General features: G+C 41.1%; 3 protein-coding genes, 2 long non-coding RNA genes and 1 pseudogene across 14 annotated transcripts; 5 read left to right on the forward strand and 1 right to left on the reverse strand.

The window, feature by feature from the left end:
* The first annotated feature begins 17,862 nt into the window (after positions 1-17,862).
* On the forward strand, positions 17,863-41,555 carry TMEM41B (transmembrane protein 41B). 3 transcript variants are annotated; one of them, XM_026008283.2, is made up of 8 exons: positions 17,863-18,129; positions 18,254-18,379; positions 28,006-28,123; positions 29,570-29,698; positions 35,431-35,524; positions 36,134-36,238; positions 37,002-37,140; positions 39,174-41,555. In XM_026008283.2, exons 2-8 carry the CDS (start codon positions 18,259-18,261, stop codon positions 39,341-39,343), a joined length of 876 nt encoding a protein of 291 aa, XP_025864068.1. In that variant the 5' UTR covers positions 17,863-18,129; positions 18,254-18,258; the 3' UTR covers positions 39,344-41,555. The 3 variants fall into 3 exon arrangements, with proteins under 3 accessions (XP_025864068.1, XP_025864071.1, XP_025864070.1); XM_026008286.2 differs by having other exon boundaries at positions 17,999-18,129; positions 18,257-18,379; XM_026008285.2 differs by lacking the exon at positions 17,863-18,129 and having other exon boundaries at positions 18,137-18,379.
* A 15,724-nt stretch (positions 41,556-57,279) lies between these two features.
* Positions 57,280-69,623, reverse strand: LOC140594483 (uncharacterized). The gene is made up of 2 exons (XR_011995340.1): positions 69,495-69,623; positions 57,280-58,947 (listed from the first exon to the last, which is right to left on the reverse strand). It is a non-coding gene; the product is annotated as an uncharacterized lncRNA (long non-coding RNA).
* Positions 69,624-69,849: 226 nt separating this feature from the next.
* Positions 69,850-178,697, forward strand: DENND5A (DENN domain containing 5A). 3 transcript variants are annotated; one of them, XM_026008148.2, is made up of 23 exons: positions 69,850-70,104; positions 110,406-110,477; positions 111,939-112,048; positions 114,760-115,417; positions 126,112-126,299; positions 134,390-134,707; positions 135,919-136,134; positions 136,721-136,955; positions 145,682-145,832; positions 146,495-146,588; positions 149,015-149,146; positions 157,503-157,655; positions 164,409-164,493; positions 165,601-165,685; positions 166,175-166,303; positions 170,079-170,200; positions 171,398-171,543; positions 172,104-172,222; positions 172,620-172,801; positions 173,373-173,455; positions 173,944-174,067; positions 176,009-176,177; positions 177,657-178,697. In XM_026008148.2, the coding sequence occupies exons 1-23, from the start codon at positions 69,993-69,995 to the stop codon at positions 177,838-177,840; spliced, it is 3,867 nt and encodes a 1,288-aa protein (XP_025863933.2). In that variant the 5' UTR covers positions 69,850-69,992; the 3' UTR covers positions 177,841-178,697. The 3 variants fall into 3 exon arrangements, with proteins under 3 accessions (XP_025863933.2, XP_072583428.1, XP_072583427.1); XM_072727327.1 differs by having other exon boundaries at positions 176,009-176,143; XM_072727326.1 differs by lacking the exon at positions 110,406-110,477 and having other exon boundaries at positions 69,917-70,104.
* A 25,853-nt stretch (positions 178,698-204,550) lies between these two features.
* SCUBE2 (signal peptide, CUB domain and EGF like domain containing 2) lies at positions 204,551-271,185 on the forward strand. 6 transcript variants are annotated; one of them, XM_072727333.1, is made up of 23 exons: positions 204,551-204,826; positions 208,845-208,967; positions 216,739-216,864; positions 221,799-221,933; positions 227,332-227,457; positions 230,033-230,149; positions 230,771-230,860; positions 235,620-235,736; positions 236,693-236,815; positions 239,469-239,585; positions 240,959-241,081; positions 241,510-241,626; positions 241,888-241,974; positions 243,681-243,785; positions 246,364-246,519; positions 246,908-247,114; positions 258,557-258,727; positions 260,711-260,878; positions 261,595-261,756; positions 263,581-263,778; positions 264,949-265,101; positions 270,114-270,193; positions 270,878-271,185. In XM_072727333.1, the coding sequence occupies exons 3-23, from the start codon at positions 216,834-216,836 to the stop codon at positions 271,028-271,030; spliced, it is 2,736 nt and encodes a 911-aa protein (XP_072583434.1). In that variant the 5' UTR covers positions 204,551-204,826; positions 208,845-208,967; positions 216,739-216,833; the 3' UTR covers positions 271,031-271,185. The 6 variants fall into 6 exon arrangements, with proteins under 6 accessions (XP_072583434.1, XP_072583431.1, XP_072583430.1 ...); XM_072727330.1 differs by lacking the exon at positions 204,551-204,826 and adding an exon at positions 206,919-207,011; XM_072727329.1 differs by lacking the exon at positions 204,551-204,826 and adding an exon at positions 207,389-207,645.
* A 22-nt stretch (positions 271,186-271,207) lies between these two features.
* LOC140594485 (uncharacterized) lies at positions 271,208-272,268 on the forward strand. Its single transcript, XR_011995341.1, has 2 exons — positions 271,208-271,319; positions 271,994-272,268. It is a non-coding gene; the product is annotated as an uncharacterized lncRNA (long non-coding RNA).
* Positions 272,269-277,982: 5,714 nt separating this feature from the next.
* On the forward strand, positions 277,983-278,549 carry LOC140594484 (cytochrome c oxidase subunit NDUFA4 pseudogene; annotated as a pseudogene).
* Positions 278,550-288,358: the final 9,809 nt, after the last annotated feature.

Here is a 288,358-nt window from a genome sequence, read left to right on the forward strand (position 1 = left end):
ATGCAGGGAGCCCGATGTGGGACATGATCCCAGACCCCAGGATCATGCCCTGAGCCAAAGGCAGATGCTCAACCACTGAGCCACCTGGGTGCCCCGATTTCATTCCTTTTAACAGCTAATATTCTATTATATACATATGTATTGCTTCTTGCTTACCTTTTATCTATGTTGGAAGCTTGAGTTACTTCCATATCTTGACTATTATATAATGCTGCTATAAACAAAGAGGTGCATATATCTTTTTGAATTAGTGTTTTCATATTCTTTGGTGGAATATATTTCATATATTCATTAGTGGAATTGCTGGATCATATGGTAATTCTATTTTCAATTTTTTGAGGAGTCTTCATATTGTTTTCCACAGTGGCTGCACCAGTTTGCATTCCCACCAACAAGGCACAAGGGTTCCTTTTCCTCCACATTCTCACCAACATATGTTGTTACTAATCCATCTGTATAGTCTTTTCACTACAGAGAACTAAAGAGAATGATCTTATTGATACTAAGTTCAGTGGGCACTTTTTCTATACTTTTAAAATGTGTTTTCTCTATAGACATGCATTAATTGAGATTAATTGAGCAAACTTTTGTTACTAATTTGCATGTTCCATTGAATAACAGTATGCTTTAGGGCAACTCTTGCAAGTGCTATTGAGGGAAGCATGTGTCAAAGGTTTCTCTAAGATTTGCTAATGGTTTTTTATGTCCTTTGATCTCAGATCCAAGTGATGAAACTAACATTGTGTGTGTGTGTGCATGTTTTTTAAGATTTTATTTATTTATTAATGAGAGAGAAACACACACAGGCAGAGGGAGAAGTAGGCTCCACGCAAGGAGCCCGACGTGGGACTCAATCCCGGGACTCTAGGATCACGCTGTGGGCCGAAGGCAGATGCCAAACTGCTGAGCCACCTGGGGATCCCAGTGTGTGTGTTTTTTTAAAAGATTTTGTTTATTTATTTGAGAGAGAGAGATTAAGAGCAAGCATGAGTGAGGGGCAGAGGCAGAGGGAGAAGGAGGCTCCCTGCTCGGCAGGGAGCTGGATGCAGGGCCCCACACCAGGACCCTGGGATCATGACCTGAGCCAAAGGCAGAGGCTTAACTGACTGAGCCACCCAAGTGCCCCAGCATTGTGTGTTTTCTACTCTTACACCATGTATACAAAATGGGGCCAAGGGCACAATTAGAAGTTTACAAAGGACACAATAATCACAATTCCTTTTCCTTTTTCTTTTTGGCAAGATGATTCACTGAAAATTAAAAATTTTCTTTTTAAATCCTTAAATAAATCACCCTTAAATCTCTTGCACTTAGTCACCTGCTTACCATCTATCAGCCGTCATGTATTCAATTACAAATAAATATGTATAAAAAGCCTGCTGTGTATCAAGTAATGCTGGAATACTGCAGTCACCAAGGCAGACAAGGTGTTTGCTTTCATGGTGCTTAGGTCTTACCTAGGGAAACACACAATAATCAGATCAATAATATAATTTCAGGTGATGTGGTGTGAGGACAATAAGACTAAGTGCCATGAAACAGAGTGATGGGAAGAGGGCAATATTAAATAGAATAGGCAGAGAGGACCGACATTTGACTGAACCTTAAGATGAGGAGGTAGCCACTCAAAGATTTGGGAAAAGAGCCTCTCAAACCAAGGAACTAGTAGGTGCCAGGGTCTGAGAATTATTTGGCAATTTTTATGTTTTGGATACTGAGAATATGAGTCCTCTCTCCATTCCATCCCCCTCCCACCCAGCTTACTGATGAGAACCCATCAGCAAGTACAGCATAAGATGGAAAGATTTTGTTTAACTTCTGGAAGTGAAAAGACCTGGTAGGGAAAGAAGCAGAAGCCAGGAAGAAAGTAAAGGTGAACTGAAGCCCAAATTGTAGCCCAAGCCTACTGAGAAGCTTTTCTATGATGAAGGTGAATTCTAGGATTTGATGTCATTTTGCTGATTCAATGGCATTATTAACTAGCAAAGAATCCACTTTTCTGTGCTTAGTGCATCACTTTATTTATAACTAAATGTTTCCTAAAGTAGAAAACAGCCACTTTGCTCTCTGTATTTATGCTCCTCAACAGAGATCCTATAGTAGACTTTCTTACTTGTGGTAAACTACTTTTAATCAGGCATCAAGGCAATAAAAATAGTTTTCATGTGATTATATCTTTGGAAAGCTGGCATAAAAATGTGATTTCACTCTGTGAGTGTGGTGTGACAGCTGTAAATGGCCACATTCCAGCATAATGCTTCAATATTGTATTTTCAGTGTGGCTGAGTTGCTGGTTTTTTCTGGCTTTGACTGCATTTTCCACAGAGAAGCTGGCACTCAGACAAATCCCCTGAGACATACTCACAAAGAGCGGCTGACAGATCTCTGTCTCAGAGGATCTAACTGGGCAGCGTTCCATCCAGACAGGCTGGGCATGAGCGTGGGTGTCTGTGTCTGCTGGCCTCTGGGAGGGGCTTCTCATTTTGTCTTGCCAACAATCAAGAGACATGGAGAGCTCCTTGAGATGGGAGTTCTGCCCTGGGGCCAACATGCTCTGGTACAAAGGCACTGGACCAGTTTAATAGGGCAAAGAGTCTTATTCAAGGAAGCCTGAAGTAGTGTTGCAGGCTAGACAATCAAATTTCTCTCTTAGTATACGGATGGGTCATTGAGTGAGTGCTCAATTAATAATTGGTAGAGGGTGTTCAGGCACTTTCTTTGATGCTTGCAAAATTAATGAATACCTAATTCAAGGAACTCACCCTAACTTGTTTGGGGAAATAGCCTGTAGCTGCCAATCCTTTTCTGGTCTCCCACCCCAACTCTAAGACTGCTTATAACTCATTCAATTAATTTTCAACTAGTTTTTATCAAGTACTTCTCTGCCAGGCACTGTGGTCTGCCTAAGATGTGCAGAAATGAACAAGACAGGTTTTTCTAGGATTAGTATCGTACACACAAAAGTTTTATAAAGGTTATTTTCTGGGATGTCTGGGTGGCTCAGCGGTTGAGCATCTGCCTTTGGCTCAGGGCATGAACCCAGGGTCCTGGGATCGGGTCCCACATCAGGCTCCCCACAGGGAGCCTGCTTCTGCCTCTGCCTCTGTCTCTGACTCTCTCTCCGTGTCTCTCATGAATAAATAAATAAAATCTTTAAAAATTTTTTAAAAATAAGGATTATCTTTTGGGGGTAGAATTAGATTGAGATATGGACAAGGACCCTTAATTTTTCCTTTTGAACTGTATTATTTGAACTTTTTGTGATAAGTATTTGGCCATGATACTTTTTTGTATCTCAACAAAAATCTTCTGAGCAACTGTTGCCACTCTTCTGAGCTTTGAGAACACAGTAATGAATGAAGCAGGGAAAGTCCCCTGTCCTCATGAAACTTCCATTCCTTAAGGAAGCAACACAAAACAAAATAAAACAAAATCCATACAAGCATGCCATACATTATAATGATGATTGATGTCTTATGGAAAAAATACTTTTTAAAAAAAAAAAGTTATTCTGATTTGTTCAGATACTCCTGACTCTTTAGAGACCTGGATTCTTTACTGGCCTGGACAAATGGCATTGAGAGAAATGGGCCAGAAGGCCAAAGCTCAAAGCTTTGAACCATTTGGACTTATTCCGCACTCTCTCCACCCAGCATAAATGAAAGGCAGTGTGAGCTGCCTACGTTTTTTGGGCAGAGGAGTGATGTCAATCCAGAGAGTTTGACCTGGTTGGTTGCTCTTGACCAGAGCCCGGGCCTTTCCCCACCCGGTCTGGAGACAGAACTCACTGCTGTGCCAGTAATTGAAGATGCTGACCCTGCCTACCCCACATTCATTGCCTGCTTCTTCCTTCCAGCATCACCAGCTGGTTTCCAGGGACCTGATCCCACTGGCTTCTGGCCTGCCCTGTCTGACAGCTGCCTGAACACTGGGACTTAAAAATTAGTTCTAAATGCCTGAGTCCAGTCACCACATTCCAATCTATTTTTAGGACAAATCCTCCTTCTTTGGCTCCCTGAGAAACCACTCTTCTTTTTCTGTTTCTAAACTGCTTCCATTCCCAGTTCAGACTGAGGTCTCCTTACCTAGGAATGCAAAGCTTAGGGGTTCCAGTTCCCATTCACAGCCACGGAGAAGATGCTGTTTTCACTAAATTCCTCTAGTCAAAGAAGAGGTAAGACTTGATATGATAGTAAGTTAAAGAAACACAGCCAAAGTTATATGCACACTGACATTACAAAAATTTAAAAATCATTCTTATTCCAATTATGAATGTAACATAAGCTTATTTTTTTTTGTAACATAAGCTTATTGCAAAAACTTTTGAAAAATACAGTACAAATAATTTGTATTTTAGCATATTATTTTCTTTTTAATCTGTTCTCGAGCTCAGAAGTTTATTGTTATTAGTTAAATATATTACTCATGCACACAGGACAAAATTCAAATAGTAAAATTTCTTTTTTTTTTTTTTAAGATTTCATTTATTCATGAGAGACAGAGAAAGAGAGAGAGAGAGAGGCAGAGACATAGGCAGAGGGAGGAGCAGGCTCCATGCAGGGAGCCTGATTTGGACTCAATCCCAGGACTCCAGGATCATGCCCAGAGTTGAAGGCAGACGCTCAACCGCTGAGCCACCCAGGCGTCCCTTAAATAGTAAAATTTCTCTGTTCCCCTGCTATCCGGTTCTTCCCCCTGAAGGGAACTATTCATAATATTCTTTCATAATCCTTGTGATTTCTGTAATATCTATAGAAATGTTCTACTTTCTTTCTTGATTTTAGTAATTTGGCTTTTCTCACTTTATACTTTAGTTGATCTAGGTAAAGTTTGTCAATTTTGTTGCTCTTCTTAAAGAACCAGCTTTTGTTTTTGCCGATTTTCTTTATACTGTTTTTCTGTTATTTTTTCTCTCTCCACTCCATTATTCTCTTCCTACTGGTAGCTGTGGGTTCAGTTTGCTCTTCTTTTTCTAGTTCAAAAGGTGTAAAATTAGTTATTAACTTACCCTGCCATTCTTTCTAATATATATATGTATATATTATTTTTATTGTATTTAAAAAGTTATCCTACAGCCGGGCACCTGGCTGGCTCAGTCGGTAGAACACGCAACTCTTGATCTCTGGGTGGTGAGTTTGAACCCCACATTGGGCATGGAACCTACTTAAAAAAAAAAAAAAACTATCTGGGCAGCTGGGTGGCTCGGTGGCTTAGTGCCGCCTTAAGCCCAGGGCCTAATCCTGGAGACTCGGGATCAAGTCCTGCGTCAGGCTCCATGCAGGAGCCTGCTTTTTCCCTCTGCCTGTGTCTCTGCCTCTCTCTCTCTGTCTCTCATGAATAAATGAATAAAATCTTTAAAAATATATTATCCTACAGTATAACGAGTTTTTGCAATGCTGTTCTGACTTTTAGCAAATATATAGATTTACTCACAAATCCAACATCACAATCAGGATATAAAAGGTCTACTTGTTTGGTTAATTATTGAAAAATGAGGGGTGAAATCTTCAACTGTAATTGTGATTTGTGTATTTATCTTTAAGAATTGTTACCAGCAGTTGTTGATAATGATATGTAAAGCTTCTTTTTTTTTGTGGTTAATCATATTTTATTATATTTTGAAACTATTTTATTTTCATCAAAATCTTAATTATTCATTGATTTTTATTGATATAAATGTATAATTTTATATTTCATCCAATGGACTATTAATATCTGTTAATATTATGTTAATATTTGTTAATGTCTGTTAATATCATTATTTATTTTGCAGTTCACCTGATTGCATCATTGGAGTGTCTTCAAGCTTGTTCTTAAATCTTTCTAATATGTCCCTGCCATTCTTTGATCACTTCCTTGCTTCTTGCACAAGATGTTCTGGTCTCATCTTGTATTTTTCCATGCCCCAACCTTCTAATCAACCATTTCTCCTAGAAGTGGAGAATATTATTTGGAACCAAGATTTTGACACTAAGTATTATTCATTGTTTTGGGGGCATGATTGCCCCCAGACTCTTGTATTTTTTTCATTATTATCTTTTTATTTTTTTAAATTTTTATTTATTTATGATAGTCACAGAGAGAGAGAGAGAGACAGACGCAGGCAGAGGGAGAAGCAGGCTCCATGCACCGGGAGCCCGACGTGGGACTTGATCCCGGGTCTCCAGGATCGCGCCCTGGGCCAAAGGCAGGCGCCAAACCGCTGCGCCACCCAGGGATCCCTTATCTTTTTATTTTTTTAAGATTTTATTTATTTATTCATGAGAGACATGGGGGGCGGGGCGCAGAGACATAGGCAGACGGAGAAGCAGGCTCCATGCAGGGAGCCTGATGTGGGACTCAATCCCAGGACTCCAGGATCACGCCCTGGGCCGAAGGCAGGAGCTAAACCGCTGAGCCCCCCCAGGGATCTATTATTATCTTTTTAAAAGTAAATTCTATGCCCAACACGGGGCCCAAACTCACAACCCAGGATCAAAAATCGTATGCTCTACCGACTGAGCCAATCAGGCACTCCTAACCACCATGTCCTTTTAGTGGTCGCACTCATTTACATTTATATTCATTCCTGTATCAATCTATCATCTATTCATCTATCTATCTATAATCTATCTTTGTGTTGAAAACCATGATTTCACACTGATTACTTCAACTTCAATCCAACATTACGTGTTTCATTCCACTTTTCTTCATTTCCATGTTTCTAACGGTGGTAAGAAAATCCAGGCTTCTATTATTCCTAATATTGTCACTTATTTTTTTATCAGTCTACTAGCTTGTAACCAATCCCTTCTCTCTCCTGTGCAACGCCCACCTCATTTTACTTGAACTCCAACCAACACCTTGCACGAGGTTGTTCTACATGGATGCACTTTTACCCAGTTTTGGCTCTGACTCCTGGTACCAGGCTAGTGCCAGCATTGAGTCCTTTGAGGACACTCTCCTCATCCTTTGTCTTTGAAAACAAGCTTTGAGCTGGCCCTTCTGGGGGATACCCTTGTCACCTGGTGAGGAGAGAAGAGTTAAAATAGCAGGCTTGAGACTGCTAATCTTAGAAGAGTCTGCTTGCAAGGTTGGCCCTTGGCTAGCGCCTGGTAAATGGGATTTCAGGAGGGTTTCACCATTCCCATACTGACAAGGGGGGCTCAATATGTTCAAACTGTTTGTATAAATAACGTGGTTTATTCCGACCAACTGCTTTCCTTGTGCTTATCTGGAATTCTGACTAGGCATAGAGTGCCTATGTGACCAACTTCCAACAAAAACTTTGGGCACTCTAATACTTTGAGTCTCTAATAAGCTTCCATAGTAGACCTTTCATACATGACATCACAATTTGTTGCAGGAGGAATTAAGTATGTTCTGTATGATTCCATTGGGAGAGAGAGCTCTCAGAAGCCTGTGCCTAGTTTCCTTTGGACTTGGCCCCATGTGCCTTTCCCTTTGCTGATTTTGGTTTGTATTATTTTGCTGTAATAAATCCTAGCTGTGAGTATGACTCTGCTGAGTCCTGCTTGTTAACTATTGAATCTGCAGGTGATGTTGGGGACCTCTGGCACACTTGGCTTGGGCTCTGAAACCCTACAATGGGCTGCCTTTCTATAAGGACATTCTCTTCATTTGCCTGGGTTTTAAACTTCTGTGCCAAATGAGCCTCCTCATTCTATCTGGACACTGACACCCTATGCCATTCCACCTCACTTCAAGGACACTGTCCTCACATCACTTGTTTCCAGTGATTTTAGCTATTGTGATTATAGCTGCTATGAATATTTGTGTATGAGTTTTCTTGTGGACATTTATTTTCAGTCCTAATGGGTGAATACTTAAGAGTGACACTGAGGGGTTATAAGTAGGTGTTTATTTAGTTTTATAAGAAGTTGCCTAAACTTTTTCCAAAGTGATTGTACCATTTAACACTCCCACCAGTAATGTATGATTGCCAATTATCTTCTAAAACTATATAATGAGGAAAAACTTCTTGTAGAGTTATCTGTGTTTACCCTTAGGGGCACTCTTCATTGCTCTGTAGATCTGCATTTCCTGCTGCCATCATTTTCCTTTAACATTTCTTGTGTTCCAAGTCTGCTGATGACAAATCTTTCTGCTTTGATTTATCTGAAATATTTATTTTACCTTTATGTTTTAAGGTATTTCTACTGGATTTAAAATTCTCAGTTCAAAAAAAAAATTAAGTTAAATTAAATTAAATTCTCAGTTCACAGTTTTGATTTTAAGTATTAAAGAAATTGTTCCATTTTCTTCTTATTTGCATTATGTTTTATAAGAAGTCCACATTAATTTTTATGCTGTTTCCCTGAATGAAATGTCTCTCCCACCCCCCAACGCCCTCTGGCTGTTCCAAAGATCTTCTGTTTATTCTTTGGTTGTATCAAATGATATACCTGTGTTTTTCTTTGTGTTTGGAGCTCAATGAACTTTTTGATCTTTGGGCTTATTTTTTTTTTTTAAACAAATCTATATAAACTTTGGCTATTATTTTTTTAAACATATTTTTTAAAGATTTAATTTATTCATGAGTGACCCAGAGAGAGAGAGAGAGAGGCAGAGACACAGGCAGAGGGAGAAGCAGGATCCATGCAGGGATCCCGATGTTGGACTCAATCCCTGGTCTCCAGGATCACGCCCTGGGCCGACCACAGGCGCTAAACTGCTGAGCCACTCAGGCGTCCCTGGCCATTATTTCTGAAAATACTTCAGATAGCTTATTTTTTTTCCTTCTTTCTTTCCAAAGTTCTAATTAAGCTTATGTTAGACTCAGCCTTTTCCTTCCTGTGCTACAGTTTGAAAAGATTCTTTTGCCTTGTCTTCAAGGTCACTATTTTTTTCTTGTATGGTCTCTGATATTATAAACCCATCTGATGAATTTTTCATATCAGATATTTCATTTTTTAGTTCCAAAATTTTTATTTTCTTCTGTTTTATGGGTTACATTTATTAATTGATATTTCTCATTTGTTCCTTTGTTATTCTCATGGTTTCCTTTAAGTTCTTGAACATATTCATAATAGCTTTTAAAAAAAGACATTTCTGGGTCTTTTCTTTTGATTGATTTTTATTCTGATTATGGATCACCTTTTCCTGCTTTTTCTGCTTTTATTTACTTATGTAAAATTTTAAAAAGATTTATTTATTTACTTATTTGAAAGAGAGAGAGAGAGAATGTTTGAGGAGGGAAAGAGGCAGAGATAGAAGAGATTCTCAAGCAGACGCTCCAGAGTGTAGAACCTGATCTGGGGCTCCATCTCATGACCATAAGATCATGACCTGAGCTGAAATCAACAGTCAGAAGCTTAACCAACTGAGCCACCCAGGCACCTAAAATGTCTAGCAATTTTAGGTTACAGGCTGAACATGATAGATACCATGCTATAGGATATGATTTTATTTTTATTTATAATTTATTTAGTATATTTTAAGATTTATTTATTTAGAGAGAAGGAGAGACTTGGGGGGGAGGGGCAAAAGGAGAGGGAGAGAGAATCCTCAAGCAGACTTCCTTCCCAGTGCAAGCCAGACTCGGGGCTCTATCCCAGGACCCTGAGATCATGACCTGAGCCAAAATTGAGGGTCAGTTGCTTAATGGAGTAAGCCAGCCATGTGCCCCCTTTTTTTTTTTTTTTTATTGTACTTTGAGCAACGTTGAGGTTTGTTCTGGTAGGCATTTATTTGTGCATCAAATTAATCCTTTGAATCTTGTTTTTAATCTTTATTAGTGTGTGTCTGAAACAGCCTTTTCTCAGGGCACCTGGCTGTCTCTGTTCATTGGGTGTTTGCCTTCAGGTCAGGTCATGATTCCAGAGTCCTGGGATTGAGCCCTGCTTTAGGCTCCCTGCTCAGTGGGAAGTCTGCTTCTCCTCCCTGTCCCCCGCTTGGCTTGTATTCTCTTTCATTTTCTCCTTCTCTCAAATAAATAAATGAAATCTTTAAAAAAAACAAAACAGCTTTTTCTCTAGGGTTAGAATATCCCCAATGCCTAGACTTTGCCTTTCTGGTGTCTTTTCCTTTGGTTGATTGGAACTTTAATGTCCTCCAGCCCCAGGTAAACTTTGGAATCTCCATTTTAGCTCATAGCTTTCCATTACTTGTAATTTTCCCAGCATAGCATTTGTGTTTTGCTCTACCTCACACAGTCTTACCCTGGTTTATGTAGATTTTTCACAAAAGACCCAAACAGACAGCTATCTTGAGCTTCTGTGCTCCTCTCTGGTATCCTGCCTTGCAAATTCCAGCCATATTGATAGCCTCAAGCTCCAATCCTTTTCTTGTTGGTCCAGTAACACCACTGTGTTCTCTTTGGACTATCTCCACGTGACAGTCCAGAAAGTGCCTCTAGGCAGAAAGCCATGGTGATCATGAGACTTGTCTTATTTGTTTCCCTTCTCTTAAGGATTACAGTCTCTGACTATTGTTCAATGTCTAAAAGCAGCGTTTCTGGGCAGCCCAGGTGGCTCAGTGGCTTGGCGCTGCCTTCAGTCCAGGGCCTGATCCCTGGAGACCAGCAATTGAGTCACATGTCAGGCTCCATGCATGGAGCCTGCTTCTCCCTCTGCCTGTGTCTCTGCCTTTCTCTGTCTCTCATGAATAAATAAATAAATAAAATCTTTAAAAAATATATAAAAATATAAAAAAAGTAAAAGCAGTGTTTCAGATTTTTTGTTCAGTTTTCTAGTTGTTTGCAGTGGGAAGACTGGTCTGGTACCAATTACTTTGTCATGGTTAGACCTGGAAATCTCAAATTGGCTTTTGGGTTTTACATTATATTTTAAGAGGCTTTTCCAATGTTTTCTCATAGGGAGGCTCCATAGTGACTTGGAAGGAAGTATGGGGTCTTCTGGGTATTGGTAACGTTCTATTTATTGATTTGGGGACCCATGTTGAGTTAGTGAATATTCAGCAAGCTGTTAATTAAAGTTAGCGCAATTTTTCCTTCATGTATAATATACTTAAAATATTTTTTTCCCTATTCTAATATTAATTTTAGATTCTCAGGGGATCCCTGGGTGGCTCAGCGGTTTTGTGCCTGCCTTTGGCCCAGGGCACGATCCTGGGGTCCCGGGATCAAGTTCCGTGTTGGGCCCTGGCATGGAGCCTGCTTCTCCCTCTGCCTGTGTCTCTGCCTCTCGCTCTCTCTATGTCTATCATAAATAAATAAAAATAAATTAAAAAAACAAAACAAAAAAACTTTTTCAACTTTATCAGATAAAGACTTTTCTAAGCTTGCCCCAAAGCTGGCTTCCAGGGTCTGTGAATCAAGATTAAAAACTGTTTTAATCTGAAAAGGACTGTTTATTCTAGAGATTAGGAGAGAGGAGAAAGGGGATCCCTGGGTGGCTCAGTGGTTTGGCACCTGTCTTTGGCCCAGCGTGTGTTCCTGGGGACCCAAGATCGAGTCCCACATTGGCCTCCCTGCATGGAACCTGCATCTTCCTCTGCCTCTCTCTCTGTGCCTTTCATGAATAAATTAATAAAATCTTTTTTAAAATAAAAGGAGGGAAGAGAAAAAGAGAGGAGCTGACAATAAGAGGGAATAAAATAAATGTCTAAAGGAATTTATTGACTGTTTCTCTGTCTTTCTTCAAACAATTTTATAAACTCTAGGGGTACTTGGCTGGCTCACTTGGTAGAGCATGCAACCCTTGACCTCAGGGTCATGAGTTCAAGCCCCACATTGCGTATGGAGCCTATTAAAGAAAAAAAAAAGAAAATAGTATATTTGTTTATTATTGTTTTATGGAGATTTTCTTTTGGGTGTGTGACAAAGTGTTATATTCTGTTTTAAGGGTTGCATGAGGGTAAAACCAGAAGCTTCCCTAGTGGTTATACTAAGCAAGGTCTTTTGCTCAAAGTAACAAAAACACTTTTTCTATTTTGTCTTCTAGTACTTTCATAGTTTTATTAAATTAAAAGCTTTAAAATCTTTTGATGAGGTGCCTCGGTGGCTCAGTCGGTTGAGCGTCCAACTCTTGATTTTGGTTCAGATCATAGGATTGAGTTTGCATCAGGCTCTCTGCTCAGTGGGGAACCTATTTGGGATTCTTTTTCTTCTTTTTTTTTTTTTTTTTTTAAGATTTTATTATTTATTCATGAGAATATACAGAAAGGAGACAGAGAGAGAGGCAGAGGCACAGGCAGAGGGAGAAGCAGGCTCCATGCAGGGAGCCTGACTCGGGACTCGACTCGGTCCTGGGTTTCCAGGGTCACACCCTGGGATGAAGGCGGGCGCTAAACCGCTGAGCCACCTGGGCTGCCCCTATTTGGGATTCTCTCCTTCTGTCCTTCCCCCCTACTCATTCACATGCAGTCTCTCTCTAAAATAAATAAATCTAAAAAAATAATAAAAAAATAAAAATAAAAAATAAAAAATAAATAAAAAAAAATAAATCTTTAGAAAAATAAAATCATTTGATAATTTTGTATATAGTATGGCAGGTATCTGACTTCTTAAAAAGTGGTTAAATATCACAGTACCATTTATTGAATAATCTTTTTTTAAGATTTTATTTTTAAATAACCTCCATACTCAATGCAGAGCTCAAACTCAGAATCCCAAGATCAAGAGTCTCATGCTCCACTGACTAATCGTTTTTTTCTGATTTAAAATGCTTCCTTTATCATATATTAATCCTCATAATTACATAGGTTTATATGATCTTATTTACTTACTTTTTTCCTGCTCCAGTATACCCATGTTTTAATTACCATAGCTTTATAATATTTTTATATCTGCTGGTGCAGGTCTACCATCCTCAGTCTTTCTTTTTTCAAAAAGTATCAATATTTTGGGACACCTGGGTGGCTCAGCGGTTTAGTGTCTGCCTTTGGCTCATGATCCCAGGATCCAGGATCAAGTCCCACATCCGGCTCCTTGTGGGAAGCCTGCTTCTCCGGCTGCCTGTGTCTCTGCCTCTGTGTGTGTGTGTGTCTCATGAATAAATATATAAAATCTTTTTTTAAAAAAGTATCAATATTTTGGGATGCCTGGGTGGCTCAGCGGTTGAGCGCCTGCCTTTGGCCCAGAGCATGATCCTGGAGACCTGGGGTCGAGTCCCACATCAGGCTCCCTGCATGGAGCCTGCTTCTCTCTCTGCCTGTCTCTGCCTCTGTGTGTGTGTGTGTCTCATCAATAAATAAATAAAAATCTTTTTAAAAAAAAGTATCAATATTTTCAACATAAAACTTTGTTTTAATTTCTGCTGAGCAACAGACTTGTAATTATCTTGTGATCATATGTATTTGGAGAGTTTTCATGTATCTCAAAAGCACTCATTGTGTAAAAACATTGAAAAAAGCACTGTGCTGGATCACCAAAGGGTGCTCATAGTATGGTGGCAGAAAAGTAAACAATCAGAAAATAATAATTACTAAAATAGAATAAATCCAGGAGAGGAGATCTTAAAAAATACGCAGTAATTTAAGGTAGAGGAATAACTTTTGCAAGGACACAGTAGCACAAATGAGTGTGATAGTTTCAGGATACTACATGGTGGTTCAGAATGGTTTCTTTTATTCACTGATTGTTTATTCATATTGGATTCAGAGTCAGCTAGATCTTTTGAGCTTGTTTCAGATCATGAATGGCTTCAAGATGATCTCAGAGGCCAGGGGATCCCTGAGTAGCTCAGAGGTTCAGTGCCTGCCTTCGGCCCAGGGTGTGATCCTGGAGTCTGGGGATCAAGACCTGCATCAGGCTTCCTGCATGGAGACTGCTTCTCCCTCTGCCTGTGTCTCTGTGTCTCTCATGAATAAATAAATCTTTTAAAAAAAAAGATTATCTCAGAGGCCACTTTAATGGTAATACAGAAAATGGCAAGGGGGTGAAAGAGAAGAGAGATCATGAGATCTGAATGAGGTGGGTAAGGAGATGATCTGATTAGACCCAGAATTTGGATGTGAGCGTGAATGATGAAGAATTCATTCATTCATTGTTCTTTCATACATTCAACAAATTGAGGGACACCTGGGTGGCTTGTTAAGCACCTGATTCAGGTCATGATCTCAGGGTTATGAGACTGCATCCTGTGGGTGTGGAGGCTGCTTAAGATTCTTTCTCTTCAGGACACCTGGGTGGCTCAACCGCTCCTGGGTGGCTCAGTGATTGAGCATTTGCCTTTGGTTCAGGGCGTGATCCTGGGGTCCACAATCAAGTCCCACATCAGGCTCCTTGAAGGAACCTGCTTCTCCTTCTTCCTGCATCTCTGCCTCTCTCTGTGTCTCTCATAAGTAAATAAAATCTTAAAAAAAAAAAAATTCTCTCTCTTCCTCTCTCACAAAACAAAACAAGTTGAGCTTAATGAATGTAAAGTAAGAATTCTTGGGTTTCTGGCTTGAGCAAAAGAGGAGCTGATGGTACCCATCTCCCAAGACTGTGAACATAGAGAGTGGATAAAGTTTGAGAGGTAAGATACTGATTTCAGATCTGGGGATCCCTGGGTGGCTCAATGGTTTAGCGCCTGCCTTTGGCCCAGGGCGTGATCCTGGAGTTCTGGGATCCTGGAGTCCTGGGATCGAGTCCCGAGTCAGGCTCCCTGCCTGTGTCTCTGCCCACCCCCCCCCCTTCTATCCTAAATAAATAAAATCTTAAAAAAAAAAAAAAGATTTGGATGTTCTGAGTTTGAAGTGTTTATGTGTGGTACCCCCAGGTACAAATAAGCTTTATGTGTATCATTCTGGTGTTTGAGATAAACATTTATTTATCATCTATGTATGTATTAGTAGTGGCTGCTGAAGTCATGGCTAAGATTGCCTAGAAAAAGTTTGTAGACTAAGGAGAGAGGAACTATCTTGGGGGAAATAACCAGCATTTAAGACGTAAGGTAGAGAAAAGAAGAATTACCTTCAAGAGTCTACTAAGTGGTCAGAGAGTTGTCATGGAAACCATGAAGGAGGGAGCAGTTACTGTATTACGCAATGCAGGGAGGTGGCAAATGACTAAAAACTGACCACAGAATCCAATGAGACGAAGCCCATTGGTGACCATTAATGAGAACAGTTTTAGCTGAGAAAAGGTGGAAGAAATCACAAAGTGAGGAAGTTTAGATAGGGTATCCAAAACAAAATTCAACAGCTTTCCTTCCAGTCTGATTCCTCTTCCTCTAATTTCTTAGGCACAAATATTCCCCTCGGCCTCCTAAATCAGAAACTCTCTAAACACTAGTCCCTTCCCTCTTACTTAATAACCTTGCCTAATTAGACATTAGTCCCCTATGTTCTACTTCCTTAACATTTCTAATATTCCAGAAGGATAAATCCCAAATATCACAATTATCTATGGATGACAGTATATGGATGATTTTTGTTTTTCTTATTGATAGTTTGCTTTTTCGATTTTTCTGGAATGACTATGTATTTACTCATGTAATTAAAAGTTTAAAAGCAGTTTTTCTCATACAGCATCTTTGATGTCAGATATTTGTTTCTAGTCCATTTCCCTGGGTCAGGCCAGGTTTATAATAATTTCTTACCTTCTTTCTGCTACGTGGGCACTCCTCAATTCTATCACTGAAAAGTCAGAATAAGTTTTGTATATACAAATCCTTGTATGTCCCCCTCTAGTCAATGACTTCAGATATCTTTGAGGATTAAGTTCAAACTTCTAGCATTTTGTGACAAGTCCTTTGTCTTCTCTCTCTCATCTCATTTTCCATTTTCCCACTCTTTGCTTGCATTTATTTTTCTTTTTTTTTTTTAAATTTTTTAACTATTTATTTATGATAGTCACAGAGAGAGAGACGCAGAGACATAGGCAGAGGCAAAAGCAGGCTCCATGCACTGGGAGCCCGACGTGGGATTCGATCCCGGGTCTCCAGGATTGCGCCCTGGGCCAAAGGCAGGCACTAAACCGCTGCGCCACCCAGGGATCCCCTGCATTTATTTTTCAAAGTTAACAGTAGCTTCTAGACTTTGCAAAGGTTTCCTTCCCCTTTCTTTTGTTAATTCCTACTCATCCTTTAAATCAGTTTAAGAATCATTCTATCTAGGAGACCTTCACTGCAACCCACTCCAATTTAGATACCCCTCTCTATTGCTATTGCATCCTCTATACCTCTCAGTGTTATCACACTGTATTAATGAGGTTCATCTTTTCCTAATTTGTTGGCTATTTAATTTTTTCTTCTGTGAATTATTCATATCCCTTGTTCATTTTTCTGTTGAATTGTACTTTTCTTACTGACTTGTAGTAATTCTTTAAAAATTTTTTAAAAATTAATCTCTGTACCCAACATGGAACTCAAACTCATGACCCCAAGATCAAGAGTCACATACTCCACCAACTGAGCCAGCCAGGAGCCCCGATTTGTAGTAATTCTATTCATGCAGCAGTATCTTATCTGTCTATTCCTAGGTTTTGGAGGTTTTTGTGGGTTTTTTTGTTTTTGTTATACTTACTTTTAATTTTTGTATGTAATAAAATATATCAAATGCTTAAAAATTGTTTTGTTTTTATTTTTTTATTTTTATTTTTTAAAGAATTTATTTATTTATTCATGAGAGACACAGAGAGGCAGAGACACAGGCAGAGGGAGAAGCAGGCTCCATGCAAGGAGCCCGACGTGGGACTCGATCCCGGGACTCCGGGATCACACCCTGGGCTGAAGGCAGGCGCTAAACCGCTGAGCCACCCAGGGATCCCAAAAATTGTTTTGTTTTTAAGTCATCACCTAGACTCTCTCATTACTTAAGCCTCTCTATCCTGGGGTGCCTGGCTGGCTCAGTTGGTGGGAGCATGTGACTTTTTATCTTGGGGTAGTGAGTTTGAGCCCCAAGTTGGGCACAGAGATTACATTTTAAAACAAAACAAAGACTTTATCCTAAAAATACAACTTTACTTGCTAATGTATTTAATATTGTTTTTTATACTTCTTTGAATTTACTTTTGAATAAGCATTGCTCACATGATTAGTCTCTTCATAAATATGATTTTCTATAGTTGAAAATTTAGTGAATAAATTTATTGAACTCCCACTGAAGGTGCTGGCACTCTGTCAGCTCCAGGGGGATACACAGTGGTGAACAAAAAGATCCTACCTTAATAGAGCTCCCATTGTAGAGGTGGCAGGCAATGAACAAGTAAACAAAGAATCCAAATAACTACTTTTAATGACCATGAAGGAAAAACATTGGGGTGTGGGGGGCTACCTCTTGGAGAGGTCACTGAAGATCTTAACATAAGCAGGCGGAAGTTGTGTACGTTAAACAGTTCCCTTGAATAATCTCCCATAATTTACTCAACCATCCTCTAGTGTTGGGCTTTAGATTTCTTCCACATTTACCGTTATACTAATAAATAATGGTGTTAAGAATAACTTCCTCTGTATTATTTCCATGGAATAGTTTCCTAGAAATGTGATTACTGGATAGGAACAGAGTATTTTTATGCAGACTGCCAAGATGCTTTCAAGAGGGAATTCCAATACACTCATCAATGAGTAAGCTAAATACTGCTCTGAGATTTAAGAGTGGAAAAGTTAATAGTCCAAAACGCACTTCTGGGCTCCGCAGAAGGAAAAGCTAAATGAGCTGACCCGGGTTCACTAAAGTGAGGGGCGGCAGGGTGAGGAAGAGGGAAAGCTTCTAAACCTATTTCTGCCACCCTGTGACCTTCACAGGTTATAGCTCCTCTCTGAGCCGTAACTTTCCTCAATTTCGATAGGCTTGGCTCAGGCTTTATTTTTAACGTTTTCACACCAAACATCACCTAGACTCTCCAGGGTGAAGACAGCACCTCGGGGAATCGTTGAAGTCAGCAAGGCTGAATCAGCATTCGCTGCGAAACGCCAACTAATCACTCGCGGGCACTTCCGGCGGCCGGGACAAAGGGTTTGAAGTCTCAGGGACCGCACTTCCGGGTAATTAAAGCTGCGCATTAGATGCCTGCGTCCTCGAGCCACACCAAGGGATTCCGGCGCCGCGACTGCGCCTGCTCCCTGAAGTCGCGAGGAGGGGCGGGGCGGTGAATGGGGAGGGCCGGGACCCTGACTTGTCTCGCGGTTATTGGGCGAGCGTGAGCGCGCGAGCCTCGGGGGTGGTGCGGGGCGGAGCTTAGTCCGAGTGGGCGCCGTAGCTTTCAGTAGTGCCGCGGCGCTCGCGGGGCAGAGGTCGTCTCAGGTGAGGTGGTCGCCCCGGAAGTGGCTGTGGCTGTGGCCCTTGGGTGTTGTAAGGATCCTGCGGGAGAGCAGTTGTGAAGGGGGTGGGGGGCGGCATCACTCCTCTTCCTCCACCTTCCCTGCAGCAGCCATGGCGAAAGGCAGAGTCGCTGAACGATCGCAGACCGGGGCACTCCACACGACCGCTGTGGGGGACAGGGCAGCGGCGACGCCAGGTCTCACGACGCCGGGCAACGGAGGCCACCTGAAGGGTGAGTAGAACCGGAACAACCAGAGCTGGGCTGGCCCAGACGCAGGAGTGTGCCGTCGTGGCTTCGGGGTGGAAAGGACCTCAGTTGGTCCCGGGGATTTGCGAGGGAAAAGGGCCCTGCTGGCACCCAGGGGCGCGGGAGCAGGGAGGGTGGGGGACCTGGGCTTGGGCTGCCGCCCACCACAAGGCCGGACACCGAGGAGGTGCGTCGTAAATGCTGTTGTAGTTGAATTCGATAAGACAACTAATGACGCTGGCTTGTTTTGAAGTTCAAGGAGGATGTAAGGTTGACAGTATTGAAGCTGGACACAACTGAAACTTCAGCACTTATGCTCTCTTTTTATCGATGAGGAAACTGAGGCCCAGATTGGCTATGAAATTGCATAAAGTCACAAAGCCAGATTGATTAATCAAGTAGTTAAGAGCAGGGATTTAACTATATACAGGTGCCACTTACAAGTGGCAGGAACACTTGTGTGTGAGTTCCTGCTCTACCACTTATGACTTTGGACTTGTTATCTTTCAAAACACAGTGGCTAAACTGTACAGGGGGGATGACAGAGATGATAGTAATAGTATTTGCTTAGTTTGCCATAAGATTACATAAAATAATTGATGTAAAGCACTTATTGTAATGGCTTTTGTGAAGAGGCTAAATAAATATTAGCAATTACTACTTAACTGAGATCGCTCATTCTCAAGCTTTTTATGTTACACCATTCTGCCATTTCTCAGGACTTTAAAATACTATTTTAAGAAGAAAGCATACCTAGGGGCACCTGGCTGGCTCAGTCCGTAGAGCATGCAACTCTTAATCTCAGGGTTGTGAGTTCAAGCCCCACATTGGGTGTGAAGCCTGCTTAAAGTTTAAAATGAAATAAAAGTGTGCAAGGGATAAAATAAATGTATTAAAAAAAAGAAGAGGGGATCCCTGGGTGGCTCAGCGGTTGAGCGCCTGCCTTCCACCCAGGGCGCGATCCTGGAGTCCCAGGATCGAGTCCCACGTCGGGCTCCCAGCTTGGAGCCTGCTTTTCCCTCTGCCTGTGTCTCTGCCTCTCTCTCTCTCTCTCTCTCTCTCTCTCTCTGTGTGTGTGTGTCTCTCATGAATAAATAAATAAAACCTTTTAAAAAAATAATAAAGAAAAAAGCATACCTAGAAACTAAATACTTTTATTCCATCTTGTGATAGAGTTTTTAGTTGCTTTTCAACAGTTGAAACTGTTGATTGATTGTTGAAACTGATTGAACTTTTTAAATCTTTTTAAACATTTTGTGTATTTATTAATGAGAGAGACATAGGCAGAAGAGAAGCAGGTTCCCCATGGGGGAGCCTGATGCAGGACTCGATCCCAGGACCCGGAGGGCGGGGGGACGACCACGCCTTGAGCCAAAGGTAGATGCGTAACCACTGAGCCACCTAGGTGCCCTTAAATGCTTTTTACAAAGCCCATAAACTTGAAGAGATCCTAACGAATGGCCATTAAGTTGTCTGCAGCTTATACTAATGTGTTCTACCACCAGTAATGGGTAAGCAGAGGATCTTTTAAGATTGTCTAATGTTGTTAGACAATCTTAAAAGATCCTCTGTATAGTCAACAAAGTACTACACACTTAAAAATATCTATTATATATGAAGATGATATGTTTAACATTCAGCTGAAACTTAAAGTATATTAAATTTTTTAAAGAGTATCCTGTAGAAAATTGTATTTTATTTTCAAATAATTTCGAATGCTTCCAGTCTTTTTAAGCTTTATGTATTTGAGTATTTCTCCATCTTATAGACAGTAGGGCCAAGTAACTTCAAAAATCCAAAAATTAATTGTCAAAGTATAAATCCACTCTAAATTAAAGGAACATTGTTTGAAGATGCTGCTATGGAGAGTGACAATAATCCAAGGGTTTCCAGATAAACTATTTTCCAAACAATTTCCCTAAAGATTGTCATTTGGTTCCTGGTAGCAGTCACTTGTTCATTACTGATTTTTGTTATTGTTTTAACCTATAAAAATAAAACCATGAAACCCCCAAAGTGCTTTTATCTGAGAGAATGTAGCTGGAAGGGGCAGAGGGAGAGGGAGAAAGTCTCAAGCAGACTCCACGGAGAGCCTGACCCGGGGCTCGATCTCAAGACCTGAGATCACAACCTGAGCCAAAACCAAGAGTCTGATGCTCAGCTGACTCTGCCACCCAAGTATCCCTAAACACAATTATTTTTATGATGCTGTCAAATGACCTTTTTTTGAAGAAAATTATCTGTGGGATGCCTGGGTGGTTCAGAGGTTTAGTGCCGCCTTCAGCCCAGGGCGTGATCCTGGAGACCTGAGATCGAGTCCCATGTCGGGCTCCCTGCATGGAGCCTGCTTCTCCCTCTGCCTGTGTCTCTGCCTCTCTCTGTGTGTCTCTCATGAATAAATAAGTAAAATCTTTTTTTTAAAAAAAAAAAAAAAAAAAAAGGAAGATAGAGATGTAAAGGCATGCCTTCCTGGAGCAGTAGGATTTGGATTGCTAGAGAGAAGGTAAGGGGATTTTGGCTGGGTGAAACATTAAGCTGAAAGTTTAGTGCGAATCTTTATGTCAGTAAAGAGATTAATTTGTCAGGAGGATTTCTGTTTCTGTAGATGAGGTTTGGCCATGATCAAAATGGTGTTGGTACAGAGGGATTTATGTGCTATATAGAGAACTTTTTTTATCCATCCTGTTAATTAGTGATTCCAGTGTTTTCTTTTAACAAACAGACTGCCTATCTGTCTCTCTTTAATTAGTATTAGGATTCTTTTTCTGGGCAAAAGATTTTGTAGATCCCTTACATGATAGGGTTTGGTTACTTGCAGTAATCAGGTAGTGATGTGATGTCATTAGTGACTACTTAGCAACCAATTTTCCAGATTATGATAAACAATTTTTGTTAATTGCAAGCGGTATTTAAGTTGGCATTCAAAAAAAATTACAGGTTTTGGAGGAGAGATAAAAATTTAGTTAACTCTTGGGACACCTGGGTGGCTCAGCGGTTGAGCGTCTGCCTTTGGCTCAGGGTATGATCTCGGGATTCTGGGATCAAGTCTCATATCAGGTTCCCTGCAGGGAGCCCGCTTCTGCCTCTGCCTATGCCTAAATAAAATATTTTTTTAAAAGTAGGTGTCTAAAGTTGAATAAGAATGAAGGTGTAAGAATTTTGAGGCTGGGTGGATCATTTAAATGGATGATGAATCTTTTAGGATTATGAAGACGTTCACTATAAGCTTGAGTCTTCAGTGGTTGGAGGGGGGAAGCATGTGAAAGTGGTTAGATGAGAGTGAGGGTGTATTAATTGAATGGCAGCACAGTTCTAGGGCATAGTCTTAAAGAATGAGCCTTTATACAAAATTGGCGGTGGTGTTTCTTCTACCTACAAACATGCTTTCTCTGTGTGGGTTCTTAATAGTTAATTAGTTGTATTTTTATAGTTATCTTAGCTGTTTGAATTTATACTTGATACTGCTACCATTCTTTATTTTTAATAATAAAAAAATAATTCTAAAGCCCATGTCAGGCTCCCTGAATGGAGCCTGCTTCTCCCTCTGCCTGTGTCTCTGACTCTCTCTCTCTCTGTTGTCTCTCATGAATAAATAAATAAAATCCCTAAAAAAGAAAAAGAAAAAAAAAAGAAAACACTTAATGTTGAGAACTAGTAGACCTGATGACCAGTAAGAGTCATTCCTAAGATCTTGCAGATTTAGGAAGATTTTGCTTTTCCAAAGGTTTTGATGGGATCCCTGGTTAGCTCAGTGGTTTGGCGCCTGCCTTTGGTCCAGGGCGCAATCCTGGAGTCGCAGGATCGAGTCCCACGTCGGGCTCCTGGCATGGAGCCTGCTTCTCCCTCCTCCTGTGTCTCTGCCTCTCTCTCTATGTCTATCATAAATAAATTAATTAATTTTAATTTTTATTTTTTTTATTTTTTTTATTTATGATAGTCACACACAGAGAGAGAGGCAGAGACACAGGTAGAGGGAGAAGCAGGCTCCATGCACTGGGAGCCCGACGTGGGATTTGATTCCGGGTCTCCAGGATCGCGCCCTGGGCCAAAGGCAGGCGCCAAACCACTGCACCACCCAGGGATCCCCAAATTAATTAATTTTAAAAAAGGTTTTGATAATAAGAATATTAAGAGAAATAGAGAGCTGCTCTAGGGCCATTAAGGTTACGATTTTTTAGAAAGGATATGTGCCTATTAGGAGTTAGAGAAAAGGTGGTCTTTAGAGGAAGAATTGAAGACACAGGGTAAACGGAGAAGAGACAATTCTTGTAGCAAAATCTGAAAGGAAGTGGGTTGGCATTTAATGTAAAGTTAAAGCGCAAGAGAAGATAATTTGGGGAATAGATCTTTTTTTAATTATTTTATTATTATTATTTTTTATTTATGATAGTCACAGAGAGAGAGAGAGAGAGAGAGGCAGAGACACAGGCAGAGGGAGAAGCAGGCTCCATGCACTGGGAGCCCGACGCGGGATTTGATCCCGGATCTCCAGGATCGCGCTCTGGGCCAAAGGCAGGTGCTAAACCGCTGTGCCACCCAGGGATCCCTGGGAATAGATCTTGATAGAGATTTGGGAGCTCACTAAAGTGAGGAGGCAGTGTCATTGTTTGAGAATAGCTGAAGACAGAGTTAAAGGCTTGAAGAGACTTGAAATAGCCCTTTGGGAGAGTGCTATGAAAGGATTATTGTTTGCCAGTGATAACTGTAATGAAGATAGAAAAGCATGTGAACTTGTAAGCTAAGAACATAATCTTGACTTTCTCTAACAGTACCTTTGGCCTGGGAGGAGTTGGAAAGCAGAAATGGGATAATTCAGATTGGGAATTACTATGATGGAAGATGTGAAGGTTAATGAATGTATAAAGTACTGTAGTGGGTAGCTCTAAATGCTAAGTGACATATGTCTATGCAACCAGGAGGAGGCACGTTAGAAATATGTATGCTATACATTTAGATGTAGAATTATTGAAACAAGGTTTTCAACTTTCATCTGTTTAGAACTCTAATTCAATTACATGCTGGTCTCTTGACTTAATAGAATTATACTAAAAAATTGTTGACTCATGAAGCTAACAACCCCTAGTTACCAGTAAGTGTGAAAGAAAGGAGAGCTTCAATATTTAATGTCACTTTGTTTTTTGCATTCTTATCAGTTGTTTTCTGTATTACTCTTGAACACAATGCTTGAAAAAGTTTGCCTAATTTTTTTTTTTTTTTAAGATTTTATTTATTTATTCATGAGAGACACAGAGAGGCAGAGACACAGGCAGAGGGAGAAGCAGGCTCCATGGAGGGAGCCTGACATGGGACTCGACCCCAGGTCCCCTGGATCAGGCCCTGGACTGAAGGCGGTGCTAAACCGCTGAGCCACTGGGGCTGCCCAAAGTTTGCCTAATTTTAAAGAGTACAGAAAATAGGTATCAAATTACACCTGGTGGTTAACTTTATTCAAATGTCTACATATTTCATCATCCAATTGTAAGACAGCAAGTGGCAGTCACAGAAATGTGTACTCAAGGAATACTCAGGGTGGTGTTCTGTAGTCTAGTTAAATGTTGCCTAACACCTTTCTTCCCTGTGACCACTTAGGGCTGGTAAATTAATAATGGGAAGAAAAATAGTATAGTTTAATTTTAGAGCTAGCATGCTAAATGTCTTATTTAATCTTTTTTAAAGCTTTTATTTAGAAAGGGCTCATACAACCCAATCAAGAGTTGCATGTTCTACCAACTGAGCCAGTCAGGTGCCCCTAATTTCTAATTTAAGAGAACATATAACCTGTTGAAATATATGTAGGGCAGCCTGGGTGGCTCAGTGGTTTAGCGCCGCCTTCAGCCCAGGGCGTGATCCTGGAGTCTTGGGATCGAGTCCCACGTCAGGCTCCCTGCATGGAGCCTGCTTCTCCCTGTCTGTGTCTCTGCCTCTCTCTCTCTGTGTGTCTCTCATGAATAAATAAATAAAATCTTAAAAAAGTAAATAAGTAAAAATAAAAATATATTTAGCTGCAGTTTGAGTTAAGAAGACTGTAAACTCTTCTTGTCTTTCAGTATTCAACCAAATTTCTACCTGCTCTGTGAATCGGGACTCCATTACTCTAGTCCAATAATCTTGTTTTTCTATATACTCAAAACCCCTTTGTGCCATTCTTTGGGAATCTAGCTAATGATGGTATCAGCTTTTTAAAAGCAGAGATTGAGCAAAACATTTTGTACCTTATGATGTATAGCAGATAGTCCTAAACAACTTTTTATTTGAATGCATACTTTGTAGAGTAAAAATCCTAAAGAAAAGTACCAAGAAAGGGGTAGAGTGGTGATGGGGGAAAATCAGCCATTTATTCTTAGCAGTAGGGGATCCCTGAATGGCTCAGTGGTTTAGCCCCTGCCTTCGGCCCAGTGCTTGATCCTGGAGACCTGGGATCAAGTCCCACATGGGGCTTCCTGCGGGGAGCCTGCTTCTCCCTCTGCCTCTTTCTCTCTCTCTCTGTGTCTCTCATCAATAAATGGAATCTTTAAAAAAAATACGTTCTTAGCAGTAATTCTTGTGTCCACAAACATCTACCAATGAAAAAAAAGCAGCGGTTTTGAAGAGTTTAAAAGATGCTCATATTATTAAATTATTTGTACCCGTCCTTTTTGTACTCTGGACTTGATTCAAGCAGGGAAGTAAGGGAAAAGTGAAAGCTGGGCAAGTTAATTCCTGGTAGATTTAAAAGGAGCATGCCTTTAAGAAGTCACAGCCTCTGGAGAAATAGTACAGACTATATAGTTGTGTTATCATGTCTTTGCTTTAATGGCAGCCCATAGAAAACTATGCCCAAAACTTCAATGTGTATATTCTACTCTTATTCCTTTTCCAGTAGATAACTTCTTTACTTAATAAAGTAGGAAGAGACATTTTAGCTTTGTGAGAAGTTTGTATTCAATAGATTTTCTTTTTTTTTTTTTTTTAAGATTTTATTTATTCATGAGAGACACACATAGAGAGAGAGTGAGTCAAAGACACAGGCAGAGGGAGAAGCAGGATCCATGCAGGGAGCCCGACGTGGGACTTGATCCTGGGACTCCAGGATCACACCCTGGGCCGAAGGCAGGCGCTAAACTGCTGAGACACCAGGGATTCCCTATTTCAGTAGATTTTCTATTGAGAGCTTTAGTTTTAGTGCACACTGATATTTTTGTAACTTTTGGCTGATTACTTTTTAGGGTGAATAGATATCATAACTAGGGCAAAGATATAGACAATTAGGCATTTGTTGTCATGAGATTCTGCAGAGACCTTTTCATATTTGACCCACCTCAGATGTTTAAGGTCTTTATTTAACTTTCTGTGCTACAAAAAGGCATATATATAAATTACACATTAGTGTGTATATATATAAATTATACATCAGTGGGTTAATGAACTAGAGTATTCAGTGGTAGGCATGCCTAGTTTGTTACTCCATTGAAGGCACCCTTTTTTTTTTTTTTCAATTTTTTTTTTTTTATTCATGAGAGACAGAGAGAGGCAGAGACACAGGTAGAGGGAGAAGCAGGCTCCACACAGGGAGCCTGATGTGGGACTCGATCCCGGGTCTCCAGGATCACGCCCTGGGCCGAAGGCAGACGCCAAACCGCTGAGCCACTCGGGCTGCCCAGAATCTGCACTTCTTACAAGCTCCCTGGTGATGCTGATTCATGTAGTTCATAAAATATACCTTAAGTAGCGCAGAGCTAGATGGTTTCTCTTGCTTCATATTCAAATTGAATTGAGCAAAATCTTACTAATTCAGTTGTAAAATCTATAAAACTACCACAATGAGACAAGGGATAAAATGAAATTTATCTTTTAATTAGTTTAGGCATTTTGGTTGAAAGCGGAAATAAGTTTAAACCAGCACCAATAAAAAAAGAGAATATAGAAAAAAGAGTCTGAGACAATCTCACTGGCATTTATGAGCAAGAAATGAAATACAGTCAGGCTTCAAGGGAAGTGAAGTGCGAAAGTTAGAAATCAACTTGTAAAGTTAGCTATACGTCCCATTTTGGCTCTCTGGATTTTTGTTTCAACTTCCTCTCTTACAGTATCTGGTGCATGTCTTTGGCTTTGCCATGTTGTTATCTGTGGCCTTCACTGCTTGACCTTTCAGCCTCAAGACCTACCATCTCTTGACAACATCTCTTTGTTTTAGTTCAAATTTTCTTTCTTTCCTTTTTTTTAAGCTTTTATTTATTTATTCATGAGAGACACACACATAGAGAGGGAGAGAGGCAGAGACACAGGCAGAGGGAGAAGCAGGCTCCATGCAGGGAGCCTGATGTGGGACTCGATCCCAGGACTCCAGGATCACACCGTGGGCCAAAGGCAGGTGCTAAACCGCTGAGCCACCCAGGGATTCCTAGTTCAAATTTTCTTTTCAAGAGAAAATTTGGTCAGCCAATGATGAATTGTTTCTACTTGACTCAAGTGTCCCAACCTTGAGCAAGTTAGTCTTCTATGTTTGGGAGGGTAGAGTGTTGGAGTCACACTGTAATAGGGCCAGTGAGATTAGCCCCTTGCAGGGAAGGGGGGACCATGGGAAAGTTTCCCAGAGAAGGAAGGTATTAGTAGAATAGGCAATGACACCTGTCTAATAACACCTTTATAAATGATTGTGGAGAAGGATTTGCCAAATTAATGGAGTACGGGCATCTGATTAGGATACTCCATAAAAGTATGTATAGAAGTTACATAGACAGTAGTTAGGGGACAAGCATAGTGGTAGATCCATCAGTTTAGTTAGATCCATCAGTTTATTTCTCAGAGAACTAAAAATAGTCCTTATTATAGCATACACATATTTTAATCCTCTGAGTGTTATCAGTATATACAGGGGATAATGGCAAATGTAGGCAATAAAAGTTGAGCCACTCATTTCTACCTTTCCCCCAGTGAGCACAACTAAGATATCTTAACCTCCCCACTTTTGACCTGTTCCTGGTGAAAATACCCGTGCTCATTATTCTGCTTGCTGTCTCCTAGATCTCATTCCTTACGTTTATTTTGCATATAATTTTTTAGATAACATTAAGATTACTTTGTGAGGGAATGTAAACAAATTCTGCCATTTTTGGAGTCTCAGAGAGCCACCCAAAACATTTAAGACTCAACTATATTCTGAAGCCCTCAGTGTAAAAAAGAAAGCATAACATTAGTTATACTTTAGTTATTAGTTGATCTTTGGGTTTTTATGACAGTTGAAGTAATTGCGAAGTTACCTCATTTTTCCTAAGAGGCCATTCTGTCTATGCTGTCAACATCCAATATAGATAAACAAATTGAAAAGTTAGTGATAGTATTTATAGAGCAGTGCTACTTTTCCTCTTTGGCTTAACAACAAAGCAATGCTACAAATTCTGTTGTTCTATTTTTTCATGCTTCTGAAACAGATGTATCCCCCAAAAGTAAAATGCCTGGTTAATAAATGTCAACTATAATAGTTAAAATTTTTATGTTACAACAGTGTTTTGGGCAAAAGTATAAACAATTTTTTGAGGAGGAAAGCCTTTAAGTAAATTACTTGCTGACTCAGAATACGGTCTTTTTAAAATATTTATCTTAATAATAGCCTTTTTTTTTCTCCCTTTCAGAAAAAGCCTGTGCAGAAGCTGGGTCAGCAAGAATGTCACTTCTTATATTGGTGTCCATTTTCTTATCTGCAGCTTTTGTTATGTTTTTGGTCTATAAAAATTTTCCTCAACTTAGTGAGTAAGTATACAGAAAGTAAAAAATGCCTAGATATTTATAGATAAAAATGGATTAAAAGTAAAACTAATTTTAAGCAATGGAACTGTCATGGTGATTGTATATCAGGTTTCATGGTTTATAGCAAGTCCATATTGACGCTGTTATTTAAACACTCCTTTCCAAATATGCCTCTTGATTTTCTTTGCAGTATTTTCCTAGCACTGCTCCTCTAGTTAAAGCCTCATCTTTCTAAAGGCTTTCCAAATTTAAAAATATATATAACCACACTAAGAAATAGTTTTTATATCATAATCCAGCATGTGCGTGCCTGTTGCCTTTCCTCTGCTCACTTATATACATCTCTACATATAAAATTAGGTTAAAGTTTCATGAAACAGATTGTGGTCTCTGATATTTTCTATGTATTTTTTAAGGCCAGTAGTGATGAAGCAAACTTACTTTAAAATTCATGAAAGATAGTGACCTGTGGTTTGAAAAACACTGAGCTCTTCTTCTCTGCCTTCCCTTGCTTGATAGGTTAATATTAGTATGATTGAATTTTAGATCTTTTCTGGTTTTGATCGAGGAGGTGGACATAAGGAGCTGAGATAGGGCCAGAAGATGTAGGTTAAGGTTGTCCTTGCTCCCGGTTTGCTCTGAGAATAACAATATGACTTGCATATAAGTATGTTCTTATGGACCTGTTATTTCTGCTTATTTCTGTGTGTGTGTGTGTGTGTGTGTGTGTGTGTGTATGCATACAAGTGTGCACACCTCTATAGTTTTTAGTTTGTAAATGAGAAAGCACATTTTACTTTACCTGCTGTTTTTATAGAATTTAGGCAGCAGCCATTCTGCAAGATCAGTTAAATTTTATCATGTAAACAAATGGGCACGATGTGTATTAAACACAAAGGTAATTATTTGAAGCTTTTGTAAACAAGAAATCATTCAGTTCTAAATAAGGCACCAAATATAAAGTAAAATTAATAGAAAAAGAAAAATGTTTTAAGTTTATATCTGAGCTTTGAGCTGGGATATTACAGAAAGATATGAACTGTAAATCCACCAAAAATTTTACTTAATTTTAGTTGTAATTAATTATTGACTCTAGGTTATCATGAGGATTACCCAAAATGATGTTAAATGTTTTAAATATGCTAATATTAGTAGTACACTTCTTAATTCAAAATTTATACCAGGGTGGAGCAAATGCTTTTAACCTAATTTAGTTTGGATCATCCTGAACTTTCATATATTGATTACAAGTCTTATGAAATTATATTAAACCATTCTAAAGAAATAATTTATAGACTCTTAAAAGTTAAGAATTTATGGTTAATATATTACAGATCAAGGCATCAAATCATTTTGGATAAAACTTCATGTTTTGAACTTTGATTTTGATATTAATTATCTTGGCAAATTTCTGCTTTAAAATTTTTCACTTTAATTTTATTTCTTTAGAGAAGAAAGAGTGAATATGAAGGTTCCCAGAGATATGGATGATGCCAAGGCTCTAGGAAAAGTTTTATCCAAATATAAGGACACCTTTTATGTACAAGTACTTGTAGCTTATTTTGCTACATATATTTTGTATCCTTTTAACTGAAAAGAAAACATTTTCTAGTTTTATTCAAGAAGTTTTAAAAGTTCTGTTTAGTTATGCATAGCTATTTTTTCTTTTAAAAATCGTTTATGCAGTGTGATATTAAATAAAATATCAAAAAATTAAAATGGAAAAAATTCTCACTTTAAATCTATCTCTTCAACTTGGTTATTATTTCTGAATATTTATTACCAATTCTTTTGTATTCTGCTTATTTCACTTATCATAAACATTTTCCTTTCCTCTGTATTATTCAAGATAATTATTTATGATTGTATTAGTTAATTGATTATTTTGATTTAGTTTATTTTGAGTTAATATTGTCACCACAGTATAATTCAAAAAAATATTCCCTTAGGTTTGAAGATATAATTTTTATTTACTTTTTTGCTTTTCTACATGTCATGTTATGAATCTTTTTGTTCGTGACTTTTTCTTCCATTTAATGGTTTCTTTGTAAAAAGATCTTGAGAGGATAATTGGTCAATTCAAAGGATATGAATTTTTGAAATAATTATTGGTATGTATTTCTTCATTTTATAGAAATGGGATACCTGGGTGGTTCAGTGGTTGAGCGTCTGCCTTTGGCTCAGGATGTGGTCCCTCAGTCCCCGGATCTGGTCCCATATCCAGGTCCCCTCAAGGAGCTTACTTCTCCCTTTGTGTCTCTGCCTCTCTTTGTGTCTCTAATGAATAAATAAATAAAATCTTAAAAAAAAAGAGAAATATATGTTGTGTTAACCAGTCAGGAAAATAGCTTTATTTTTCCTATGTATTTTCAAATGGCTTTAGCTACTGGTGATTAATCTTTGAATTTATGGACTTTGACTTTAATCTGATTTTTTTGTAACTTTTTTTTTTAATTCAACTTATTTTCAAATATTCTCAGTTAATGAAAGACATTATCTCTTGATTTTGTAAAGGTAATCGTTAACCTTTCTAAACCACCATTTTTATTAAAGATTTATTTATTTATTTGAGAGAGAGAGTGGGCTCATGAGCAAGGGAACCACAAGCAGAGAGGCAGAGGTAGAGAATCTTAAGCAACTCCCTGCTGAGCACAAAGCCAGGCACAGGGCTTGATCTCATGACCCTGAGATCATGACCTGAGCTGAAATCAAGAGTTGGAGGCTTAATTGACTAATCCTCCCAGGCACCCTGCCAGCCAGCATTTATATTTAAAAATTAATTTACTTTGTTAATTCTCTCAAACAATTTTTTTTTTCTTTTTTCTCTCAAACTATTTCTATTCTGGCTTCCTCTTTTGTTTCTTGAATTGCTTTTGGTTATTGGACTTCTCAATTACGTTTTCTCCTAAAATTCCATAGCATTTTCTTTTCTTGGATTTAGATTAAATTAGATGTTATATACTTAACACGTATATATTTCTCTACTTGTCTCCTTATACAAATGTTTTGAGTAAGCACCCTGGACCAATTATTCCTTGCATAAGCAGTTTGTTAAAAGTACATTTACAGAAACTTTTGCTGATGATACAAACATTACTCCTTTATCCACCTACTGGGAATACATTTTTATTTAGGTAGTGTGTATATAGGCACTTTGTCATTATTTATTATGAGAAAAATTAAAATTTAGAGAAAATTTAGAGAATTATTATGCACTTATTTTTCAACAAGTTATTTGACAACTAGTAATTTAGTAGTATATCAACTGCTTTAAGAAATTCATAATTGTTATCTTTCCTACTAATTCTGTTTTAGAATCTATGAGGGAAAACCATAGTATTAGACTTACAGGTTATTTTGCCTTTATGCAGTGTAACCACAAATTAAAATATTTTTCCTAAGGAAGATAAAAACTTGGTTCATTTTTTTCTTTTGGCTTTTATAAGGTTTTTGTGAACAAGACATATAGTTTCTGTTACTTTGGAAAGTCATCTTGTTTTGCCCTATTTTGCCTCTCAACTTTGGGAGGGATACTGGGTGAGACTCCAGGGGATGCCTACCCATAAGGCCAATCAGCATAAATGGATCTTGACCATCTATGGGGTAATAATCTTATAGCCTAGTTATCTTAATATCCATATGAAAATTAGTAGAAATGAATAAACTACCCTGTAGAAAGTAAATTGAAAGGATAAGAATGGCTTTATTAGGGATGCCTGGGTGGCTCAGCGGTTGGGTTCCTGCCTTCACCTCAGGGCGTGATCCTGGAGTCCCAGGATTGAGTCCTGCATCGGGCTCCTTGCATGGAGCCTGCTTCTCCCTCTGCCTATGTCTCTGCCTCTCTCTCTCTCTCTCACATGAATAAATAAATAAAATCTTTTTTATTTTTTTTTTATTTTTTTTTTAAATTTTTTATTTATTTATGATAGTAACACAGAGAGAGACAGAGGCAGAGACACAGGCAGAGGGAGAAGCAGGCTCCATGCACCGGGAGCCCGACGTGGGATTCGATCCCGGGTCTCCAGGATCACGCCCTGGGCCAAAGGCAGGCGCCAAACCGCTGCGCCACCCAGGGATCCCAATAAAATCTTTTTTAAAAAGGCTTTATTATTATAAAATACATTTGGTTTTAAATTTTAAATATTGGTTAATATTGTTAATTCATGTTTTATTGCATATTGTTACTGTTACCTTGGTAAGTAATTATAATGATTTTGCATTTCATTTTAGATTTCATAATATATTTTGTCAAATCCATGTTGTCTTATAATTTTCTCTTTTCACTTTTGAATCTTTAGCTCTATATTTAAAAGGTACTTTTTTAAATTCAGTGATCCAAAGAGAAGGACGTTATCTTAGGGCATTTAACTATATAGAGCTAATTAATAGAAATATAATGTGAGTTACATGTAATTTAAAAATTTTCAAGTTGGTGCATTAGAAAAAGTAAGAAAAACACCTGAATCAATTTATTTATTTATGGGAGGGACAGATGGAGAGAGAGAGAAAGAATCTTAAGCAGGCTCCATGCCCATGCAGGGCCCTGATATCATGACCTGAGTTGGACACTTAGCTGACTAAGTCACCCAGGCACTCCATCTGAAATCAGTTTAAATAATACATTTCACTTGAACCAGTATATCAAAATATTACCATTTCAACATGTAATCAACCCAAAAATTGAGATATTTTACATCCTTTTTTTTTTTATACCAAGTCTTTGAAATGTATGTATTTTCTACCCCGAGCACATCTTAATTCAGACTAATAAGCACATTTCAGTGTCTTTATAGCTACATGTAGATAGTGGCCACCATATTCGGCAGTACAGCACTAGTATTAATTCTTTGGTATTATCTAACTTCAAACTTGTGACTATAAATGACTTTCTCATCATAATTATTTTATTCATTTATTTAACCAGTTTTTATTATATTCTTATATAATGAACGTATTTTATATGATTATATATTTTATGTTTATAATTACATAATTATTAATTATATGCTAAGTACAAATCTAGTATTTTGAGCATTCAGAAGTGGAACAACTACTAGAGCAATGGGGAATTAGGGATAGAGATGGGGCACTGTCTCATTCTAGTCGGAGCATGTCTAGAGCAGACCTTGCAAGCACAGGGCATGCATGGTTAAGTGATGAGGCATCCAGTTTACTTGGAGTTTAGGATATAAGAAGGAGGATAGAGAAATAAGTTTAGGAAGATAGGCTAGTCCCTGTGCTCAGTCTGTAGAGGATTTTGAGTACCAGGCTAAGGAATTTAGAATATTCAGTTGGTATTTAGTAGTCATTGAGAACTTCTGAGCTGTGGATGTCACTAAAAGTCTCACCATCATCTCTTTTTTGTTTCCTTAAGGCTAAAATCTTTGGGTAACTTAAAAAGTTTTTTAGGGACACCTGGGTGGCTCAGTGGTTGAACGTCTGCCTTTGGCTCAGGGCGTGATCCCAGGTCTGGGGCTCAAGTCCTGCATCAGGCTCCCTGTGAGGAGCCTGCTTCTCCCTCAGCCTATGTCTCTGCCTCTCTCTCTCTCTGTGTGTGTCTCATGAATAAATAAATAAAATCTGTAAAAGAATAAAAAGAATAATCCATGGTAAATCTAAACTCTGGAGTGGATTCTGTAGCTATTAGAAGAATGAAAAATGTCTCTCTATGCTGTTAAGGCATTGTTCCCTCCAGGATATGTTGTTAAAAGAGCAAGGTGCAGAATAGTAAGTCAGTATGCCATGTTTTATCTAAGAAGGGGAGGATATGAGTAAACACATACACATGCCAATATTTTGTTACATTTTTCTTGAAAAGAAAGGATGTCTTTAAAAGCCAGTAACAGTGCTTACCTATGGGGAGAGAGATGATACAGGGATGGAGGTGAATCTTCTCTAGATGTACTTTATCGTGTAGATTTGACTTCAGAACCGGGTGAATATTTTACATAATTTTAAAACCATTAAGTCAGAATGGAAAAAATCATTACTTTTGGCCAGGAGGAGCCATCAGTAGAGTGGCAGGTGGGTAAGTCAGGTTGTATGGGGGACAAGGAGAGAATCTTCTGTGAGGAAATGAAGATGAGACACAATAGCTGGATAGAATACCTTGGTCAAGAAAAGCCTAAATTTTCTTTAGTTCGTAGGCATCTGAGCAATTTTCTACAGAAGGGAGCCTGTGGCAGAGCAAGAAGCTGAAGACAAAACAAGCCAGGAAGAAGAAAGGAGTCTGAGATGAAAACATGAATAAAATGGGCACTAGAGGAAAAAAAGAGTGGGAGAATGAGTGAAGATAGAAATTTTAGAGGAAGGGTAGATGTAGGGGGAATTTCACTCACTCTAACTTGTAAGCAAATCATGTTAGAGGTTCTATAACGGGGTCAGGGCTCCACACCAAAATGGGGAACAAGAGGCAAGTAGTAAGCATAATTCTGTTTTAAAAATAAGGTTTGAGAGACACCTGGGTGGCTCAGTGGTTGAGCATCTGCCTTTGGCTCAGGGCGTGATCCCAGAGTCCCCTGATCGAGTTCCGCATCAGGCTTCCTGTGTGGAACCTGCTTCTCCCTCTTGCCTATGTCTCTGCCTCTCTCTGTGTCTCTCATGAATAAATAAATTTTAAAAATCTTTTTAAAAATCATAAGGTTTGAGATTTTTTACTATTTTTTAAAAATATTTTATTTATTTATTCATAAGAGACAGGGAGAAGCAGGCTCCATGCAGGGAGCCCGATGTGGGACTTGATCCCAGGAGCTAAAGGCAGATGCTCAACTGCTGAGCCACCCAGGTGTCCCAAAATTTTTACTGTATTTTATAACCCCTATCCGTTTTTGAGTGAATTGAGGTAAATGTTTATGTTAAATTAGAAACCAGTAATTATCATATCCTATATACCTAAATATTTGCAGAAATCACATTTCCTGAACACATTAAGGAGTAAATGCAATACATTAGAGATGCATATTTACAAGATTACTGAAGATCTTCGTTTTTGTTTTTGTTTTGTTCATTTCTTTTGCCAAAGTGCCCAGTTCTTTATCTGGTACATGTTGGGTATTTGTCTTGTTTTTTCTTTTAGTAACACATTCTTCCTAGCATTGTATTTATGGTAATGCTGGCAACTGGTCAGTGTAGAGTTAAACTGAGTTGTAGGTTTTTAAACTTTTAGATATTTTACTTTTATTAATACTGAGAAATGGATGTAATCTTAGCAATATAACTTCTATGTTGATACTTTTTTTTCTGAAATGTTTGATTTGTCTTTTAGAATTTCCATTTTATTATGTTTTAATCCTTAACTTAGAAGTTAACAGCTTGCAAACATTTGCTATTCCAGGCTCTATATTTCTCAGTATACTTTCAGGGTTTCTTTATCCCTTTCCGCTAGCCTTATTTCTTGTTTGTTTGGTAAGTATATAAAACGAATTTGGGAGACTAGGGAAAAAGCTTTTGATAGAAGGATGGCATCTAGTCCTACCAGTCTATGTAAGCATAAACTTACTGGTTTTAAGAGGTGATTAATGTTAAAGTAATATCTTTTAAGTCCTCCCATAAGCAGATGTTATAGTTTGGGTTTTTTCCTAGAGCAGGGGCATTGCAGACTTAATTGCATTTATATACTCTGTTTTAGCCTTTCCTTCCTATTGTATTTTGTAATTCAGATAGTCGGAGAGTGTTGATGGGCACGCATTAAGTCCAGGGCTGGGGGTAGTATTTTCAAACACAGCAATTGAAAAAAGAATTGACTCTTTAAATTTTATTCTTAGGTTAGGTGCTATCCTTATCTGAGTTTAATCACAAGTGCCAGTTAGTTTTAGCTGGTCTCATTTCAATCATAATTTGATCTGAGAAAGATTTAGATCAAATGGGTTCTTACTCTGCACAAAAGATGTCATGCAGAATATCTTCTCTTAACCCCAAAAGTATACTAGTTGAGCTTTTCGTTAAGTGAGTAGTATATCCATGTGACTAAGGTGGAAAAGTATACAATGCTTATGGTTTCTTGTTATTTCCTAGTGTTCTGGACTTGGTGCCTCATTCTGCTATATGCTCTCCTATTTAGTTGGGAGGCCAGTTGTATACAAATACCTAACAGAGAAAGCAGTAAAATGGTCACAACAGGTAAACATGTATTTTTAAATTATTTAATGTAATTCTTTGGCTAATTGGGAGGTCAGTGTATAGTCCCTATGTGAATTAACCCAGACTCAGGGTTTTAATAAAAATGGTCTTTTGACCTAAGTAAATTAAAGTAGTGGGCAAATAATGAATGTTAATCATTTCAAATATGAAGTTTCTGTACTATACAGTAGTTTTACTTCTTCATTACTAATAAATTCGATCAGAGCAGAAAACATGTCTGTGAAGGCATTCACATATTTGGACACCTGTTTTATGTTGATGTAGCCCACTGTAGTGGGTCACTGAAAAACTATCAACCGACTCCTTAAAGGCATTTCATCAGTAGAAATGGCTGTTCTCTTCATTCAGGATCTCTACAAAGACCAGAGAAAGGTCTACAAAGAAAGGTCTAATACAGTGTTGCTAAGAAAATCTAGTTTTATAAAGAATTAAACAGCCTGTTAAAGCTCAGAGGAATTGTAGAAATCCTTCTGCCTTACCCTTTTGCTTTATAGACTAGTACATGAGAAATTAAGCATTTTGTTACAAATCACCATCATTATTTGTAAAGCAAGATCTAGAAATATAAACTATATTCAGTGCTTTTATTTAATTAACTAGCTGAATATCTCCATGATCATTTCTGTTGGATAGATTCTGAACTATCCAGGAATGGGAATTTGAAATAAGTATTTTTATATTAAGCAATTTATTTTCAATATTGGCCTTATCTTGATCCTAACTGGTTTCTTTCTTATGACAGGTTGAGCGTCATAGAGAACATCTCATTAACTACATCATATTTTTGAGAATAACACCATTTCTGCCTAATTGGTTTATTAATATTACATCCCCTGTGATAAACGTGCCATTGAAAGTTTTTTTTATTGGCACTTTTCTAGGTAAGGCCTCTGATTCACTCTGTGTTAGAACTCATTGTATACATACCTAACAGTGTCCAGATGGGCTAGATTTCGTGTTCTTTGTACACACGCTAGCACCATATATATAACTCGTGGGCAGAGGGTCTGGCATACATAAGTAGATACTCAGAAATATCTGTTGGATTGTGTTGATTTAATTATTTTTGTGTTGCTTCTTTTAAAGATGAGCACTTTCTATTAGATATTTTTTGATTAAAAAAAAGATATTTTTTTGATCATACAGATTTAAGCAGGATTTGTATTAATTCGTTTCTCTTCCTGGTTGGAGAAAAAAAAAATCAAGGTGCCCTTTTTGAGTAATTTACTCCCTTATTTTTTAATCATGTATTGAAATATTGAACTTTAATTTTCAGGAGAGAGTTGATCTTGTTTTTCTTTTTATTGACATCAGTATTTACTATGGGCATTACCAAAAGTATGAGGGAAGCAAGGATTAATAAAATGTTCTTGCTTTCAAGGAATTGGCATTTAATTTTGAAATTAATTAGTAGACATAAAGATTCATTTATACATTTTGTGAATTCCGATAGTTCTTTAGCAATTATGCATATAGTTCTAGAACTATAGTTCTTTAGTATTATGCATTTCTTTCAAATTTAATTTGAATTGTTTAGATACCAATAAAATGAACAGATTCTTCTCGTACTGAGTATGTGTTAAAGTTTAAGTTCGTATTTATAGGTCTACTTGAAAAGAATAATCAAAATAAATTTTTTTGTTGCTACCTTAAAAAACTCATTGACCAACTTAAAAATCTTAGGGATAATTTTGGATTTTGTAAAATAACATTGCATTCATGGAATCAGAAGAATTTTTGTTCCTATCTCCTTATTTTACAGGTGGAAACCTAGAGATTTAGTTAACTTTAACTTCAACTTGGGCTGAAGTAATTTTTCAGTTTGTTCTAGTTTTTAAGAAAATGTAGTTGTTCTACCTATGCTGTTTATAAACTGCTCTTACTCATATTTTGTGTATTTTTCTGAGTATCTCCTACCACTTCATTTTTTTAAAAGTATATTCTGTCTCCAGGATGAATAACAATCTACTCAGTCTTATTTTTGAACATTTAGATTGTTTCCAGATTTTTGTTACTTATAATGGTTTAATGAATATCCTTGACACTAGATCTTTGCTCATATACATTAGCATTTCCTAGAGTTGAAATTGCTGGATCGGGATCCCTGGGTGGCGCAGCGGTTTGGCGCCTGTCTTTGGCCCAGGGCGCGATCCTGGAGACCCGGGATCGAATCCCACATCGGGCTCCCGGTGCATGGAGCCTGCTTCTCCCTCTGCCTGTGTCTCTGCCTCTCTCTCTCTCTCTGTGACTATCATAAAAAAAAAATTAAAAAAAAAAATTGAAATTGCTGGATCAAAGCACATTCCTTTTTTTAAAAAGCTATTGGTAAATGTAAATTATTTTCGGGAAATTTTTCTTGAGTTTCCAGATTCATTCTTCAGAAGTAGTTATGAAAGATTGATTTCTTTATGTGGAAATAAATGTGAGGAACTTTAAACTAGATTACATTTTTCCAAAATGGAGACCAGAAAAAAAAAAAAAAAACACAAAATGGAGACCAGTATATTATTCTTACAAGAAATTTTATGCACAGAGACAATTGTAATTTTATTTTTTTTAAATTTTATTTATTTATGATAGTCACAGAGAGAGAGAGAGAGAGAGAGAGGCAGAGACACAGGCAAAGGGAGAAGCAGGCTCCATGCACCGGGCGCCCGACCTGGGATTCGATCCCGGGTCTCCAGGATCGCGCCCTGGGCCAAAGAGAGGCGCCAAACCGCTGCGCCACCCAGGGATCCCGACAATTGTAATTTTAAAAAATTTAAATACAAATTTACTTGAATCAGTTCAAAGTATTAGATAATGAAGTGTTAGAATAATGTCAGTGCTGTTATGAGTTCTGAATAATTTTGTGAATATAAAGTATATTACAAAATCTTATTTTAAAAAATGATTGTTTATGTTTTTGTTTTAGGTGTTGCACCTCCCTCTTTTGTAGCAATTAAAGCAGGAACAACACTGTACCAGCTTACAACAGCAGGGGAAGCTGTTTCCTGGAACTCAGTATTTGTTCTAATGGTTTTGGCTTTTCTTTCTATCCTGCCAGCCATCTTCCAAAAGAAACTAAAGCAGAAATTTGAGTGAGAAATCATCTGGGTTTTAGTCTTCCTATCATCATCATCATCTCAGGATTGGCAGGTTTATGTGTTAAAATCACCTCTTCGGTAGTTGAAACGAGTTTCTAAAATAAAATTTCCTATCACATAGTTAAAATAATGCATGTAAGTGGCAAGGGAGAAAAGAAAGTAAAAATGGAAATTGATATACTTTGAAAAGTACTGTCAGTAGTTATGATAGACATCTTCTAAATTACTACTCCAAGGGTAGCTTTAGATAATTAGCAGCAGTGTAGTAGGAAATTCTTGACCCAAGTAATTCAATTTAATATATTTCATGAGTGGGCTATACATACTTATCCTTGACTTGATAATTTAATGTTTTTTTTCTTATTCCTTAATAATAACTAAAATAGGGAAAGCAAATACAAAATTCAAAAGCAAAGATTCTAGATTTTTAAAAATAGTATTGCAGTTCTTGCTAATGTTAGTCTTCCTTAAGAGCATAAACTTGAAAACTAAAGCTCAAAAAGAGATTTACATTTTCTTTTTTTAACTTTGATGTAATGGATTTGTTTAGAAGCTGCATGTTGGTGGGTTATTGAATTTAGAAAGGATATCAAGCTATATCTATTTTGTAAATTTTATTTTTGTTTTTCTCTGTTCTAGATTATCATGAGTTAGTCTGAAATTTAAAATTCTGGCCAGTATATTTTCATCTTTTTTCTAGCTTTCACAGTATTTCCACTGTGCATATAAAAATGGCGATTACATGATAATTGTATTATATTGGTGTTGATAATTTATATTCAGATAATATTTTGTTACACAGTTCCCTTTACTATCTCAAAAGGGGATCAGAAAAAGCAAACATTCAAGTATGCAATTTTTAGATGATAGATTAATTATATTACTTTATATTTTGAAACTGAAGCAGTGGCAGCGCAACACTTAAGTGGCTAAATATGGTTTTTTTGTTTCAATAACTGTAAAATTTACCTCATTTATTTATTGGTCTGGTCATTAAAGTATGTATTATGTAATTATCCTTTTTATGCATGATATACTTAGAAGAATGCCTTGTTTCATTTTTATTGATGGCTTTTTTGTTTGGGACTGCTTTTGATTAATGCAGTTATCCAATTTAAGTGTTTTTACTTTTTATAACTCAAAGTAAAAAGAAATTTTCACATGGTAACTACTCTTTAAATGGTCCTGGAAACATTAAACAGCTTTCTGCTACTTGCTTAATGGTAATACCTTTGATTTCTTGATTCTAGGACATAGCTGATTTATTAGGTAAAGTACTCTGTCAATTTTACCTTCACCCAAGACTGTCATGTTTAAAATACTTTAGCTGTGGGAGAAATCCTTGTCTGTTTTTATTGTGAGAGGAATGGTCATCCTCAAAGCCTGTTTCTACTACATAATGTGGACTAATTATTTTTTCTATCACAGTATTAACAAATGGATTTATTGTAAATACAAAGAAGATATTAATATACTATTCTTATGTCACCTGGCCTTTTGTGTGAAATTATTTATTGTCATTTCTAGCAAGGTTTTTCTTCCTTATTGACCAGAGATTGAATGATAAAGGTTTTTGTTATTTTTACAAATGAACTTAAAACATAAGTCTTTTTGGATAAGGTTCACTAAATATTACTGTATAAAATGTAATTGAGTACATTTTTATCAGACTTTTAAAAATAAAAGTAAGAGCTTGGACTCAGGAGAAGCCTATTTACTCCGGTGTGTATATATTGTATTTACTCTATTCTCAGAGTATTATCCCTATCCTTATCATTGATTGTTTCCCTTTGCTGATTATTTTTTCTGAGTTTCTTATAAAGACTGAGCTGCCACTTAGATGGGGTATAGTTTCTTCTCTTAAGAGAATAATCAGTCTTTTTTCAGATTCATCATCATTGAATGTACCCCAAATGCAGTCAGTGGCCTGTATTCATGGATTTACAGACTTGGCTTGATAACCAGATGTAAATTCAAGCTTCAGCTGCGTCTTGAAGACAATTACACAGTAATCCTCACCGGAGAGCAAGTACTTATAGGGAGAGGCAAGCAGGCTAACTATAACTAGGAAGCTGACACACAGAGACTATTCACCTCTTAGTTAATGACCTTTCTCTGGAGTTCTATTACTTTGAGTATAATATTTCTAAGATACTTAATGAATGCAAATTAAAGTGTAATAAGAATAAATTGTACTGAAAAAAATTAAATGTAGTACTTGGGATTTATTTCATGGAAGTATTTATGCTAAAATAAAACAAAACAGCCTTTCATTGAATAAAACTATATTCTTCTAAAATTCTGGTGCACATTTTCACCTCTAAGAATAGAAATTTTCTAAATACCTAATTTTTATACTTGGCTTTTGAGAATCTTAAATCATGGGATCCCTGGGTGGCGCAGCGGTTTGGCGCCTGCCTTTGGCCCAGGGCGCGATCCTGGAGACCCGGGATCGAATCCCACATCAGGCTCCCGGCATGGAGCCTGCTTCTCCCTCTGCCTGTGTCTCTGCCTCTCTTTCTCTCTCACTGTGTGCCTATCATAAATAAATAAAATTAAAAAAAAAAAAAAAAGAGAATCTTAAATCAATTTTTAAATTGTAGTAAGTAGAGATCCCTGGGTGGCTCAGTGGTTTGGCGCCTGCCTTTGGCCCAAGGTGCGATCCTGGAGTCCCGGGATCAAGTCCCACATCGGGCTCCCGGCATGGAGCCTGCTTCTCCTTCCTCCTGTGTGTCTCTCTCTCTCTCTCTCTCTCTCTCTCATGAATAAATAAATAAATAAATCTTTAAAAAAATAAATTGTAGTAAGTAAATACAGATAAATGTTTAAATTTATAGTTCATATGCTGATTTCTCTATAAAAATTCTCCTTGGGTTTTGTTTTGTTCTGTTTTTTAATATTTTATTTATTTGAGAGAGCAGGGGGTAGGGGCAGAGGGAAAGGGAGAAGCAGACTCCCCGCTGACCAGGAAGCACAACATGGGACAAGGGCTTGGGATGCAGGCTCGTTCCCAGGACCCTGGGATCATGACCTGAGCCTAAGGCAGATGCTTAACCAACTGAATCACTCAGGTGCCCCTTTTTGGTTTTTTTGAAAATGTAGGATAAATCAAAAGGGCTGAAGCTTTCCTGGTGTGTAAATGATCATTCACCATTTGTAGTTTAGATGTTTAGAAAGTGGATCTTAGTACAAGTTCATTTTCTTTCTTTTTTTCCTTAATTACCTGGGAAAAACTTTCTAGGCTGAGTAACTGGAAGAATACTGTTGAAGCTCTAGGCCTCATTTTTCTCATCTGGAACAAATGAGTTCTAAGGTCCAGGTTCCTTATAGCTCAGACATGATTGAATTCTCTGAAATTAATAAAAAAGATTAATAGGGCAGCCCCGGTGGCTCAGTGGTTTAGTGCCTGCCTTCAGCCCAGGGTGTGGTCCTGGAGACCCAGGATTGAGTCCCATGTCAGGCTCCCTTCATGGAGCCTGCTTCTCCCTCTGCCTGTGTTTCTACTTTCTCTCTCTCTCTCTCTCTAATAAATAAAATCCTTTTAAAAAAAGATTAATAAACCTTTTTTTTTAAGATTATTTGAGGGCAGCCTGGGTGGCTCAGCGGTTTAGTGCCGCCTTCAGCCCAGGGCCTGATCCTGGAGACCCGGGATTGAGTCCCATGTCGAGCTCCCTGCATGGAGCCTGCTTCTCCCTCTGCCTGTGTCTCTGCCTTTCCTCTCTCTCTCTCTCTGATCTCTCATGAATAAATAATCTTTTTTTAATAATCTTTTAAAGAGGGATCCCTGGGTAGCTCAGCGGTTTCGCGCCTGCCTTTGGCCCAGGGCGCGATCCTGGAGAGCAGGGATCGAGTCCCGCGTCGGGCTCCTGGCATGGAGCCTGCTTTTCCCTCTGCCTGTCTGTCTCTCTCTCTGTCTATCATAAAATAAAAGTAAATCTTTAAAAAAAAAAAAATATTTTAAAGATTATTTTAGAGAGAGAGAGAGAATGAGTGGGGGGAGGGGTAAGAGGGAGAGGGAAAGGCTGACTCCTCACTGAGCGAGGAGACAGCAGATGGGCTCTCTCAGCCTCCATAATCATGAACCACTACCTTCTTTTTTTTTTTTTTTAGATTTTATTTATGAGAGACAGAGAGATAGAGGCAAAGATACAGGCAGAGAAAGAAGCAGGCTCCATGCAGGGAGCCCAATGCGGGTGGAACTCGATCCCAGGACTCCAGGATCATGCCCTGAGCCGAAGGCAGATGCTTAACCACTGAGCCACCCAGGCATCCCAAACCACTACCTTCTAACAAATCTCTTTCCAGACATTCAAGCACACGCACATGTATCTCGGTTCCATTTCTCTGGAGAACCCTAATTCCAAGGTTATAGGTGACTGTTAGCTGGAGACAGGAAATGACTATAGATATTGAAAGGAAAATTGGAACTTCTGGTTAGAACATGCCAAAATATTACAGAAGTAAAGGCTTTGGAAATGTTGGGGAAATAGTGATGGATACAAAACACTAGAATTTGTCATTAAGAACTACATGTGGTCTCACATGTGCAAATGTTCATGTCAGTGTGTGTGACTCAAAATGTATTTGGTAACATGGGTAATTGTCAGAATTTATATATACAGCTACTGGCTACACAAAAGTAGGAAGGAAAAAATATAAGGCTTAAGAGAATTGCATCAAGTTATGTGATAGGGAGCTATAGGATGTATTTTGGAACAGCAGTTCCTAGCTGGATTCAAACCCTATAGGAGTGATTTTTAGTGAAGTGTAAAAACTAAGACCACGAAAGACCTGAGAGGCCCTCTAATCATCTTTCTTAGGGATCTAACTTGGGTGGAGGAGAAGGATGAGATACTGGTCATCTTCAGAGAACAATTCTAACCAGCCTTGTTGGGACGAGAGGTCTCAGCTCAGAGTAGCTGGAACTGAGTTCAGAGGCCCAAAGAGTAAGAGTCTGGGCAATGGAAATAAATTCCCTTTTGGTTAAAATGCTCCCTGAATGCTACCCTGGACATCAATTTACTTCAGCTGTAAATGTGGGAAGTCTTGGTTACAAACAAAACAAGCCTCGCAGGCCTTATTATATGGGACAATTCTGAAAAAACAAAGGGCTGCTTGGGAGTGGGAGGGTGGGGGTGGATTAGGATCAATACTAACCCATTTGTCACAATGAAGCTGGGCGTTTGGGGGCAGGCTGCACTCATGTCCTGGTACTCCATAAAGTGTGGTTATTATTAAGGTACTCTGATTGCAAGCAATAAGAACTGACACTGGCTTGAGCAAAAGGATATTTATTAGCACCTTTAGAGGTTGGGACCCAGAAACAATGGAATGGCCCTAGCAGGTTGAAGTCAGGCTATTGCCAATGGAATGAATAAAGTACAGTCATCTTGGGGCAGCCTGGGTGGCTCAGAGGTTTAGCGCCGCCTTCAGCCCAGGGCCTGATCGTGGAGACCCGGGATCGAGCCCCACGACAGGCTCCCTGCATGGAGCCTGCTTCTTCCTCTGCCTGTGTCTCTGCCTCTCTCTCTCTCCCTGTGTCTCTCATGAATAAATAAAAAATGTTTAAAAAAAGTACAGTCGTCTTCACTTTGTCATCACTTGCTCAGCATTCACATTCCAGGGTTCACATGCCCCCCACTCAGGGAGAGCAGAGCACCTGATTATAGGAATTCCACCAGACTTAGGCAAAAAAAAAAGAAAAAGAAAAAAAAAAAAGGGATGCTGACAGGAAAGGAGACATGGATTCAAGGAAACTAAAAAGCAACAAATGGGAAATTGGAAACGAAGAGCTAGCTGCAGTAATTGATCCCAGTGAGCAGAAACTTGGAGGTCATACATACCGTGTCCTTTCCCATAACAGTAACAGAGACTCTGAAACGAGACCCCGAGACTGTCAAGAAGCCCATCTATGATACGCCTTCTTGGCATGGGACAGAGTCAAAAGAGAGACGTGGTTTTGAGGATGGGGAGAATGGCAGAAGGCCCTGCCTGGGAACTCCCCCAATTTAGGGGTTTTGCTGTTTTAGCCAATAAGAATATGCAATACAGAACTCTAAAGTTGGAAGTCCCCCAATTTTGCCTCTGTGTCAGTCTATCCTAAAAATAGCTTCATCCATACATCCAGGTTTTTTTATGCTGAATGGTAGCCATTATTCTTTCTTCACCTGAAAAGTTAGTTCATCAGCAAGATTTATTAATTTTACGTCCAGAACTCTTGAATCTAATTTCTTCCATCTTTACCATTAGCATCCTAGTTTGTTCTTTGACCAGAAGTACCTCAATAATCTCCTAATTTGTCTGCCTTGTCCCAAGATTGCCCTCCTAAATTCCATTTTCTACGTAGCAGCCAGTACATCTCTTAAAAACTCACATCAAAATGGTGAACCAGCATAGCCTGCTGGCTTCCTCCCCCAAAATCAACCCTAGAGAAACAATGGAAGCAAGAGAGAAGCACAGATCAGAGACGGCAACAAGAAACCCCTGGGGAGGTTGAAAGCTTTAGTTAGCTCTGAAAGTGTGTGTGTGTGTACGCGTTTGTGCATGTGCATGTTCATTGGTATTAGCAGCTATGGTCATGGGGGGAGGACTAAAGGGCAATAAGACAATGGGGCCTTGAAGTTCTATTTTTTCCCCTTCCTACATTAAATGATAGCCCAGACTCACTGTGTCACCAAAATAACAACAGAATAGTGTAGAAGCCCTGTGGGAGTGAAGGATTGGTGAATATCACTTCTCCCTGCTCCTGCATCCAGCACTGGGCAACCATAAACTAGGGAGACTACCTCTTGCACTAGGGGTTTCTTTTCAAGAGTTTGTAGGTAAATCCCTGGCCAAAGAAGTGGCCTAATAGAGTGGCAGTGAAAGGAACCTTGTCTAAGGCTTTCCACCCTGGAGCTTGTTCCATCCTCTGTCTTTAAATTCACAGAGAGAGGGATGCCTGGGTGGCTCAGTGGTTGAGTGTCTGCCTTTGGTTCAGGGCATGATCCTGGGATCTGGGATTGAGTCCCACAGGCAGCCTGCTTCTCCCACTGCCTGTGTCTCTGCCTCTCTGTGTGTGTACTCATGAATAAATGAATAAAATCTTAAAAAAAAAAAAATGAGAGGCACTATGGCTTGTCCTTCAGCCCCTCCTCAACATGCACAAACGGAACAACTAGTACTTGAAGAACATAAAGTCATAAACTAAGATAACTAGACACCTAAGAAGAACAATTGCTATGAAAGAAAGACAATAGGGCAGCCCCGGTGGCGCAGCGGTTTAGCTCTGCCTGCAGCCTGGGGTGTGATCCTGGAGACTCAGGATCGAGTCCCACATCGGGCTTCCTGCAGGGAGCCTGCTTCTCCTTCTGCCTGTGTCTCTGCCCCTCTCTTCGCTCTCTCTGAATGAATAAATAAATAAATCTTTAAAAAAAAAAAAAAAGAAAGAAAGAAAGACAATAAATTGAACAGCATATAATACTTAAAGCAGAATTATTGGATCAGATAGATTTAAAAATAATATATTCAAGGGCAGCCCGGGTGGCTCAGTGGTTTAGCGCTGCCTTCAGCCCAGGGCGTGATCCTGGAGACCCAGGATCAAGTCCCATGTCGGGCTCCCTGCATGGAGCCTGCTTCTCCCTCTGCCTGTGTCTCTGCTACTCTCTCTGTCTCTCATGAATGAATAAATAAAACTAAATAAATAAAATAAAAAGTAATATATTCAAGATGATAAAGATATTAATATGATACAAGAACAAGAAATCATAAAGAACTAGGTGAAAAGGCACATCTGGGTGACTCAGTTGGTTAAACCTCCACCTTGGGCAAAGTCCCACGTTGGGCTCCACACACAGCAGGGAGTCTGCTTGTCCCCTGCTTCCCTTTGCCCTGGCTCATGCTCTCTCTCCCTCAAATGAATAAATAAAATCTTAAAAAAAAAAAAAAAGCAAATCACAATATGTTACACACCATATGACAATCATAGACATAGGATAGAGATTAGTGGTTGCCCAGGGGCTAAGGAAGGGTTGAAGATAGGACAAAATGGGTGTGACTAAAGGGCCACATAAGGGATCCTTGTGGGGATGGAAAGTGCTCTGTTTCTTGACAATGTCAATAGCCTGGTTGTGATCTTCTTTTTTTTTTTTTTTTTTCTGGTTGTGATCTTCTACCATAGCTTTGCAAGATATTGCTTTTGGAGGAAACTGGATAAAAGGTAAATGAAATCTCTCTGTATTATTTCATAACTACACAAAAATCTACAATTATCTCAAAGTAAAAAAGTTCAATTAAAAGACAAAACGAGGGGCAGTCTGGGTGGTTCAGCAATTTAGTGCCTACCTTTGGCCCAGGGCATAATCCTGGAGACCCAGGATTGAATCCTAGGTTGGGCTCCCTGCATGGAGCCTGCTTCTCCCTCTGCCTGTGTCTCTGCCTCTCTCTCTCTCACTCGGTGTCTCTCATGAATAAATAAATAAAATCTTTAAAAAATTTTTAAAAATAAATAAAAAAACAAAATGAAAAATCACATAAATATGTTGGAAGTAGAACTGATCAAACCCCAAAACAAAAACAAAAACAAAAACAAAAACAAAAAAAGAAAATGCAAAACAGTAGAAATTAATGAAATGAACAAAAAGGCAATAGAAAGAATGAACAAAACAGAAGTTGGTACTTTGAAAAGACTAAGTCAGGGACACCTGGGTGGCTCAGTAGTTGAGTGTCTGCTTTTGGCTCAGGTTGTGATTCTGGGGTCCTGGGATCAAGTCCCTCATCAGGCTCCCCATGGAGAGCCTACTTCTCCCTCTGTCTATGTCTCTGCCTGTTTCTCTGTGTTTGTCATGAATAAATAAATAAAATATTAAAAAACAAGACTAAGTCATATACATTTGACAAGACAAAAGAGAAAATGTGCAAATACATAAAATGCACACTGAAGAAGGAAAAATGGATGTATATGCACAATGGAACATTTTTTATATTACCAAATTAAATGTTCTTCTTCTTCTTCTTCTTTTTTTTTTTTTTTTGTAAATGTTCTTCTTAATGGGAAACTTTAGACACATTTTCTTTAGGATTGGGAACTAAATAAGGATTCCTGCTACCATTGTCACAACTTGACATAGTACTGAATATTTTGGCCAAATGCTATTAGAAAAGAAAAAGAGTTATTAGGTGTAAAGATAGGAAGGGAAGGAAAAACTTATTCAAATAATCATCTACTTAGGGATACCTGGGTGGCTCAGGAGTTGAGCTTCTGTCAGACCCAAAGTCAGAGTGTGATCCCGGAGTTCCAGGATCAAGTCCCACATCGGGTTCCCTGGATGGAGCCTGCTTCTCCCTCTGCCTATGTCTGCCTCTCTCTCTTTCTGTGTCTCTCATGAATAAATAAATAAAAATCTTTAAAAAATCATCTACTTAAAAAAAAACAACAAATGAAAAAAATTAAAACTAAAATGAGGCATGGGGTGCCTGAGTGGCTCAGTCGGATATGCCTTCAGCTCAGGTCATGATCTCAGGGTCCTGGGATTGAGCCCCACATCGGGGCTTCTCTGCTTCTCCCTCTCTCTCTGTAATCTCTCTCGCTCTGACTCTCAAATAAATAAATAAAAATCTTTTTAAAAAAGCACAACTAAAATGAGGCTTTAGCAAAGTTGCTGGACATAAATAGTACACTGGTCAATAGGATCTACCATTTTAAAAGGTAATCTTTGGAGCAGGGTACCTGATGATCTGCAGATCTATCTTTTGTTTCAACAGTGTTGGACAGAACAGACCTGGGCATGTCCCTCTTTCCAGCCTCTCACTACCCTCCAACCTATCTTCCAGTTGCAACTTTTGGAACCATCTTTTCATCTATTCTCTGCTTCCAGGACTAGCCAACACCATATTTTGAGTTGAGTTCCCTATTGCTGATTAACCATGAGCTCCCAGATTCATCAGAATTATTCCCCTGGGGTGAAGACGGCCATCAACCACCTTGTCAACATGTATCTGGGGGATCTTATACCTGCCTCTCTCTGGGCTTCTACTTCCAACTTGAGGATGTGGCTCTGGAGAGCAGGGGCCACTTTCATCAGCTGGCCCAAGAGAAGGGCAAGGGCTCCCAGCATCTTATGAAGATGCAAACCCAGGTTGTGCAGAAGCTCTCCCAAGATGAGTGGGGCAGAACCCTGGGAGACAGGGAAGTCACCATGGCCCTGGAGAAAAACCTGTTGCAGGCCCTTTTTGATCTGCATGCCCTGGATTCTGCATAAACCTCCATTGCTGACTTCCCAAAGAGTCACTTCCTGGAAGAGGAGATAAAATTCATCAAGAAGGTGGCTACCACCTGACTAACCTCTGCAGGCTGGCCCCCAGGCTTGGCTGGGTGAGACTCATTTTGCAAAGCTCACCCTCCTCATTAAGTTTATTTACTCTCAGGCTTCTCTTAACTAGGGAGCTCCTTGGACACAGGACCTTTGCTGATGGGAGGGAAGATTGATGAGTTTCCAACCAACTTGTATTGGTTGAAGAAATGGAGGGGTAAAGGAACTATAAGTTCTCAGGAGGTGGGAGGGCAAGTAGTGCAAGTGTGGATGAGGTACAGTCAGAGGCACAAGTGGGTGGTCAGGGCTGTGCAACTTCAGGGAGTAGAAGTTGGGCCTGGAGCTTTTCTATTTATGGTCAAAGTCTGGATCTGAGGCTTCATAAGAAGGTCTTGAGCAGAATGGACTTTGCAAATCCTACTTTGAAAAAAGAGAAGTACTGTTGAAAAGGTTCTGAACCTGAAGTTTGGAAGTTGGGACCATCATGACAGGGATCAGTGTAGTCAAACTACCCCAGGTTTGTTAGTTTTAAGAAAGGGTTGAGGGGCGCCTGGTGGCTCAGTCAGTTAAGTGTCTGACTCTTGATTTTGGCTCAGGTTATGATCTCACGGTTGTGGGACTCAGCCCTGCATCACAGGACTGAGCCTGCATCACACTTGGTGCTCATACAAAGTCTGCTTCAGATTCTCTCCTTTTCTCCCTCTTACTCACTCTCTCTCTCTCTCAAATAAATAAAAAATCTTTTAAAAAGGAAAGAATTTAATGAATAAATACATACTTACAAGCTGTGCATTGTATTATTTATTTATTATTTAAAAAAATATTTTATTTACTTATTCATGAGACACACACACAGAGAGGCAGAGACATAGGCAGAGGGAGAGGCAGGCTCCACACAGGGAGCCCGATGCGGCACTCGATCCTGGGTCTCCAGGATCATGCCCTGGGCTGAAGGCAGATGCTCAACCGCTGAGCCATCCGGGGGTCTCACACTGTATTTTTTAAATTGACCAGATGTTTTAGCTTAGTTTCATCATTACTAATGATGGTATAGTAGTGGGACATTCCACTAGAATGTGTGATGTTTGGGAGTTGATTTCAAGCAATTGTATTCTAGATATTTTACAGAAAAAATAATTTAATATAGGGAATTGTAGGTGATCCCTGGGTGGTTCCATGGTTTGGTGCCTGCCTTCGGCTCAGGGGATGATCCTGGAGGCCCGGGATCGAGTTCCACGTAGGGCTCCCTGTATGGAGCCTGCTTTTCCCTCTGGCTGTGTCTCTGCCTCTCTATCTCTCTCTCTCTCTGTGCCTCTCATGGATAAATAAATAAAATCTGGGCAGCCTGGGTGGCTCAGCGGCTTAGCACCTGCCTTCGGCCCGGGTGGTGATCCTGGAGACCTGGGATTGAGTCCCATGTCGGGCTCCCTGCATGGGGCCTGCTTCTCCCTCTGCTTGTGTCTCTGCCTCTTTCTCTGCATCTCTCTGTGTCTCTCATGGATAAATAAATAATATCTTTTAAAAAAATAAAATCTAAAAAAAATATATATATGGAATTGTAGGTTTTACAAAATTATTGGAAAGTTTGGAGGAGCAGGTTGTAGACTGAAGATCCAAGAATGACTTGTAGAAAACATGACTCCTGTTCAAGACCCCACCACCATAGCTCTGATTCAGAATTTAGGAGGACAGGGCCTAAGCTACCACATAACCATTGCTGCTTCTTAGATCCCGGAAGAGAAAGCCTGCTAGTTTTGCCACTGAAACTCTGTCACACCATGCACAAGGCTGGAGATAGACCACTGGCATCTCTAGAATCCTCCCTCCCCATGGAGCCCTGCCAAAAGTAGCAGGAAAATAGCATCTGTTTCTCTTTTCCATTCAAATTTCTTGCAGGGCTTCTAATTTGTGGAAACTATTTTGTATGCAGTATTCTAGTGTTTAGAGTTTGTAGCTTTCCAGACTCTGCAATACAGAAAAGAATAATCAGGGCCAACTCTAATCTGCAGGGCTCAGTGTGAAATGAAAATGCAGAGCCCTGTATTCAAAAGGCAGGGGAAAAAGAGGTGCCGTTAAAGGTAGTAAAATAAAAAGATTTTCCCTTTCTTCCAGGGTCTCCTTCTTGACTTATTATGGTGTTTTTATTTTCTATTTAATGTTGTTCTAAGTAAAGAAAAAATTAAAATGGTAATTTATTAGCTTTAAATTTATGTTTGTCTTTATGTTGTGCTGTGCCAGTTTTTGTTGTTTTAAAGATCTTGTTTATTTATTCAGGAGAGACAGAGACACAGGCAGAGGGAGAAGCAGGCTCCATGCAGGGAGCCCGATGTGGGACTCCATCCCAGGTCTCCAGGATCACATCCTGGACTGAAAGCAGACACTTAACTGCTGAGCCACCCAGGCATCCCATGCTATGCCAGTTTTAAGGCAAATATAAAAGTATTTAACTGCGTGTGCAATCTGAAATGATATGGTTCTACTGTGAAACTCATATGTGCATATATATTCAATTCTTACATGAATGGTAGAAATGCTGCAGAAAGTGACTTTTGATTAAATTAAATACAGACTTAGGGGCAGTCCCGGTGGCGCAGCGGTTTTGCGCCGCCTGCAGCCCGGGGCATGATCCTGGAGACCATGGATGAGTTCCACGTCAGGCTCTCTGCATGGAGCCTGCTTCTCCCTCTGCCTGTGTCTCTGCTTCTCTCTCTGTGTGTGTCTCTATGAATAAATAAATAACATCTTAAAAAAAAAGATAAATACAGATTTAAATTTTATTTAAATTCAGTTAATTAACATACAATGTATTCTTGGTTGCAGAGGTAGAGGTCAGTGATTCATCCGTCTTATATAACACCCAGTGCTCATTACATCACATGTCCTCTTTAACGTTCATCACCCAGTTGCCCTGCCCCCTCACCCTCCTCCTCTCCAGCAACCCTTAGCCTGTTTCCTATGATTTAAGAGTCTCTTATGGTTTGTCTCCCTCTCTGATTTTGTCTTGTTTTATTTTTCCCTCCCTTCCTCTAAGAAACTCTGTTTTGTCTCTTAAATTCTATTTATGAATGAGATCATATGCTAATTCTTTCTCTGATTGATTTAATTCACTTAACATAATATCCTCTAGTTCTATCCATGTCGTTGCAAATGGTGAGATTTCATTTTTTTAACGGCTGAGTAGTAGTCTATTATATATATATACATGTATATGTATATATATTTATATATATGTGTTCCCCGCATACATGTATATATGTATACATATATAGATACACACATGTATATATTTATATATATATATACCACATCTTCTTTATGCATTCATCTGTCAGTGGACATCTGGGCTTTTTCCATAGTTTAGCTATTGTGGACATTGCTGCTATAAACATTGGGGTGGGGACACCTGAGTGGCTCAACAGTTGAGTGTTTGCCTTCGACTCAGGGCATGATCCTGGGGTCCCAGGATTGAGTCCCACATCAGGCTCCCTGCATGGAGCTTGCTTCTCCCTCTGCCTCTGTCTCTGCCTTTCTTTCTCTGCCCCTCTCATAATTAAATAAATAAAATCTTTAAAAAATAAAAAATTAATAATCATTGGGCTGCAGGTGCCCCTTTGGATCACTACATTTGTATCTTTGGGGTAAATACCCAGTAATGCAATTGCTGGGTTGTAGGGTAGCTCTATTTCCAACTTTTTGAGGAAACTCCATACTGTTTTTCAGAGTGGCTTCACCAGCTTGCATTCCCATCAACAGAGTAAGAGGGTTCCCCTTTCTTTGCATCCTCACCAATATCTGTCATTTCCTGTTTTGTTAATTTTATTCATTCTGACTGGTGTGAGATGGTATCTCATTGTGGTTTGGTATGTATTTCCCTGATGCTGAGTGATGCTGAATATTTTTTACGTGTCTGTTGGCCATTTGTATGTCTTCTTTAGAGAAATGTCTGTTCATGTCTTCTGCCCATTTATTGATTGGATTATTTGTTCTTTGGGTGAACTCAACTGTTTTTATTTCACTTCTTGATGTGTGCACATTCTAGCAGCAGTGTCTGCCTGCTATTTATTGATGATTAAGGAAGGACTGAAAGGAGAAGGGACTATGGGTTGCCTATTTTCTCCTTTCCTTCAATGTCATCATTTTTAGCAAGTGATTGCTATGAGGAAGTCACATACATAAGAATGTGATAAGATTGTGTTTCTTAGAATGCCATTGCCTTCTTTCTGTGATAGAAGCAAGCTCTGGTCTATTTATTTATTTATCTATTAATTAATTAATTAATTTTAAGATTTCATTTATTTATTCATGAAAGACACAGAGGAGAGAGAGAGGCAGAGACACAGGCAGAGGGAGAAGCAGGCTCCATGCAGGGAGCCCGATGTGGGACTCGATTCCCGGACTCCAGGATGATGCCCCAGGCCGAAGGCAGGCGCTAAACCACTAAGCCACCCAGGGATTCCCTGCAAGCTTGGTTTATTTTTTAATTTATCTTTATTTTTATTTTTTATTTTTTGCAAGCTTGGTTTAAATGGAAAGCATGTCCTATAGGGAGAGTCAGCACCCTGGCTTATGCAGTTGTAGACATAACATGCTAATTCACTGAACTCCCAGGTATCACGGGCTCACCAGAATTGCCTGCTCATGGAGTATTGCAAATGCTGTATGGGAATGAGGCAGTGAGGAATAACCGAAGTGCATATTGCTCATACAGCATCTGCTCCTGTGCACGCTCCTTTGTCCCATATGCCTTCACTTACAAAATACAATTTCTGAGATAAAATTATGAGGAATTTTAAAACAGCAACACTGGAGCATAAAACTGAATCCATGGCCCTTCTCAATACAGAGCCCCATGCATAGGTGAAATACCAGGAAGCTGGCCCTGGCCATAACAGGAGGAGGTAGGAATGGGTGTTGAATGTCATTTACTCTTTAATTCTGGGAGACCCAGTAATACTTCCTGTGTCTTGCTTGCTGTTTACTGGCATCACTTTGGTCAATGTAGAGAAAATGCAGCCCTGTTGTTAGCTCATACTGTAATTTTGAGTGAACTAGAAAAAGATGCCCCTTTCTTAAGATACTTTACTGCCATCTGTTGGAAAATTGTCATAATAACTTTATAAATTAATGGAGACTACAATGAATGGTGTCTCTTGGGCAGTACTCCTCAATCTGTAAAAAGATGAGTGGCAGCCCTTCCTGGGCCCCTGGGGACCAGAGGCACACATGCTGAGAACTTACAACCTAAGTTTGACAAACTTGGTGGGCAGGTGGCAGGGGTTGCAGTGGCAGGCCTACAGGTGGCCCAGGCATACCTCTGAATCCTAGCCTCAGAGGAGTTCTAACCGGAGGATGGGGAGGGAGGCAAAAAAGAGAGAGAGAGAGAGAGAATCGAAACCGGTTGTTCCTCTTTTTGCATTGCCTTGCCTCTTGGCAGCCTATGAAGATTGTCATGGTGGGGATTTTTGGCCACTTCCAACATCTGACAAAGCCTAGTGGATGGAAACAGTATTTTTATCTAGAGGAAGCATCTAAAGGCAAAAATAAAATACAAAATCCACCCCTTCCGTTCGCTTGTTTTTGGCTGGAATTCCATTAGCTCTTTGTGATAATCATATTTTGTGCAAATTAAAAAAATCTTGGTTGAGGGCAGCCTGGGTGGCTCAGTGGTTTAGCGCCGCCTTCAGCCCATGTGCATGATCCTGGAGACCCAGGATTGAGTCCCACATCAGGCTCCCTACATGGAGCCTGAGTCTCCCTCTGCCTGTGTCTGTTCCTCTCTCTCTCTCTCTCTCTCTCTCTCTGTGTGTCTCCCATGAATAAAGAAATAAAATCTTAAAAAAAAAATCTTGGTTGAGCATTGGGTGTTATGCCATATGTTGGCATATCGAACTCCAATAAAAAAAATATATATACAAGTGCAGCCCCAGTGGCGCAGTGGTTTAGCGCCGCCTGCAGCCCAGGGCATGATCCTGGAGACCTGGGATTGAGTCCCGCTTCGGGCTCCCTGCATGGAGCCTGCTTCTCCCTCTGCCTGTGTCTCTGCCTCTCTCTCTCTCTCTCTGCATCACTATGGATAAATAAATAAAATCTTAAAAAAAAAAATATATATATATATATATATATATATATATATATATATATATATATATATACAAAAGAAAATCTTGGGGCGCCTGGGTGGCTCAGTCAGTTGGGCATCTGTCTTCAGCTCGAGTCATGATCCTGGGGTCCTGGGATTGAGCCCCAAGTCAGGCACCCTGCTCAGTGGGGAGTCTTCTCCCTCTCCTTCTGACCCTCTCCCTTTGCTCGTGCTCTTGCTTGCACTCTCTCAAATGAATAAATAAAAATTCTTTTTTAAAAAAGATTTATTTATTTATTCATGAGAGACAGAGAGAGAGAGAGAGAAGCAGAGACATAGGGAGAGGGAGAAGCAAGCTCCTCGCAGGGAACCTAATGTGGGACTTGATCCCGGATCCTGGGATCACACTCTGAGCTGAAGGCAGATGCCAACTGCTGAGCCACCCAGGTGTCCCAATAAAAAATTAAAAAAAAAAATCTTAACATCAGGGGCACCTGGGTGGCCCAGTCATTCGAGGGTCCAAAGGGTCCAGCTCTTGGTTTTGGCTCAGGTCATGATCTCATGGGTGGTGGGACTGAGCCTAGCAACCAGCTCCCACTCAGCAGGGATTCTGCTTGAAGATTCTCTCCCTCTACTCCTACCCTCACTTGCCCTCTCTCTCTCTCTCAAAAATAAATAAATCTTTAAAAAAAATCTTAACATCAGATGAATGTAACGTTTATTTGTAAAAAATGGGAAAACTGACTACAAATGTAATTTGTTTCAGAGACATCTTTCTAATTAGAGGGTCCCTGGGGTGGGAAAACAATAAAAGGACTCTGAAAGATGCAGGTATTGGAAACCCTACTCATGGCCGGACCCTTCTTCACAGAAGCGGGTAAGCCAAAGACTTAAGAGAGCAAGGGGTCTTCCTGAGGTCATATCATCTGAGTAAATTGCAGAGTTAGGATTCTAGTTTGGGTTCCCTGACTCCCAAGCCAGGTGCCTTCTCAGTCCCCATGGATGAACATCTGCTTCTTTCTTCATCCTTCTTCTCTTCTTTTTCCTGAAATTTTGTGAACCTTTAGTCAGACCCAGAAAGAGCCCAAACCATTTTATTAACATTTACCAGAAGATTATTGGATATTGCCAATGCATTGCATTTAATAACAATGACTAATAATTCTTTTGTAAGCGCCACACTTACTAGTGACCCTGTTACATCTCTTCTTTGTCCACAGAATACATTAAACTGTACTCTTAAAAGTGGAGCATCTCCTTATGCATAAATAGACAAATTGTTCTCCAAATATGTTCTAGGACATAATGCTCTGAACTTTAGAAATTCAGTTTATTTTGATTATAGTTAATTCTTGATGTGCTGTTTGAATTCTGTCAATATCATTATTATAAATTTAATCATCTCAATAATTAAATATCATTAGTTTTCTCTATGTAATTCTGGTATGATTTTTCTGTCTGTCACATTAAAGGCAGATTGATATAACTTGGAAAATTGATAGAATGACTCTGTATGTTTTTGTTTACAGTCCACTGGAAAAAAATGATAAAATATTCAATTATCAATTTTATAGATGTTTTCCCATTTTTTATTAAGATATCATTTACCATAAAATTCACTCTTTTTAGTATATGGTTCTGTGAGATATGACAAATACAAACAATTATTTAACCACCGCCACAATCAAAATACATTATTATTATTTTTAATATTTTACTTATATTTATTTATTCATGAGAGACACAGAGAGAGGCAGAGACCTAGGCAGAGGGAGAAGCAGCTCTCTGCAGTGAGCCCGATGCGGGATTCAATCCAGGGGGACCCTGGGATCATGACCTAAGCCAAAGGCAGATGCTCAACCACTGAGCCACCGAGGCATCTCTCAAAATACATTATAATTCCATCACCCCAAAGAAATTTTTGAGCGTTCGGCCACGGACGAAGATAAATATATCTTCCTTTTGGGATCTTGTCCAAGGCCCTTTCACTTCCCTCACTAGACCATCTGGCCTTTCCCAGGAAGTTCTTGGCTCTCAAGTTGATGGGAATAGCGAGGCCACTATGTTCACAGTCTAAGGGAGAGGGTTGGCAGCAGCTCATATAAGGCCATCCGCCCAGACTCTCAAAAGATTCCTCAAACTAGAAGGATAGAGGGAAAGAGTGGACCACCAGTGAGTCATTCTTGAGTTTGTCAAGAGGCAAAGGTACCCCTCTGCTTATCTGGTCTTGCCACTCTGCCCTGTCTCAGCCTCCTCCAGTACACACAACACACGTGCACACAACACACAATTATTTACACATGCAGACGAACAAATATACATCTAATATACATAAATGTGTATATATATATATATATATACACACACACACACATGATCAACCCTACACACAAATCCTCACTCACATATAAACTCAAACAGATATATACATAGATATGCAAATGCATGTGCTCATGAACTACTTCTGGGAAAATTGCATCACTTGTCGACGTTATCTGCAATTTGCTTCTCTTGTTGCTCAACTTCATATTTCCCCATGCCATGGGGCATCAGATGCTGCTTGTTGCTGACTCTTCTTTGAAGCTTCTTTGTTACTGTGGGTTATGGTAGCTGAAGGGTGATGTCTAATTTTCAGTCAATTCAGGGAGCTTGTGTCATGGAGAGCCATGAGGACCTGATGCTTGTTATGAATGAGGTATTGGGAGCTGGTGGGAGAATAGGGCATGGAAAGTGAAGGCTGTGTGACTTCTGTAGAGATGGATCACTGTGCAAAAAGAGCTGGCTGCTAGAGAGCTGTGGTTGTATCAGTCTATATCTAGCTGAATTTGTGTTTCCAGTTTTAAGCCCATACTATAAACCATCCATTTCTCTGTATCATCAGCAAGATTCATTTTATTTTGCACATGGTGAACTCTTCACTGAGCATTGGAGAATAAGGGTTTTAAGCACCTGTGGGTTCATCAGCTGATCTTTCTTGAATGCTGTGCTGTGAGCTGGAAGGGGGCAGGTTTTGCCTGGGTGGAGTAAAGTTGATTCCGGTCTTGCTGGAGGAAGTGCCTCTGCTAGTATAGGCGTAGACTATTTCTGGAAGGATATGCAAGGCATTGCTAACATTGATTGCTTTGGGGGAAGGAAACTGAGTAGTAGACATCAAAGCCCTGTGTGATGAGATGAAGAGAGCTGTAGGAGTTCTCAGTGGAGGACCCTTAGAAGAGATGAGGCATGAGCTCAGTCCTGAATGGGGTCAACAGGTGAAGGAGGAAAATTAATCTGGTATTAGCTTGAAATCCAGCCTTGGCCCTATCCTCACTTCAGAGGCCCTATATGAAGCCAAGTAAGAATATACAGATGAGTTTAGGGGGAGGGTTGTCCCAGCCTCCTTGTCTATATAGTATGTCAGGCCAAGTGAGGGTCCTCATCTGCCTAACACAGTGTCCCACCATTTGCTTTTCCCTTTGGGCATAGGGCAGACCCAGCTTGGAAGGGGAAGGCGGGGATCCTCCTGTTTTCTGAGTTTTTTAGTAGACAAAGGCTATTGGCCCAGGGAGTTTTTGACCTACATAGCTCTTCCTTTTGGAATTACAAGACTTAGTTGGGGCAGCAAGCCCTCATTCTAAGGCCTGAACTGCTAGAGCTGTTATCAGGCTCAGGTAGGGTCAGGGAAGAGGTTTTGTATATGTTTACTGACGCAAACCAGAGAAAACGAGGTGGGAAAGGAGGTGCAGAGCAAGAGCCATACATATGTGATTCACTTTGGGCTTTCCAAATTCTGAGGTGGGGATGGGTAATGGACACTTTGGTCCCAAGAGGGTGGCTGCTTGGAAGACAGTAAGCAGTAAGGCTTGGCCGGAGATATAGATGGTGTGAAAGGAAGAATAATAGGATGGATAGGTTGAGCCCGGATCATAGAGAATCTTGGCAGTCCCAGAGTTGGTATCCTACTAAGGGTTTAGCATGACCAGAGCTGGATGGCTGGCAGATTAATCTTGTGTGAGTAGGGGAGACTGGAGAAAGAAGATGACATTTAAAAAGTCTGAATATTATCTATTTTTGAAGAGATAATACGTCATTATGGTTCAAAACTCAAAAAATACAAAAGAACATATACAGTGAAACATTTCCCTTCTATTTCTTATCCTAGCCATTCAGTTTCCTTCCCTAGAAGCAATCAATTTTAACAATGTCTTATTTTCCCAAAAATAGTATATGTGTATACAAGAAAGTACATAGTTCTTTTATTTTCTCTTTTTTTTACATAGATAATAGCATATTGCATACCCTTGTTTTTCTTATATGTTATCATCTCATTTAACTCATACAGCAAATGTAGTGAGACAGGTAATATTATCTCTCTCTTACTGATGAGGTAATGGAGGCATAGAGAAGTGAAGTAATTTACCCAAAACTATAGATTCTGTAAATGGTAAAGTTGAGATTTGAACCCAGGGAATCTGATCTCAGAGATCCATATAAGGGTCTCTGAGGAATATGTTATAACATCAATATAGTTTTTAAAGATTTTTTTTATTTATTCATGAGAGACACAGAGAGAAGGCAGAGACATAGGCAGAGGGAGAAGCAGACTCCTTGCAGGAGCTGGATGTGGGACTCAATCCTGGAACTCCAGGATCACACCCTGAACCAAAGGCAGATGCTCAACCACTGAGCCACCCAGGCATCCCCCAATATTTATTGTACTAAAAGTCCCAATGGTAAAATTTATAAATTTATAAATCGAGAAATTGGTTCATTTCACATTAACTAAGAATGCTATGTTGACATACATTTCTGTAAGGTAATTTTCAGTGATTTATCGAGTTCTCAGTTCCATTAAGAGCTGTCTTTTATCTACCTAGAGGCAGCCAGTTGCCTACTGCGTCCAAGATATTTCCTGTCCACAACAGAATCACCATGGTTCTTCAGAGGCTTTTCAGGTTCTCCTCTGTCATCAGGTCTGCAAGTCTCAGCCCATTTGAGGAGGACCATTGGCATTACAGCAGTGGCATTTATTTCTTTTATTTTTTATTTATTTATTTTAAAGATTTTTATTTATTCATATGAGAGAGAGAGAGAGAGAGAGAGGGAGAATCAGGCTCCATGCATGGAGCCTGATGTGGGACTCCATCCCCGGTCCCCAGGATCACGCCCTGGGCTGAAGGCGGCGATAAACCGCTGGGCCACCCGGGCTGCCAGCAGTGGCATTTAATAAGGAACTTGATCCTGTACAGAAACTCTTCATGGACAAGATTAGAGAATACAGAACTTAGGGACAGGCATCTGGAGGACCTGTTGATACTGACCCAGAGTACCAGCAAGAGTGGAGAGGGAGGTTTTTAAGCTTAAGCAAATGTACGGTAAAGCAGATGTGAGGGACGCCTGGGTGGCAGAGCGTGAACCTGGAGTTCTGGGATCGAGTCCCACATGGACTCCCTGCAGGGAGCCTGCTTCTCCCTCTGCCTATATCTCTGCGTCTCTCTTTCTGTGTCATAAATAAATAAATAAATAAATAAATAAATAAATAAATAAAATCTTAAAAAAAAAAGGCAGTTGTGAATATGTACCCTAACTTCAAATTTGAAGCCATCGAAAAACCCCAGTCCTGAAGAAATAAGGTAAAATATATTTGCCAATTTGTCCTAGATTAGTTGTACAACTGATCAGAAGTATCAGAATAAACATATATTTCTCATTTGTGAAAAAAGAAAAAGCTGTCTTTCAATACGTGAGTTCATTTTTTCTACATTAAAAAAAAATTGCTTCTGGGTACCTGGGTGGCTCAGTTTGTTAAGTGTCTGCCTTTAGCTCAGGTCCTGATCCTGGGGTCCTGGGATGGAGTCCCATACTGCAGAGCAGGGAGCCTACTTCTCCCTCTCTCTCTCTGCCACTCTCCCTGCTTATGCTCTCTGTCAGATAAATAAATAAAATCTTATTTAAAATTGCTTCTGATTTGTATCCTTAGCTCAGATCTACCCTTTTGTTTTTTTAAAGATTTTATTTATTTATTCATGAGAGAGAGAGAGAGAGAGAGAGAGGTAGAGACACAGGCAGAGGGAGAAGCAGGCTCCATGCAGGGAGCTCGACGTGGGACTCGATCCCAGGTCTCCAGGATCAGGCCCTGGGCCAAAGGCAGGCACTAAACCGCTGAGCCACCCAGGGATCCCCTACCCTTTCATTTTTAAAAGCTAGTGTGCAGAGGCACCTAAGTGTCTCAGTTTGTTAAGTGTCTGACTCTTATTTTTGGCTCAGGTCATGATCTCAGGGTTGTGAGATCAAGACTTGCAATGTGCCGAGCCAGAGGCTCTGAACTGAGTGGGGCTGTGTGCTGGGCTTGGAACCTGCTTAAGATTCTTTCTCTTCCTCTTCTTCTGCTCTTCCCTCTTTCTCTCTAATTAAAGGAAAAAGAAGAAGTAGAAGAAGAAATAAAGGAAAAAGCTAGTGTCCAGAAAGTTCAGAACAACTAAAGAATGATGAGTTACCTTGAAATTCCATTATTTTTCTGTGGATTTTTTCTCAATTTAAAAATTTGTGGTAAAATAAACGTGCATAACATAAAATTTACCATATTAATCATGTTTAAGCATACAGTTCAGTGGTAGTAAGTACATCCATAATGCTGAACAACTATCACCATCCATCACTAGAACTCTTTATCTTGCAAATTGTATACTCTATATCCCACTAAATAAAGAGGCCTCATTCTTCTCTCCTCACCAACCCCTGGAAACCACCATTCTACTTTTAGTCTCTAGGATTTTGACTAGTCTAGGTAACTCATGTAAGTGGAATCGTATTGTACGTGTCTTTCTGTGACTGGCTTATTTCATTTAGTGTAATTATTTGTCCTAAATTAAATGTAATTAAATGTCTTTAAGGTTCATCCATATTGTAGCATATGTCTGATTTTCCTTCCTTTTAAAGGCTGAATAATATTTGACTGCGTGTGTGTGTGTGTGTATGGGTATACACTGCATTTTGCTTATTCAGTCATTCATGGATGGACACTCGGGTTGCTTCCACATTTTATTTATTTTTTTTTTCAAAAAAGATTTATTTATTTATTTATTTATTTATTTATTTATGATAGACATGGGGTGGGGGGAGGCAGAGACACAGGAGGAGGGAGAAGCAGGCTCCATGCTGGGAGCCCGATGTGGGACTCGAACCCTGGACTCCAGGATCGCGCCCCGGGCCAAAGGCAGGCGCTAAACTGCTGAGCCACCCAGGTATCCCCATGCTTCCACGTTTTAGCTATTAACACACACTGTTTCATACGTTGCTTTTTCCATTAACAATATATCTTGGATATTTTTTCATGCAGTTCACAATGAGTCTTCTTTTTGTTTTTCCTTCTTTCTCTTGCTTGTTTTGTTTTACAAATGCATAATATTTCAAGTTTTGCACAGACTGTAGTTTATTTGACTTGTCCCCTATAGCTGGATATTTGGATTGTTACCACTTAGTTTTTCTGTTTGGTCTTGCTGTTATATACTACAATGCACACACACACATATATATATACTTTTCCAGTTAGTTTTGATCCAAGATACACCAACGATTTCATTCCATCTTTCAAGGCAGGGTTTGACTCTGTTTTTGGGCTGATCTGTTGTGATCATATCCTCCCTCCTCTTTACTTTTTTTAAAAAATTTTTATTTAAAATTATATAAAAAATTTAAACTTTTTATTTAAAGGTTTTATTTATTTATTCATCAGAGACAGAGAGAGGCAGAGACACAGGCAGAGGGAGAAGCAGGCTCCACTCCATGCAGGGAGCCCGATATGGGGCTCGATCCCGGGTCTCCAGGATCACATCCTGGGCTGAAGGTGGCACTAAACCCCTGAGCCACCCAGCTGCCCCTCTCCTCTTTGGTGTTGCTTTTTTAGGGTACAGACTTGCAAGGTATAGCTATCCCTGCTCTTCCTATTTCCTCCAGGGCAGAGGCAACACTCATGGGAGTAATAAAAGGGCAAATGATCCGGTGTCCCTTCAAACTGGTATTTTAGGGATCCCTGGGTGGTGCAGTGGTTTAGCGCCTGTCTTTGGCCCAGGGCTTGATCCTGGAGACCCGGGATTGAATCCCACGTTGGGCTCCTGGTGCATGGAGCCTGCTTCTCCCTCTGCCTGTGTCTCTGCCTCTCTCTCTCTCTCTCTCTGTGACTGTCATAAATAAATAAAAATTAAAAAAAAAAAAGAAAGAATGCCCACTGATTTGCACAGATGTCTGTGTCAGGCTATTTATCTAGATTTTCCATAAGCAACTCATCTGCCTTTGGTCATCTTACTAAGCCAATGAAAAAATAAAAATGAGTTATTAAAAAAAACTGGTATTTTAAAATTACTTAGGTTTTTTTTTTTTTAATTTTAAAAAAAAAATTGCTTGTTGAGGGCAGCTTGGGTGGCTCAGTGGTTTAGCGCTGCCTTTAGCCCAGGGCGTGATCCTGGGGACCTGGGATCAAGCCCCATGTCGGGCTCCCTGCATGGAGCCTGCTTCTCTTTCTGTCATTCTCTGTCTCTGTCTCTCTTTCATGAATAAATAAATAAAATCTTAAAAAAAAATTAATTGTTGAAGGGTGCCTGGCTGGCTCCTTTGGTACAGCATGTGACTCTTGATCTTGGGGTTGTGGGTTCAAGCCCTACACTAGGAGTAGAGCTTACTTTTTAAAAAAAAGCCCAACTTATTGAATATGTATCAAGCAAAAGGAAATGATTTATTAATAAAATATGTATACTTTTTATACTAAAAATGAGATTTATTACATGCATGGTATATATTACTGTTTTATACTCTATGAAATTGTTTTTTTTTTTTAAAGATTTTATTTATTCATGAGAATACAGAGAGAGAGAGAGAGAGGCAGAGACAAAGGCAGAGGGAGAAGCAGGCTCCATGCAGAGAGCTTGATGTGGGACTTGATTCCGGGTCTCCAGGATCACGCCGTGGGCTGTAGGCAGCACTAAACCGCTGAGCCACCGGGGCTGCCCCTGAAATTGTTTTTATTTCCTAGCCTTTCCATTATTGATATCATTATCTAGCAACACTCACTAAAAGTAGAGGTTACTCACTTATAAAGTTCCAAAGTATTTTTCAAAATATGCTTGAAAAATCTCAGGATGAGATTTTTCTGGATTTCATACAACTAAAATGAACATTTAGTAGCTTGTTCTTTTTTGTTTCCTTGTAATTTGGGCCAGATAATTTTAAAGGGATTAAAAGTTGGACAGTATAGTGCTATGCTTTATTCATTGTTTTTCAGCACTAATAGAATTTTCTAATGTGTGTATGTGTTTGAATAAAGAGAGACAGACAGACAGAGTGGAGAGAAATCAAGAATGAATAAGGTTTTTGCATGAGCTGAAAGAATAGGGTTGCCATTTACTAAGATGGGGAAAGAATGTGGAAGGGACAGTATTATGGGGGAAAATCAGAAATCTAATTTGGAATATGTTAACTTGGAGATGCCTTTTAGACCTCCAAACTAAGATGATAAGTCAGTTAAACTCAAAAATCACTCAAAAATCTTGAGTTCAGGGGCAAGTTCTAGGTAGAGTTAATATTTGTAAAGTGCTTAAAATAGTACCTTGGATATCCTTTTTTTTTTTTTTTTTTTTAAATTTTTTTTTTAATTTTTATTTATTTATGATAGTCACAGAGAGATAGAGAGAGAGGCAGAGACACAGGCAGAGGGAGAAGCAGGCTCCATGCACTGGGAGCCCGACGTGGGATTCGATCCCGGGCCTCCAGGATCGCGCCCTGGGCCAAAGGCAGGCGCCAAACCGCTGCGCCACCCAGGGATCCCTTGGATATCCTTTTAAACTAAATCATACCATGACTCTCTTTTTCAAAACTCTCCAGTGACTCTTCAATTTATTCAGAGACAAAGGCAAAATCTTTACAGTGTGCCTACAAAGCTCTCTGTAATTTGCTTTGTCCCGCCTCCAACATCTGCTTTGGTGATGGTAATGCTAGATGCTGTAACAAATAAACCCTATAGGGATCCCTGGGTGGCGCAGCGGTTTGGCGCCTGCCTTTGGCCCAGGGCGCGATCCTGGAGAGCCGGGATCGAATCCCATATCGGGCTCCCGGTGCATGGAGCCTGCTTCTCCCTCTGCCTGTGTCTCTGCCTCTCTCTCTCTCTCTCTCCCTCTCTCTGTGACTATCATAAATAAATAAAATTAAAAAAAAAAAACCAAAAAACAAAAAAACTAAACCCTATAGTACCAGGGGCTTAACATAATTGAAATTTATTTGCTTGTTTGTTTCTTTTTCTTCCTTCCTTTCTTTCTTTTTAAAGATTTTACTTCCTTGAGAGAGAGAGAGAGAGAGAGAGAGAGAGAGAGAGAGAGAGCATGAGCATGGGAGTGGCAGAGGGAGAAGCAGACTCCCCACTGAGCAGGGAGCCTGGTGTGGGGCTCCATTCCAGGACCCTGGGATCATGGCCTGAGCCAAAGGCAGATGCTTAACTAAGCCACCCAGGTGCCCCTGAAGTTTATTTCTTGTTCACAAAACTGTCCAGTGTGGGTGCTCTTGGTCAGTTGGAACCTTTCCTCTATGTGCTTGATTCAGAGATCCAGGCTCTGTCTTCTTTTTTACCATTCCTTAGACTCTCAGAATCTTAGAATCTCTACTTAGAATCTAAAATCTCAGAATCTTAGAATCTCTACTTCTAGCTGGTGGGAGGCATAAAAGAGAGAAGCCTCATTTGCTTCTTAAATACCCTGATTAGCAGTGACACACAAATTCCTACAAACATTCCACTGGTGAGAACTAGTCACATGGCCACATCTAGATGCAAGTGGGACTGGGAAATGTTGCCATGACTAGACAGCTGCTTCCTAGGGACAACTCTACACACTGTGTAAAGGTTTCATGATTTTTTTGTGAACTACTAGCCAATTCCACCACACCTTCTACAATCTTCTACCACTCTTCCCACCCCAACTCTTTCTAGCCACCCCAGACTTTTTATAACTCCTTGAACACTCTAGGCACATTTCAGCCTCATGCTCTTCCCTGGAATTATCTTCCCTCAGATGTCCATTTGTTTATTCTCATGTGCTTAATTGTGAAATGGGTGCCCCAGAATGCCACTTATTAAGAGTGTATTATGTCCCAGATATTAGAAAGTCTTTTTTTCATTGATTTAAAAAAATTAATTTAACAATCTTCAAAGCAATCTTCTGAAAGGTAAGAATGATTATTCTTATTCCAGAGAGGTTAACTGATGTGCCTCAGCTCACACAGCTAGTAAAAGCAGGATTGGGGATTTTTTTTTTTTTTTTTTTTTTTTTTTTTTTTATGATAGTCACACACACAGAGAGAGAGAGAGGCAGAGACACAGGCAGAGGGAGAAGCAGGCTCCATGCACCGGGAGCCCGACGTGGCACTCGATCCCGGGTCTCCAGGATCGCGCCCTGGGCCAAAGGCAGGCGCCAAACCGCTGTGCCACCCAGGGATCCCCAGGATTGGGGATTTAAACACTAAATCTAAGGAGCATCCAGTTCTCTTTTCTCTCTCTCCAAAGAAGCAATCACTCTGCCAAACACATTTTCTACTGGGAAAGAGATCACTTGACAGTTGAGTATTCTGGGCCTCTGAGCAGTTACATTTCCCAGGGAAAATTAATACAGTTGGGCTTTTGTTTCAAACTTGTGTTTTATGAGTTGAGTTAGTGTGAGAGATCTCCCAGCATTTGATTGCCCTGGATGCATTAGATAAAAAGTCTCTGGGCTTTCAGACTGAGGACATTTAAGTCTTTTTCAAGTCTCTTCTCCCATATCACCCCCAAGTGATCTTTTTAAGATGTCGGTCAGATCTTGTTATTCCTCAGCTCAAATTCCTCTAACTTACCACCCCTGATACACACTCTACAGGATCAATTCTCTGGCCTGGCATTTGAAGCTTTTCCTGCTCTGTCCCTCTCTTTCCTTGGTTTCATCCCCTTTTAATTTTCCATTTCACATTGAATTGAATTACTTGCTGTTGCCTAAATGTACCAATTTAATATGTCACTCTCTGTCATTGCCCTTGCATCCTGAAACATCTTTTTCTCTCCCCTTTTACCTGAGAAATTCCTTTTGATTCTCTGGAACTCAGGTCATATTATACTGCCTTCTGGAAGCATTCCCTGACCATCTGCCAGCCTGAGGTGGTGCCTCAGGTGCTGTGTAATTATTTAGTTCTCTGAGCCCCCTCTATTATCTCTGTCCCCAACATATAGGAAGGATAGGGTGGGGCATCACCCTGAATAGGCTTTGTAAAGATACCTTCTCCTTCCTACTTTTTAATTTTTGTTTGTGTATATATATATTGAATATATATATATGTATATATATATAAAAAATATATATTCATGAGAGACACACAGAGAGAGAGAGAGGCAGAGACACAAGCAGAGGGAGAAGCAGGCTCCATGCAGGGAGCCTGGTGTGGGACTCGATCCCGGGTCTCCAGGATCACACCCTCGGCCAAAGGCAGGCACCAAACCGCTGAGCCACCCAGGCATCCCTGTTTGTTTATATTTTTTGAGCCCAACACAGGGCTTAAACTCACAACCCTGAGATCAAGAGTCAGACACTTAACTGACTGAGCCATCCAGGCTTCCCTTCTCCTCCTCTTTTTGTCCCATCAGTTCAGGCAGGCTACATACAGGGAGGGGCAGGTACTATGGTTCCCTGTGATGTTGGCTGTGACCTCCAGGCCACCCTCCCTAAGGGTACCAATGTTTGAGAGAAGCACCCAGGGGAGAACCCAGGAGATAACCCAGAAGAGAACCAGGGTTGGCCCTTGGGGAAACCAGCTGCTTTCCGAGTCCTTAGTAGCAGCCTGCCAAAGCAAGCCTCTTGCTGGAATAATAATAATAATTTATAATAATTATGGAATGCCATGTATGTTCCAATAATAATAATAATTTATAATAATTATGGAATGCCGTGTCACTGTTATGACCATTTTACCAGTTTGCACATTTATCTTATGTAATCTTCACAAAAACATGACTGCCGGCCCCTGGAAAATGCCCAAGGTCACACAGTAAATGACAAAGTCAGGATTCAAATCTAAGCATTCTGTTTCTAGAGCCCATCGCAGTAACCACCATACTGTATTACCTTTCTGGCTTCCGATCCCCAGCTTCCTGTCTATCCTCTGTGGGAAACCAAATCAGAGGGTCCCAAGACAAGAACCAGGAGGCAAATTTCTCTACTCCTCATTCCCCACTTGCTCTCAGAAGGACTGGCTCAGAGATGGACCTGAGAATTCTCCTAAGTGGAAGAAGGGGAGCTCCTAAGTGGCCTGGGCCTCTGGGAACTCCAGGAGGGAGAACAGGACAGTCTGATGCTTGGGAAAAGGCCTGCGTGGGGTGGTGGGTTAGGGAGCTGGGAGCTGACCACAAGCCCAGGAGTCTAGCCTGGGTTTTGTCTCTTAGACTCTATATAATAACCTTGGGGGCAGTCTTGTTTCTTTCTGAGCCTTAGTTTCCCCATTTGTAAAACAAAGGTAAATATGGGGCTGGCTGATCCACCTCCTCCAAAAGAGAAGTCCTCTTCAGCTCTCCTGCCCACGGAAGCCACGGGGCAGGCGCGGCGGGAAGGAGCCCTCTGGGGTCTAGGTGTCGCCTGGAGCTGGGGGGAGTGGGCTGCCCAGGTCGTCCTGCGACCCCATCCCCGTGACAGGGCCCGGCTAACGAGGAGACGTCGGGACTTCCAGGGTGAGGAGTGGATGGGGGGACAGAACACGGGCCAGGGAATCGGCTCTGCGGGGTGCGCCCACTCATCCCTCACCTCCTCATCCTCTCAAAGGGAGTCGCGGCCTCGAGGGGGTGGTGGTTGCGGGCGAGCGGGCAGTGGCCGGCGGCGCTGCGGCGGCCGCCTGGGAAGCTGCGGCCCGCGGGGCCCGAAGAGCATCACGTCATCCTTTCCGCCAGGCGCCCGCCCCCTCCCCGACGGCGCCTGCGCAGGCGCGGCGGGAGGGGGTCGCGGTGGGGGCTCTCCTCAGCGCTTTCCGCCCTTCTTCAGGCTCGCTCCGGTCGCGGCGCTCTCGGCTGACGGCGGCGGCGGCGGGGAGAGGAAGGCGTCCAGGATGCGGCGCGGGGCGGCCCGGTGCCCCCCTGCCCCGTCACGGCAGCCGCGGCGGCCGCGGGGACCGGGCCAGGGCCGGGGGCGGCGGCCCGAGCCGCGGTAGCGGCGGCGGCGGCGGGAGGGGCGGCCTGAGGGCGGGCGGGCGCCCTGGTGCGGGGGCTCCGCGCTCCGCACGGCCCGGCCCGGCTCGGCCCCGGCGCCATGAGCGGCGGCGGCGGCGGCGGAGGGGGCTCGGCGCCCAGTCGTTTCGCCGACTACTTTGTCATCTGCGGGCTGGACACCGAGACCGGGCTGGAGCCGGACGAGCTGTCGGGTGAGTGCGCGCGGAGTCCCGGGCTGCTTCCCCGCGCCCGCTGCGTCCGGGGACCCTCGAGGAAACCTCCCTGCTTTGTCCCGCGACTGGGCGAGGGCCGGTCCGCGGGACCCACGGCTGGCGCGGGGGAAGGGGGTGTCGGGCTAGAGGTGGGCAAGCGGGCTGAGGGGCTCTGGTCGGGAGGGGCGTGAACGGCCCCTGCGCCCCCTGCGCTGTGCCCCTGTAGTAGGGGACGACGAGGGGGGGGAAGCGCTGTGTGTTCTGTCTCGTGAAGGTAAAACGACTTTGTGCAAGATGAAGGTAAGCTTGTTGCCGAACACCCGTTAGGGAGGGAAGAATCACAGCGAAAGTAAGTTCCACCCAGACTTAAAAAAAAAAAAAAAAAAAAAAAAAGAGAAAAAAAACAAACCAAGGAGAGCAAAACAAACTTGTGGGTTTTTCTGGCCTCTTCCCAAGAAGGCAGTTCCTCAAAACCGTTCTAACTCAGCCCTGGGCCGGGCCCCCTGGTTTGATAGGACATGAAGTAATAACGTGAACTTGAGCCACACCAAGGATGAGAACTCTCTTAGTTCTAGAAAGGGCCAGTACCCCGGGGCCATGCCTCTGTTTATGAAAAGTAACGCGTGGCCGTTTAGGAGACCAGCCTCATTTGTGAGTAAAAAAGGGCAGCAACCTAATGAGGTAGTCTCGGTTGGGTACTGATGCTTCCTAAGTCATCTTTCAAAGAGGAAGCGATAGGAAAGTGAAGATGGGGTCCAGATCAAATTTGACAAGAATTGCAGAAGGATGTCATAACTGTAAAATCCCCACCAATACCGCTGCACTGTCATTGGAGCCTTTGAATTGCAACAGTTTTGAAAAAGTTTTGTCTGGAGTGTCCAGTTTGCAGGTTTCATGCGAATGGAGGTTTGTTGTGTCATCCTGGTTTGATGAGGGATACTCCTTTCCAGTGTTCTGTCATGATGTATTCACTCAAGTTTCCTGGAAGCGATTATGCTATTGACTAATTTTACCTTGCTTCAGAGATAATAGGGCAGGGTTTTTTTGTTTTTCTTTTTTGTCACCAGAAAAATCCCAGTGTTTCTTATGAAAAAAAATTAGGTGCATACTTAAATGATAAAAATAGACCATCTTTTATAAAACATGATCAATTGATGACCTTTAACAAGGTCAGAACAAATACATTATTTTCTCAAATTAATACCACATGGAGAAAAAAATCATGAAGCAACAATGCTATTGATACTAGGTCTTTTGTTGGGAGCAATTTTACTGTTTCAAGTTCACTTCAAATTCTTATAATACAGATGTTAGTTTTTCATCTGTTTCATAGTTACTAAATTTGTGACTTTTTGGTGTAGTTGTTGGAATTCAGTTCATGATATTGGAGCTGGGAGGGACCTAGAGAGGAAAATGAGTCCCAGGAAGGACTGTAGGGCCTACATCCTGTTAGTTAATTGCTTGACTTTTGGTTCAGCGTTCCTCTCAGAGTAAACTGCATCTCATTGCCTGGCTGGGTCTTTAGAAAACACTAACATATTGAGAAAGACTAAAAAGAATACAGTTCTCCTCAGTAATAGAAACTTTAAAGTGGTGGAATATACAAGTGTTTTCTTTATGCTGTGCTTTTGCGTGTTTATTAAATTTTCTAGAAATTTGATTTTAGAAAATAAAGATGGCTTGCAAATGATAAAGCATAAGAATGAAGCTGGGAAGTGATGTGTTAGTGAGAGCATGGATTTTGCTGTTAAATATTACTCCTCTTCAGTATATTGGCTATCTCTGTGACTGTGGGGCAAATTAGATAACTCTGCTGGGATCTTCATCTATTAAAAAAAAAAAAAAAAAAAAAAAAAAAAGAAAAGAAATGTAAGTAAAAAGCATCGCATCAAGTAGGCACTCAGAAATGTTACTTTTCTTTTAGTGAATATCTGCTAATTATATGTTTTTTTAGCAAGCTAAAATTATACCCCTGTGGCAGCTTATTGGGAGAATAAAGAAAGGGGACCAGTTGTATAAAATGTGTGAAGAAAGGGTATTTTTTTCTGTCTTTTTAAATGTGGTTGCAGTAGTGGAATGCCAAGACCATTTATTCAGTAGGTGGCCTTTGTTCGAATGGGCACTGATTGAAGGATTTCTTTTTTTCCTTCATTTCATTTCTGGTGAGTTGGTAGGGGAATCTGGACTACCCAGAGGGAATCTGAATAAAATAAAAACAATACAAATAGCTCTATGGAGGTCAGTCTTGAGACTCTACAGGGTGGATTTTCTCTTACAGCTCTCAAACTGATGATGTCATAGTAAGTGAAACTATAGGAAATTGTGAATTGCACTCAGGTCTTTAGGGAAGTACTGAGGAGTCTATGTTCTCCCTATGAAAATTAAGTTCTGTACTTCAGGTAGCTTCTATACTCTTGCAAAGTGAATCCAAAACAGGCAAATCAAAGACACTTACTTGTTCCTCTAGTTTTGTGGAGAAGGATTAAAATTCATTCTTGTTGCAACAATCAGCATAGATGCTTGCTGTGTTGAACGTAAACTCAAATCACTAGATTTTATAGGAGTCTCTCCCTGTCACTTCCCCTTTCTTGCAGACTTAAGTATTTAGGCAAGTCGTGTACTTATTTGTTGTGCAAGGAACTGAGGAAGGTATGAAAATTGTTTTCTGGTAGGTTGAAGTATTTTGGGTTGGAGGAGGGGAAGGTAATCAATGAGTGGATCATAAGTCTAGCTAACTTGAGGAAATAGTGTCTGCTTGCTAGCTTTTTGAGCTTGTCAGAGAAAGCAAATATGTAAGAATTGCCTTTGATTTACGGGATCAAAATGGGGAGACAGATGGTAGTAGAGTCCAGTCCCTTTCTTAGCCCTTTGATGGATGGATGGCCTGGGCATCTTTTTCCCCCCTTTTTTCTTCTTGTAGTCACCACCAGTGACTGCAGGAGAAGGCCTACTACCATGAGATGGGATTCCTGAGTTTAACTTCCCCTGTCTCTGTCTGAAAGTTAAGGTTCCAGAATACATGTGGCCTGTTTCTAACTCTGGAATCTTTTTAAGTTCCTCTGAACTGATCTGCACCCAGCATTGAAATGTAAGTAAGTATTCTTGGTTCATGCATCCACTACTCCAGTTTTCTCAGGCTCTGCCAAGAATTGAAGAGAAGGACTTGGGGATATAGATAGGAGACTGGTCAGTATTTTGTATGAGCCTGTTTAGAACACTGAGAATACACTGAAATCATCTTTTAATGTCACCGTTAGAAGAGAGAAAAAATGCTTACTGACTAGGAAAGCCAGAGGACCGGTGAGATCATCTTCCTCCTTAACCATATTGAGCAGTGAATATAGAACATAAAAATCATGGCATGTCAAATGTGGAAGCACTCCTCAAGAGATTATATAACTTTCTGATGACTTTACAGATGAAAAAACTGAGGCCATGAGAAAGGTGGAGAATATTTTTCTCCTTTGCCACCTTTCATTCTTCTTTTCCACTATTTGAGTGATGCTTTGCAGTAATCCGTTGAGGAGAGGGGACAAGTAAAGTATTTGTTGGGCAGGGGCAGGAGCAGAAATTACGGCAATTTTTCTAGTACAGGTTTCAGTTTCATGTTAAGGAAGAATAGTATGTGTGATTCTCATGAGGGATGTCTTTTTTTTTTTTTTAGCTTTTTCATAGAATTTCACACTGGACATTGACATGAATAGTACGGAGAACTTCAGTGCATCCTTTTTCCAGATTGATTAACGTTCTGCTCCATTTGTTTTATGATTTGTATATGTTCTCTCTCCTATATATACATATATATAAACAACTTCACTGAGATATAATTCATATACTATATAATACACATATTTAAAGTGTGCAGTTTAGTGGTTTTTAGTATATTCACAGAGTTGGGCAATCAGTATAGTCAGCTTTATCTATTTATCTATTTATTTATTTATCTAAGATTTTATTCATTCATTCATTCATTCATATGAGAAGGGGGAGGGAGAGGCAGGCTCCATGCAGGAAGCCCCAAGTGGGACTGGATCCTGGGTCTCCAGGATCACGCCCTGGGCTGAAAGCGGTGCTAAACTGCTGAGCCCCCGGGGCTGCCCTATAGTCAGTTTTAGAATATATTCATCGTAGTCCCCCTTCATACCCATTAACAGTCACTCCCTATTTCCTTCCAACTCTGTATTCCTCCTTAGCCCTAAGCAACCACTAATCTACTTTTGATCTTTATAGATTTGCCTATTCTGGACATTTCACGTAAGTGGAGTCCTGTGTGGTCTTTTGTGACTGGCTTTTTTTGTTTAGCACGTTTTCGGGGTTCATCCATGTAATAGCATTTATCAATATGTTACTTCTTTTTATAGTTGAATAATATTCAGTTGTATGAATAAACCACATTTTATTTATCCATCAATTGATGGACATTGGGTTGTTTATACTTTTTGATTACTATGAATAATGTTGCTGTGAATTTGTGTACATTTTTGTGTGGACATATCTTTGTATTTCTCTTGGGTATATACATAGGAGTGGAATTGCTGGATCATATGGCAACTCTGTTTAACTTTTTGAGAAATTTCCAGAGTATTTTCCAGTACAACTACATCAGTATACATTCCCACTAGCAGTGTATGAAGGTTCCACTTTCTCCATGTCCTCACCAACACTTTTTTTAAAGATTTTATTTATTTATTCATGAGAGAGAGAGAGAGAGAGAGAGAGAGAGAGAGAAGCAGAGACATAGGCAGGCCAATGCAGGGAGCCTGAGGTGGGACCTGATTCCGGGACTTCAGGATTATCCCCTGATCTGAAAGCAGATGCTTAACTGCTGAGCCACCCAGGCCTCCCCCCACCAACACTTTTTATCTTTATTTTTGATTACAGACATCCTAGTGGGTGTTAAGATATCTCATTGTGATTTTGATTTGCATGGCTAAGACAGATATCTTATATAAAAGAAAAAAAAAAAGGCTATCTCTTTCCTGAGATGAAGTGGCTATAAAAAGCTTGATGAGCCAGTTTCAAACAGGGAGTCAATATGAGCTAATTTTTATTTTATTTTTATTTTCCTCTGCTAGTCTTTCAATTTTATGCAGATTTTCTCATGGTTATTATATAAAGACATTTCTTTTTATTTTATTTTTTAAAGATTTTATTTATTCATGGGGGGGGGGGGGGAGAGTGAGAGAGAGAGGCAGAGACACAGGCAGAGGGAGAAGCAGGCTCCATGCAGGAAGCCCGATGTGGGACTTGATCCCGGGACTCCAGGATCATACTATAAAGGCATTTCTGCTTTGAATCTCAGACTCCTAGCTGAAGCAAAACTAGAATCCTGAGAGCTTACCTCAAGTGTCTGTGATAACTTCCAGAGGTCAAGGTTGCTGTATAGCAGGGGGAGATTTCCTAAGTTAGATCACATATTTCTTTTTTTAAAGTTGAGCAAAGGAGAAGTCAAGAGGAGATCAACATACAAAAAACAGAGCAGTACAAAGCAGTTTAAAAGTACATGCTGGGGCACCTGACTGGCTTGGTGATAGAGCATGCAGCTCTTCATCTTGGGATCCTGAGTTCAAGCATTAAGTAGGTGTGGAGCTTACTTAAAAATTAAAAAAAAACATTAAATTACATGCTAAATTTAGTTGGAGAGACTGTATATTCTTAAACATGAAAGAACCCTACTTTGTACTCCCTGAGGTAGGGAGGATCACATTGAAGGTAAGTGGGTTTTTACTTGAATGGCACTGGAGCCTTGCTCCACTTTTTTTTAGGAGGAAATCCTGAGTCACAGTGTTTGTTGCTTAAATCAAAAGCTCTTAGACTCTGCTCGGCCCTTCCTTCCCTCCTAGATTAGAAACAGTTTTCTTTGCCTAAGGCGTCCTTTGGCAACACGCATTTCCAGTTCTATTTCCTTTTATAAGCTTGTTTTCTGGCTAACTCTGGTGGACGGCGTTTTTGGACTTGGCTTGGTTCCTCAGTTTCTGTTGTCATCTCTAGGTATGAATTGCTGTTAAGGAGTCTTAGAGGTCTCTGAGGAACTTAGGCACACGTGAGGAAACCTGTTGGATATGGCATAGGATCCAGTGAAAGAGAGAAAGACTTGACCTTTTAGAAGCTGATGACTTCTTAGAATTCAGTGATTTCACATAGGCTATCATTGCCGGATTTTTAGATTTAGTTCTCAAAAGTTATTAAGTGAGGCAGATAATGGACAGATGTCTGTGTTCCTGATGTCCAGTGGTGGCTGGTTTTAATTTTTTTTTTTTTATTATTTATTTATGATAGTCATACAGAGAGAGAGAGAGGCAGAGACACAGGCAGAGGGAGAAGCAGGCTCCATGCACCGGGAGCCTGACGTGGGATTCGATTCCGGGTCTCCAGGATCGCGCCCTGGGCCAAAGGCAGGCGCCAAACCGCTGCGCCACCCAGGGATCCCTGGTTTTAATTTTAATTTAGAGTATATGGACTAGGTTTATGAGTGACAGGGTCCTATCATGGTGGAAAATGAGAGCATGTGCCAGCTCTCAAGCTGTTTCCACTATGCTCCTAGATGATCAGATATGACTCCAGGAAGTAAGATGGTAACAGGTATAGCTTAGACCATCAGATTTCTCAGATACTCATACTTAAGGATATATGCTTGATTATCATCCATGGGATCTGTCATAGTTTCCTGTTGAAGGTAGCCAGGTTAGTAATTTTTTTTTTTTTTTTTTGTTCATTAGTACGATGGGTAAGTCAAGTTAGAATTTTGCTAGGCCATCTGTGATCTACTAGTATAAGCAGAACTAGCCAGGTTAGTCTTAAATGGACTTTTCATGGAGTGCTGAGAGGCCTAAGCAGAGAAAAGGTTTATGGAGGTTGCTCTTGTTAAGCTTCATTCCCCTGAGTGTGGGATTCCTTGGCTTCTAAACTATTCCTAGTTGGCAGAACATGAGTGTGCATTCATTAGTATTGGTCACAGAATTTAAAAAGTCAGACTAGAAATCAGATAGTCTATCACTTTTGACAGATGATAATGATTAGTATTTGTAAGTGACTATAGTTTTACAGTGTACTTTTTTTTTTTTAATTTTTATTTGTTTATGATAGTCACACACACACAGAGAGAGAGAGGGAGAAGCAGGCTCCATGCATAGGGAGCCTGACGTGGGATTCGATTCCGGGTCTCCAGGATCGCGCCCTGGGCCAAAGGCAGGCGCCAAACCACTGCACCACCCAGGGATCCCTACAGTGTACTTTTAAAGAGTTTAAAATTTTTTTCAACTCCACTTGAAAAGTAATTTTTTATCCATTGTCATCTGGCAAGTTGGAAAGAACCGTTAGAATTCATATCTTCTGTCTGCTGTCAAACCATTGATGAGATTATTGTTTTTAATTATAGATGTGGGAAAATTGAAGCAATGGCTTAATCGTTGAATTAGCAGAGCTATGGTCTGGCCTCTTTAATTCCGTCCCAACCCACATTGTAGTAGAGGAACTCTGTCAGGAGAGGAACCGGGTCACTCATGGTCTGAATGGTAGTTAAGGCTGGTTGTTGTTTTATATATGTATTTTCCTGTCTACCCCACTCTTAATCAGTTCTGGAAATCTTTTTCTTAGATCAAATAGTTACTGGGGCTTTGTTTCTAGGAAGCTCCCTTTTGTGTGGCTAATTCAGGATGTTTGATACTTTTTTGTCTGAGGTTTGTTTTCTTTGAAAAAAAAAAAAAAGTTTGCATCTGTTAACCTCAGAAATCCCTTAGCTTAGGTTGCAGTTTGCATATTTTGTGGTCTTAGTTTGGGGGCTGGCAGGGACTTCTGGTTTAACATACTCTGTATAACTAAAGAATATTATGAGAAAAGCAGCAAAGAAACTTTCAAGATTTTTAAAGGCAGGTAGACAGAGGAGGAAATGATTTAGAAATGGTAATCATAAGCCTCAATTTATAAGTGGATAATACCAATTTATAACAAATTGCATGCATTTTTGTTAACATACATTAGAATTACTTTACACAAGAATGTCAGAGGACTTGGTTCTTTTCTCAGTTGTGTTATTGCTGATGTCCTTTTCTTTTTTTCTAGTTTTAGAATAATAGCCCTTGGACACTGTCTTAGCCTAGTTGTGAAGATAGGTATTGATTATTGTTATACTGTTGAAGAAAACTTGAGATTTTACTTAGGTAAGTTAGGTATTCCTTTTCTTGTTTTTCCCAGAGTCTTTATTTGTCAATGACCATTAAATGTTTTCTTAATTTTTTTTACTGATAATAAAAATCATAGGTTCATTATAAAAATTAAAATATTGGGATCCCTGGGTGGCGCAGCGGTTTGGCGCCTGCCTTTGGCCCAGGGCGCGATCCTGGAGACCCGGGATCGAATCCCACATCGGGCTCCCGGTGCATGGAGCCTGCTTCTCCCTCTGCCTGTGTCTCTGCCTCTCTCTCTCTCTCTCTGTGACTATCATAAATAAATAAAGATTTAAAAAAAAAATGTTTAAAAATTAAAATATTACAGAGTTATGTTATAAATTCCTTTTGTCCCAGGGTTAGCTAGACAAATTTCTTAGCTTTACCATAAGACAGTTCTTTATTTACTTTTTTTTTTTTTAAGATGTTATTTATTCATTTGAGATAGAGAGAGCCTGAGCAGGAGGGGCTGAGGGAGGAGAAGCAAGCCCAACTTGGGGCTCAGTCTCAGGACCCCAGGATCATGACCCGAGCTGAAAGAAGACCCTTAACCAACTGAGTCACCCAGGGGCCCTGAAGACAGTGCTTTACATAGTAGTTGCTGATAAAGATTTGTTCTGTTAATTATGAAATGATAGGGGCTGCTTATTCAAATTTTCAAAGAATTGTATGTAATCATGTTTTTTTTTTTTCTGATATAAAGCATAGGATATAACTTTCAGAATTTAAGCCAAACTTCCACAACTGTTTTAAGTGCTAAGTGATGAAATATGGAGGTGTGTAGAAGAGAGGAATAGCATGGTTTTCCTATACTCAAAAAGTTGAGTCAAAGTCAGATTTAGAGGTAAGATGGGGATGAAAGAGGTGTTTTGTACCACATTCCAATTGTTTTGTAATTTTTAATTTATGGAGCTAAATTTTTTAAAAAAGATTTATTTTAGAGAGAGAGCACAGGGGAGGAGCAGAGGGAGAGGGAGATAACCTCTAGCAGACTCCATGTTGAGCACAGAGCCCAAAGTGGGGCTCTATCCCATGACCCCAAGACCTGAGCTGAAACCAAGAGTTGGTCACTCAACTCACTGGACCACCTAGGCACCTCTGTAAAACTAAATTTTATAATAGTTCAGATGAACCTGCTTTTTTTTTTTTTTTTTATGACTCTGGTTTTAATTTGTTTAACCAGTTCTTTTTTTTTTTTTTTTTTTTAAGATTTTATTTATTTATTCATGAGAGACACAGAGAGAGGCAGAGACACAGGCAGAGAGAGAAGCAGCCTCCATGCAGGGAGCCTGATATGGGACTCCATCCCAGGACCCCAGGATCATACCCTGGGGAGAAGGGAGGCGCTCAACCCCTGAGCCACCCAGGCGTTCCTGTTTAACCAGTTCTATTGACTTAGGATCATGATCTCTTATTGGCAAAAACTAAAACAAATATCTAGAAGTATCACCTGCTGAACTGACATCCATTCAGTTTGTTAACTCTGATGTTCTGTATGTCCAAATAGAATTTAATCCCTTTCTTTGCTAAATAGTTATTTAATATTCTCCTAGCCCCATTTTTTTTCACAACATCTGTATGAAACACATTCTTTCCCTTGCATTTCCATTGTGTGGAAAGTGGTATTTAAGCATTTGTGGTTTTATCTTCTAGAAGAATGTTTAGTGTTTTGTGGAAGATTGTTGGTCTGCTGATCTTGCTTTGTTGGCTGCTTAGCTCAGTTGGTTATGAGCGTGGTGCATTTAATGAAGCCAACATTGAGTCAGTCTCTGTAAGGACCAGTTGGGTTTGTTTTATCTACTTTTGTAGTAGTCTCAGCTTACCATCTTGCTGACAAGGACACTGTAGGTCAAAGGGAAAACAGGCCAGAAAGTGAGGTTAGAGTAGCATTTCATCCTTGTTATAATAGATGATAATTAATAGGTGTTTATTATTTATTGAATACACTTTAATGCCAGGTATGAGATGGCATCATCCCCATTTTACAGATTAGGGACCTAAAATGAAGAGAATTTAATGTGTCCAAGGGGCACCTGAGTCGCTCAGTTGATTAAGCATCCGCCTTCAGCTCAGGTCATGATCCTGGGGTCCTGGGATGGAGCCCCACCTTGGGCTCCCTCCTCCGCTGAGCAGGGAGCCCGCTTTTTTCTCTTCCTCTGCCTGCCGCTGCTTCCCCTGCTTAAGCACCCTCTCTCTCTCTTCTCTGTCAAATAAATAAAATCTTAAAGAAAAATAATGTGCCCAAGATCACATTGAGAATTGGAAGCCTGTTTTCTCTGTCTCCGAAGTCCTCTACCATAAACTTTTCTCTTACTGGAAGACCAACTTAGTGATGAGACACTTGTTTGCACAGATGTGTGAGATGCAATTGCTCTCCTTGAGCTCATAGTCTTCTGAGGAGGCATGCATATAAATCAACTAACTGCAGAAAAGGTCAGTTCCTTATGGTGTGTTGTTGGGGTTCAGGTGAGGGAAAGAGTTTTGTTCTCTAGCTCGGTAGTTTATGTCTTGCAAATTACTACAGAGGGCTTAGTTATGGGTGTGACCCTGAACAAAAACAGTCTCTGATTTATTCATTGATTAATTCAGTCTCATTAATATGTGCAAAAACATCTGTGGACCTGTATGTAATTGATAGAATCTGAGGGGTAGAAAAAAAGTGTTTGAAGATCATGGTATATTTTTTCTCTCTTTAGAAATAAAACTTTGAGTTATAAACTACACATTTCTTATAGAGAATTTAGAAATTATAGAAAGGTGCAGAAATAAGTGACTCATAATTCTTCTATCCAGAATTGAGCTGTATTTACATAGTTCCTTCTAGTTTTTAAACATTTTTATTGCAGTATAACTTAAACACAGATCCTAAGTATATAGCTTGATGTATTTTTATATATGTATGCATGTGTGTAACCATCATCCAGATCAATTCTTTCCAGTTTTTACTGTGTGTGGGTGTATGTGTGTATACTTTTACATATTGTGATAAAATGAAATGTAAAATTTTGTGATTTGATTTTTTTCACTTAATGTTCTATTATGAATATTTCTCAATATTATGAAATATTCTGAAATTTTGTTGATCTTATGAAGAGTTAGTTAATTACAGGGAGCAGAAACTCATTCAGACAAGCTAAAATAAAAGGGATTTATTTCAAATTGTAACATATTTATAAATACCATTAAAAGAATATCAAACATAAATATAAAGGTCTATGGAATATTTCAAATTTTCCTTTTTCAATTATTTAAATTTTTTTATTTTTAAAGATTTTTATTTACTTATTCATGAGAGACACAGTGAGAGAGGCAGAGACATAGGCAGAGGAGAAGCAGGCTCCCTATGGGGAGTGTGCTGTGGGACTCAAACCCAGGACTCTGGGATCATGACCTGAGCCAAAGGCAGAGATGCTCAACCACTGAGCCACCCAGGGGTCCTTTTTCTACATCTGTAATAAAATATTAGGGCTTTCCTAAAATATTTCCAATCTGGTAGGAAGAAAATATCTTGTTTTAATCTGAATTTAATTATTTGTGAAGCTTAGCATCTTTTCTTCTATTTCATGTACATTTTACCTGTTCACATCTTTTTTTTTTTTAAGATTGTATTTATTTATTCATAGAGACACACACACAGAGAGAGAGAGAGAGAGAGAGAGAGAGAGAGGCAGAGACACAGGCAGAGGGAGAAGCAGGCTTCATACAGGAAGCCCGATGTGGGACTCGATCCCAGGTCTCCAGGATCACAACCCAGGCTGCAGGCGGCACTAAACCGCTGCGCCACCAAGGCTGCCCATGTTTACATCTTTTCTTCATATTTCCATTGGGTTGATTATCTTTTTTAAAAAAAATTTTCACTTTTTTTAAAAGATTCTATTTATTCATGACAGACAGAGAGAGAGGCAGAGACACAGGCAGAGGGAGAAGCAGACTCCATGCAGGGGGCCCGACGTGGGACTCGATCCCAGGTCTCCAGGATCAGGCCCTGGGCTGAAGGCAACCGCTGAGCCCCCGGGGTGTCCAGATTATCTTTTCTTTATTGATTTATGGAAACTGTGTATTAGGAATATTTTGGTTGTCAGGAAATATATCAAAACTTCAAAAATACTTGCAATGAAAAATATATATACACACTAGTGTATACAGGGATCATAAGATAAGTATATTGTGTATATACTGCCTTTTAAATATATTATTATATGTCAGTAATTTTCCCATGGCATTAAAAATGTCTTGAATAGTCTCATGCCATTAAACATTCTTCATATATATGATTTTAATTATTATTTATTTATTTATATATTCTACAGAGAGAGAGAGAGAGACAGAGAGAGCACACAAGCAGGGAGAGGGAGAGGAAGAGGGAAAAGCAGGATCCCTGCAGAGCAGAGAGCCCAATGAAGGACTTGATCCCAGGACCCTGGGATCATGACCTGAGCTGAAGGCAGATGCTTAACCGACTGAGCCACCCAGGGACCCTGATTTTAACTATTTAATTCTAAAGTATGAGTGAACTGTAAGAATTTTTGTTTTGAATGGTAGAGTTTTCTTTTTTTTTTTTTAAGATTTTATTTATTTATTCATGAGAGACCGAGAGAGAAGGAGGCAGAGGGAGAGGCAGGCTCCCCACAGGGCAGGAAGCTGGATATGAGACTCCATCCCAGGACCCTGGGATCATGACCTCAGCTGAAGGCAGATGCTTAACCAACTGAGCCACCCATGCACCCTGAACTGTAAAATTTTTAATGATTTTTTGGCACTTGGGTGGTTTATATATTTTTTATAATTTACACTGTGGTACTTTATACAATCTTGAGTATCTTATTGTTGCTTTAATGTAAATACCAATAAGACATTATTAAGCCAAATTAGATGAATCTTTAAACACATTTCACATGTAGTGATAAATTTCTTCTTAAAAGTCCTATACCAGGGGATCCCTGGGTGGCTCAGTGGTTTAGCACCTGCCTTTGGCCCAGGGTGTGATCCTGGGTTCCCGGGATCGAGTCCCACATCAGGCTCCCTGCATGGAGCCTGTTTCTCCCTCTGCCTGTGTCTCTGCCTTTCTCTCTCTTTGTGTCTCTCATGAATAAATAAATAAAATCTTTAAAACAAAACAAAACAAAAAAACAAAAGTCCTATGCCAATTTATGCTCACCCCTAGTTTGCCATCATTTAGTTATTTACATATATATGTATTGTTTGGTGGGGAGGGTAAATTACACATAACATAAAATTTACCCTTTGGCCATTTAAAAATGTATAGTTCGGTGGCATTTAGTACTTTTCAGTGTTTTGCAGCCATCACCATTGTGTAGTTTGATAACATTTTCATCACTCTGAGGGGAAGCCCCGTACCTATTAACAGTCACCTCTTATTGCCGTTCCTTTGCCTCCCTCCCTCCACCAGTCCAGGCAACCACTAATCTGCTTTCTGTCTTTATGGATTTGCTTATGCTGGATATTTCATGTAAACGGGATCATGCAATATGTGACCTTTTATGTCTGGATTCTTTCATTTAATGTTTTCTTTTTTTTTTTTTTAAAGATTTCATTTATTCATGACAGACAGAGAGAGAGAGAGGCAGAGACACAGGCAGAGGGAGAAACAGGCTCCATGCAGGGAGCCTGATGTGGGACTTGATCCCGGGTCTCCAGGATCACGCCTTGGGCTGAAGGCGGCGCTAAACCACTGAGACACCTGGGCTGCCCACTTTCACTTAATGTTTTCAGGGTTCATTCTAGTTGTTGGATATATTAATACTTCATTCTTTGATTTATTCTTTACTGAAGTATATAGTACAGATTACATTGTTACATTAGTTTTGGGTGTAAAACAGTGACAGCTCTATACAGTATGTGATGTTCACAAGTGCAAGTGTAGCTACTGTCACCATAAACTCATAATACAATGAAGTCTAGTAATTTCATTCCTTTTTATGGCCGAATAATATTCCATTGTTTGGATATACTACATTTTGCTTATCTATTCATCTATTGATAAGCATTTGGGTTGTTTCTACTTTTTGGCTACTGTGAATAATACTGCTATGAACATTCATGTACAAGGTTTAGTTTGAATACCTATTTGGGTATCTACCCAGGAGTAGAATTGCTGGGTCTTTTGGTAACTTTATGTTTAACCTTTTGAAGAACTGCTAAACTGTTTTCCACAATGGCTACACATTTTTACATTCTCAGGATCAACACATGAGGGTATGCTTTCCCTATCTCTGCTAATATTAGTAATTTTTCATTTTTTGATGTCGTTATGTTTTAGTCTGTATTTCTTTACTACTAAGATAGATTTAGAAAAAGAGCTATTTGATAATACTTTGTATTTATATTGTGAATTATCTTTATAATTTCTCTTCTTGCTCATTTCTTTTATTTTGTGGGGGGTGGGAGGGAAGGATTGAAGTTGGAGTGCGTTGGCAGTGTAATTATGGGTCTCATTTGCTTAGGGAATGCCGGTAAGTTTGTTACAAAAATAGGGTGGCTAAAGAAATGTGATTTGCAGCATGTATTTGTTTCTTGTGGCTGCTGCAACAAATTACCACAGACTGGGTGACTTAAACAACAATAATTTATTTTCTCACTGTTCTGGAAGCCAGAGGTCCAAAATCAAGATATTATCAGGCTGCCCTAGGAGAGAATAATACATTGCCTCTTCCAGCTCCTGATGGCTGTTGGCATTCCTTGGCTTTTGGCCACATCCCTCACATCTTCACATTCCCACGTCCCTTCTTGGTTTCTTCTTTATGTGTCTGTCTTTACAAGGTTTCTTAGTATTTAGCACTCAGCTTATCCAGGATGATTTTCCCATAGTAAGATCTGTAAAGACTCTTTTCAAATAAGATAACATTCACAGATTCTGAGGATGAGGATGTAAACCTACTACAGAGGTTCTATAAGTAGGTCTTGAATTTCCTCAGGTGTGAGTAAGGAACAGATAGGAGTAGAAGGGAGAGCCCAAGAAGAATGGTTAAGGGGAAAAGAGACTGATATTACCAGTGCTCTGTACTGTTGCTATACTTGGTATTCAGAGATACCATAGGATTTTAGGATAAAAATGGCTAAAAGTCTTATTTTTTGACAGAAGCCATGTAGCTCACAAAAATCAAGCTTCTGCTGTGGTAGAACATTCTTATCTATAATTAAAATATTTCTTTATTAGCATGGTCATACTGTAACCACTATCTACTGAACCAGTCAGATTCATTGTCATTATCATCTCTAGTCCTTTTATTTATGCTGTATTTATTTTTTATTATTATTAAAGATTTAAGTATAGTTGGCATTATGTGTATTTTTAAAATTTGAGTATAGTTGACATACAGTATTGCATTAGTATTGTTTCAGGTGTACAACACACTGATTTGACAAGTTATACATTATGCTGTGCTCACAAGTATTATCTTCCATCTGTTATCATACATCACTATTACCATATCATTGACTATATTCCTTGTGCTGTGCCTTTTATTCACATGACTTAATCATTCTGTAAGTGGAAGGCTGTATCTCCCATTCCCTTTCACCCATTTTGCCCATCCCCTCATCCTCCTCCCCTCTGGCTACTATCAGTTGTCTGTATTTATAGGTCTGATTCTGCTTTTTGTTTGTTTAGTCTTTTTTTTTTTTTTTTTTAAGAATCCACATATCAGTAAAATCATGATATTTGTCTTTCTTAGTCTGACTTAATTCACTTAGCATGATGCCCTCTAGGCCTATCCATGTTGTCTCAGATGGCACAATCTCATCCTTTCTTATGGTTGTGTAATATTTTAGCTTGTGTGTGTACACACATATACATAAGACACCACATCTTCCTTACCATTTGTCTATTGGTGGACAGGTTGCTTAGGTTGCTTCTGTATCTTGGTTATTGTAAATAATGCTGCAGTAAACATAGAGGAACAGTATTTTTTTAAACTAGGCAACATAAGTCTCTTAGAAGAGAAGAAGAACTGGTTAGAATTTCCAAACCTTTCATTTTATGGAGGAAGAAAGTGTGCTTGGAAGGGTTTTGAGTAACTTGTCTAAATTCTCACAGCTGGTTAGTTTCAGAGCTGAGATTTGAAGTTGTGGTTCCTTAACTCTTGGTTGAGTGTTTTTTCCATGATACATACAGTATACAAGTAGTGGAAACTGATAAAGAAGGAAAGATTTGTGATTATTTTTCTCCTTTAAAGCTGGAGTTTCTGACTGGAGTAGTAAGGAGATAGTGTAGCCTAAAGGCTGTATCTGTTAGGTGTATTTTTTTTTAAATTAATTTTTATTTATTTATGATAGTCACACAGAGAGAGAGAGATGCAGAGACACAGGCAGAGGGAGAAGCAGGCTCCATGCACCGGGAGCCGGACGTGGGACTCAATCCCCGGTCTCCAGAACCACGCCCTGGGACAAAGGTGGCGCTAAACCCCGGAGCCACCCGGGCTGCCCTGTTTCTTCATCTTTAAAGTGGAAATAGAATCTATCTCATAGGGTTGTTGTAGGATTAAATGAATTTATACATTTAATGGCTTGGGATAGTGGCTGGCACATGGTGAATACGCATTAAGTGTTCTCTATTACTAACACTTTTCTTTGCGTCACTTAACTCTATATAATTATGATATTGATGCAAAGTGGAGAAAGGGTAATAGTACTACATACATTTTCATTTGGCCCTGTTAGCAACCACATGAGGTAAATTCTGTTATTCTCACTTTATCTGTGAGGACACTGATGCACAATATGGTTAAATAACTTGCCTAAGATTATTCAGCTAATATGTGGGAAGATTGGGATTCAAACTCAGATCTGTCAGAATCTAGAGTTTACTGTTTTTTAAGAATTAAACATTATTGATACCAATATATATATAATACAGTAAAGTGTACATATCAAAGCACACACGGTGATGTATTTTCACAAGCCAATCGTACCCATGTTGCCAGCACCCTAGAATTCTTCCTTGTGCTCCTTCTAGTGAATATTTGCTCTCTTGTTTACCAAAGGTAACCACTGGTCTGACTTCTAAGAGCATTGATTAGTTTTATCTATTTAAGTAAATGTAATAAAATGCAGTGCTCTTTTTGTCTGGACTTTTTTGCACAACATCATGTTTCAGAGATTCATATTGTTATGGGTAGTTTTAGATTGTTCATTCTCACTGCTGTATAGTTTTCCATTGTGTACTTATACCACAATTTATGTCTCAGTTATACTGTTGATGACACTGGGTAGTTTCTAGATTTTAAGTATTTTTATTTTTATTTTATTTTTTAAAAATTTTTTATTTATTTATGATAGTCACACAGAGAGAGAGAGAAGCAGAGACATAGGCAGAAGGAGAAGCAGGCTCCATGCACTGGGAGCCCGATGTGGGATTCGATCCTGGGTCTCCAGGATCACGCCCTGGGCCAAAGGCAGGCGCTAAACCACTGTGCCACCCAGGGTTCCCTAGATTTTAAGTATTAAGTAGTGGTATATTATGAATATTACTGTATGTGCCTTTTTTGTGAACATGCCCTTTGGTCTGTTGGGTGGGGGTTTACCTGGAATTGGAATGACTTGGTCATAGGTATATATTCAAATTTAGTAAATACTGCCATGCTGTTTTCTTTCACTGTGGTTGTACCACTCTATATCCTCACCTATAGTGTGTAAGAGCATTGGTTGCTCCCTAGCCTCCTCAGTACTTGGCATTTTCCTTGCTTTTTATTTTAGCCATTCTAATGGTTGTGTACTGGTATCGCATTATATAAATTTTCATTTTCTGGATGACAAATGGAGTTGAGCACTTCTCAGAAGTTTATCAGATGTTTGTATACCCTCTTTTTAGAAGTATCCAAATCTTTTGCCATTTTTCTTTCAGGTGGTCTTTTTTTTTTTTTTTCCTTATTGATTTAATGGAATTCTTTATCTGTTCTAGATAGGAGTCTTGTCAGTTATATGTACTGAAAATCTCTCCTTCTAATTTGTTTCCTTTTCATTCTCTTAATGGTGACTTTTGAAGAACAAATTCTTTAGCTACAATATAATCCAATTTATCAGTTTTCTCTATGTTTAATGCATTTTATATTGTGTTTAAGATATGTTTGCTGTTGCAGAGTCACAAAGATGTTCTGTTTCCTACTAAAGACTTTATTGTTCTGTCTTTCACATTTAGATTTGCAATCTCAGAGCTAACCCTCTTAATCACTTTACTATGACACAACTGTACTGCCTGAAAAAAATTCTTCTGTGCATGTGGGCATGCGCATGGGTGCCACTTTTCAACATTCTAAGGGTGGAAGAGAAACATTTCCATTGCTGTCACAGCTGGGCCTGTAGTACAACAACGCTTTGATATGACCAAATACAGTGCTTTTAATAGACGTTTAGTAAAACAAATGTTTGCCTTTGTGCTTTGATTTAGTACCAACTGGTAAAATTTTAGTGGTTAGGAAACTAAAAAAGGAAAAAAAATACTACTATGAGATGTAGTAAGGGTAAAGAGAATTCATCTGTTTTATTGAGAGTAACCTGACAGGAGGTTCCCAAATTCTTAAATCTCCTTGTATACTCTAGGGGAGGTTGAAGAATGGTCCTTTATTATAAACTGGGAATATGTTAGTGTTTTTGGTACAGCCATGTTTGCTGCCTTGGGCTCTGCTTTGGACAGGTAAATGTTGTCACTTTAATGCAGTGGAGGCTTCCTTCTTGGAAAGGATTTGGCAATTTCCAGGGCATTTCTGTGCCATTTTCATGGTTAAAGATTAAGAGATGACTCTTGCATGTATGACTGTCCTTTTGGGAGGAAAGGATCTAATATTTGTCGAGTAGACCTTGTGCTCTGAACAAGTATGTTCCTTTACATATATTAACTCAGTCCCTAAATAGGCCTGTGAAATAAGCATATTATCCCTATGTTAAAGATGAGGAAACTGAGATTTATTGGAGACCTTGGGCAGGTTACTTAAAATTTAGCAAGACATGCAACTAGTATTTGAATCTAGATTTGCCTGTCTTTACAGTTCAGTTTCTTCTACTACAGTAATGTATATATCACAGGATATACTGCAGTACCTTCCTAACTTTATCTGGAAGAGAGGGCTCTGCAGATTTGTGAGGCCCATCTGCCCAAAGAAGGAGATAAGAGATTTATTCATATGTGTTATGAATTCTAGGGTGGGTTGGTTTTTAATGGTAAATTTTCATGTCTCTATACCACTTAGTACAGAGCTGTGTAAATAGTAGGAACTTAGTCAAGATTGATACATTGAGCATGGAATAATGTAGTAATGTAGAATGGCTGAAGGTGTGGCAGACACATTATTCTATGGTGGCTGAGTGGAGAAAAAACATTGTGCTTATGTTTATAACTTGGATTTGGTGGGAGTAAGATATGAAGTTTTGGGTGAATTGTTTTAAGTGTCTTGCACATTCAGTAAATATTTGTGAGTTGATATGTTGATGAATTATGGGGATATTTTCACCTCGAGGAAGAATTTAAATTTTTTGGCTTGCTTAAATTTTCTTTCTCTCTGTGGTAACAGAGGTGTATTCATTTTTAGAATTCTTCTTTAGTCTTATTTTGTAATAGATTAGCTAGTTCGGTTTTTGCTGCTGTGGTAAAAAGAACTGTTATAATTAGCATCTCTGCTTCCTCTAACAGTTTTATGGATTTGTTTTGAAGAACCTAAAAAGAAACAAACTAAAAGAAATGTTCATTGTGCTACATATTTCTTCAGGAAAGGCATTTTATGCTAGGTAGTGCTCTAAATGTGAAATCCTAAATAACTACTTTGGAAAAAAAAAGCAACTCCGAAGACTGAAATGGCTCCAGAAGCTCCTCCCCATATTGTCATGGTAAATTATCTATAGATTGGAAAGGGTAGAACTGAATGATGGGGGAAGACCTAAACCTGAGGCCATTAAGCTTTTGTATAGGAGCATTTAATTCCAATGAATGAATTCAGGTCTCTTGACCCAAACAAATTATACCCCAGAGTTTTGTAAGAGTTTTGAGATGAGATCTTTTAGTTGCTGTCAGTCACATGTAAAGAATATGGAATTGCCACAAAAAGACCTATTTTTTAAGACTGAGAAGGTAAGAGTTTGACCTTTCTAGAATGGTTTATTAAGAATATGACACGAGGATTTAGAAAAGGAAGCTGATTATTAAGAGCCAATACAAGCTCACTAGGAACATGTTTGGTCAGACTAACCATATTTTCTTTATTAAGGGAGTAGACTGGTAGAAGAGGGGAATAACTGTCACCACCATTTTTGGATTGCTGAATGTATTGATGGGAATGACTAGGAGCTGTATGATGAAGCAGGTGATGCAAAGCAGTATAGAAAGGAGATGTTCCAAAAAAAAAAAAAAAATGTGACTTGATAGCAACACTAAAATGTAAGGCTTTTAGTTGGCTGCAACTTTGACTTACGGCAAAAGTTGTGATTTTTAGCTTGCATTATTAATAGATTTTGTCAGAAAAGTGGATAGTCCAGTTTTATTTATTTTTATTTTTTAAAGATTTTTATTTATTCATGAGAGACACAGAGAGAAACAGAGAGGCAGAGACACAGGCAGAGGGAGAAGCAGGCTCCATGCAGGGAGCCTGATGTGGGACTCCATCCTGGGACTCCAGGATCATGCCCCGAGCCAAAGGCAAATGCTCAACCGCTGAGCCACCCAGGCATCCCCATAGTCCAGTTTTAAATGATATAAATGATAACCATACCTAGGTAGAGTACTGGTTCTAGTTCTAGGAGCTAGGGTGGTGAGAGAACTGAAAACCATGTCATAGGAACTACATTTAAAGGAGCAGACTTGTTTTATGACCAGTAAATGGCTCTGACAATAGCTCCCACAGACTAGTTTCAGAAGAACTTGGAGTTGCAGAATTGGCAACATTGTTGGAATACCATAGATTTTGATAGCAATCACTGGAATAAATGTAGATTGGCTAATCAAGCAAAGAAGCCTATGAAGGTCATTCTAGGCAGAGAAGGCATCTACAAAAGGATGAAGGCATGATAAAGCCTGCCATATTTTAGGAACTACGAGTGAGTTGCTGTGGATAATGTCTAAAGAAGGGGAGAGGAGTTGGGAAGAAGATAAAACTGGGAAGTTGGCAGGTGCCTTATTGAAGGTGGAGGAAGTGGAGCCCAGGAAGTTAGGAGTGATTTGCATAAGGTTTGATTGTATTGAACCTGGAGGAATTCCAGGCTTTCTCCCCTTCAAGAGCTCTCTCATTCCCTTCCTTCAGGTATGTTCTTTAGGTTTACTTTAAAATGATCAGAGATTCTAAATAATCACAGGGGACTGTGTTTTACATTCTTTAGCAAGCTAAAGAAATTTACCAGAAAATCTGTGACCTACCTACAAGCAGTAGGTTGAAGGGGATTAACAATTCCAGCTATTATCGTTGTAACTTTTAGAGACAGGCAGGCTATAGTCTAGGTTATGTTAGAATCAATAATTTTTCCCACTTTACCATGCTATTTGCTTAAAAGAGGATTTTTTTTTCTTTGTCTAGTTCAAATGATAGGGTTGTGAGTTTTAAGTTCTGTGTTGGGCTGCATGCACAGCATGGAGCCTACTTAAAAAAAAAACAACAACAAACTGGTTTCAAACATCTATGAGACAACCAGGGATTTTGAACATTGGCCAGGTATTTGGCATTAAAAAGATAGTTTTGGTCAAAATTTTCTAGGTGTGGGCACCTGGGTGGTTTAGTTGGTTAAACTTCTGATTTTGGCACAGGTTGTGATCTCAGGGTTGTGAGAGCGAGCCACCTATAGGGCTCTGCACACAGCGTGGAGTCTGCTTAGGATTCTGTCCCTCTGCACCGCTCCTCCCACTTGCACTCACTTTCTCTCTCTCTTTTTAGGATTTTTATTTATTTATTTGAGAGAGAGACAAAGAAAGCACACATGAGCACAAGCAGGGGGAGTGTCAGAGGGAGAGGCCGACTCCCTGCTGAGCAGGGAACCTGACTCAGGGCTCAATCCCAGGTGCCTGGCATCATGACCTGAGTTGAAGGCATATGCCCAACTGACTGAGCCACTCATGTGCCCCTCACTCACTCTTCCTTAAAAAAATTTCTAGATGTATTCATCCTATTATGGATTTTTAAAAAGGAATAAAGGTCTTTTAGAGATACATGCTGAAAAAATGATATGTCTAGATTTGCTTTCAAATAATTGGTATGGGGGAGTACAGGTATAAAGTAAGATTGGACATGCATTGATAATTATTGAAACTGGGTGATGGATACATGGTAATTCATTATACTTTTTTAACTATTTTATTTATTTATTCATAAGAGACACAGAGAGAGGCAGAGACACAGGCAGTTCTGGCTGACAGCAAAGCTGCAACCTGAGAAGAGATTTACTTAGGAAGCCTTGGCCAGTGGTGCCTGGGGTGGCTCAGTGGTTGAGCTTCTGCCTTGGGCTCAGGGCGTGATCCCAGAGTCCCAGGATCGAGTCCCACATTGGGCTCCCTGCATGGAGCCTTTGCTTCTCTCCTCTGCCTGTGTCTCTTTCTCTCTTTCTCTGTGTCTGTCATGAATAAATGAATAATACCTTAAAAAAATTTATTAGAGAGAGAGAGAGAGAGAGACTGTGTGTGCATGAAGGAGGGGGTGGGACGGGGAAAAGAGAATCTTCATGCAGGCTCCCTGCTGAGTGGGGAGCTCTGACCCCCCTGGGCTCCATCCCAGGACCCTGAGATCATGACCCCGGCCGAAATTAGGAGTCAGGAGCTTAACTGACTGAGCCACACAGGTGCCCCCATATCTAGATTTCTTAATTCAACTGTAATTAATAAATGTTTTTCATTTTCTTTCTTTTCCAATATGTGTTGCTTTGATGGTTAGATTCCATTGTGGTGATGTACCAAACTATCATCTTGTTATGTATTTGCTTTTCATTTTCTTGTAGTTGTGAATAGCTCTATATGAAAATTGCTTTTTTTTTTTTAAATAAATGCTATTGAGGTGCTATTTTAGTGGTTACTTTTTTTTTCCTAGTGCTTTTTGGGTTTTGTTTTGTTTTTTTACAGCTTTTATGATGTCATGCTAGATTGGTTGAGGTTGTGTCAAAGGTGTCACTTTATGGGTTGGAACCTTTTCAATGTTTAATTCTCTGTCTTCCATACCAAAGTTTGAAGGCTTATTAACAGTCTGGAAAAAAAGAATACTTTGTTTTATTGAAAAGTATTGAGCTTTTATTGGAAACAGGTGAAAGGATGGAAATCAATTAAGTGTAAAATTTGCCTTTAGTGGGCAACCCTGGTGGCTCAGCGGTTTAGCGCCGCCTTCAGCCCAGGGCCTGATCTTGGAGACCCGGGATCGAGTCCCATGTCGGGCTCCCTGCGTGGAGCCTGTTTCTCCTTCTGTCTGTGTCTCTGCCTATCTCTCTGTGTGTGTGTCTCTCATTAATGAATAAATAAAATCTTAAAAAAAAAATTTTGCTTTTAGTGAAGTCACAGTTTAGTACAGTACTGCCATTTAGTTCTGTCAGAGTACATGATACTAGATAGGGAGAACAGTCATATATGTTGGCAGTGATTAGGAAAAGCTGCATAATAAAGGTGACATTTGACAAAGTCTTGAAGGACAGGAAGGCCTTAGGTCTAGAGGAGGTGAATGAGGGTGGGTAAAAGATGGATCAACAAGGAATATAGTGTTGGGCATGTTTAGGCACTGTTGAGTCATCCTATTTGGCTAGAAATATGCTAATATACTATTCAGAAGATAGTAATGGAGGCTGGGGGAACAAATAAAACAAGGATGTGTCAGATAGATTGTATGACAAAAGAATAGTGGGGGAATGGAGCAATGATGGTATTTGACTGTAATAGCTTGAAGACTGTTAGCTGCCTCTATTGCCTGGTAAATAACTGAGTTGCAGGAAAGTTGATACCTGTTAGTCATTCTGCTAGGGTCTTCTGTTGAACGTTTAGCAGACCTAGTGATTTGTCAGGAAAAGGAGGATCAGTGTTTGTAGGGTTGTTGATCTAAATGGAACTGATTCATTTTCAGAATGTGTCCAGACAAGGGGACATGAAAGATAAAAGATTCTGGAATTGAGAAGGTGGAGAGAAAGAATTGACATAGCCTTTGCCTCTCAGACTCTTTCTAAGAAGCTGTGGATTTTCACCAAAAGCTTTGGCAGCATTGGTGGCTTTTAGTCTTAGTTTTCTTCTAAGGACTGATAGAAGCTCATGTCTACCCTTACTAAGCTCAGTTACTGACAGGTTGTCTCCTCCCCACTTCTCCATCTTTCACCACTCACCAGTTTAGCCTCATTTGTTACTCTTCCTGGATCTCTTCCGTTCCAGCTGCAAGAAGAGACTCTGAGGGGCCATCTGTTAGAGGGTCCTGACTGCTAGAGGGTAGGGCAGCTTGGAGATCAGTATTGCTTGGTGCAGTATAAAGATACAGGAGATTTTGAGTTGCCTTTAGATTGGGAAGAACCCTGTCATAACCTGTGGGTTGAGGATACTATATATTACGGTAGAGAATTTGTGGTTTTATGGCTTTTTAGGCTTTTTGATGAAGATTACTTATCCATACAATGTTCCTTTCCTTACACCAAAACTGTATTACTTGACTGCTCTAAATTCTAATGTTCTAAGAGACATTCACTCTAGTATAGGAGGTGAAAACAATATTAGATGGGGGTATCTGAACGCATTTCTTTCTTTTCTTTTTCCTTTTCTTTCATTTCATTTTATTTTATTTTTTTTTAAAGATTTTATTTATTTATTCTTGAGAGATAGAAGGAGAGACAGAGCCAGAGACACAGGCAGAGACAGAGCCAGAGACACAGGCAGAGGGAGAAGCAGGCTCCATGCACCGAGAGCCTGACGTGGGATTCGATCCCGGGTCTCCAGGACCGCGCCCTGGGCCAAAGGCAGGCGCCAAACCGCTGCGCCACCCAGGGATCCCCTTTTCTTTCATTTTATTTATTTATTTATCTATGAGAGAGAGAGAGAAGCAGAGGGAGAAGCAGGCTCCATGCAGGGAGCCTGACGTGGGTCTTGATCCAGGGTCTCCAGGATCACACCCTGGGCCGAAGGCGGCGCTAAACCGCTGAGCCCCCCCCCCCGGCTGCCCTCTGAACACATTTCTAATCCCATTTTGTGCCCTACTCGTTGGATGATTTATTATCTGTGAGCCAGTTTCCTTATCTGTAAAATCTCTCTTAGGGTTGTGATGAAGCTTAATGAAATAACATATGTGAAAGTGGTTTCAGTAGATTCCAAGTGTTACAGGTATTTTTCTTTTTGTATTAAAGGGTTTTCATTCCATTTAATGTAGAGAGGTGGAAATGTGTGGAGTAGTTGCAGTATAGAAATTAGAAATTAAGTTAGTATTCTAAATCTTAGTTTAAAAGTATCTTCTCGGACGCCTGGGTGGCTCAATGGTTTAGCGCCTCCCTTCAACCCAGGGCGTGATCCTGGAGGCCCCAGGATCGACTCCCACATCGAGTTCCCTGCATGGAGGCTGCTTCTCTCTCTGCCTGTGTCTCTGCCTCTCTCTCTGTGTCTCTCATGAATAAATAAATAAAATCTTAAAAAAAAAAAAGTGTCTTTGTCAGCAGCGAGAAATGGAGTATTAAATTATTTATATTCTTTAGTGTAATTACTTTGTCATAGAGATTATATACAGTCATAATAGGAAGCAGAAGATACAGAAAGTATAAAGAAAAAAATAGCAATCACCCATACTTCCATTTTCCAGAAGTCTGTATAACCACATTTGATATTTTGTTTATTCTTTTCTATAATTTTTTCTGTTAAATTATTTAAAAAATATATTTCAAGCTAGCTGTTATTCTTTGTAATTTATAAGAAAGTTATGCCACAGGTGTTTAAGAACATTTACTTTTTTCTTTCTTAAAAATTTTATTTTATTTTATTTTTAAGTAGGCTCCATGCCCAATGTGGGGCTTGAACTCACAACCCCAAGACCAGGAGTCGCATGCTTTACCAACTGAGCCAGCCAGACACCCCAGGAACATCTATTTCTTTGCTTCCTTTAATGTTCTTATTTAAATATTTTTTGTGCAATTTTTTAAATGTCATTTTATTTTTTTGAGGGTAAGTAGTATATAAATTATAAGTTAAAAAAAACACCTTCAGTATTTTGTAAGCTCTGTAGAATAAGGTATCAAGTTGCATCTGGAGTCAAATTCACTAGGCTTTTAAAAAGTGCTCTGTGCCTCTATTTCCATTCTTTTTTTAAATTCCTACCTGATGATATCCAATCAGGAAAACTGTATTAATCTGCTTCGTTACTCTCTACATTTCTTCTCTTTGAGATTTACAACATCCAAAAGATTTGTGTGTGTGCATTCATGTGTGTGTCTATTTATTTATTTATTCATTTTTAAAGATTTTATTTCTTTATTCATGAGAGACACAGAGAGAGAGAGAGAGAGAGGCAGAGACACAGGCAGAGGGAGAAGCAGGCTTCATGCAGGGAGTCTGATGTGGGACTCAATATTGGGACTCCAGGATTGCACCCTGGGCTGAAGGCAGGTGCTAAACCGCTGAGCCACCCGGGCTGCCCCCACCTTTTTAATTTCCATAAGCTTCTTGTTTAATTTTTAAAAATTTTTTATTTATATTATTTATGATAGTCACACACACAGAGAGAGAGAGAGAGAGGCAGAGATATAGGCAGAGGGAGAAGCAGGCTCCATGCACCGGGAGCCCGACGTGGGATTCGATCCTGGGTCTCCAGGATCGCACCCTGGGCCAAAGGCAGGCGCCAAACCACTGCGCCACCCAGGGATCCCCTTGTTTAATTTTAAACAATTTTATTGAGATACAGTTTACATACTGTAAAGTTACTCCATATCACTTTACTGTAGGCAGCTTCAAAATGTACTTCCTGACTCTGTGGATTTGCTCATTCAGGACTTTTTATTTAAATGGGATATAATTTTTAAAACCTTCTCAGTACACTTTTTTTTTTAGTACACTTTTTATTATAGAATGGTTTTAGTTTTACAGAAAAGTTGTGAAGATAGTCTAGGGAGTTCCCATATACCCCCAGACCCAGTTTCCCCTAATAGTAACATCTTACAGTATAGGGTACATTTGTCACAAATAATGAACCAATATTGATACATTATTATTATACATTATTATTATTACAAACTAAAGTGTGAGTCTATTTTCATTCACTGGGCTAGATCTTTGGAGACCATTTTCATTTTGGGAATTCATGCCCTTCATTTCTGGGAAATTTTTTGAATTATTGCTAATATCTTCCCTTTTATTTTCTCTCTTTTCTCTTTATGGAATACTACTATTTGGATAGTAGACTTCCTGGACTGACTCCACACTTTATTCAGATTTTCTTAGTTTTTGCCTAATACTCTTTCTGTCCCAGGATTCTATTCAAGATACCACATTGCAGTGAGTTGTTATGTCTCCTTTTATTCCTTTAGCACTAACTGTTTCTCAGACTTTCGTTCTTCTGATGATTTTGGCAGTTTTGAAGAATATTGGTTAGCTGTCCTCTAGAATTTCAATTAGGTTGTATATGATGTTTTTTCTCATGATTTGATTGAGGTTATGGTTTTTTGAAGGGAAGACTACAGAGGTAAAGTACCATTCTCATCATATTATATTAAGAATACATGCATATTATCAACATGATATCACTGTTGATGTTAATCTTGATCACCTATTAGTGTTTGTGTCAGGTTTCTCCATTATAAAGTTACTCTTTTTTCCTATGAGCAGCCCATACTTATAGAGGGAGAGCCTAGTATCTATATAAGTTATTTGGCATTTTTCTGCACAGGAGATTTGTCTATTCTCCTATTTACTTATTTATTTGATCATTTATTTATATTAGTATGGACTCATAGATATATATTTTATACTTTGGATTATAATTCAATGTATTTATTTTGTTCAAATTATTCTAGCTTTAGCCATTGGGAGATCTTTTAGTTTGCCTCTTTGATGTGCCCTTGTCATCATGATTTTTTTTTTTAAAGATTTTATTTATCCATTCATAGAGACAGAGGGGGAGAGAGAGAGAGAGAGAGAGAGAGAGAGAGGCAGAGACACACACAGGCAGAGGGAGAAGCAGGCTCCATGCATGCAGGGAGCCCGACTTTGGACTTTATCCCGGGTCTCCAGGATCACACCTCGGGCTGCAGGCGGCGCCAAACCGCTGAGCCACCCGGGCTGCCCCCTTTTTCTTTTTTTTAAAGATTTTATTTATTTATTCATGAGAAACACAGAGAGGAGAGAGAGAGAGGCAGAGACACAGGCAGAGGGAGAAGCAGGCTCCATGCAGGGAGCCTGACATGGGACTCAGTCCTGGGTCTCCAGGATTATGCCCTGGGCTGAAGGCAGCGCTAAACCACTGAGCCACCCAGGCTGCCCCATCATGGGTTTTTGAGTACCCTCTACTTTTTGACACTGCAGAATGCTCCAGGCTTCTTCTGTGTGGGTCCTGTTCCAGTTAGAGAACCAACTATTTCTCTAAGCAGTCCTGATTATTTTTTTTGGTGAATGGTATTAGAAACGAAGATCTGGGTGCTAACTATGCTTGTCACTGGGGTGTTGTTGCTTCTAGGCCCTGGGATAGTACTTTTCGAAGCTTTATTTTTTCTGCATAGTTTTCCTTTCCTCAAAGTTGCGTTGATTGGCAAGAGATGTCTTTCATTAATCTTTGATAGAGCCTTTTCCCAAGTGTCTCATGATCTCTGGCTGTCATTTACACTTAAGAATAAATGCATCAAGAAGCTGATTGGAAGCTTGATGTTCATGGGGCGGGGGGTGGTTTCTGAGAGTTTCATTGGCTGTATAGTTTCTTCCCTGTAGTATGAGTATCTAGGTTTTTTTTTTTTCTTGGTCTGGTCAGATTCATAGAAAATGTTCCTCTAAATCTCTGCTTCAAGGGCATAATCCTAACTGCCAACTTTGTGAGAGCCAAGTAATGGAAGAGCCTTGGGGAATCTAACATTCAGTATGTAAAATTTTTCTTATTTTTCTGTTTTTAGAATGATACCCTTGCTCTCAGCTGTGCCTGTGGTTTCTCAGCTGTGGATGCTTGATACCTCAACAATAATCCCAAGTATAGATATACCCATTCTCTTTTAAAATTTTTTTTAAATTTTTCAATTGAGGTATAATGACATAATATTCTATTAGTTTTAGGTGTACAACATAATGATTTTATACACACACACACACATATATTGCAGATGATTATCACAGTAAGTTTGGTTAACATCTGTTACCACAGTTACATTTTTTTCCCCTTGTATGAGAACTTTTAAGATCTACTGTCTTAGCAACTTTCAAATATACAGTTGAGTATTGTTAAACTGTAGTCACCATGCTGTATATGACATCCCCAGGACTGACTTATTTTATAACTGGAAGTTTGTACTTTTTGACCATTGTCATGCATTTCACCCACCTCACTCATTCTTTTATTTATTCCTTGTAAAGGATTAGTTTTCTCCTGGTATGTTGGAGGCTGCACAGAGTGGGAAGAGTATAGGGGTGGAGGGGGTGGGTAGCTGGTTCTTTTTTCTTTTCTTTTTCTTTTTTAAAAGATTTTATTAAAAAAAAGATTTTATTTATTCATGAGAGACACACAGAGAGAGAGAGAGAGAGAGAGAGAGGCAGAGACGCAGGCAGAGCGGGGAGAAGCAGGCTCCATGCAAGGAGCCCAATGTGGGTTTCGAACCCAGGAATCTGGGACCATGTCCTAAGCTGAAGGCAGATGCTTAACTGCCAAGCCACCCAGGTGTCCCTGGTTCTTTTATTTATTTATTTATTTTTTAAATTTTTATTTATTTATGATAGTCACACAGAGAGAGAGAGGGGCAGAGACATAGGCAGAGGGAGAAGCAGGGTCCATGCACCGGGAGCCCGACGTGGGATTTGATCCTGGGTCTCCAGGATCGCGCCCTGGGCCAAAGGCAGGCGCTAAACCGCTGCGCCACCCAGGGATCCCTGGTTCTTTTATTTTTAAAAATTGAGATATAATTCATGTAACATAACTATTTTATTTTTTAAGTTTATTTTTTTAAGATTTTATAAATTAACCATTTTAAAGTGTACACTTAAGTGGTTTTTAGTTTATTTACTATGTTGTGCAGCCATTTCCATGATCTAGTTCTGGAACATTTCCATCATCCCAAACAGAAACTGCATACCTATTAGCAGTTAGTTCCCTGGTAACCACTTTCTGTTTCTGTGAATATGCCTATTCTGGATATTACATATGAATGGGGGTAATACAGTATGTAGCTTTTTGTGTCTGGCTTCTCTCACTTAGCATAATGTTTTCAAGGTTCATTTGTGTTGTAGCATGTAACAGTACTCTGTTCCTTTTTATGGCTGAATAATGTTCCATTGTATAGTTCTACAACAATTTGTTTATCTCTTTATGAGCTGATGCCAACTGGTTCTTCCAGTAGACTTTTAATTATTCCTTCTTTTTTTAGTCCCCTGTTTATCCCCATTTCCTTAAGTGCTTGATGCTATATAAGTTCTTGAGCTTTTTGGAGGTTATATTATAGCTTAGGTTTCTTTAGTCTGCTGTCAGGAACCACTCATCCATCTGCTTTCCATTTTCTAAAATTTTGTTACTTTCACCTCCACTTTTATTGTGTGGCTGTGCTCCCCTGACCACCATCCCCTACTGCTGTTTTTGTGGGGCTTGGGGGAGGGAGGCAGCAGAGGGGGAACTAATACATGCCTTTTGCTCACAGTTTATTTTTTAAGATTTTATTTATTTATGAGAGAGAGTGAGAGCACAGGCAGAAGGAGCAGCAGAGGAGAGAGGGAGAAGCAGGCTCCCCATTAAGCAGGGACCTTCACGCAGGGTTTAATCCCAGGATGCTGGGATCATGACCTGAGCCAAAGGCAGATTTGTTAACCATCTGAGTCACCCAGGTGCCCCTTTTGCTCACAATGTAAAAGGTACAATTTCTTAAAAAAAAATTTTTTTTTTAAAGATTTTGTTCATTTATTTATGAGAGACATAGAGAGAGGGGGAGAGACACAGGCAGAGGGAGAAGCAGGCTCCATGCAGGGAGCCCAACGTGGGACTCGATCCCGGGTCTCCAGGATCACACCCTGGGCCGAAGGCAGCGCCAAACCGCCGAGTCACCTGGGCTGCCCTAAAAGGTACAATTTCCATGCTGGGTCAGACTCACGGCCCAGCAGTTATTAAGTCATGAAATGATCGAGCTGGGAAAACCTTTATAAATTAGCAACTAGACCTCTACTTCTTAATTTTTCATGTGAGGAAAGTGAGACCCACAAGACTCACTTATAACTCATAAATTGTTTAGGTCACACAACTAGTGAGTAGCCAAGGTAGGACTTTAACTCTGTCTCCTGCCGTCTAGGTTCGTTGTATACTGTTAATTTAGGGTGATTATTTTAAAATTTGATATTGAGTAGAGCATGAGGGTCTCTTATATTTGTCCTGTTTCTTACTTAGTGATCCCAGTTCACTGGGTTTGCCTAAGGCCATTTTTCTGGAGGAGCTAGCTTTTAGAGAACAGTGTCTATGTACATGTATAGCCTCTGGGAGTCCTTACTCTATTAGTAATGCAGTATGTATGTAGTACATGTAATTCAGTACAGTATATGTATATCCAACTCACATGATAGCATTCACTGGACTGGTCTGAAACACCATGAATTTGACAGCTTGTTGCTTCCCATACTAAACAAAGCAAATTATCTAAGTTCAAGAAGTCAGCTTAACAGATGTATGTCCTGTCAGGGTTTTTGGCTGGGCTAAAAGTCAAGTAGCGTCTACACTTATATTTAGCTACCAAAGTTTTGTCCTAGCTGTTGTTGGAGCAGTCCTGTCTGGATAGGTTCTCAAACCCTAGACTCTTGTTAAACCTGGGTATATAAAAACCTTAGCCATTTAAAAAATACTAGTTGTAGGAGTTGGACTAGGTATGAAGCAGCCTGGAAGACATCAAGCAGGAGGCAAAGCATCAATAAAAGTAATGGCGGTATACCTAAAGCTAAAGTTATCTGACAAAGAAAATATGTTGAGAAAGAAAGTGAACAGATCTACCTCAAGGGGAAAAACAAAGAGGTAACAGATGGTTTCTGTTGTTTTCATTGAAGAGCCTGGTGAGCAGCTTTTCTGGGTTAGTGCCTTAGATAGAAGAGGCCTGTGGTGTGTCCAAAGTGTGTGTGTGTGGGGCAGCTCACTCCCTGCATTCTGGTATTTATGAATGTCTGAATCCTGAGCACAGCTGATGATGTGGGCCAAGGTACAGCCTGTCTCTTCAAGGAGCAGGTACCCTTTCTGTGCTGCAGCAGCTATAAATTAACCTCAATTTCATATGTAGAAAGATGAGGGAGAGCAATGAGTATAGTGTTAGATGGTTTTCTCTACCAAAACTCAGCTAGTCTTTTTTTTTTTTTTTAAATTTTTTTTTTATTTGTTTATGATAGTCAGAGAGAGATAGAGAGAGGCAGAGACACAGGCAGAGAGAGAAGCAGGCTCCATGCACTGAGAGCCCGATGTGGGATTCGATCCTGGGTCTCCAGGATCGCGCCCTGGGCCAAAGGCAGGCGCCAGACCGCTGCGCCACCCAGGGATCCCTCAGCTAGTCTTAATGTGTTTTTTAGGTTGCCCCATTTAAAAAGTGCTGATAGTTGGGGAGCCTCTCTGGCTTAGTCAGTTAAGCATCTGCTTTCAGCTCAAGTCATGATCCCAAGGTCCTGGGATTGAGCCCCTCATTGGCCTCCCTGCTCAGTGGGGAGTCTTCTTCTTTCTCTCCCTCTGCCTTTGTGTGCGTGCGCGCTCTCTCTTTCTGTCAAATAAATAAATAATATCTTTTTTTTTAAGTGCCAATGGTAATGAAATAGTCATCTAAAAGGAGTAGCAAGGTTAATTTTTGTTTAGTTAGAAATTTGCATTCCTTTCTTTTATTGCACTGTGCTCCATTAATCAGAGATGGCAGGAAATGATCTCTGATTTATATAAGACTTCAGAAAATGATCTGAAAGACAAGGAGAATTGAAATGCTGAGGTAGCAAGTGAATTGAAGGTGAAACACAAGCTGGTTTTTCAATAGACCCCAGAAACAGAAGTGTGAGTTGTTAGTAATAGTATTTTGATGGGCAGCCTGTTTCGGAATGCTATTAACAGGAAAAATGCAGTGACATCTTTTAGTGCAAGAAGTAAAACTGATCATGGCATGAGTGGCCCTGAATTGGTCACCAGTGTCACCAACAGGATAAGTTTTAGGACATCCCAGAATGCCAGTATACAAATGATGGCATAATAATCTGGTTATATCCATTCCCAGAGGAAAAAAAATTTTAACATTTTTGCTATAGATAATGTGAGTTAGACCTTACAGGATTGGTGTAGATGTGGTGAGGTGAGAGGCAGCCTGTGTGACCCTAATGTTTTGGCCCTGGAGCCAGGGATAGCTCAGCTGCCTTTGAAGAGTTTGGTCTAAGGTATAGCTCTGGATGCTTGAATTGCATTGCTTGAAGCCTCTGCTTTAAGACCTTGTCATTTTGTTAAAAACATTAAATTTTTTTAAATTAAAAATATACTTTTAAAAATTAAACTTTTTATTTGAGGTAATTTCAGATTCATATGCAGTTGTAGGAAATAATACAAAAATGACTCTCTACCTTTTACCCAGTGGTAACATCTTACAAAGCTATTGGTGCTCTTACAACCAGGATATAGACATTAATATACTCAAGAAACAGAATAGTTATATCACCACAAGGATTCTTGGGTGTTACTCTTTTAATAGAACCCTCCCCCTTCCCATCTCTGACCTCTGGCAACCACCAATGTGTTCTTTGTTTCTAAAATTTAGTAATTTCAAGAATGTTATATAAATCGGATCATATAGTGTGTAACTTACTGGGGTAGGCTTTTCTCACTTACACACAAGTACAGGTCTGCAAGTAATGAATTATCTTAGTTTTGTTTTGCTTGAAAATGTTTTTATTTTGCCTTCTTTTTTTTTAAGATTTTATTTATCTATTCATGGGAGAGACACACACACACACACACACACACACACACACAGAGAGAAAGAGAGAGAGAGGCAGAGACACAGGCAGTGAGAGAAGCAGGCCCCATGCAGGAAGCCCGATGTGGGACTCGATCTGGGTCTCCAGGATCACACCCTGGGCTGAAGGCAGGCACCAAACTGCTGAGCCACCCAGGGATCCCTTTTGCCTTCATTTTTGAAGGATTTTTTTTTTTTTTTTTCCTGCTAATACAATTCTGGGTTGACAGGGTTTTGTCTCTTTCAGTACTTATATGTTGTTCCATGTCTTTTAATCTCTTGTTTCTGGTAAGAAAGCAATGGTAATTTCAGTAATTTTTTTCCTTAATGTATCATGTTTCTCTGTCTCCTTTCAAGATTTTCTCTTTAATACTCTTTTTTTCCTTTCTTTAAGAGTTTGACTGTGATGTATAATTATTTATTTTCTTGGTATGTATCCTTCTTAGAATCCACTGAATTTTGAATCTGTAAATTTATGTCTTTTAGCAAATGGGGAAATTTTTTATAATTATTTCTTCAATTAAAAAAAAGCATTTTCAGCATCATTTGCTGTCCTTTTCTTCTGGGGCTTCAATTACATGTGTATTAGACTTGTTGCCCCACAGATCTCTGGGATCCTCTCCCACACTCTCGTTTTTCTCCCTAATCCTTTTTTCTCTCTGTTCTTCAGATCGGATACATTTTGTTGATCTCTTTATTTTTATGAATTTTTCTTTTTTAAGTAGGCTCTACACCCAGTGTGAGGCTTGAACTTACCACCCTGAGATGAAGAGTCACATGCTGTGCCAGCTGAGCCAGCCAGGCACCCCTGTTGATCCCTTTTTAAGTTCATTAACTCTTCTGCATCTCCAATCTACTGTTAAGTCCAACTTCTGAATAATAGGGTCTATTTTGCTGTTGAGATCTACTATTTTTTCATTCATTATGATCATAGCTGATTTTTTTTTGTTTTATTTATTTATTTATTTATTTATTTATTTATTTATTTATTGTTTTATTAGTAATCTCCACACCCGATGTGGGGCTTGAATTCACAGCCCCAAGATCAAGAGTCATATACTCTACAGTTTTAGTGTATGTGCTGCTGAAGTGAGCACAAGAGTCACATACTCTACAAATGAGCCAGCCAGGGACCCCAGTCATAGCTGTTTTGAAATCTTTGCGAATCCCAATATTTGGATCACATCAGGGTCAGTTTCTGTTGATTGACTCTTCTCTTGAGAATAGGTCATGTTTTCCTGTTTCTTTATATGCTAAATAATTTTATTGGGTTGTGTCCTTGATACTCTGCTGCAGTGAATGCAAATTTAAATCTCAGTTCAGTTCCTTTAGCCCTAATTTGGTTGCTTGACGTCTGTTCTATGCACACATGATTTAGGGATTAGCCAGTGATTTTGGCAGGATTTATACAGTTTGAGGCACCTTCTTTCTGGTTCTCTTTGGAATTTCCCTCTCTCACTTCTCTGTTGTGGTTGCCTTAAAGTCTGTCCTCTGGTTTGTGAAGCTAGTAAGACTACGGGTTTTTATCTGAATTTTAGTCATCTTTCATGGCACAGACTGAGACTTCTTGGGCAAAAGCTGTAACAAGAGACCCTTAATTGATGTCATTACATTTTTCCAAGTTTTGACCCTCTCTCTTCCATCATAATCTACTTGCATTTTGTTACCTTGTGCCTTTAGGTAGTCGTTTTTTATATTCTGTCCAGTGTTCATAGTAATCTGTAAGAGAGTTGATCTTGTAGGAGCTATTCTTCCATGACTGGAAGCAGAACCTTTATCATGCTGGATATCAATTCTTCTTCTTCTTCTTTTTTTTTTTTTTTTTTTTTTTTTTTTAAGATTTTTATTTATTAGAGAGAGAATGAGCTGGGGTGGGGCCGAGGGAGAGGGATAAGCAGACTCCAACTGTGCATGATCCCAGGATCCTGAGATCATGACCTGAGCTGAAGGCAGAGGCTTAACCAACTGGTCACCCAAGTGCCCTATTCTGTTGACAGAGTCAGTTCTTTTTCATTTGTGGTTTCATAGATATTTGTATTATCCTTCCTATTTCTTCTAAGGAACCAGATATAAAAATGCCCTTAGTTCTTGCTCTTTTTTCTCTTTATTTTTTCAAACTTCAAATTTTATTTAAAGCTTCTTAAGTGTATGTCAACTCTGATTACTGATTGGTTTAGAAATTGAAATACTTTTATATGGTATATCTTAATCCAAGATGTAGGTATAACAGATGTGTCCTGTAAACACTTTCCTGGGAAGTGATGGTTATTTTTATTTTATTTTGCTTGAATCTAAGCTAACATGTTCTGGAGAAGCTTTGTGTAATTTAACATCAACCAGGTGGGAATTTGACCCTATTGGGTCTTTCTCACATAGCTGATTGTGACATACCTTTTCATATCTGTTCTACCATTTCAAAACTATCACTGTTTCCCACAGATGTAATACATTTATTATAAATGTGTAACTGAGATTTTGGTGAATTTTTTATAAAAAGATTTTACTTATTTTAGAGAGAGAAAGCAAGTGTAAGGTGGGGAAGGGGCAGAGGGAGAGGGAGGGAGAATCTTTTCTCTCTCTCTCTCTTTTTTTTTTTTTTTAAAGAGTTTAAATTTATTTATTCATGAGAGACACAGGTAGAGGGAGAAGCAGGCTCCTTACAGGGAGCCTGATGTGGGACTCAATCCCGGACCCTGGGATCATGCCCTGAGCTGAAGACAGACGTTCAACTGCTGAGCCACCCAGGTGTCCCAAGGGAGGGAGAATCTTAAGCAGACTCTCACCCAGTGTGGGACTTGATCTCACAACCCTTAGATTGTGACCCAAGCCAAAATCAGCAGTTGGTTGCCTAACTGAGCCACCCAAGTCTTGGTGAACATTTTCTGATGACCTTTCAGATGGCTTCAGATAGAAGTTTTGAGGCTAAGATTTTTTTAACTCAGTCACATATATGTGTGTATTTAAAGAGAGAGAAGTTTGCATCCATAGGCTTCTCATGATGAAAAAGGAGAAAATAATGTCATCATCAACCCAGAGAGCAGTTATTTAATAGTGCATATATTTTAACTGTGTGTAAACCTACCCACTTAGGTTAATCTGTAAGTGGTCAGTTGTTTCCTGCCCCAAATAGGAGAAACATTTGGAGCTGTGGTTTCTGACTTATTTGGGTCATGGAACCCTTTGAGAATATGATGAAAATTGTGGGTTTTTTAAGAAAAATGTACATATTTTCATACAAAATTTTGTAAATCATTTCAGAGGGCTCCTTTGAAGCTTCTCAGTTGTAAGCATCCCTTATTTAGGATTATTCAAATTAAGCTAGTACCAACAGGCTAATAGTACAAATGTCAGTTTGTTTCTGGTTTGGTCAAAGCAGAAAAGTAAACAAAGAACCTATTAGAAGTCCTTGTAAGGCGTGCAAGCTTTTATTTTTTATTTTTAAAAGATTTTTATTTATTTATTCATGAGAGACACAGAGAGAGGCAGAGAGGCAGCAACAGGAGAAGCAGGCTCCATGCAAGGAGCCCGATGTGGGATTTGATCCTGGGATTCCAGGATCATACCCTGAGCCGAAGACAGACGCTCAACCACTGAGCCACCCAGATGTCCCGTGTGCAAGCTTTAAAAAAAAATTCTATTATGATTTATCTGAATTGTACTTCCCCAGGGACAGATTCACAAAGATAGACTGACACCTAGTTGATTAATTTTTAAGTTGCTGTTAGAAATGGGCCTTAGTTCTGGTATCCAGACCTTCTGACATTTGTAGACTCTGTATGTGTTAGGCAAATAAGTAGTTCTTGTTTCTAGGACAATAGGACAGTTGTGGTTGCAATGTCTTATTCTAATATTGTTTGAATTTCCAAAGGTCTAAATAATTGGGGATTTAAGGAATCTGTGACATATGTACAGGTTTCATGAAGTGGAGCTATGTAGGTGTTCCTGAGGCATTAAGTCTCTACTGCTTCTTCTCAAAACTTAGGCCTCAGTAAATGATGAAAGACTGAATTGTTTGAATAAAAATATCTTAGATTTGTGAATCCCTTCTGTGACTTTGCTGACACTCTTTATAGGGTGCTGTAATGAACATGATTTGATCTCAGGGCTCTCATACCTCTTTGTACAACCCCTTTCCCCTTGTGGTGAAAATACCATGTTTCTAATACTGGTTCGGTCTAATACACAGAAGGACTTATGTCTAAGATTGGCACTCTCTTTGGTGCCTTTACTGACTCTTTAACAAGAACCTGACTCTTTAACAAGAAACCATTACTTAGCTTATTTGAAAAAGGGGCAGGAGGTGGAGGGGTGGTATGGAGGATCTAAAGACTACTTCTTGTGATTCATAGCCTCCACCTCCTCTTTGTCTATACTCCAGGTCAGCTCATCATTTTCACCTCTCGCTTCATCTCACTGGTTGTTTAAAATAGTCTCGTGTTTCATCCTTTGAATGCTCATCATGTCTTAGGGGGCACCTCATAACCATTTAAAAAAAATATCCTTCTCTAATGGCTTTCATTAAGGACAGTGGAAACTGCCCTGATTCCTGTTTCCGTTAAATATTTTGTGATTTTTAGTGAGGGGATTTTCTGGCCTAGTAAGGAAGAAATGAGCAAACTGACAACTAAAAGTGAAGAAGCTTTGAGGAAGACAGTTATCTTCTCAGAACTGAATGCAGTTTAAATATATATTCTGGGAATCTCAGACTGTAGGCAAGATCATTATGTCAGCTGCTTGCTGTTTAATTTTTTTTGTATAGTAAATGCAGACTTGCCATGGGTGGTCTCTTTACAGGTGTTACTGAAAGCTTAAGACTAGCTGTACATAACCTTTAGGGGCTTTATTGCTCCGTTACCAGCTGCCTGCTGATTTTGCCAGTCTTCTTTAGTGAAGATTACCAAATATATTTTTGAGAGATGAAATTTGCTGGAAAAGAGTTTCAGAAAACTCAGTTTGGATTAAGGATCAGGGAATAAGAGGAATTGAAATTGTGTTCCTAGCTTTACTAATAGAAGGAAAGGTGAGTCTTGTCAGAAGTTGAAAATTATGAATAAGTGGACTTCTGATGGTGATTGATGATGATGGACAAAAGAGAAAGTGGAAGTGAATGTTTTAGTTATAAAATTATAACTTTCTTTTTTTTTTTTAAATGATAACTTTCTAATTGGAATCATTAATTTCTGGAACAGGTACTTTAGAATTACTATAAACTCTTTAGAAACCTAAGATACCTCTGGGATAATTTAGAGTGAAGAACTATGCAACTTTAGGTTTATCTCAGTCCTGTGTTGGAAGAATGCATCTTCCTTAATTACCAGCTCCTTTGGGTTCCAAACCAACTTAGAAAAACTATAGTTTGAACAGAATTTATATTATCAGCTAGAACATGTGAACAGGATCCTGTGTAAACGTGCTCTGAATGGTTGGATGCAAAGATTAAAGATCTGGAGCCTCCCAGATAGTAACTTCCCTGTCAAGTGGTTATTTGTGTATGTTCTTTTTACATTTCAGAGTAAGGTCCTGAGGATAGGTGCTTCATTTGGGTTCATCTCTATCCTCTCAGTACCTAATACCTAAGGTCCTTGTATGCTATGATTACTCTATAAATAGGTATCAAATTCAATCGAATTGTTTTTGATCCCACATATTTTTCCGTGACTCCTACTAAATTTATTTGTTCAAAATATTTAGGTGCATTTAATTTGTCCCTAACCTCTTAGGAAAAGCAGAATTTGGAGCAGGATACTTGTGGATAAAGTACCAGTGACTTTATAGTAATTTGATCTCTGTTGAGCTCTTCATCTAATTATGCTGTATTGTAATGTTTTTTCAAACTATGAAATGTGTTAGTAGGTCTGCAATTAGCATATTAGGTTTTAATGATATAGAGTAGAAATTATGAAAGGGCATCACACAGAGTAAGGGTAAGTATTTTGTGAAATTTGTTTTAGGCAAATTTATATGTATACATCATGTGTGTATTTATTGCTTCATGATGTAATACTTGTTTCATACTGGAGTCATGGTCAAAAAAGTTTGAATAATATTGCTTTATTGTAATACTCTGTTATTTCATTTATCATATAGCATTATGCCAGTACATACAGGCTTCTAAAGCCAGGGATGGTGCCAGCCCTTTCATTTCCAGTACGACTGAAGGTAAAAAGAAAACAAAATTGAGAACACCCAAAGCTTTCTGGTGGCTTTTACATGTGTCTCTACAGTGGTATTTTGTATCTTTGATCTTCTAACTTTCTTGTGACTTTTTTTGACCGGTAGGTTTTTCATATTTGTGTTCCTCTAGGTGGTGGGTTCTTTGGTTCTTCCTCTTTACACTTTAATGTTCTTTATTCCAGTATATTCTAACGTTTTTAGAGGAAGAGGGAAAAGGTAGAGTTTCAGAAATTTTATTTTATTTTATTTTATTTTTTTCTTTTTTAAAGATTTTATTCATTTATTCATGATAGAGACAGAGAGAGAGAGGCAGAGACACAGGCAGAGGGAGAAGCAGGCTTCATGCACTGGGAGCCCGACATGGGATTCGATCCCGGGTCTCCAGGATCGCGCCCTGGGCCAAAGGCAGGCGCCAAACCTCTGTGCCACCCAGGGATCCCGAGTTTCAGAAATTTTAAATGATACTCTAAAATCCACTTTATTAATGTTTTTAAATCTTTTAATCCCTTTGTGTTTTTTCAGAGATCATAGAAATGCATACTTTATTCTGAATTTATTTTATTTATTTTTATTAAAAATGTTTTATTCTGAATTTTTTTATTCTGAATTTAAAATCATTTATGCTTCTATGATACCACTTGACTTTTTTTAAGATTTTATTTTTATTTATTTATTTATTTATTTATTTATTTATTTATTTATTTATTTATCTATCTATCTATCTATCTAAAATTTTTTAAAAAAATTATTTATTTATGATAGTCACACACACACAGAGAGAGAGAGGCAGAGACATAGGCAGAGGGAGAAGCAGGCTCCATGTACCGGGAGCCCGACGTGGGATTCGATCCTGGGTCTCCAGGATCGCGCCCTGGGCCAAAGGCAAGCGCTAAACCGCTGCGCCACCCAGGGATCCCTATTTTTATTTATTCATGAAAGACACAGAGAGAGGCAGAGACACAGGCAGAGGGAGAAGCAGGCTTCATGCAGGGAACCTGACGTGGGACCTGATCCCAGGTCTCCAGGATCACATCCTAGGCCGAAGGTGGCACTAAACCGCTGAGCCACCCGGGCTGCCCAATACCACTTGACTTTAAGCGAACTAATTGTGGTTTACAGGGGAAAAAAAGACGGATATAGTCCTTTGCTGTTCCTTGTGCTTTCTCTACTCTTCCAAGAAGATTAACCATTGGATTTGTAGTAACAATTCATTTCTTTTTCAAGATAAGAAAAGATAGCTAGTGGTGTCCAATATTAACCATGCTAAACCTTTTCAGCTTCTTTTCTTACCTAATAACTTTAATACTTTTCCTGTTCTTAGATGGTTGGCATACTAACCCCTTTGCCTTTACTTCTGTACCTTGCTGGACTACCAAACTCAGACAGTCATAATCCTTGTTGGCAAGGGACTTTGTAGAGATGATTTACTTCATTCTTTTCTTGCAGGAGAGAATTTTGAGCAGACACCACTGAGACGAACATTCAAGTCTAAGGTCCTTGCCCGATACCCTGAGAACGTAGAATGGAATCCCTTTGACCAAGATGCGGTGGGAATGGTTAGTATTTATTAGCTACAAGTATGAAATAATTTGCAAACTAATTTACAGTAGATTTTTGAGTCCAGAGACTGTGTGGTAGCTGCAGTTCCACCAACTACCAATAACTTGAAGAAGGGATTGTGTGCATATTATTCATGATTCTGCATTTTGATCAACATATCAGATATACTGGAAGTCACAATGTTTTTTCTGTTTTGTCAGACAAATGCATAGTAATGGCTTGTTGAACTTTGTGGTACTCAGCTATTGGTTATTTGTAGTATTGAGATTACATGATGAGTGTAATTTAAATCAGTTTTCTCTCAATCTGGGTGATATGGCAGAAATGAGTATTTTGTTTTACCCTAATTTTAGATAGAACAACATTTTTTTTTTTTAAATTTGAGAGTCAGCGAGCATGAGCTGGGGGGAGGGATAGAGGGAAAGAGAGAAGCAGACTCCCCAGTGAGCACAGAGCCCAACTTGGGGCTCAGTCCTGGCCCCTGAGATCATCAGCTGAGCCAGAGTCAGACACTTAACTGACTGAGCCATGCAGGTACCCCAGGACAGCATTTTAAATCTTTTTGTGTTTGTTTAAATATTTTATTTATTTATGAGAGACACAGAGAGAGAGAGAGAGAGAGAGAGAATGGCAGAGACACAGGCAGAGGGAGAAGCAGGCTCCATCCATGTAGGGAGCCCGACGTGGGACTCGATCCCAGGTCTCCAGGATCAGGCCCTGGACCGACGGTGGCGCTAAACCGCCGAGCCACCCGGGCTGCCCAGCATTTTAAATCTTATGTAGAAGAATACTACTATGAGTGATATAACCTTTATTAAGTATTTAACATGAATTCGTTTAATCTTCACAATATCCCTTATGTAGATGATATTAAATAAACACACACATAGATACACATATATTTTACACATGAGGAAACTAAGATCCAAAGAGGTTAGGTAATGTGTTCAAGGTCATATAGCTAAGAAGCAATTGAGCTGCAATTTGAACACTATACCATAGTCTGGTTCCAGTGCTATGCTCTTTTTTTTTTTTTTTCCTTCCCTTAAGATCTATTTATTCATTCATGAGAGACAGAAAGAGGAAGAGACATAGGCAGAGGGAAAAGCAGGCTCCCTGCAGGAAGCCTGATGCAGGACTCCATCCTGGCACCCTGGGATCGTGCCCTGAGCCAAAGGCAGATACTCAGCCACTGAGCCACCCAGGCGTCCCCAGTGCTATGTTTGTTTTGTTTTGTTTTGTTTTTTTAAAGATTTTATTTATTTATTCATGAGAAACAGAGAGAGAGAGAGAGAGAGAGGCAGAGACATAGGCAGAGGGAGAAGCAGGCTCCATGCAGGGACCCCGATGTGGGACTCGATCCAGGGACTCCAGGATCACGCCCTGAACCAAAGGCAGACCTCTACCACTGAGCCACCCAGGCATCCCCCAGTGCTATGTTCTTAATCACATCTTTGTACTGCCTGTATTAATTTTTAAAGCTTCTTATGCTTTTTAGAGGATGATGATGTTTGATGCAAATAATAACCCTGTGAAATAGGCAAAGTAAACTGTATTATCTTCATTTCACAGATGAGGGAACTGAGTCTTAGCCTCAAGTTTTTTTGATGCCTAGTCCAGTGCTTATTTTATTTTAATGTGCTGTATTCTAGAAACATCTAGATTTTGAGAAGTCAAGTCTAAAAGTAATGGATATGACATAATGTAGATCCTTTTATTTGTTAACTCAGGCTGCTAGTAGATCATTTATATACTCAGGTTTATGTAAAACTGGAAAATAGGGACTGATTGATTTAGGTCAGTTTGATTAGCTATCCAAGTTTCTTTATATAACCCACCTGAGTTAAAGTGAAAAAAAAGTACACCTGTATCCTGATTATGTCATTTCCTTGCTTTATATGAAATGCTCCCTTTTTTCTATGAAATGACAAGGTTCTCTTGATGACAGAATTTTGTGAGTAGATAGAGTCTAAAACTTTATGTTTATGTTTAGGTACAGAGTTGTATCTGTCTAGTTTTTAGGTATATTTCTAGCATCATTTCCCACTAAATGCTGTCATGTTTAACCATCTACCTAAATTCTCTCAGCTTTGTCTTACTTCCTTATCTTTTTGCATTTTCTTCCTGTCCCTGAAATGCCCTCTTTCCCTTGTCTACCTAATTCTAATTCTAATTCTAATTCTAATTCTAATTCTAATTCTAATTCTAATGTAACCTTATCTATGAAGCCTTTTCTTTTCTTTTTTTTTTCATTTATTTATGATAGTTACAGAGAGAGAGAGAGAGAGAGAGAGAGAGAGGCAGAGACACAGGCAGAGGGAGAAGCAGGCTCCATGCACCGGGAGCCTGACGTGGGATTCGATCCTGGGTCTCCAGGATCGCGCCCTGGGCCAAAGGCAGGCGCTAAACCACTGCGCCACCCAGGGATCCCTATGAAGCCTTTTCTGACATTCCTGGGCAGGATTGTCTATTCTGTGTTGCCCTAACGCTTTGTTTTTGGGTAGTCCTGATTACTGCATTACAATTTTATTTACTCGTTTGTCTCTTAGAATGGAAGATTTTTAGGGCAGGTATTTTGCTGTGTTGATCTTGGTATCCAAAACACCTAGCAGAGTAGTACCCTGTGAGTAAATAAATAATGATGGTATTCTGAAAATAGGACCAGCAGTGATGTTCTCACCACTTGTTTCCTTGTTGTCTTTTGCAGCTATGCATGCCCAAAGGGCTAGCATTCAAGACCCAGGCTGATCCCAGGGAGCCCCAGTTCCATGCTTTTATTATCACAAGGGAGGATGGCTCTCGGACATTTGGGTTTGCCCTCACATTTTATGAGGAGGTGACTAGCAAGCAGATCTGCAGTGCGATGCAGACCCTCTACCACATGCATAATGCTGAGTATGATGTCCTACATTCTCCCTCTGCTGATGGCCGAGATCACAGTGGCATGGAGGATGGTGAAGGCACTCCTGGGACCAAGCTTCAGCGCTTCAACTCCTATGACATTAGCCGGGACACGCTCTACGTCTCTAAATGCATCTGCCTCATCACACCCATGTCCTTCATGAAAGCATGTCGGAGTGTGCTGGAACAGCTTCACCAGGCAGTCACTTCACCTCAGCCCCCTCCACTGCCCCTTGAGAGCTACATATACAATGTACTCTATGAGGTGCCACTCCCACCTCCTGGCCGGTCCTTGAAGTTTTCTGGGGTCTATGGGCCAATAATCTGCCAGAGACCAAGTACCAACGAGCTTCCCTTATTTGACTTTCCTGTCAAAGAGGTCTTTGAACTGCTCGGGGTAGAAAATGTGTTTCAACTTTTTACTTGTGCCCTTCTGGAATTTCAAATCCTGCTCTATTCACAGCGTAAGTCAGTGTTTACTAGAGCTTTCTTCCTGTGTAGGGCTTCCCATCTTTCCATATTAAATGCAGTGGAACTAACTGTAAAGGTCAAGGGCTGTTATAATTTGAGCAAAACTCAGGTCTTTTCTTTTGCAGGTAGGTTGTAGATGGCAAACTGATGCAACACTAGTGGGCCACAGTTTCTTATTGGTTATCATCATGGCCTTGGGCTGGGCACTTCAGCCTGGGAGGGAATCCTTGCTTCCTGACATCCTCTCTAGTTGATGCTGAAAAGAGGGGCAGGAAATGATGGTTCTGGAAAGCTGACTTTCCATCATTCTGCAGTTATTTCTGCCCCTTCTGCAGGCTGACAGTAAAACTGAGGATTCACAAGTGATGATCCTTCATATATTTGGAAGAATGTATTTGAGAAAATGAAGATGTATTGCTTCTTTCTGTTGTTATAACTGAATTGGTTTTTATAAATTAGAGGTGAACTGAATGTGAGCAGCAATTTGGACAAAATAGTAAAGTAGATCAGAAGGAAACAGATGTTTATTAAATGAACCAGGAAAATAACATAAAATTTATTCATTCAGTACATATTTATTGAGAGCCTGCCATGTGCTAGGCATTGTTTCAGAGGCTAGATATATGATGGTAGACAAAACAGATAAAAATCCTTCCTATTATAGAACTGATATTTTAGTGGGGAAGGAGGGATGATTAAATAAATAAATAGAGTTTATAGTGTGTAAGGTGGTAATAACATCTGTGGAGAAAAATAAAACAGGAAAGAGGGTGGATGGTATTTGAGGAAGCGAAGTTCAGTTTTTTCTTTTTTTTTTTAAAGATGTATTTATTAGAGGGAGAGGGAGAAACAGGCTCCCAGCTGAGTGCGGAGCCCAGCATGGGATCCCAGGACCCTGGGATCATGCCCTGAGGCAAAGGCAGATGCTTAACCAACTGAGCCACCCAGGCACCCCTCCAGTTTTTAATAGAGTGATTGATTTAAATTTTTTTTTTTTTTTTTTTTTTTAATTTATGATAGTCACAAAGAGAGAGAGAGAGAGGCAGAGACACAGGCAGAGGGAGAAGCAGGCTCCATGCACCGGGAGCCCGACGTGGGATTCGATCCCGGGTCTCCAGGATCGCGCCCTGGGCCAAAGGCAGGCGCCAAACCACTGCGCCACCCAGGGATCCCTAGAGTGATTGATTTAAGCCCTCTCGCACATACAAAGATTTAGAGACAAGAATGTGTTTGTTATGTTCAAGAACTGAGAAAACTAGGTGGATGGTATGGAGTGAGAGAGCAGGAATATAGAAGCAGATGTTGTTAGACTTAACAGGACCCTAGATTTTACCATCCTGTAGGCCATTGCAAGGACTTTGTTATTCTGAGATGCCTAGTCATTGTAGGATTTAAGTTGGTTGACTTTTTATTTGGAAGTAGCTTCCAGTTTTATGGAGGAGTTGCAAGAAATGTTGAAAGAACTTTTGTATATTCTCCCACAGCTCACCAGTTATTAACATTGGGCCACATTTGTCTTACCATTCTCTCTCTCTCTCTCTGTTTATATGTAAATGTAATTGAACCACTGAGAATCATTGCAGAAGCTATGTCCCTTGACATATGTGTCCCGCATAGCTATGTCCCTAAATGTGTCAGCTTTTATTTCATAAGAGTAGGACATTTCTTACATAACCATAGTATGATTATTAGATTTTTAGGAAATGTAACATTGTTATAATACTGTATTCAGGTTTCACCATTGTCTCAAAAAATGTCGGCTTTAATAATTTTTTTTAAAAAAATTCCTGACCCAGGATCTCGTCTAATAACATGCATTGCTTTTACTTGTTACTTCTTCAGATCTTTCATGATATGAACATTTTTGAAGAGTGCAGGCAAGGCATTTTGTAGAATGTCCGTCAGTTTGATTTTGTCTGATGTTTCCTCATGATTTAGATTCAGGTTGTAAACTTTGGCTATAATATACAGAAGTGATCTTGTGATTCTCTCAGTGCATTGTATCAGGAAGCACATAATGTGTATTTTTATCATGACAGGAGGCACTTGATGTCAGTTTGCCCAGTGAAGAAATCTTCACTTCTTTGGTAATGTTCATTTGATCACTTAGTTAAGATTATGTCTGCAAAATTTCTTCACTGGAAAGTTATCCTTTTTCCCTTTGTAATTAGTAATTTGTGAGGAGTTAACTCTGTAGATATACTATTCCTCTTTGAAGTTTTGCCAATAGATTTACCATCCATTAGTGATTCTAGTCTGAATTAGTTATTACCATGATGGTTACAAAATGGTGATTTTCTAGCTCCACCTATATTTATTTATTTATATTTTATTTATTTTTTAATAGATTCATTTATTTGTTTGAGAGAGTTGCACATACAAGCAGGAGGAGCAGAGGGAGAGGGAGAGAGAATCTGAAGCAAACTTTATGCTGAGTGAGAGCCTGTCATGGGGCTCACTCTCATGACCCGGAGATTATGACCTGAGCTAAAACCAAGAGTTAGACGCTTAAACGACTGTGTGACTGGGGCACCCCTCCATCTTTATTTATTTTTTAATTTTTTAAAAAGATTTTATTTGGGGATCCCTGGGTGACTCAGCGGTTTAGCGCCTGCCTTTGGCCCAGGGCGCGATCCTGGAGTCCCGGGATCAAGTCCTACGTCGGGCTCCCAGCATGGAGCCTGCTTCTCCCTCCTCCTGTGTCTCTGCCTCTCTCTCTCTCTCTCTTTCTCTCTCTCTCTCTCTCTCTCATGTCTATCATGAATAAATAAATAAGTAAATCTTAAAAAAAAAAGATTTTATTTATTCATTCATGAGAGACACACAGAGAGAGAGAGAGGCAGAGGCAGAGGGAGAAGCAGACTCCATGCAGGGAGCCTGATATGGAACTCGATCCTAGGACCACGGGATCACTAACCAAGCCTAAGGCAGATCCTCAACCACTGAGCCACCAAGGCGTCCCTCCATCTATGTTTATAATATGTCATTGTACTATAAGGAATAACATTCATTTTTCCTTGTTTATTATTAAATGGACTCATAGACTTTTATTAAATAGATTAGGTATCTGTAATCCAGTGGGGTTGTTTTAAAAGTGGGAAAAGGAGGATTAAAACCAGAAATATGGGGATCCCTGGGTGGCGCAGCGGTTTGGCGCCTGCCTTTGGCCCAGGGCGCGATCCTGGAGACCTGGGATCGAATCCCACATCAGGCTCCCGGTGCATGGAGCCTGCTTCTCCCTCCGCCTGTGTCTCTGCCTCTCTCTCTCTCTCTCTCTCTCTGTGACTATCATAAATAAATAAAAAATTAAAAAAAAAAACCAGAAATATGATAGATGACATTTTTCCATACATTTCTCCTTCTTAAATTTCCCAGAATATGAGTTACTGTAACAATAATAAGAATTTTAAGAGGTTTGAAGGTGATTGAGAAGATTTGTGTATAGAATCAAGTGGAACTGAGGACCTAAACCCATGTTTATAGGATGGACAGGAAAAAGCTTTTTCCAAAAAAATTCCCGGACACTGTTGAGCATGGCTGACAGTAAAATGGAGTGGCCTTTTATTGGATGTAGTTATGCTCTCTATTAATAGAGTAGTTTAAACAATTCAGTTTGCTTTTCTTGAAATAGTTTTTATTTATGATTCAAAGGCTTTAGGGAGATGAAAATCTTTCTTGCCTTCCAAAGACATGTGAATGTTATGAGCATTCACAGTATTGCCTACTATGTATCGTGACTAATGAATGGAAAAGAAGTGTAATTTAGGGAAAAAGAATGCAGGGGTAATTGTAAGATTCTCAAAGTATAACCCATTGGGTGACTGAACTGACAGTTTTAAGAATTTTTTTTTTTAACCTGTATAAATCATTTTACCTCCTTCTGGATAGTATTTGTTCTTTTGTCTATATAAAGATTTCTTAATAGGATATTTTTTACCTAAAGAGAAGTTCTTTACCTGATATGAGTTAGTAGGGTAGTAGGTTGGATAATTGAAAAAGTTATTCAAGTCTGAGAATCATAAAAATGATTTATATATCCATTAAACATTGTATTTTAGCTTGAAACATGACAGTATAGACATTAGTCTTTTGATGAAAGGTCTAGGTATTTCCTTTGATTATGGGTCCACTAATCAGATGTCTACTTTGTCTTGTATAAGCCATACCCATAATGCATTCACCAGGGTTTCCAGCTACATTTTTTTTAAAGGAGAGTGAGAACATAATGAACCTTGCAAAAGAACCAGAATTATAGATTTTTACATTTTTCCCTGTTATTTTGCAATTAACTGCATTATAATATGCCTAATTCATTTGGAGTATTTTTTAGCCTCTGTGCATTATTCAGTTCTTTCCTTCTTTCTTTCTTTATTAATCAATCAATTATTTTGAGAGGGAGAGGGAGAGAAAGAACACATGCTTGGGTGGGGAGAGGCAGAAGTTGAAAGAGAGAGAAAATCCTAAACAGCCTCCATGCCCATTGGGGAGCCTGACATGGGCTCAGTCTCAGGAACCTGAGATCATGACGTGAGCCAAAATCAAGAATCAGAGGCTATTCCAACTGAGCCACCCAGGCATCCTTACTCAGTCTTGTATTGTCTTTTTTTTTTTTTTTTTTTTTTTTTTAAGATTTATTTATTTATTTTTGTCAGGGAGAGGGCCAGAGGGAGAGTGAGAGAAACCTCAAGCAGACTCCCCACTAAGCATGGAGCCCAACTTGGGGCTTAATGCCAGGACCCTGATATCATGACATGAGCCAAAATCATGAGTTGGATGCTTAACTGGCTGAGCTACCCAGGTATCCCTCAGTCTTTTTAAAACATCTAACTTTGTTTTCCAAGAAACGATTCTTTTTTTTTTTTTGTCCTCATTTTACCATTTATTTATTTAATATTTGGTTACATTATATAATCCAGTAGTAAATTCAGCTAGCACAGACAAGTCTGGGAATAAATGCCCCTGATTCTTGTTAAGCATACATTAGTATTTTTTTGCAAAAGTAATGCATGCTTAAGGCGTACACTCATAACAATTCTGGTGTGTCTTAGGGCTCAGTTAGTTGATCTCCCCTCAGTTCAGGTCAGGATCCCTGAGTCCTGGGATTGAGCCCTGTATCAAGCTCCTTGAACATCAGGGAGACTGCTCCCTCTCCCTCTGCTCCTCCCCCTACTCATTCTCTTTTTTTCTCTTTCTTGCTCACTCTCCCTTTGAAATAAAATCTTAAAAAAAAAACACACACACACACACACAATTCCAAATGGAATACAATGAAATCTTCCCTTACTGCCTCCTTAGTAGCCAGAGATCAAGTTTCTTGTATGTCCCTAATGAAAATTAATAATAATTTATTTTTAAAAAGATTTTATTTATTTGAGAGAGGAGAGGAGAGAGCATGCATATGAGTGAGGGGAGGGGAGCCCAATGAGGGCCCAGTCCTACCACCCCGGGATCATGACCTGAGTAGAAAGCAGACACTTAACCAACTGAGCCACCCAGGTGCCCCCCAAATAATATTTTTTAGAAAAACATAAATAATGTGTGGACAAACAAAGCAGAGAAGGTTGAAAGTTTCCCTTTTTCACCTAAACTCCTCCTCTTAAGGAGTAATCTCTTAATTTTTTTTAGTGCCCCCTTTCAAATATTTTTAAACATTGAACTGTTTTTATGTGAAGTGTTGTATAAATAGGTATTGTAATATTCTTTATACATGTATATTATGATACATGTATGTTAAAATTAATGTTGAAATTTAACATACTGTACGTATATGTTTTAAATATGGTATATTAAAACTTAGGAAAACCTTACAGTCATATGGTAGGAATTTTAGCACATTACAAAAGAGTGTATAGTGAAGCATAAGACTTCCACCTCTGTCCCCTGGTTTTCCTTCAGACAGATTATCACTATTTCATGTTTCTTTCCAGACATAATCCTGTATATACAACATAAATACTGTTTAGAAACAACACAAATGGAAGCATGCTAATTGTTTTGCACTTTCTTTCATTTAATAATGTATCTTGGAGGGACACCTTGGTGGCTTAGAGGTTGGGTGTCTTGCCGTTGGCTCAGGACATGATCCCGGGTCTGGGGATTGAGTCCCACATGAGGCTCCCCTTGAGAATCCTGCTTCTCCCTCTGTGTCTCTGCCTCTCTCTCTCTGTGTCTCTCATGAATAAATAAATAAAATCTTAAAAAAAATGTATCTTGGAGATAATTGGGACATAGAGATTAAGTTGTTTCCTAAGAACAAAGAGTGCATTATAAACATTCTTTTCCAGTTTTCACAGAAGTGTGAGTATGCAAGGACAGTTTGTGATTCAGTTTCCAATGTGTAGAACTGGTCCTGTAGTTTGGACTTATGTGTAGAGTGATCCCAAGGCTATTGTCTTTCTCTGCACAGAGACAAGCCATAAAAACATGCTGTTTCCTCCCTGCCCCCTTCACCCACTCAGTAGTGGTGGTTGTAATCCCACTATGTTTTGCATTATCTCCTTTTGTTAAAAGTAATTGCTCATTAATCTGTATGGGAATTTGAAGAGAATAGTTGCCTAGAGCCATAGTGTCTCCAGTTGATTTTGATTGTTTGAAATGCTTTGGATGTATATGACCTTTAGCTATTTCCTACTGGTTTCACCTTCTTGGAATGGTGAGCACAGACACCTCTTGGAATGGCAAAGAGGTACTGATTTTATCATTTGTACTGGTGTACAGAAAGGGATTTTTGTGCTGTTGCTTACAGCTCTTGGAGGTCAGCATCCTAGCGTGGGTACCACAGATTACTGACTGGATCCTTGAAATATTGTTTGTTAGGCCACCCTTCAAAGTGGGATTTTTTTTTTTTTTTAAATATAAAACTGTAGAGAAAAAAAACTCCTGACAACTCAAACCAGAAAGGCCACACAATCCCAAATTTGTAGTGCCTGTGAAACTAAACCAGATAAATGGAAAGTGGGTTAACCTTGAGAGAGATTATCTGTGACCTGCAAAAGTGTTTTGTTTCTAAGAATCCCACAATTTCAAGTGTATCGCAAGGAATTCTTCAGAGATTTCAATCTGAGGCAAATAAAGTTATCTACTCTTTTTTTTTTTAATTAATTTTTATTGGTGTTCAATTTACCAACATACAGAAAAACACCCAGTGCTCATCCCGTCAAGTGTCCACCTCAGTGCCCGTCACCCATTCCCCTCCAACACCCGCCCTCCTCCCCCCTTCCACCACCCCTAGTTTGTTTCCCCGAGTTAGGAGTCTTTAAAGTTATCTACTCTTAAGAAATAAGTGGGCTGAGTTTTAGATACTAGGTTAGATTTATCCTGAAGAGTAGGGAAAAACTGGAACTAGATTTCTGTGCTATTGGAAAACCTGCTTTAATGGAGCACAGAAAGCCTCTTCCTTCAGACTCTAGCATGCCCTGTTTTATGGTTATAGAATAGATGTTCCCACACACTGCAGCTAAGTACTGTTAGTAGTAGTACAGTGCCAGTAAGTCTCATAACAAAGGCATTTTGGGAACCCATTTACTCAGATTGTCTGTTGGCCTTGTGAGATGTTACTGTCCCTAAGCAGACATGCCAGGAATGCCAGCCTTATAAAGCACCTGCTTTATTGACCTTGGGTAAAGGACTTTTTTTTTGTTTTCTCATGATTGAAAAGGCCTCTGGTACTCCTGCCTTTCCCCATTCTCCCCTTAAAATCCTGCAGTAGTGTGTGAATGTGTATGTATACACACTAACGATGGGGGTGGGATATTTCAGTGTAATATTTATTTAAAATATGTTTAAGAGCCAGTCTTAGGACATAGTAAGACTAAGCTTTAAATATCACTTGACGGTTTTCTCCCATGCTTTTGCATTCTTTTGATTCATCTTAATTTTGAACTTTACAATAAATTCTTTTTTTTTTTCTTTACAATAAATTCTTAAGGTGTCTGAGATTCTCAGGATTATTGCTCTTGAGTAGATTATTTACAGACATATGTAGAAAAATATAATTGGGGTCTCATCTAGAGAATCATTAGAAGTTTTTTTTAAAGGTTTTATTTATTTTGGAGCATGTGTGTGTGAGTATGGGGAGGGAGAGAATCTCAGGCAGATTGCCTGCTAAGCGGACCCTGATGCAGGGCTCCATGGAGGGCTTGATCTCGTGACTCTGAGATCACGACCTTAGCTGAAACCAAGAGCCAGCCACTTAACCAACTCAGCCACCCAAGCGTTCCTCATTAGATTCTTCTTAATGATTGTTGGAATGTCATTGAGCAGAAGATTAAAAAGCCAAGTTGTATGGGCATCCTGTGGAATTGAGGTATCACAGAAGAGGCTGAAGGCAGAGTTTGCAGTGGTCTAAATTTTGTTATTTTACCTTCATGTGGGACTAAATACTTTTTCTGAAATCAGAGATTAACTCTTCAAAGATTGCTTTTTTTGTAATTTGGGAAATGTTTTTGTTCCTTGAATGATGGGTGGGAATTTTCACTAAATGGTTTTTATTTTATTTTTTTAAGATTTTATTTTATTTATTTATGAGAGACACTGAGAGAGAGGCAGAGACACAGGCAGAGGGAGAAGCAGGCTCCTTGCAGCCTGTCCTAGAACAGCTGGATCATGCCCTGAGCTGAAGGCAGACGCTCAACCACTGAGCCACCCAGGCATTCCCATTAAATACTTTTAATATAGGAATGATGATGCACATTTTAATCCTTTTAATATAGGAATGATGTGTGGGCACAATGAAAAATGAGATAGACTCTCTCCTTGAACTTGTCTTAGTTTGTCTTGATCTTTAGTGAACATGAGTAGCTTATGTCCTTTTGTCCTTCTGCTAAGCCAGTTTTGTTTGTTTTGTTTTAATCAAATCTCTGAGTTCACTTTTAGGCACTGATCTGTCTGTACCTTAGTTTGACCAAAGAAGCATATGAGGCATTTTCCTGTACAGCCCTTAAATGTTTGAGATGATGAAGCTTTAGTCATTAATTTCTATATATTTGTATTACTAGATAAACTATTTCCGAGTTATGTTCTTCTTTGCTTAGCCAGGAGTAAGGTGATAAGGCAATTTTCAAAGTATTATTAGTGAACAAATATGGGATACTTGGCTAAACTTCTACCTAGTTGATACATAACAGCTTCTGCTCAATTTTTATTCAATCTTCCTCATTTTTTGGGGAAGCTTTTTGTTACTTACAACTCCTTTATGAGTGAAGATATTATTGATTTAAGTGATGGGGTGAATTTTTAGTACATGAAACCACTTTAACCCTTAATAAAAGCTCTTTTGAAATCAGCCATTCCAGAGGATATTACTCATATGATTTTAAAATTTATGTTCCTGTTTTGTCCTTAAATACCCGAAACCATTATACAATTTGTGAATAGTAATTTTAAAAATTTTACTTTTAGCCAGTCCATTTTATCAGCTTTGCCAATGTATTTATTACTTATTTTTTTAATAAAATGGGTCTAGAAATTGTGTTCTAAAGGAAAGCTAAACTTTGAACACAAACTTTCCCTTCCAAACCAGTATCTCTGGGGCATCTAGATGGCTTGGTTGGTTGAGTGTCTGCCTTTGGCTCAGGTCATGATCCTGGGGGTCCTGAGATCGAGCCCTACATTGGGCTCCCTGTTCAGAGCCTGCTTCTCCCTCTCCCTTTGCCTGTTCACTCTTCCTGCTTGTGCTCACTCTGTCAAATAAATAAATAAATAAACAAACCAAGATCTCTGACCTAGAATAAGAGTTTTGAGGCATGAAAGTCAGTCTTCTAAGTCTTTCAAATTCTCAGGAAGCTTTTATTGAAGTGTTAAAATAATACATTTGTGCTATTCCCACTCAGGAAAAGTTCCAGGTAGAGGACAGACTTGGCTAGTGTGGAAAACCAGCTTCTGCATGTTTTGTGGTTCTTTGGTCTTGATCTTGAAGGTAGAGTTCATATTAGTCCCTTATAGAATGCAGACATAACTGAGTGGTACAAGAGCCTGTTTTAGCTTCCATGCTGGATAAAGACCCAGGCCACTGTTCCTTTTGTTGTTGTTGCAGTTCCCCAACCTCTTTGTAACTTAAGAGAATCTACTTAACATACTGGTTTAGTATTTGGAGCAAGGTGCCGTTTAGGATTTCTCTTCTATTTCCATATAAATTTTATTAAATTAATAAATTGAAATTTAATTGCTTTTATTAAATTTAAATTTAATTAAATTTTATTATTAGCAGGAAGCTGTATGTGTGGGTATATTTCAGCTTATGGCCCACTGAGGTCTCTCAGTCATCTTTTTTTTTTTTTTTAACTTTTTTTTTTTAAATTTTTTTGTTAACTTTTATTTATTTATGATAGTCACAGAGAGAGAGAGAGAGAGAGGCAGAGACATAGGCAGAGGGAGAAGCAGGCTCCATGCACTGGGAGCCCGACGTGGGATTCGATCCTGGGTCTCCAGGATCGCGCCCTGGGCCAAAGGCAGGCGCTAAACCACTGCGCCACCCAGGGATCCCTCTCAGTCATCTTTCTGATACCCATAAGGGAATCACACTCTGAGTATACCCTTGCTGAAATTTATCCTGATCCTTTCTTTCTTTTTTTTTTTTTTATCCTGATCCTTTCTAAATATGAAATTGTATTGAAGATTTTAACTTACTATTTGGCAGGCAAGTGCTTTGTTTTTGACTGGTTTTTATGTGTTTTGTTTTTTAACCTAGATTACCAGAGACTGATGACTGTGGCGGAGACAATTACAGCTCTCATGTTTCCTTTCCAGTGGCAGCATGTCTATGTCCCTATTCTCCCGGCTTCTCTCCTACATTTCTTAGATGCTCCTGTTCCATACCTGATGGGCTTGCATTCCAATGGCCTGGATGACCGGTCAAAGCTGGAGCTGCCTCAAGAGGTGAGAGGAATGTGGAACTTGGATCCTGGTGCCTCTGGCCCCAGTCTAGGATTGGAGAGAGAATGGCTTTGGGATGAGCCCAGGATGGTATTGAGTTTATTTTCTTTAATTTTGAGGGACATAAATACCTTTTCAGGGGAAAAAAAAACCCAACATTTAACTTAGTTTATGTCATTGCAGAAATATTTGTCATCTTTATTATTATATAACATTACATACATTGTAAGCTCTGTGTTTATACTATCACGAATTGCCTTTTCCATATGTACTTTTTCAAGCACAGTACTTTATGTACTTTTCAAGACATTTCTTTTCTTTTCTTTTTTTTTTTAAAGATTTTATTTATTTATTCATGATAGTTACACACACAGAGAGAGAGAGGCAGAGACACAGGCAGAGGGAGAAGCAGACTCCATGCAGGGAGCCCGACGTGGGATTCGATCCACGGTCTCCAGGATCATGCCCTGGGCTGAAGACTGTGCTAAACCACTGAGCCACCTGGGCTGCCCTAGGCCTCCAACTCTTGATCTTAGCTCAGGTCTTAAACTCAGGGGTGTGAATTCAAGCCCCTGACTCGGGCTCTGCACTAGGCATGGAGTCTACTTAAAAAAAAAAAAGAAAAAAAGAAAAAATAAATCTTTCCATTCTGTAACTTTAAATATACACAAGAGTAGCATAATGAATTCCTGTGTTCTTAACACCCAGCTTCAACAGTTATCATACACATTAAAGTGTATTTTACTTTCATACCTCTTACCCCTATTATTTTAAGGAAACCCCCCATAATATAATTTCATAATTACTTCATTAGCCAGACCAAGTATTAATAAGTAAGTGGATTTCTTTTGCAGGCCAAGTTTATTTGTGAAAGTTGACCTGATCATAGTGGTTCTTGTGGTGCTGAGCTAGCTTTGAAAATTTTCCTTGTTCAAGATAAAGAAGGCCATGAGAAAGTACTTTTCCTCTTGCTGTAATTATGGCCTGCTCCTCTTTCCTGTTGTTTCAGATACCAAAAGAATTGATTAAAAACATGTATTTAGTTGTTTATTTCCTACTTTATTCTAAAACAGATTTAAAGCATGATTAAAATAAGATTGTTTTATTTTTTACTTCTCTAGAATTACCCAAAGAACTGTTCTACCTTTTTATGTCATTTTGTGGCTGGTATGAAACTACTTGGGAGAAGGGTTTTTATATTCTGAATTTTTTAGTTATTAGAAAGGCCTGGGAACAAGATTTTGGAATATACATACACTGGTGCTACATGGTTGTTTTCTCCCTCCATCAAAATGCTTATGGAGGGAGATTTTTGCATAAGTGAGTAATATTAGTAAGGAGACTTCCTTCCAAAGAAGAGCACAGTCTCATGGAATTGGATCTGAGCCTCACTCATATCATTGGGCATATCTGGGCAGCATCCTTGGTGAAATCCTGATAATTAGATCACATCTCTAATATTTACATTATAGTCAGATGCTTCTTTACTTTTTCTCTTTTGGTTTTAGGAGGAAAATGTCTTTCTTGTAGCTTCTTCCCTTTCTACCCCCTTTGCTGCTTTGCTTCTATAGAGCTTTGTGTTGCTTGGAATGGGACAAGATTAATTAAAGAAGAAAAGATCTAATTGATGGAGAAAATCATTGAGTTGGGGTATTAGGTTTTATATATATTTGTCTGCTTTACTGATAAATATTCATAAAAGATACATATCAGAGTTTGGAGAATGGAAACAAATGCATATTTAAATTGAAACCTCTTTATAATAAACCTAATGATCATTTTGTAAAGTCAGAATAACAACAAAAAGTGGTTGAAGGTAGAGAGCTTAAGAGGCATGCTACATACCAGTCTAAAAAGTAGGTCACTAGGCAAGAAGCCAGTTTTCTCAGCTTTATTTTCAAATTTGGCATCAGCTTTTCGTATATTTGGGGCAAGTTCTGTTCCATGTAGGATCCTTCAACATCATTCTTAGTGTGCCTCATGTGTGTGGGTGTATGAAGAGGCTGATAGGAGACCAGCAGTTTTCTTAATAGGGGACTCAATGGGACTGTTTGAGAAACCCAAAAGTTCACTCTGTTCTGGGTATTGAGGCCTCCACTTTTGCAGTATTCCCCATTGTTGCTATATCCTTTGCTTTTCCCTATGATCTGCTTGGGAAGACCAGTGACAATGGAACTGTGGAATACCTGTGCTTACTTAAACAATTCTAGGGTTTCAGAGTCCTACTTTATTCAGACTGTCCTTTTGAAGGTCACATATTTGTGTGGATTGTTGCTGGATATTTACCTTGATTTTTGGCAGATAACCTATAGAATATCCGAGCCTTGGGATGCTTGGGTGGCTCAGCAGTTGGGCGTCTGCCTTTGGCCTAGGGCATGATCCCGGGATCTAGGATCAAGTCCCACATTGGGCTCCTTGTGGGGAGCCTACTTCTCCCTCGACCTATGTCTCTGCCTCTGTGTCTCTCATGAATGAATAAATAAAATCTTTAAAAAAAAAAAAAGAATATTTGAGTCTGTGTAGTCCCTATCAGGAACTTTAGACTGGGGAGAACTTTCTCAAGGACTAAAGCACCATGAAAGATAAGCATAGTGAATGAAAACTAATAATATCTCTGAAAGACAACTTTGGGATGTCTCACAAGTTATATATATGTGTATATAATTTTTTTCTAAAGATTTGTAAGTAATCTCTACACCCAGTGTAGGACTCAAACTTATAATGCAGAGATCAAGAGTCACATGCCAACCAGGAGCCCCATAGATGATAATATGTTTCTAGTAAAAAAAATTCTAACGGGGATCCCTGGGTGGCTCAGCGGTTTAGCGCCTGCCTTCGGCCCAGGGCGTGATCCTGGAGACCTGGGATCAAGTCCTGCATCAGGCTCCCTGGATGGAGCCTGCTTCTCCCTTTGCCTATGTCTCTGCCTCTCTCTCGCTCTCTCTCTTCCTCTGTCTCTGTCTCTCATGAATAAATAAATAAAATCTTAAAAAAAAATTCTAACAATGCACGGAAGTATAAAGAATAAAGTAAAAATGACTTTAGATTTTACCACCAAGAGATAACTCCTTTTAACATTTTGGTAGACATCCTGTGGTATCTTTACACTGCTCGGAGGCCATTTGAGGCAGAACTGGGGAAATTTACTTGGGCCTGCAAGGGTGCATCATCAGGGTAGTGTGGCAAGCTTGATTTATAAAAGGGACTTTCTCCAGAGGGATGGAGATTGTACATTTCCTAGATCCCTAAATCAGAATTCATTAGTTGCCGCCCCATCTTGGGGTATCAGAAGTCTGTGAAAAAGCTCTTTGTTCCTTTTTATACCAACGCATGAGCTCAGCTGTCCCTGAGCAAGGGAAAGTGCTGAGCTGCCTTTGTGAGGCATTCTTTGTCCTGTGCTTCTCTTTTGGGTTTCATTGTGTGAGTCCAGGAAGGAGGCATTTTGTCCACAGCTATGTCAGGGAAAGCAGGCAGAGGATATTAGAAGATGGTGTTACTTCTTTCTATCTTGGGTCCTTCTTTTTTTCCTACTGTTTTTTCTTTTTTTTTTCAGGATACTCCTTCAGTAGCTTTTTCCCAGTAATGTTTATGTGGAGCTTCCCTTCAGTGAATAACATAGAGATAGACTAGAGATGAAACTGATTATGATTTGGTATTAGAAACACTCATGGCTGGGAAGGGGCACTGTGACTTCCTGCAGGAAAAGATTTGGGAGACTTTTTGGTATTTTGGGGATCCATGTGGTTATTATTACTTCAGAGCATCTAAGTCTTCCCATTGCCTCTCCCAACAAGGTAGGATTTAAATGAGTCTACACAGACTCAGGAACCCACTGATCATGTGGGTTCAGTGTCTCTTCTAGGTTACTTTTTGTCTCCCAAGTTATTTTGCAGGAGTTGGCTTCTTACCTGAGGAAAGGGGTGTATGAGGAGTTAGAGGTGGGCTTGCAAGTTGCTTCTGTTTGTCAGAACTTTTGGTGTGTGGGAGAAAATAGTGTGAGGCTATTGTATGAGGTTAGTATTTGAATGACCTCGTATTTCACTTTGCCTTCTCATCCTTACCTCCTTTAGCCCAACTCTGCAAAGAATGGCTAGTGGTATCTACTCGGAGGCTCCTGTCTTAATCTAGCCCATCTCCTAGGTGCCTAAGTTGCACACTCTCTTCTAGCTACCTAGAAGAGGTCCTATACCAGGAGTATATCTACAATATGTGGACATAGCATTTGGAGCATTTGGAGTTCATAAAATTCTTTACAGACATTCTGTATTTGGCTCACATCAGTGGGAGAAAAGCCAACTAAGGATTGTTGAGTGGATGCAGTTATTTTTAGATGCCTCTGTATTTCCAATTGGATAAACTGCTTTTTTTTCTACAGAGAGGAGAACCAGTGGGGTAAATGATTGCATTGTGTGCCTCTGGTGGGTCATAGAACTTTGTTCTGTTAGCTGTATGGACAAGGCTTATGAGGCAGGTGATCTTCATGACTAAAGTTAATTGTCTTTGCTGTCTTTTTAAATGGCTTGATATGAAAGAATTTATAATTTTAGAATCTTAGGGGAACAAACAAGCCTATTTTTAGGCGTTAAACATTTATTGGCTCTTTTTCTAGTCAAGGCTTAAACTTGTTACCCAGTGGAGGAACTCCAGAAAGTGAATTTTAAAGGGATTCTTCTAATTTTTATATCTCAGATATAGAAAATTTCTCTTTTTTTTTTTTACTTGTAGATTGGTAGATGGAATAGTTTATGCACCCGGCAAATGTTTGTTGAATGAATGCATGCTTGGACATGTTAAATACATGAAGTTTTGAGAGTTTGTGGAATAGTTATATTCAACTAGACTTATGTCATTGGTACAGGGAAAACTAGGAGGATCAGTGGATCAGCCCTTTGATATACAATAGAGGTACCATCCTAAAGGAGGGACTGTTAAATAATGGAGCTGGAAAAATTATTTGTCCAAAAGGGAAAAAAAGTAAAAGTATCATAACAAAATCAACTTGAGATAGATTAAGAAGTTATAAATATTACGAGCAAAAGTTTAAATCTTCTAAAGATAATAAGTACATTTCTGACCTTGGGTAAAGACTTTGTAAACAAGATACAGAAAGCACTATCCATAAAATAAAAGATTGATAAATTTTTAGTAAGAGGCAAAAGATTTATGTGGTCTAAAGAGAAACTAGGGTATAAATTTGATTTTTTAAATTAAGAGAAAGGCATCTTAAATGAAAAGATATGATAAAAACTAGAAGATATGGGGCAGCCCCGGTGGCGCAGCGGTTTAGCGCCGCCTGCAGCCCAGGGTGTGATCCTGGAGACCCTGGATCGAGTCCCATGTCAGGCTCTCTCTGTGGAGCCTGCTTCTCCCTCTGCCTGTGTCTCTGCCTCTCTCTCTCTGTGTCTCTATGAATAAATAAATAAAATCTTTAAAAAAAAAAAAAAAAACTAGAAGATATGTAACACATATAACCTACAAAGAATTAGCATCAGAAGATTGTAAAGAACTTGTACAGACTAGTAGGATGATGAAAGCAACCCAGTAGAAAAATGAGCTAAAGACATGAATAAGGATTGCATAAAAATGCACATATTTTTAACTAGCAACCAGAGGAGTATAAATTAAATGCTCCAATTTCAGTGGCAAATTAAGAAATCTGATAGTACCAGGTTTTGGTAGGATTTTGATCAGTAGGATCACTAGATTGTTGGTAAAAATGTAAATTGTTATAACCACTTTGGACACAGCTAGGCATTATCTTTATAAAGTTGCACATTTGCATAGCTTACAACACAGTAATTCCACTCCTAGGAGACACCCAAGAGAAGATCTTGCATGTCCAAGAAACGTGTAAAAATGTAAAAGCAATAAATAGGAAAGAACTTAAATGCCCTTTAATGGGAAAATTGATAAATAAGCTGTGTTACATCCACACAGTGGAATATTATATAGGAATGAAAATGAATATCATATAACTACGTATAAGAAAATGGCTGACTCTTAGTAACCCAATGTTGAGTGAAGATAAGTAGTATAAAACTGCTTAAGGAATGGCAATCCTTTCATAAATTTAAAAAACAAGGAAACACTTAATGGCATATATATGTGATAAATTATAAAATGAAAGGCAAAAAGATAATAAATAGAGTTTTCTGAATCATAGTTGCCTGGGGATGGGAAGATGTAGGTTGGAGGGTGGGATTGGGGAAGAGTATATAGGTAGATAAAGTATTGGTAGTGTTCTAGTTCTGGATTGCGCAGGGCAAAAAGGTTTTTATTTTATTTTATTTTATTTTTTTATTTTTTTCAAAAAGGTTTTTAGATTGTCCCCAGAAAGTCTTCAGTTTATATTCCTAATATCAGTGTATGAGATGTTTGTTTTATAGTAATTTGGCCAGCATTGGACTTTATAGATCTTGTATCTTTGCCAACCCAGTAGCTGAAAAATATTTTGTCTGAATTTCTTGGATTATTAGCAAAATTGAACATCTTTTCATACACACACACACACACACACATATTTAAACCTTTATTTATTTGAGAGAGACAGTGTGTAAGCAGGGGGGAGAGGCAGAGGGAGAGGAAGAATCCTCAAGCCGATTCCCTGCTGAATGTGGAGCCTGATGCGGGGCTGTATCCCAGGACCCTGCGATCATGACCTGAGCCAAAATCAAGAGTCCATTGCTTAACTGACTGAGCCACCTAGGCACCCCCATCTTTTCATATATTGGAAAAATTAATTAACTGAAAGTTCTGTGTTTTCCTTCCATAACGAGTTCCCACTTTTCAATTGGGTGAATTATGTTTGTTTCAATGATTATTTCTTTGGTTATTAGCCTTGAGTTATTTATGACAATTACTGTTTCCTAGATTGTTTATCTTTTAATTTTTTTATGGCAGTATTTACCTTTTTGGCTTTTAGTCTTGTATAAAGTTTAGAAAGCCCAACTCTACCTTAAGATAGAGCAGTAATCTTTTATAGTTTTGTTAATGCTTTTGTGGGTTTATTTAACTTACTAAACTTTTTGTTATGGGGAACATGAATACAGGTAAGAGTATAGAAGCTAGCATTCATCATTCTATGATAATCATCAACTCATGGCTGCTCTTCTTTCTGTATCATCTTCCCTCTCCCCACTCACCCTACTGGATTATTTTGAAATAAGTCTCACACAGCATTATTATGTTTTTCAAATATATTCAGTATCTACCTCTAAAAGATACTCTTTTTAGGAAAATAAAGTGGTTTTATTTTTTATATTTAAATCTTTAGTCTATCTCAAGTTTATTTTTGAGTATGGTATTCTATTTTAATATTTCTAAATGTACAGCCATCTGTCCTGAAAACATTTATTGAATGATCCATCCATGATGAGTCTGTTCAAGACTTTTCTTTTCCAGCAGATTATTTTGTTTGTATTAGAATCTAGTAAGGCAGTTGTTTTCTCAAAATTTTCTTGGCTATTTTATTCTTTCAGGCAAGATTCAGAATTAATTCATCAGGCACTGTTAAAAAAAAAAAAAGTCTTTCTGGAATTTTGAAAAAAATTTATATTAAATTTACAAATAAAGTTTTAATTTTAATAAATAGGTGTTGAATATTTATGTCATCACAGAATCCACTGCTCTCTAAGATAAGTTTTTATCTCTCTCACTTTTTTTTTTTTTTAGATTTTATTTATTTATTCATAAGAGACAGAGAGAGAGGCAGAGACACAGGCAGAAGGAGAAGCAGGCTCCATGCAGGGAGCCTGATGCAGGCCTCGATCCAGGGACTCCAGGATCATGCCCTGGGCTGAAGGCAGGCACTAAACCTCTGAGCCACCTAGGGATCCCCTGTTTTTCTCTCTTTATTTCCATTTTATAACTGAGGAGACAGAATCAGAAAGGTTAAGTAAGTTTTCCTAGAAAGTGGCAGGGGAAGATTAGAACTCAGGTCTATTTCCTTCCTGAGCCCCACCTTCTTTATACGGTATCTCATACATGCCAATTTCAGATATTTCCTCTTCTTTTTCTTGTTCATTATCCTTTCTAAAGCTTTAATGCTCTTAATGCTCTGGAGTTGTTCACCCTCATCTTGTTTTGACTGCCAGGCTAACCTCTGCTTTGTGGATATTGACAACCACTTCATTGAGCTGCCAGAGGACCTGCCTCAGTTTCCCAACAAGTTGGAGTTTGTCCAGGAAGTCTCTGAGATCCTCATGGCATTTGGCATTCCCCCTGAAGGGAACCTTCATTGCAGCGAGAGTGCCTCCAAGCTGAAGAGGCTCCGGGCCTCTGAGCTTGTCTCTGACAAGAGGAATGGGAACATCGCAGGCTCCCCTTTGCATTCCTATGAGCTCCTGAAGGAGAATGAAACTATTGCCCGGCTGCAGGCCTTGGTCAAGAGGACTGGGGTGAGCCTGGAAAAGGTAAGATGCTATATATGAGTTTGTGACAGATTTGGTCTGTATGAGGGGGCTATCCTGGTGCAATACAGTGTGAAATGAGAAAGCACCTAGTTCAGGGCAAGACTTATTTGTGAGCAGTGGAAGAATGCTTTTGGATGGAAGATTCTGGCAAACATTATCTTAGTAAATGTTACTTAAATCTAAGTTTGGAGAGCTTCTTACCAGGGCGTCAGGAGGACCTGCTGTCATTCTTTGTGACTACAGTAGAGTGACTTGAAGGGATGACAGTGGTAACCTTTGTATTCAGACCTCTTTCACATCCAGTGCCCTTTGAGTTTCACAGCAACCTACAGCATGCAGAGCAGGTATTGTTAAACGCTGTTTTATCACTCAAGAAACTAAGGCTTGGAGAGCTTGAGTGTTTAGCCCAAGATTAAATGCCTAGGTAGTGGCTGAGTGGAGGCTGGATCCTAGTCCTTCTGAATGCTGGTCCTGTGCTTTTTCTGGGATGAAATTAGCTTTCTATCTCCTGACTTTGATGAGACTGTTAACTTTGTGTAGTTTTTTTACCCATCTCTTCACCCTCCCCCATTCTCACTGTTACTTTTATAAATTATAAGGAGAATGGGCTGATATAATCAGTTGTTGGGCTATTTTTTTAGTTAAGTATGAAACATCTCATTTTCCTGTTCTATTTAGTTAGTAAAGGAGATATTTTAAAAAAATCATGGCTAAAGGGGAACAGAGAGAGATTTAGAGAGGTTAAAACAGACACAGTAAGGAAAAAATCTTAGGGAGAAAGATAAGGACAGTGATGTGGGGGAGAAAATCAAAGAAATGAAAGGAGAACCAGAGTTTGATTTTGTTGCTTTCTTTGCCTTATCATTTTCTCATTGACTTACCATATTTCTTCCTTTCCCTGACCCTTGAGATAAGTAGCAGCTTTTCCTCTATTGTTGAGTCACTTTTTTTGCCCATAATGATCTTTCTACTATCATTGAGTTCCTGGGTACCTACAGATGCCAATACCCTCGTTTTCCTGTATCAGAATTCCTTTCCTTTTCTCTTCTTCTCTTTTTTTCTCTTTTGTTTCTTTTCTGCATTTGCTGTGAAGTAAGTGATCACTGCAGGGCTACCCCTGGGAGTGTTGGGGGGGGGCGGGACAGATGACTTGCATTTTGGGGGGATAAAGAAAAAGCTTATGTTTTCAGCTGTTGTTTCTTTTTTTGTAGCTGGAAGTACGTGAAGACCCCAGCAGCAATAAGGATCTGAAGGTTCAGTGTGATGAGGAAGAACTCAGAATTTACCAGCTAAACATTCAGATCCGTGAAGTTTTTGCAAATCGTTTCACTCAGATGTTTGCAGACTATGAGGTGTTTGTCATTCAGCCCAGCCAGGATAAGGAGTCCTGGTTTACCAACAGGGAGCAGATGCAAAACTTTGATAAAGTGAGTAATCGTGTTCGGTAGGTGGTGAGGAATGAGAACCTGCCAGAGCTTCTGGGTTGGATTTATCTGAAGATGCGTTTTCTTTCATTGTATTATGTACCGAAACAAGTTCATGGTCCTTCTGATGAAATATGAAATCTTGTTTTAGAAGAGAGTGCTTGAAAAAAAAAATTAAAAAAAAAAAAAAAAAAAAAAAAAAAAAAAAAGAAGAGAGTGCTTGTTGTTACTAACAGGTTACTTACCTTTAGTCAGAGAGCTCCTTTGGGCTAAGGTGCATATGCAGGTTGAACATCAAGATTCTGGGAAGAAGAAAAAAAGATTCTGGGAAGATTGGTTGCCATAGTAGGTTACCTGAGTAAGTTTGAGCTAGTGTGTCAAAGTTTCAGAGTATCTGATATTATATGTGGTAAAAAAAACAATGAAGAGATTTTGCTGTTTGCTTTTCATAAAGACCTAGGAAACCTCAGGAAACCTAGGAAAAAATTAACCTACTGGATCCCTTGGGTGTGTTACCTTTGCTGGTCAAGGCTGATTTACCTGCTTTTCTCTCCTTTTCCATGACTGTGTTCCCTTTCGGTCTCACCAGGCATCTTTTCTATCAGACCAGCCTGAGCCATATCTGCCCTTCCTCTCAAGATTCCTAGAGACCCAGATGTTTGCTTCTTTCATTGACAACAAAATCATGTGTCATGACGATGATGATAAGGACCCAGTGCTCCGGGTATTTGATTCTCGAGTAGATAAGATCAGGCTGTTGAATGTTCGGACACCTACTCTCCGCACATCCATGTACCAGAAGTGTACCACTGTGGATGAAGCAGGTGAGACTTTTTTGGTGCTGTACTTGCCTTTTGGATTATGTCACTAGAGTGTCCCTGTTCCTAAACATGCCAGCTTCTTTCCCTCTTTCTGTTTCTGCATAAATTATTCCCATTGCCTTCCTCTTTTTTGCCTGGCAGACTACTTCTACTTTAACACTGTATCTGGGATGCCTGAGTAGCTCAGTGGTTGTTCATATCTGCCTTCGGCTCAGGATGTGATCCTAGAGTCCTGGGGTCGAGTCCTACATTGAGTTTCCTACGTGGAGCCTGTTTCTTCTCCCTCTGCCTATGTCTCTGGCTCTCTCTCTGTGTCTCTCATGAATAAATAAATAAAATCTTAAAAAAAAAATAACAGGAGGGGATCCCTGGGTGGCTCAGCAGATTAGCACCTGCCTTTGGCCCAGGGTGCAATGCTGTAGTCCCGGGATCGAGTCCCGCATCAGGCTCCCGGCATGGAGCCTGCTTCTTCCTCTGCTTGTGTCTCTGCCCCCCCGCCCCCCCCAGTGTCTATCATGAATGAATAAATAAATCTTTAAAAAACAAAACAAAACACTGTGTCGTTAGGAATGAGTCCTGCTATAAGTAATAGAAAATCTAATCAGCTTTTGGTTAGACAGATGGGGTTATTTTTCTCAAATTACTAACAAGTGCAGAATTGTGGTTTTTGGTGTTGGCTCAGTTGCTTAACAGTGTAATCAAGAACTGAGACTCTATCTTTTCATTCGGTTATCCTTAGTATATTGACTTTTATATTCATACTTGTTGTCTCGTGGTTATAAGAGGCTTTTTATGTTTACATTCAAGGCAAGAAGAGGGGAAGATTGTTGCCAGTGATATTTTCCCTCTTGTATCAGAAAACAAAAGCTATCCCAGAAATTCCCAACAATTTCCGTTGTCTCATAGGCCACAACCATGTTATATGACCATCCATAAGTGCAAAGGAAGCTATGAAAGTGAATATTGAACTGGGTGTAATGTTACCCAGAACAATACTGAGGCTCTACCAGCAAGAACGAAAGGATAAATGAGTTATGATTAGGCACTTGACAGTGTTTGCTGCAAAAACTTAACTGAAATGTCTCTTCCTCTTTGGAGCCTTTTCTGATGACCTCAGGCTGAGTCAGTGGATTCCCCCTCTGCTCCTGTGGTGCTTTGTCCTTGTGTCTTCTCTATAATCTCTATTTGTTTGCACTGTCATTATTAGAGAACAGTTTAAGAGCAGAGACTATTCAGTTTCTTGCCCTCAGTCTGCTAGCATTGGCCCAGTGCATAGATGTTAAAAGTTGTTTCCTACATGCATGATTGAAAACACCTTTTTGTTTGCAGAGGCCCTATCTAGGTCAGTTTAGCTAGAGAATAGTCTCATTTAAGGTGTCAGATTAAGTAGCGTGATTACTTCCTTGTGGGTTGTTCAGTGTCCTTCTTTTAGCCTGTTTGTATATTTTGTTCATTCATTTACTAAATAGTATAATATCTGTTATATGCTCAATTGGTAAGTGTATCAACAAATATTTACTGGGTGAATGAATGTACCAGGTATTTTTCTAGGTTTTGAAGATGAAACTGGTGACATTTTTTTTTTTTTAAGATTTTATTTATCTTAAAGAGAGAGGGTGAGTGTGTGTGTGTGTGTGTGTGCACAAGAGCGTGGGGAAGAGCAGAAGGAGAGGGAGTGGGAGAGAAAAAGAATTGCAAGCTGACTCTGCACTGAGCATGGAGCCCAGTGTGGAGCTCAGTCTCATGACCCTGAGATCATGACCTGAGCCGAAATGAAGAGTCGAAGTTACCTTACTTAGCCACCCAGGCACCCCAAAATTGGTGACAATTTGGACAAAGTCCAGTCTTCATCAAAATCATATTCTCTAGCTGTCTGTCTTTACCTTTTAGCTCTTATTCCAGGCCTTTATTAAGATGACAGTCCTCTTGGTTAAGGCTTTAGGACATGTTGCTTATGTAAGTGGATTACTCTAACATAGTTATTATTGGCTCCTGGAACACATCAGGCTTCGTATTCCTTAACCCTGCCTAATATTTTGGTTCTAGGAAGTTTGACAGAGATTTTTTTTTTTTTTAAAGAGGGTCAGTTTACAGAAACATCTCCCAAGCCATCAGTTTAAATCAGGACTTCCCAATCTTTTCATGTTGTGCTGCATTTGAAAATGATGTATATGATTCACTGGAATAAAGGGAGGGATTTGCTTATAGCTAGAGGCTATAAAGCAAGAAGCTCTAGTCACTTGAGGCCTTGCACATCAGCCACAAGGGTCTAGGCAATCAATTCGCAGCCCATCTATAATCCATTTGTTGAAAGCCAAACACTGCAGCATGCTGATTTGAATTACTCTGGTCTCAGTTGTGGCCAGGGCACGTGTTCTAATGGGTCCTCCTTTGTACGACTCATTTTTAGGAAAATGGGTCACAGACCCCTTGGCAACTCTGTGCTTTGCTCCTAGGAATAATGGCAATATTTTAGGTATGCTCCTGAGAGATGTACTCCAAATATGCTAGAGTAGGGTTTTTGCCACTGGCCTCAGATCCCTGGCCTGGAGGACTAGTTTAGTCACCTCACCCCATCTCACACCTCAGCTTCTTGAAGCAACCTGTTTGGAAAATGGTAAAAACAGAACTAAGGGGATCCCTGGGTGGCGCAGCGGTTTAGCGCCTGCCTTTGGCCCAGGGCGCGATCCTTGAGACCCGGGATCGAATCCCGCATTGGGCTCCCGGTGCATGGAGCCTGCTTCTCCCTCTGCCTGTGTCTCTGCCTCTCTCTCTCTCTCTCTGTGACTATCATGAATAAATTAAAAAAAAAAAAAAAACAGAACTAAAAGGATCTTTTTGGAGATCCTTTAAAATGCTGCATTTAAAGGGGATCTTGATGGCAATCAGTTCTCACTGACTAATTTTATAGATAAAGGTGTTTTTTTGATTCACCATTCTATCTGCAAGGCCTGGAATAGCACCTGACATATTTTATTTTTTTATTTTTATATTTTTAAAGATTTTATTTATTTATTCATGAGAGGCACACACACAGAGAGAGGCAGAGACACAGGCAGAGGGAGAAGCAGGCTCCATGCAGAGAGCCCAACGTGGGACTCAATCCCGGAACTCCAGGATCACGCCCTGGGCTGAAGGCGGTGCTAAACTGCTGAGGCACTCGGGCTGCCCTCTGGCACATTTTAGACACTGAATAAATTCTCTGAATGAGAGTAAGATTGGGAGGAAATGAGGGAGGCCCAAAGAGAGAAGGTGACTTGACCTAGGATAACATCAAGTCCCAAAGGCTGAGATATTTTTATATGACTAGGAAATACCAGGAGAGTTACCAGCTTTTTTGGTTCTTACTCCTTTTTTTTTTTTTTTTTTTTTAAATTGGCCGGCTTGACTCATGATCCACACCAACCTAGAGGTACTGCAAACATGAGGGCAGGAGGTGCTCTGAGAAGCAAAGTGCACGTGAGCCTGTTTCTCCTCTCAACTTGCAGGCAGGCTCCCACAGATTGGTCTAAGATAAGAACCCTTCAGGGCTCACTGTAGTCACAGGTGGGGACCTGCCTTATTCTTTAAAATTTTTGAAAACTTTGGCTCAGGTTGTGATCTCGTGGTCTTGGGATTGAGCCCAATGTTGGGCTCCCTGCTCAGCAGAGAAGTCAGCTTGCCCCTCCTCTGGCTTGTGCTCTGTCCATCTGTCTCTCTCAAAATCTTTAAAAATATTTTTTGAAATATAATTGATATAAGAAAACTGCACATACTTAAAGTTTTGGTATATGTATACATTTACATCAAGAACAAGCAAATACATTCATTATTTTCAGAAGTTTCCTCATGGCCTTTTGTAATACCTCCATCCTGTCCCGTCCCCATCCTCCCCCCAAATGCTGAGGCAACCAGTGCTATGATATGTGTTATTTTCTAGAATTTTATATAAATGGAATCACATTGTATTTTCTTTTCTTTTTCTTTTTCTTTTTCTTTTTTTTTCTTTTTCCTTTCTTTTTCTTTTAGTCTGGCTTCTTTTATTTACTCCGCATCATTATTTTGAGGTTCATTCATGTTCCCTTTATTGCTGAGTAGTATTCCATTGTATAGATATTGCTGCAATTTGTTTTATTTACCTGATGGTGGGCATTTGGGCTATGAACATTTGTTTACATGTTTTCCTTTCCCTTGTATAAATACCTAGGAATGGAAGGACTGGATCATGTGATATTTGTATGTTGACTTTTTTAAAGAAACTCACAAATTGTCTTTCAAAGTGTTTGGTTGTAATTTTATATTCCCATTAGCAGAGTATGGGAGTTACAGTTCCTCTACCTTGTTGCCAACATTTGGTATGGTTAGTCTTTTCAATTTTAGCTATTCTAATAGGTTTGTAGTAATATCTCATTGTATTTTTGATTTGGGTGTTCCTGATGACTAATGGTGTTGAACATTTTTCCATCGCTCATTTGCCATTCATCATTTCATCTTTTCTGGTGAAGTGTCTTCCCTCTCCCCTCTTTTGGGCTTGTTTGTTTTCTTTTTATTGAGTTTTAAAAGTTGTTTATATATTCTGGTTACAAGTCCTTTATCAGACAGATGATTTGCATATATTGCCTTACTCTGTGGCTTATCTTTTTGTTCTCTTAACAGTGGTTTTTAAAGAACAATGTTTTAAATTTTGATGAGGACAGCCCGGGTGGCTCAGCGGTTTAGCGCCACCTTCAGCCCAGGGCCTGATCCTGGAGACCCGGGATCGAGTCCCACTTTGGGCTCCCTGCATGGAGCCTGCTTCCCCCTCTGCCTGTGTCTCTGCTTCTCTCTCTCTCTCTCTCTGGGTCTCTCATTAATAAATAAATAAAATCTTTAAAAAAATTTTGATGAGGCCTGATTTATCAGTTTTCAAAAAATGGATCAAATCTTTAAAAAAAAAAATGGGGTGGGACGGGACGCCTGGGTGGCTCAGTGGTTGAGCGTCTGTCTGCCTTTGGCTCAGGTCGTGATCCTGGGATGCTGGGATCCAGTCCTGCATTGGGCTCCCTGCAGGGGACTGGCTTCTCCCTCTGCCTGTGTCTCTGCCTCACTCTCTTGGTCTTTCATGAATAAATAAATAAAATATTTTTAAAAAATTGGGATGCTTGCCTGGCTTTGTTGGTAGAGCAGGAGACTCTTGGTCTCAGGTTTGTGAGTTTGAGCCCCATGTTGGGTGTAGAGATTACTTAAAAAATAAAATCTCTAGGAAAAAAACCGGTTATACTTTTGGTATTATACGTAAGAAATTTTTGCCCTAACCAAAGTCATAGATTTTTTTTTTCTCTATAATTCTTTCTAAAAGTTTTATATTGTCAGGCTTTATATTTAAGTCTATGATCCATTTCAATTTTTATAGATGCATAAGCTAAGAATCTAAGTTCATTTTTTCCATGTGGATATCTACTTGTTCCAGTGTCATATGGTGTAATAACTAGCCCTTTCTCCAGTGAATTGTCTTCTAACCTTTGTTAAAATATTGCTCTATATACGTGTGAGTCTATTTCTAGATTCTGTGTTCTGTTTCATTAATCTTTTAGTCTATATTTATATCAGTACCACACTGTCTGGATTACTGTAGTTTTGTATGAAATCTTGAAGTTAGGTAATGTTAGTCCTCCAACTTTATTCTTTTTCAAAGTTGCTTTGACTATTCTGGGTTCTTTGTTATATATATATGATCAGCTTATCAGTTTTCACAAATAAACTTTAGAGATTTTGATTGAAATTGCCTTGAATCTATAGATCAATTTAGAGAGATTTGACACCTTAACATTACTGAGTTCTCTCTTCCATGGGGTGGCATATTTCTCCATTTATTTAGGTCTTCTTTAATTTCTCTCAGTGTTATGTAGTTTTCAGTGTGCAAGTTTTACATGTCTTTTGTCAGATTTATCCTTTAAGTATTTCATATTTTTTGGTGTTATTATAAATGGTATTTTAAAATTTTAATTTCTGATTGTTCTTTGCTAAGATATAGAAATACAGTAGAGTTCTGTATATTGATATGTGCCCTGCAACCATATTATTATTTCTAGTAGTTTTTTGTACATTCTAGCAGATTTTTCTACATAGGTAATCATATTACTTGTAAATAATTATAGTTTTACTTTTTCCTTTCTAATCCAGATGCCTTTTATTTCTTTATCTTGCCGTGTTGCACTGGCTAGAATCTTTAGTGTCAAATAGACATGGTGATAGTGGACATTGTTGTCTTAGTCCTGATTTTAGGGGAAAACATTCACCATTAAGTATGATGGGTTTTTCATTGGATATAATTTTTTTTTTAAGATTTATTTATTTAGAGAGTGCATAAGCACTTAGCAGGGAGAGAGAGAATCTCAAGCCAACTCCCCACTGAGCTCAGAGCTTGACATGGGGCTCAATCTCACTACCTTGAGATCATGACCTGCACTGAAATCAGCAGTTGGATGTTCAACCGACTGAGCCACCCAGGTGCCCCTCAGTGGATATCTTTTAATAGATGAATGTTTGTTTCTGTTACTAGTTTACTGAGAGTTTTTATCAGAAGTGAATGTTGTGTTTTGTCAGATGCTTCTTCTGCATCTATTGAAGTAATTATATGGTTATTAAATATAGTTTTTTAATTTGGTGAATGACATTCATTGATTTTTGAATGTGTAAATCAACTTGCATTCCTGAAATAAACTGTACTTGGTCATGATGTATTATCCTTTTTACATATTGTTGGGTTGGGTTTACTAAAATTTTGTTTAGAATTTTTACATGTATGTTCATGAGGGATATTGGTTCATAGTTGTTTTTGGTAATATCTTGGTCTCATTTTTTTTTCCATTGGTCTAATTTGGTATCAGGATAAGAATGAATGAATGAATGAATGAATAAATAAATAATTAATATATTAGAATATATAAGAATAAATAAAGCCAATAAGTTGGCAAAAATTCTCTCCTCTTCAGTTTCCTGGGAGACCTCTACGTGTTTGGCAAATTCATCAGTGAAGCCATCTGGGCCTAGAGTTTTTTGTTTGTTTATTTTTTAAGATTTAATTTTTCATCAGAGACATAGAGAGGGAGGCAGAGACACAGGCAGAGGGAGAAACAGGCTCCCTGCAGGCAGCCTGATGCAGGACTCAATCCCCAGACTGTGATCACTCCCTGAGCTCAAGGCAGACACCTAACCACTGAACCACCCAGGCATCACTGGGCCTGGAGTTTTTTATGGGAAGGTTTTATTTTTATTTTTTATTTTTTTATTTTTTAAAGATTTTATTTATTTATTCATGAGAGACACAGAGAAAGAGAGAGAGGCAGAGACACAGGCAGAGGGACAAGCAGGCTCCATGCAGGGAGCCGGACGTGGGACTTGATCCCTGGTTTCCAGGATCAGGCCCTGGGCTGAAGGCGGCGCTAAACTGTTGAGCCACCCGGGCTGCCCTATGGGAAGGTTTTAAACTACAGATTCAGGGGCACCTGGCTGGCTCTGTTGGTAGAGCAAGCAACTCTTACTCTTAAGGTTGTGAATTCAAGCCCCACATTGGATATGGAGCCTACCTGAAAAAATTAAAAAATAAGCTACAGATTCAATTTTAAAAATAGATATAGGGCTATTTATATTATCTATTTCTTTCTTTCTTTTTTTTTTTATTTATGATAGTCACAGAGAGAGAGAGAGAGAGAGAGAGAAAGAGGCAGAGACACAGGCAGAGGGAGAAGCAGGCTCCATGCACCGGGAGCCCGACATGGGATTCGATCCTGGGTCTCCAGGATCGCACCCTGGGCCAAAGACAGGCGCTAAACTGCTGCGCCACCCAGGGATCCCTATTATCTATTTCTTGAATGAGCTTTCACAATTTGTGTTTTTCAAGGAGTTTCTGCATTTAACCTATTTTTATTTTATTTTTTATTTTTATTCATTTATTTTTTTAAAAGATTTTATTTATTTGTTCATGGGAGACAGAGAGAGAGAGGGAGAGAGGCAGAGACACAGGCAGAGGGAAAAGCAGGCTCCATGCAGGGAGCCCGATGTGGGACTCGATCCTGGGTCTCTAGGATCACAGCCTGGGCTGAAGGCAGCGCTAAGCCGCTGAGCCATCCGGGCTGCCCCTTAACCTACTTTTAAATTTATTGGCATTAAATTATTTATAATATTCCATTATTAATATCTGAAGAATCTGTAGCAATGTCACCTCTATCATCCCTGATACTGTTAACTTGTCTGCCTTTTTATCCTGACCAGACTTTTTTAAAATTAGTGTTACTGATTTTCTGAAAGAACCAGTGTTTGGATTTATTAATTTTCTCTGATTTCATTGATTTTACTCTGGCCTTTATTATTTCCTTTCTTGTATTTACTCTGGATTTAATTTCTTTGTCTTTTTCTGGTTTCTTTAGGTGGAAGCTGAGGTCATTGGTTTGAGACCTTTGTCAAAAATAGGCATTTAGTGCTATAAATATCCTTTCAAGTAATATTTTAATGACATGCTGATATTTTGTGTTTCATCTTTATTCAGTTTAAAAATACTTTCTGATTTACTTTTTTTAGCCATGAGTTTTACATAGAAGTGTATTATTTAGTTTTAAGATGTTATTATTGATTATTGTGGTCAGAGGACGTACTTTTTATGATTCACATGATCTTAAATGTATTGAGACTTACTTTACAGCTTAGAATATGGTATATTTTTTAAAATTTAAAAAAATACTTGACTTATTTTTGTTGTTGTTCTCATCCAGAGAAAGCAATTGAACTGCGTCTGGCAAAAATCGACCATACTGCGATTCATCCCCATTTACTTGATATGAAGATTGGACAAGGGAAGTATGAGCCGGGCTTTTTCCCTAAGTTGCAGTCTGATGTACTTTCCACTGGGCCAGCCAGCAACAAGTGAGTCAACCCCAAGGATCCAGCTCCTTAACCAGGTGATGAGAGTTATCCAGTATCTGGGTCTGAGCTGATAGATGATTTGTAAAGCAAATATGGAAAAGACCCAGACTGTCCAGGTTGTTCACTTGTTTGAACAGGAAAACAGGTGACAAAGATGACTAGTGCCTGTCTCTACTCTGCAAATTGGGATAGCTCCACATGCCCAGAAACTGTGAAAAGCGAGACTGTAGATAGGTTACAATCATCTCTCGATTAAATCCCATACCATACCTGGCATCGTGTCTTCAGTAAGTGGTAATTGAAATAATTGGAGACTGAACTAAAAGTAGATACTTTAGCAGGGTTGCTCTTTTGTAGTTATTTTGAAGATGAGTATATCAAAGCCCAGACGGTGTTGAACGAGTATAGTTTTGGATCTGCATGTGAGGTTTTTGTACGTGCCTTAAGAGAGATAGATCTATGTTCCCTGGGGAGTTTTTCTTGCCCAGTCACTGAGCTCTTAAGCTCCTTTTCCTCAAGGTCTCTGAACTATCTCTGGTGACTTTTTGGTGATTTTCCCATGCCCAATGTTGTTCCCTAGATTTTCAAGTTCTCTCCTGTCAGTAACTTGACCTTACTTTCTTAGCATGATGTTCATAATTTGCCTTCTTGGATTCTGCCAGGTGGACAAAAAGGAATGCTCCTGCCCAGTGGAGGCGGAAAGATCGGCAGAAGCAGCACACAGAACACCTGCGTTTAGATAATGACCAGAGAGAGGTAAGAAACCTTAAGGGTGACAAACAGTGACACTATGACTATTCTACACTGTCTTTCTCTTTCCCATTCCCTTGGCCTCTGGTCTAATTCAAATGTCTTAGCAATAACCTTTCCCCATAAAGAAGGGTTAATACTAGGATTAGTTCCTCATACCTGATCCTGGGCCTTGGTTATGACAAATCCAGGATGTATGATGTTCTGCAAGTGACAGCTGGCTACTAACCAGGTAGGTCCTCTCCCTGAGCCACACTCTGTTTGCAGCCCCATCAGGAATAATCTCTGGCTTAAGAAGAGAGCCTTTCACTGTCCTTTTAGTACTCAGTCTTGCACGATACTTTCTGGGGAGTATGACAGGAACCTCAGAAAATAAGATTCTGAAATTTGGGAGAATCACTTTATAATTTGTGAGGCTTATTTTCGGTATAGTATTGTAATAAAGAAGTTAATTCTGTTAGAGGGAGAAGGAAGAAAAGATGAACCTGGGTTAATACTGTGAATCTCTGAAACTAGATGGTGGAGGACTTTTCTTCTGTTTTTTATGTATTTTAGTTTAAAACATAATCTTGACTTTTTTGCTTAGAAGAGCAAAAGAGAGGAATGTTATAATCAGGTGCCTAGGGGTTAGGGACTCCTGAATTGACCCCCTGAGTTTACCAGCTGAGTTTCTTAGCTCTACTATAACTTGTTCCCAGTAAAGTTTCTAGTTCTAAACCTCTGGACGGAGACCTTACCTTATTTAATTCCAGAGAAGTTGTGAAAATGGAGCTTCACCTTCAGAAACCCATTTCAAGAACTTCTCTTTGAGAAAAGACCTGCAGTTTACATTTGGTACATTTAAAAACCTGTTAAAGCATATTATTTGTGTATGTATCTGACATCTCAGTGAACGGGAAAATAAATGTCATTTTGTCTTTGCTGTTTTTAAAGAAATAAATTAGAGTTGCAAGGTATGGTTATGAATTTTTTTTAAAGATTTTATTCATTCATGAGAAAGAGAGGCAGAGACATAGGCAGAGGGAGAAGCAGGCTCCCTATAGGGAGCCTGATGCAGGACTCAATCCTAGGACCCCAGGATCACAACCTAATCCAAAGGCAGACGCTCAACCACTGAGCCACCCAGGTGCCCTGGTTATGAATTTTTAACTTCATAGGATAGGATATGATTGGGCTTAGAGTTTTTGTGAAGGTGAGCAAAAGGGATTTGGGATTTTGGTATTATTTTATAAGTCTCCCCTGGGTCGTCCACCTCACCTCCATATTACTTCTTTCAACAGTGTTTATTGAGCATGTTTTCTTGGTCAGATCACTGTAGTAAATACTTCGAAATATAAAGATGACAAGGAGGTAGGCTTGTCCTCAAGGGATATCAGTTTATTAAGGAAATAAAGTCAGATACACAAATAATTTCAGTAGGATAGTGTTTTGAAAGGGCCATATGAAAAGCAAGCCAGTGTTTGATCTCTGATTAGAGAAATCAGAAGTCAGTTCTACCTGGAGTAGTATTTAAACAAGGGTGATGGAACCATCATCTCTTTAAGCCTTGGAGGATGATGGGATGATGAGAGACAAAGAAGAGCATTCAAGTAGAAGAAATGAAGGATCAAATGCTTGGCCGTTGTTGTGTAGTGGAGGCTGCTGACAGAATACTTTGTAGTAAGGAGGTATAGGAGGTAGGTAACAAACTAGGAGTCAGGTAGCAGTAATCCAGGTGAAGGAATTGAAGCCTAAACTTGGGAGTTGGTAGTGGGGGCAGATCGAGGGACCAGAAGATATAAAGGACAGAATTGTATTACTGGAATAAAGTCTAGGGTAAAAATACTGGTTGCGAACTTCTGATTCTGAGAGGATGTCAGTGTGTAGTTCACTGAATTGATGTGAGCTCTGTGTTAAATAGTATATTTAACAGCACATTGTAGAAAAACAGAAAATGCAGTTGTTTTGAATGTGCACTATTATTTTCCAGACCCTAATTTAGCAAGGCTATACTTTATGATAGAAAGGGTAGGTATCTATCTTTGATATGGGCAGAGGAGTTAAACTCCTCGCAGCTTGTGGTAGAAAATTAGTTTCTCAGTAGTATTCTGAAATTTGAGTGGGTTTATACATTGAGCTGTATACATGCTGCAGCCATGTGTTATTAGCTTTGTGTTAGCTATATGTTCTTTACCTCTTGCATTATTAAAGCAAAGGTAATTATAGTACTCATAGTATGCCTTACTTACATCAGAGAAAAATCATCATATTTTCTTTGTTTTTTGTCTTTGCTGCAAGAATTTAAAACCCTCCCCACTCCAACTGTGAGCATAGGAAAGGGGCATAAGAAAATGTGGGATGATAGTAGTGACCTCTTCAGGCTCTCATTAGTACTGGACACCTGCAGTTTGTGTGCATGGACCCAAAAAACCTTTGATTTTTCTCTGATGTAGAAGTACATCCAGGAAGCCAGGAATATGGGCAGTACCATCCGCCAACCCAAACTCTCCAACCTCTCCCCATCAGTGATTGCTCAAACCAACTGGAAGTTTGTAGAGGGCCTGCTGAAGGAATGCCGCAACAAGGTGAGCCATGGTTGCTTATGTATGTATGTTCTTTCCCTTGGCAGTCACGGGGAGACCATATCCAGGCTCTGACCACTCTTTCTTGGTTTTAAAAATACTGTTAATATAATGGGATAGTATTGATTTTAAGATCTCGTTGTTTTGAATAAATATACCATTGCCAGAGAGCAAGCATACTTTGCTTGATATTAACATAATATGTATTCTTTAAAACTGAGAGGTGGATGTGGTTTTCAGCTTTAAACATCTTACATTACTTATATGAAATCCTGATAGTTCATTTGTCTTCAACAGATTAGTCTTACACACATGAAAATGTTTTTGCTTCTATTTTAATCTGATAGCAGTGATCTCATTATCTAGACACAGAATTTACTGAGTGCCTACTATGTCCCAGGCCAAAGTGTATTGTTTAGTTTAAGCTTTTTTTTTTTTTTTTAAAGATTTTACTTATTTATTCATGAGACACACACACACACACACACACACAGAGGCAGAGAGATAGGCAGAGGGAGAAACAGGCTCCTTGCAGGGAGCCCAACGTGGGACTCGATCCCAGGTCTCCAGGATCAGGCCCTGGGCTGAAGGCAGCACTAAACCACTGAGCCACCCGGGCTGCCCCATAGTTTAAGCTTATTGTTGGGATGTTTTTCTCAATTCTACAGACAGTAATGTTTTTAAGCTTTATTTTTTTTATTGTTATGTATTTATTCATGCAAGACACACAGAGCGAGACAGAGACACAGGCAGAGGGAGAAGCAGGCTCCCTGTGGGGAGCCCGATGTGGGACTCGATCCCAGATCTTAGGATCTCGGATCTGAGCCAAAGGCAGACACTCAACTGCTGAGCTACCCAGTTGTCCCTGTTTTTAAGCTTTATTGAGGTATACTTGATATACAAAAAATGCATACATATATATTTTTTAAGTAGGTTCCATACCAACGCATGACCTTGAGATCAAGATCTGAGCTGAGATCAAGAGTCGGTAGCTTAGGGCAACTGAGCTACCCATGTGCCCCTATGCACATATTTTAATGTACACATTTTGACAAGTTTGGACATATGCATACACCCATGATACTATCACCACAATCAAGGTGCTAAACATATCTATCATTTTCAAAAATGTCCCTGTGTTACTCTGTGGGCTTGGTTTGTTTTTATAGTAAGTACACTTAACATGAGACCTATTCTCTCTCTCTCTCTCTCTCTCTCTCTCTCACAAAAATTTTATTTATTTCTTAGAGCGAGAATGAGCATGAGCTGAGGGAAAGGCAGATTCCCTGCTGAGCAGGGACCCCCTCCATCCCCCCACCCCCATTTGGGGTTCCATCCCAGGACCTTGGGATCATGAACTGAGCTGAAGATAGTGCTTAACCGACTGAGCCACCCAGGCACCCCTGAGATCCATAAAAATTCCATAAGAGATTACAGGCCATAATTTCTCTGACCTCAGTCACAGCAACATCTCTCTAGATATGTCTCTTGAGCAAGGTGAACAAAAGCAAAAAAAACTTTGGGACTACATCAAAACGAAAACTTCTGCACAGCAAAGGAAATAATTAACAAAACTAACAGGCAACCTACTGAATGGGAGAAGGTATTTGCAAATGACATATCTAATAGAGGGCTAGTATCCAAAATATGTGAAGAATTTATACAACTTAAAACCAGTAAAACAGGGAATCCCTGGGTGGCGCAGTGGTTTATCACCTGCCTTTGGCCCAGGGCGCGATCCTGGAGACCCGGGATCGAATCCCACGTCGGGCTCCCGGTGCATGGAGCCTGCTTCTCCCTCTGCCTGTGTCTCTGCCTCTCTCTCTCTCACTGTGTGCCTATCGTAAATAAATAAAAATTAAAAAAAAAAAAAAAAACCAGTAAAACAAATAATCCAATTAAAAATGGGCGGAAGACATGAACAGACATTTCTCCAAAGGAGACATAGAGCTGGCCAACACATACATAAAAAAAATGCTCAATACCAGTCATCATCAGTGAAATGCAAATCAAAACCATAATGATATATCACCTCAAACCTGTCAGAATGGCTAAAATAAAAAACACAAGAAACAGATGTTAACAAGGAAGAAAAGGAATCCTTGTGCACTGTTGGTGAGAATGCAAACTGGTACAGCCATCGTGTAAAATTGTATGCAGATTCCTCAAAAAATTAAAACTAAAACAACCCTATGTTCTAGCAATTGTACTACTTGGTATTTACTCAAAGAATACAAAAATACAGTTCCAAAAGATATATGCACCCCTGTGTTTATATAGTAGCATTATTTATGATAGCCAAATTATGGAAGCAGCCTAAGTGTCTACTGATTGATGAATAAAGAAGTGGTGTATATGTATAGGAATATTAGAAGAAAGAATGAAATCTTATTATTTGTGACAACATGAATAGATCTAGAGGGTATAATGCTAAGTGAAATAAGTTAGAGAAAGACAGATACCATGATTTCTTTTTTTTTTTTAAATATATTTTATTTATTTATTCATGAGAGACACAGAGAGAGAGAGGCAGGGACACAGGCAGAGGTAGAAGCAGGCTCCCTAGAGGGAGCCCGATGTGGGACTGGATCCCGGGACTCCAGGATCACAACCTGAGCTGAAGGTGGTGCTAAACCACTGAGCCACTCAGGCGCCCCAGATACCATGATTTCAATCATATGTTGAACTTAAGAGAGAAACGAACAAAGAAAAAAAGACAAACCAAAAAATAGGCTAACTATATATATTATTATTATATATAATATATATATTAGTTATAGTGAGCATATTAGATAAAATTTATGTATTAACTATAGTGAACAAAATGGTGGTTAACGGGAAGAGAGTAGAGGGATGGGTGAAGTAGTTGAAGGAAAATTAAAAAGAACACACTTATTGTGATGAGCACTGAGTAATGTATACAATTGTTGAATCACTGTATTGTACACCTGATACTAATATAACTGTATGTTAACTATATTGGAATTAAAATAAAAATAATAGGTGCTATGTTGATCAGCGGTCCTCTAAAACTACTCATCTTACGTACTGAAACTTCACACCTACAGAGCAACAATTCCCTTTCCTACTTTTCCCTTCCCCTGACAGTTACCATTCTGTTTGCTTCTGTGAGTTTGACTATTTTAGATACTTCATATAAGTGGAATCGTGTAGTAGTTGTCCTTTTGTGACTGGCTTATTTCACTTAGTATAATGTTCTTGCTGGTTCATGTTGATTTCAGTTCTTTTAGATATATACTCAGAAGTACGATTGTTGGATCAAAATATAGCCATTATATATTTTTTTAAAGATTTATTTATTTATGAGAGTGAGAGAGAGAGTGTGTGTGTGTGTGTGTGTGTGCGCGCGCGTGCGTGTGTGCCCTGCACACACCAGCAGGGGGAAGAGCAGGGGGAAGCCTACTCCCCGTTGAGGGGAGCGCTATGTTGGGCTTTGACTGGGAGATCATACCTGAGCCAAAACCAAGAGTTAGGCACTTAACCAACTGAGCCACCCAGATACCTCCAAAATATAGCCATTCTTAATTTTTAATGTTTTAGTTATGAATGTAATTTCTAAGAAAAATTATAGCCTTTCAACCAAATTAGTATACCATACCTTTTAGGACAATTCAATTAACTTGATTTCTACTACATCCTATTTATTCACCAATGGAAAAAAAAAAAAGATTCTCCTGCATTTTCAATTTGTAAGTTGTCATTTAGAGGATGAAATCAAATATAGAAAAAGAAATCAAATTTCTTTTACAGAAGAAATTATTACAGTTATAAATTAGATGGATATATCAGTACTGATATTTTGAATTCAGGTGTTTAAAAAACAACTTCTATCAGCTCACTCTGAGTCATTAGTATTTATTATTTTTTTAAGATTTTATTTATTTATTTATGACAGATAGAGGCAGAGACGTAGGTAGAGGGAGAAGTAGGCTCCCTGCAAGGAGAGCCCTATGTGGGACTCGATCCCAGATCTTGGCCACGCCCTGAGCCGAAGGCAGATGCTCAACTGCTGAGCCACCCAGGTGTCCCTGTTATTTTCCACACAATGTTTTTCTTTTCTGCCATCAAGAACATTGTGGTTGTGCCTTTCTTAAAAGAAACCTTCTCTGTTGTTTCTGAGATTTGGTTTCCAAGCTGCTGACATTTATTCTTCAGTCTTGAGATGTATGCCTGGCAGGGACAACTTCTTGTGTCTACTATCTGGTCAACAAAGACTATGAAATACATCCCAATTTCAGAGATGTTAATATGCAGAGAAATGTACATATTAGAATTGAAGAAATAACAATAATCAATCTAGCATTGCTAAATGTTGGTTAGCATGTGGAGCAACAAGAACTCTCAGACATATAAGTTAGTGTGACCACTTTGGAAACCAGTGTAGCATTATCGATGCAATGCTTTTTCTAGATAGATTCCCTAGAGAACCCCTTGCAGTGTGATCCCAGAGATACATACAAGTAGTTTTATAGCAGCATTCTTTGTAGTATGCCCAAACAGGAAACAACTCAAATACCAATCAGTAAGAGAGTTAATAAATAAATTTTATATTTATATGATGGAATGCTGTACAGTGATGGACATGGACAACAGTTATACCTATCAATGTGTGTGAATTTCACAAACAAAGTTTAGTGAAAAAGCAAATCACAAAAGAAAACATGTAGGCAAAAGTAAACTACCTTGTTTATTAGCAAGGCAAATCTAGGTGGTAAGCATTTTTTTGCTTTTCTGTAGTTCTATTGTGTGTAGGTCAAGATAGCGCTCACTTCCAGAGTGGAAAGGTTATTAGAGAGGACACATAGGGTGCTTCAAAGGTATGGATGGACAATGATTTATTTCTTAGCTTGGGTGATGGTTGTAATAGTGTGTGTAATATATAGATGTATAGATATGATATATACATACACCATAATACATGTATATGAGGTCTATTTTACAATAAAAGCATTAAAAATAACAACACTGGAAAAAATGTGCCAGAATATTAAGAATTGTTGCTTCTGAAAGGCAGAATTAGGGGTGATTTTTCTTCTTGCTCTTTAGATTTTTGTGTGTCAGAAATTTATAACCTAAGTAAATCTTGGTTAAGGACTCAAGGAACTAACTCAAGCAGAGTTAGATTCAGAGGCCAGATCTGCTACTTTTTTGCTGAGTAATTTAGGCAAGTTCTTTAAATCCTCTGACCTCTTTCCTTATTAGTAAGTTGGAAACAATAATAATACTTATAGAGTTATAATGCTTAATACAGTGCCTGGCACATAGTAATAAAAGTTGCAATTATCATTATACAGTGTGTGTTTTTGGTTTATAACAAGAATTTGAACATTTTTACTTAAAAGAAATTATTCTGGAAACTATAGAACACTTATGAAAGAAATTAAAGAAGACACAAAGAAATGGAAAAATCTTCCACGCTTACGGATTGGAAGAACAAGTATTGTTAAACTTTCTATATTCCCATAGCAATCTTCACATTCATTGTAATCCGTATCAAAATAACAGCAGCATTTTTCATAGAGCCAGGACAAACAATTCTAAAATTTGTATGGGACCAGAAAAGACCCTGAATAGCCAAAGTCATGTCAAAAGGAGAGCAAAGCGGGAAGCATAGTAATCCCAGACCTCAAGCTATATTAAAAGTTGTACTCATCAAGACAGTATGGTAGTGGTACAAAAACAGACACATAGGGATCCCTGGGTGGCGCAGCGGTTTGGCGCCTGCCTTTGGCCCAGGGCGCGATCCTGGAGACCCGGGATCGAATCCCACGTCGGGCTCCCGGTGCATGGAGCCTGCTTCTCCCTCTGCCTGTGTCTCTGCCTCTCTCTCTCTCTCTGTGTGACTATCATAAATAAATAAAAATTAAAAAAAACAAAAACAAAAAAAAAAAACAGACACATAGATCAATGGAACAGAATAGAGAAACCAGAAATGGACCCTCAACTCTATGGCCAAGTAATCTCCAACAAAGCAAGAAAGAATATCCAATGAAAAAAAGACAGTTTCTTCAACAAATGGTGTTGGGAAATTGGATAGTCACATGCAATTTGAAGAATGAAACTGGACCACTTTCTTATACTATACACAAAAATAAATGGATGAAAGACCTAACTGGGATAGGAAACTATCAAAATCCTAGAGAAGAACACAGACATTTTAGAGTGGTCAGGGTGAGTCAGTCTGAGGACATCTGAACAGAGTACCTGAGTCAAGCGTTGTAGTATTTTCAGTGGAAAAGCCATAGGCTTGGAGTGAGACAGTTCTGGTAACTGGAAACTCCTTGGGACTTCAAGATAAAAACCTTATGCACAGCAAAGGAAACAACCAACAAAGCTAAAGGACAACCCACAGAATAGAGAAGATATTTGCAAATGCCAGATAAAGGGCTAGTATCCAAAAATCTATAAAGAACATCTCAAACTCAATGCCTCAAAACAAATAATTCAATCAAGAAATGGGCAGAAGACATGAACAGACATTTCTCCAAAGAAGATATACAAATGGCTAACAGACATGTGAAAAGATGCTCAACATCACTCAGCATCAGGGAAATACAAATCAAAACCACAGTGAGATGCCACCTCCCACCAGTCAGAATGGCTAAAATGAACAACTCAGGAAATAACAGATGGTGGTGAGGATGTGGAGAAAGGAGAACCCTCTTAGAAATTGGTGGGAATGCAAACTGGTGCAGCCATTTTGGAAAACAGTATGGAGGTTCCTCAACAAGTTAAATATAGAACTATCCTATGGCCCAGCAATAGTACTACTGGATATTTATCCAAAGAATACAAAATACTGATTTGAAGGGGTACATGCACCCCATTGTTTATTTTTATTTATTTTTTAAAGATTTTATTTATTTATTCATGATAGAGGCAGAGACACAGGCAGAGGGAGGAGCAGGCTCCATGCAGGGAGTCTGACGTGGGACTCGATCCTGGGACTCCAGGATCACGCCCTGGGCATAAGGCAGGCGCTTAAACTGCTGAGCCACCCAGGCTGCCCACCCCATTGTTTATAACAGCACTATCAACAGTAACCAAATTATGGAAAGAGCCCAAGTGTCCATCTAGATGAATGGATAAAGAAGATGTGGTGTGTGTGTGTGTGTGTATGCTATGTATGTCATACACACACACACACACACACACATATATATATATACACACACACACACACACACACACACACACAAATGGGATATTAATCATCCCAAAGAAGATGTGGTGTATATATATATGTGTGTGTGTGTGTGTGTGTATATATATATATACACACACACACACATACACACAAATGGGATATTAATCATCAAAAAGAATGAAATCTTGCCATTTGCAACAACACAGATGGAACTAGAGTATATTATGCTAGTGGAATAAGTCAGAAAGACAAATACCATATGATTTCCTATTCCTGTGTGGAATTTAAGAAACAAAACAGATGAACATAGGAGAAGGGAAGGAAAAATAAGATAAAGACAGAGGGAGAGGCAAACCTTAAGAGAGTCTTAACCATAGGGAACAAACAAATTGAGGGTTGGTAGAGGGGAAGTGGGTGGGAGGATGGATAAGTGGGTGGTGGGTGTTAAGGAGGGCACTTGTGATGTGTACCGGGTGTTATATGCAACTGATGAATCACTAAATTCTGCCCCTGAAACTAATACTACACCATATGTGAACTAACTTGAATTTAAATAAAAATTTGAAAGGGGATCCCTGGGTGGCGCAGTGGTTTAGCGCCTGCCTTTGGCCCAGGGTGTAATCCTGGAGACCCGGGATCGAATCCCACGTCGGGCTCCCAGTGCATGGAGCCTGCTTCTCCTCTGCCTGTGTCTCTGCCTCTCTCTCTCACTGTGTACCTATCATAAATAAATTTAAAAAAAATTAAAAAATTTTTTTGAAAGAAAAAATAAAGGTAAATTATTTGTCCTTAGTTTTTTATCCTTTGACAGGTACTTCAGATATATTTCTAGCCTTAAATGTTGGAAGGTTTGTTTGGTAAGATCAGTTAAACAAGAATGTCGAAGTGACTTTGACCAAAGGGTTTTATTCAACTCTTCATCTCATAAATGCAAAAAATTAATCCAGAGTGATGGCATCACTTGTCCAGGGTCATACGGTGATTGTTGTGTTCTCATCTTATCTAACTGAATGCACTCCACCATAACCTGACCTGTATGATGGAGAGTAAATATACTCTGTGTTTCTTGGTCTTACTCATCTTGTCCTTCCCAGCCCAGCAGTTGTGCTCTGTGGGTCACCATAGCCCTCTCCAGTTGCATATGATCCTGCTCACTGTGGTTATCTAATCCTACTGACTGATTCCTTGTAGACCAAGAGAATGCTGGTGGAGAAGATGGGCCGAGAGGCTGTGGAACTAGGGCATGGGGAGGTGAACATCACAGGGGTGGAGGAGAACACCTTGATTGCCAGCCTTTGTGACCTTCTAGAGAGGATCTGGAGTCATGGGCTACAAGTAAAGCAGGTAAGGAATGTCTAGACTCTCCCTGCTGAGCAAATTGTCTTTTTCTTTTCACTTGCTAGCTTTCCCATACTCTTCCAGTTGACTAGATTTGAAAAATGGTACTTACCATTTCTGGGATAAGACTTAAAATAGCTAAACAAACAAATAAGTAAATAAATGTGATTCAAACTATTTTCTTTTTCTTTTTTTAAGATTTTTTTTCTTTTTTTAAGATTTTTAAAAATTTATTTATTCATGAGAGAGAGGGAGGCAGAGACACAGGCAGAGAGAAGCAGGCTCCACACTGGGAGCCCAATGTGGGACTCAATCTCAGGTCTCCAGGATCACGCCCTGGGCCAAAGGTAGCGTCAAACCACTGAGCCACCCAGGCTTGGCCCCACCCCTTTTTAAAGATTTTTATTTATTTATTTATTCAAACTATTTTCTTTAAAAAATATGGTTCCTGAATCTTTGTGTTTGTTAGACATTTTTAGAGTGGTATCTTCCTTATTGTAAATAGAACTGGAGGCCAAATTTATAGATCCTTTTTGGCAGCTGGCCCTGGTCTAGAGATGGGACACAAAAGTAAGAGAGAACTTAGAGATCCTAAGTACCAAATGTACTCTAAGGGTCCTTCGCTAGTTGTACATTCCCAGTGGAAAAAGGTCTGTCATTAACATTTCTTTTATATACAGATAGCTTAACTGTCTAAAGATTTGAGAAAGGATTGCAGGAGATGGAGTAAGTTTGATTTTTACTGCATACCAGAGAATTTCCTTATTTCAAAATACTCTGCTTTGAATAGCTAGTCAAGATGGACAACTTTTATGTATGTTTAAATTTGAAAACAACTTGAAATCTTTTAAAAAAGCAGTCTTAGGGCCGCCTGGGTAGCTCAGTTGATTTTTAAGTGTCTGACTTGTGATTTCAGCTCAGGTCATGATCTCATGGGTTATGCCCCATGAGATCTCAGAGATTGAGCCATGCAACATGCTCTGTGCTTAGCAGGGAGTCTGCTTGAGATTCTCTCCCACTGTCCCTCTCCCCACTCATTCTCTCTCTCTTTATAGTAAAATCTTCTTTTTTTTTAAAAAGCAGTTTTAATATGGATAAATTAGAAAATACATACAAGTATCCAGCCAGTGTTTATTGAGGGTTGACACTGTGCCAGGCATTATTGTTGAAGGCACTTGAGATACCTTAGTGAACAAAACAGACCAAGATCTCTGTCCTTCTGGAGTGCCACTGTCATGGGTATAGAGACAGTCTACCATATCTATCTTTCAAAACAGTTTTCTGTGCACGTATACCCATATACTGTGGATATTTAAAAATCCAACCACAATGAGATACCTTTTCACATACGCAAGGATAACTGAAATAAAAAAAGACAGACAATAACAAGGTTAGTAAGGATCTGGAGAAATTAGAACCTTTACATATTGCTGATGGGAATGTAAAATGGTGCAGCCACTTTGGAGCATAGCTGGCAGTTCCTCAGAATGTTAAACATGGTGTTATATGACACAATGAGCCTACTTTTAGCTATGTACTCAAGATAAATGGAAACATATGTCTGTATAAAAACATTTACACAGATGTTCATAGCAGCATTATTCCAAATAGGCCAGAAGTAGAACAACCCAAAAGTCCATCAGTTGATGAGTAGATACACTAAGTGTGGTATATCTATACAATGGAATATAATTTAGTGGTAGAAAGAATGAAGGATGATACATGTTCAACATACTATGTGAAAGGAACCGTTCACAAAAGACCACATATTGTATGATCCCATTTATAGAAAACGTCCAGAATAGGCAAATCCATAGACAGAAGATAGATTAGGAGATGTCAGAGATTGAAGGGAAGGAGGAATAGGTAGTGACTGATAATGGGCATGGGGTTTCTTTTTGGGTGATGACAGTGTTCTCAAATTAAGATGGTGATGGTTGTACAATTCTGTGAACATACTAAAAACCAGGGCTTTATTTGTAACAAAATTATATACTTTGTAAGTGTGAATTTTATGGTAATGTGAATTATATCTCAGTAAAACTGTTTTTAAAAATTTAGATGGGAATATACTATACATAATGATTTGTAACTTGCTTTTTTTTAACCTCATTTTTTCCCCATGTCCTTAACTAATTTCTAGGTGATTCTATAGTGTTTAAGAGCTCAAACTATGAATCAGATAGATGTGGGGTTTTTTTTGTTTTTGTTTTTTTAGTTTTTTTTTTTAGATGTGGGTTTGATTCCTACTTAATAACTTTATGAAACTGATCAAGATACCTAGTTTTTTCTAAGCTTCTGTTTCATCCTATATATGATGGACTCTTTAAAGTACCCACCTCTGTAGGATTCTTACGAAGATTTGGTAAAATAGTTTAGGTGAAGTGCTACACTTAGAGCCTGGAATTTGGGAGGTGCTATATAAATATTTGTGGTTATTAGGTTATTACTCTTCTCAGATTTCAGTTTTAGTTACTGTATCCATTGTATATGTGTTCCATATTTTGAATCAGTCCTTTATTACTAGTCAGGTTGTTTCTGATTTTTCAATATTGTAAGCAACAATGTGGTTATAAATTTTTTATAGTGCTAAAAATTGTGTATCATGTTCCTAAAATTTTGAGAATCCTGTAGTATAAATAGCAATACTATGGGCTTTGGAGTCTAATCAGTCAGACTGGGATTTGAATCCTAGCTCCACTGGATGACTTCCAGTAACTTTTAATCCATACTGTGGAATTAATCAAATCTATCTTTGAGAGTTATGATAATTAGATGTAATAAAAACAAATACCTAGCATGCTGTAAATATATAACCTATGATGGCTAATTATGCTATGCTCTACATGAAGAATTCCTGTTTCTTTCCTTTTCTGTATAACAAATGAGTATAATATATATAATCATTTTAACATTTTCCTTTAAATTGAACGGACCTGGCACTTATAGTTGAGCTCTTCATCTTTTTGGTAAAATATATGCCCCCCAAAACTTTAAAATGTTTGCCATAAAAATTTCTAGAGAATTAGTGAGCCTTCTCCTGCATTTTAAGAAATAATACCATATGATAAACATGTTCTAAACCTGTCCTCTGAGGCTTTGCAACCATATTCTGCACAAATTCCCATATGTGAGGAATATTTTTTGGAGCCCATTTGATTCCTTTCTTAGGATAGAGGCTACTTGTGTAGTGAAATACTAATACAAAATAACAAGGACTTTTAAATTGAGGTCTCAATACTGCATTTGGAGCACTAAAAGTGAAACACTGACGGTGTCACCAGAGGGAGCAAGTGTATGTGCTTTTTGGCAGGGCATTTATACCCTCAGGGACACATACATATTCAGCTGAGGATTGACTGTGACTATGTATATTGGGTTTCTGCAACATGTTCTCCTAGGCTTTCACTTTGCTAGCATCTGTATAGAGCTCCTGTCTCCTGCTGAGACATTCTTTGGTTATATTCCAGTCCAAGGGTTATAACCTGGTTACCTGGTCTCTATCATGCAGATTATACATGATCTTGCAATCACCCACATTGTGACCAAATTCACTCTCAGAGAGTGATCTTATTTCCCCTTCTGAGGATACCCTACTGATGTCCTACCTATTTTATCTACCTAGCAATTAGAACCCAAGCAGCAGTTTTTGCTGCTAGTTTCTTAAATTTTGTTATTAGCCATGACTGCCTGCATCCAGGGCTGCCTTCAGCAGGTCCTCATAAAAAGTTCTGTTATCTTCACAACTCTCTTTGGCTTTCAGTGACATTTTTCAAGGAGATGGGCATCCTTCTCTAGTATATTTTTCTAACAATAAGGGGTGAGGTTTGGTTTTTCATACTGGTTTTGTAACTGCAGCCCTTTGGGTAAATGAAAATGGGGTTTTTTCTCACCTTCTGTGTATGACATTCTTGGAGAATCTGGTGCTATCTATATCTTGCTATCCTTATAAAACTACCCCAAATGGGTAGTTAGGTTAAACTGAACCTTGCAGTCTCAATTAACCTCTGTGCAAAACAGGGAGAAAAGAATAACCCATGTCTCCTGAACTACAAAGACTCTAGTGCCCTGTCACTAAGCTTCAGCCCAGCTGCTAGTCTCTTACTCCTGCCTGTGCTCTCCCTCCTGTAGGATTACCATGAGCCAGGGTGTTCTTCTGGTGTGGCAGGATGGTGTTGCTCTAGCATTTGGCTCTTCGGCATCGTTGCATGTGAGGGCTCTCTGGTGACTGGCTGTATTTAGTGTATGTCATGTCTGCACAGGTCTGTTAAGAGAGGCTGCCTTCCTAGTCTTCCTAGATTCTGAGGATACAGTGATGAATAAGCCAAAGTCCCTGCCCTTTTAGGAGCCTACTCTGGGGATACAGTGATGAATAAGCTGAAGTCCCTGCCCTTTTAGGAGTGTACTCTAATGGTTTTGGTAGATAGGTGGATGAATTTCTGGAGATTGAATTACTAAGTCAAAGAGTGTGAGTATTTTAAGCTCTTGTATTATTGTCTTTCTTTCTTTTCTTTTCTTTTCTTTTTTTTTTTTTGTCTTTCACATATATTGTGTCAATATACCAGTTAGTGTATAGAAGTTGTCTCATTGATGTTGTTGAACATTGATTTTTTTCAAATGTTTTTTAATGAAAAATAAAAAAGTCTTTTCTAGTTTTAACTTGTGTGTTTTTTAAAAAAAATTACCCTTATGGTTATTGGACTTTGTTTTAAGCTGGTTAAATCTTTTTTTTCTTTTAAGTTGGTTAATTCTTGCAGGATATCCAAACGGCAAATTTATGTTAACACCTTGCTGATCTACAGATGAGGGTTTTCTTTCATTCAAATGCTTGATTTTTTTCTCCTAAAATCTATCAAATAGAAACAATATAGATCCTCAGTATTCTTAGGGGACAAATCTTGAGACCTTAAATCCTCATTCATCTAAGAACATAAAATTTTCTTCAGAATGTATAACTTCACAAGTTAAATGATCTCTTCCAGGCAGTCTATATGACATCATTATAAAGAATAATAGTTCTAAAAGAAAAAAAAGAATAATTGTTCTGACACTAGATTGAAGCTTGAATCTCAACACTCTGCTTACTACTATCTGAGTAATCTTTTACAAGTTACTTAATCTTCTTTTTTTTTTTTTTATTTTTATTTATTTATGATAGTCACAGAGAGATAGAGAGAGAAGCAGAGACACAGGCAGAGGGAGAAGCAAGCTCCATGCACCGGGAGCCCGACGTGGGATTCGATCCCGGGTCTCCAGGATCGTGCCCTGGGCCAAAGGCAGGCGCCAAACCTCTGCGCCACCCAGGAATCCCAAGTTACTTAATCTTCTGATGCTCAATTTGCTCTTTTCTAAAGAGAATGAGGATAGAAGTACCTATCTTGTAGGATTGTTGAGAGCATTAGATAAAATGTTATATTTTGAACATTTAACATAGTGGTTAGTTTGTAACAAGTCTCAGGACATGGTAGCTTCTATTACTACTGTCACTTCTGTAAAACACAGAACTAAAGTCACCGATAAAATTATTATAATAAATCCTATTACTAAAACAAGCATAATACCACATTTACATAATATCAGCTATATAGAAACATTTACCATGAATCTAAAAGTTTTAATTATATAACAAGGAATACTGTGTACTGCAGGATGACTAGAAAGAGACAAAGCAGTGCCTGGGTGGCCAGGTGGGCTCACTCACCACCGAAGCAAATTGCTCCCTTACCTCAGGCTTGCAGATGCTTATCAGATTTGTCCCTTGGTAAAATGACAAATTACTACATGTCTCAAATAGTTTAAACTGCAACTCTTAGATTTCCAAATGCTAATAAGGTTCTGTTATATTGACTACAGTTAGTACCAGTCTACCTTCCTGCGGGCTTCTTCAGTTTTACCTTCAGTAGTAAGGTGACAGCTTATTCTTCTCAGCCTGCACTAAGGACAGTAGTGTCTTTAAATATTTTAGGAAATTCAGGAGCTATCATAGAATCTTGTAGATTGGATATTAGCTCCTCTGTACAGAAGCTATCATGCTCTACTCAAACTGGCCTTTAGCCAACTTAGAAGTTAATAGGTTATTTACTTTTTTCTTTCTTATCCACTGGTCCATTCACAGACTCTTTTTGGCCATGTCTTTCCTGTTTGAAGTGGTAGACCATTTCTCTTTTCTGTTCCTTTCCATTCTTCTTTACATTTCTCCTGCATTTTAGTAGGAGGATATATCTGTATATATTGCATCTGGGTGTACATTGAGATAAGTACAGATACTTTTTAGTAAAATCCTGTGTCTATATGTTAAAATTATCCATGACTCTGTTCACTGGATGCCTTGGCCTCTGAAATCTAAATTTTTTTTTTTTTTTTTAAATTATGATAGTCACACAGAGAGAGAGAGAGGCAGAGACACAGGCAGAGGGAGAAGCAGGCTCCATGCACCAGGAGCCTGACGTGGGATTCGATCTTGGGTCTCCAGGATCGCGCCCTGGGCCAAAGGCAGGCGCCAAACTGCTGCGCCACCCAGGGATCCCAAAAGGAGCCTTTTTTTTTTTTTTTAATTTTTATTTATTTATGATAGTCACAGAGAGGCAGAGACATAGGCGGAGGGAGAAGCAGGCTCCATGCACCGGGAGCCTGATATGGGATTCGATCCCGGGTCACCAGGATCACGCCCTGGGCCAAAGGCAGGCGCCAAACCACTGCGCCACCCAGGGATCCCTGAAATCTAAATTGATAGATGTTTCTCCATTGTGTTGATTCTAGGGGAAATCAGCCTTGTGGTCCCACCTGTTACATTACCAGGAAAACCGTCAGAGAAAACTCACATCAGGAAGCCTCAGTACATCAGGTAAGATGGTCTCTGCACCACTGGGGAAAACCCCCTCCACCCACTTTCCCATCCCCCACTGGAGTAGATTCTCCTAAGTCAGTGAAACCTTTGCTGTATAATGTTTCCGTTTTTAAATACTAAGCTATTCTGCTGTCTAAGCACAGTGTGCCAAAGCCATGGGGTTTGCTTTCATTATGTGTTTCTATACCACCCACTCCGCTTTTTTAAAGTAAATTCTGTGCCCAGCATGGGGCTCGAATTCATGACCCCAAGATTGAGAATTACATGTTCCATTGACTGAGCCAGCCAGACGTCCTTGTTTCTATACCCTTTGATCAGTGATATAGAAGATTTTTATCAGCAAGAGGACAGTCTTAGAATGACATTAGGTTTTTAATGAATTTGTGTGGTACTGGTGTCCTATGTTTGGAGCAGGTTGTCTTCAGAATGGTTTCTTTTCTTTTCTTTTTTTTTTTTTTTTAATTGTTTGTTTCATATCTCCAAGATGGGCATTGAGATGACCTATCAGTTAACAGAGCCTATTTGTCAATATGTCCTACCTTGGAACTCCTCAGAGTCAAGCCCTGGTATGAATGATCCCTTAGCACTTCTTTTCCGTTTCTAATTTAATAAAAATATCAAAGTTGAAAGGGATCCCAGAGATTATCTAATCTAGCCCCTTACAAGAAGAGGAACCTAGGATCCAGAGAGAAATTGAATTTACTCAAGATCACACAGTACCTTCATGGAATAGGCCAGATTAGGAGCCAAGGCTATTGTCTTCAAGGACAGTTCCCCTCCTTCCTGTACTTCTTGGCAGCATCTCCTCTTTGTACCATCTTTCGTTTTCCTCTCTCTGCCAGGAAGTTTGTTTACTTTTCTTGGATGTTCTTATCCTAATGGTAAAGATTGGTTCAAATGGAAGTAAAGATATATCTAGCTGTTAGAGGATTAAATGAGATCATATGTATAAAACTATAACATCTGATACCTAGTAAGTACTTAATAAATATTCGTGAAACACTAAGTGCTACCAAAGTAACCAACTATTTCCTGTACAAATTTGGGTAGTCAGCTCTTTGGATAGTCAGATCTCTTGGGACATGACCAACTTTTTTGTTCTAGGAATACTTCTTGATTCAGAACGGAGGAAATCTGATGCCAGCTCGGTCATGTCTCCCCTGAGAATCTCCCTCATTCAAGATATGAGGTTTGTCTAGGTTCATATATAATAAGCCACTAAAAGCCTGTTTTCAGTTGCTCCTTAGGTGTCTGCTTTAAATAGGGTCTCAGTGACTTGGGCTTCTACACCATTTCCATTAACCCGGAAGCCCTTATCATTGGTCTTGTCCTTCATGATGCAGTTGTAGAGCTGTATGAGCATTTGGGTTTCCTGACATTTTTGGAGAATTATAGCAGAGTATCCCAAGGCTCCAGGGTTAGCCTGGTTTTTTGAGAGCTGTATTGTCACCACCCCCCACACATCTTCCTCCCTCCGCCTCCTGCCCTTGCAAATTGTGGTGCGCCTATCTGCAAAGCCACATGGAAGTCCAGGATTTAGAGAACGAGAGAGATAGACTTTCACCAGAATGGGATAGGATTGTCTTACCAGGCTTCCTTGGCTTTGCAGGGGGACGTATTGGTAGTGAGTTCCTCTTCTGCCCCACTCCCCACCTCTTTTTTCCTGTTCTCCCTTCAGGCACATCCAGAACATTGGAGAAATCAAGACTGATGTGGGAAAGGCCAGAGCATGGGTGCGACTGTCCATGGAAAAAAAATTACTTTCCAGACACCTGAAGCAGCTTCTCTCAGACCATGAGCTCACCAAGTAAGGCGATTCTAATTGGAGTAGACCAGTTCCTAGGAACATGGGGAGGGTTTGGGAACCCTTGTATGGGGAGGGAGAATATTCACTGTCTCATTTCTGCTGTATTCATTCAGCTAAACTCAAATTGCATATGAAAAGGGAAGATTTTCCCCTCTTTAACTATAGAAGAAAAATTCTGCTATGTTTGTTCTTCCTACCTTCTCAAATGCATGTCCCTAAATAGCTTTCTTAAAGAGGTAGTGAGACGGATGGGGTCCTTATTGGGAACCTTAGAGTTTTGGGGCTCTCCTCTCCTTACTGCACTCAGGTAACTTGTATTCCTCTTAGGCACAGGGCAGTTTCTTGGCCTCTTTCCTGTCCTGGGGAAGAAAGGATTAGGGAATGAAAAGGGAGTTTCTAATATCCCCTAATCTCTTTTGATCTCTTTTGAGGCTAGGGCCAGCCCAAAATAACCCAGTTCTTGCTCTTCCTTTCTGGGCCCTGCCTGAGTCTCCCTGGAGCTTAAAAGGGCTTTCCAATGGCCCTCCGAGACCCCCTTTCTCCACACTTTTTTTTTTCTCCACACTTTCTACCTAGAAGGAGTAAGAGGAGAGATTCCATGGTTCTCATGCTCCCAGGGGCCATTAAACCTATAGTTCCCTTCTCTGGATTTGATACTCTTTGTATTCTTTTTGTACCTTAGCTACCAGAGGAGGAGTGGGAAGGAGGACTGTCCCCCTTCTGTGCCACTTAGGCCTCCACTTATCTACTTTTCCTATCTATGTTTGGCTCTTTCTTCATTGGCAAGCCTGTTGGGCATTTTTGTTTAGCATTTAATTTACTTAGGCATCTTTTCATGGTATCCTTTATTATTTGACTTTCCCAAGGATGATAAAGCAGAGGAGTGGGCCTTTTGTGTAGCAGGTGGATTAAAACTGCAGAATCTCATTTTATTCAAAGTTAAAATATAATGGTTTAGATTTATTGTGTATGTAAACCACAGCAAGAACTAGGTTTATTTTTTATTTATTTATTTATTTTTTTTTTAAGAACTAGGTTTAAAACCTTGATAGGTTAGAGAGCTCACTTTGAGAGGTTATGAAACAGCAATTCTTAAAACACTTAAATTTGATTCCCTATAGGGACAAAAAGGCTTAGGGATAAAAATTTGGAGATTAGGAGAACAACTAAGAGGGAACACGTGAATATGTAAGCCTGGAGTTTGGAAGGGAGGTGTTTGCACACCAGATTTTAGGGGCGGTTGTGTGTGGTTTAAAATAAAAAAATTTGCCCCTGTAGCAGGATAGGGCAGGAGTGTTTCCTGCTGGCCAGTGTGGGTGGCACCAGTAGGAGGACAGAGAAGCATCTGAAAGGGGGTCAAGCACAAGAACTTTGTGAAGTCTGGGACAGTGGAAAGGTCTAGGGTGTGTATGAGCATAAAGGCCCAGTTAAGTGCAAACGGGGCACAGACTGGTCAGGCTAATTTTGGTTCCTTTAAGCTATAGCCCTGTTAAAAGGAGATAAGCTCAGCATTTACTCAGTAATAGAAACTTTCCACCTTATATTCTGGCTCCAGTGAGTGGAAAATAAGTTTTACTGCCACAGATTGCATTTTGAATGGGGCATAGGGGAGAAAAAAGGGGCCCTTTACTCCTTCATTCTGTTCTCTGTTATCTTTCTCTTCAGTCTGCTTGAATCTCCAGCTACATCATACCACTCACCCTTCTCAGAATGTCTTTAGTCCTTTCAGGACCTAGTCAGAAGTTTTCTTTGCTAGTGTTTGTCTAGACATTCCAGAGACTTTGGTCCATTCTTCCTCCAGGCTCCCATAGCATTTGTCATAGTATATATTCAAACTTGCTTCACCCCTGTTGGGCTATATTGTCATTATCTAGTTGCTTGCTGCTTATTACAATATGCTTTTGAGGGCATGAATATACATGTTGCCCAGCCAGCACCTTGTAGATATTCAGTTGGGCACACAAAATGTGTGCATAGCTACATAGACAGGAGGAGGTGGACAGCCTTAGAGAGGATATCTAGATAGAATGTTCCTAAGTCTTTGGGATTTCCAGGTGGCCTCCAAAACTGTTTGTAGCATGGAGAAGGGTGTAAGGTCAAGGCAGGGTAAGGGGGCTTGTAGGGTGTAGGGGAGAAAGTTAGCTCCTATATAGTGAGCTCACATTGTTTTTCCTTAACCTGCCTGCAGTGACTAATACAGTGTAGTAGCCCCTCTTACCTTGAAACTCACTTTGCATGGCCGCTGTGACCTCATACCATCCTGTTCTTTTTCTCCCCCTACCTTTTCCAGGATGTTGGCTACCATAGTCCTCAGTTCTCTGCATGTACATATGTTCTTTTCACGCTTTCTCTCTCACTTAGTGATCTCACCCATTCTCATGACTTTTGCTACTTATTGTGTGACTTCCACATCTGACGCTGTGGCTTTGACTTTTCTTCTGAGCTCCAGCCCTACATTTATTTCCATTCAGGTATCTTACCTTTATCTCAGAGAGAACAGAAGCAAGCTTCATAGAGTCTTTACCATAACTACTTTTCTTTGAAATATTTTGTTAATGTCACAACTCTTCTCCCTGAACACCCTCGTTCCTCCCTACCTAGTCTGAAATTTGGGGTCCAGTTTGACTCCTTGGTTTGCTTTACCTTCCACATGCACATTTCAGGTCCTTTGCCTCTGCCTCCACCTATCTTCTTATCTAGTGCTGCTGCCTTACTTTCAGTTTTAGGCCCTGTTCACCCCTCAGCTGCACTAAATTTAAATTTTCTGGAATCAGCTGTGGCTTTCCCTTTACTTCTGGGGTAGATTGCAGAAACCTATTACTTGTAGGGCAAGTTGCAGATTCTTCAGCCTAACTATTTAGGGCCTTCCTTCATTTGATCGTAGCCCAACCTTTCAGCCTCATTGCTAAATGATCATCTCTCTGAGCCCTCAGTTCCAACCAAACTGGTTTCCACACCCTGTCCTTCTCTTTCTTCTGCAACATCTAAATTCGTGCTGTCCTTTAGGTCTCTGTGGTCACCTGGGACCATTGAAGCTTATGGCTCTTTAAGCCATAAGTGTTTCTCTCTGCCAAAGGCTGTGCACTTGGCTCTTCATGTCCCCTCTATTTGGGGAAGGTATTGTTGTTGTAGATGGTCTACAATGTCAGGCAAAGGGAGTTGGCCTTTGATGAGTAAGTGGGAATGGGAATGGGGACTGGAGAAAGTTTAAAAAGAAGGAAGAACATCATGTATGCAGCTCTTCCTAGTCTGTGACCTAATTCCCTTTATTGACTCTGAAGCTGTCCTGGGCTTACATTCACATTCGCAGTAGTGTTTTGACTCATGATTCTTATGTCTGCTGAGGGTCTGAGACTGGCCCTGCAAATGAATGATGATCAAAGACCTCCTGCCATTGCTATTCTCATACCACACACTGGAGTGATGCCCTTAGTTAGAAGCCTGAGAGGGCCTGTGCCATCCTTGAGGGGTGACAGTTCCAGCCCCCTGTTTAGGAAAGGAGATCCCATGACCTCTGACACTGCATTGTAGTAACATGAATCCTTAGACACAGGTAGAGTTTGGTTTTGTTGTTCATGCTATAGTTTCAGCCACTTTCCCTCTAGCCCTCATTTAGATGGAGTAGCTGGCTTTGTTCCTTTTTTAGATGGTTCTAATGAACTTGAAGCTTGGCATCTTATTCTTCCCTTAGCTGTCTCCTTCCAGAACTGAGTAATTCTAGCCTCTTTCCCCTCCTTTTGGCTGGGGGACTGATATATTGCCTCCTCTCCGACAGAAAGTTGTACAAGCGCTATGCCTTCCTGCGCTGTGACGACGAGAAGGAGCAGTTCCTCTATCATCTCCTCTCTTTCAATGCCGTCGATTACTTTTGCTTCACCAATGTCTTCACAACTATCCGTGAGTAGCCCTGTGCTCCCCACTAGCCTTCTCAGTGCCACTCTTCATGAGCCTCCCTAAGGCTAACTCACTGTCCCTTCCCTTTTTTTTTAAAAGAAAGATTGTCACTTGTTCTTTCTATTTACCTTTTTCTTCTGTAGGAGAGATGTGCACTTGCCCTCAGTGGAGGTTGTTTTTTCTCTGAAGCTTCTTTTTCTTATTCTGAACTGGGGAGCTCAGTCTTTTTGGCCATGATGTTGTCACTATTGTCCTCAGCACTGCTCTGGGGGCCTAGGCAATGAAAGTGGAGTGGAGTCGGGTGGTATGGTGAAGTTCACTGCCTTCTTTGCACACTTGTAAAGAAATCTCCTTTTTGTTTTGGGCTGAGAGAGTCATTCAACATCCTAGAAGGTTTCAGACCAACCCCCAGGGAAAAATAATTCTTCCTGAAGTAACTCCAAGTTGTGGTGGGAGATATGGGTCCAGGCCCTACTCTGCCCTAACTCATTGGGTTTCTGTGAGCAGAGTTGACCCCTGCTGTGGGCCTTTCTCCCTATTTGCAAAGTGAGGAAGGAGGGTTCAGTATGGTCTAAGGAAGATCCTTGGAGCTTCATCTTTCTTTGGTGCCAGGATGCTCTTTTCAATAAGAGTTAGCATCTGAATTTGACCCATGGCTAGTTGTTTGGCCGGTGACTCAGCAACCTCAGCAGCATGGACTCTTGTTTCTGTATGACACCCATCCTCCCTCTCAGAGATGAGTTTTGTAGGCCGCAGGAGAGGCAGCCCTGGACTGGAACTTAGGAGACTCAGGGGAAACTATTTCTGTTTCAGTGCTTCAGAAAGGCATTGTAAGACCTCTCTGGAGATTGTTATTAGAGTTCATGAGATGACAGATTGAAAAGTGCTCTAAAAAGCAATTTAGTACAATATGGAGTTGGTGCTATTATTTAAGGAACAAATTCATTTAGCTCCGAGCCTGCAGATGTGCTTGGATCTTTGATGGTTGGGTGATAACCCTGAGAGGAGTGAGAGTGAGGGTAGGATTGGCTAAGCCAGCCAGAGACTAGGTCCTGGGACCTGCTGTTCCTGCCTCTGCTGAGGCCAGTACACAGGGGGCTGCAATCATGCCAGCACACCTGGGCAGGCAGGTCAGGGCCCTTTCAGGTATGGGAGGGATTTCTGATCCCCCTCAATGCCTTTGTGGCTTCCTCAAAACAGTGATCCCGTACCATATCCTGATTGTACCGAGCAAGAAGCTGGGGGGCTCCATGTTCACCGCCAACCCATGGATCTGCATTTCGGGAGAACTGGGTGAGACACAGATCCTGCAGATTCCCAGGAACGTGTTAGAGATGACCTTCGAGGTATGTGTTGCCCAGGGACCACAACCCTAGGCTCTTTGGGGATCTGAGTTTGCAAAGGCTGCTTATGGGAGTTTTCTGCAGGGTTTTATGATGGTCTTGCTCTTATAGTGTTAATGCATTAGCACAGTTGACCTGTTCTGAGATGATCAGAGACTGGAGCCAAGAGTTGACCCAAGAATGAGGGAGCCTCCCCTGTCTAAGCAATCTGGCTGGAAGGCACTTATCCATCTGGACTTGCGTAACTCCCTGCCTATGGCATGATGAGAAATTCCCAAGAGTTCCTTCAGTTGCTGAGCACAAGTGTTCACAGAGACCTCTGAATCTCAGACCACTGTCCCACTTCAGACCCTTCTGCTCCTAGGGCCTGTTCTTCTTTCAGATAGTAGCATCTTCTTTCTCAATCATTTCCCTGTCATGAGAGTGCTCTACCACCAGCCTGACCCTATAAATATTATGGGGCCAGGTTGCAAACAGTCAGTCAGATCTGTGCCTTTGAGTAGTGCCTCTCTTTTCTCTTATTTTCTTGACCTACCTGCCTTTATTTGGTTGTTCTTTCACAGTGCCAGAATCTGGGAAAGCTCACTACGGTACAGATAGGCCATGATAACTCTGGGCTGTATGCCAAGTGGCTGGTGGAGTATGTGATGGTCAGGAATGAGATCACAGGACATACGTACAAGTAAGTGTTCCCTTAGCTGTGCCCTAAGATAGTGGGCAAGGTATACTACAGGGGCTGGTTTTTATGCCTGGTATATGGAATTCTCAAGGAGACCCTTTAAGTTGTGGTGGACTGAGGTGCTTCCTATTTGGCTTTGTCTCATGCATCTGAAAAGAAATAGGAGGGTTTTCCAAGCTAAGATGTATGATGTTACTGTACACAGTTTCCAGGCCACCCATCATTCTGGTGGTTTTCTCAGTGATGCACAGTGGAATGGATGAACAGGGCCTTGAGGCATCCCCAGCCTGGTTTCAGAGCCTGTCTCCAAGGATTAGCATTTTGATGGCTTTTGCTGAGCAGCAAGGGGAAGGATACTGGAGGAGTTAGCAGCTCTGACAAGCCATTGCTTGATCTTTAGGTTCCCATGTGGTCGGTGGTTGGGGAAGGGCATAGATGATGGGAGCCTGGAGCGGGTCCTGGTTGGGGAGCTGCTCACATCCCAGCCTGAGGTGGATGAGAGGCCGTGCCGGACCCCACCCTTGCAGCAGTCTCCCAGTGTCATCCGGAGGCTCGTTACCATCTCACCCAACAACAAGCCCAGTAAGTAGGAGGGGCTGGGCCCTCATGCCACCCAGGTGGGGAATGTGAGGTGTCTGGGAACCCTGATGTGGGAGTCCAGACTCCAGCCTGTGCATCTACCTCAGAAACTACTTTTGCCTACAAAGCAGCCTCAGGCATTTGTCGCCTTCCTCTCATGAATCCGTGTGTGTGTGTGTGTGTGTGTATGTATGTGTATGTGTATGTGTGTCGGGGGTGGGGTGTCACACTCCTTAGAGGCCTAGAAGGAGAGAGGAGAGCTCATGCATCCCGGCCTAGGTCCTCTGTACTAACTTATATATGGTTCCAGAGAGGAAAGGGATCTACCTTCTGGCCTTCTCCTTCCTTATTCCTGGGGCTTACAATCAAGTCTTGGCCTTCTTTTGGTTGCCAGAAGTTCCAGGGTAAAATGGAAAATAAACTTTACCAGCATCTCTTAAGGTATTAGCTTCCTAGGGTCCAGGCTCTCCTGCCTCTCCTTTGAGCGCTTCTATGTCCTCAGTCATTATGCTCAGTCAGCTAAGCATGACTAGCCTCTGAGATTGATTAGGGATGTCTGCTTGATTTTTATCAGAGCTGAACACTGGGCAGATCCAGGAGTCCATCGGGGAGGCAGTCAATGGCATTGTGAAGCACTTCCATAAGCCTGAGAAAGAGGTAAGGCTTCCTGCCTTCCAACCCAAGACTTTACATTGAATAAGAGAGAATTATCTTTTTCCAGGCCCATGTAGTGTGGATAACCCAGAGCTCTAGAGTGTGTGCCTTAGTTTGACATGGAGCACCTTTCCTTAGGGGCTGCTGCCTTGGGTTACCCTGTTTTCCTTACACACTAATGACCCAGTGAGTCCCTGGGCCCCTAATGAACAGTGTATATTTCTGTCCTCTTCTGGATTTGCCTGGGCCTCCCTGAGTAGTGGTCACTCTGGCTTTGTCCCTCTAGTGGGGACCTAGATCCATTGTCTGTTTGGGAGCTATTCACTGATAGCTGCTCTGTGCCACTCACTGTGCCAGGTGCTAGGGGAGATAGGATGTGCTAGCCAGTGTTTTGCTGCCCTCCAGGTGTGGACTGTGGGTTTGGGGAAGCAGTGGTGGGAAGGTAGCTTGGCTAAGGCAAGCCTGGCATTCTCTCCTGTTTCCTTATATAGCGAGGCAGTCTGACGCTGTTGCTTTGTGGAGAATGTGGCCTTGTCTCGGCCCTGGAACAGGCTTTCCAACATGGATTTAAATCTCCCCGGCTCTTCAAAAATGTCTTCATTTGGGATTTCCTGGGTGAGTTGAGCCACGGTGTGAGGTTGGGAAAAGCATGCAGAAACATGGGGACCCACCAAGATAATGTGAGTGCTGACCACTGGAGTCTGAGGTGCAGAAGCCAAGCCAGGTGACTCTCAAATTAGATCTGTTGTGTTTGCTCTGGCCTGCCTGCCTTTCTTTTCTTTCTTTCTTTTTTTCTTTTTTCTTTCTTTCATTCATTCATTTTTAAATTTATTTTTATTTTTAAAGATTTTATTTATTCATGAGAGACAGAGAGAGAGAGAGAGAGAGGCAGAGAGGCAGAAGGAGGAGGAGCAGGCTCCATGCAGGGAGCCTGATGTGGGACTCGATCCTGGGTCTCCAGGATCAGGCCCTCAGCTGAAGACAGTACTAAACCGCTGAGCCACCTGGGCTGCCCCATTCATTTTTTTTTTTTTTTATAATAAGTTTATTTTTTATTGGTGTTCAATTTGCCAACATACAGAATTACACCCAGTGCTCATCCCGTCAAGTGCCCCTCTCAGTGCCCATCACCCATTCACCCCCACCCCCCGCCCTCCTCCCCTTCCACCACCCCTAGTTCGTTCCCCAGAGTTAGGAGTCTTTATCTTCTGTCTCCCTTTCTGATATTTCCCACACATTTCTTCTCCCTTCCCTTATATTCCCTTTCACTATTATTTATATTCCCCAAATGAATGAGAACATATAATGTTTGTCCTTCTCTGATTGACTCATTTCACTCAGCATAATACCCTCCAGTTCCATCCACGTCGAAGCAAATGGTGGGTATTTGTCATTTCTAATGGCTGAGTAATATTCCATTGTATACATAAACCACATCTTCTTTATCCATTCATCTTTCAGTGGACACCGAGGCGCCTTCCACAGTTTGGCTATTGTAGACATTGCTGCTAGAAACATCGGGGTGCAGGTGTCCCGGTGTTTCATTGCATCTGTATCTTTGGGGTAAATCCCCAACAGTGCAATTGCTGGGTCGTAGGGCCCCATTCATTTTTTTATTTGAGAGCGAGAGCACAAGCTGGGGGTGGGTAGAGGCAGAGGGAGAAGCAAGTTCTCCGTCCTAGGATCATGACCTGAGCCAAAGGCAGACACTTAACTGACTAAGCCTCCCAGGTGCCCTGCTCTGGCTTTTTTTTTTTCTTAAATTTAAGATTTTATATATTTATTCATTAAGACACAGAGAAAGAGAGGCAGAGACACAGGCAGAGGGAGAAACAGGCTTCATGCAGGGAGACTGACATGGGACTTGATCCCGGGTTTCCAGGATCAGGCCTTGGGCTGAAGACGGTGCTAAACTGCTGAGCCACCCGGGCTGCCCTGCTCTGGCTTTTCTTGGAAGCTTAGTCATGAGTCCTCACGCTTTCTCCTTGTTGATCCAAAAGGCCAGTTGATAGTATTTGGAGCCCCAGCCCTGGGTGTACCCACTTGGAAAATTTTCATGCAAGAATATTTTCCCTTGGGCAACCCCGGTTGCGCAGCGGTTTAGCGCCGCCTGCAGCCTGGGGTGTGATCTTGGAGACCCAGGATTGAGTCCCATGTCGGGCTCTCTGCATGGAGCCTGCTTCTCCCTCTGCCTGTGACTCTGCCTCTCTCTCTCTCTCTCTCTCTCTCTCTCTCTCTCTCTGAATAAATAAAATCTTAAAAAAAAAAAAAAGAATATTTTCCCTCAAGAGTGTTTTTCTTTCTAATTCTTTTTTTAATCTTCAGACTAGGGAAAGGACCATCTTTAAATCAAGGACCACATAAAGAAATTTAAAACAGAAGAATAGGGACCTTCTATTTTGAAATGGGACCAGTGATGTCAGAACATTCATGTTACTCACATTGAGTTAACCTGCATCAACATGGAGAGCCTCATGGCTAATGGCCTGCAGGACACTCAGGGATAGGTTGGTTTTGAAAGCCTTTGTCATTGGCAAGCTTTTCTACTATTCACAGAAAAAGCACAAACCTATTACGAGACTTTGGAGCAGAACGAACTTGTCCCTGAGGAAAACTGGCATACAAGGGCCCGGAACTTCTGCCGATTTGTCACTGCAATCAATAATACTCCCCGGAACATAGGCAAGGACGGCAAATTTCAAATGCTGGTGTGCTTGGGAGCCAGGTACTGCATGCAGCCTTGTGGCCCAGAATGCACAGCACCCAGCCTTGGAGGTGGAGCCTAGCATAGTGTAGGGGGTGGGAGTGGCTAATGACCAGAGGTCATTGGGCAAGTGAGGCTTTGGGGGTCCTTCATTTCCATGTACAAAGTCTATGTGTAGAGAGATGTGGAGGGCTGGGGATGAGAGTGTGTGTGACTGGATGGGGACATTTTGGTGGAAAGAAATAAAAACATCCCACTGGTGAAATTTGAAGCAGAGTTCTATCTAGTCATTCCTTCAACAAAGATTCGAATGCACTAGGCCTTATGGAAGACAGTGGGAATGAGCTGAATAAAGCGTGGTTCCTACCATTTAGAAGGTTGCTTGACCTAATTAAATACAGTATAAGGCAGAAGGTTGTGAGAGACCCAAAAGGAAACATGCATTCATAAGTTATTCTGAAGCTGTAGAGGAGAAAGATCAGAGAAGTGAGGAGGTGCTATTTGAGGTGAGTCATAATGGAAGGGTAGAAGTGGAGGAGTTTGAAGCAGACAGAACTAGCAGAGGATTTGGGGTTAGGAAATAACAGGTAAACATGGGAAGGGCAGTTGTAGGAGACAGCTGAAAGGAGGCTGGGGGCTTTGGGGAGTTGGGACAGAGGATCCGTCCATAGGAGGACAGAGTTGTTCCATCATGGGACTGAAATGATAGTAATGTGATAACCATGGATGGTATGCGTCTGAGTGGACAGTTTGTTAGGGGCTATTCCAGTGGGTCAGGTAAGAACATGAATGCTAAATAAACTTAAGGCAGTACTTCATTTGGGGCAAAGAAGGGAAGAATTTGGCATAGTTGTTAAAAACAGACTCTGGAACCAGATACACTAGGTTCATATTCTCAGATCAGCCCCTTACTAGCCATACGAACTTGGATAAGCTCCCTAACTTATGGCTACCTCAATTTCTTCATCTATAAAGAAGGGCTAATAATAACACTGATAGCACGTACCTCATATCATAGAGTTGTTATGAAGGTTAAAGCTCTTAAAACAGTGTCTGGCACATGCCAAGTGCTATGTGGATGTGAGCTCTTAGGATTATTACAGGTGGTGATAGCTCTGGTAAGGAGTAATGGTCAGAGACAGATTGGCTTTTGAGATGGAAGAGGTGGTGCTGACTGGACCTGGTGTCTGGCTGGTGGTGGGCTTGTCTAGGGGAGCAGAAGAAGGCAGGGGAGGACGTATGGACCTGGTGGCAGGTAAGTGGGTCAATTTGTGTTGGTGTCCCTGGGGTTGAGTAGTCCCTAGTAGGAGCCTTTTAAAGCCATGTAAGGCCTTTTGTCAAGCATTTTTAAGAGATGGAGAGGGGTTTGGGGAGCTGTCTACTTCTCCAGCTTCAGACTTTGTTCAAGGAGTGATGGAGAAAGTTTCCCCTTTGGCCTTGTACTAACTGTCTCCCTTTCCCTTCCCTTTTGATCCATCTGGACTGACCCTTCCCTGCCAGAGATCACCTCCTACACCATTGGATTGCCTTGCTGGCCGACTGCCCCATCACCGCACACATGTATGAGGATGTGGCGCTAATCAAAGACCATACACTTGTCAATTCCTTGATCCGCGTGCTGCAGACATTGCAGGAGTTCAACATCACACTGGAGACATCCCTTGTCAAGGGCATCGACATCTGACCTCCCAGCACCAGCTAGCAGCAGGACCAAGAGAGACTCACCCTGCAGCTCTGACCCTTCTTCCAAAGGGGATTTAAGCAAGTTGTGCAGGAGACAGAGAGGAAATGTACACTCACTGTAAAAAAGAAAAGTAGAGGATTTTTGGAATAAATAATCTATTTTAGAGTTTATTTGCTGATTTGCTTTTTACACACTTTCATGTGAAAGAGTGATAGGGAGAGGGAGACGAGGTTGGTGCCGCTTATTTTGAAGCTGGTGCCCTCCCTCGCCGTGGCCGCTTGCTGGGAGCTGCGGCCTCCTCGGACTGAGCCTGCGGTGCACGGGTGGGGCAGTTCTGCTTCCTCACCTGCGCCCGGTCATGAGGCCATTCCACGTTGTTTTTAAACTAATGTTTTCTATATTAACATTGTTATGGATATTTGGCTTTCACGGGCCACACACAGGTGTGCTGAGCAGGAAGCCCTAAGCTCCAATCAAAGGGATTTTTAGTAGTGCCTCTGCAAGCACTGATGAGTCAGTCCCACATCTTTGCTTTTTCTGTCAGTATTATTTGGAACGGAGACATGCCGGGATGCACCGTCGTGCAGAAGATCACATTTCCTCTTGGCACACAGCTGCACAGAAGTAAACATAAGCATGTTTTAACAGGTTTTCTGTTTCTTTTTTTTTCCTATTATTTATTTAACCCTCCATTGTGTGTTTTAAATCTTTTTCTCTTTTCTTTTTTCTTTGTTCTTAAGGAAGGAAAAAGCTTGTCACAGTCTAACTGGCTATGTTATTATTGTTAAATTTATGTTGTTTTGCAACCTAGAAACCAGCTACAGTATGGCCCACTTAATAAAACACCTGAAACAAAACTGCATGGATCCCTGACGTTTATGGGGGTTTGTGAGCAGTGGGTGGCGGAAGGTATGGTTTGGTCCATGTGAGAAGATCAGTGTGAGAGCTGTGGCATTGCCTTGGCTCCTCCCTCAGCTGCCCAGGGTGCCCCCTCAGGGTCTCCTGAGTCCTCCCTGCTGCAGCATCAGGAGCTTTCATAGTTCTTAACTCAACTGGTTATTTGAGAAGGATGTAGATAAGGGTTATTTACCCGATCCACAGAAGAAGAGGCTGAAGCACAGAGGGGAAGAGACCTGGCTGGGGTTACAAAGGTCACTTGACTGAGACAAGATGGATATTTCTTGAAGGGTAAGAAGACCAGGTATGGGAACATAGGGCACATGAGACCCTGTTTGCCCTCAAGGAAAAAAAGCTTTTTCTTGAGAGAAGGATTTGTTTTTCCCAGGATGGTAGGTAGTAGAGCTTTATGAGGGTCCTGGAAACCAGCTTCCTTCAGTTTTATTCTTCGTGGCTTGGTCAGGTAGAGGGCCTCAAACCAATTAATGTTTCTTATGATTTCCTGGTTTTGCCTTTATGTTCTGTCTGCCTGGATGGAATGCTTCCCTTGGTGCCTACTTCCTGTTTATTGTTCAAGGTTACTTTAGGAGTTACCTACTATGAAGCCTTCCCTAATCCTCCCTGAGCACAGGTAATCATTCTGTCATTGTGCTCCTGTAGTCGCTTAGATGCTGGTACCTCCTCTCTGGGTTGTTGCTGCTTTCGTGTTGGGCCCACTCCCTAAGTTATGAGCTCTGGAGAGTCCAGAGAGGGTCTCTTAATTCATTTCCATCTCTGGTGACTGGCTGGTGGTAAGTGCCTAGGTAAGGCTTTTTGAAGAGGTGAGGAAAGGGACTGGCAGCTTTGAGGACGGCTGCAGTGCAATATCCTGCCAGCAGGGGATGTGAGTGGGACGTGGGAGTCTTAATTTTTTTGGAAGTTGAGTAGGTAGGCAGGGATTTGGGAGCAGGAAGGGAGATTCCTGGCTGGGCAGGAAGGGCAGCATAGAACCCACTGCATGTATATTGTGGGTCTATGCCAGAGATGACCTTAAGCCAGGTGCTTTACCCACATACTTCTCCCTTTTCCTTATACCTCTGCAAGGCAAGTGTAGATTATCACTGGTTTAGAGGTGGGAAAATTGAATGTCAGAGAAATTTAGTCACTTGCCCAAGGCCACACATCTGATAAGTAGTTTGCAGTTACCAGAACTGTCTCCAAACTTGTGGCTTTTCAACTGACAACTACTACTTTGATTCAGGTTTCTGCTCAGATGTCCTCTGAGAGATTTACCCTGACCACTCTAAAATACCAAGTCCCATCAGTCACTTTTATCCCCTTATTCTACTTATCTTCCTTCCTAACACCATCATTGTACTAATTATTTGCTAATTCTAAATGTTAGATTTATGAGGGAAGGATACAGTCCATTCACAAAGTAGCAACTGGCATATGGTAGATACCCAGTAAGTATCTGTGGAATAAATGAATTCATTGGCAGTGGTTAAGATGATGGACTATGGAGCCAAAAGTCTGTCATTTAAATCCTTGCACTGCTAATGTGAACTAGAGTAAGCCACTTAATTCCTGAACCTCTGTTTACTCATCATCTGTAAAATGGGAATGATAGTGCCTGCATCAAAGGGTTGTTGTTACTAGTTGAGTACGCATATGCCTGGAACAGGGTCATGTGTGTAGTAAGTGCTAGATGAATATTGGTTGTTGTTACTGTCGTATTGTATCAAGCCCTGCTTCCTCACTGAGACCAAGACTCCTGGTCCTCAAGGAACTCAGAGACAAGTACTGCTGTCGGGGAGTATAACATCAGGGAAGGTATTGACCATAATGGGTTGTACTTAGGGTAGAGAACTGTTGGAAAGAGTGGATGTTGCATGTAGAGAGAATAGCATGAGCAAAGGCATGGAGATGTGAAGGAACCAACCAGATTGAGATGCTCCAGGAAGTCTAGTGATAGAGTCAAACCTGAGATAGGGAAGGGAGCAGATTTGTGGGCTCCACACCCATAAAGTAGGAGACAAGGAAAAGGCTTGAACTTTGCTGGTACTCTGTAGATGTGGACTAAAGGAAAGACCACATGCTGCAGCACAAAACCCAGAGCCATGTCACCTGTATGTGGCATTCCTAGTACACCCTTAGACCTGTGAAGAATATTACTGCTGCTTTGGGCCCTCCTTATGTGACATGAGACATGGAAACTTGTGGTCAGAGCACAACTGCTGGGCTAAGGCATGGCATCTGTGTGTCTCACATGCGGTCTGTGGCCTGAAAAGTCCACACAACTGACTCATCTCATGACAGGGCCTTTTATGTCTCAGGTTATAAGGGGAGGAGTATCATTTAGGTAACCTAGGAGTACTTCTTTATCTTTTTCCAGCTTTTAGGTGGAAGTTAATGACCCTTTCTATATGTGGTGATGAGTCCAACTCGTACAGCTGTCCAGTTGGTCATGGCTCTGTGTGGTGGGTGTGCAGCACCCAGCACTTAGTTACGTGCTTTAGTGGAAGGTGCTGGTGGCCTCAGTCAGCCAAAACAGTGAAGGAGCAACACTCTTTTTAGCAGACTTTGCTGAGAAGGTGAGTGTGAATCATGTTTTAGAAATCAAGGTTCTCCTGGGACCATCTATCTCTGTTCCTTCTAACAGCTGATTCTGCTGTGAATATCTCACTTTCTACCATGTTTTGTTTTATAATCTGCAAATCTTTTTTGGAATGATGTGTGATTTAAGAGAACAGATGTGTTTAGTAGTTCAGTATTTCAGGGACACTTGAGTCAACTGCCTCTCCAGTAGCCTTGGGTAGATGAAATGTATTCAGTTCAAGTGCTGCCTGCTTTGGCTTTTGCACCTGCTCTAATTCAGTGCTTCTCCAATCTGAGATTTCAGGGACTGACAAACAAGCATGCAGATGAACTCAGTGAATTATTACAGAGTGAGTACCCTGTAACCACCACCAGGTCTAGAATAGAGTTCTGTCAGCCTTCCCAGAGTCCCCATTGTTCCTCAGCCCAGTCTCAGCTGCCTCCTTCCTTCCAACTTTGTGACCTTTATATTAACTACTTCCTTGAGTTTCTTTATTGTTTGATCACCCAAGTGTACATCCCTACACACTATAGTACCATATTGATTTTCTTTTTAACTTGATGTATCTTTTAAGTCTTTTTTTTTAATCTGAAGGATTCCCTCTACTCCTTTCCTTTCCTTATAGTTTGCCTGGATCCTATAGTTTCCCACAGCCTAGATTTTGCTAATTTTATGTTGGTGCAATTCAGTGTGCTCCTTCCCTATAAATCAGCTAGATCCAGAGACCTGATTTGCCTGAGGTTTGATCCCTTTGATGAGACTCTAGGTGGTGGTGTACTCATTTATCAGAAGGCACATCATGTCTGGTATTCACTTTTTTTTATGTTAGCAGCTATCATCCTGTAAGTAATTCACTGGGAGGAGGTGGTAACATGGAGATATTTTAATCATTTTGTTTCATTTATTAGGTGGAATAATTTTATAAGGAGATTTCTGCCCTTCATGTATTTGTCAGTAGAGTATATAGGAAAGGCAGGGTAAGTGTTTAAATTCTTTCCTTTTATTAACTTTTAAGATAATGTACTGGACTGGTTCTCAGTTATCCTCAGAAGGTGGCTGTTTTTTTAAAAAACATTGTTATGAACTCACGGACTTAACGTGTATTTAATGGATTTTGTTCCATTGAAGTTATTACCAATTGTCCCATCCTGGTAGTTGGGAGCCTTTTCAGATTGCCTGCTGAGTTGTTTCACATGACTCTGGTGACTGCTTTGTGGAATTTCAGGATGTCCTAGGCTCATCTTGTACATTTTCTGTCTCAGGCTTGGAATCAGCTATTTGTCTAAGAAGCTCTGGGTTTTACCCATTCCTGCCATCTCTTGTTGTTCAGGCGTATTTATCTCTGCCAAGATGGTGACTCTCCTCTGCTGGACCTCAGACATAAGAAGTCCAAAGTACCCTGGTGGCAGGTGATGCTTGTGGTTCAGCGCACTGGCTCCTGCAGAATGTAGCTCTGGCAAGTGACTCCTCTGGTGCCAGTATTCCAACTCTGCAGAACTTAGAGTTGCAGGTATATAAGGCACAGTATCCCTTAGTAGGTCCTTGGAAGTGATGGTAAGTATGGCCACTCCTTCTTCTGCCTCTTAGTTCCTAGACCCATGTATTCTTCCTTAGGGACATAGCCCCACATAAAAGTCTCTGATGTAATGCAAATACTAGATCCTGAAGGATGGCACCCAATTCTTACAGATTACTGCCTCAGATTATTGAAGCTAGTGCTTTAGTAGTGCCCTTAGAGGGTCAATCCAGTGCTCTTTGAGGTTGGTCACTTCTGGATGGTATAGTACATATAAGACCAGTATAAGCATATATGACTTAATGTTATGGACCCACTCTCTAATTTCCTTTATTGTTAAATGAGTGTGCTGGTTGGATGCTATGCTGGATGGAATCCTATACCTAAGGATTAGGTAGTCTCTAAGCTTCTGGATATTGGTGCTGGCTGAGGTTCTATGGGAAAAGAAAGCAAACCTATTTCCAGAATATATCTCTATCTCTGTGAGGATGAACTTCTGGCCCTGCCAGGATGGAAAAGGCCTGATGTAGTTGATTTGCGAGCGAGTGCCTTTTTAGGTTCCTCAAGGAATAGTGTTGTATCTGGGCTGAGCATTAGTCTCTTGCTGGCAGATTGGCCATTCAGAGGCAGCAGTAGCTAGATTAGTTTTGGTATGTGGGAGTCTGTGCTCTTAGGCCTATGTGTAGCTTCCACTTCTGCCTCTGTGACCCACTCCATTCATATGCCTATTGTGCTAGTTCCTGGATGGCCAATGAATGACAAAGTGGCTGAGTCATTTAATCTACTTAGTTCAGTTCTTTTCAGTGGTGAGTGCTCTCTGGTGTGTACTAATGTGTGATAGAAAAATCTTCATACTTTGTGCCTACTTCCAAATGTCCAGCCACATGCTATACCCCAGACCTTCTTGTCTCCAATATTCCACACCTTTTTCTTTCTTTCTTTCTTTTTTTTTTTTCCCAGACCTTTTTCTTCCAGTCCCCTGACTAGCCAGCTAGACCATTGGCCACTGTTCAGGAATGTATATGTGGTCTCTCATATATAGTCTCCTTCCATAACCATTTGTAGCTCTGCTCATTGGGAAGATTTTCCCTTGCTTCCCACTGTCTTTCAAGGCAATCTTTGAATGTGACTGTCATGCAACCACTGTCCATTTCTGTCTTCCAGCCACACACCAAGCTGACCCCTCAGCAAACCAAGCTTGGTCACCATTTCCATTTTACAGTGAACTACTAATGCCTGTGCCTGACTTATGGTTTAGCAGAGCCCAGTTCATGACAGTAAGTTCTTGATGTATTGTCACTTTTAAATGCTCTCAAGCATTTCATATAAACCTGGGCCCAGTCATGTGCCAGGAACTGTTTCTCAAAAGGTATAGAATTCTCTGTTGCAAATGGCATGGTTTTCCTCCAGAATCCTAGGTGTCGCTTTGTGATCCTTTCTAATTATTGGAGCTGGATGAAGTATATGGAAGTTCATTAATTTTTCATACTAAAAAGATTTAGGGGCGCCTGGGTGGCTCAGTCAGTTGAACATCCAGCTCTTGATTTTGGCTCAGGTCATGATCTCACAGTGGAATCTGGGTTGAGATTTTCTCTCTCCCTATATCCCAGCACATGCGTGCTCTCTCTCTCTCTCCCTCTCTCTTTCTCCCTCTCTCTCTCTCTCTCTCTCTCTCAAATAAAATATTTTCTAAAAAGATTTAGCAATATATATGGTTCTTGGCTTTGTGGAGTTTGCAGTCTAATGAAGAGAGAGATATTTTTAAAAAATCATTCAAATGTTAAGTTGCAACTGTGATAAGTTCTATAAAGATACCCAAGGCTATGAGAACCAAGGGGGATTTGGCCTGGTCAGTGAAGTCAGAAGGACTTCCTGAGGTTGAAGGTTGAAACTGACTAGCAAATGAGGAGGAAGGGAAGACTGTCTAGGTAGAGGGAGCAACCTTATACCAAATGTCTGGAAAGGAGTAGAGAACAGCTGGAGCAGAAGATGGTGGGGAGTGTGGTGGGGATGAGGCTGAGCAAGAGGTGGAGCCCAGCTGTGTAGGGCCATAGAGACCACTGGAGGGAGTTTACTGTTAGAGCCCTGAGAAGTCATGCAAAGGTTTCCTGAAGGTGGGTGACAGGTTCAGATTTTCATTTTGAGGAAAGAATATGCACCTCCCAGTTAGTGGCCAAATGGGAGATGCGAGCAGCTTGGACTAGGGGTGGTGGAGTTGAAGGGAAGGGGGTTCTAGAGTTGCTTTAGAGGCAAGACTGATAGGACGTGGTGATGGATTGGGTATGGAGTGAGGAAGCAGAGTTGTCAAGGATATCTCTTAGGCCTCAGGGGTGCATAGTCTACACTAAAGTTCAATATTGCAGACCTGTGCTTGTAGCCAAGTTAAAAGGTGTGGGATGGTGTGTATATCCATGCTTACTGGCTCACTTACCTGTGGGACATCCTCAAGCTCTTTTGAACTTCCTTTACTCATACTAATTCCGAGGGAGGCGAGGCTGCCTGAGCACATGAGGTTTCTTGAAACTTGAGGTTCCTCCTCCTCATCCTGCTGTTTCCCGTGGAGTGAGGCAGGCCCTGAACATTTCTGCTTTGTCTCGTAGGCTGGGGTTGCAGTGATCTCAACTTCCGAAAGAGGCTTATTATAGGGGTCTGACCTTTAACTCAAGCTGTACAGGCTGGACAGTTGCAGCCACCTCGGAACTGCAGGATTAATTGCTGAGAGCCTGGTTTTGATTGCTGACCCCAGACCTGAGCCAAGAACAACCGTGGACCAAATTGGTTGTTACTTTTTCATCTTGGTTCAACTCTTGGTTCCTGATCTCTTACTCCATCTTTAGTAAGTTCTGGCTCTGGAGGCAGACAATACCTTCCCACCTCTGTGGGCTGTCATGGACAGACAACTCTTTGAACCTTTATGTTCCGCTTTACAAAATGTTGCTGTTTTCATTGGTGTTACAACTGAGAACCAAAAACATTGAATACATTAGGGACAGGTCTTCTAATAAAGAAACCTTTAAACAAGATACTGTTAGCCTTTGAAAAAACTTCTTGGTCTTATGTATGTGCCTCTTTATTTCAGTTTTGGGGATTGAAGGAAACTCTGGTGAGAGCTAGAATTGGGTGACCTCAGCCTACCACACACACTAGCACATCTGGTTGTGCAGTTTTCTAAGTTTACTCTAGCATGATGAGACAACATGGATTTATACAACTTTGTAGAGAAAAGCAATTGGAAAGTTGAATTAAAATTGGTGCTTGGTTTTGTTTGCAACATATTTCAATTTATTGAATTCACAAAGGTGATTCTCTTGGGTAGTTACTTATTTAGAATAAGGTTTCTAAATCCCAAATGCAGGCTTCAGTCTGGAAAGCTGAATTAGGTAGGTTTCAGTCTTAGAATATTGTGGTCCCACAAATTCAAGTAGGGTGCTTTCCTCTTCTCAGTTTCCTCGTATGCAAATTGAGCACATTAGCTTCATGTTACTGGTGTATACTGAAGATTAAAGGACCTAGCAAATAAATGATTTTCAAAAACAAGTCAGTAGCAATTAGGCAAGAAGACTAAAATATATTCAAATCGAAAAGGAAAAAGTAAACCAACTGCAGATGACATGATCTTGTATTTAGAAAATCCTAAGGAGTCTACTAAAAACTATTAGAACCAATAAATGAGCTTAGAAAGGTTAATTTTATTTTCATAAAGGAACAATGAACTGATAATTAAAACAATTTTATTTATAGTAATATCAAAAAGAATAAAATATTTAGTAATCTTTAAAAAAAGAAGGGTAAAACACATACCAAACATCACTGAAGGAAATTAGTGAAGACCTAAATAAATAGAATGATATCCATGTTCACGGGTCAGAAGACAATATTGGTAAGATGGCAGTACCCCCTAAATTGACCTATAGTTCACTGCAATTTCTATCAGTATTCCATTTGACTTTGTAGAAAATGATAAGTGGATTCTAAAATTCATATGGAAATTCAAGGGATCCAGAATAGCCAAAACGAGTTTGAAAAAGAACAAAGCTGGAGAACTCACACTTCCTAATTTCAAAACTGACTTCAAAGCTGCAGTAATCAAGACAGTGTGGTATTGGCATAAGGACAGACATAGATCAGTAGAATAGAATTGAGTCCAGAAATAAATCCTCACATTTATAGTCAAGTCAACCGATTCTTGACAAGATTGGTGAGCCAAGATAAATCAACAGGGAAAGAATAATCTTTTTCAACAAATGGTGTTGGAACAACTGGTATTTACATGCAAAGGAATAAAATTGGATGCCTACGTTGCATCACATACGAAACTCAAATTGGGTTTTAGGGCAGGTAATGTGTAGTTTCTTAGCTGGCCTGTTTCTTCTCTGCCAAGTTTTTAAAGTTTTATTTTAAAGAGAGCACACAAGTGCAAGGGGCAGAGGGAGAGAGAATTTCAAACAGACTCCATGCTGAGTGTGGAGCCCAACACGGGGTTTGATCCCAGGACCCTGAGATCGTGACCTGAGAAGAAACTCAAGAGTTGGACACTTAACCACCTGCACCACCCAGGTGCCCCATCTCTGTAAATTTTTAAAATTTATTTTTCAATTTATTTTTTATTCTTAAAGATTTTAGTTATTTATTTGAGAGATTTAGCAAGAGAGCATGAGTAAAGGGGGAGGGAGAAGCAGGCTCCTTGCTGAGCAGGGAGCCCGATGTGGGGCTCAATGTGAGGCTATATCCCAGGACCCTGGAATCATGATCTGAGCTGAAGGCAGATGCTTAACTGACTGAGTCACCCAGGTGTCCCCTCCGCAAAGTTTTAATCAAGTAGGCATTGAGCACAAGTTTCATGCTTGTGGTGATGTCTATGGTGAAATCAGAGATACATCATACTAGGCCTACCCCTGGGCAGACTCCCTATATGATCACATGATGTCTTGGTCAAGGATAGAATCTATGCACATAGTAACGATGATGATGTGATGATCACTAACATTATAGAGTACTAACTCTGGAACAAGCACCATTCTAACTACTTTATAAATGTCATTCATTTGATTCTTACAAATGGTTATCCCCCATTTTAAAGATGAGGAAACTGGGTCACGGGAGATGTGAACTAACTTGCCACATAGCTGATAAGTAGCAGAGCTGGTGAGAGGACTTTCAGGGAAGGCTTCTAGGGGATAGTCAACACCTGAGCCAGGCCTGGGCAGACAATACCAATCCAGAGGAAAGGGGAAGGCATTATGGTCTGCTAGAGCAAGATCTCAGCTTGTTTGCACTGGCCACATGTCTCATTGGAGTTCTGTTGCTGGCCTGCCCACACTGGGCTCAGTAGTTTTGTGGAACTCTGGACCTGCCTTGGCCTCTACAGCTCACACTGCCCTAATGAGCATCTTCTCAGCCTGGCATGGAGCAGGAGCTTGTGGGTAGTCGCTACAGTCATGGCACTTGATGTTTATACTTACTCATGGGCCAAACTCCTGACTTCCATGATGTCTTTCTTACTGAAAATAACTTAATTACAAAACAATACATAGTCATTATTACACATGTAATGAGAAGACAGGTAAAAACTGGCTATGGCTGCTTGTTCAGTTTGAAGGAAATGACTCTTAAAAGGGTTCTTGATCATCTTTTGGGTATGAAAGGTCAAGATTTTTCTGCTGGGTAAAGCAGATTCCTTGAGGGAGAGATCATACTCTGCATAAGAGAACAAAGGACTTGAAGGATGTGGTAGTTTGGTAGTAGGTGGGGACCTAGACACGGGCCCAGCCACTTAGTGAAAGGCAGGGATGGGAGAAAAACGGTCAGTGAGAATCCCTCAGAAGCAAGGTCAGCTAGAACATACAGGAACAGGGATCCTTTTGCTGATTTTAGGTTGTCTTCTGTGCCATGTAGAACTGTAGCCACCTCAGCAGTGCCTCATGTAAGAGAGTTTTTGGGGGAAATCAAAGAAAAGGGACAGTGTTCCTTTTTGTGTTTCCTAGGAACACAAGAAGGGAACAGCTGCCGAAAGCGGGATGCCAAGGAAACTTAGAGTGGCAGGAAGAGGAAATCATAGTAAATATGAGAACTAGGTACCTGGAAATTTGCACCATTCTTGGGGGAGGGCATTGGAATTTGCTTGTATGTATTTGCTTACGTATAAGTATATTTGCTGTATACTTTTTCTCAGTATATAGGGTGAAGATTTTAGCCATTTTTATTTAAATGTTAAAGGGTGATTCTGTGAGGCCAGAAGAGTTAGGGATGCAAAGATGGCATATATCCATGGATGTCATTTTGAAGTCTGCTTTTACCATTTAACATCCTTCCATTTCAATAACTATTCATTTTGGCATCATTTTCTAGGGGCTATGTAGTATCTTGTGTGGAGATAATCATAGTTGATCCACTTGACCACACAGCCAAGTCTTAATATTTTGATTTAAGCTACATGTGGGTTTTTTCTCCATCTATTTTATCTTATTTTAAAAAATTAAATGCAGTAATAATTAACATACAGTGTTATATTATTTTCAGGTGTACAAGATTATGACTCAACATTCCTGTACATTACTCAGTGTCCATCATGATAAGCATGATTAATCCCTTTCACCTATTTCACCCCCACCTACCTCTAGCATCCACCAGTGCTCTGTATTTAAGAGTCTGGGGTTTTTTTGTTTTTCCCCTTTTTTTTCTTAAGTTCCACAGAAGGAGAGGCAGAGGGAGAAGCAGACTCCCCACTGAAGAGAGGGCCCGACTTGGAACTTGATCAATTGACCTGAGCCAAAGACAGACACTTAAGCAACTGAGCCACTCCGGTGCCCCAAGAGCCAACTAATTCTATAAAATTTGCTATGAAAAATAGCAGTCAATCCCTTACCCACTCTTCCTCTTTCCCTGAGAGCAAATGTAACCGCTTTTATCTAATTATTTTGGTATTTATCCCTGTGGCTCTAAATAACTGCCTATAATTGTTACTTGTTGATTTTACATCTTAGTTTTTTTTGTTTTTTTTTTTTTTTTGTTTTTTTTTTTTTAGTGGGCTCTGTGTTGGGCATGGGCTTGAACTCATGATCTTGAGATGAAGACTTGAGTTGAGATCAAGAGTTGGACATTTAACCGACTGAACTACCTAGGCACCCCTCATCTTAGATATTATTTATTGATATGTTGCTATGATTTCTTGCTACAGAAATTGAGGATTTATCTTTCCTCCTAGGAAAGACGTACACATCTCTCTATTTTCTTTTCCTCTTGATAAAATGATATAGTAGTTTTGGTTAGATCAATTGGTTAGATCAGTATATAGAATTTACATTATTATGGTTATGTAAATGCTATTTTTAAATTTCAAGTTAACATAGTATATATAGTATTAGTAGTATTATTGGTTTCAAGAATAGAACTTAGTGATTCATCACTTACATATAACACATGTTATATATAACATATAACATATATAGTACATATAACTGGGTGTTCCATATAACACCTAGTGCTCATCATAACAAGTGTCCTCTTTAATGCCCATCACCCATTTGCCCATCCCTCCACTTAACTTCTAGCAACCCTGTTCTCTGTAGTCAAGGTCATTTATGGTTTGCCTCACTCTGTTTTTATCTTATCTTACTCTTCCTACTCTTCCCTTATGTTCATCTGTTTTGTTTCTTAAATTTCACATATGAGTGAAATCATATATTTGTCTTTCTCTGACTGACTTATTTCACTTAGCATAATACCCTCTAGTTCCATCCATGTCATTGCAAATTGCAAGATTTCATTCTTTTTGATGGCTATGTAATATTCTGTGTGTGTGTGTGTGTGTGTGTGTGTGTGTGTGTAACGTTCTTTATAGATTTTGGATACCAGCCCTTTATCTAATATGTCATTTGCAAATATCATCTCCTATCCATTGCCTTTTAGTTTTGTTGATTGTTTCCTTTGCTATGCAGGAGCTTTTTATCTTGATGAAGTCCCAGTACTTCATTTTTGCTTTTATTTCCCTTGCCTGTGTTGACATGTTCGGTAAGAAGTTGCCGTGGCTGTGATCAAAGAGGTTGCTGCCTGTGTTCTCCTCTAGGATTTTCATGGTTTCCTGTCTCACTTTTAGGTCTTTCATCATTTTGAGTTTATTTTTTGTGGTGTAAGAAAGTGGTCCAGTTTCATTCTTCTGCATGTTGCTGTTCAGTTTTCCCAACACTATTTGCTGAAGAGACTGTCCTTTTTCCATTGGATATTCTTTCCTGCTTTGTCAAAGATGAGTTGACCATATAGCTATGGGTCCATTTCTATGTTTTGTATTCTGTTCTATTGATCTTTGTTTTCGTGCCAGTACCATACTATCTTGATGGTTACAGCTTTGTAATACAGCTTGAAGTCTGGGATTATGATGCCTCCCCACTTTGCTCTTCTTTTTCGGCATGACTTTGGCTATTCAGGGTCTTTTCTGGTTCCATACAAATTTTAGGATTGTTTGTTCTTGTTCAGTGAAAAATGGTGGTGATATTTTGATTGCAATTGCTTTGAATGTTAGATTGCTTTGGGTAGCATAGACATTTAACAATATTTTTTCTTCCAATCCATGAACATAGGGTGTTTTTTCATTTCTTTTTGTCTTCAATTTTTTTCGTTAGCGTTTTATAGTTTTAAGTATACAGATCTTTTACCTTTTTGGTTAGGTTTATTCCCAGGTATCTTATGGTTTTTGGTGCAATTGTGAGATTGATTCCTTGATTTTTCTTTCTATTGCTTCATTATTGCTGTATAGAAAAGCAACAGATTTGTGTATGTTGGTTTTATATTCTTCAACTTTATTGAATCCATGTATCAGTTCTAGCACTTTTTTTGGTGGAATCTTTCAGGTGTTCTACATAGAGTATCATGTTGTCTGCAAAGAGTGAAAGTTTGAGTTCTTTGTAAATGTAAATGCTATTGATAGCTAGGTGGTGTAGTAAAATATGATGGATTGTGTTTCCCTCTCTAAATTTTCTCTTCTCTGGAGCTGTCTTGTGTTGCAGGTTGGGATGTCCAGAAAGCAAACTCTGAGGTAGAGCTTAGTGTATGGGATATTTTAGGGAGTACTCTTAGAATACATAGAGGTGAAGAAGGCAGGATTGGGGATTTACAAGAGAGAAGCCAGGCTGCCACATAGGCATAAGCACAGCCTAGACTGATGCCATGGGAGCTCTGGAGCTAGAGTGGCCCTTCAGAATGGTCCCCTTGGAATTTCTTTGTTTAGTTTCCTTGAGTTTATCACTAATTTAACCTTGAACCCTTGGCTGGTTGTAAAACATCTCCTCTTCATGCATTAGTTTTTACCATTCAGTGCATTCCTATCTTCTTAAGGAAGTCTCTCCTGGATCCTTGGACCTGCTTTTGGCTAGACTGGTGGCTGCCTGGGGCCCACTGTCATCCGGGGGTCTCCCCTTACCATCATCCTGGCTGCAGGACATCCCACTGTGTAGAGGCTGTGGTTACTGTACTTTCCTGAATTGAATATTCTGTTTTCCTGGATCCCATGCCTTTTTCTTTATTCTCTTATTTTAGTGGAATATTTTTCAGTAACATCCTTAGGAAGCAATGGGCTGTACATTTTTTGAGACCTTACATATATGAAAATATAATTATTCTGTTCTTATAGAGTTCTAGTTTAAGAAAATATAGATTTCTAACTTAGAAATAATTTTTCTTAATTTTAAATGCATTGCCTCATGCCTTCTAGTTTCCAGCGTCACTACTGAGAAGTCCAAAGCCACTCTGATATCTGACCCTTTGTATGAGACCTGTGTTTTCTTTCTGGAAGCTTTTTGTGGAGCGATCTTTTTGTTGTTTCTGATGATGAAATTTGCCCAGTGTGTGTTATTTTCATCCATTGTAGGCACTTAGGAGGCCTTTTCAATTAATTTGGAAATTCATAGGCTTCATTTCTGGGGAATTTTCTTAAATTATTCTTGGATGTTTTCCTTCCCTTCTTTTTCTGTTTGTTTTTTTGTTTTTGTTTTTGTTTTTTTCTGGAATGTCTGTTGTTGAGATATGCTGTATGTTCTGTACCTCATCTTACCACACACATTTTTCCATCTTTTTGTTTTGGAAAGATTTCCTCAGTTTTATCATGTAGCTCTTTTCTAGTAGGTTTTTAAAATGAAATCTAACACACAAACAGCAGCATGCAGAAATCACAAGCATGCATCCAGATCAGCAAATTATCACTGCTGAAACTGGAATCACTTGCATGATTCCCACCCAGGCCAAGGAATGGAACATAAGAACTACCACCCTGCAACTCTTGCATGCCCCAACCCCCACACCTTCAAACAATCATTACCTAACTTCTTCTTCTTTTTTTTTTTTTTTTTTAAGATTTTATTTATTTAATCATGAAAGACACAGAAAAAGAGATAGAGAGAGGCAGAGGCACAGGCAGAGGGAGAAGCAGGCTCCATGCAGGGAGCCTGACGTGGGACTGGATCCCAGGACTCCAGGATCACGCCCTGGGCTGAAGGCAGCGCTAAACCGCTGAGCCCCTGGGGCTGCCCCATTACCTAACTTCTAACACCATAGATCAATTCTGTTTTTTCCAGTGACTTTTTCAAACTTCAGTTCACATGAGAATCAGCTGGAAGATTTATTAAAACAGATTTCTGGGACTCACCCTCAGAATCTCTGATTCAGTGTGTCTAAGGTGGAGAATTTACATTCCTAACAAGTTACCAGATGCTGACACTGCTAGGCTGAGACAGCTCTTTGAGAATTACTGGCCTATTCTTTACTTGATGGTAAATGGAGTCATACAGTGTGTCCTCTTTTGTGTAAGTTTTCTTTTGTTTGACATTAACTTTGTGAGAGCCATCCATTTTTTAAAAATGTTAGCTGAAGTTCATTCATTTTAACTGCTGGATAGTAAGAATATACCATGTAGTATGAAGTTATTTATCTATTCTGCTACTGATGGTCATTTGGTCTGTTCCCAGGATTTGGTTACTATGAACAATAGTGCTAAAAAAGTTCCTTTAGAGTCTTTTGGTGAAAATGTGCATGTACTTCTGGTTATATCTATATATCTATATATCTATCTCCAGAAAAAAAAAATATATGGGGAATTGCTGTTATACTACATGTGTCAAACTCTTTTCCCAAGTGGTTGTATCAGTTTTCACTCCCACCAGCAGGATGCAAGTATTCTCCTTTCTCTGCATCCTACACTACACTTGATGTTGTCAAGTCTTTTTATTTTTAGCCTTTCTGGTAGGAGTGCAATGGTATCTCATTGTGGTTTTAATTTGCATTCCTATGATGACTGATGAAATTCAGTACATTTTCATATGTATATTGGCTACTTGGATATCCTTTCTGATGAAGTGCTCATTCAAGTTTCTTGATCGTTTTATTAATTAGTTAATTAATTAATTTATTTATTTATTTTTGAAGATTTTATTTTATTCATGAGAGATACAGAGACACAGACAGAGGGAGAAGCAGGCTTACGAGGAACTGATATGGGACTTGATCCCAAGACTCCGGAATTACAACCTGAGCCAAAGGCAGAGAGACACTCAACTACTGAGCCATCCAGGCATCCCACCCCCTTGATCATTTTAAAAGTTGATTTGTCTTTTTCTTACTGACTTTTAATGATTCTTTATATATTCTGGATATAACTACTAGTTGTTTTTTTTAAGATTTTTTATTTACTTATTCATGAGAGACACAGAAAGAGAGAGGCAGAGACAGAGGCAGAGGGAGAAGCAGGCTCCATGCAGGGAGCCTGATGTGGGACTCAATCCCGTGTCTCCAGGATCATGCCTTGGGCTGAAGGCGACGCTAAACCGCTAGGCCACCAGGGCTGCCCTAACTACTAGTTGTTAATAGATACTGCAATATCTTCTTCTCTGCTGTGGTTTACCTTTGTTAATGGTGATTTTTGACAAGTAGAAATTTTTGAGTTTTATGTGTGTGGTGAGGATAACTGAATTCTACTGTTTTAGCAAATTTCCAGTATAAAATACAGTGTTATTAACTATAACCATCATGCTGTACATTAGACCTCTAGAGTTATTCATCCTACTTAACTGTAACCTTTTACTCTTTAACCGTCCTCCCATTTCTCTTACCTCCCTGCCTCTGGTAACTCACCAGTTTACTCTTTCTGTATTCAACTTTTTAGATTCTACATACAAGTGAGATCACACAGTATTTTTATTCCTGTGTCTGGCGTATTTCACTTAGCACAATGTCCTCCAGATTCATTAGTGTTATCACAAATGGCAGGATCTCCTTGTTTCTGAAGGCTGAGTAATGTTTCATTTTATATTTATATACAGAAAACACAAGAGAAGACAGAGAAGAAAATGGAGAAATTGAGTTAGGAATGGATGAAAAGGAACTAGAAGCAGCAAAGAAACCTATAGCTGAAAAAGGTGAATTATGAATTTTACCCTCACCATTCGGATCCTATGTGGAGAGGAAGTGTGAAATTTAAGTCATTTCTTTTGAGAGAGATTTGCCCTTGTACCAATGACTATGGCCAAGAAGACGGAATGTGCTGATTTATATAAACCAGTTAGGGTCTACTCCTGGAGATGAAATTGGAGTCAGTTTTCCAAAGCACATAGGTTGCTTAGTGGAGAGGTGGATAGATATCTAAATGAATGAAAATCTGTGCATTGTTAGGAGCAGATAATGGGTGAGGGATGCTTGAGAGGCAACCAAAAAATGTCTTACTACATTTTCCAGTGAGCACAATGAGCTTTCACCTTGACTACATTTGGAGCCCCTGCAGTAGAAACAGGTGTGGCAAAAGTTGCCTTAGTTTAGTAGAAACTAAATAACTCTATGATAGATTTGTTTATTTGGTAGTCAGCACTAACTTCCAAGTCTTTTTGGTATCCCTTTCAGCCCTGCATAGTCTGACAAGCTAAAAAAAAACAAAACAAAACAAAAAAAAAGCATAAATAGCTCTTCTAGGCTCCCTTGCAGCTAGGGTCCTGGATGTGACTCACATCCTGCTAGTGAAATGTACTCATGTGAGATTTGAAAAGTAGGAGTGAGGTGGAGGCTATTTTCCATTTGCTTTTCACTTTGTTTTTGCTCATAAAGTTGTAGAAGTAATTCCAGAGGTGTTGAGCAGATACTATGATGACAACTTCCTTATCATGATTCTTGAGAGGTTAAGTAACTTGCCCAAGGTTACATAGATAACAAGTGACAGAGATCAAGCTCAGGTGTCTGAATTCACAGCTGCTTGGAGAGTTCTTGAAGTTTGCCCCAGTGACGCAGAAGTAGTGGCTGCCCTGGCAGATTAGGGCTAGTGTTTTCTGGGAATTCCTGAAGGCCCAGGCTACAGCCTACCCTTACTCTTCTGAGCATTTTGTAAGTTCTCAGTTCTCTATATTATATACTTTGGGAGACATTTCAATTTCCTACATTGAAGCTTCATTAGCATAAAAAGGGAAACACCCTTCTGGAATCTGAACAGAGCTAGTTTATCTCCAGAAATTCCAGGTTTCCTAATAACAGTCATGCTATGGGTATGGATTAATAACCAGGTTTCTCCCAACAGGCAGGGGCAAGTACCTGCGCTTTGGCACAGCCAAAGAATAGCCCAAATAGAGGAATTTAGGAAATATGGCACCAGCCAGTTTTGGCTTCCAGGGTCCTGCCTCTACCAGGTGAATGGAGGATGAGAATCTCTGTCACTATGGATCCACTCTATGCCAGAGCCTGTATGCAGTCATTCACAAGTATAGTCTCATCCATAGCTAACTTTAACTCTGCAAAGCAGGAATGATTGCCCTCAGTTTACATAAGGGAAAACTGAGACTCTGACCAAGATCTCACAGATAATAAATGACAGGATCAGAATTAACATTCAGGGCTATCTCCATACTCAGTTTATACACATTTTTAAAAATCTTATCTCTTCTTAATTATAAAAGTAATACCTGTTCAGGGCGCCTGGTGGCTCAGTTGGTTAAGCATCCAACTCTTGGTTTCCGCTCAGATCATGATCTCAGGGTCTTGAGATCAAGCCCTGCCTGCAGCTCTATGCTCAGCAGGGGTCTACTTGAGATTTTTCTCTCTCCTTTTACCCCCTCCCCCCATAAATAAATAAGTAAGTAAGTAAGTAAATAAATAACATCTTTTAAAAAAATATAACTAATACATGTTCATTGTAGAAACTTTGTCATCATCCCTTTGGTGTCATGGTAGTGAGATGGAAGCAAGGGCTACTTTTTCTACAACTGTATTTACATAACTCTAAAGTCCCTGCCTCTTCTATCACATATGCTGTGCAGTTTTTGATATAAGGTAAATGAGCTATATTTTTTCTTTGCTCTCTTTTCTTTTTTCTTGAACATTGGCATGAGCTATATTTTAGAAATAAATAATTGACAAACTGGCTTGTGTTAGTTATTTGCAAGAAAATTGCAGAATGGATAAACAGATATTTGCAAGGAATCACAGGTCACATCTTAACTTGTTATCTTATTAATAGGCTCTGTGCTAATTTAAAAGGATAATGGCATCTCTAATATCAGTAATCTTATATGGTGATTTTAAAGACTGCCTGTGTGTTTGTGTTTTGATTGCCCATTTTCTTCCCATAGGCTTTAGACAATAGTTAGCAATGTTGCCACAAGAATTATTATTTATTTTTTAAAGATTTTATTTATTTATTCATGAAAGAGAGAGAGAGAGCCATAGGCAGAGGGGGAGGCAGGCTCACTGCAGGGAGCCCAATGTGGGACTCGATCCCAGGACCCCGGGATCTCACCCTGAGTTGAAGGTGGATGCTCAACCACTGAGCCACCCAGGCATCCCTTGCCACAAGAATTTAAAAACATTATCTCTTGCCTCTTTAGCCTAAATTGGTGCAGGACAGTAATTCACCATAATCAGGTGTCAACAATTCTTTTTTTTTTTTTTTTCTTTTAAAGGTTTTACTTATTTATTCATGAGAAATAGAGAGAGAGGGGGGCAGAGACACAGGCAGAGGGAGAGGCAGGTTCCATGCAGGGAGCCTGATGTGGGGCTCGATCCTGGGTCTCCAGGATCATACCCTGGGCCAAAGGCGATGCTAAACTGCTGAGCCACCCAGGCTACTCAAGGTGTCAACAATTCTACAGCAACAGGAGAAATTCACTTATACTTTACAGCTGAAAATGAACCATGAACAAACACTGAAAATTCTCATGATTTTCAAAAATGGTTGGGATCTAGACTTCATTCAATTCTCAGTTATTTTGGTGAACATGATAACAAAAACCACTTCCACTTTAGTTCTCTTCCTTCTTCATCTATGGTAATATAGTCCCATGGCTCAACAATTAAAATGTATAAAGAGATAATCACTGAAAACCTCCCTCCCATTTTCCACTTCAATCTACCCAGTCACCTCCTTAGTTTCTTTTATATCTTTCTGGATTCTTTTTTTTTTTTAAGATTTTATTTTATTTATTTGTAAGAGATAAAATGAACTGTGGAGAGGGGCAGAGGGAGAGATAGAGAAAACACAGAATCCTGCTGAGCGGGAAGCCTGAGGAGTGAAAAGCCTGACACAGGGCTTGATCCCAGGACCTGGAGATCATGACCTGAGCCAAAGGCAGATGCTTAACCAACTAAGCCACCCAGGTGCCCCTCTTCCTAGATTCTTTATATATAAACAAATACAAATACAGATTCTTATTTTTCTTCTTTTTTTACATAGAAGGTAGCAGAATATCCCCTGTTCTATACTTGGTTTTTCTTTGTTTACTTTGTTTTTCTCATTTAAAAGTATCTTGGAGGGGTGCCTGGGTGACTCATTCAGTTAAGCATCTAATTCTTGATTTCAGCTCAGGTCATGATCTCAGGGTCATGAGATCAAGCCTTGCACTGGGCTTCACATTGAGCATGGAGCCTATGGAAGATTCTCTCTCTCTCTCTCCCTCTACCCCCTGCCCTTGCCCCACTGTGTGCGCGCTCTCTCTCTCTCAAAAAAAAAAGTCTATCTTGGAGATCTTTCCGTATTAAAACATTTAGAGCTTCTTCAATCCTTTTTGCAGCTGCATAATATTCTATCTTACAGATGTCACAAAGTTTTTTTTTTTTTTTTAAGATTTTATTTATTTATTCATGAGAGACACAGAGAGAGGCAGAGACATAGGTAGAGGGAGAAGCAGGCTCCCTGCAGGGGGCTCAATGAGGGATCCCAGGATCACAACCTGAGCCAAAGGCAGACCCTCAACCACTGAGCCACCCAGGCATTTCATGAATGCATATTTAGAATGCCCTTTAGCATCTATAGAGATGATCATATGATTTTCTACTTCAAATTTGTTTATTATGTATGATTAGTTATATAAATGGTATAATATTAAACCATCTTTGCCTTCTGAAATGTATACTATTTAATTATGATGCTAAATTCTGATTGCTAATTTTTTGTTTAGGATTTTTTATTGATGGTCGTAAGTGATAGTGATCTATAGTTTGCTTTTTTGTGTGTGTACAATATTATCAAGTTTGATCTTTTTTTACTTTTATTATTTTTTTAAAGATTTATTTATTTATTCATGAGAGACACAGAAAGAGAGAGAGGCACAGGCACAGGCACAGGCAGAGGGAGAAGCAGGCTCCATGCAGGGAGCCCGACATGGAACTCAATCCTAGGTCTCTAGGATCAGGCCCTGGGCTGAAGATGGCACTAAACCGCTGAGCCACCTGGGCTGCCCTGATCTTTTTTAAAAGATTTTATTTTTAAGTAATCTCTAACCCAATATGGGGCTCAAACTTACAGCCCTGAGATAAAGAGTTGCATGCCCCACTGACTAAACCAGGTAGGCGCCCTGCAAGTTTTGATATTAATGGTATACTTGTTTCATAGAAAAAATTTGAACTTTTCCTCATGCCTCTAGAACAATAAAAAAACATTGGGATAGTTAGGAGAACTATCAGATTAAAACAAAATGTGACTTTAAAAAAAAAAAAAACATTGGGATAGTTAGGAGAACTATCAGATTAAAACAAAATGTGACTTTAAAAAAAAAAAAACATTGGGATAATCCACTCTTTTAAAAGTTTGTTAGAATTTTTCCTGTGAAATTATCTGGGCCTGCTGCATTTGGGCGGTGGGTGCTGCATTTTTAAGAGGTAGAGTAGCTCATTGTCAACCTCTATTTCTTCCATTACAAATTGGTTTCTATCATGTCTCTTCTGAGGCCAGTTTCATGTACACGGCTCTTCTATTTAGAAATCCTGGATTTTTCTGCTTGCAGTTGCCTTTATAATTATAATTTTCTATGATGTCCTTCGCCCTGCATTTCTTTATTTTTTTTCCTGCATTTCTTTAGATAGTATCTATGGCTTTCCTTCTATGAGAATAATGAAACTAGCTCATATCCTTATACAAAGCTCAGACAGGCAGCTAGGTAAGGCAGCAGCAAGAAGAAAGGGGGCTGTCTACATGGGGGCAACGTCAAGACCCACAGTGACTGGTCCATCCCCAGAGCCTGTTCCTGTGGCGTCTGCACAAATATTAACTCTGGCCCAAGCACTGGGACAGGAATTGTCCACCCTCAGGCAGTAAACTTTATTGGTAAATTATTACAAAATAAAAGCAAGCATATACACCCTATAATCAAGTATAGCAGGGAGTTATTAGAATTTTTTTGAACAGTTTAGAATCTTTGATTTTTTAAACACCTGCAACATTGGGAAACAAGTACCCACAGGCTTAGAAATAGAAACCAAAAAAAAAAAAAAAAAAGAAATAGCAACCAAATACAAAGGTTGTTTCATTAGGTGGAAAAGAATGCCATTTTCATATGAAGCTTCAGATTAACCAATTATTAACAAGGAGGACAATCTTAAAATTAATTTTTCCCTTCTAATCAAAGATATGACAAATACATTAACAGGTGTTTTGCACTATATACAAATCATGAAGCCTCTTTTGGTTTCTCATATGACCTTCACAAATTATAGGAAATATCAAAGAAAATATTGAAACACCATTGTATAAATTTATATCTATAACTAAAGTCAGACTTACCCCAAAGTGGTTTGTATGAAGAGTTAAATCTTTTTAGAAAAATTGTTCCACAAGAATCATAAGGTCTAGATATACTAAAGTTTATATTTTAAAATGTTTGATCAGAAGTGTATCCCAATATGTAATAGCCTATAAAATACTCTCAGTAGACCCAGTAACAGTGGGATCAGCAGAAAGATCCTTCTCAAAATTAAAAATTATTGAAATTTGTGACTTTTGATTTCTCAAGAATGACTGATGTCCTTTTAATTATATTGATTGAAAATGAAGATCCTAAAAGTATAAATTTGATGACCTAATACATGAATCTGCAGGAAAATAAGGCAGAAAAAATCTTATGATCAATCAAGGTAGCACATTAATAGTGTTATTATTTATTGCATTGTATAAAATTATGTCTCTAAAAAAACATTCTCTTTTTGCAGTTTGTGAGTTTATGGTTTTTTCTAAAAAATATTTATTTATTTATGAGAGACACAGAGAGAGGCAGAAACATAGGCAGAGGGAGAAGTAGGCTCCCTTCAGTGCCCTGTGAGTTTATGTTGTTATTTATATATTGCTATTACCCCTACTATGTTTCACAAGTAATAAACTATTTTTAAAAGGGGACACCTGGCTGGCTCAGTTGGTGGAGCATGCCACTCTTGATCTCCAGGTTGTGAGTTTGAGTCCTACACTGGGTACAGAGATTGTTTTAAAAAATAAAATCTTGGGGATCCCTGGTTGGCTCAGCAGTTTAGCACCTGCCTTTGGCCCAGGGCGTGATCCTGGAGTCCCAGGATCCAGTCCCACATCAGGCTCCCTGCATGGAGCCTGCTTCTCCCTCTGCCTGTGTCTCAGCCTCTGTCTCTCTCTCGTGAATAAATAAATAAAATCTTTTTAAAAATCTTTAAAAAGTATATTTTTATTTTTTTAAAGATTTTATTTTTTTAAAAAATTATTCATGAGAGACACAGAGTGAGAGAGAGACAGAGACAGAGACAGAGACAGAGACACAGGCAGAAGGATAAGTAGGCTCCATGCAGGGAGCCCGATGTGGGACTCGATCCTGGGTCTCCAGGATCACAACCTGGTCCAAAGCAGCACTAAACCGCTAAGCCATTCGGGCTGCCCCAAAAAGCATATTTTTAAACGAAAAAAAATATTTTTAGCACTTTAAATGGAACCTTTGTTTTTTAAATAAGGGGTCTTGCATTTTAATTTTGCATTAGGCCCTGCAAATTATGTAGCTGGTCCTGCTCATGTGACACAGGAAATGCAGGCAGGAAAGCACCAAAGGATTTTTTGTTTTTGTTTTTGTTTTTTTACGGATTTTATTTATTTATTTGAGGGAGAGAGAGAGAGAAAGTGAGGATGCATGGGCACATAAGTAGGGGGACAGAAGAGGAAAAGGGAGAAACAGACTCCCCACTGAGCAGGGACCCTCCCCCCACAACATGGGACTCAACCCCAGGACTCTGAGATCTTGACCTGAGCTGAAGGCAGACACTTAACTGACTGAGCCACCCAGATGCCCCACCAAAGGCTTTTAGACAGGAATTGTAATATTTATATTTTGGAGGATATCTTGAAGATAGACTTTTAGGTCTTTGAGGTCAGGATTTACCTTTAAATTTATCTTGTATCTTCCATATGCCTAACACAATGCTTGGCACACATGGGCTGTAAAAAGCAGTGGTTAAGAAGGTGATCTGATGCCAGACATCTTGGCATTGAGTCCTAGCAAGTTACTTAACCTCTCTTTACTTCAGATTCTACAACTGTAAAATAATGATAAAGTTTATATTTTAAAATAATTGGTCAGGTGCCCCAGCATGAAAGATACTGATTGTCTTAAGCCAGCTCTTAGAGCCTGAAGTAGAGGTTGGGGTAGCTTAACCTCCTAGGAACATGGCCTGCCTTGGGAAGGGATAAATATATCTTAGGAAGAAAAAAGGAGTAGATGGGGCTGAATAAAGCAACTAGAAAAATTTACTACCTCAAATCCAACTCAGACATATATTTTTTAAAGATTTTATTTATTTATTCATGAGAGACACAGAGAAGAAAGAGAGAGGCAGAGACAAAGGCAGAGGGAGAAGCAGGCTCCATACAGGGAGTCTGATGTGGCTCAGGACTCTGGGATCACGCCCTGAGCCAAAGGCTCAACCACTGAGCCACCCAGGTGTCCCCAACTCAGACATATTGAAAAAGTTTTTCAAGGGATGTGACAGCCATTCCTGGAGAAGAAATTAATGTGTGAGCAAGAACAGATCAATTTTCCTTCCAGCATTAGTTCTCAGGACCTGCTAACCTGATTCTCTAGGACTTTCATCCATACCTTATTACTTTTGGGGGAACATCTCAGCAAACACCCTTTTCTTTGAGGTATAGTAATATTTATAATCAAGATATATCATTTCATTCATTTAAATATTTACTGAGACCTACTTCATGTCTTTTAGGCCAGGGGAAGGGTGTGGGCAAAAGAAAAGATGTATGAGGGAAAAATGATAAAGTTCTGGTATAAGTAGTTTGTCTCTGGAGCATAGCCTTTGAGGGAGTGATAGGAGACAAGCTGGCAAAGTAGAATGGGATGAGATAAAAATCCTTGGCTAGGCAGTTCTTATTTCAGCTTAGCTATTGAGGTAAAACACAGATAATAAAGTGCATTAAGCTTAGCCAACATCTCAGTGAATGTGTATATACCTCCTTATAATCACCACCCAGATCAAGATCTAAAACATTTCTAGCATTCCAGAAGGTTCCTTTATGCCTTTCCCAGTCAGTCCCCCTCCCTAGAGGGAACTACTGCTCTGGCCTCAATTGCTATTAATTAGTTCTGTCTGTTCTTCACAGAAGTGGACATATACAATTTATACCCTTTGTATCTGGCTTCTTTTACTCAGTGTAATGATCATGAGATGTCTCTTGTTGTTGAACTTTAAGAGACTTTGTTCTTGGGCAGCCCTGGTGGCTCAGTGGTTTAGTGCTGCTTCAGCCCAGGGCCTGATCCTAGAGACCTGGGATCGAGTCCCATGTCAGGCTTCCTGCATGGAACCTGCTTCTCCCTCTGCCTGTGTCTCTGCCTCTCTCTCTCTCTCTCTCTCTCTCTCTCTTTGTGTTTCTCATGAATAAATAAAATCTTTAAAAAAAGAGAGAGAGAGACTTTGTTCATTTTCTTGCTTCATAGTATTCCATTGAATGAACACCCAGAAATTTGTTTATGCATTTTCTAGTTGGCAGACATTTGGGTTATTTCCAGTTTCGTGCTAGTGTGACTACAGCTATTATGAACATTCTTGTACATGTCTTTCAGTGAACAATGTATTCATTTCTCTTGGATATATACCTAGAAGTGGGTAGGCACATTTTTGTTTTAGTAAGTTATGCCCAACAGTTCTCCCTAGTGGTTGTATCAAGGGCGTTTTGACTTTAGCCTGAGGAAGACTGGGAGTGGTGTGCTGAAATTTATATTTTAGTCTGGCAGCCACTGTGAAAGACACACTGAAGGTAGATGAGGCTGTAGACGGGGATACCAGTCTGAGCAACAGACCAAGTGAGGGTTCATGAGGCCCTGAGCTCTGAAAAGATCTCAGGAGCTCATGGAGGGAGAGGATAGCATTTAGAGATGATAAGAAGGTAGAGTTAACAAGATTGTTTGGATGTTGTAGGGAAAGAATGGAATTCAGGATGACTGCCAGATCTCTGACGTGGTGTTGGCAGAATGGTGGTGCCCTTTTCTGAGAGAGGGAGCACTTGGGAAGGGGCAGGTTTGAGGAAGAAGAGAAGCTCTGTTTTGAACATCTTGAATCTAAGGGACCTGTGTGAGATCAAGGTGGAGGTATCCAGTAGGCAATTGGATACATGGAACTGAAGCTCTGGGGAGAGATCCACGCTGGAGATTTCTATCATGGAAACAAGGGAATGCGTGAACCATCAGAGAGGGGGTGTAGAAAGAGGATCCCAAGAAGATGACTGAGAAGGCATTTCCTGAGAGGTAGGAGGAAAACCAGGAGCTGGCCTGGTATTATGAAAATCCAGGGGAGGGAGAGTTTCCAAAAAGAGTTTCCAAAGTCTGTTGAGGAGTCAAAAAAAATGGGCATCGAAAGGTGTCCAGTGAATGCAGAGTTTAACCTAGCTGTCCATGGTGCCAAGGCACCTGGGGCCTTCTGCCTCCGCAGTCTCTGTGGTGCCAGAAGCCCACATCAGTGTGATGGGGCCGACTGGGCTCTCTTTCCCCTCACTTCTTTTTCACTGGCTTCTCAGCCTGAGGCAAGGGAGAGAGAGAGAGAGGGAAAGGAAGATTCAGCCTCACTCAGTCCAGGGACGTCTGTGGCCTCTCAGAGAAGTTTGGTGGGGACCTCCGCTGGACAATAGAGGGCAGACAACAGCTAGTACAAGGCCCACCAAGTCCCTCCTGACATTGGAACACTGAAAACTTTGACATTTGAACACAAATTTCCCCTGGAGCCTTTCCCCTATGGAAATTTCCAGTTGTAAACCATACTGACTTTAATCTGAAGTGTCAGAAAGGTTGCCCAGGAGTCTGGGAGCCAACCAGCTGAAAGCACATTTGTATGGAAGTCAGGGCAAACAAAATAGGATTCAGAACATTTTTTGAGATTTCTGCCAGTGGTGAACTTTTCCAGGAAACATGACAAAAACTGACCCTCTTAGGCAAAAAAGCACTGGGTCTTATCATAATTAATTTGTATTCTTACTGAAACATAAACTTGGGGGAAATGGTGAAGGGAAAGATCAGCACATTTATTTCTTATTTCTTTACCAGGCACAAGGGGCTGGAGGAGGCTCCCATAGAGTTTAATGAGCAGCTTTATGTATTTATATGCTTTGACTGGAGCTAAAGAGGTCTGTGCCACACAATGGGTAGTTTCCAGTTGGATTTTAAAAGAAAATAACTTTGATCATTTCAAAAGCAATGAAGCCTGATACAGCACAGAGAAAAGAAAGCGGTAATTTATGGCTACCATTAAGGACACAAAGACAAAGGCGGAGGGAACGTTTCACTAAGTGAAGATTTACAAATGTGTAAAAACCATCCTTATGACTAGAAATAGCTGAGTGTCTCTCTCAGTACTAAACAAAAGGGGATAGGAGGGAGAGGGAAAAAGACAGAAAAAGGGATGCAACCTGCCTGCCTTCACTGGGGATGAAAAGGTCAAAAGAAAAACAACCACAGAAAAGTTATTTTCTCAGATTCTCCATCAGGCAGCAGCACTAGCAATGAAGGCCCAAAGAGGCATTCTTTGCCGAGGCCCATGGGCATGGGAAAGACCAGGGCAACAGATGGGGCTGTGGGGATGGTGGGGGCTGTGCTACAAAGGGGGCGCTCTGGGAAGGGGATGGATCCTAGGAAGACATGTTCTTATGCTTGAGCTAGGTGGGATTTTTTTATGTTTATTTTTTTCTGATTGCCAAAGGGGTATGTGTGTGTGTGTGTGTTTGTATTCATAGATAGATAGATAGATAGATAGATAGATAGATAGATAGATAGACTATTCATATATATTCATTATTAAATTTTCTCCTGTATAAATATATATACATGCATATATACATGTATGTATGTATGTATTGTGTATGTATGCATAGGAGAAAATGTAATAAATAAAGAGACGCTCTGATTAAAACCCCTCAGTGTGATGTTTAACAACAGCATCTCAGAATTGTTACTACATTTGTTCCTCAAGTGCTCCATGCCAAGTGTAGTGGGCTCCATCGTCGGTCGCAAGGGGAGGTTTGCACATGTTCCCTTTTAAGGACTAGCTTGTTGGAAAGCCAGCTGATAGGTGCTGTCTGTATTTGCAGCTGGTCAGACCTGATGTTTATGAGTTCAGGTGGTCATAGATACCACCTGCGACCCAGGCAAAATTTGTGCTGGCTCTTGTCCCTGGTGGCTCACCTTTGACCTCTAGCCCCTTTTCCCTTCACCTTTTAGGCTGTTCTCTAGATATATTTAATTAGAGTCCTGGGAGATGAACGTTTCCTGCTGTGATTGAGAGGAACAGTCTAAGCATGCGGGGCGGTGGGACAGGTGGGCGGCTGCTTGGGCTGGGGATCACAGAAGGCCTGGGTTGGACGGCATGGAGAAAGGTGCAGAGTGCACGTCACGGTGAGCAGCAAGCTGATGTCCTCTCCCCTGGGTCTCCTGAGGGCCAGAAGTACGTGGAATTACTCTCACTCCAACCACGGTACCGTCCCAAGTGGCTTTAGACATCTGGGACCATAGGACACTTTCTGGGAGCCTCCTATTTCAGGCCAGAGTGTACTTGCCTCACAAGAGGGACTGGGTCAAGTTGTAGGACACTGCGAGCAGGCAGAGCAGGAGCACGAGGCTCTGGGGGCTGCGGCCGGCAGCGGTGCGGGCGCCGCAGGTTTGGTGCCGCCGCCCTGGGGACGCGGCCCCGCCCGGCCAGGCTGACAGCCGCCCTCCAGCCACCGCCCCGCGCCCGGAGGGGAGGGGGCGGCCGGGAGGGGCGGCACTGCCCCCCGCACCCCGCCCCGGCCCGGGGAGGACCGTGTGAAAATGAGGCCGGGGCTGGGGGCCGGGCGGGGCCGGGCCGGGGGTGTCAGAGCGCGGCGGGCAGGGCGCCCGCACACACCTCCCGGAGCCGCCGCCTCGCTCGCCGCCTCCGCCCGCAGCCGCTGCGCCATCCATGGGGGTCGTGGGCCGCGGCTGCCCCGGGACGGCCTGGGCGCTGCTGCCGCCGCTGCTGCTGCTGCTGCTGCTGCCGCCGCCGCCGCCGACCGCCGCCGTCCCGCGCCGCAGCGGCCGCGCCCCGGGGCCGCCGGAGGGTGAGTGCCCGCACCTCCCGGGGCTCGGCACGCACCCGGGGCTGCGGGAGCTCGGCGGCGGGAGCCCGCGGCCCCGGCCCCCCGGGGCCTCACCGCCCGCCAGGCCGAGGCGCCACCGCCGCTCGCGCCAGAGGCCGGGGCCTGCGGGCGCAGCCGGCTTCGGACCCGGGGCCGATGACAGTTGCGGTCCCCGAAGGTCGCCTGCTGGTCGGACTCCCGCGCGCTGGAAGGACGGAGGGCACCGGGCGCGGGGCCAGCTCCTCATCGGCGTGGATGGGGAAACTGAGGGTCGCGGCAGCTTCCCCTCCTTCCCCTGGGGCCGGGAAGCTCCGTGCGCTCCAGGCTGGGCTCCAGAGCTCCCTGCGAAGCAGGGGCGGGGTGGGGGCCGGGACGTCGTGGGCAACACACCGGGCTTCCCCGGCGGCCGCAGATGCGAACTCTGGACGTTCTGCGCTGCCTGCGCTCGCAGTGTTTTCAGTTAACATCCTGCAGTGGTGTCAGCCCAGGAAATACTTAAACCAAGGCCGACTTCCAGGTGGAGAGGGTGGGCAGAGGTTGATGGGTGCTCACTTTGCACCATCTGAGAGCACAGCGCGGCGCGCTCAGAGCCCAGGGCAAGCTTTCCCCCTCCCAAACCCCAAACCTTGAGAAAGCGGACACTGCTTCGTTTTCAGCATTTTGGGTTTTTTGTTTGTTGGTTTGTTTGTTTGTTTTGCCAACCTTTGTCTTTTCCTTCAATAGGCATTTATTACTGACTGCTCATGTGCCAGGCACTGTGCTCGACATCAAGGACACAGAGTCTGTAACCAAGACACCATCTAGAGGGGAGGACAGGCAGGAAAGCAGTGACAGTCCTGTATAATATACACTATGAAAGGAGATAAATATGGGAGGAGGTTGTGGGGGACACCCTCTACACTGGGGGATCATGATAGGCTTCCTGGAGGTGGTAGATTGGGGCTGAGTCTTTTAGGCGAGTGGAAAGGGTGTGTGGGCGAGTAGTCTAGTGAGCAGAAACAGGCTGTGCCTGGAAGCAGGAGCCTGGAAGTGGCACAGTTTGTCCCAGGGGCTTCTCAGGAGTTTAGCTGAGGAGGAGAGAGTTGGGGTGGGCTGATGGGACATGAGGCTAAAAGAGGGCGGAAGCCAGATCATGAAGGGCTCGGGGCACCATACCAGGAGCTTGCTGTGCTCTTTTGCAGATGTGGACGAGTGTGCCCAAGGACTAGATGACTGTCACACCAATGCCATCTGTCAGAATACACTCACCTCCTACAAGTGCTCCTGCAAGCCTGGCTACCAAGGGGAGGGCAGGCAGTGTGAGGGTAAGTGGCTTGGGGACTGGTGGTAAATGAGCCAGGCAGGTGAAGCTTCTCACCCCCTTAGCTCTTGCAGTGGCCACTCATGTTGGTAAAAGTGCTGCTCTACTACCCCCCAGCTCATACCACCTACCTTCTGAACTACATTCCAGACCTTTAACGCACTAGGAACACCAGGTCTTCCCTAGAGCTGATCATAGCTTCCCTAGAAGCTGAAATGTTCTTTCATCTAGCTTGTGAAAAGGAAAAGAGGTGTTTTACTATTTTTGGTCCCATTCAGTTGGGGGCAGAAAGTCAACAACCATATTGATCAGGAGAGCCATGCCAGCCAGAAAAGGACTGATCATGCACCTTCCTGGGGCAATTTACACCCTTGCCCTGGAGTCTGAGTACAGAAGTCCTGCCCTCCCCTGCTGGCTTTATTTTGGAGGCTCCATCTTCCTCATGGCTTTGGGCTGTTTGGCATTGTGACCTTCTAAGCTTTAGAAGCTATACCAAGGGCCTGTCTCACTTGGAGCTGCATGTTCACCCTAGAAAGATGTGCAGAGGGATATTTTAAGCCCTTAGAATTCTAGATCAGTAGAGCCTCTAGTCTGGACTCTGCCATCTTGTGTTCTGGGCCAGTGTCACGAACACTGAAATCCAGAACTGGGCAAAGACTGAGCACTCATAGGAGAAGGAGATTCCTGGGGATGGAATCATGGCATGTTGGAGCTGGCAGGGCCCTTCAGGGAGCTCTGAGCCATTCCCATCCCTCAGATGTGAGACACTGAGGTAGGGGAATTGGGAAGGGGACTTGTGGCCATAATCACACAGCTAACCTGCAGGTTGAAGAAAGTAAGGATTTACCCTAGCTCTGTCCCTGGACCCATATCTCTTGTATTCACTCAACCTCCTGATGTCCTTCTTTGGTGGGTGAGAAATCCTGTTACTTATACTTTCCTTTGTGCACAAGGTGAAAAATTTGCTTCTCCTATCGGAGGAAGTGTACTTCTGGTCAGGTTCATAGCAGATGGGGCGGTAGTCCATCCTTAAAGTCTTTGTGTTTCTCTAAGATCATGTTCTTCCAGAGACAGATAGCCACCTTTCCCTCTCTCTGTCTTATTACATCATGGGAGGCCAAAAGGCTGCCTCTCCCTGAAACATATCTTTGCAGATTCCTCTGTACCATTTCCTCACTGTATTAAATATTCTACTTATAGTACTGGAATTCACACATGTTGGTACTCTGCTTGGGGAAAAAATTGTTTACTTTTTCACTGATTTTCTAGTCACTGTATACTCTCTGGGAGTGGGAGGGGGGCAGACACTATGCCAAGGTTTCTTTGAGGTAGAGGACATACTTAGTAAGAGACGTAGAATGACAGGTGGCAAGAATTTCCTTATTCTTAGTTGTTGGGCTTGACGTTAGGGCACATGAAATTGAATCGCTGACAATTTTTCATTGAAAAGTCAACTATTTAGTTTAAAATAACTAATGATTGACCAGAGTTGCTGCTTTTATGTATCTAAATTGGCGTTAAAATAATAATATTGGGCAGCCCAGGTGGCTCAGTGGTTTAGCGCTGCCTTCAGCCCAGGACCTGATCCGGGAGACTCAGGATCCAGTCCCATGTCAGGCTCCCTGCATGGAGCCTGCTTCTCCCTCTGCCTGTGTCTCTGCCTCTCTCTCGCTCTCTCTGTGTCTCTCATGAATAAAGTCTCTCATGAATAAATAAATAAAATCTTAAAAAAAATAATAATAATAAAATAATTACATTTATTATTATTATGAAAAGTCAAACATTATAGAAAATGTATGAAACAAAATTAAAGACCCTCTTATCCCTTTATCCACAGGTAATCACTGTTAGCAGGGAGCATATATTCTTTGTAGTGTCATTTAAAACTAAAACTCCAGAGGGATATGATCTTTTACATACTTGTAGTATTTTTGAATACCTATAAAGTTAGTGAGTAAGGATGTCCCTCTTTAGTTTGGATTTCTTGATGCAAGAGTCGAGAAGCAGAAACTTTCTTTCAAAAAGGAAAAGGAGAGAAAATGAAGATTGCAAGGATTCCAAGATGTAGATATTTAAAGATGTAATTCTTTTATGGGTGTTCCTTCGCTTAATGGTTTAAACCTCTTGAGTTCAACCCATGGTGTCATGTATGTTGTGATTTTTGTCAGCTTCACTGTTACTGTTTAAGTATAAGGATGGGAACTGGGTTTGCCTAGAGTGACCAGAATTTTATCCTCTATAAAGTTTCTTCTGCCAAAATGTTGGAGAAATGAAAATATGGGCCCTGATAAGTATTTTGAAAATAATATGATTCCAAGGTGGCTTTGAATAAATGAAGTTTTATTCTAAATTATTTTTTTAATTTTAATTTTTATTTATTTATGATAGAGAGAGAGAGAGAGAGGCAGAGACACAGGCAGAGGGAGAGGCAGGCTCCATGCACCGGGAGCCCGACATGGGATTTGATCCCGGGTCTCCAGGATCGCGCCCTGGGCCAAAGGCAGGCGCCAAACCGCTGCACCACCCAGGGATCCCTATTCTAAATTATTTTTGTTTATATCTCACATTTTGGGGATGGGGGTATTTCAGTGGTCAGTGATCATTATATGGTTCTTTTCTATTTAGAGAACTGAATGAATCAAATTTAACAAGAATGAATCTAAACTTGGCCTTTAATTAAGGAGCTGTATTGTTGTGGGTTTTTTTCTGTTTTTATAAATTTTTAAAAAGATTATTTATTTATTTATTTATTTATTTATTTATTTGAGAGAGAGAGAGAGAGCACAAGTGGGGGGGGGGGCAGGAGGAGAGAGAGAAGCAGACTCCCCATTGAGCAGGCAGTCTGATGTGAGAGTCTGCCCCACGACCCTGGGATCACGACCTGAGCCGAAGGCAGATGCTTAACCGACTGGGCCACCCAGGCACCCAGAGCTGTGTTTTTTAAAAGCACTTTTATTTTGGAATGATTTTAAATTTCAGGAAAGTTGCCAAACTAATGCAGAATTCACATATGCCCTTCAATTATCTTACCCTGATGTTAACAACTTATATAACCATAGTACAATATCAAAACCAGGAAATTAATCTATTAACATCAGCACAGTACTTCTAACTAAACTATAGATTCAGATTTCACCGGTTTTTTCTTAATGTTCTCCCTTCTCCCCACCACTTCCCAGGCCATTCCAATTCAGAGTCCCACATAACATTTAGTTGTTGTGTCTCCTCGGTCTCCTCCAATCTGTGACGGTTCCTGTCCTTCCTAGTTTTTCATGACTTGGACACTTTGGATGAATACAGCTGAGTTCTTTTGTTTGCCTTATGTTTTTTTCATAATAAGAATTGATACAGTAGGAATTGGCACAATAAGAGAATGTCGTATGTTTTCTCACGATAAAATTAAGATTATGTATTGTAGTAATACAAAAAGTAAAGATTTTGACAAGGCTACCATAGAGGTGCTGTGTGCTTTTTAGCACATTTCATGGTGGGAGAGGCACATGACATTAATATGCCCCATTACTGGTGATACTAACTTTGATCATCTAGTTGAGATGGTGCGTCCTGGATTTCTCCACTGCAAAGTTACTATTTTTCCCTTTTGCAATAAACACACATTTTAGGGCAGATAATTTGTCTATGCTAATATCCTGTTCCTTCTCAAGTCTTTGCCCACTGATTTGAGCATCCATCTGTGGATCTTGCCTGTAACAGTTATTACTATGATATAATAACTGATAATTTGATATACATTTTTTAACTGAGATTCTTCTGTAAGGAAGATATTTTGCTTCTCCCCTGTTTATTTATGCATTGATTTATGTATTTATGCCAGAATGGACTCATGGGTATTTAATTATTTGTATAGTAATTTGTTTTGAGCTCAAATTATTCCAGCTTTAGCCATTGGGAGCTCCTTCATATTATTTCCTGTGGCCTTTTGACATGGTCTCATCCTTTTTTGAGAGGATGAAACCTCATCTTGTTTTCTGGTACCATAAGATGTCACAGACACATCTTGTATTTTCCCTTCCTCTGCCCTGGAACCAACCACTTCTACAAGGAGCTCTGGTTCCTTTGATTGGAAAATGGTGCATAGAAACCAAAGTCTGGATGCTTGGTGTTCTCATTGTTACTGGGATGTCATTGTTCTTAGGCTTTCTCAGTACACAGACCTAGGAAACATATGTATGTATTCTAACACACACATATACATTTATCTATATTTAGTCCATATATATATGTATTTGTACATATATTAAAAACAATGACTTTACACTGATGTTTTGGATTCCAAAGCAATGCCACAAGAGTTACTCAGTCTGTCTCTTTGCTTATTCATAACTTCTTTCTCCAACGGTGAGAAAGGTGGCTCTCATTATCTGTGATATAGTTAGTTACCTGTTTGTTCAATCCAAGTATACACATAAATAATTTACAAAGCTACTAATCCATAGTCTTGCAAGTAAAGCAGATTTACTAATTAGAGGACAGTATCTGTATATAGCTGTTTTTATTTTTAGCCGTACAACATTTAGTCAAGATGTTTCCAAAGTTATTTGGCTAATACTTTTTCCTACATTTCCCTCAATGTGGTTGTTATTCATTTGTTATACAGCTAAGTTCATTTGTTTCTCTTTGTATCCCATTTTTATTTGTTCCCCCCCCCACCTCTGTACACTGGTTGACTGTATGTATGTACATATATACATATATATGTATGCACATAAAAATGTATGTCTGTATGTATTCATGCATATATCACTATGGTTTCAAAAGTCAAAACTATAAAAATGGCATACTCAGAGGGAGTAATACTCCCTCTCCCTATTTCTGTTCCCCTGTTTCACATTCCTCCTTTTTCATCCTTTTCCCACACACCATGGATCACCAAACTCTCTAATTTCTGGTTTATCCTGTATGCCTCCTAGATTTCTTTTGCAGACAATGGGTCTTGTCTTTCTTCTTTCTTTCTTTCTTTCTTTCTTTCTTTCTTTCTTTCTTTCTTTCTTTTTTTCTTTCTTTCTATTTCAGAAGATGAGAGAGAAAGAGAGAGAACAAGCATGAATGGTGGGGCGCAGGGCTGAGGGAGAGGGAAAGAGAGAATCTTAAGCAGGCTGCATGCTTGGTATGGAGCCTGATGTGGGACTTCATCTTGTAACTCTAAAATCATGACCTGAGGGCAGCCCCGGTGGTGCAGCGGTTTGGCGCCGCCTACAGCCCAGGGCATGATCCTGGAGACCCTGGATCAAGTCCCACGTCAGGCTCTCTGCATGGAGCCTGCTTCTCCCTCTGCCTGTGTCTTTGCCTCTCTCTCTCTCTGCATCTCTATGAATAAATAAATAAAATAAAATCTTAAAAAAAAATAAATAAAATCATGACCTGAGCTGAAATCAAGAGTCAGGTGCTTAACTGACTGAGACACCCTGGTGCCCTGATAAATGTGTATTTTCTTTTTAACTACTTAAGTGAATTCTAACCATAAAATTGACCAATTCAAACTAAGTGTACAAATCAATGATTTTGAGTAAATTAACTGAGTCAGTCGTGCAACTATCACATAATATAGTTTTCAAACATATTCCTTATCTCAGTAAGATCCCCCATTCCCAGCCCCAGCTTTGGACAACCACTAGTCTACTTCCTGTCTCTACAGATTTGCCTTTTCTGGATATTTCATATAAATAGAATCATATAATATGTGGTATTTTTGCTTTTGGCTTCCTTCACCTAGCATGTTTTTGAGATTCATCCATGTTGTAGCCTGTACTGGCATTTTATTCCTTTTTACTGTTGACTAGTATTCTATTGTATGGATATGCCATATTTTGTTTATCCATTCACCAATTGATGGATGATATGTGGGTTGTTTCTACTTTTGGGCTATCATATATAATGTTGCTATGAACATTTACCTGCAAGTCTTTGTGTGGATATAATTTTTCATTTCTCTTACATATATACTTAGAAGTATATAGACATTTCTAGATTGCATGTGAAATTTATGTTTAACCTTTTAAGAAACTGCTACACTGTTTCCAAAGTGGTTATGCTATCTTACATTACCATCAGCAAGGTATGAGGGTTCCCATTTCTCCACATCCTCATCAACATTTGTTTTTCTCTTCTCTTTTTTATTTTTATTTTTTATTTATTTTAAAAAATTCTCCATCAACTCTTTGTTTTTCTTTTTTAAGATTTTATTTATTTATTCAGGAGAGACACACAGAGAGAGGCAGAGACACAGGCAGAGGGAGAAGCAGGCCCCATGCAAGGAGCCTGACGCGAGACTCCATCCAGGGTCTCCAGGATCACGCCCCAGGCCGAAGGCAGGTGCTAAACTGCTGAGCCACCCAGAGATCCTTGTTTTTCTCTTTTTTAAAATCAAAACTGTTCTAGTGAGTGTGAAATGGTATCACACTGTGGTTTTAATTTGAATTCCAATAATAATTAACAATACTGACCATTTTTCATATGCTTATTACCCATTTGTATATCATCTTTGGTGAAATGTCTATTCAAATCATTTGCCCATTCTGAAATTGGGTTGTTTGTCTTATTATTGCTGTGATAATTCTTTGTAAGTCCTTTACAAGGTACGTGATTTGCAAATATTAAAGTTTTGAATTTTTTATAAACTCCAACTTATTAATTTAAAAATTTATGACTTGTGTGTTTGGTGTTATAGCTAAGAAATCTTTACCTAATCCAACGTCTCAGATTTTTCTCATAAAAGCTTTGTTTTTTCTTAAAAGTTTTATAGTTTTAGCTCTTACATTTAGGTCCCTGATCTATTTTGAGTTGATTTTTGTGTAGGTGTGAGGTCTAAATTCATCTTTTTGCATATGGATATTCAGTTGTCTCAGCACTATTTATTGAAAAGACTATCATTTCTCCCAATAAATTGCCTCAGCATTCTTGTCGATAATTAAGTGAGCATAAATATAATGGTTTATTTCTAGACTCTCTGTCCTGTTCCATTGATGTATGTTTTTCTTTATGCCTGTACCACACTGTCTTGATAACTGTAGCTTTTTGTTAAGTGAAAGTCCTCCAAATCAAAGGAAAGTTCTACTTTTTCAATATTGTTTTGATTCTTCTGAGTCTTTTGCATTTCTGTATACATTTTAGGATAAGCTTGTCAAGTCTACCAAAAAGCACGCTAGAATGGGTGTATTTTTCATATTATTTTTTTTACATGATAACAAACTACAGATACTCTTGGATTTTGATTATTTTAATTAATTAATTAATTAATTTTATAAAAGATTTTATTTATTTATTCATGATAGACAGAGAGAGAGAGGCAGAGACACAGGCAGAGGGAGAAGCAGGCTCCATGCAGGGAGCCCGGACATGGGACTCGATCCCGGGACTCCAGGGTCACGCCCTGGGACAAAGGCAGGTGCTAAACCACTGAGCCACCCAGGGATCCCCCTGATTATTTTAATTTAGTAGTATATCCTAGAAATCACCCCAAATCAGTTCATTGATATCTTTCTCATTCTTTTTTTTTTTTCAACAGCTGCATGGCACTTCATTGAATAGTTCTTCAACTACTTTCCTATATATGGGCACTTAGTCTGTTTCTAGTATTTTGTGATTACAAACAATACTGCAGTGAATAACCTTGTGCATAATATTTTTCCTATTGTTGGAGCTGTATCTTCAGGGTAGATTCCTAGAAGCAGGATGACTGATTAGAAGTTAAATATGTATATCTCCATCCTAAAGAAATGCCCCAGTCTGGCTTTTACTTCTCTTTTATTCTTCAGATATTGATGAATGTGAAAATGAACTCAACGGAGGCTGTGTCCATGACTGTTTGAATATTCCAGGCAATTATCGCTGCACTTGTTTTGATGGCTTCATGTTGGCTCATGATGGTCATAATTGTCTTGGTAAGGAAAATGGTTGGAAATGGCAGATCTCCTTCACCTACCCTCTGGCACCCCACCCTTTTGTTTCCTTTGATGAAAACATACTTATTAAAACAAAAAGGGGATCAGAGACTTGTGTTTTCTGGCCCCCTAGAAATCACATTCCCTGATAGAAAACCACGTAAAGTGTTTTAGTTTTTATGATCATTCATGATATCAATTCTCCATTAGTCTAAGGAGATGGACGTCATTGTTGTTATTTATTTCTAGCATTGACTTGTCACCTTCAAGATGTCTGATCTTGTGTTAAAAGACTTAGAACAGTTTCTTTAATGGTGTGAGTATCTCTATCCTAGAATTAGGTAAAACTCCTTATTCTGAAAATTCCAAATGTGAGACTATTCTAAATGTATGATTGGATCTCAGCCAGGTAACCTCACCCCCTTTTTTCTTAAGAGAAAAGTTCAAACAGAAAACTTCCATTAACATCCTCCTATTATTCCCCAAAACAGAAACATCTGTTGGAGTTTTAGTCTCTGAATTAGGGGCTGCAAAGGACATTGTTTGTGTTGGTTGCTTATGCCAGGAATAAAACAGAATTCAGAAACAGCCAACAATTGGATGAGGCTGAGTATTGAATCATCTTAGAGGATGCAGCACACCTGGCAGACAGGTATCTGTGGTCTGTTTGCATTTTAAGGCTGGTGCTACCAGTTGTACAGGAGGACATCATGGGAGACAGAGGGCATAAGGGTCCCTTAACCCTTTAAGTGGTTAACTTGCTGATGTCTGCTTGGCTGACCAAGGAGTAACTTCAGCCAGACCCTGACACGGGGACAGCTACTGAGATGCCCATTATAGTACGACGGAGTGGCTGCTTGATTGAATGCTTTGAGATCAGCATAAAAGTCACTAGATAAGAATAGACGGAACTTGTTTTTTGAGTGGTGGAGAAGGATACTTTCCCATCTGGGAATCAACCCTTGTATGGCGTTTATCCCACTTCAGTGTCACCTAGAACCCCGTCTTGAAAGAGATCCTGTCCCTTCCTGTTTGCACGCTGCATGAGAGGTCAGTCTTCGTGTCAGAACACTTGGCTTTCCAAGCCTGCAGCTGTCAGGAAGATTTGATTGAGGGCTGAGGGCTCAATAACCCCTTTGCAGACTGTCTAGGGCAGTCAGGACCATGAAAAGACACTAGAGAGACAATCCTGATAATAGCAGTCAATTGAGATTAATTAAAAACTCAAAAACAAAAACACTCACAAAAAATCCCAATAAAGTTATTTTCAGTGTGTAATTTTTGGGGAAGCATGCAGTGTGTTTTGGGGGCTTTGTTCTGTTTTTACCATTTTCTGGGGGGAAATTTCACATTTCCTTTTGACTTGCCAAGAGTGGCATTTTGGGGAATTTATGTCTACTGGCAGATCCAGTCATCATAGTTGTGCTTAAACTCCAGGCTGTGCCTGGGGAACATGTGAGCTTCCTAAGAGCAAGAGACTAAACCATCCAGGGTTTAAGGACCTGGGCCAGGTTTGGGTTGGGTGGTTCTAAGTAAAGGCCAGCTCAGAAATCCTGAGGCCCAAAGTCTTTTCTTCCCTTGGCTGTTTACACAGATATTTCAGCAGACTATCTCCATTTCCTGTCCTTGGGGTCTCTTTGTGGCCTTGGTAGCAAGCTTGTGCCCAGCAGAAATATATTGAGTATCTGCAGGGATAAAGATCTTTTAAAGGAAGCCATGAGCAAATGAAGTGGTATAGTAAGAAAAGCAGGACCAGCAGACAGTAATTTCTGTGCCATTTAGACTTGAGAGGGCTGAAGCATTTTGTGATAAGGAAGTTCAGAGCCAAAACTTTTCAGGAGCAGCACTTTCCTGCATTCTCTGGGTTGACCATTGACCACTCCTTCGCCTTTTATCACACGTTAGCCACAAATATATTAGCCAGAATTTACACAGTACAAATACCACTTAACTCTGGCACCAGACCCAGAGTCTTCCAAGATCCTGAAGGCCTATGAGCCTGAAAAATGAAATGCAGCTCTTTCACATAGCTCACCTGTCTGAATTCAGTTTCTATTTATTGAGTGTCTAGGAGTACTTCCTAGCTATTCAGTGTTGTGGCAGTGGTTCTCAGCTCTGGCTGTACATTAGAATTATTCAAGAAGTTTAAAATAACACCATTGCCTAGGTCTCATCCAAGAATAATTAGATCAATGTCTCAGGAGGTGGAGTCCAGGCATCTGGGTGCTAACATGCTGTTGGAATTGAGAACCACTGTCTTGTAGTCTGAAGAAACTCGTCAAGTGAATGATAACCTCTTTGTGCATGTGCATGTGAACACACACACTTTTATGTTAATCCAGTCAGAGTACATTACCCAACTCAATGACACATTTCTAATGGCTTTGGAGAAAGGAATAGTAGGTTAAATGCAGGGTGGGTGGGTGGCAGCTCAGAGGGGAGTATACCTTTACTCAAAACCAATTCATGGGCAACCCGGGTGGCTCAGTGGTTTAGTGCCGCCTTCGGCCCAGGGCCTGATCCTGGAGGCCCCGGGATCCAGTCCCATGTCAGGCTCCCTGCATGGAGCCTGCTTCTCCCTCTGCCTGTGTCTCTGCCTCTCTCTCTCTCTTTCTCTCTCTCTTTGTCTCTCATGAATAAATAAATAAAATCTTAAAACAAAAACAAAAACAATCCAGGATTTGGAGTGCAGGGAAACAGATCTCTCCTGCTCACCATGAGTCCTCACCATGGAACACCTTAGCCAGATGTGTTCCAGTGTGGCTTATCCTTTGGAATGTGCTCTCTTTACTCTTTGGCATAGAGAAGGGCAAGTTTGTTAGGCTTGAGGGGATGGCTTGAGTCCCATCAGTTTAGAAAGACATCTGCCTGGTAGTGTGGGAGGATGCATGACTGTAAGATCTGAAGCTTGAAACCAGATAACAGATATTTAAATGTGAATTTTCTTGTTATGGATGTGCCCAGAAGCTAGTGATAGGCACATGGGAAATCAGGCTGGAGAAATAAATGGCTTTTATTAATTTTTTTAGATTTAATTTCTTTATTTGAGAGAGAGAGAGAGAATGAGCACAAGTGAGCAGGGGGAGGAGCAGAGGGCAAGGGAGAAGCAGATTCCATGCTGAGCACAGAGCCTGATGTGGAGCTTGATCCCTCAACTCTGAGATCATGACCTGAGCTAAAATCAAGAGTCAGATGCTTAACCGACTGAGCCACCTAGGAGCCCCAAAATAAATAGTCGCTAAACCGCTGCGCCACCCAGGGATCCCTAGTTTTTATACCAGCCTTCTCCTTGAGCCTTTGTCATATCTGAGATTTTTCTGGAAGTTTCATCTGCTTTGGCTCTGGTGATGCTATGCTCTCCTGCTTTTTTGTTCATGCATTGAACAATTAATGTACACCTGCAGTGTCCAGGGCTGTGCTAAATACAACAAAAATCTCTGTCCTTAAGAAGTCAGCAGTCTAGTAGAGATGGATAAGTGAAAGCTATGAGGTGTCAAAAGGTACAAATTAAAAAAAGATTTGAGAATGTGATGTGTTAAGTGTATTGATGGAGCTGTGCACAGAGTAATGTATGACACAGTGGCAGGAAGGTCCCTTAACTCTACTCTGGGAGGTGGTGGAAGGTAGTTGGAAGAGGACTCACTGCCTTTCTGTCTTTCATGGCTCCTTCTCTGGGGCTTCTGGTATCTCCTCTCACTCCTCCTGCCCCTGGCATTCTCCTAACTTCTACTTCTGGCTGTGTGCTCACTGCAGCCCTTCTCTTCCTTCCCTCTCCTGCCTTTGGCTTCCTCACTGACACCCACTTTCAGGCCACCAAAAGTAAACAGCATTCAGAGGTGGCTTTACAACACCAGATTCAGGTTTCCCACTGCCTCCTGGACCAAGGGCTGACTATCAGCATCTCACATACACCACCTCCCTACCATGGTTGGGTCCAAGCACATCTCCACCCTCACTTCCCCACCCAGCTCTGGTCTTCATGTTTCTCGGCCCCCCCATCCAATGCTCATGTGGTTCTCCACCCTGCAGGCACCTTGCCCACAGTCCTCTTCTATTTCTTCCTTCCTAGGCACCCCATGGCCAAGCCCCAGGTCTTGTCCCAACTGAGGCTATTTGAGGTACACCTGTGAAGCCAGACTCCCAGGCTTTTGATTCTTTTCCTTCCTTGTGTCCTACCCTTGGCTACCACCTTCTTCCCAACTCAAGGGTCCAACCATGTTACTCATGCTGCAATGGTTTTCAGCTGCCTCTCAAATCAAGGTGTAACTTCTTTGCCTGGTATTCAAGGTCCCTCCATGGTGTGACTCAATCTATTCCCAGCTTCATCTCCTGGAACTTACCTACATGTACCTGTGCTCCAGCTCCATTGAATGGCCACCCTTATCTGGGCATACTCCATGCTCCCCAGCACCTGCACTATGCTCATGCCCTTTCTTTTGCCTAGAATCCGTTCTCCTGATTTAGAACTGAAGACATCCTGTAGGGCCCATCTTTCATCAGCTTTTCCATAAAATCCATCCTGATACCGCACAACCAGGTAACCTCTTTTTCCTCTGTGCCACCTTTTGCTATCTCTTACAATTACTTGTACGTTTGTCTCTTTCCCTCTGCTGAGGGACATGCTCCTAGAGCAGAAGAATTTGATCCTACTCATTTGTGTTTTACTGTCTCCTCCAGCCCCATACTTTGGAAATAGAAGGTGTTCTATAAATATTTACTGAATTGACTTTCTTGTGTTCTTGTGGGAGGCCTGGTTAAGGGATCTTGAGATCTCTGCAGTCTGGGGTCCCTGCTGACTTCTGTTCTGTGAGTTTCTGTGATGCAGAGAAGGAAGAGGGACCTCATCTCTGTTTAGCAGGTGTTCCTGAGCTGCCGGGAGGGGAGGGCATTTGAAAAAGTCACAAAAGCAAAGGCTAATCCTCCTCTCCCTCCAGATGTGGACGAGTGCCTGGAGAACAATGGTGGCTGCCAGCACACCTGTGTAAACGTCATGGGGAGCTACGAGTGCCGCTGCAAGGAGGGATTTTTCCTGAGTGACAATCAGCACACATGCATTCACCGCTTGGAAGGTGCCTCTGCTCTGCTGTGGGGAGGGGAGCAAGAGGGACAGAGGGGAAGGGGCTGGGGAGGGTCACCTCTAGGGACCTTCCCTACCTTCTGTGATTTTTGAGGGGAAGCACAGAGTATGGAAGATCTGGAGGCCTGAGAATGAGTCCAGACCCTGCTACTGGGCAGTTTTACCTTCCTCACCTGGCAAAATAAGTGGGTTGGGCCGGGTGAGCTCTAAGGTCTCTTCAAACGCTCACATTCCTGATTCTAATCTTTAAATAGAAAACATTTCAAACATGACTAGATGTTTCAGGTGAAATGTAATGGACAATCTGCCAAGTTTTCAGAAAAGGTGCTGCAAACCACAGCACCAAGTGTGAGCCTGCTCTGGGCTCTGGGTAGGTAGGGAGGGGCTGGAGTCTTTTTTATCGGGACTTACAGACCCAGATCTGGCCTTCCCAAAATGTGTTTCCCATTTTTGAACTCTGAGCCTCTTTGGTTCCAGTGCAGAGGGACCCCTTCCCTAGATGTGGGTTTCCTATGTTCTGGTTTCCCCGTGCCACAGCTTCCTGTTCCTTCGAGAATTTGTAGACAACTCTGCTGGTGGCCTCCCTTTTGTTCTCTTTGCTTTGGGTCTATACCTTTCTTATTCCTCTATTAGTTCAGTGGATTCTCAGCAGGGGGAGAGGCATTAAGAACACGTGGCCTTTAGAAACGACAAATACCCACCATTTGCTTCGAGGTGGATGTAATTGGAGGGTAGTATGCTGAGTTAAATAAGTCAATTGGAGAAGGACAAACATTATGTGGTCTCATTCATTTGGGGAACATTAATAATAGTGAAAGGGAATAAAGGGGAAAGGAGAAAAAAATAAGTGGGAAATATCAGAAAGGGAGACAGAACATGAAAGACTCCTAACTCTGGGAAATGAACTAGGGGTGGTGGAAGGGGAGGAGGGCGGGGGGTGGGGGTGACTGGGTGGCAGACACTGAGGTGGGCACTTGACGGGATGAGCACTGGGTGTTATTCTGTATGTTGGCAAATTGAACACCAGTAAAAAATAAATTATTATTAAAAAAAAAAGAACACGAGGCCAATCAGCCGCTTTTAGCTGAATGACACATTTTTTAAGATTTATTTTTTAAAAGATTTATTTATTTATTCATGAGAAATAGAGAAAGAGAGAGAGAGGGGTGGGCAGAGACACAAGCAGAGGGAGAAGCAGGCTCCATGCAGGGAACCTGATGTGGGACTCGATCCGGGGTCTTCAGGATCACCCCCTGGGCTGAAGGTGGCACTAAACCACTGAGCCACCCAGTGGTGGCTGCCCATTTTTAATTCTCTGCTCTTTCTTAAGCCAAAGAACCACATTTTGGTGGCTGTATTCCCCGGGGGTTGCCTGTGCATGTTTGTAGGGGAAGTGCTCTAAACATTAGATTGTTAACTCATTTTGGCATGCACTGCTGTTCATTCTCATAACTCAAGAATGAGGGGATTTTAAGTTCTGCTGCTATTTAATCACACATGAGTAGGTTTATTGTTTAATCATGGTTCTTGTGACTTTTCTTTTCTTTTTTTTTTCTTGTGACTTTTCAAGAGTGTCTTTGTGGAAGGTGATTTTTGCCTCATTTTCCAAGAATGATGAGTCCCTTCTCATACCTGACTAGAAAGCTGTTTGGGTACTTAGAATGGTTACAGGCCAGTGGGTCTGCTGAGTCTTATCACCCTGAGTCTGCTTGTTCTCAGTATTTGGGCAGGATAGACACACACTGGCTCTAATCAGGCAGATCTCTTATCTCATGGAGGCGTGGCCCTTGATAGAGTAGCAGTTGGGTTTCACATTCCTGGTAGTTGCTCTGGACTTTTCTGAGAGCCTTGCATTTGGGATGAGGCAGGATTAAGAAGCCAGCAGTAAGAGCAATCTAGATCTCAGGGGACCTCCTCTTTGGTTGCTCAAAGTTGCTTCCTGGGAAGTCACTTGGTTCCCCCACAGGTGCTAGGGACATGAGTGGGGATCTGTGGGTCAGGCTGTTCCTTGAACACAGTATGGATCCCACCCACTAGCAAAGCAACTTCACAGTTATTAAGATCATCTCTTACTCTTGTACTTCCAAAGCAGTGGCTCAGCCCCTTTCTGCCCTTTGGCAGGACCTCCAGACTGATTACAGACACAGGATCTTCATAACAGAAGTAAATACAAAAGCAGTTCCTTTCTGCAATCCTTGTTTTCTAAATTTTCTAAATTCAGACATTCTTGGATTCCCTGAAGAATATTTAAAATGAATATACTTGTCTGGGGCTAAAACCAAAATCCAAGAATTTGAGTTGTGGTCTGGAAGGGCTCTCTGATTTTTTTTTAAAAAAAGATTTTTATTTATTTTTTAAGAGAGACAGAGAGAGAGAGAGAGAGAGAGAGAGAGAGAGAGGCAGGCAGAGACACAGGCACAGGGAGAAGCAGGCCCCATGCAGGGAGCCCAATGTGGGACTCAGTCCCCAGGATCACGGCCCGGGGTTGAAGGCGGCGCTAAACCACTGAGCCACCCAGACTGCCCTCTTTGTGATTTTTTTTCTGTGGTGTTTCAGCCCGATCGCTTGGTGAATTCATAGCAGCATGAGCCAACAGTTTGTAGTGGTCTATAACTGAGACCCTGTCCATCCGAAGGTTTTACCTCTTCAAATAGAGCAGTCTGTAAACAGTGTTCCTTTAGGATTTCCTCCTTGATGTGCACATTAAGCCCTCAGAAATGGTATTAAAGTGGACTTTAAAACCCCCCTGTTGAGACTCCAAAATTGATTAAGTGAAGGTAATACTGCAAGCTAGAATTTTCTAGTGTTTTGGTTGTTATTTTTAATAATTATTTACTAAATGATCTTCAGTTCAGAGGATCATAATAGATGATTCTGAGGGAAAGCTTAAGCTATTGATTTTTTTTTCTCAGAGACCCCAAAGCTCTGATAAAGAGACTGTGTGTTTTCACCCATGTAATGGGGGTAGGCTGGAGAGAGACATACTGCCCCAGTCAGGCTTTGTCCCTATTCATGGGTGCTCAGGCTCTCAAAATGAGCATTCCGCTTTTGTTTTGTGTGCTCTGAGAAGATTTTTCGATGTTTGCACCACTGCCTTTTCAAAGTAGGGGGAAGGTGTCAGGGCAGTGAGGAAGGGGCTATGCTCTCAGCAGGGCCTGTTTCTGTCTTTGATAGAATCTTTTTCACTGTTTGCAAGGCCTGTTTTTATTCAATTTCCAGAAATATTCTTCAGTGGGACCACTGCAATAGGATATTTCTAATGTTTTTTGAGCTATTTCCCTCTTGGTGAACTAACATTCCCAAACATGATTGGCAGCCCAATTTGGGGGTAAGGGTGGAGCCAGAACCATGCCAGGGCCTCTCAGTTTGGACCAGACCCATCTGCCTCCCCGTAGCAGTAGCCTTATTTTTGGAGTCAGGGTACTATCAACAGCTTCAGGGGCACCTTTTGAAAAGCCCCAGCATTTCCAGAGCCATTTTAATGCCTATTATTTCCTGGTAACTTTAGGTCTAGCTTGATATGATAAGACATCAGGGCACAACTTTTCGTGTATCCCCATGGCATCTGGCACACGGTCAGGTTTTTTTTAAACATAGTCAATTCTTATGAAATATTTCTTGTGTAAATGAATTGCTGCTCTAAGGCAGTAAAGGTCACTTTGCAAATGTTTTTACAGACTTGTAAACAGAGTGAAAAGAAGCAGCAGCGGCTGACCTGTTTGGGGACTGTGCTTTTCTCGTGTTGCTGCTGCCCTTTCTTGGGCACTGTTATGTTTTGCCCTATGTGCTCTTGGCACCTGTGATCCCAAATGCTCTGCTGATCCAAGGGCAAATGTAATTCTTCCTAGGCCTTCCTAGGAGGACAGGACACTGTTTCTGGAGGCAGCTCTCACATCCTGTGCCGCCTCAGTATTGGGAGCAAGTAACATTTCCAAAAATCACCAGCCAGAGCTGAGAGAAAGCTTTGCTCTGATCCAGTACAAGCCTCATTCTGTATTAATTGACAGCAGCCTTGGCATGGGTGAATGAATCTCAGCAACTTCCCGCAGATTGAGTGCTGGAGTTCAAACAGCTTGTAACTGTCAGCTAAAAAACAAAGTGGTTTTAAGAGAGTATGGGATGTATTAACTATTATGCTGTCTTTTGGAATAGGAATGACATCTGTTTGTATTAAAATAGCTATTCCAGTTAAGCATAGATCAACGGCTCTGTGGTGAGAATTGGAGACAAATGATTTTTGTCTTAATTAGAACCAATTGCCTAAGGTTTTAGGGGTACAATACAGAACAGTGTAGGATCCCATAGAAGCTGAATGAAAACTTCTTGCACTCATGTTTAAAACAGTGCTACTTCCCATGTGAGAAGGCGTCTTGTTGGTTGAGAACAAAAAAACCTACTCTCAGAGATGTTCATTGCATGGATGCAAAGAAGCATCAGATGGGCATGTCCTCAATAGTAATGCAGTGCAAACTGAGCAGAGGTTTTGAGAATACTCTAGGGTGTGGTGATAGTTCCTCCAGAGCACTGGCAGGTGGCAGGGTCTTAAAGAATTGTTTTTTTTTTTTTTTTTCCTAAAGAATTGGTTTTGAGAAGTGGTAGGATTCTAGCAAACCACACTATGTTATGACCCCTTCATTGAAACGCATGTTAAACCAGCTGGGAAAATAACCCCCTTCCCTGCACTGTGACCACAAGATTGGACCTAATGAAGATCATAGTATACCTGGAAAGAATTTTACAGCTGCTGAAGGAAACCACACATGTGAGGTCTCTCTCTGTTCTCTTTGTTGTTGTGTTGCTGCTGCGCTCGGAGGCTTCTGGGGGGTAGCGAAGGTCCAGGGACTGAGAGTGGTCACAGAAGAGAGGCCCCTGGGCTGGTGTCCATGTGCTGAGGCTTAAATGCAGCAGTCGCAGTCACCTCCAAAGTGTGGTTGGGGTAGAGAAGAGGGTTGACATTTTCAGAAAATCCTCTTCAAGAGTATGTGAAAGAGTTGGCAGTCTTCATCTATGTGCACATTTTCTTAGAGAGATTCTCCTTCTTTGTATTCTTGGTCAGCAGGGGTAGGAGGAGTACCAGTTCCTGGGGTCTGCAGGCTGTGGTTCCACACCCACCAGCAAGCTTCTGGTGGGCACTTTCTTTTCCAAGTATTAGGAGGGCTCCTTCCTCTTGAGGAGCCTTGCAACATCACTGCAACATCTCTTGGGTGACAGAGGAAATTTTTTATGTCTCTGTTAACTGGCCTGACTGGATTTTAATGACATGTTCTCTTAAAATGTGGGGCCGTGAAGACACAGGCAGTCAGGTCCCACCCTCCAGTCCTTTGCAGTGCCCCTGGGGCTCAAGATAGTGCTCACAGCCTGGTCACTGGCTGCATGCCGCTGTTTTGCAGAGGGTCTGAGCTGCATGAATCAGAATCATGGCTGTAGTCACATCTGCAAGGAGGCCCCAAGGGGCAGCGTCGCCTGCGAGTGCAGGCCTGGCTTCGAGCTGGCCAAGAACCAGAGAGACTGCATCTGTAAGTACAGACTAGCACATACCTGTGCTGGGAACCATCCTACCCCCAGAGGTTGTCTTCTGCAGTCCAGTAGCCGAAATGCCACCTCCTGGCAGAGCAGCTATATCAGGGCAGGCAGCTGTCCGCAGGATACTAACCTCCACTGAAGGCTAAATTCGCTGCACGGGGGGTAGTCTCCCCTAGGGAAGGAAGAGGATGCTTTTTAAGGGAACCCATCGAAGGAAATAAAATTCACAAGTCAGGACTGTGAATGCTGGGGACCGGTCTCCCTGTTCCCATAGAATATAATCAAATGTGGTCATCTGGCCATCAAAGCTCTTTGCTACCTGGTCCTGCTTCTTGTGCAAACCTCATCTGCCTCCTTTTCCCAAATACCCAACCTCTTTGCCTGTCGGAGAACAGCCCATGTTACCTAGGTCTCAGGCCTTACCCAAGCATTCCTCTCTGCCTGGCTTGGTGAATTCTCACTCAACCTTTAATATTCTGCTAACTTCTTTTTTTATTATTATTATTTATTCATAGACACAGAGAGAGAGAGGCAAAGACACAGACAGAGAGAGAAGCAGGCTCCATGCAGGGAGCCCGATGTGGGACTCGATCCGGGTCTCCAGGATCACATCCCAGGCTACAGGCGGCACCAAACTGCTGTGCCACCGGGGCTCCCCTATTCTGCTAACTTCTAATGATAGTAATGATAAGGAGAGGTAGCTACTTTTGAGGGTGTATTTACTATGTGTAAAGGCTTGTCCAACGATATAGCAATTTCATCAAATTCTTCATATCACCACCCTATTGAGCTAAGTATTATTATCCTCATTTTCAGTTTGAGAAAATTGTGGAGAAGGTAAAGCAACAAGGTCACACAGGGAGCATGCAGCCAGTTAGGGTTCAGATGTAGGTCCTCCTAGCTCTAAGGCTGGTGCATCTTGCTAAATTGCCCAGAAGCCCGCCCTGACTGGCCTGGCCACCATTTTGTATTTTGGCTCCCACAGCGCTGTTGGTTCCTCAATGGGAGCACGTGACACCCAGGGTTGAATTGTGCATTTATGTGTCTATCTCCCCAACTGTGAGTGCCCACAGTCAGGGACTTCGTCTTATTTTTGCCTCTCAGTGTCCCCACTGGGTGCCTACTACAGGTTGGGCTCAATACACATTTGTTTCATGAATGGTGTACACAGTTTGGACATAGCCGCCACACGATGATGAAACACAGGAATGAAACCCCAACTGGTAATAGGAAACAACCGGCCATTAAAGGTGTTCCTAAACCACTATTATGCTAGAGGAAACATGGATGATTTTCCTTTAGCAACTCTTCCCAAAGCCATGGACCTGCTGTAATTCCCCTGCAGTTTGCTAGGGATGGTTGTTTACAGTGAGTTGACCTTTGTGATTGAGAGATGAGGAGGTTGTTTCTTCAGTAAGAGCTTTCTCTCCATTGTCTCCATCACAAAGCAGAGTGTAGCCCTAAAACCTGACAAACCAGGGCTGGTGCCACCACCAGAAACAGATTCTGATAGGCTCTTAGGGCTCCTAAAAGTGAGGCTGTCCCTGAGGGCTTCCAGTGGGCTGAACAAAGTGGAGACTGCTTATCCTGGCTCCAGGTATCCTCACAAGGAGGACCCAGGCCTCCAGAGGAGACTCGCCTGTGGAGTGAGATTCTTTGGCATTTCAGTTTTTCAGGGGCCAGTAGAATACTTGGGATTTAAAGTTTAAAATATTTTTAAGATGTCACTTCTCCAATAATATAATCACATTTGAAGAAAGAACAAAAAGAAAAAAAAAAAGATGCAGAATTCCACATAACCAGCTACTTCACTTTTTTTTTTCTCTTCCTTCCTGCTACTTCACTTTGTTCTTATTCCTATTTAGTTGTTCTCAGGCATACACAATTTTTACATCACTGTAATCACAGAACAGTTTCTTTCTCACATCACAAATATGTATTTCGTTCTTTTAAGTTGGAAAAATTACAAATGCCTGTGTAATTCAAACAGTTTTAAGTGTGTAAAGAAAACCATATCCTTTCCCTTCCCATTTCTCTTGCCAAAGGTAACCACTGTTCAGTTTGATGAGTAGATTGTTTTGAGTTGGCTTCTCTGGTTACCCTCCCTTCTAACTAATCTAGATAGAATCTGATGAGAGAAATCCTAACATATAAATACAAATAAGTATTATCTGTTTCTTCCAGCCACAAAGTGCTATAACATTTTCTGTAGCCCCAGTACGGCCATATTAATATGCAAACTTCTCCTGATAGCCCAAAGCAGTAGTCTAGAATCTTTTGATATAATTCCTCTTGAATAGTGAAAATCTCCATAGCCTTCCCATCCCCATCTTCCTATATAACTGCTCAAATCCATCATTTAGCATTTCTTGAATTCGTACTGTGACTATCTATTCTCAGAGACAGCGTTAGGCTCTGTCTGAGTCAGTTACTTCATTATGCACAATGCTGAGCACATACTAGGTGCTCAAATACTTGCTGAATGAAAATCAGAGATCTTCCCAAGCAAGCACAGCCCCGGGTTGTGGAAAACTCAGTGCTCAGTGTGTTGATTCATTTTCCTCTCAGTGACCTGTAACCATGGAAACGGTGGGTGCCAGCACTCCTGTGAGGACACTGCTGATGGCCCCGAGTGTAGCTGCCACCCACAGTACAAGATGCATGCAGATGGGAGGAGCTGCCTTGGTGAGTGACCCCTACATTGGTAAGGGTCTGTCCCCAACCCACCTGCCCACTCCTAACCCTAACCCTAACCCTATTAATGGTGTTAAGCACCAGATTCAGGGAGCTTCCAGTATTTGCCTCTGAATGGGTCCCGTGCAGCTTTACATGTGGCAGTGGGAATGAGTGGTCTAGTCCCGGGAGGGGGGTGTGTCTCTCCCTCTCTCTCCCCTCAGAAAGCCCTTTCTCTTCTCTTGGACTAGGGGGCTCCTGAAGATCGTATTCTGGAGACTGGGACATTACATCCTAAGGAGCAAGGCTGACATGAAGTTAAAGCTAGCCATTTGTAAGGACACAGTGGCCTTTATGGTCAGCAGAAGACAGTGTTAGAGTGAACCTGAAGCTTGCATTCCCTGGTGTCTCTTTGGTCACTGCAATATGCTTCAAAAATCTTTCTCATATTTAATGTTTACTAAGGCTCCATGGCCATTTAACGTGCTATGTTTCCCACAGAGCCTCATTACAACATATCTTTATTGAGTGAACAGAGTTGCATATCCTACATTGTTCTCATGTCTGGGGTTTTGGCAGAAGTGGTCGTACGGGGGATGAGTAAACAGACTCGCTCTCTGGTGTCTCTTGTAGAGCAAAAGGATGCTGTCCCAGAGGTGACGGAGAGCAATGCCACGTCAGTGGTGGATGGCGATAAACGGGTGAAGCGGCGGCTGCTCATGGGTAGGCACTCCCGCCCCCTCCTGGGCACTGTCTTTTCCCTTTCCTTCCCTAACTTACTACATCAGACCTGAACCTGGGGCCCATACACCCTCAGATCAGCTGGACCAGGATCAGCAGCCCCTCTCAAGCTAGGCTGTGTTTGCTCTTCACCTACTACTGTTACTTAGTCACCATCTGAGGACCCTGCCATTGTGGGATGGACACCAGATGCCAGAATAACCAGGTTAGCCTCCCAGCACTGCCCCCCAGCTAGCTGTAAGACTTGGGCAAATGGCTCTGAGCCTCTGTCTCCTGGTCTTTCTTGAAAATGGATGCAATTTAAAAAAATGGATGCAATAAAGCCTGCCTCTTAGGGTTATCAGGAAGCTCAGTGAGGATGATAATATGCAGAAGTGCCCAGAGTCCAATGCCTGGGATTTAGCGGGTGGTCAGTGAATGTCAATTCCAGTCCTTTTGAGTAACTATGACCAGGAAGGCACTTTGGGCAGTCCTTAGCTTAACATGGCAATCTGTTTTTGTCAGCTGGGTCCTCTTCTCTCTGACTTCAGCCCATGTCGATGGTAAAAGAGATGAATGGAGAAGAGTGGCACTTGGCTATGGGATGTAAGAAGGTCTGCCAGCAAGTCTGCCAGCAGAGCTGGAGATGGGAGCAGAAGTAGAGGCGGTGGCTGTGGGGATGGCAGTCAGAACCTTTGGCACACTATTATTCTGGAGAAAGCTTGGCTTGACCTAAACAAAACTCTTTGATAGCTTCTAGATTTAACAGGTAACATATTGAGCAGCCATTGGTTACCAGGCAGGTGACATTTCTGAGCTCTTTTCTGCCCTCTTAAAGTTATTTTAAATTGTGTTAAGTTAAAATAGTACATATGAATAATATAAAAAAACTTAAAAACCTAATTAGTGCTATGAAGCTTGTAATGAAATACATCATTTCCTTGCCTCAAACTTCCCATGCCCTCATTCCATTTGTCAGAGGCAACAATTATCATTTCTCTTAGTTGTTTCTTCTTCTGACTCCCTTTCCCCCATATTTCTGAAAAGTGTATGCCATTATTTCTCTTTTTCCCAGTTCTATTATATTATACACTTATTTCTTGACATGTCAGTTTTAGATAGTAGCTTTGACTTCCTATTCCAGAGCACACTGAGTTTTAGCTCTCTCCTGCCCACTCCCAAAATGCACACACACTCCCTCTCCTGTAGTGGAGTTGTATCACTACTGAAGTCAAAGTTATGTATTTACATCATTGTGACTATAAGTATCTAAATGTGAGTTACCTGCACCATGTAGTTTGCTATGATTATTATTTTCTTTCTTTTCTTAGAGATACGTAAAAATACTTCTAAGTGCCTCTTACCAGTTTTTTTGTTTTGTTTTGTTTTTTTGCAAATTTTGGGTGGCGTTCTAAAACCCTTTCAATGTGTTCAAATACAGCAATTGACTTATTAATTCCATTTTCTTCTTAACAAGTGTCTTCTAGGGGCACCTGGGTGGCTCAGTTGGTTAAGTAACTGCCTTTGGCTCAGGTCATGATCTCAGGGTCCCGGGATCAAGCCTCAAGGCAGGCTCCCTGCTCAGAAGGAAGTCTGCTTCTCTCTCTGCCCCTCCCCACTGCTCATGCTCTCTCTCTCATAAACAAGTAAAATCTTAAAAAAAAAAAAAAAAAAAAAAAAAAAGTGTCTTATGAGGCTTCCCCTGCTCTAGAGGGGCCCGACTCTCAGGGCTGGCTTGCACACCTCTCATCCCACTAGCACCAGCCTAGGAAGGCCCTTCATCATGCTCCCGTGTCGGTAGACCCCATGTCTTCTCTGTTGTTAGTTCACATGAGGAGGTATAGGTTTTTAAAAACCTCCCATGCCTGAAAATGCCTTTTGGGTTTTTGTCAGCTGCGTCCTCTTCTCTCTGACTTCAGCCCATGTGGCAAATGAGATGAATGGAGAAGAGTATTTGGTTCAGTATAGAATTCAGAGTTGGGGATCCTTGGGTGGCTCAGCAGTTTAGCACCTGCCTTCGGCCCTGGGCTTGATCCTGGAGTCCCAGGATCACATCGGGCTCCCTGCATGGAGCCTGCTTCTCCCTCTGCCTCTCTCTGTGTGTCTCTCATGAATAAATAAATAAAATCTTAAAAAAGAAAAAAGAATTTAGAGTTGTGAGTAGTGAGTGCTGTATTGTTTTCAAGGATTCGGTGTTGTTTCAAGAAGTCTAAAGTCAGGGATCCCTGGGTGGCGCAGCGGTTTAGCGCCTGCCTTTGGCCCGGGGCGCGATACTGGAGACCCGGGATTGAACCCCACGTCGGGCTCCCGGTGCATGGAGCCTGCTTCTCCCTCTGCCTATGTCTCTGCGCCTCTCTCTCTCTGTGTGTGACTATCATAAATAAATAAAAATTAAAAAAAAAAAGGCCTTCCTGAAATGTCTGGTGATTCTAGGCTGGCTTCATATTTAATGGAGAAATATTAAAAAATCAATTGGATATTCTATCGACTGGTAGGCTTTCAGCTTGGATGAGGCCACTAAGCAGTGGCTTACACATTTCATTTGGAGATCCTCAAATGCCAGTATCAATAGGTCTTTTCATTTGGACAGCCCAGTTTAGCTGGAGAGAAATCCTTTAGTCTCCTGCTAAGGGGACATAGACTTGACTGCCAGCGATCCTGGAGCTGGGGTGGTAGTGGTGGTGAGGCTTTGAGATCTTTCTTTTCAGAGTACACACTTTCACCTGACAGTGTCTCCTCCTCCCTCTCTGTTATTCCTGGTATCCTTGAGTCCAGTGTTTCTTTAGTCCCACTTCTCCAGAAGATACATATCTCTGCGGTGGCCCAAATAGGAAAGAGGTAGAGTCACCTGGCTGTGGAATTTAGGAGGGGATCTGGGGGTTTATCTGTTTGTTATATAGACTTACTATCAATCTTCCTGTTTTTAGCTCCTTTCTCACCTCTGCCTCTAGAGTGAGTTAGTATCTCCAATTCCCAGGCCTTTCTGGATTCTGTGGCTCACATGAGCTTACCAATTGTTGGCACTCCCTCTGCAGACCACTAAGATTTAGCTTTCTGCTTTGTCCATTACTGCCTCTCCTTGACATGCTGCTTCCAGAATATTTGGTGTCTTTCATGTATTGTCTTTGCTTCTCTTTTCTCTGTCCTGAGGGATTTGTACTTTTTAAAAATTTTAATTTCAGTGTAGTTAACATACAGTGTTGTATTAGTTTCAGGTGATTCAACACTTCCATATATCACTTGGTGCTTATCACAGTAAGTGCCTTCCTTAATCTCCATCACCTGTTTCACTCATCCCCTCGCCCACCTCCCCTCTGGTAACCATCAATTTGTTCTCTATAGTTAAGACTCTGTTTCTTGGCTTGTCTTTCCTTCTTTTTTTCCTTTGCTCATTTGTTTTGTTTCTTAAGTTCCACATATGAGTGAAATCATATGGTACTTGTCTTTCTCTGACTTATTTCACTTAGCATACTACCCTCTAATTCCATCCACGTTGTTGTAAATGGCAAGGTTTCATTCTTTTTATGGCTGAGTAATATTCCATTGTATATACCACATCTTCTTTATCCATTCATCAATCGATAGACATTTGGGCTATTTTCATAATTTGACTATTGTAGATAATGCTGCTATAAACATTGGGTGCATGTATCCCTTTGAATTAGTGTTTTCATATTTTGAGGGTAAATACTCAATAGTGCGATTACTGGATGTTAGGGTAGTTCTATTTTTAACTTTTTGAGGAACCTCCATACTTTTTTCAACAGTGGCTGTAGCAGTTCTTGATGACTTATACTTAAAAAAACCTATTCACTCTCATGCTAGTTTTTTTTTTTTAAGATTTTATTTATTTATTTGAGGGAGAGAGAGAGCACAAGCAGGGGGGCAGGGTAGAGGGAGAGTGAGAGAAGATTCCCCACTGAGCAAGGAGCCCAACTCAGGGCTTGATTCCAGGACCCTAGGATCATGACCTGGGCCAAAGGCAGACGCTTAACCAACTGAGCTACCCAGGTGTCCCTCATGTTAGGTTTAGAGAGCAAACAGAGATATACCTATTCTAACTGTCATATTTAACTAGAACCAAGCTTTTCCCCCGAGGCTCTACATTGAGGTAGCTACTGAAGTAAAAGCAGTAAGTAAAACTAGAAAGACATTTGCTTATTGTCCCTCATCTCTATAGACGTTACTTAACAACTGTGGCTGATTTCATGTACTTCTAACAGTTCTTTCTCCTTACAGGGAAAGATAAACTCCTAACATGAGTTAATTGAAAGTTCCAAGAAAGTCATTGGTCTGCAGCAAGAGAATGGCTAGGGTAGGCGAAGCTTACCCTCTCTTACTTCGCCCATTACTTATATTGAAGGGAGAGGGTTCAGGATTAAGGAGGGAACATCCCCCTTTGTCCCGTTCTGCATCCACATCTAGCTTGCCAGATGTGGCCACACTTAGCCGGTCAGTGGCTGTGGATCAATAGGAACTTGTATTGGCTTCAGATCTACCAGTAGGGGGGGGAAAGGCTCAGCAGGTTGGAGAGACATTTTTAACCCCCTAACAAGCATCTTTGTGAGATGTCACTTTAGCTGGGTGAGAGGAGCTGCACCTGCTGGTGGTAGAGACTTGAGGTACAACTGTGAGTACCCCATCATGCTTCTTGGCTTCCATGAACTCTGTCAAGTATGAATCCTGCAGCCATATCCTTTCCTCCCAACCATATCAGCACTTCTTTAGCAAGCTAACTGTCCTTTTCTTACCTCCTTGTCAGAAACCTGTGCTGTCAACAATGGAGGCTGCGATCGCACTTGTAAGGATACTTCGACAGGTGTTCACTGCAGCTGTCCTGTTGGATTTACTCTCCAGCTGGATGGGAAGACCTGTAAAGGTAGCCTGTGCCTCTCCATGCTGCTAATGTGCAGGGATAAAGGGAGCTCTTCCCCTCCATTCCTCCTGAGTGACTCCAGATTTGCTCATGATTCATATCGATGGAAGCTTTTCTTCCTTGGGCTAGTGGAAGGTTATAATTGAGTAAGCTTAATTAGGACCAACTTAATTACATTAACTGTTGAGAAGGTCAGCTTCTGCAAGCATCAGATAACTCATTTCAGGCAGCAACCTTATTAGAAAAAGGCAGAAGTTCAAGAAAACATTCATTTGCAGGTGATAATATCAGTATATCATAAATAACAGCCTAGAGATTATGATATAAATAACAGCCAAGATTATTATTCAGAGAACTTAATAAATAGCTGTCCAATTAACTTTTGCTGATGAATAGAGACCTCAATGACCTGCTAGTATTTTGTGGGCAAGAGTACAAAGGCTTAGTTCTTTAACATGATAAAAAGCAGATAACCAGTTACCAGATGAAACTGAGAGAAGATAAGATTAATTTGAGTATCAGGAATCATTTAAAAGCATTGAGGCTACTTGATCGTTGTGTAATTTGCCAAAACAAATGTTCTAATTCCTTATAACTTTAATCATTAAACTGGAATGGAAAGTATACCAAAGGGAGCCATCTTATCTCAAGAGAGCAGTGCAAGGATGAGAATATAACAGGACATCACCATTCTTTCCCATAATCTGTTTCCTTAATGCTAGTCAAGGGTAGCACAAGTCAGAGTTCTCATGGGGATGAGGCACTCGTCTTTCCAAATTGGTTCAGCCAGACAAGAAAACATGTGTAAGATTAAAAACATCAGCAAACATCCTTAAATGCTTTCATGGGTCTGTTTTTGTTGCAGAGAGTAATGAAGCACGCACACAATAGCACGTCAGGGATTTGTGGAAAACCAGGCCAGTTTTGCTATCTGATTTGCTGATGCTTGCCTGTTACAGATATTGATGAATGCCAGACCCGTAATGGAGGTTGTGATCATTTCTGCAAAAACACTGTGGGTAGCTTTGACTGCAGCTGCAAAAAAGGATTTAAATTATTAACAGATGAGAAGTCTTGCCAAGGTATGTGCTGAAACGTAGCGGGGCTATGTGGTGCCCACTGATTGGAGCCGAGAAGACGAAACCCCACGCTGGCAGAGGCTGGTTCATTGGGCTTCTTGATGGAGTCATTAATCCAACCTCCAACCCATGCTTAACTTATTTCATTTGTTGGTAGAATAAAAAAACTTATGTAGCTCACAAGTATATTTTGAAAATTAAGCTGTTAATGATTAGAGAACACCTCAAAGTATCCATCTGGTGAGAACACCTCAAAGTATCCATCTGGTGTGATTACAGCAGAGCTCGCTGCTGGAAATGGAATAGATCACAGAGTGTAAACAGGTTTGCATTAGGGTGTTGAGATTATGAATAATTTCTTTCTAAAATTTCCTTTAATTTTGTGGATTTTATTTTATTTTTTTTTTTAATTTTTATTTATTTATGATAGTCACAGAGAGATAGAGAGAGAGGCAGAGACACAGGCAGAGGGAGAAGCAGGCTCCATGCACCGGGAGCCCGACGTGGGATTCGATCCCGGGTCTCCAGGATCGCGCCCTGGGCCAAAGGCAGGCGCCAAACCGCTGCGCCACCCAGGGATCCCTAATTTTGTGGATTTTATAACAAAACTTGGTGGCAAAAAAATATGTAGATTTAGTTAACATACCTTACCTTTTCCTAGCGAAAAGTTGGGGTCAATCCATAATCAAGGTCATGTACCAGTTGGTCTCTCTTCCTTATAGCCCTTGTTTTAATGAGCAACCGGCCTTTGGGGTTTGGGGAGAGGGATGGTGGAGAGGGATGGTGGAGAGGGAGGGGATTGAGTGGAAGCAAGGTTGGTCAGTCCTTGGGCAGGATTGCAGACCCCTTCTTAGGTGCATTCCTTCTACACAAGTAGTGTCAAGGGGGCAGTTCTTGTTATTAATAACACTTTGGGGTGGTGGTAAGCTGTGTTGGATGAGGGGCATTATTTATATTTTCAGATGAGCACCTCTTATGCCCTATGGATATAGAGGAAGCCCTCTCAGGAAAGATGTGCTGCCATGTAGTCTTGTTCTGTTTCTTGGAACAAGAGCAGCCTGACTTATTTTGTTAGAAATCCCAGAATTAAGTCAGAATCAGGAAATAATATCTGCTTTCACTTCAGGTAATAAAAAAGTGTAACATAATTATTATTTTTTTTAACCTTATGGTGTGTGAATTAGGTTTCTCTTCTCCCCCCCCCCCCCCCTTACTACATAATTTGCCAGGCAGTTCAAGTATAGGACCCTTTAAATTCATTCTATGTGACTATTGCATGGCTTTCTTTCCTTTGATTTGGAAAGCAAGCTTGATGTTCCACATAATGTTTCATAATGTATAGAGCAAGAAATACCATATAAGCTGTGTAAACACATTAAAAAGGAATTAGAAAAGTGATCTCATTATTTTTGGCAAAGCAACAGCCCATCATGTGTAGCCAAAGCCAGCTACTGAACAAGTCCACTTTCTCGATAACTGGCTGATGTTAATAACAGAATTCATAGAGTGACATCAATTACTAGGGAAGAAGTAGACTTTTTCTTATTTTTCACTTGGTCTTGGTAGAACAAATATTTTCACAGAACAAATTTACTCAAGAAATTGCCAGGATTTCTGGGAAAAGCTAGTGATGAAAAGGTTTTGTAAGAATTTTCCCTTTTTAATTTCATTGTTTCATTCCTTCACTTCCTTCCAAATGTTTGTTTTTTATTAACATAGTGTCTCATGGCACATTTGGTGTTGAAAAGAGATCTAGCCCTGGGCTAGCTGGCTTCCACTGAGTTCCACACTGGTCCTGGTTTATCCATTTGTGGACCCAAGTCGTAATTCTGTTAAAACCCTCCAAAGAGCTGAACAAGTAATGCACTGAAATTCTAGTCTACAAGAAAGATGTGAGGACCAGACCAGGGAAGAAGAGATGATTATATTGACAGAGGCAGCCTCCTGAGGCTGGTTTCCAGGACCTCAGCTGAAGCCAGAGATGCCTCTACATTGACCGAGGACAGGAGGGGCCCTGTGGGGCTGAACCATGGCAGAAGAACAAAGCCAATCCAGTTTGGAGCTTAACCACCAAATTTTAGTGCCTGTGATAGAAAATCACTGAGGATGTTAGTGTTCATGCATTCTTTTAGTGCAGAGGACATTAAAACCCAATTGGCCTCTTGGGGCCAAAAGGCTAATTCTGGAAAGATAGGAACCAGATTTATTTCCAACCCAACTGTCTTCTGTTTTCAGTTTTCTGTGGCTTATATAATTAGTACTGTTGTTTTACAAATAGTAATATAACAACAATAATGCATGGGTCGCACCTTATAGTTTACAAACCCTTTTAAGGTACGTTATCTCATTTAGCTTCATTTAAATACTTTAAATTACTCAGCCCTGCAAATAATCATGAGAGAGAGAGAGACCCAGTGAGCTTAAAGGCAAGTAATACTTGCAACAGAATTTGGAAATAAAGATTGTTTGTGAGTATTCTTATTGTAGGCCACTCCACCTTCTCTTTAACACAAGTAAGCAGGAGAACTGATAGATACTTTAAAAAATTCTGTTTGTGTTGTTTTTATTGTTGGTCAATAAGTGGAGTTATAAACATGTTCTTTCCACTCATTCCTCAGACTTGGTTTCAGCTCCCCTCTCCCTTTGACAATTACAGATGTGGATGAATGCTCTTTGGATAGGACCTGTGACCATAGCTGCATCAACCACCCTGGCACATTCACATGTGCTTGCAACAAAGGGTATACCCTCTATGGCTTTACCCACTGTGGAGGTGAGCAGAATGTCCCACTAGGGTCAGATGAGGTTGGGCTTGCGGGGGAGCATGGCCTACCTCCCAGTTTCCCCAGATCGGGGTCAATTTTCCAATATTGGGGATGAATGGGATATTTTACTAGAGTAATAGTGACTTCACCAACTCCAGGGAGGCATCTGCTAAGGGAAACCTATTCACATGGATCCCTTTAACATGTTAAGTTATGGACCAGAAAGAAGAACTGAGCTAATCAACCGTGAATTCTTCATTGACTTTATTGATGTAGTGTATTCAGACAGTGGGAGCATCTCTCAGGAGCGAATATCCTGTCTGTTGGAACTTCCCAGTAGATAGTAAAGTCACAGTCCTCAGAGAGATTTGGCAGGGCATCAACCATTTCCACAGACTTGCTATGCGCAGGAACTAGCTAAGAAGCCTTTTTCGAGGTTTGAGCTGGTTTTTTGAGCAGGTCTTTGAGCTGGAAGTGGACCATTGACTTTATCTCTCTGTGCTGTGCCCATGTAGCCACATGTTCTGATGTCATTATGCTCATTCAGACAATGGCATAAATCAGATTTGACATCGAATGATTTCCACCCTGCTCCCCCTGACCATCAGGTTCATTCAACAATTTTTGAGAATACAGATTCAGATTCTGATTCTGATTCAGAATGGCTAGGGCTTCCAAAGTAATCCTGAGTGTCTGAATATTCGGGAACCACTGGCTTAAATACTTCCTGCCCATACCTTGTGTCCTGTGCTTAAGAAGAACGGATGGGAGTAATGTGGTATAGATAGTATTGTCTCTCTTCTGACCTTTTCAATACATTCTTGGCATGGCTAAAAACATCTTCCAGGCAATCAAGAAACCCCAAGGATATATTCCCTGAATATGGACATGTGTCTGGGTGTTAGGTGGAGCTGCCTTCCAACCTGGACTCAGCCTTGTGTTGATGGGGATTTGTGCAAGTCATTTGCCTTCTCTATACTTCAACTACTGAATATGAACTATCCAGTGAGGAATCCTAATTCTATCCCCCTTGGCATGTAGCCTAGGAGGATAGTAGAATTTCACATCGGAGGCCTGTGCAGTGTTTGAGCTTGGACATGTGACAGTAGAGTGTGCTCCCTTCTGAGAATCCTTAATGGGGGAAAGGTTTGGTCAAACATGGAACCTGAGACCATCTTGGCAAAGCCTATGCCAGGAAATCCACCGAGTGGAGAGTGGGGTCAGCTGGTGCCAAGTGCACATCCTGAAGGCAGTTAGCACCTTCCCTTTGTTTAGTGAGTTCTGACCCTGTGACTTCCCTGCTGCTCCTTCCTCAGGGGAGGGATGGTATCAGCCTAGTCACCAGTGTGCTGCTGTGACAGGAGAGCGTTTTGTTCTGCAGACACCAACGAGTGCAGCGTCAACAATGGGGGCTGTCAGCAGGTCTGTGTGAACACAGTGGGCAGCTACGAATGCCGATGCCACTCAGCATACAAGCTCCACTGGAATAAAAAAGACTGTGTGGGTAAGGGGTACCGAGTCTCACAGTTAGCGGGCTCACACTGACACGGCAGCTCTGTCCCATGTCCACCTGGGCCTGGAGTGTGCCTGACCATCCCTTCCCTGACTCTTGCCCCATTAGCGGCAGCTGCCATTCTTTATATAGTTCAAAAACAGGAGATACTTTGCAGGCTCTTTGGGGGTTCCCTTTGTGCTTTTATGTTGGTTGGAACTCACTTCTGTTTTCCCAGTTGTTTTTCTGCATGGAAAAAAATAGCATACAAATAGCTTCTTTACCTTGGAGGGAAACAGGGCCCTGTGTCTTATGTTCTGTGCTGTATAACAACTCTACCTTCTTTTCTTGGGTCCTTGGATATTTGGGACTCAGCTGTCCTTAGCATATCTAGAAGTATCCTTCTCTTTCTGTAAGTGTCTGCTTTTTGTCCTATCTAGAAGTGAAGGGGGTCCTGTCCACTAGCATGTCACCCCATGTGTCCCTGCATTGCGGTAAGAGTGGTGGAGGAGACAGGTGCTTCCTCAGATGTCACTCTGGCATTCACCTCTCTTCAGGTGAGTGGGTCCCAGTCCCTGGAAAAAGTCCTCATGCCAGGGCCAAGCCTTCCTGGCCTTTAGGTGTTAGAGTCCCTCAAAGGGTTTCCAGGTCTTTGGCCAGCTGCTCCCTGACCACCGGAGGCCCATGCTTTGAGACCCTATATGCTGGGCATAAGTCTAGTGGTTTCTGTGGAATGGGGGCTGGAGAGTGCTTTTGGCTGCTCCCAGGAGAGACTGTGACCTTGCTTACATGTTGACAACCTACATTCTGTCTGTCAGGACTGCAAGAGACCTACTCTGTCACCTGCGGCTCTTCCTCTTCTCTCAGGAGCAAACAGCAAAAATCAAATGATTCTGCTTTTGGGGGTAATTACCAAATCTGTGTGTTTTCTCTGGGGCTCTCTGTGTTAAATGGGTTTCATTCTTGGGGTGCTGTTCTTGGGCATTGGCTTTATCTTCTTTTCTCTTAATCTCCTCAATGCTCTGAGCACATTACAGGATGTTCTTGCCCACAGCCTTGGTGCCTGAAGACTGACTCATTATGTAACAGATACTTACTGACTGTCCACTGTTTGCTAGGAGGCTCCGTGTTCAGCCCTGCTGAGTCATCATATTGGGCAGAGGCCCACAGAGCTCTGGGATCAGGAGACTCAGGTCTCCCCAATTCCCTGTCCCTCAAAGGTGCAGCAGGTAGTGTGTACCCAGAGCACATGGCATTGGTGGAGATAGACATAGGCATGACGAGGCACAACGATTCTATCCAGAGAAAGGATCCGAACCCTTTCTGGTTTGTCAAAAAGACAAAGAATGAAATTTAAAGCTTTTAAGTAGCCTCGTCCTCCCAGATTTAGACATCTCTGTGATTTTATCACGAGAACATCTGATTGAGGAAATTATTCTTAATGTCCATATTACATATACAAGAGAGCTAGAGACCCAAAGCATGATAATAATACTTGAATATATTGATTGAGCAGTTAAAATATACCAGCCACTGTATTACCTGTCCTAGCTGATTTAATCCACACTGTAGCACTCAGAGCAATTTTACTTTTCTCCTCATTGACCAGATGAAGACCCTGAGATTCTGAGAGATTAAATAATGTACCTAGAGTGATTCAGATAGGAAATAGGGGAGTCAGGATTTTAATTAGGAGTCTAGATCCAGAGTCCAGAGCACTATTCTTCACTGCCCCTCCTGCCTAACATTTGAAACCAGCCAGAACAGACATCATGGTCTGTTTCACCAAATCCCTTAGTAATGGGCACTTGGAGATTTAGGCTACCCACAGGATGGACAAGCAAACAGTTAATATTCAGTTCTTACTGTGTGCCAGACAGTAGGCTAAATGTATTATTTTTGCATCATCTTATTTAATTCTCATAGTAATGTAAGTACCCCAATTTTGTCTATTTTATGGATGAGGAAACTGAGGATTAGTGAGTTTTAGTAAGTTGCTCAAGTTCTCATTGCAAGCCAAGAGCTAGAATATGAATCCTGGGCTTTGGCTTCAGAGCTTGACATATGGTTAAGATTGATTGTGAGGGGAGAACAGAATTTTGCGCACGAGGCCCTCAGAGTGGGATTTTTGCTGCCCCCAGAGCCCGAACATCCAAGCAGCCTTTGGTGAGTGCCATCCTTATCTGCTCCCTCAACCTTGTCCTCCCAGAAAAGTCTTCTCCAGGAAAATCTGCCCTTCACTGTTTCCCTCAGCAGTCATGTCCAAATTTGAACTAGGGGATCCTGGTCTTCTTCCTCAGGAAGGCACAAAAGTGACCTCATGGTTCATCTCAGTGTGAAGGTTGTTTGGGGCCTCTCTTTATTATATTTGGGCATTGGATTAATCTCAGGTGGAGGAATAAGTGTAACTCTTAGGAGGCTCCTGGCATCCTCAGCCTCAGAGTCATGGGCACTCCGTGAGCCAAATCTTTTGTGGTCTCAGGATAAGAGAGGGGCTCAGGGTATGCAGTGTATGGTGGGACCCAGGCTTGGGATAGCTCCTCTGTTACCCACCCAGTCTTTTCCTCCTGTGCCTCTGAAGGTAATGTCTCTCACTTGTTTCTTTCTGAAGATGTCGCCACCATCAGGACAAGTGTAACCTTTAAAGTAAATGAAGGCAAGTGTAGTTTGAAAAAGGCTGAGCTGTTTCCCGAGGGTCTGCGACCAGCACTACCAGGTATGGAATCAGATGGCTGGTGCAGGGAGCTTGGTTGCATGTTGGGAAAGGGGCCTGTCACAAACTAAGCCCTTCAGGTGGTCTTGAGCAGCCCAGATTCTCCAAGTACTCCTCCACAGGAGGAAGAGGAGCCTAGCCTAGCACACCTGTATAGCTCTGGAGTTATACTTCAGGGCTTCCTCTGCCAGGCACACATGGTAAAGCTCCGGAGAAACCTGTGAGTTCATAGGAATCAATGAGGGCTTTAAGATACATTGGCAATTTGTGATTATATTGGGTTAAATTTTATAGATCTAAGAGTGTGCTTGGAAAATAAGCTAAAGAAATGAAAAGGAAAAAAAAAAAAAAGAAATGAAAAGGGTTTGGCTCAGGATAACCTTCGGTGAGCAAAGATGTAATATCCAGCTTTCCTCCTGGATCCAATCTTTGGAAGCAGTGACTCCATTGGCTTCAGCAGAAAAAATACCATCCAAGTAGAGCTGGACTTGTAGCGAAGAACAGAACCTAATACTCTTCTCCCCTCCTGTTCACATTTCCAGTATTATTTCATAGAATAATTCTAGAGCTTAAAAAAATCATGATTCATTTATTAGAAATGCCTCTTTCCTCAGTTTATCCTCAAATAAATCATACAAATAAACATTAAGCTCACTGTAGTCACTTTTAGTGCATATTTTAGTTGCATATTTTAAGAAACAGATTAATTTTGGTACCTCTATTTAAATGGAATATTATGCAGCTATGAATTATGTGTTTTTAAAGAATGTTTAATGACATAAATGGAAACTATGGAAAATGATCTTGTAATATAATGCTAAGATGGAGAGGAGAGAGTGAGATTTTGTATATCTAATGCAACCCAAATTGTGTAAGAAAAAAGCGTGAGTAGAAGAAAAAGGAAACTCACCATGTGATTAGTAGTAGTTATATCTGGGTAGAGGGGTTGACTGGAGATCTTCATTTTTTTCCTTCTGCATTTTCCAAATTCTCCACAGTGAGCATTTATACTTCTTTTTGTCTATCTATCTATTTATTTATTTTAAAGATTATTTATTGGGTGAGGAGGGGCAAAGGGAGAAGGAAAGAGAATATCAAGTAGGCACCATGCTGAGTGTGGAGCTCAATATGGGGTTCGATCCCACAACCCTGAGATCATGACCTCATGATCAAGCCAAAATCAAATTCAGCCATTCGATCAACTGAGCCACCCAGGTACCCCAGCATTTATACTTTTAGATCAGAGGAAAAAAGCTTTATTTATTTATTTATTTATTTATTTATTTATTTATTTATTTATAGATTTTATTTATTTATTCATGAGAGACACAGAGAGAGGAAGAGACATAGGCAGAGGGAAAAGCAGGCGCCCTGAGAGGAGCCTGATTCGGAACTTGATCGCAGAACCCTGGGATCATGGTCTGAGCCAAAGGCAGATGCTCAACCACTGAGTCACTCAGATGCCCCAGAAAAGCATTACTTAAAAATAGACTTGGTCTTTAGTCTCCTTAATGGTATTATACTGTTAATTTCTCAGTATTGATAAATATACATGTTAATGTAAGATGTTAGCATTAGGGGAAACTTAAACAATATATGGGAACTCTCTGTTCTATTTAAGCAATTTTTCTGCAAATCTAAAATTATTATGGAATTAGAAGTTAGCTTTTAGAAAAAGGAAAGGAGAATTTTTCCCAGAGGATGGTGGGTGGGGATTAATTTGCTTCCTCCTTCCTTTGGCTCCTGCTGACCTATTGCTTTGAACATCTTTGTAATGTTGAAGAATATGATACAGATAATTCGTCCATTGAATAAAATAAGAGTTTAAACTGGAAGCAAGTTGGTTGTGTGGATGATACATGGAACTGCTCTTTGGTTCCAGTTAATGGTCATTAGTTAAAAGATCCACTGGAAGCCACAGGAGATAGAGGGGTGAGGGAGAGATGGCCAGAGTCTGGAATAGGGATGTGCAGAACCCTGCCTTACACAACACTTCCTCCCACCCTAGATGCCTTCATGATATTGTTTGGTTCTCTAGATGTTTTGTGCTGTATATTGCTCCTGGTTATTTCAAAATAAGACATCACTGTTAATGTGTTTTCCAACTTCCCCTTCAGGCTGGAATTACTCCAAACTCAGTTTGCCTGAAAACAGGAGTTGGTTTCCTTTCTACTCCTGTGCTCCTTCCCTATTTGAAGCCTTAGTCCCTGCTTGGTACATCACAGTCCAGCTCTAAGGAAACCAACCTTGAGAACACAAGCACACCTTAGCAGACTGTCAGTTAGGAATGCAAGGCAACCCTGGTTCCTGTCTTCCACTTATGTGGCCAGCCAGTCAGAAACATCCAGCATTCATCCATGAAAATAATTTTCAAGAGCTAAATTGTTAAGTTATATAGGAGGCTCTTTGAAATTAAAATGTCATCGTGCTCCAAGCTGAGGCTTGCAACGTCTTGGCATCTGGAGTTAATCACTTAGTCCCTTGAGAGTTGTTTTAATGAAATGTTTACTGAGCTCTAGCGAATGTTCAACTGAGTGCTTTGCCAGGATCTGGCTTCCGATAATTTTGTTTCTTCATACAGAGAAGCACAGCTCAGTAAAAGAGAGCTTCCGCTACGCAAACCTTACATGCAGCTCCAGCAAGCAAGTCCCGGGAGCCCCTGGCCGCCCAAGCACCACTAAGGAAATGTTTATCACTGTTGAGTTTGAACTTGAAATTAACCAAAAGGAGGTGACAGGTTGGTTTGAAAACAGTCTTTGGTACCAGGCTTCTCACAGCTTGCTCCTTATTCTTTTGCCTTTCATCATTCTTGGGGGGAAACAGTAGTGCAACCACTGAAGTATCTCCTGTTTTGTATTGTTTTGTTTTTCACTCCCAAACTAAACTGAATTGGTTTGGAACCTCATGATTGTATCTGTTTCCTAAAAACTCAAAGATTCAATTTTGGCCAACAAATTTCTTTTAGAAACCAATGCTGCCCAGCCTGCGAGGTGCCCAGCCCCAGGTCTCCCCTCCATTCTGTCCACAGGGAACCGTGGGTACTGGTGGGTCCTTTATGGGTCCGGACATCCTCCTGTGCTGCAGCCTGACCTCTTCCCCCACTGCTACCCCTCTTGTTTCGGTAGCTTCTTGTGACCTGAGTTGCACCATAAAGCGGACAGAGAAGCGGCTCCGGAAAGCTATCCGTGCGCTCCGGAAGGCAGCCAACAGGGAGCACTTTCACCTCCAGCTCTCAGGCATGGAACTTGAAGGGGAAAACAAGTCTCCCAGAACATCTGAACACCAACTGGAGTCCTGTGGAGTGGGCCAGAGCCACGCAGGAAACCAATGTGGTGAGTGACCTGCTAGGCCATTCTTGCTCACAGAGTTGTCATGAGCTCCATAAAGACTCGGGGTAACCAAAAGCATAGACCATTCTCCCTCTCTGGGTTCACTCCAGAGAATGCTGTGGTTACCCACTCTCATTTGGGAATGACACATTGGGATTTGTTGTGCCTGCTGGACCAGGAGCTCCCTGGCACCTGGCACAGGGTCTGGTTGTGGTGGGCACTGAATAAATGTTTGCCAAATTGAGGGTTTTGGAAAGGAGGAAGTAGAGCAATGAGGAGAGGGAGTACTGACCTTCAAGAGTCTGAGGACGGTGGTCTTCAGACCACTGTGGCCCTGGGTAGGGACAGACTATGGGCATGAGGCACCTATGAGGCTCCTGTACACCCCACTACCAGTTCCCCATCATCTCCCTCTGGCCTGGCTGAGGGTGGTCATGAACCTCACTTGTCCATAGTTTTGTGCAGAGTCTGGGGGTGCCACCGGGCAGTCTTATGAGATCCTTGAGCTTCAGCCCGAGACTCCTAGTAGTGTCAGTTCCATACAAGGTATGTGTGTGTGTGTGTGTGTGTGTGTGTGTGTGTGTGTGTGTGTGTGTTTCAGAATTAAGTTTGAGACCTGGCATTTGAACAACACCAATTTATGAAGTTCTAGACAGAAGGAACCTGGGCAAGAGGTTCTAGGGTGGTCGGTCTTGAGATTTGTTTATTGGGTGAAATTGTTCTGGGCATTTATGGCAGATAATCACTTTATAGTCTCACTTTATAATAATCACGGTAATGATTTATTGAGTTTTCATCTGACACAGTACAACATTAAGACGGTATCCGCTTTATCTCGCTTAACCTGAATGGTCATCTCATTAGGTTGGCATTATCATCTCTATGTAACAGATGAACAAACCGGAACTCAGAGAGCTAGGTTCTTTTGCTCTAGATCACATCAATGGGCTAACTCCAAAGCCTGTGCTCTGGTCCCAAGTAAGGTGAGTTTTGATAACCAGACTCATCCAGAATAAACTGATGATCAGTAGGAGGCCCAGAAGTGAGGCTTGAGCTAAGGAGTAATAAGCCAGTGTTTCTGAAGAAGCAAAGCTGAGCCCAGGGCACTCATTCCAGAGAATTGTCAGCAATAACCAACTACTTTCAGCCCAAATCTGTTGCTTTGCCAAAATGTAGTAAAAATCAAGTGTAAAATCAAGTGTAATTGTCCACCAGGGGCTGGTTCTCAAATAGTCTTGACTTTTATTCTAGCTGACTCTCTTAAAAAGAAAAAAAAAGTTAGAAACAACCCAGCTGGTTGGTTTATTCTCATTTAAAATTATAAGAGTTCTGGTTTCTATACCAAAATGGTGACAAGCATTGGCTCTTGCTGCTCTACTTTATGGGGGGGAGTTGCAGAAACTGTCAGGGCCAGGCAGGCCAGGCCTCTCAGAGCTAGACTACATCCCCTTCCCCATTTGCTCTCCTGGTAGGGAGAGGCCTCACAGGCTTGCCAGGGAGCCTTGGTGGCCAGTTGAGAAATTAGGCAGAACTAGAGTATTACCAATCCTACCATGACTGTGTTCCTGCAGAAAAGGGCCAAGAATGATTAGCAGGAGTTACTTAACAGAGGATGCCTCATGACCATGACAGCTTATGAAAGACACTGTAGCTGTTGTGTGTGTAAATGTGTCCTGAGATGCTTGTCATGCTTAGTTAGGCTGGATTTGTTGCTGAGAGGCAATGTGTCTTGTCTCAAGAGCTCCCTCTAGCAATGGATGAATTTTGTAGCCCACACGGAACCAAATCAGATTCACCCCATCTGACAGCCATGTTGAGGATTTTACCATGTAGAAAAAATAGCACAAATAATTACCAGTGAAATTGCTTCCTCCTGCTGAATGGAGGAAGTGTGCACAAGGAGGGGTTGCATGTGTTAATTGGAAAGCCTTCTTCCCCATGAGACACACATGGTATGGGCTAGGGCCAGGGAACAAGTGAGTGTGTTGGGGGGCGGGGAGTGTGTCTTCTATTCCTTATATTCCTAGACTATTTGCTGGTCTTAGAACTTCATCAAGACCAAGTTTCCTGGTATTTCCTGAACTCTGAATGGTACAGACATTGGAGACATGCCTAGGATAGTTCTTTTTGTTTTTTTTGTTTTGTTTTGTTTTTTTTTAATTTTTTATTTATTTATGATAGTCACAGAGAGAGAGAGAGAGGCAGAGACACAGGCGGAGGGAGAAGCAGGCTCCATGCACCGGGAGCCCGACGTGGGACTCGATCCCGGGTCTCCAGGATCGCGCCCTGGGCCAAAGGCAGGCGCCAAACCACTGCGCCACCCAGGGATCCCCGGATAGTTCTTTTTGGAAATTATTTGCAATGTTGTCCAAAAGGAGGCTCCGAAAGCATTTGGAGTCACTGAAAGGGCAGATGAGACCATTACACTTTTCCTTTAAATTTTTTTTTTAAAGATTTTATTTGTTTATTCATGAGAGACACAAAGAGAGAGAGAGAGAGAGGCAGAGACATAGGCAGAGGGAGAAGCAGGCTTCCTATGGGATCCAGGATCATGCCCTGAGCCGAAGGCAGACGCTCAACCACTGAGTCACCCAGGCGTCCTGAGACTGGGAAGGTTTAATTCAACTTTCAACAGCAGTATCTTTCCTTTACAGCAGTTGAGAAAAATTAATTCAACTATTATATTTTGAGATACCATTCTGTGCCACTCTAAATTTGGATGGAGTAGTGAGAACATAATGAATGAGGAGCTAGGTCTTATAAGATTCACATTCTAACAGAAGGACACGGACAATTAACAAATAAAGACAAAAGGTAATTACAGAAGATAAGAATACAGAGAGGGACAGAGGGGAGGAAGGATTACTCTCCACAGGTGTTCAGGAAGGCTTTCAGAGCAGGTGACATTTGATTTAAGTGAGAAGGAGTTGGCCTTGATGGGGGCAGAGTATGTTCTGGCTGAGGAGGGATCAGCAGGTGCAAATGGCTTGAGGCAGGAATGAGCCAGGCATTTTCTTCTTAATTTTTTCAGAATTGAGAAATTATTTGCAACTGAGCAGGCAGAAATTTTCTTTTCTGTCTTAAATCATAGAAAATATGAAGTCTGTTAGCAATACAGACAAAATTAGATCAATACTTTTCACACAGACTTGGAAGGGTTGTGAGATAAAGCCCTGAGTTAGGCTCTGTGGTGGGCGTGGAACCTGCATAAGATTCTCTATCCTTCTCTCTCTGCATTTCCTCCCCTTTCTCTTTCCCTCTCTCTAAAAACAAAACAAAACCGCAATAAAACATAATTTAGTAAAATGTGGACATTAATTGAGCACTTATAGTGTGTTTAACACTGTGCTAAGCACTTTACATACATTATGTCATTTGATCCTCATCATAAGTCTATTTTGCATCATTTTTTTTTTTTTTTACAAATAAGGAAACTAAGGCATAGGGAGGTAAGGCATTTTCTCAGTGTCCACCCAGCAAGTAAATGGCAGTGCCAGAGTTCAGATCCAGATCTGTCTCAAGAGCCTATATTCTTAATTCTCTCAATGGGAATACTCTCACTTCTGGGTACAGCCTGTGCCATGTGATGATTATCTACCTCTGATAGTACTTGTATGGAGCACCCTCCATGGGCCAGCACTGCCATGGGTGCTGAGGAGGCCTGGATAAATAAGACATCATCCCTCAAGTCACATTTGGTCCTCCCAGGGGAGAGTTAGAGAAGACCTCCCCAAAGAGAGGAAGTCTAATCTGAGTTTTGAAGGATGCACAGATGACACATAAAGGGGAGTATTCAGGCAGAGGAGTAGACTTGGGAATGAGACCGAGCAAGATGCATACAGAGGATGATTGACAACTCAGTATTACTAAATCTGGAGCACAAGGTAGGATGTGGTGGGTAGCAAGGCTGGTGGGAAAAGCACAGTAGGTCATGAGAGACCTTGAGTATACTGCTAAGGAGCCTTGGCTTTATATAAGTGACAAGGTGCCATTAGAGGGTTTAATCAGGCAATTAAGGTCATGTTTGTGTTCTAGAAAAATTTCTAGAAATATTTCTTTTATTAGATTGAGAGTCAGGACCAAAGGCAGAAAACCTAACTTGGAAGGTTTTGAATGCTTTGCATGAGAGATGTTGAGAACATGAAGGTACTAGATGGACTAGAAAAGAAGCAATAGATTCTAGAAATATTTAGGAGGAACTGTGAGCAGCATTTGGTGATAAACTGGATTGGGGACTAAAAATAGGAAAGAGCTGGGGTGAGCCCAGAGGTTTTTGACGTGGCCTCTGATCGGTCCCTTGCTTACCACATGTCCCTCATCTAACCCTGCCCTGCTTCATATGCAGGAGGCATGGAGAAAAGGCCTGCAGGTTTGGTTGAATGATTGGATGAATGTGATCACTGGGGAAGAAATAATCAGAAAAGATTTATAGGAAAAGCAGGGGGGGGGGTGGAAATAGACTCTTGAGAGAGCCTGAGAAAGAAAGAAAACTCAGATGTAGAAAAGGAGACTAAAGATTGAGTTCTGAATCAAAGATACGATGAGGAGTGCAGGGTGGCAAGTCAAGGAGGCTTTGGAGTCAGGGAGGGGAGCAGTCAGAGAAGCACCTTAGAAAGGTGGATCTGGTGGCAGGCTGTGAGGGCTGAGGCAGGGAGGAACGGAGGCAAGGACGGTCATTGGAAGGTTATTGCAGTAATCTAGATTAGAGATGGTGAGGATCAAAACACCCTGATGCTATAGGGATGGACATCAGCTAATGGACAAAAGGAACACAGCTGCAGGATGCTGCAGCTGGCTGCCTGATGAGGCAGGGAGGATTGAGGTCTGGAATAATAACTATGGGCTGGACTGCAAAGATGGTGCCTGGGAGAGCAGCGATGCTGTTCATAAAGAGCAAAGCCAGAGGAGTCGGAAGAACTGGGCAGGGGAGGGAAGAGAAGCATTCTCCTTGAGGAAGTGGAATTTGAGTTGCCACAAGACTTCCAGGCAGTGATCTCCATGGGCTTCTAAGAGTCTAGGAAAATGATTTTATCTTATCATGTGCAGACCAACCCTCCTATCCTGTATCTGCCCACACATATGCTGACCTGCTTCCTGTTAAACTGAATAAACCTGGCCATGCTCCTACCAAGGCCACCTCCTCCTCTTGGGCTCTGGAGCCCGTTTGCTTTCCCCTTCTCAAGAACATTGCTCCTGTTGTTATCCCCACTGACCCCTCATCTCAGAATTTTTCCTGTTTACTAGGTCGTTTCCAACAGCACACAAACCTATCTCCTGTCTTAAAAGCCAAACAGACCCTCGTTTGACTTCACACTTCTTTCTAGATACTGCCTCCTTTCTCTGACCCCCTTTAGAGCAAAATTCCTTAAAAGAGTTGTCTAAACTCCCTGTCTTTGCTTCCTCACCTCCCATTTTCTCTTCCAACCCCTACCAGTCTGGTTTCTGCTCCCAGACTCTCCACTGAAACTGCTTTTCCCAAAATTTCTAACTACCTCTTTATTGCCAAATCTAGTTGCCAACTCTTATTCAGATGACCACTCCCACCTACCAGAAACACTCTCTTCTCCTGGGTTTCAGACACCACACTCTTCTGGTTCTCCTCCTACCTCACTGGCTGCTCCCTTTTGATTTTCCGTGTTGGTTCTCCCCTAATTTTTGATCTCTAAACACCCCAGGGCTCAGTCCTTCACTCTCTTCTACCTGACCTTATTCATTGCCAGAGCTCTAAATACCACCATGTGATGGTGACTCTCAAACTCTTCTCTCCTCCAAAATAGTTCTGACCACTATTTTGAATTATGGACTTCTTTATCCCAGGATGTGTTGAATGTTCTTTATCGAGCATGCATGCATGCACATGCTTGCACGCACAGGCACGCGCACACACACACACAAAGTTAAATATTTTTGAATTCATGAGTGTTTACTTATTTTATTTTATTTTTTTTTTAATTTTTTTTTAAATTTTATTTATTTATGATAGGCACACAGTGAGAGAGAGAGAAGCAGAGACATAGGCAGAGGGAGAAGCAGGCTCCATGCACCGGGAGCCCAACGTGGGATTCGATCCCGGGTCTCCAGGATCGCGCCCCGGGCCAAAGGCAGGCGCCAAACCGCTGCGCCACCCAGGGATCCCGAGTGTTTACTTATTTTAAAAGCACATACTTGTTCTGTTGGCTAATATATGATGTACATCATAAAGGAACGAGATATAGATTAAATAGCAGTTTTAAAATAATTGGCTAGCATCTTTAGGTACCACATTTATAATCTGGCAAAGTTCATTGCTAACATTAGTGGTTGTAAATTCATTTTTCAAATAGTCTTTTTGTGAATTGCTAGTGTTTTGGCTCAACTCTTGTCAGATCTGATTTCTGTTTCTATGTCATACTGTTTGGCAAAGAGTAAAAGTTGTGTCTGCCTGACTCTTCCCTGGTGTTCACCCATTGTTGGTTGTACCTTCAGTCCAGGGTTTTCGCTGGATTGTTTGAAGTTGCTTTCTATTTTGTGCCAGTTGGTTTGGTTGAAACTCGATAATATAATCAGGAAATTGATTCAACCAGGCAAACTGAAATTCTCAATGCATTGAAAGAAGCAAAGCAGTCAGTACTTTCCCACCCCATAGAGTTGTGGAATGCCATGTTCTTCTCTTTTCTTGGAGACCTTGTGTCTTCATGTGTGTCTACGACTCATGGAGATGCAGACAGACTGAGGCACCAATCTTAGACCATACACTGAACCAGTAACCCTTTCTTTGTTTCTCATTTTTAGGTAAAAGTTAATAGGCATAGATGTGAAGATGCTTTGCCCACACCCAGTGGATCATTTCATAAAGCCCTGCGGTGTCACATTCTACCTTGCAAACCACCAGTAAAACCAATGCCTTTTCAATATCGACACTTGTGTGGCCAACAGACGTCTTAAACTCAGGGTGTCTATCTGCCTCCCTCCCTCCCTCCTAAGTAAAACCTGCTTCTCCCTCATCTCAGTAAATGGCACCTCTATTTACCTCATTGTTCAAATTGAAAATCTCACATTTTCTTGACCCCTGTCATTCTGTCATGCTCCTCATCCAGTTCGTTAGCAAATTCTACCTTCACATTATATTCTTACTCTAAGTAGATATGTCTTCCTTCATCATTACCACTCTATTCCAAACCACCAGCATCCTGGGCCCAGTCTGTTGTGACAGGCTCTGAATTGTTTTTCAGTCCTTGCCTGCCTCGTGATCTCCACATAGCAGCCAGAATATCTATTAGAAACATAAGTCAGATCATGCCATTCCTCTATCAAATCCTCCAACATGCTTTGAGTAAGGTCTAATTTCCTTACGATGACCTTCAAGAACCTGCATCATCTAGCTCTTGCTTGCTTTTTAGGATTCCTTTCCTGTTACCCTGGCTCTTTTTACTCTGTTCCTGCTGCATTGGCTTTTTTTTTTTTTTCTTTTGCTCTTAGGCAATGCCATTGCAAGGCCAGTTTGTTCATTTCAGTCTGATCTCAGCCCAGAGAGGAAAGCCTGGCTACTCTTCTGAGACTATATACACACAAACTCCACTCCCACCACTCTTTGTATTCCCTTTTTACTCTGTTTCGCTTTTCTTTATCATATTTACTTCTAGGTAGCATTCTGCTATATATTTATTTACTTACCCATTTATTGTGCATATTCTCCAGAATGAGAGTCCCCTAGGGCAGGGCCATGTCTGTCTTGTGTGCTATAGCTCCAGCTCCATTTAGAACAGAACTCAACACATAATCAGTGCTAAGTATTTTACTGAACTAATGTATTTTCACAGGGACAACAGGTGAAATCCTAAAGATAGCCACCAACATTAAGAGAAAAGAGGGCAAGGGGCAAATCTTTGGGGAAATATTGCAATTGAAGGCAAAAGAGGCACTTTAAGGGAAATGACGTCTCTCCCTGCCTCCCCCATTAACTAAGCATGAAGAGAGCATAGCATGCATTGGGAAACCCAGCCAGGAAGGCGTCAGCTGGACTCCGCTTTCCGCCCCAACTCTAAGAACACACACCAAAAACCTGGACAGTGTAACAGCTCAACCTCTGAGCCAAGGGGGTGCTCTCTCCTGTTATCCTGAAACACCCATTTAACAGGGTTTCAAACTGGGATCCCAAGGCCACGGTGTTGTCTTAGCCTCTGAGCTGTGACAAAGCAGCAGCTCCAGAACACCCTGGGAATCTGCGTGGGCTGCTTATGGCTTTCCTTCAGAAGTCAAAGCGTGACTCTTAAGAAAACAGACCCTAGAGAATGACCTCTTTTATTAGGTTCACCATCTTCGCCACAGAGAGACCATAGTGTTTGTCCATAGCCTGAAATACTCAAAGGCCATCGTGTTGAAAAGAGGGTGAGCCTTCAGGTCTCTTTGTTGCCATTAATCCTTGTCCCTGCTGGTCTCTCCCTTTTGCATCAGAAAAGCTTTCTTGTATTTTTTTTTCTTAAGAGAGGGAGAAAACAGCTGTGTGGGATTTGAGAATGGGATTTTAATGGTCACTGAAGACATACAAAAGCTCTGCTGTGATCCTGAAGTGTTCTGGGGGCAATTGACTCCTTTGTCTGGGGCAGCAAAACATGCTGGCTGCTCAAGGAGAAAAGAGAACCAACTGGAACATGCGATTGAGGTCTCTTCAGACCAAATCTTCAGCACATTTGCAAAAAAGTGGTTTTCAGGCATCTCTTCATGACATTCAGAATCACTCTTTGCTGTTGAGCTCATTTTTACCTTGTGAAAGAAATTAATTTGGAAGGTGCTTGGCAGGAATTATTTCTGTAGGTCTTTCTGGAAGGAAAATGGAAACTGTGAGTGACAATATGAGTTTGTTTATGTGAAGCAGGCCTTTCACTGGGAGAAAAAAGACCAGTGCCCTCCTTTCTGCAGTGACAAGGGGGCATATCTCAGCCCTTTGCTCAGTTGGGAAATTGCAACAGCTGTGGGACATTGTGAGGCTTCTCAAAATGTAACCTCAAAAAGGCTTTGGGGGATTTAAATAGTTCTAAGGATGAGTGGACACCCAGAACAGCAGGAGCCCATCCTGTTATATTTTCCAACGAGAACCAGAGCCATTCTCATGCACCCATGAAGGGATCCATTTTCTGCCAGAGGAACTACAGCAGAACAGACCATGCTGAACTGACTCTAAGTTATGATTAAGGTGGCTTTGAAATCATTGCCATCATCTGGCACTTTCCCATTAGTGGAATGAATGTTACAAAAATGGAAATGGCTTGGCTAGAGGGGCTCCAGATGGCCTTGGTTTTATTTACTTTCTACCAGCCTTCACAACATCTGACTCCTTAGAGCCACGAAGAAGTTATTCTCTGCCTGCTGGCCTGCTGCTAGCCTTCAGACAGTCAGGTGGGACACAGGATAAAAAGTCATGAATTCCTAGTACATAATTCAGCCCAGCTTCTCATGGGAGATTAGCTGAAACCAGAGTCATCATGGAAACCACTATCAAGTGGGGCTGTGTTTAGAGACTAGGTCTGGAATTAGACTTTGTCTGCCACAGCTTTATGCATCCGGCCCATTAGAATGCTGTTTGTTGAGAAAGCAAGAGTTTGGTTCCCTTTTAATTTTTAAAAAATATGATAAAATTAAATTAAAATGATACACAAATATTATAAAAGACAATCCAAACAGTATTAAAAAGTATTAAAATTTAGATTTTAGAGTAGACTTTTGATTGAATTTAATTGTAGACCTAATATTTGAAATGTAGCATATGTAGCATATTTTGGCTTATGATTTAGAAAAAACCTTGTTTCGGTTTTTTTCAGATTATAAAGTGAATAATGAAAACACATTTTTATTAATGGTAATAGAGGACTTTGTCATGTTTAACTCTAAAAGTATATATTCAGGGCAGCCCGGGTGGCTCAGTGGTTTAGCGAAGCCTTCGGCCCAGGGTGTGATCCTGGGGACCTGGGATCCAGTCCCACATCAGGCTCCCTGCATGGAGCCTGCTTCTCCCTCTGCCTGTGTCTCTGCCTCTCTCTCTGTGTCTCTCATGAATAAATAAATAAAATCTTTAAAAAAAGGATATATGCAGATTGCATTTGTAGGAAAGCATGAAAACGGGTATTCCCCCTCACAGACATTGAAGAGATATAATAGCTAATATTATCATGTGATATTTTGTTTTCTATTTCTCAGCAGCTTAAGTATGAAAGAGAATGTGTTTATTCCAGTCAGACTCCTCTAACATCACGTAGAGAATCCTCGGCAGTCTTGAATTAAGATTCAGTCTGCACTTTTGCAAGAGCCCTTTCTCCCTCTTAAATTGAAAGCTCTTAATCTCACTGTAGGTGTATTTCACAGACTAGCTGTGGGACCTTGGCCAAATTATTTAATATCCTTAAGTCTGTTTCTGTAAAATGGAGTTAATAATAGCACCTAACTCCTTAGGGTTGTTTTCAGGGACAAATGAGATAAGGTATGAAAAGCTTTTGGCATGATGAACAGGAGATTGCAAGTATTCAGCAAATGTTCGCCATTAGAAAGGCTATTTTGATGGTTATGTTGATGTCTGAATATGATACTGAGAACCCACTTAAGCACATTTAATGTTCATATTCTAAAACAAGATATAAATCTACATTTAACTAACAACACCAGAAATATAGCCAGAAGCATTGTTTATTAATTTCCTTGTAGTTCATTCTTTCAGGAGACATTTACCATGGTTTACTTTTCATAACACATGAACTTTATTACAAACACAAAGCATGTTGTGTTGGAGAGCTTATTGGTAAGACTCTTGAGATTACCCTCCCTATAGCCACCAGAGGGTGAGCTTTTCAGAACCCAGCTCTGGTCATATTCCTCTCTTTTAATGGCTCCTCAACCTGAAGAATAAAACCCAAATGCCTAGCATTCAAGAATTTCTAAAGTCTATCCTAACCTTCCTTTCTTCCCTCTTCTCCTGTATGTTGTACGTGACCTTTTATGACCTGCCCCTTTTCCTTCTTGGGGAGATCCTATTCATCCTTTAAGGGTCCACACAAACGTGGCCTCCTCTAGGAAGCCTTTAGGGATGCCATCAGCCAGAATTAATATCACCCTCTTCTCTGTTCTTTCAGCACTGGGAGTATGTTCAATGAATGATTTTCACTTTATAACCCTTCCGACAGTCCTATGAAATAGGAGAAGTCATCAAGTGCTTGTGCTAAAAAATAATTAGGACCACTGTGATCCCTGCTTCTAAGGAGCTCGTGGTCTAGGGAGAGAGAACCCATGAACACCTCTAATGGTGGGCAACATGGCAAGGGGTGTACACAGAAAACCCAAAGGAGGTACACATTCTGTATTCAGGGCGTTTGTGTGGAGGAGTGTGGGGTCAATGCCATCTATTTGCACCTATCACTCATATCATCCTTCCTTGGCTTCTGTCCCCTCACTGACCAGAACATTTCCCCCTTTGGCTAGTCAGTTGCAGGGCTGGGACATATTATGATGGAGTGCAAGAACGCTGCATTTTGTGTCCAAATGGAACCTTCCAAAATGAGGAAGGACAAATCACGTGCGAACCTTGCCCAAGATCAGAAAATCCTGGAGCCCTGAAGACTCCAGAAGCTTGGAATGTATCGGAATGTGGAGGTAAGTGTTCCATCTTCCTCTTCTTATTCCTCTGGTCTCCAATATTACCTAGACAGAAGGCATAAGTAGCGTTTCAGTGCATATAGCACATACTGCACCTTGGGCTTCCTACAGGCAGGGACCATATTATATTGGCTTCGTCTTTGGCTTCAGTGCCAAAGACACATGCTGGGCTGATGCTCACTTGAATAAATAAATGAAAAGCTGATAGAATACATTGGCAGAAGAAAAGGTGGAAGGGTTGCTGTTGCATGCTTTACTCACTGTAAATAAATATACCTTGAGACCTTATTGATCTCCCAGTGTATGGGGATGGTCTGAAAGTGTTAAGTTGGAGAAAGTAGTTCTAATTATTTTTCCAGCTTTGGTCTCAAATTCATACCTTATTGATTTTTTTTTACCTTATTGATTTTTAAAGAGTATCCATCTGGTTGTTTTGTCAGAACTCTGGGAAGAGTTTTTAATGTCCCTTATAAAATGTTAACTCTGGAGCCAAGCTTACTTGGGTTTTGTGGGCTTGTTTCCTATTTATTTTATTAGTAAATGTCTTCCTTTTATTAGATGGAAGAAGGGCCAAATTGATGCTCTGTGAGTTCAAATAGAAGGTGTGATCTAACACTGCAGTTTGTAGGTGATGTCCGTGGTGAAGAGCACGGGATGTCCTGTGGCTCCCATCTTTCCTCCCAGTGACCTCCAGAGCCAGCTTTAGCCCCCACCTAAATGACTCCAGGCTCAACTACAGGACCTTTCAAAAGGTTTAAAAGTTATAGGGTGCCTGGGTGGCTCAGTCAGTTGCATCCAACTCTTGATTTTGGCTCAGGTCATGACCTCAGGGTCGTGAGATGGAACCCCACGGAGGGCTCCACACTCAGCAGGAAGTCTGCTTGAGATTTTCTCTCTTCCTCAGCCTCTGCCCCTCTCCTCCCCTCAAACCAACTACAGTGTTGATAAGGAGGCACTTTGGGACATCTGTTTACACTATGTGACCTTATTAAGATATCTTTATAGTAAGAATAATACTAGTAATAATAGCAATTGCTAACACTTATTAAATACTTAACCTATGCCAGGCATCATGCAAGGTGTATTACATGAATTATTATTATGGTTTTTGTATCACTACAACAACTTTGTGAGGTTAAAGTGAATGGTTGAAGGTCATATAGCCAAAGAGTGGAGGATTTGAATCAGAACATAGGTCTGACAGACTCCAGACTCTTCCTTTGAATGTGTGTTCACTAAATGCCATTATATCTATAACCTATGGCTAATAAGACCATGAAATTTAATAGGGGAGAGATGGTCAGCAGTACAAGAGACACAGCTTTTCATAACATCTTGGCAGTGACAAGCTAATTCCTAAGAATCATGTGCTCTTAGAAATCTTTTTGTTTATGGCTGTGCTTCTTGTCATAAATTTAAAAAATGATCAAGTAGGGTGTTTAAAGTAAAAGGTCCCTCTATCAATATGGATTAGATTGGTTGGATTTAGTAGAAGGAGGCCAGGACACACTTTAGTGACTTAGTAAACCTAATTGATAAAATAGGGAGACTCTTTCATGACCAGAAGAGTCTTTATACCACTAGGATGTAATCAGCTGGGTGAGGGTATACTTCTGGGTTGAATTGATTCCAGAGCAGAGAACCCTCCCTGAGGGGGGTGCTGGCTGTGTACTGTATAGTCCTAAACCTTAAGCAAACTCAGGCCTGGTCCATTCTTTGGAAGCAGTTGACCCTTGGCTCCTTGGTCTCTGTCTTTGCACTGTGCTCTGTAGCCCTGTGTGTAAACATCAGGCGCTCACATGCCACCTTCTCAGGGTCAGTGGCAGGGCAGGGCAGGGCTTTTCTCACTGAGGTGGGAGCTCAGATCAGCACAGGGTGACAGGTCTGACCAAATTCTGAGCTCATCTACAGAGAGATGGGAAAGTGTCCACCCAAGGGACACAGGGGACCTTGCTCACTTGGGGTCATTGGTTTCCCCAGGTCTTTGCCAACCTGGTGAATATTCTGCAGATGGTTTTGCACCCTGCCAGCTCTGCGCCCTGGGCACATTCCAGCCTGAGGCTGGCCGTACTTCCTGCTTCCCCTGTGGAGGAGGGCTCCCCACCAAACACCTGGGAGCCACTTCCTTTCAGGACTGTGAGACCAGAGGTGAGGACTTGGCAGCTTGCCTTTTTCCAGAACTCAATTTCCCTTTTGAGAACCATGGGAGTCTGGTCAAGCTCCGATCAAGCCCAGTCCAGAGATGCCCTGTGTGGTCCCAGTGGCTAGGAGATCAGGTCCCAGCTCCATCCACTCCTGCAGGATGTGCAGGGAGCATGGGAACTCTCTAGACATGGTCTCCCTCAACCACCTGGACCCCCTTCAAACAGGGATGACCAGTCTAGGAGAGGTTCTTGGCTCCTTCTTTTCAGTCTTCCTCCATCCCAGCACCCTTCCCTGGAGCTCCCCTCCCATACAGGTCCTACCTGTCCCCAGAGCCCGACTGCTGCTTCTCCCAGGGGCCCAACCCTGGGCCTGGCATCAGTTTGACATCCTCAGAGCTGACAAGTGCTCCCTGCATGAAAACAGCTGTGCTCATCTATACCAGACTCTGCACGTGCTGTAAACTCTTTGAAGCTATACCCATACTTTGTTCCCTTTGTATTTTTCTCAGTGTCATGAGTCATAAGTCCCACCCAAGCTGGCTATTTAGGGAATTAAGTGTTGATTAGCCCCAGATAAGTAGAAAAGCAGTACTTTGTTTGGGTATACAAATTTATTGCACGGACTGTGAAAACTTTTATGTGACTGATAAATACAGTTTTGCTTTGTTTTCTTTCTTTTTTTTTTTTTGCTTCATTCTTCCCCCCATCTCCACCCCACAGTTCAATGTTCACCTGGACATTTCTACAACACCACCACTCACCGATGTATCCGTTGCCCAGCAGGAACATATCAGCCTGAATTTGGAAAAAATAGCTGTGTTTCTTGCCCAGGAAATACTACCACTGACTTTGATGGCTCCACAAACATAACCCAGTGTAAAGGTGGGTCTCTCTAAGGCTTTCACAGTCTTGACCCAGAGGAAAGTGCTTGGGTCCACTTGGGGCAGGGAGGTTGGGGCAGGGGTCCCAAGCCCATTGAGAACTATGAGAGAGCTATTACCCAGCTCCGAGTGCTGCAGGTTGGTGCTGAAAGAGAGCCAGGCTTGACTCCCAGGTACTCCCCTGTGCTGATCCTGGCTACTCCTCCAGGCATCTCGACAAGATATACTTGCTGACATTTCCTCTGAGCTGCAGAATTTCAGTTCAGCAAACACTGTTTGAGGACCTGTTACATTCTAGACACGGCAAGCAGAAGTCCCTGGCCCTGCAGGCAGCACAGGCTGTAGGATTGCAGAGGAGAGGGCAATTCATTCTGTCTAGTGAGATGAGGAAAGGCTTCTGGAGGGCACAGGAAGGTTTTGGTGGAGAGAAAGAGCTTTATACCCAAAACAACAGCTGTGAGGAAGTACAGACTCAGAAGAGTGAAAGAAGAGAAGAGACCCCTGGACCTGGATCATGGAATGTCTCAGGACAATCTGAGGCAGATCAGGAAGGGAAGCCTTGAATGCCACACAGTGGAGTTTAATTTGTATTCTATAGGAATGGGGAAGCAAATCATTCAAAGACTTGCTGCATGCTTGGGCCAGTTGGTTGCTTTTTAATCACTATGTAAAATTCTCCAGTAAAGGTCAGAAGTAAATCTCTGCTGATCTATTATCAGTAAGACAGCAGGTGTAGGGGAGCAAGGAGATCTCCCCAAAATGGAGGAATTTGGGATTGAAGTTCACAGTGTTTTAAAATTCTTCCCTATACCCGGATGCAATCTGTTTCTTTGTCCCCCCATCCCTGGCCTTTGGTTGGCCCTTAGGAGCCACATGGCACAGATCCTCAGGTAGCCCCTCAAGCTTGAAGGCAGTTTTCTCAACTCATGGCTCTCCCCAGTCGACCCCCTTCCAAGGAGAAAAGCCTCTATATTTTTTTCTAATGGAAATAATAATTCCCAGTTATAATTAAAGAGGAAAAAGTCTCTTCAACATCCCCTCTTGCACATATTCACCTGACAGTTTTAGACAGTAAGCCCCTCCCTTGAGGGCAAGGACTGTGTCTTTCTCATTTCTGAAACCCCAGAGCTTTTGCTAACATTTTTTGGATGAATGGAGATTCAATGAATGAAGATATGGCTAAACTGGTTTTGTGTGTGTGTGTGTGTGTGTGTGTGTGTGTGTGTGTGTGTGTGACACTCCTTGCCCTTGATGTCAGAGGTGAATATCCAGCATGCCCCATATTGGCTGATACCTAATTGGAATTCTCTTCCACACCAAAAATAAAATGTGCTCTTGACCAGAAAGAAAAGAGAAAGACTATGGCTATCATGAATTCATATAAGGTCTCTAGGAAAAGGTCAAATATCCTCTAATTAGCAGTAAGCTCTATTCTTCCTATTTTGACAGACCTAGAAGTTCTGTGTCATGGGTTACCCTTGCACTTAGACTTTGTAAACAAAATATTGAATACTAAAGTTGTCCTTTGTTTCACAAATGCCTGCTCAAGATCACCTTCAAGTTAGTGAGAAAATGGTAACTCAGAGGGGAACTCAGTATGGTGAGCTCTGTGTGGGGAGTTAGTGTAGTTGGGCTCCCACGGAGAGGGGGAGGACTAGACTTTACAGGGCACAGGGCACACTAATTCCTGGGATGGTGCCATCTGCACACCTCATGCCTTGATGGCAATAGGGCTGCAGCAGTTTTCATCAACTGAGCTGCCCATCGTCATGACACAGTGACAACAGTGTTGTGCCTTCATAACTCATGGCATTTCCCTTTCCAGACAGAAGATGTGGAGGAGAGCTGGGAGATTTTACTGGATACATTGAATCCCCAAACTACCCAGGCAATTACCCAGCCAACACCGAGTGTACATGGACCATCAACCCACCACCCAAGCGCCGAATCTTGATCGTGGTCCCTGAGATCTTCCTGCCCATAGAAGATGACTGTGGAGACTACCTGGTGATGCGGAAAACCTGTGCGTCCCCTCCCTCTGTCCCCCTCCCTTTCTAAGGCTAGTGGAGAAGCCTGCTGGCATGCTCCCCAGCTTTAAGTGTGAGCAGCACACCTAGGGTGTCCCCTCTATATTAGAACAGAGATGGAACATAAGTTTATAGCATTTGCCAAGAAACAAAATTTAGACAAAAGCCCACCTTGAGGCCTCTTGGTGAACCCCAGAGGTAGTGATTCTGCAGGTCAGTCTTCCCCTCTAGGCTCACTGCGGACCCTCTTCTACAACATCATGGAGCCAATGAAGCTCATAGAGGGCTGGCCCCACACACTTGCTTCACCATGGGAAGCCACTTGTGGCTTGGGGACTGACTAAGGTAAAGGTCATAGTCCAGCCAGGAGGGACCCCCCCCTCCCATCTTGGCATATGACCCAGTGTCCATTGAGAGACACTACCATCAACACAACTTCAAGGCAGTATATTGACTGGGCCCAGCAGCCAGACTGCTTAGATCTGAACCCAGTTTCACCTCTTATTGGTTCTGTGAACCATACATTCTGGATTTTTCTGTGACTTAGTTTACTTTTTTGTTAAAATGGGGATAGTATAGTTCTTACCTCATAGAGTCATCATGAGGAATAACTGAGTTCATATTCATAAAGCACTTAGAATAATGACACATGGAGCCACCATGTGTTTGCCACTCTTATTAGTGGTTACAGTGTCTCAAGTCAGGTATAGGTTTGAATCCTGACTTATCCACATACTGACTTTGTGACACAACCTCTGTAAATGAGTTAACAACTGCACCAACTTCCTATGGTTTTCGGAGGGGTAACGAGGTAAAGTCCATAAAGTGTGCCCTGCCCTGCCCTGCCTGGTCAGAAGAAGCAGGGATCTGTGATGATTATTGCTGGCCTCTGGACTTGGAGGCCTCAGCTCAGCTCCTGCAGTGGGCACTGGGGCCTAGGCTGCTGCTGTTTGCCTAGCCCTGGGCCTTTCAATTCTCTGAGGGAATCCAGTCACCAGCTGAGTCTACTCAGTTTCCAGGACTTTGGCCCCCTATGGTGACAAAACTGGGCCTGAGGAGCTCTTGATCATGACTTGTTTTATGGCGCATTTGAAAAAGTGAGTGTTATTGTTTGGCTGCTTAGGATGAGTCTTGAAGACCACCTCCCCCCCACCTTCCCTTGGCAGCTTCATCTAATTCTGTGACAACATATGAAACCTGCCAGACATACGAACGCCCCATCGCCTTCACCTCCAGATCAAAGAAGCTGTGGATTCAGTTTAAGTCCAATGAAGGGAACAGTGCCAGAGGCTTCCAGGTCCCTTACGTGACTTATGATGGTAAGCACTGTGAAGCTCAGGCCGCACCACACCCAAGGAGCTTCTTTGCTTTCAATCACACCAACTTCTGGGCCAGCTGGTGGATTGCTGACAAGCACACATGCTCAGAAAGGCAGGTGGGATAAGGAGAAAGGACACTGCTGACTCACAAGTGCCAAATTTTAAACAGGCGTCTGGGGACACTAGCTGCAGGGATGAAAACATGTTTCAGAAAATAAATAAAAATGAGCATAGCTTGGTGGGTGAGAACATGGGCCAGCCCTGGCCTCATCTTTTCAGTGACATTGTGTAAGTTATTCACCATCTCTAAGCCTCATTTCCTTTCCTTTTTTTTTTTTTACATTTAAAAATTTTTTAATTCAATTAATTAACATATACTGTATTATTAGTTTCAGAGGTAGAGTTCAGTGATTCATCAGTTGCATATAACACCCAGTGCTCATTACATCAAGTGCCCTCCTTAATGCCCATCACCCAGTTATCCCATCTGCCCATCTACTACCCCTCCAGCAACCCTCAGTTTGTTTCCTAGAGTTAAGAGTCACTTATAGTTTTTCCCCCTTTCTGGTTTTGTCTTGCTTATTTTTTCCTCCCTTCCCCTACGATCCTCTGTTTTGTTTCTTAAATTCCATATATGAGTGAGATCGTATCATTGTTTTTCTTTAACTTATTTCACTTATTGTACTTAGTACAATAAGTGAAATAAGTTCCTCTAGTTCTATCCATGTCATTGCAAATGGCAAGATTTCAATTTTTTTTGATGCCTGAGTAGTAGTCCATTATATATATATATATATACTATATCTTCTTTATCTATTCATCTGTGGATGGACATCTGGGCTCTTTCCATATTTTGGCTATTGTGGACATTGCTACTATAAACATTGGGGTGCAGGTGCCCCTTCAGATCTCTACGTTTGTATCTGGGTAAATACCTAGTAGTGCAGTTGCTGGGTCAAAAGGTAGCTCTATTTTTAATTTTTTCAGGAATTTCCATACTGTTTTCTAGAGTGCCTTCACCATCTAAGCCTCATTTTCTTAATGTGTAAATAAGGATAATCATTAGAGCTAATGTGAGAGTTAAATGGGATAGTCCATAAAGGACTTGGTGCAGTGCCTGGCACATAGTAAATGCTCAGTCAATGCTAGCTAATTATCATTGTGGCTTTTATTATATGGAATCCTGAGGAGGGAAGAGAAAGACTCAATCTCTGGTCTTATCTCTGCTACTAATTTGCTGTGTGGTTTTAGAAAAATCAGATGACTTCTCTGGTTTTATTTTCTTCTTGTTAAGTAAAGGGGTGGTCCATGTGAGTGATGGTCCCTAAGTCCCAGTGATGGGACTCTGTTGACAAACATTGACTTGGAATACAAAATGAACTGGACCTTGTCCTGGAAGACCTCATAATCCAGTGGGGGGACAAGTCATCTGTTCATTCACGAATTTATTAATTCATCTTATCTATCCCAACGAATACTTAGTGAGCATCTCCTGTGCCAGGCATTGGGCAAGCTGCTAGAGACCACATGGTTAGTAATGAAACACAACTCCTAGATGCTGTAATGTGGCAGGTACAAAGCTCTGTGTGAGGACAGAAGAACAGGCACCAGTTAATCCTTCATGGTATGGCAAAATCTCAAGAAATTTCAGTCCTCAAAGAACATGAGTTTATATATATATATATATATATATATATATATATATATATATATATATATATAAAATGGGAAAGAAAAACATTAGGAAGAAAAAATGATATAGGCCACATGATAGAGTGGCCTTTATATATATATATATATATATATATATATATATATATATATATATATATATAAAATGGGAAAGAAAAACATTAGGAAGAAAAAATGATATAGGCCACATGATAGAGTACCTGACATGGGTGGTGATTATAGCCTGATTGGGTGAGTGGGTAGGGTGCCTGGGGCTTAGCAGTGAGAGATGAGAATAGAAGTGTGTGGAGTTTGGTGGTGAAGAGCCTTGAGTAACAGACTCAGAAGAGTGTTCCTAATCTCACAGGGAGCCATTGACCATAGTAGGTTTTTAGGCAGAGAAGGGCCAAAAGTAGATGTTTTGGAAAGAAAATATTCTATGGATTTTGTAAAAGCGTTTCACATAGTTTATTTCTCACATGTTACAAAAGCCAGGATTATCATCTCTGTGCCTGAAACCATGTCAAAGCTCTAAGGCAAGGACTCTTAGGATCAGACTACTAGGTGGACAGCAATGTCTCCCCCCTGGCTCTGCTGTGAGAGACAGAACACCTCAACTGTCTGAGAGAAGACAACCAACAACTTCCCCTATCTGGAATCAGTGAAGGAACCAAAAAAGACATGGAGACTCCAGAATAAATATCACTTAAGCTCACACATTTTATGCTGGCTGTCCTCACTCTTCCTTTGTAACACAAGAAAACATCTTGATTTTTCTTTTCATTTTCTCAAAGAGTTGTAGCTTGAGCCAGGGAAATTACACATAACTCAAGTTAAGTCCTTGAGAATGTATCTTACACATGTCACAGAAGAAAATAATTGAAAATTGATGCTTTAATGATACAGAAAATTTTCAGGTCTTTACTCAGAGCTTATTCAACCTTTATTTATTATTTTTTAAATTTATTTTTGAAATATTTTATTTATTTATTGATGAGAGACATAGAGAGAGAGAGAGAGAGAGAGAGAGAGAGGCAGAGACACAGGCAGAGGGAGAAGCAGGCTCCATGCAGGGAGCCCGATGTGGGACGTGATCCCGGGTCTCCAGGATCTTGCCCTGGGCTGAAGGCAGCGCTAAACCGCTGAGCCACCAGGGCTGCCTTCAATCTTTTTAAAAAACAAACATATATTTCAGACAAGTATGATACCTGGTTTCTAAGCTTGGAAGAATAGAAATCACATTTAGAACGGGTAGGTACTAGGGTGCATGGGGGCTCGGTTAAGCAGCTGACTCTTGATTTTGGCTCAGATCATGATTTCAGGGGCCTGGGATCAAGCTTAGCTCCTTGCTTAGTGGGGAGTCTGCTTGAGGATTCTGTTTCCCTCTCCCTCTGCTCCTCCCTACACCCCACTTATGCTTGCTCGCTCTCTCTCTCAAATAAATCTTTTTTAAAAAGAAAGGGTGCAGGTGAAGCTGCTACAGACTGGCTCACTTACCACTGGACGATGGGGAGAGTTGTAGTCGTGCCTAACATATACTGAGTACGCGTACTGAGTACCAGGCATGTGCTAAGTGCCTTTACATGGCACATTCCTCACAATTGCCCATGAAGTACACATGATAATTTGCTGATTCTACAGACAAGGCCACTCAGGCTTAGAGATTAACTTAGACACCTGACCTGAGGTCACAGGAGGACAACATTGCAGAGGTCTCCACGACTCCAGGGCCTGAGTTCTTACCTACAACACTTTTCTCATGACAGTTGTAGCAAGTGACAAAACAGAACAGTTCTTAATAGTGGAGGGAATAGTTTTCAAAGACAGCAGTCTGAAAGCATTTGCTGTAGCAGCAAACAGCTCTTTAGTTCTCTCTTACACCAGAACACAGCACAACAACTGGTGTTCTTAGTGGTGAACACCCATCATCCAAAGGAGCTAGTGTTCTAAGGAAGACGCTCTGCAGCAGAGGAATTCAAGATAAACAATAAGTACCCTTACTCAGATTTTATATTCCTTAAACTAAAAGAATAAGAAGGAAGATACCACATGAATAGAGTACCAGTGAGGTTGTATGTACATGTTTTAAATTAGTAATTATAAGAACTATACGACAGTTAATAAATAGCTAATGAATTTCCCTGTACCATCACTTGACTGAGTAGAAACTTTTTCGAGGACTCTTCCCACACAATTCTAGTGATGTTCTTATGATTTGTTTGGTTTTGTTGCACATGATATGCATATAAAGAGGCATTCTTTTCAGCCTGGAATTTGGAAAAGACTGTGTTTTGCATATGCTTGGTTTGAATTATGACTGTAGGAAATAGACTAGACTCTGAAAGGTGGGGATTTAGATTTGGAGACAGCTTACATGATGTGCATTGCATTTAATGTGTACATCAGGACCAAAAATTATTAATAAGAAAATGAACATAGCTTTCTTCCCTCTCCAACCAGCCAAATTCTCCCCACCCCACCCCCATCCAAAAAAAAGAAGAGTCTTGCCTGGTGGGTAAGAAGCTTGATTGTTTTACACAATACATGGGCAGAGAGAAGAAAGGGAGGAGGACAGAAGGGAGAAAAGTAGAGGAGAAAAAAGCCACAGGCCTGGATGAGCTCACAGGGAGTGAGTATAGATAGAAGAAATGAGAACCAAGCACTGAGCCCTGGGTCCCTCCTACAGTAAGAGGTCAGGGAGAGGAGGAAGAAAAGCAAAGGAGTCTCAGACGAAGCAACCAGTGAGATAGGAGGAAAACCAAAGAGTGTCATATCCTGGAAGCTGAGCGAGGAAGTGGATCAAGAAGGAGGAATGACCAGAGACAGGGAGTGTTGACAATTCTTTTGAGTCGTTTCTCAATAAAGGGGGCAGAAATGTAGGATGGCAGCTAGAGGGAGAAATGAGGTCAAGGGAGGGACTCTTTTTGGATCGGAGACATAATAGCATGTTTACATGCTGATGGGAAGGCCCAAGAGGGCAAGAAAGTGTCATCATGTCACAAAGAAAGGGCAGAATTACTGGAACGATGCCCTTGCCTTGGTGAGAGAAGATGGAGCCAGTGGACTAAGTAGAGGAAGGGCCTTGACCAAATGCACAGAGGGTTCATCTGAGGAAATATGAAACAGAAGAGATGGGTGCAGAGGCTGGTAGGTGAGAGGATGTGGTGGTGGGAGTCTGTGGAAGTTCTCTTCTGATAGCCTCCTCGGTATCATAGTGGTCATTGTTCTGAGAACAGCTGCAGAAGGGGCATTTCTCAGAACCTTATTTCAAAATGAAAGAAAGAGTGAGTTTGGAAATAATGAAACCCTCTGAATGTCTGTTATGTCCTTTATTCCAACAGAGGATTACCAGGAACTCATTGAAGACATAGTTCGAGACGGCAGGCTCTATGCATCTGAGAACCATCAGGAAATACTAAAGGTGAGCACACAGCCAAGGTAATGGTCACCCATCACCCAAGGAGCTCCTGGCACCACTAGAGGAAGGTTTTCCTCTTGCTCCATGTGGCCATCGGTCAGACACCAGGCCTGCTCTGGGCTGAGGTTTATATCTTTACCATACTTTATTAAAAAAAAAAATTCAGGTGGCTGTCTTCAGTATTGTCAAGTGAAGTTGTATTCTTTTTACATTTGGAAATGTGTGGAAGAACAGTAGGAAACTTGGATCATAAATCCACGCCAGTGGCAAATTATGTTTCCATATTGATTCTCCAAATAGCTGAAGATCTTTTGGCTCCTTGTTTATCCTTCCAGCCTAAAGTTCACCAAATTTTAGATACTTTTAAGTAATCATCAGACACTGGCCATTTCACCAACCATATAAATACTCCCCAGGTTCCAGTGTTGCATCTCATCTGGTTTAGAAAAAGAAAACTGTTGTTTATATGTCAGCTTTTCCTTTATGAAAGTAATACATGTTTTTTGTAGGTAATTAGGGAAAATAAAAACTGGAGAAAAGATAAAAATCAGAGGAAACAATTTTCACAAAGTGGTTTTTGGCTAATCCACCTACACAGTTCAAGGCTGGATCCACTATAGTTCCATTGGCCAAATGTTGGAATGTTGAAGTATTTTGGCCCAGTACCACAACTTCTATTCTTTTTAGGATAAGAAGCTGATCAAGGCCCTGTTTGACGTCCTGGCCCACCCCCAGAACTATTTCAAGTACACAGCCCAGGAATCCCGGGAGATGTTTCCAAGGTCCTTCATCCGATTGCTCCGTTCCAAAGTGTCCAGGTTCTTGAGGCCTTACAAATGAGCCCACTCCCGTGCCACTTAGTGCCACGTTCCACCCGAGTGCTGCAGGGACGCAGCCGTCTGCCTCTGCAGCCAACATGGTTGGATATCGCTGTCTCTGGGAGCAGTGACCCACTAGAGTTCAACTTTTATAGATAATACAGATATTTTGGTAAATTGAACTTGGTTTTTCTTTCCCAGCATTGTAGACGTGGACTGAGAATGGCGGTGAGTCCCACTGCATCTCACTGCTGGGGGCAGATGTCTTGGATGCGTCAAGGGCTGGCTGAGCTGGACTTTAGTCAGCTCAGGTGAGACTCACCTGTCCTTCCTGGTTCTCACTCCTCCTCACAGTGGAATGGAGGACACAGAAGGGGTTCCTCGTCTGAAATTTCAGTTTCCTCCTGCCCAGCTCCCAGCCCCAACGGAGCCCTCTGTACCCAGGCTGTGACCGGACAGAGCTGGAAAGGAGGGAGGGAGGGAGGTGCGGAGGGCGAGCCCCGGGAAACCTGGGAGGATTCCATTGCCCCACAGCCTCCTCCAGCCTATGTGACCTAAGTCTGATTCCAGGAGCTTGGGTTCTAAGCAGCAATCATTTAAAAAAAAAAAAAAAAAGTACTTAAAGAGGAAAGAATTAGAAATAAAAAGATAAAAACTAAGTACATAATAATGTAGCTTTAGGGATGGCCTTCCTCGCTGCCAGCTTGGGCTCTGCAGCAAATGCACCCCGCTGCCTTGAGCCCCTGCGGCTGTGCTTCTGACACTCTGCTGGGTGCTGCCCTGGGGCCTGGAGAGATCAGGGCGGATGCCATCTCCTTGGTGGATGAGAATCATCACCCTCATGACAAGGACTGACTCACAAGCCCTCAGTCAGTACTGCCAAGGGTCCTGCTTCCCTGTGGGCTTGCCTCCATAGGTGTCAGAGGGCCAGGGGCACCCGGTGCAGGCCAGACTGGCACGTCTGCCTTCCTCATCCACTCTCCAGGGTCAGACGTTGACTCGGCTCTGAGGACGTGAGCGGCACCACTCAAGGCCAGGTGGGCTCCTTCTCTTGGTCATCACGCTGCCCACCAGAAGCAGCTACGCAGATCCTGGTCTCCTGGTCTCTGGGTGCTCAGAATCAGCTTTTGATTGGCACAGTGGGGCTTCACAATCACTTTCTCCCACAGAACTTGGAATTTTCAGTATCATTTCATTTTTAAAAATTTTGATCCCCAGGCAAAAATCTCATTACAGTGAATAAAAAAGACTCCTATGAAACAAGCTGCCACTTCCCTGAATGGGCTGACTGCACACACCTCTAGTATTTTATTACTTTAGGGACACCCTGACTCTGGACACACAACTCTTTATACCAAAGTACTAAAAAGGTGGCTAACAAGTATTTTTAAAGAAAACAAAGGCTATTTTGTTATTGAACTCACTTTTCACCTCAGTTTCTTTTTAACCTATCCATAACATTAATTTAAAAAGAAAAAAAAAAAAAACCCTAATCAAACTTTTCTTCTTTTAGATAGGTCCTGAATACCCATCTCCAAATTTCTTTTTTTTTTTTAAGATATTTATTTATTCAGGAGAGACACACAGAAAGAGAGGTAGAGACATAGGCAGAGAGAGAAGCAGGCTCCCCACAGGGAGCCTGATGCAGGACTCAATCCCAGGACCCCTGGATGACAACCTGAGCCCAAGGCAGATGCGCAACCACTGAGCCACCCAGGTGCCCCCTTCATCTCCAAATTTTTCAAAAATTTAAACATCTTCATTAAAAAAAAAAAATCAAAATAAGCACTTAGAATTTGTCATATCAGAACTTTGCCTACATTTCTGAGTCTAATCATAAAATGAAAGTTCAAATGCAATACAACCTGAGTCAGTGACCTGCCCGATGTGAAGGTGAGGTAAGTGAACTGTGCCATCCTGTCCAAGCACATTGCTAACTTTGTGCTCATGACCATGTAGTTCTGTATGGCTGGTGTTACAGGAAAGCTAGGGACGGAGATATACTGGGGGGTGGAACCAGGCCGCATAAACGTTGTTTCTGTGAGGCACCCTCCAGGAGCAGGCCCACCCCAGCGCTGAGCTCCCGGGATAAGCATAAGCAGCCGAGGCCCCCCAACCTTCCTCTCTATCCCTGCTAACGACCCCAAGAAATGCTGTGGAAGACTGCTTGCCTGCGGCTAGTGTTACTACCTACTAAATCAATAAATATTTATCGAACCTCTGCTATGTGCCAGGCACTGTTCTAGGCCCTAGGGATGCACAGTGACAAGACACGGAGTCCCTACTCTCATGGTACTTATGTTTTAGAGGGAGGAGACAGCCGAGGAATCAATAAGTCACCACAAAAAGCATCAGCTAGCCTTAAGTGTTACGTAGTAGGTTAATGTGACAGATGACTGCGTCACCACTTTAGAATGATCAATTGTGGATGGCCTCTCTGGGGAAATGACATTTCAAACTAAAAATGGCCAGAAGGAACCAGCCTTGGAACAGTCAAGGGGAAGAGCACTCCAGATAGAGGGAAGCCAAGTGCAAAGGCTGGCAGGCCAGAGCCAGTGTGTGTGTGGTCACCGTCCAGTGAGAAGGGAGTGGGACAAGATGAGGCCAAGGGACTGGATAGGGGCCAGAGCACATCAGGCTCTGGAATCCAGAATAAGAGTTTCAAGTTTCATTCTAAATATGTTGTAAAGCTTTCAGAAGGTTTAGGCAGAGGAGTGGGATGATCTATGTTTTTAAAAAATAGTTCTGGTTACTGTATGAATAGATTCTGGAAAAAGGCATGGAAGCAGAGAGCCTTTGGCCAATGATTGTAACCAACCAAACAGCCATCCAGGTGGGAGATGAGGTTTTCTGGGGTAAGGTTGTAGAAGGGAAGAAAGTTTCTGGATCTGTTTTGGGGCAGTCAAAAATTTGCATGAGGATTAGACGGAAGGGAAGGGAGGAGCAGCAACCAAGGAGGCCTAGTTGCCTGAGCAACTGGTGGCTGGAGGAGACCACAGGAAGAGAGGGCTTGGGACATGTGACAGTTGTAAAACAGGTCCACAAACTCTTTAATACTGCTTCCATGTAAAGTTGATGGTCTTTTCCCCCCTCCCCTTAAATGTGGGCTCTGTGACTGCTTGCCTAACACAGTGTGGAAGAAATAACATTTTACCAGTTTCTGGGCCCAGGACTCTAGACCCTGGCATTTTGCACCTCTTTTGCCCACGCCAGGAACTCAATCACTGCTGAGAAAGCCAGTGCAGCCTGTGGAGCAGCCATGCCGGGAGCAACCAAGGCCCCCCACCCGTACCCCAGCTATGCTTCCAGGTGACAGCGAGTAAAACTTGCTAGCTATGTGAGTGAGCCATTGTGGGAGTGGAACCCCTGGCCCCACAGTGAGCTCCCCAGCTGGTATACCTCACAGACCCATCCCTGTTGAGCCACACCAAAATTGCAGACTCGTGAGCAACATTGATGATTGTTGTTGATTTAGGCTACTAGGTTTTGGGGTGATTTCTTTTTCTTCTTTTTAAAGATTTTATTTTTATTTATTCATGAGAGACACACAGAGAGGCAGAAACATAGAAACAGAGGAAAGAAGCAGGCTTCATGTGGGGAGCCCGATGAGGGACTTGATCCCAAGACCCTGGGATCATGACCTGAGCCCAAGGCAGAAACTCAACCACTGAGTCACCCAGGAATCCCTGGGGTGATTTCTTATGCAATAATAAGATACTGGAAAAGGATTGATGACCAAGAGCTTAGTTTCGGCCATTTCTAGTCTGAGGTCCCTGTTCAGGATTCCAAACTGAGAGTTCAGAGAGGCAATTGATCTTATGAAGTCCCAAAAGAGGTCAGCACCAGAATATGAATTTTAGTGTCACAGAATAAAGACCTGAGGCATGAGGTTGAGGTCACCTGGGCCAAGTGTGTACATCAAGAGGACCAAGGATGGGATCTCTGAATTCTGGGATTCCCCGTGTGGGCTCAGGGCAGGACTGGAGGAGCTGATTGTTCGGTAAACAGGAAGAGGTCAGAGCTGAGTTTTCCCTGCCCTCCAAGAGAGCACATTCTGTGAGAGGACTCTGAGGGGAATTGGAATCTGTACAGGTCCTTCCTTCCAGCTGTGGATATTGTTCTTGAGCATTTACTCAAGTGCTGCATTTATGGATTTAGCAACATTTCCCTTGAGTTTCCAATGCTAATAAAAGAGTGTTTGCCTTTTCACACTACCAGATGATTATCTTCACTGTGGAAAATTGCTTCCTCTGAATCATTCTCTGAGCTGTTAAGTGTGTTGTCTGTAGGCATTCACTGGATTTAGGTTTGCAGGTGATTTTAAAATTGTCATGTGGTAATTTGGGAAAGATTGTTGCTGCACAGCACAAAGCAAGGACTCGCTTGCCCTCAGGCAGAAACCTTTATGGGGAGAGCACTAGGGCTGTTGCTGGCTGCAGGCTACTACCACTGATGGGCCAGTGTGCCGGGAAACACAGGCACCCACACCAAGCTCAGGCTTGATCCTTCTCCTCAGTCCAGAAGGGATGCCTCTTACTAGGGCTGTCAGCATCTCTGCTTCCTTTTATGCAGCAGGATGGGTCCTGAGAGCCTTACCCAAGTCTGCATCACTCTTAGCCAGTATTTGGGAGGCAAATGGATTAGATGAAGACTAAAGTAGTTTCTCACCAAGCTCAGGGAGGCTTGTTATCTACGGCCTTCTTGCTAGGCAAGCCATCCTCCCATATTCAGGTCCTAAATGTAGCCATGAGTGGCCCATGCATAGGAAATTTGAAGCTTGGTGAGGCTTCCTTTCTGTAGCATCGTTTACTCCAGGGGACTGTGAACCCAGTTTGAGTGTCCTGAGTATTTGTCGTTCCCAGCTTCCTTCTCCCCTCAGGCAGTCCTGATCAGCCTGCAGAAGACCACGCTTAGGGGTCTGATGACCCAGCAAGGCTGCTCCTGACAAGGAGGGATCACTTCCCAGAGAGCACAGTAGGATCAAGATAGATTTAAAAAATGAAACCACTCTAATTCTCAGGCAGGTTGCTTTAGCTGAATAAAAGGGACACAAATTCACTGACTACAATGACAATAACAGCATTATTTGGTTTTCAGAGTATCTCATTAAGGGAATGCAACCACAGACCTTGGTTACTAATAGTTTGTTGTCATGTGTTCGCTCACTTATTCATTTATCCAATATATTTCTTGAGTACCTACTGTAAGAGCAGGTTGTACCGTAGGGAGCAAAATAAAGTCTTTGCTCTTGTGGAGTTTAGATTCTTATGGTGGGAGACAGAAAATAAACAAATAAACATAAATTGTAAAGTCATGTGTGATAAATGTTTAAAGAAAGTAAAGGGCAAAATGATAGAGGATGAGTCGGTAGTGAGAGGGAGTTGCTATTTTAGGTAGGCTGAGCTCATTGTTGCAGTCATGAATCCAGGCCTCTCCTGGGGCACTGGCTCCTCAAACCTACCCTGGCAGCATTGGCCCTTGGCAAGCTCCACTACCCACCCAGCAAGCACTTGACATTTCATCTGGGGCTAGGCTGACCAGAGCTCCAAGTTATGAACAACCTATTTTGCAATTCCTGAAACAGGTGCCACCTACTGGTTATAAATGGAATAGATGTGCATCTCTGTCATCCCCCTGCTTTGGAGCTTAAATGGCTACAATTCAAGGGGAAATGTTACTTACCTGTGAGGTTTGTGGACTGGGGTTGTGGTTTGACAACTGACTGCACGTTGTTTAATACCGCCCTCCGAATAGATCCGTTTAGATCTTTTCATTCTTTCTGCCTGGCCTAATGACTAATGACCAGGTGGGAAGCCATCGATTTGGGTCTTTTCAAACTATCAACAGTGCTCTGAATCACGTCCCAACACACCCACATACCCACCCACACCCTGTGCATTCATCCATTCATTGCAATGGTCTAGGCACCATGCAGAGTTGGATATATATTGCTAAGAGGGAAAAGTTGAAAGAATGAGGGGGGGAGACTTCCCAAACTGTAATCTTGTGACATGTTTCAGCACATGTAGTTAGTTTCATGAGCTACCACATTCCCTTACTTGGACCATCCTCTCATCCAATAGTTTATCCTATGACTGAAGAATAACTCTGAGGCACAGTCTAGAGTTTTCTGTCTTTTCCCTACACAGTGCAAAAAGCAGAAATACAAACCTACCTTAAATCTGAGCTTTGGTGCTGGCTATGCTTTATTATACACACTTTGTGGTTGAAGAAAAATTAGTAGCTGCTGAGCAGGAAATGGAACCGACGCCCCGGGCAGGAAGAGAGCCCAGCAATGTGTGACTGGCATGACCATAGCCAAAAGGACAGTGTGGGAGTTAAAGAGTATGAGCTTGTGGTAAACCCTGGCCAGGCCTGCTGTGTTCAGCCCTCTGCAGCCTTGGGGCCAGCTTACTGTGTGACCACAAACTGGTCATTGTCACACACTGCCAGCATATGTGCATGGTACCTGTCCATCATATAAAACCGTGAATGATACAGCAAGATGGTAATAGTGGCAAAGCAAGAAAGAACACATGCCCAGAACTCTGAAGTTAGATCTGGGTGACCTGGCTTGGGGAAAGGCGGCCTTTGGCAACCATATAGGTACCAAAGCTGGAGTTTGAGGTGATGTGGGTGCAAATATCAAAGGCTTGGTAAACCCTTACTCAGGGCTTCCAACAAGAAACTGAGGCATCAGTTATCAGAAAGCAGCATCAGTTATCTAATATCCACCTCCAAGAATTCCTAATCTATTTTTCTAAGAATGCATTCTCTCTGTTGATCTTAGTGAAAGATTTCTCTACAAGTATGTTTCCTAATGCTCATTTTCTCCAAGACTCCCAATATGTCCTCTGTGGTACCTGGATCTGTATCCGAGCTCTGGCACCTCATAATTGTATGACTTTGCACAAGTCACTTTACCTCTCTCTGCCTCAGTTTCCTCATGTGATACATAAACTGATTGGATAGGGTTGTTGTGAGGGAAGATTAAATGAGTTCCTTATGGGACATTACCTAGTTCTGGGCCTTGCAGACACTTGGTTTTTCCTTCTCCTGCACAGGAGGCCTCTGCTGTAACCATGTTAAGCCAGATCATCGGTCAGGCCAAGAAGCATCCAAGCTTGATCTCATTCTTTGTATTTATTGGGGCAGGAGGTACTACAGCAGTGCTGTATGTCTTGCGCTTGGCATTGTTCAATCTAGATGTCAGTTGAGATAAGAATAAGCAAGAACCCTGGAACAATCTGGGTTCCAATGATCAATACAAGTTTTACTCAGTGAATGTAGATTACAGCAAACTGAAGAAAGAAGGTCCAGACTTCTAAACGAAATGTTTCACTATAAAGCTGCTTAGAGGGATTCCTGGGTGGCTCAGTGGTTTAGTGCTTGCCTTCGGCCCAGGGCGTGATCCTGGAGTCCTGGGATTGAATCCCACATCGGGCTTCCTGCATGGAGCCTGCTTCTCCCTTTGCTTCTCTCTCTCTCTCTCTCTGTCTGTCTCTCATGAATAAATAAATAAAAATCTTAAAAAAAAAAAAGCTGCTCAGAATGAAGGTCTTCAGAAGCCATCTGCACAATTTTCCCACTTATCCAGGAAATATTTCCCCTCTAAATACATGAAATCATGTTGGTGTATTGTGTTGGGTTTACACTGAATAATAAATATCTGAAACTTGAAAAAAAATGAGTTCCTCGTGGAAAACTCTTGAAACACTCCAGGGAATATAGTAAGAGCTCAAGAAATGTTAACTATTATCATCATCATTATTCTCTTCCTCTTCTTCAGACTTGAGAAGTTAAATCCAAGATACATTTTTTTTTTTTTACATCTCCTGGGTTTATTTTAATATTCAGAAGTAAAGGCAAGAAACACCAACAGATGGGCAGCTCGCGTGGCTCAGCAGTTTAGCGCTGCCTCAGCCCAGGGCCTGATCCTGGAGACCCGGGATCGAGTGCTGCTTTGGGCTCCCTGCATGGAGCCTGCTTCTCCCTCTGCTTGTGTCTCTGCCTCTCTCTCTCTCTCTCTCTCTCTGTCTCTCACTAGTAAATAAATAAAATCTTTAAAAAAAAAAAAAAAAGAAAAGAAACATCAACAGAAAAGAGGATGGGATGTGGCAGTCAGAGCTCAGGGCACCTCCCAGAGTCAAGAGACTTAGCTCAGTGGGTGGACAGGAGGAGCTGGGGCCCTAGAGCTCTGGCCATGTCAGTGCCAGGAGAAAGAGGACTTAGGTCAACTCCACAAGCAAATCTCTGGCCACATGCCACACCCACTTCAGATGCCAAGATGAGTGGGGATGTCTGCTATTGGTCACCTTGCTGAAGTTGTCCTGGGCCCTGCAGCCACCCCAAGGATCAGCCTAAATCTTTTATATATATATATTCATGAGAGACAGACTGAGAGAGAGGCAGAGACACAGGCAGAGGGAGAAGCAGGCTCCTCACAGGGAGCCCAATGTAGGATTCAATCCCAGATCCTGGGATCATGACCTGAGCCGAAGGCAGGCGCCCAACTGCTGAGCTACCCAGGAGTTCCCCAAGATATATTTTTAAATGGGTTCACACTCTGCTAGTATCTCCCATTTCACTGACACAGAAAGTCCTTTAGTCACAAGCTTTCTGGTGGGATGTGTTCTAGGAAGAGAAGATTTAGAGCTTGAGGCAGGAAAGAAAGGCCAGAATGCCTGATTTGGGTTCTCATACAAGACCTCTGAAAATCTTTATCTTCCTGAGCAGGGAAAGTGAAGTGCACTTTTCCAATCTCCTAAGACTGTTTTTTCTCAGGTCAGGAGTACCGCGGGCACACACACACGCACACACAGATGCCTGTCAATGCTTCATCTTTTGTATTTCCAACCTTCAGCCCCTGATGTGTGGGGACATCAGCACATCTTGCCGACCCCAGAATAACACATTCTCCTGAAATGTTTATCTCAAGTTTGATGTTTCCAACATGGTGAAGTCGTCCAACTTCTGACTCAGAGAGGCAGTACTCAGGGTTGTAGGCAAATCAAGCCTACCAAGAGCCTCACTTGGCCAGGATGTGAACTTTCCCAAAAGGAAACAATGAGGAATCTGTGTGAGCTCTCGTAGTCAGTGGGACAAAGTCCCTGATGAGACCTAAGGTCACAGGCCTGGCCAAGCTGGATCTGACCACCATGTAGCATGTGGCTGGGAAAGCACCAAACTCAAACGTGCTGATAGAGTGTAGATAGTCTAGAAAAGAGAGAATTTCATCTTTTCAAAAATCATGAGTGGGGGAGAAAAAAAATCTAGTAATTATACAGAGGAGGAATCAGGCAATACTTTCATTAGATTATCAGAATTATCATCTTCAGTAAAGGACATAAGGACATCATATGACTCCACATACCCTGAAAAACAACATTATCTATACAGTACTCAGGCCAAGAATGCAAAGTTTCAATCTCAATATAAGGAAACTTCAGATACAAAGTGAGGAATATTTTCCTCTCTTTTAAAAGGGGGAGGAGTACGGATCCCTGGGTGGCTCAGTGGATGAGCACCTGCCTTTGGCCCAGGGCGTGATCCTGGAGTCCCAGGATTGAGTCCCACATCAGGCTCCCTGCATGGAGCCTGCTTCTCCCTCTGCCTATGTCTCTGCCTCTCTGTGTGTGTGTGTCTCTCATGAATAAATAAATAAAATCTTAAAAATAAATAAATAAATGGAGAGGAGTAGAAAAATAACTGGCACACCAATGAAATTTAAAACTTTTGTATTTCTTTTCTTTTTTTTTTTTTTTTTAAACTTTTGTATTTCAAAGAACACCATCAAGAAAGTGAAAAAGCAACCCATAATAGAATGGGGAAAAAATTTTGTGGATCATAAATCTTTTTTTTTTAAAGATTTATTTATTTATTTATGATAGGCATAGAGAGAAAGAGAGGCAGAGATTCAGGAGGAGGGATAAGCAGGCTCCATGCCGGGAGCCTGACGCGGGACTCAATCCCGGGACTCCAGGATCGCACCCTGGGCCAAAGGCAGGCGCCAAACCGCTGAGCCACCCAGGGATCCCCGTGGATCATAAATCTTATAAGGGACTTGCAGCTAGAATATTTAAAAAACTCTTACAGCTCAATAATAAAAAGACAACTTGTCTTTGTTCTAAAGGATCAGGACAGATATTTTTCAAAGAAGATAAACAAATGGCCAATAAACACATGAAAAGATGCTTACCACCATCAGCCATCAGGGAAATGCAAATAAAAACCACAATGAGATACCATTTCACACCCACTAAGAGAGCTATAATTGAAGAGTCAGATAATAGCCAGTGCTGGTGAGGATGTGGGGATACTGGAACCCTTCCACTGCTGGTAGTGATGTAAAATGGTGCAGCCACTTTGGAAAAGTCTGTTCTTCCCTCCATAGAGTTACCATAAGACCCAGCAATTCCACATATGTCCTCACAGAAACTTGTACGCAAAAGCTCATTTCAACAGTAATCCTGATAGCCAAAAGTTAGAACCACTCAAAAGCCTATCAGCTGATGAATGAATAAACAAAATATGATAATATTGGAAATAATTCCAAATAATGGAATATGATTTGGCCATGAAAAGAAATGAAGCTCTATAACACATATGAACCTTGAAAACATTACGCTAAATGAAAGAGGCCAGTTGTAAAAGACCAAATATTGTATGTTCCTGGTTATCTGAAGTGCCCAGAACAGGCCAGTCCATAGAGACAAAACCTATAGATTACAGGCTGCCCGGGATTGGAGAGTTTGGGAGGAAATGGGTAAGGACTACAGTGTTCCTTGAGTACACAGCGTCTTTTGGAAAGTGTTCTAAAATTTAATGTAGGGATATTTTCATAGTTCTGTGAATATATTAAAAATCACTGAATTGTGCACTTTTAAGTGGGTGACTTGTATAGCATATGAATTATATCAAAATAAAACAGTTTTTTCTAAGATATGGAAGACTTCAAAAATGTCAATGTCATAAAAGACAAAGCTAGGGAAATGTTCCAGATGAAAGGAGGCTAGAGAAATGCAACAAATAAAATCTCTGACCCTACGCTGGGTCCTGTTTGAGGGAATATGTCATAAAGGACACTATTGGGTCAACTGACAAAACTGAAATGTAAACAGTAGTTTAGATAAAAGTTTTCTGTGTAAATTTATGATGTTTGTACAGTGGTTATGTAAGAGAAAGATCCCTATTCTTAGAAAATTCACAATCAAGTACTAGTGGTAAACGATCATAATATAGGTAACTCACCCTCAGATGGTTCAGAAAAAAAAATGTGTGTGTATGTGTTTGTGTTGAGGAAAAGCAAATGATACAGCAGATGGAGTAAAGTGTTAATAATCTGGTTAAAGGATATATAACTATTCTTTGGATTGTTTTTGTCTTTGTAACTTTTTGTAAATTTGAAATTGTCTCCAAATAAAAAGTTTGCAAATAATCACAAATGACTTTTCTCTCTGGGCAGCACAGGGCTGTGTGAAAATAGGTCAGAGAGAATGTTGTGTAAGTGTGTGTGTGTGGTATGTAGATGTCTACACATCCAAGTTCCCACATGTTCCACAGGGTGCTTTGCCCCTCGGCCGCTATTCGCCCCATTTGGCCTAGGGCTTGCCCATCACGGGCCACTGACCTCTCACTGTCACACCCAAGCAGCATACCTAGTTACCTTGGGGAAAGGCAGTGGAGCCTTCCATGTGCCTGAGGCAGACAGAGGTAACCAATGTGAGCTGTCCTGCAGGCTTTTCGTCTTTGTCTGAGAGCAGGAAGGTCAGGCCGAGACTGAATTCTGAGAAGCTTGCCATCTCCAGAGGTCTGTTTCAAGATTGAGGAGCTCTCCAGTGGCCTCTGGAGGGCTGGTCTTTCTCCAAGTTCTCTACTATTTTAGAGAGGAGAATGAGAGGGAAGATGATTCATATTTTATTAAGGGCTCACTTTGTGCCAGGCCCTGCTTTACATGTTATTTTATTTAAACCACACAGAGCCCTGCCAGATGGGTAAACTGAGGCTCCAAGAGCTGCAGTAGTTTGACCAAGGTCCCACATTGAGCAAGGGGCAGAGCCAGATTCAAAGCGAAGCCTAGACTCCTCTCTTTCCCCTAGGTACTCTTGCTTTAGATACTGTGATTCTTTTTCCCCTCTTTCTCTCCTCTTTGCTGTCTGATTTGAGGTCACAGCCTGTCTTTATCCCAAGAAATGAAACAAAATCATTGAGAACAGGAATGAATCCAAAAGACCCAGCCAACTTTGGAAAACACCAGCAGGGCTGCCATCAGCCCTGTTTTATGAGGCTTCAGTGATGCTGGGAATCACTCTGAAGGAAGAAGACAGAAATATCTCATCTTTGCTTTAACCTGCCAAAGTAGACACAGTCTTTAGGGCTGGGTGCCAAATCATGGGCTCTGTGTAGCCAGAGATCCTGGCACACATATGGTACCTGCAGTGGACAGCTGTTTGAATAATCTTCCTGACAGAGGGAGCTGGGGGTGGTACAGAGGGCACCAGAGGAGAAAGCAGACTCTGCAGCTGTAAGGATGGGAGTTGTGAGCAAAGGGGGGTCTGGGCAGTGGCCATTACTTCCAAGGGTGCTCAAGGGCAAAGTCAGAGCAAAATATATGTGGGTGGGAAGAGAGGGGGATAAAAACTTATTGGCAATCTCTCTTTCCCTCTGCTCTTCTCATCTACTCTCCTGGGCTCCTGGCCCCAGCACTCATCCTGTATTCCATCCTCAAAGGTCTCCCAGTTAGCTGAAGACCCAAAGGAGGGGTGCTGGGAGAACCCCAGACTGTAAGCTGGGAACTGCTGACAGCTAAGAGACAGGAACAGCCTGCCTACGGTGGCATCACCTCATTGCCTATAGTGATGTCATTTGAGCCCTCAGATCCAGCTTTGCCTGAAGTCCTTGTACTTTTTTTAAAATAAAGACTACTTTTTCTTTGTTTTTTTAAGATTTATTTATTTATTAATGAGAGACGGGGGCGGGGGCGGAAACACAGGCAGAGGGAGAAGTGGGCTCCTCGCAGGGAGCCTGATGGAGGACTCGATCCCAGATTCCAGGATCATGACCTGAGCTGAAGGCAGGTGCCCAACTGCTGAGCCACCCAGATGTCCTGTCCTTGCACTTTTTAAAAAGAGGACCAAAAAGTTTACACTTCTGCTTAAGAAATTTTCAACAAGGCTTCTGTCACTTATCCTAAGAACAACACAAATAAAATCCTGATTGAAACAGCATCAGCTTGTCTAGAACAATTTTCAAGGACTGATCCTCTATAACAGCCAAGGCAGGATGTAGAGAACTTTAGTACAGAAACCACCTGACATGGTAAATTCAGAATCCAGAGGCACCAGGGACAGGAAGAGAGCCGGCCAGCCCCTGCCTCAGAAGGCCTTGGCTCCAGAGAGGTGGGTAAGATGCTCAGGTCTGACTCACGTTGCCTGCAGCTTTGTAGAAAGGCTTGCAGCAGACATGGGCCAGGGCCCACTCTGGGACTCAGCAACCTGCAGGCTTTCCTGGGTCTGTCTCAAGCAGTGATGATGGCATTACCACGTGCCACTATGTGTTATGTATATCATTTTACTTAACCCTCACAGCAGCCCTGAGAGATGGATATGTTACTAGCATCGTTTTCAAGATGAGGAACTACAACACCACGGTGAAGTAAATTCACTAGTCATGGAGCTGCTAATAGCAGAGCAGGAACTCAAGCCTACTGTCAAACTCCAAAACCTGTGCTTTTAACAACTATATTATATTTCTTCCAAGATAGGTCAATAGGGCAGGGAAGGTTGGGTATTTGGAGAATTAATAATGACCTTTTCTGCTAGTAAAGCCCTCCAGAGTTCACAAAGCCCAATTTTATATGTAACCTCACTGCATCCATTTTATAGATACGGAAGCTGAGGCTTAGAGGCAGGAAGTGACTTTCTCCTAGTTATTTGGACAAACTGGATAAACTGAGCAGAGGTGATGCTCCTCAAATGGAGCAGCTAGGCTGCAGTTTGCAGAAATTCAGTGTCTATGCAGGCAAGCCTCACCACATTGACCCATGCTTAAGAGCAGTGATGGTTATCAGTCTGGCTGACAAAGATCTTTAGATAAGGGGATAAGAGATAAGGGGATCAATTGTGATTTGGCCACAGATCCAATTGCAGAATACAAATCTCACTGCAGCAAAGAGCTCTGCATTCACAAAAAGATCCCCAGCTCCAGCCAAAGCCCTGTTTACTTTTCAGCAACACTTGATATGGACAAACCCAGTTCAATCAGAGACTTTCAGCTTTCTGGTGTTCCCGGAGGGAGGGGGAATCTTATTATAAAAAGAGCCCCTTTCTTCCACTGGGCCATCCTCAGTAAAAAAGCTGCAAGGCTGAGCTGAATTGCCTGAGGAGTGGGGAGCAGGAATCTGCCGGCCTGGCTTCCTCCCAGAGGAAAGTAGCTGTCCCAGCTTAAGCCCCAGGGGCTTTAGCTGTTGGGCTTGCCTTGATGTATTGGCGAGCTCAGAGGTACCTGTCCTAGAGAGACAAGGCAAGGCTGCCTTTCACTATTCTCTGGGCGACTCATGCCTGGAGGAGTGACCAGGCAGGAATCCAGGCTACAGGACAGAAGGGGCCAGGGCAGCCACTGTTGTTCACTGCTGGAAGTGTGCCAAAGGCCTGGAAGGTGAGCTGCTATCCCATCCCCTTCTTGCCCCTCTCTCCAAGAGATCCTGCCCTCAATGAATGGGGCTGGAGGGTGGGGACTTTCTTGAAGCCAGGTGAGCAGCCTTCTGGTTTTGTGGATTTATTTTCCCACGAGCAGTCTTTGAGCTGTGAATCTAGGGCAAGTGTTGAAAACAGGAATGGAGAGCAAGAAGCAGGTTCCAGGGGGAAACCCAGTTCTTCCAGGTCCGTGACATCCAGCACAGATTCTGGGGGCAGAGAGTGTGGATTTAAAATTCTAGCTGTAGCACTTGCCTTCCTTGGGCAAGACCTTAAGTTACTGTCATACTTAACACTAGTGTTTTTTGACCACCATGTAAGAGCTGTGCTAAGGATTTAATAGTAAGAAAAAAAAAAAAAAAAGAAGACTCAGTTGCCTTCTCAGATTTTACAATTAGTGAGATAAATGTTCACCACCCACTAACACTCCCACCATTACGAAAGAAAGAAAGAAAGAAAAAAAGAAAGAAAGAAAGAAAGAAAGAAAGAAAGAAAGAAAGAAAGAAAGAAAGGCCAGGAGAGTTGCAGAGCATATATTTAGGGAAAATTCATCCACTCTGGGAGGTCAGAGAAAGCTTCCCTAAATAAATAGTGGAGCTGAGGTCTGTTTACTGAGGTAGAAGGGATATTCTACGTAGAGAACAGGATATTCAAGGTAGGCCATTTGGCAAGAATGGCTCCTCCATGGAACTGGAAGAGGGCTCATGAGGCTGAAATATATAGACTGGAGAGCCAAGTGGGAATAGACCATGAAAGAATGTGGGTATTAAGAGCAATACAAAGATTTTTTGTGGTGCTTTAAACTGAAAGGTGAGATGATAACACTTGTAGTCTGAAAAGGTTACTCTGGCAGCAAAGAACAATGGATTGAAAGGGAACCAAAGAACATTCAGGAGACCAGTTAGGGGGTCTCAAGTATTTGCCTATGAAATGGGGATAATGGATAATATCATCTCATAATATTGCCAGGATTCAATAAAAAGTGGCATTTTTAAGTGTTTATGCCAGGATGTGACACATACAGCAAAGGCTCAGTAAATGTCAATATTGTTACTTTTGTTGGTTCTCTTCAGCGAACTGATCTTTCTGCTTCATATCTCCTCCTGAGACACAAGGTGGGAGAGGGTAGTGCTAGTGGTCTCCAGGATGGAAACCCAGTTTGTATTAAGTCACAACATAGAGGCCAGAAGCTAGGAAGCCTGAAGGACCCATCAGAATGGCTTACATGCAAACTGGTGCAGCCACTCTGGAAAACAGTATGGAGATAGTTGAAAAGAGAATTATCCCAAACCCAGCAATTGCACTACTAGGTATTTATCCAAAGAAAACAAAAATAGTGATTCAAAGGGGCACATGCACCCAAATGTTTATAGCAGCAATGTCCACAACAGCCAAAATATGGAAAGAGCCCAGCTGTCCATCCACAGATGAGTGGATAAAAAAGATGTTGTGTATATATACAATGAAATATTACTTAGCTATCAAAAAGAATGAAATCTTGCCATTTGCAAAGACATGGATGGAACTAGAGGGCATTATGCTAAGTGAAATAAGTAGGTCAGAGAAAGACAAATATCACATGATTTCACTCATATGTGGAATTTAAGAAACAAAACATGAACACAGAGGAAGGGAAGGAAAAATAAAATAAGATGAAAACAGAGAGGGACGCAAATCATGAGAGACTCTTAACTGTAGGAAACAAACTGAGGGTTGCTGGAGGGGAGATGGGTGGAGGGATGGGGTAACTGGGAGATGGGCATTAAGGAGAGCGCTTGATGTAATGGGCACTGTGTGTTCTATACAACCGATGAATCACTAAAGTCTAATCCTGAAACTGGTAATATACTATATGTTAACTTTAAATTAATTTAAATTAGAATTTTAGGGATCCCTGGGTGGCTCAGCGGTTTCCCTCCAGCCTTCAGCCGGGGGCATGATCTCGGAGTTCCTGATGCAGTCGCACGTCGGACTCCCTGCATGGAGCCTGCTTCTCCCTCTGCCTGTGTGTGTCTCTCATGAATAAATAAATAAAATCTTTTTTAAAAAAAAATTAAAATTTTTAAAAATGACGTTTTTTATTATTTTTTAAAAGAATAGCTTGAGAGTAGGAAGGACTCAAAGAAAACCCGGTTCCCATTGCTCCTGGAAACCAGCTGAAGAGAAGAGCGAACGCCCCTCCCCCGCGGTGACCCTTACGTGTCGGCTGAGACCTCCTCGCTTTTCCGTCAGGGGTTCCGCAGAGCAGGTGTGGGGCCCGCACTCCGTGCCGTCGCAGAGGCGGGACTGTCGCCACTCCGCAGCCCGAGGCTGACCCGCAGGCTTCCAGCCGGCCCTGCGCCCCCGCTCCCAAGTGAGGATGCGGGGGTGCCCTGAGCCAAGGGCGGTGGGGGGGGGGGGTCCCCGGAAAGCCAGCTCCAGCAGGCCCGCAGTCACGTGGCCTGGTGGGTGGGGACGGGCCTGAAGTTGCAGAAATCCTGAGCCATCCCAACTCTGAAGGGCGCTGTAGACGCCGGACTCCCGGAGGGCGCGGAGGGAAGGATTTGGGGCATGGCTCAGCTGGCGGTGATCCCCGGGTCGGCCACGGCGTGGCCAGGTGAGCCCGAGTCGGGAGCGGCGCGGCGGGCGTGGGGGAGGCCGCCCCACCGTGGGGCCCC

The sequence above is a fragment of the Vulpes vulpes genome, chromosome 11 (genome assembly GCF_048418805.1).
Source record: "Vulpes vulpes isolate BD-2025 chromosome 11, VulVul3, whole genome shotgun sequence".
NCBI classification, from domain to species: domain Eukaryota; kingdom Metazoa; phylum Chordata; class Mammalia; order Carnivora; family Canidae; genus Vulpes; species Vulpes vulpes.

Excerpts from the sequence above, each read along its gene's own strand:
- TMEM41B (XM_026008283.2), top strand. The coding sequence starts at position 18,259 with ATGGCGAAAGGCAGAGTCGCTGAACGATCGCAGACCGGGGCACTCCAC. Across the intron at positions 18,380-28,005 it reads CAACGGAGGCCACCTGAAGG|AAAAAGCCTGTGCAGAAGCT; the intron begins GTGAGTAGAACC and ends TCTCCCTTTCAG. Across the intron at positions 28,124-29,569 it reads AATTTTCCTCAACTTAGTGA|AGAAGAAAGAGTGAATATGA; the intron begins GTAAGTATACAG and ends TTATTTCTTTAG.
- DENND5A (XM_026008148.2), top strand. The coding sequence starts at position 69,993 with ATGAGCGGCGGCGGCGGCGGCGGAGGGGGCTCGGCGCCCAGTCGTTTC. Across the intron at positions 146,589-149,014 it reads TAGATAATGACCAGAGAGAG|AAGTACATCCAGGAAGCCAG; the intron begins GTAAGAAACCTT and ends TCTCTGATGTAG. Across the intron at positions 172,223-172,619 it reads ATCACAGGACATACGTACAA|GTTCCCATGTGGTCGGTGGT; the intron begins GTAAGTGTTCCC and ends CTTGATCTTTAG.
- SCUBE2 (XM_072727329.1), top strand. The coding sequence starts at position 207,507 with ATGGGGGTCGTGGGCCGCGGCTGCCCCGGGACGGCCTGGGCGCTGCTG. Across the intron at positions 216,865-221,798 it reads TGATGGTCATAATTGTCTTG|ATGTGGACGAGTGCCTGGAG; the intron begins GTAAGGAAAATG and ends CTCTCCCTCCAG. Across the intron at positions 260,879-261,594 it reads TCAGGACTGTGAGACCAGAG|TTCAATGTTCACCTGGACAT; the intron begins GTGAGGACTTGG and ends TCCACCCCACAG.